Source organism: Necator americanus, chromosome I (genome assembly GCF_031761385.1).
Source record: "Necator americanus strain Aroian chromosome I, whole genome shotgun sequence".
In the NCBI taxonomy this organism is placed as follows: Eukaryota; Metazoa; Nematoda; class Chromadorea; order Rhabditida; family Ancylostomatidae; genus Necator; species Necator americanus.
This window is the reverse complement of record NC_087371.1, coordinates 11,429,048-11,717,405: the sequence shown is the minus strand read 5'-3', so window position 1 is coordinate 11,717,405 and position 288,358 is coordinate 11,429,048. Positions and strand designations below refer to the sequence as shown.

Below are 288,358 nucleotides of genomic sequence, written 5' to 3'. Positions count from 1 at the left end.
GGAGCTAAAAGATCGCCTTCATGTGATCGACTTAATAGCATATCGTTGAAACAGAGTGTGCATTTGAGTCAAGATAGAAAACAGCATCATTGGTAACTTTCTTCGTCCATTCAAGTTATTTTAACTGAATGCAAAGCGGTTTTTCTTGGTGGATATTTTTGTACTGAAACACTAGCAAATTCCTTTTGCCTTCAGCAAATCCCAACAATGCAGCAAATGCCAACAAGACGTGCACCACCGGTATTCCGAGCGATCCCTGAAAAGGAGCCAATTGTGAGACTAGAGAAATCAAATATTTTATTGATTGGTCCTTCAGGCGTTGGTAAAACCTTCCTAACGCAAACCTTAGCAAGGTTAGTTATTCATGCTCATTCATATAATAAGGTTAGTTATTCACATTCATTTATATTATCTCCTTTCAATAGTGATTAATTTTGTTTTTACGCTTTCGTGTACTTTTTAGGCAAAAGTAAAAATGAGCAAATAAGTGATTTTTATTATCAGCTGATAATTCCTTGCTGTTTTGTGAATGTCTTTTCTGAATTTCTTTTTTTTTTTCAAGAATCCTCGATGTTCCAATTGCGCTTTGCGACTGCACATCAATGACCCAGGCAGGATATGTCGGTGAAGATGTAGAGAGCGTCATCCAGGTATTTCAACCTGTTTGCTTTTGACCGCATTTAGTCCTTTCTTGAGAAATAGCGTGTTTGCTTTTTATTTCAGAAACTTGTGCAAGCGGCAGGTGGAAATGCTGAAAAAGCCCAACAAGGCATAGTTTTTTTGGATGAAATTGACAAAGTAGGTGGAAGCGGTGTGGTCATTCTTCAAACTTTATTTAAAATAGAGCTACAGGTGAAAACATCTTCAACGCTTCCATTTTCTTCACTTCAGATAGCTGCTGCCCATGAAGGACATTCTCCTGCGTATCGCGATGTGAGCGGTGAGGGTGTCCAACATGCTTTGTTGAAGTTGGTGGAAGGCACTGTGGTGAATGTGAAAAGCGGTCGGAAAAGTGTTGGAACGCAACAAGACACAGTCCAGGTATTCAGTTGGAACGCTATGATTTTTAACTTATGAGATTTATGACATGGGTTATGAGTTTCAACTTAATTCCAGGTAGACACATCAGATATTCTTTTCGTTGCTTCTGGTGCATTCAATAGCTTAGATAAAATTGTTGCGCGTCGACTTGACAAGAAAAGCCTAGGATTTGGTTAGTTAATGCCCCAAACAGAAAGACATACAGCAACTTTGCTTGCTTATTTTTACCAGTGTTTTGAAGGTTCATCGTCCGGTGAATTGCGCGTATCCGCTGATGATCCAAATTCTGAGCAGTCCCGAAAACGCGACTATTTGCTCTCTAAAGCTGATCAGGGAGATTTAATTAATTTCGGAATAGTACCCGAACTCGTTGGTCGGTTCCCAGTTCTGGTTCCCTTCCATTCGTTTGACCAAGATGTGAGTTTGTGCAAGAATTATTTCTTTTTTATTTGACATTAGATGTATGTCTTTTGTTGTTTATAGATGTTGGTCCGTGTGCTTACTGAGCCACAAAACTCTCTTCTCACTCAGCTGAAACTGCAGTTCGCTATTGATAATGTAGGTTTTCAGTAGAAATCCTACTTCCTATTTTTTCTTTTTTATTTATTATTAACTACTAAACATATTATTGGGAATGAGCAACAAGAAAGAGTGAATTTACTGTTAGTGAATTTACTTACACAATAACTTTCGGCTCATATTACTAGTACAGTTTTCTGAACGATACGCACTCTTTTACGTACATCCCGTTTTTAGCACCAAAATTTACCGAATCTGCGTTCCTCTTTTCCTTCAGAGGTATGAAAAAGCGTAGGAAGCAAATGTTTTTATGTGACTTTTTCTTGAGCCATCGACATGATTAAACGACCATGTCGTAACGGTGTAGGAGAGGAGCCGTTTTGGGACACTACTGAGGATTTCGGATTATGATGCATAGGAAATTTGTCTTGAAACAAATTGCAAAACTTCGTCTACGCAAATTGTTCTTCACTACAGGTCGATCTTTCCTTTTCGTCCGAAGCTTTGCAACAAGTTGCTCAATTAGCACTCGAAAGAAAAACAGGTTAGTTACCCCTTTCACCTTTTATTTCGGCAGTTCTATGCAAAGGAATCTTATTTGAAGTAAACAATAACGGTAGGGATGATTTCGTTTCGGTTTCTTTGCAAAGTGAGTCTGTTCTCATAGCAAGTTTGTACCATCGTTGATTCTCTAGTATCGGCAGGACGGATTCTGTCCTCGTTAACTGAATTTAGCGAAAACTGCGAGAACGACAGGGCACATGTGGTTAATTTTTGATGTCGTGATCTCTCTAGGAATAGATTGGGGCTGATAGTTTGCCATTTTCTCAGAGAAAACGTGAAGAATCCTCTGCAGATCCAGGATCCAGAATCATCACTACCCCACTTTACCCAGTTTTATTTAGTCAAACCTATAAATGTAAGGAATTGCTTTTTCGGATAAGATGAGATCTATAGCACTCCCGAGTCCTTCGTCTTCCCTAATTTATAGAAGCTGTTTCACGTTTAAGCAAACAACATGACTTCCTAGTGAAAGGAATCCAGAAAAAATCTTGAAATAAAAAATGAATAAAGAAAATGAATGAAAAATGAAATCTTGCCCGAATTTTTTCCCGAAACTCTAGGAAAGTGGCTACTGTGACTGGTACAAACCTTGATATCCATGTTACTTACATCTAATGTGGTCAGTTGTTTTCCATGTAGTTTTTTCGGGACCTCAGATCCAAAAGTAGACTTGTATTTTGGCTCTCGGAAAATAAAGTACAATGCTGAGGAGTGTTATTCAATATAAAGAGAAACCTTTGTAGGTGCCCGTGCCTTACGCTCAATCCTAGAGGGTGTCTTGTTGGACGCGAAGTTTACCGTTCCGGGCAGCGACATTGAATCGATACATGTAACACGGTACGGTTAATTAGAATTGGTGGAGCAGAAATGTTGGCGGAAGTGAAAGATTTTATTCCAGGGAAGCAGTATTAGGGGAGACCGAGGTGGAATACACGAGGCGGCAAGTAGTCGAGAAAGTTGAGAGTAAGCAGGCCGTATCGGCTATGTAAAAATGAATAGTTTAGTCATTTTTAATGAGCACGTGATTGTGATTAATTTGACTAATTGAAGTGTTTTCTAGTGATATCATTTTGCTGAATATTTCAGTCGTGTTTCCATAACATGTTTTCGTTCGTTTTTCCAAAAAATAAGTTGCCCTATTGTTTGGAATAATTGTACAACATAATTAAGAGTAAGAAGAGCTAATACTTTTCGTTGTCCTCTTTAAAACTTTTGTTCACAATTGCATTGAATATTATTGTGTACTTCCACCTCGTTTAAAATGAGCCTATCGTGTACATAGTCTTGTAAGCTCATCTCTAGATAAAATCTTTCTTTTAAGTCATCGAATCCAATTAAGGATCGAAATGTATCCCAACAATTAGTTGCTTAGTTTGTCGATGACTTTTTGCAAGTGATATCGTTTTCTCAACTTCTCACAGTAACACTTGTTTTTTTTGTCATCAGCTGTATAGATAAGACAGGAAAGAACGGCGATAAAAATTCGACAAGACCAAAGCAGCTTAAATTCACCCAAGTGACAGGTCGAGCTGCGAGAAGTCGCTCAAAAGTTCGCCTTCTACAGCTACAGCTACTTAATGCCTTTCTTTTTGTCCAATTCAGCGACGCGCCAACATCCTGATGTAAAACTACTACTGTAGTCCCATTAAAGCAATAATTTACACATCACCTTGATCACCTTGACTCCCGTTGATCTTCGAACTGGTCGAGCGGCCGCCAGTAGTTCTTGCATGTGTCCCGATCACATGCTAGAGTCGCCCAGCGGTTCCTCTTTTCGCGTGGAACACGAACAGCATAATACTTTTCTTCGAAGGACTTCGTTAAATCTGACCCTGCGGTCGGCATTCTTTCTGTAGTGCGCTTAATATCGCGGGGAACCCAGTCGCTCACGGCTTTGGTCTAACGGTTGTCATTAAAGCGCATCACGTGTCCGGCCCACCTTATTTTACTTTCCTTGGCAAACGCGGCGGCGTCTCTAATCTTCGATCGCTGACGTAGGAGAGAACTTCGAATCCCGTCCCTCACTTGCGTGAAACGGGATACTCCTAGCATCACTCTCTCAATTGCGCGTTCAATGACGCTCACCGCGTTTTCTTCCTGCTTGCGAAATGCCCAGGTTTCCGAAGCATAGGTCAAAGCATGAAGTACGGTGGTGTTGAAGAGGTGAGCACGGAGCCGGGTGTTTCTGGTCTTCTTCACTACATCCTCGATGCTCTTGTACGCTCCCCAAGCCGCTTGTCTCCTTCTGCCCAGCTCGGGGGTCAGGTCGTTCATCCTGTTCAGTTTCCGACCCAGATAAACGTAGCTGGTGCATTCGGATATGTTCGTTCCGTTGAGCGTGAATGGGGCATCCGACACCCATCCGTTGCGCATGAACATCGTCTTTTGCTGATTCAGCTGAAGCCCGATTCATCCACATGTTTCGTCGAATTCGGTCAGCATTCGTTCCGCTTAGCTGTAGCTGCCGACCATCAGCCTTCACTCCCATGTCGTCCCATTCCAACTTTCGCATTGCGTTCTCGAGGGTGGACGTGAATATTTTGGGTTAGATTGTATCACCCTGTCGGACCCCCCTATTCACGTCAATGATGATATTGCTGTAGAATGGCGAAATTCTGGTCGTGAAGTTACTGTACAACTCTCGAAGTACCTTTATGTACTGAATAAGGACGCCTTGGTTGTTCAGGAATCCCATCTCGACTGAGTCCAAGGCCTTCTTCAAGTCGATTAAGATGAGACAGAGCGGCATCTTGTACTCTCGTGATACCTCGATGAGTTTTGAAACAGTGTGAATGAGGTCAGTCGTGCTGAATCCTTTTCGACTTCATTCAATCTCCATCCACTTTTTCATTCCTATTAGGGATCACTCTTGTAAAGAGCTTGTAGATGACGGACAGTAAGCAGATTATGCGATAGTTGCCGATGTCATGTAGATCTCCCTTTTTATACAACAACACAGTCTTGCTGGTCTTCCACTGTTTAACAACCTTGCATTCCGACAGGTAACGTATAAAGAGCCTCGCCAGAGTGTTGATGAGTACTGGCGCAAGGTTCTTCAGGTGTTCTGGTCTTATTCTGTCGGGAGCGGGTGTCGTACGATTTCTTACCGTGTGATAGCATGTCGTATTTCGGACGGGAGAACATGTTTGTCTGGAATGACATGTTCGTCTTCCCTCAGATGGTGAGGAGGCAAGTGGAAATGGCTGTCGAAGAGAACAGAGTAGAAGTCGTAGATGATTTTCTCTATTCCCCTTCTCGATGCAATGGTTGTTCCCTTCGGGTTCCGGAGAGCAGTCATCCTCGTCTTGCAACTGGCGAAGTCTTGACGGGAATAGCGAATGCTTTTCCCCGCCTCTGCAGCAGCAGCGTTCTCCGTCAGGCAGAACCTTTTATTGATGTGGTCTATTTCATTACGGTACCCTCCACCGGGTGACTCTCACGTCTAACGTAGAGAGAAGGGCTTCTGGAATTGCGAGTTCCCATGGATGGTCTTAGTCGTCATGATGAAATCGGAGAGCCGCTCCCCCTGGTCATTCCATTGTAGGCCGTGGGTCCCGATGTGAAGTTCCTCAGGCGTTCTTCTTGGGCCAACCTTGGCGTTGAAACCGCCAATTATGACCTTGTAGAAGGCAGGATCTTCTCGGTAGAATTTCTCCAGGTCCATATAGAAAGATTCGACTTCTTCTTCTTCTTCGTAGCTTCATGTTGGAGCGTGAGCTACGAAGATAGTCAAAGCTGGTGTTAGGCCACATCTTCTTATCCGCGGATGTCCGATTCAGATCGTAAGTTGTTCGAAAGAGTCGATGTTCTTTGCCATACTCGTGTTTGGCGAGGACGCCAACTCCACCAACACTTCTACTGTCGCATATTCCTAAGAACAGTTCTTCTCCAGTTTCATATACGGCATTGAGAGGGTTACATCGTCTCGTCTCGGTCAGTCCGAAGACGTCGCACTTAATCTTCTTGGCTTGCATCATCAGACCTTCGATGGCCGCTTCCGATGCAAGCGTACGTGCGTTACAAGTACAGATCGTCATCCTAGTCCTTTCCCGTTTCGGTAGCCTATATGACTCCTGCAGCCCCGTCCTTCCTGGCGCTACCGTACCAGGCTTTCCTCTGGAACCAGGAGACTTTTCTATTACTGTGAAATGCAAAAAAATTTAAAACCCATGGGCAGGTTGCAAGCCTCTAGTCCTATGAGTTTTTGGGAGAACATCCGTTCTTTCTGACTTTCTCTCTGGCTTTACTTTTTCCGCTCGTCCAGTGGAATTCAAAACGGAGGTTTTGCCTAATATCGTGGAGACAATCGCCATTTCGGATATTTCGTCAGCTCAACTTGGGTCGCGTGAGCACCATGCCCAGAGAAGGAGAAAAGTTTATTCCCGAAGCATCTACGGAATTCGTCCAAATATCTCGCGAAGAGCTTGAAGAAATGCGGGCACATGCTAACAGGAGCTCAGCACCAGCAGCGACCGGTCTACAGTCGACGGTTCCATCATCGTCCTCGAAACCGATATTCACTAAGCCTGGTCTTGCCAGGCAATTCGAATTCAATTCAAGCGTCCTTAGTGTTTTGACTCCTCTGATGGAGTGAGCTCCAGACGACTTCGACATAAGGAATAGCCTTGGCCGAGCTATCACATTATTGACACAAAGGAATGAACTATTGACTATAGCCGATACTGATCCAGACGTATTCGATTTCTACGACCAGCACGCAAGAACGGAAAGCATGCAAACTACTAATCCTATTCTGGCAGCTTTTTTAAGAGAAAAGAAAAAGAAGGAAGGTATGTGCTCTATGGGAAGTTCATTAGAGTATAGAATGTTTCTGTTACACAGTGAATCTGCTCAGATAAGAAACCCGCAGTCCCGCGCACAGCAGCGTGGAAGACTAGGAGGCACCCGTATATGCCTCCCAGTCAGCCCTTTCGGTACGGAGGAGCGGCGTGGGCACCCGCTCCTCGAGGGAACCAGCCCTTTCTTGCACAAATGCCCGAAGTCAATACGGTCTCATGGGGAGGCAAAATCCACAGAAGCAATGATACCAGGGGTGGGGGGGGTTTAAAGCCCAACTGTTACCACTGTGGCCGCTTCGGCCATTTCGCGAGGGACTGCAAAAGACCTCCAAAACAGAGAAAGTGAGTTCATAGCTTGTCGTATTCACGAGAAATGTCAATTTTGGATGTCTTTGCATCTTTCTTCCTTCATTCGCGAAATGATTTTGAACGGTTATTACCCATTGTTATTGTAGATGTATTGAAGCTCCCAAGCTAATGTGGGTGAGAGAGAATTCCTCATCAGCATATGAGAATTACAAGTTCGTTGCTGACGAAATTGAAATGTCAGCGTCGGTCGCCATTCTCGAGGTAGACTTTAAACTTTCATGACATTTCATAAGAGTTAATCTACTTTCGGTTGCAAGAAGGTGAGGGAATCAGCAGAGGCACCCGCCATACTTCAACGAGGTTAGTACTCCAATTTCTCGAACGGAATTTCTGTCATATTTGCACGAAGCTTTTGCAAAAGATGCTCAAAAAACAAGGTAGACATTGTAATGGGGAGTGAGACACTGTTTTTTTTTGGATGTTATGCAACGGGGATTTTAAACTGGGGATTAACCTTCTACTTGTAGAACTCAGTGTTCTTGAATCCCTAAGATTTAGCGGCTGCAGTCGGATGTAAACGACCTGAAGCCGAGTGGAATTGCGCAGAAGAATGGGTGATACTTATTCATCTCTGAGTTCCGATTGGAGATAGCGGATGTTTCAATACGAGAGCAACCGCTCACGGAATTTCACTAGGCCGCTGGTCGTTTTGACTAGATGGTAAATCAAATCGCTACCGTATGCGGCAATGGAGGATAGAAGTGGAAGGAAATCGATCTTGACGTGTTGACATAGTGTAATTCAGATCTTTTATATCTAAAAGTTGACTTACCATTGCTATTACGCTCGCTAGCTCAGTCACATTTTCTTCGGTCGTTCTTGCATTTAACCTAAAGTACTGCCGAAGTTCGGAGTTTCATTACTAAACTTTTATTCTTACATAAAAACCTGTTTAAGAAGAGAGAAGAAGACTGAGAGCAGAACAGTAAGAGTAAGATCACATGTGAATGACAGGTAAGAGATGATTATTCGCAACCTTATACTATTGTTTTTTTCTCTATTCTGGTCGATTTTCTTGTAAAATTGGGCTCATACAGACCACACTATAAACTCATCTTGTTTTGCTCTCATGGTTCAAAGAAAACGTGTTACTGTTAGAAAGAACAAAACAAAGGGAAGCTAGGACTTTCTCATTCCGTTTCGTAACGCGTCCTCTTGTCATTTCCAGAGTAATTTGACCTTTTTAGTGACATTTTCTTTTTGGGTTGGCCTGATTCCTCTCAACGTGGCTGATGCTATGAATTGACTTTGACTTGACTTGAACGGGGGTTTTTATGACGTAACGCGGTATATCCGCGTTTTCGTTGAGGTGAGTCGTTATTAAAAATATTTGAGTCTATCTTTTTCGGTCCTCCGCTAGAGCTCGCACAGAATATGTCCATCCGTCGCTGTTCCCTAATTTTAACTTTATGTCGGAACTTTATGTCGCCTGAACTGCCTATCGATGCCAAGTTCCTCAGGTCTTCCCTCACCACTTCCGTCCAGAACTTTCTTTTATGTCCAGGTGACCTTCTTCAGTTTTGATCTGGGATCATCCTCTAGACAATTCGGACAGTGCGATCCTATGGTCTCCTTACAATGTGACCAGGGAAGCGAAGTCGGGTTCCTGTGACTACTTCAGAAGCCGGACGATACGTTGATGTTTACCTCGCGTCATCCGTCGGTACATATTCTTTCCTTCTTCGAGTAAAGTTCTTTGTTTGGCACATTATTGCGGAAAAGCAACCAGACATCCATCTAAACAGCTTTCTTTCCATGCAGTCGAGCTTCTCCATCGTCGTTGGCGGTACTGCACCAGTCTCCGGTCCGTAGATCATGATAGAGCGAGTTGCGGATACTTAGACTTGAAGCTTGATCTCATTGGCAATGGTGTCGACCACAGGCATTTCGTTAAGGAGATGAGTGCAGAATTTGCTTTAGTGCATCTTTGTTGGACATTTCTATCGTAGTTGCCGTCGTTTTTCAGCATGCAACCTAAATAACAGAACTCGTCCAGAAGTTCAGTTGGTCGTCCGTTCACCCTGACCCCTGCTGAGGTCTTGCAGAGACCCATATTTACTTACATTATCAAGATGGAGTCGTAAACAGTATGCTGCAGCTAAGTTCGATACAAGGTCGACGACATGTTGCAACATCGTGCTGCTTGAAGTGAATGTTACTACATCGTAGGGGTACTCGAGGTCGACCAAAGGACATCGAAATGATGCAAGAACCAATCAACAGGGCTTTGCTCAACTGTTCTTCGGATGATATCATCGACAGCAAAGTTGAACAAAAGAGGTCCTGCGACAGTTCCTTGTCTTACTTCAGTATCCACTTCGAACGGTGAAGTAAATCCGGTTGGTTTTCGATCAGCGGCAGTTGTTCTTCTGTTCATGTCCTCGATTAGCCGATAGAACATTCCTGGAATAGCATAGGCGCGTGGCGCGTTGAGAAGACGGTCTCGATGAGGAAAGTCGAAGGCGGCTCGAAGTGCAGAAAAGCCAACTGTAGAGACTTCAAATACCGCTGTCACATTTCGATCGCTCAACACAATAAACACCTGGTCAATCGTCGATAGACCCGGGTGAAAGCAGGCTTAGTTCATCACGAATGGTTTCTTCGCGATGTTTGATAAATTGATCCAGGATCATCCGCTCTAAGACCTTACACACGACATGTAGCAAAGATATTTCTTGGATTATGTGACGGTTCTAGGCTATTTCCTCGGTGACCGCGGTGTCCGTTGGTCGTTGGACATCCTCGAGTCCAGGGACTGATGGCTTTTATAGGTTCAGCAAAGTGTTGTTCAGTATTCCCTGAAGATGGGTTGGGTTGCTCCTCGACAGCGACTCCTTCGGTAGTGTTGAGGGCAGGCGAGCATCTTTTCATTTTGCTTCTGTTGTGTCTTAGTAGGATGGAGGGTTTCTATGCTTTGACGCTGCGAATTATTCTGAACCTGAATGTTTGATTTCTATGTGTTTAATACCTCTACGTAAAGCTGCTGCTATTTGCTTAGATATTTGGATTTCTTTGCCATCGGTCAGAAACACGCGAAGAAAGTCTTTGCAGTGGGTGTTTATCACCACTATCGACGTCTTCTCCATAACATAGAAACAAGAGTTGGAGCTATGCATCAAAGAGAATGCGAATGCACAGGCGGTACCTTTACAGGTCAGCTGTCTTGGTTTTGACGTATTTGTTCTACTCATTAGGCCCGACAATCATACCGCCCATTCAGAATTTTATAGCTTTAGATCAGTGGCAATGTCGCAAAAAACTTGGTTGGAGAAGGTTTCATTTTCTTTGATGGGCGTTTTACTATCTTTTACTTTTTGACGCATAGCTTGTTAGAACTTTCTGAAAAGTTTCCATTTTGACTACAGTTGAATTTTAGTCACGGCACATGTAGCACCACTCTACGCTGCAGCTCGCGAAAGTCTCGCATCGACCTCAAATCCAAGCTTCATTGCTCCGCTGCGAGTGCAGCCGCTTACGTAACTGCACAGCGTTCCAGGCCGTTTTCAGCCAACCGTAGCGATCCATGACTGAGTAGTTCGTGATGACAACTATACCTCTCCATTTAGTACTAACATTTTGGCGTTTTCGTCACCTGCGCGGTTTTGACAAAGAAAATGACATGGACGGTTTGTGTCAGAAGTACTTAGATGCATAGCATACTCAAAAAACAGTTGATATGTATTTACCTTAGATGATTCGATGGTGTAACAGGTCACCGCGCACCGTAACTGTGAAGCTTAGGCACTCCGTTGATCAAAACTTACAGAGGTTCCGAAACGGAACCGCCTCATTTGCTTTTTGCTTTTGTCGACTATTCAAAACCGTCACCGATCCTCGCCTCATTTCCTAGCAATCGCACAATAATACCTTTCTTTACTCCTTTGGGTTTTGTGATGCAGTGAGCTGGATGGGAAGTGGGAACTTTTGCGTTAATCAACCCATTCACATGTTCTTGCATAGTTCATGGATTATGATGGAATTCATAGTGGTCTTTCTTTTTCTCTTAGATAGTTTAGACACACCCGTAATCAATTTCTCTTGTTGCCAAGGTGCTATTAAGATGTTTTTGCTTCTGAGCTCAGGTTTCTATGTGGCACCTTACGGCTTCCGCCTTATGTAAAACCAACAGAGGTTTTGATATGGTAACGAATGCCTCATACTTGTTGCTTCGTCTCGTATCAGCGAAACATGGAGTATAATAGTGCTGTAATACCTTATTAACATTCACACAGGTATCTACGATCCACCCGATCCCAACTGGACTCGCACTGGCAAAATTCATGAATATCTCAGACAAAAACACAAAGTCCGCCTTAAGATCAAGAGTTGGCAAAACGTTCCTCACGCAGATTTCAGCAAGGTAACCTCTAATGCATACTCAAATCAAGTTGGAAATTTACAGTTATTCCGTTAGTTAGTGCTAGTTGCTAGCTAGTGCTTTCTTTTCTTTCTTTTTTTTTGCATTTTTGTGCTAATCTACTGCTGATTTTGATGGGTCATCCTTCGTCTTTCTTTTCTAATATTCTCCCGTCGTTAAGAATTCGCGATGTCTCTATGGCTCTTTGTGACTGTACATCAATGACTCAGGCAGGATATGTCGGGGAAGATGTGCAAAGTGCAATCGAGGTATAGTAGGGTCAAAACGACATGAAGCACGTACGCAATTGCGTACGAGGCTTCTCTCGAGGCGCTTCCGGGATGCGTAGCGGATAGGAGCGTGGTGAAACCTTTGCTGACACCACCCATCGCTGCAGTTTGCGAAAGTGTCCATGCGCAGTTTTCGACTAAGTCTTGTTCAGTATTTTTTCCTTAATGAACTTGTACTTGTAGATGAAAATATCGCAAAGGCTGAACAAGGAATTTTCTTCCTAGACGAAACCGACAAAGTGAGTTTTATGAATTGGTCTAGCTCTTTTGACACATCATTAACAATCTACAAGCAATTCCCTTTTTCTTTTTTTTTGAAGCAAAAACTCAGCGCATCCTACTTAGGGGGCTTCAAGCTGGAAATGGTTTTTTTTTCTCTCATGGCTGTATTTCTTCTAGGGGTGAAAAAGTTCAGAATCTGGTAGAATTATAGTCGGGATCAAAACGGTATGAAGCTCGGGGGCAGTTGCGTAAGATGTAAAGCTTGAAGCAGCGCGATAGAACTAGCAGCAGGGATCGAGGTGACGAGCTGCAGCGTTGGTACCTCCCTCCCCACCCCTTTTCACTTGAAGGCATCACCCTACCAATCTGAGGCGGTACGGATTTCAGGTGGAGTATTCGTATACGGGATTGTAGATTATGGAGAGGGGGGTCATTCCGTCCATTTCTTCCTAATTGCCATAACAAAACGGCCCGGAAGATGCGACGCGTGTACAAGACTGGCGCGCTCCAATCGAACTCCTTGTAGAAAATAGCGCGCCGGAACACCCGAAGCCGTATCTTCCGGGCCGTTTTTTACGGCAGTTAGGAAGAAATGGACGGGATCATCCTTCTCTCTATAACCTTCGATCCCGTATACGAATACTCCACCTGAAATCCGTAACCACCTCAGATTCGTGGGGTGATGCCTTTGAACCAAATTCGCGCACCAGCGTACCCGTTAGGTACGCAGCCACTTCACATCTGCTCTGAGCTTCACGTCGTTTTGATCCGACTATATACACCTATCTGTCAGTGGAACTTCATATGTGTGAGATAACTGGCTAGATGGCGTACTTGTGCTATACATGGTGTCTGTTGGACCGTGTATGCGATAATGAACATGTACAATGCTGCATTATGGGACAGCGATACAACTGATAGAATCGGTACAGCCTTTCTAATCTTTGAGCGTTATCAAGATGCATCGGTAATTATCTTATCTTATTGAAATCTTAGCGCGGGTGCAAGTGCCGTGGTTAGAGGTTCCGCTTCCTGCACGATCGATCCGAGGTTCGAATCCGCCCTAGTGCTCACCAAGCCTTTCATCCTTCCGGGGTCGATAAATTGGTACCAGACTTGTCTGGGAGGATAAAAACACTGAACTGACAGATCGGCTAGCCACCGCAAGTCATTGTATAGGCCAGTTACACGTTCGCTCAAACAGATTGACTAACGCCAGAAACTTTAACTTTTATTGGAATCTTACTGTAGAAAGTGTCGGTGCATTACTATCAGATCCGATAAAAATATAGTCGGGTAAAAACGACATGAAGCGCGGACAGTTGCGTAAGCGGCTGCGCTCGAAGCGGTGTGGTGGATACAGCGGTTGGAATCGAGGTGGGACCATGGCGAACTGCAGAGAGGGGTGCCGGTAGTGAGCGTCTTTACACGATACCTACCGCTAAGCTCCACCGCGTCGAGCGCAGCCGCTTACGCAACTGTCCGTGCTTCATGTCGTTTTGACCCAACTGCATATGTTCAAATGCTCTATACCTCAACACATTTTTCTTGACTATGGAATTTCCCGTAGAATTATAGAACAGTTTCTGGTTAATGCTTCTTCTTGCAGATTACCACTTTCCCTAAGAAATCAAATAGTCGCGATGTCAATGGCGAAGACGTTCAAAGTGCACTGCTGAAAGTTCTGAGGGGTGGTGTAGTACGTGTAAAAATTGAACCAAAAACATGTCCAACAAAAAAGATCACCGGAGATCGCTGTACAGGCACCTACTTTTGGTTTCTGCGTTGGTTGAGGAAGGAATCCTCGATGATTTTGTGTAAGTCCAGCCCGTAACATTTAGGTAGATACATTAGATATCTTTTTCACTACATCAGGTGCACTTAACGGTCTGGATAAGGTTGTTTCCAGTCAGCTCAATGGAATCGACTTCTTCGGTACTTTTTTTTGATTCGATTACTCAACAAACTTATTTTGCGAAAACTCAATCGTAAAACAAAAAGATTGTGAAGTTCGATTCTTGATTCTGAACAAGTGATGAAAGGAACAGTAAACTTTCATTTTTTTCAACTTTCCTTCTTAGAACGTTCCATCCTTCAGAAGTCTCTAGATCAACGTTCGCCCTGATTTCAATGCATTTCTCAGAATTTCCCGTAGAAATTTTCTTGGAAGTCGTAGGATCATTTCAAACGTAGTTGCTTACTGGACCACGGTTGGTTACTTCATTTCTTCAAATTTTTGTTTTCTGATCTCGGCAGGCACGAGTATGTGTGGAGTCGCGGAGCGTTGCTGGCAGCAGGAATGAAAAAAAAAGATGAAAATAGAGAATAAATAATAAAGGATAAAGTGTCTGGCGTTAATCAATCCGCTTGGGATGCGCCGCCACCGCGTTCATTCCAATTCAGAATCTTTTGAGGTTTACGAAGTTGTAAATGGCCCATATAATGACCTGGTGGCTAGCCGATGTGTCACGTCAGTGTTTTTTATCCTCTCGGACAAGTCTGGTACCAATTTGTCGACTCCGGAGGGATGAAAGGCTTGGTAAGCACTAGGGCGGACTCGAACCTCCGATCAATCGTGCAAGAAGCGGAACCTCTAACCGCTACACTACACCGTTTCCGAGAATACGAGAATAATTGGGTGTTTTTCAGCACGTAAATTAATTAAAATTAAATTACCTGTTCTACACCAGAATGGAGATCGGCGGAAACTTAAGTGCACGTTTCTGAGCCCGCCTCAAATATTCTCGAAGAAAATTTCTGCGGGATGATATGTAATGTGTCTTCTATTCAGGAGTTGAGCACGAGTTCTCAAATCGAGCTTTTGTTACGAATTTTGTTTTCTCTCTATTTATATTACAATACTACAATTGAAACTCATCGTACTGGCATCAGAAATGACCACCAACTAGAGCGGCTGAAACTGAAGGCTCGGGAATCGTCGTATCTGGCAAAATTTCCTACAACATGTCTGCGGGTTGGAAGCCAAATCTTAGTTGTGCTGCAACGGTACGCTCGCAACCAGCTATCGGAAAAACAAGTAGGAACAACATAAGTCAGGTTTTTATTTAATTGTATGCAAATTTCGCAAGCGTAAGTTCTTCTCTAAACAATATGAGGTATAGTCGGGTGAAAACGACAGGGTGGAGTTGTTTAAGCGGCTGCGCTCGAAGCGGCGCGGTGGAGGCAGCAGTCGGAACCGAGGTGGGACCGTCGCAAACTGCAGCGATAGATAGTGGTTCTCACTCGATTCTAACCGCAAATGCTCTACCACGCCGCTTCTAGCGCAGCCGCCTAAGCAACTACACCATGCTTCATATCGTTTTGACTCTACTATAGAGCTGTAGAAAGAATTGTAACCGAGGAAAGAAACATCCTTTACAAAAAGAACAGTGATTGAAAATAGAGATAACAATATGTTCATTTGAAAGCTATGAGAATTCACTCTCTTATATGTGAAGTGGTTTGCTCTAAATTTTCATCATGTGGCCAACATTTTATGCAAATTTTTCGAGTACTGACTATTTGTACTCGAAAGCTGAACAAGTGGACCTGGTTAAGTTTGGAATTGTGCCTAAGCTGGCTGGTCGGTTTCCAGTTCTGCAATTAGCTACCGACAACGTGGGTTTCTATAGACATCAAAGTGTCGAGTATTCGAAAAAATGGCGTGATTATCTTTGGAGCAGCACACAAAAATTTGCTGTCAGGGAGCATATACTTGGGCTGAGTATATTCAGCCTGGTGATCGCCGCGGGCGTGATTCTCCAGTGCAGACGCGTCTTCCACTGCTTGGCACGGAGCTTCTTTTGTACTCACGTTTCTCCGTTTGAAAAGTTGCCGCGATTTCTTTTGCGGTTGAACCTATTTGCTACTAGCTGTATAAACACACGAACTTCTCTTTCTGAAGAGCTAGAAAAATTATATCAAACCAATGTGAATATTTGCGTTAGCCTTAATTTTCCAGTTGCACTGGAAAATTAAGACCAACACCGGCTAACGATTACGAAATGCAGTGGAAAGTGTTTTCACTGCATTTCGTAATCGTTAGAGTTTTGGAACGCCTATACAATGACTTGCGGAAGCCAGCTGATGAATCAAATCAGTGTTTTATCCTCCCAGACAAGTCTGGTACCGATTTATCGACGCCCGAGGAATGAAGGATTTGGAGTGCACTAGGACTGTTCCGAAACATCGACCATGCGGCTTCAGCGGACTTCTTAACTACTGCCCAAGCGATCGGAGGTTTGAATCCTCCCTATTGCAAATCAAGGCTTCCATACCTCCAGAGTTGGTACTAGACTTGTCTGAGAGGGTAAAAACACTGACTTGACATATCGACCTGCTCCCGAAAGTCATTTTAAGGCTGCACTGACGTTCATAAACCTCAAACGAAGTCTGAGTTGAAGTCGAACGCGTAAACGCATCCCGATAGGGATTGGTCAACACCATGCACTTTATTCCACTTCATTTTGAACAGCTGTAAAAAAACAAGGAAATACTCATAGTAAAGCACTAAACAAAAAATGCGAAGAAATGAATCGACATTTTTGCCCAGGGTGCTTACCATATTTGCCGCTAGTGGATGTTAAATCCCCAGTTAGCAAACTCTCACTGAATCTTGCAAGAAAGTGAACACAAATCAAAAAATCGATTAGATCGATGTTTTTTCCTAGAGATGATTACGATAATTCGTAGTAGGCGTACGACGATTTTCCTAACGGCATCATTAGGTCGAGGAAGAAAATGCATAAAAGTCAATGAATTTGTGGAAATCACATTCTAATCAGCATATAATAAAATGTCAGCTGAAAAGTTTCTGCTCCATTTACAGCGAAAGCAGGCAAAAATTGATGAAGTCGATGTGACCTATCTGCGGATCAACAAAGCCATGCTGGATGTGGCCTAAGTTCTGCGCTCTGCTCCAAAGTGGTGATTTTATCATATGCTGATTGTGAATATGATAACGTGAACATTTTTTTTTCAAAAACGTTGCGAAGGGAATGCGAATTACATCTGTGAACAAAAATCCACCACTTTTTTTACTATATAAATGATGCAGTTTTCATCAAAAGTAAGAGCATTTTAGAAATTCGTAGAATAGAAGGAGCCGAGATAAGTTATGCAACATATTACGGAATTGCATAAAAAGCTACCAGTTATTAAAAATATTTCTGTCTTAAAAGGGGATGACTCTCTTCTACTTCTGTTCCGTTGCACGTGTTGGTCTTTCGAAGCTCTGCAGGAAGTTGCACAGTTAGCATTGGAAAGAAAGACAAGTTTTTTTGAAGGATTAAATAGAGTTATTGGCTAAATGACAATCAATTCTGTTAATTTTGAGTATAGGTGTTTCTACAGGTGCTCGTGCTTTACGTTCAATCCTGGAAAAAGTTTTGTTGGGCGCGAAATTTCAAATCCCCTTCAGTGAAGTGTACGTGTAACACGGTAGGTCTGTCAGCAAAATGTCAGCAAAATAGCCTAACTTATTCAGCCGACTGATTCTATTCCAGGGATGCAATATTAGGATGCAGGGGTTGGAATACACAAGAAAGCTAGTAGGAAAAAAAAAACAACAAAAGAGGGAAACGATCTCGAAGCAACATGTTTTGATTTTGTAATGAACGTGCATAAATAACTAGTTGGCATAATGCATCTTTATGGAGATGTTTTTTTTATGTATACCTTTTTTATGTACCTGTTTATACGCTCCCTCTGGTATCTTGTGCTGCTCTGTAAATATGTCTGTGAATCGAACCTATTTTCTTCTTATTTTTTTTCAAAAATGATCTTATTCTTGCTTTTGATATATGTTGTACGCCGCCGCAAAAGCTTTATTGGAAATTATGCATGTGATCTTGTGATAACTTTGACAATGAAGTGTCTAGCCGCATGAAATATCATTTATTGAAATTTCAACTCTTTCGCAACGTGTTCCACAACTCTTTTCTTAACCAGTGATGCTTTTCAGAAAGAGATGGGCTGGTGTGCTGAAGTTGTTTCACTTTCTTCTAAAGTTGTTTAAGCTCGTGGGTCCATACTATTCTCAGTGGGATTCGGGCCTTTGGTCGGTAATGCATCATGATACGTTGTTTCCAGAAATCGTGAATTGTTTGGAAAAAAAGATAGGATCACATTTTTCTTGAATCCTAAATGTATGAGTTTCATCTGTGGCAAAGTGCACCATCACCAGTAGCTGTCAACTTCGGTGGAGTGGATAATTCGTAAAATACGTAATGTTTAGTGCTAGTGGTATTCCCGCCTGAACGCGTCAAGCATAATGCATATGATTCCTTAATCAAGTGCCACTTGGGCGGCACTTGATTAAGGAATCACATGCATTATGTTGTTGGGGGCTTGCCGGAAGGTCGTAATCTGACAAATATTAGCGATGACAAGTCGACTGTGTCATTAGAGAAGACAGTCCCTAAAAACCGTCAGCTAGAAATGAAAAGAAATCTAAGTCAAACGGTTGGCTATACTACTCCGTCAGAGGTGCTTTTCCAACGTACAACTTCTGTTTCTGACAACAACAAGATTATGTCAACCTGAAATATTAATTTTAAAATGATTAAATTCCTTCTTGTAATGCTCAAAGTGCTTCTGTGATATATACCGTAACATCGGATAAGCGTCTTTCCAATGTTTATTTGCCAGATTTCAATGCCTATACATTTTGATGAACGACAACAATTTTATTTAAAACATTGGCAGTAGTGCAACAACAACAACAACCTAGCGTTAATTGACTAATTCCAGATAAGTCAATAATATAAACTATTCATACATTCGTAAAAATCGAAAAGTCGCCTATAGACAGCAAGTGTTCCAATCGAGAGAAGCAAAATGAAGATCACATAACTTAGGTGAGGATACACGTCGCCTGATAGGGAAAGCTTAGTGCTGCTTAGCGGCCTGTAGTGCTGCCGAAGGGCCCAGAAGCATTTGACGTTGTTGTGCAACCTGTACTGACCACATGTTTGTAGGTGAATAAAATTAATAAGAAGAAAACAAGTTGAAAATGAACACAGCCGGTCAAAATGTAGTTTGGGGGAGGGGGGCTCCCAGTGGCACTGTTATTTCTAGAATTAAAAAACAAAATCAGTCGAGACCTTAGAGGATCTATGACATATGACCAAAAATTACAAAGAGGAAAAAGTAAGTTAGAAAAATAAATAGAAATAAGATCGCCACGGAGTGGCCTCCCCCAAACTACATTTTCCCCACACAGCCGAATGAAATGATCATACCTGAGTTTTCTCCAAATCGCTTCTCTCTTTTTCAATTATGTAGGGCAAAAACATGATAAGTGAAGTGGTAGCTCCTATCCATACTGCTTGACGAGTGACATACCACAGACTTTTCACTCCCCAAGCACTCCATGATGCACCACTTGTGATGGCTTTGCGAAGACTCGCTGGGACCATTTCAGTGAGTCCTTCAAGTCGTTCAAAAAGCGTCTCTTCAAGTTCGTCATCAGGAATGTCGTCGAACTCATCTCTCCTTCTTAGTGCCATCTACAAAAAGAGCATATAAAAGTCGTGAGAGGTCTAGAGGTTCAGTACATCTGTAATATGATTAGAACATATCGAAAGTGCTTGGTATAGGTTCACAGGGAAAGGTGGATTCTCCTGTTGTTATCTCTATCCTATGCAGACATTGTCAGGATTTCCATACTAGCGGCCCATAAAGTAAAGCACAGTTCAAAAGAACTCATTGGCGAGATCCCAACATATGTTAGATAATCCCTCATCTCAAGCGTCCAGCTTTTTTTACGCGCGTTTCAAGAGGTCCAACTATCTAAGCTAAATTACACGATTACATAGGATTTGCGAGCAAACATTCACATTTTCTACACAAACATTCACGTATTAGTGAAGTCAAATCACAGTATCCATCCCTCATTTTATACTATTCTATCTCCATAGCACGGCGCAATTCTCTCGCAGATATTCCTAGAAAATACACTACTTCGAACACTTGCCGGACAGAGAAAATCAACTGTGAAGCTTCTGAGGTCAAACTATAAGATTCTGTATTTTTTAAAACCCAATTTAAAAGCGTCCGGACTGCTCCGAAAAGTGCCCAGTCCGAAGTGACACTATATCGGCATTTCGCGAAGGTTGACTAACTAAACCGGAACCATATTCTTTCTATCCTTTCTTCAACAGTGCTCGAACTCAACTAAAAAGAAATGAGATCCCATGCTCACTATTCATATTGACAGCGACTGGATTTCACCATCACTCCAGGTGCAGAAATATCAACGTTGGGAAGAGAGATGTATATGTCAAGAACAAGAAAAACATTTAAGTGGAACATTTCAAGGAGAAAAAAGAGGAAATGTTGCAGTCCTGGCTCGGCTCCAGCGAGCTAAACTGAACTGAAGGTCCCGATACGATCCTATCGCCAACGATTTCACCTTTAATATGAAAAAATGCGCCACATTTCGAAAACAGCGCTGTCATTTCGTTATTTTTCGCTTTCGTTTGTTTCGATGGTGTTCGTCTTTTCCCTTGTTGTGGTCGTTTAACATGTCTTGCTGTTCGTACGAAAAGCTAACCAGTCCCGACGTGTTGTCAGTTTATTTTCTTTGTGATGGGAAGTGCTAAGAGTCGTCTTATGACGGTTCTATCTTACTTTTTTGCTTTCTGGACATTCGGTGCTCGAAAGAAGGAGATTCTCTTTTTCTCAATTTCCGCTGGAAGAGGTTATTAGGTTCTTGCTTGAATATTATTGTTAGGTTCGTTTCATTTTACAGTAAGGTAGCGTATCCATATTTTATGGGAACCTGATGCATATTTTTTGATTCTCTAGGCTCTATTCCCTTGCTGTTAGTGTCAGTTTAACACACAGAAGGGTGATGATAGCTTCACAGGGCACAGTTTATAGGTTAGATTTGCACAAACAACTTTTGCGAAAAGGTGGGCATTTTCAACATTGATCCTGATAGATGCCTTTATCGCTGGACAATTGATCTGTATAATTGTTTAAATTTGTGTCTGAATGTTTACTTGAACGTATTTGGGAACAGCTGAAATAACGGAGTGCAGCAAGACCACTGAGTTTTCTCTTTTTAAAACAGGATTGAATGATGACTTATGCTTGCATACGTAGGTTTTCTGAGGTGCCGTTTACGAATGCAGTGTTAGTTTTGCAACCTAAGTCCATTTTGAAGGAATGCAGAAGGGTTACTGTGGTAATTAGCACTGTAACAGTGCGAAGATAATGCAACGATGAGTATTACTGATATATTCATCATCTGCACCAGAGATAACTCCATCACAAAGCATAAAGTTTGCCGAGAAAGTATTTGGTCACGAACTCAGTCCTCTTCTTCTTCATTCAGCAGAGGGTTTTTTTTTGACATAATCGTCAAATTTGAACAGTTTTTTTCTTTTTTTCTGAGATCTTGATCGAATTTGTGCTGCTGAGGCGAAGCCTGTTTGTTTTGGTTTGACAGCCGGCTTCGTTATGTTGATCCTCATTAGAATTCCCGCTTCTTTGTATTGCAGACGTGATGATTTGCCTGTTCAGCAGCAACATTAGCATATCTTACAAAACTTTGCAAATTTACTGACTTTCGTCTGTTCTTCATGCTTTTTTCATTCGTTGGAGTCTTGTAATGTGTTTGTTACCGATTTTTTAGTTCTCTGCTCTGATTTTTCCTCTTTCAATTTCGATTTTTCAGTTAATTTCTTTGTCTGTGTTGACAGTAATGAATCCAAATGACAGTTTCCTGTCTACAGTCTCTACGGCTAATCCGGGCGCACCGGTGAGGATTTTGCTAACGTTGGTTCCCAGCATGTGGTTAGATGTGTCAGAATTTTCTAATACTATTTTTGAGAATCATTCCCACTTTTTTCTCCTTTGCGAAAAATTAGACAATATTGGATGAAACCAGAAATCCAACAGTAAAACATTGAATATTGAAACAAAACAGGAGCTTTCATCTGTTCTCATAAATGAATAATAAAATAGATATGAGCTGAATAACTATGTGTGAGTTCATTACTGTGTTAAAATTATTGTCTAGGTGATGGCTCGGATAGTGGCAAATGTGGTAGATATGCAGCAACATCTTGTTAATCAATACCAAACCGTTGTCAATTCAATGGAAGCACTAAAGGTTGTTTAACTGTTTAACTGGTTTCTTTTGTGTTGGAACCATATCTTTTGATATATCCCGAAATTCTACTAAGTTCCTTTGCTCTTTAGGCGGAGGTGCACAACTGCACACAGTCGCTGAGAGAAGATCTAAGACGAACCGACGACCGCGCTCAGAAACAGGTGTGTATTTTGGTGTGGTGAACATCTGTCCGCTTAGTTTCTACAGTTATTTGCAAATTTTGAGGTCGATGACCTGAGAACGACTCATGCTAACGAAGTTGAACGACTGATGGATTTGATCAAAACGTTACTAATAAGGGACACAAGTGTCGCATCTCACACACCTCCAAAAGTTAGTGAGCAGCCTCGCATTACCCCTGCTCAGCTTGTAAGTTTAAGCTTAATTGTTTTGGTCTTTCATAATCCCTCTCAAATTTTGAGGCGTATGCTAATGCTGCTTCGGCGAGTAGTTTTTTCGGACCTCCTGCTGCTGTACCAAACGATCTAACTGCTCATACTCAATATATGGCCTACTACATGCAGCAGCTCCAAGAACAACAGGTGAAATAGTTATTTTCGTTCTACATGCTATGAAGTGAACTTTACTTTTCAGAGAATGCGTTCAGTGGCTGCTCCTACAGCCGGCTTCTTTGGAAATCAAACAGGACTTGGAATGGGTGCCATGGGTATTCCTGGAGCTATGCCTCAAAGGTTTCGATTTATAAAATTTTTTGATGGAAACTCGGAAATAGAGATTCAAGCATTTCAGCCAGCAGCCAGCCACAATGATTCCAGTTCCTCCCAGTCTTCCAGCAGTCCCAAAACCGCCCACAGTCGCCCCTCCAGTTGCGGCCGTGCCACCTGTTACTGCTACTGTCCCAGTTCCTGCCTCTGTTCCCGTTCCCGCCTCTGTTCCTGTTCCTGCCTCTGTTCCTGTTCCTGCCTCTATTTCTGCTCCCGCTGTTGTTTCCAGTGCTGCACCAGTCGCAACGACATCTCACACATCGGCATCCACCGCCACTACCACCGCTAGCTCACTCGCTGGTTCGTTTATTGGTTGAAATTCATCATTTTCTGTAATGATAAGTATCAGTTGTTTTTTATTTTAGCTATATTTCCAGGTATCTTCCAATCTCCCAAAGTTGGGGCAGCCACCGCAGCTGTACCACCGGGCAAAGTAGAAGCTCCAAAGGTTAGTTATATTGCGAATGGAAAAGGTTGTCCAATCTTTTCTTTTTGATTAATTCCACTCAAAAGTTCCGGATTTTACATTGGAATTTATAGGGCTGCAAAAGCTAATGAGTGGGTTTCCAGACTGAATCGACACCTCCTAAGCCCGCATTTTCATTTATAACGCCAAAACCAAATACACCTGCAACTCCTCCTGCAGCTTCCGACACAAAATCTTCAGCTACTATCTTTTCCGGTATAAAGCCAACAGAGAATGTGTTCTCCAAGAGTTAGTTTACGAACTTTTTTTTCGAAAAAAAAAGTGATTGTTTACCTTCGTAGTTTCAGCTCCAGAATCGAAAAGTATTGTAAAGAAAGAGCAGAATGACGGTCACGAAGAAGAAGAGCATGTTGACGAATTCGAACCACAAATTGATTTCAAACCTGTGTGCCCACTTCCAGAATTAGTGAAAGTGGTTACTGGTGAGGAGGACGAGAAGGTATGTTGTGTATGATTTTTTCTTTGATAATGTCCATTCATTTCCTCAGCGTACACATTTAAGGTACTTTTCGAAGAGCGCTGTAAGTTATACCGTTACGCTGATGAAACAAAGGAATGGAAAGAACGTGGAACTGGAACCATGAAAATATTGGAGAACACAAACACCAATAAATGTCGTATCGTGATGCGAAGAGAGCAGGTTGGAGTCATAGTAAAGAACCCATCTCACCGGGTACATTTTTTATGTCGCTGTTAAGGTGCATAAAGTATGTGCGAACCATCAGTTGCTTCCTGGAATGACAATTCAATCTATGCCTCGTCAAGAAAAAGCGATGATGTGGTATTGTGAAGATTTTTCCGAAGAACAAAAAAGTCACGAGAAGCTCTCTGCAAGATTTGCTAGCGTGGAAGTAGCAAATAAGTTCAAAGAAGTGTTTGAAAACGCTGTTAAGAAGGCTGGGCACGGTTCGGTATATTAATTACTTTTTTGTTCTTTTTGTTTAAAAAACGAAAAGTTGTTCAGGAACTCCTGTGAAGTCCACTGCTCCAACTGAAGTGAAGAAAGATGATGACAAAAGTAAAAAGGAAAGCAGTGAAGATAAAGATATGAAAAAGGATACCAAAGTATCAGAGGATAAAAACGACATGAAAAGAGATGATCAACCTGCACCAGTCTCACAGAAAGGATACGGAGATCAGTTTAAACTACAGCCCGGACAGTATGTTCATTCCCGTTTCCATCTATTCAAATGTAGTCAAGGAGAATGTAAAATGAGATAATGTTATTGGTTTTTCGTCAGGCATATGGTGTTCAGGTGGGAATGTCCCGAATGCTATTCGCGAACGGATGCTGACAAATGTCCATGTTGTGGAACTGCTAAAGGAGGCGATAAGACTGCCGCACCCGCGACAAAGTAAGTTCTTCTGTCGCATTCCCCAGATGTATTTTGCTTGTTTCTCTTTCCCAGCGTAGAATCTTACGAAGCGATATAGAGGTCTTGAGAAGAAGATATGAAAAAACATTCTGTCGAACTGAAGTATTAATCTGATCCAACCACCGAAATCTACAACACCACCTCTAGTTTTCCCCTGGGGAACCTTTACCACGTTAGATTCGTGGTACACTGTCTTCAAATCTAACCTGTAAAGTTATCCAGTGATAATTCATTTGATTACTGAACAGCTGTGATCACTAACTTTTTACGCCCTCGACACCCCTTATATGTTCATTTTCTTCTTTCTTCCTTTTACTCACCCGCTTTGTAAGAAACAACTTTGCAAGAACTTATAATGTACTGTAAAAGTGTCACTTCTCACTTCGTAATGTGTATGTTTATTCCTTTTTCTGTTATTGCCCTTCTCAGTCAGCACATTATTTTTGATCGTGGTAGTAACTAATTATTTCATGTGTTATTTTATTTTCACTTGGCACTCGCAGAAGTTTTGAGCATTGTTTCGTCTAAAACTTCTTACCATATGGAAAGTCATAATGTTATTCTTAGCTCGTAATCATTGCTGCAAAGCTAGTGAGCCCCAGATCAATGTTGCTTCTTAGATCAATCTTACCGGCATCAACTATCCCTCTCGGAGGAACTGGTGGAGGAGCGGCACAGCAGAAATTCACCTTTGGTTTGAGTGCAGCAGCTGCTGCGAAAGATGCGCAGACCCCAACGTCGACGTCGACTACTCCCAAATCATCCTTGTTTGGGTTCGATTTGTATTTATTCATTGTGATATTGTGTTTATATCACCTGCAACGTTTGCGTTGATTGCAGTGCTTCTTTAAGTACTGGTACTTCTGGGTCGACTCCAACTACAGGGTTTGCATTCGGATCGAAACCGTCTATTTTTGGCGGAGCAGTGACGAAGACAACCACAGGTGTTTTCATGCCACCTTTTCCTGTAAATCTCACGTCAAGTCGTACGACAAGCCGTTACAAAATGTTATTTCCATCTCTTTTATGTGTTCATTCTAATGACATACGTTGTCTACGCGATGCTATTGTTGTCTTCTAGGATTCGTTCAGAGTAGGTTAGTCCCAGTTAACAGTATTTATTGTATAGAAGGATCTACGTTACCTACGTTCTCGTTTGCTAAAAAACCGGATTCCGCTTCAACTGTTACATCTGCAACTACGACAACTGCTGCTGCGAGTCCTGTGACGTTCTCTTTTAAACAGTGTAAGCAATGAAGCACTTATCATTCGAACAACAATTACTTGAAATTCGTTTAGCTGGATCAGCCACCTCTACTCCTAGTACGGGCAGCTCACTTTTTGGTGGCACTAAACTTTTCGGAGGTTCCAAACCTGTAGAAGAGAAAAAAGAATCAGAAAAGGCAGCTGAGCAGTCGAAGACGGAACAAAAGGTTAAAGTTGAGTGATGTTTTCCACAATTGCCCTCAATTTATGTACTTGAGGTGTTCGGTAGTGGCTTCGGTAGCAACTTGTCGTTCGCAAGCCTCGCCAAATCGTCGACTGGATCAATTTTTGATAGCGCGAATGCACAAAAGGCCCAAGCTGAATTTGCTGCACAAGCTAAGAGCAAGGTTTTTCCTTTACTTTTCGCTGTTTGTTGTTTTTTATTCTGTTCTTTCAATTGGTTTGTCTTTATGTGCTGAACATCCACAGTTTCAGCTAGCTATAACTGATCATAAGGAGCAAGGTAAAGGAGACTCGACTAAACCGAAAGGAGATAACGAAGATGGAGGGGCCGAACGCGGAGCTGAAGAGGAGTATGAGCCAGACGTCCATTTTGCACCCGTAATTCCCCTTCCTGATCTCGTAGAAGTAGTAACTGGCGAAGAGGAGGAAGAGGTGAGTTGTTTCCTTGGAGGTACACAAATATTCAACTTTTAACTACTTGCAAACAAACTCTTTTCAGACTGTTTTCACTGCACGGGCAAAGTTATTCCGTTTCATTAAAGAGACCAAGGAAAATAAAGAGCGTGGCGTTGGGGAGATCAAGGTGAGCTACAATCGGCGCACAGTTTTTATCCCGACTCTATGATGTTGATTCCAGATTTTGCGCAATCCCAAAAACAATACGCATCGTGTTGTCATGCGCAGAGAACAAGTGCATAAAGTCTGTGCAAACTTTGCCATTCTACCGAGTATTGAATTGAACGAGAAAAAAGGGATGCCAAATGTTTACAACTGGATTTGCAGGGTCAGCGCAAGCTTATTTCATTACCAGTGTTGCATCTTTACGTCTTTTTGTATAGGATTACTCTGAATCAGCGGAAGGCACGGACGAAATCTTTACGGCCAAGTTCAAAACAGCTGAGATTGCAAAAGAATTCCATGACAAGTTTGTTGCTGCAGCCGCCGCACGTCCGGTAAGCTTTTTTTTGTCTTCAGTTTTTATGTGTAGTGGAATTTCATATCAAATAATTTCAGAGCGGTTCAAAGTAGTATGGAGCGCATTCAGATTGTTCTTGTATCATGTTTGGATTTTGAATTCTTATATTATTGTCATGTTTTCATTTTACTATGATTTTGAAATGATCTGGAACCGTAACATTTAATCACTCGTTTCTATGAATCGGTGTTGTCTGAAGTCATAAGTTGTTGTGAGGGTTGTAATAAATTCGTCAGTGCAATTCTCACAGTCCTCGTTATTTGGATCAAACAGTAGCGAATGTTCATGTTCTGGCAATTCAGATTTTATTTATTGTTGACATTAAAGTTTTCTATTCCCGATTGGTTTGATTTTGTTGTGTGTTTAGTCACAGTCGTACGGCAATTTTGAGGTGGCAAAAACTATGCTACAGCTGTGCATCATGAAAGGACTGCTGCATTGTAGACTATGATCAAAGACATCCGCACTCATGGAAGTTCATGTGCAAAGCCTAATCACACAGTTTGGGTAACATTGTGATAGGAAATGGTCGAGAGTAAATTAACCTATCTATTATTCAAGCTGATGGGCGGGTGTAGTGTAGCGGCTGGAGGTTCCGCTTCTTGCACGATCGATCGGAGGTTCGAGTCGGACCTAGTACTCACCAAGCCTTTCATCCCTCCGGGGTCGATAAATTGGTATCAGACTTGTCTGGGAGGATAAAAGACAATGACTTGGCACATAGGCTAGCCACCGCAGGTCATTTAATAGCCCAGTTACACGTACGTAAACTTTGAACTATTCTGAATTGGAATGAACATGGGGGCGCATCCCAAGCGGATTGATTAACACCAGACACTTTATCCTTCCTATTCAAGCTGGAATTTCCACAGAGAGCTCCCTTGAAGCAAATATTTACCGTGCATGAAATTGTTGAAGCTGGTACCTGGTGATGGTTTTGACTGGTTGAGAGGTACAGTTTTCTCATCTTAACTGTTCAAGCTTAAATTACGTACATGTGCAAAATGCATATTTCTTCAGTTTTTTCTTCTTGATTGATTTGGTTGAGCTGTAGCTAAGACTAGTATTGGTCTTTTTATTAATTTTTAGCTAATTTCTCGGTGTTATCATCTTCATGAGAGTCTGCAAAATCAGGGCCATTGGTGATTTATCCTCCCAAACACATTTATCACCCTGCACAAAGTATTCAAACGATAGGAAAACTCAAAGGATAGCATGTCGGGTGGTCCTTACCTCATTTGCAAAACTCGGCATCGTAGCAGATCAACACGTACAAAACTATGAGTCACAAAGGTTTTCGTGAGGCCTGGCGGGTTGTCTCGTAGATGGAGAACCAAACAGATCTTGACGTGGGGTTCGTTTGTGATCGCAATGCACTCATCCTTTCTGTTCATTTTTGTACTTTTAGCAGTTATCCAAAATGTCCCGGGGGCACTGTGTGCTATGATATTGGACTCGAAAAGTAGTATTGTAACTTCTATGTTAAAGCTTCTATGACGTATTCTACGGTGTGCTTCGAGCGGCGTGGAAAGCTTGGATTTCGAGAGACTCTGGCACACCCAAATCAAACTGTATCTGGAGTGACCATTTGAAGAGAATCGTGGTAGGAACTCCGACTTTGCCAGTACTGCACCTGCACTCAGAGCGCGAAAAAGGTCAAAAAGCACAATTGAGTAGTTGATTTTGCAGGCTCTCATGAAGGTGATAACACCGAAAAATTAGCTAAAAATTAATAAAAAGACCAATACTATTCTTAGCTACAGCTCAACCAAATCAATCAAGAAGAAAAAACTGAAGAAATATACATTTTGCATATGTACGTAATTTAAGCTTGAACAGATAAGATGAGAGAACTGTAAATTTCAACTAGTCAAAACCATCACCAGGTACCAGCTTCAACAATTTCATGCGCGGTAAATTTTTGCTTCAAGGGTTTCAAGGGTAGCTGAGTCAGTCGTGGCCCTAAGGCTTAAGCAGCAGTTATAGAGGATCCACGATGTAGGTTGAGGCTACTAATTAAAAAGGAAGACAGAGCTGGAACTACTACTGTTTTAACTTCACCAAATCTTCAAAACAAGGGAAAAATGTAGTTGTGGGGCCACTCAGTGGCGCCCTTACTTCTGGACGATCTGTCTTACTTTTTTGTCTTAGTAACTTTAGCTTACATGTCATAGATTCTCAAAGACTAATGCTTAGGTCTTAGGGCCCCGACTGATTTAGTTATTTACTTCCAAAAACAAGTGCGTCACTGAGTGGGCATCCCCAACTACTTTTTACTCCGAACAAGCTTACGAGAAATAAATAACTAAATCATATCATGTGTTCCAGGAGCACTAAGCATGCATGCAACAACTTCTATTCAAATATTTTCGATTGGTATTCGCAAGTTGGTGGCCCTAAGAAGGGGCATTGGCTTAGCCCTTATGAAGGCTGTTCACATTAGTCTGTTTCGCGACTTTAACTGGACTTCTGTGGTTGGGACAAAATCATTACCTCCACAGCAATCCACGATCAGCGAGTCATTTGCCGAATTCCTCCTGAGACTTCGATGCATGTTCCGGCCAAGTGATAATCAGTAATATGAGTTAAGTCACGAAGAGTCAGCAAGTTAGAGGCACCCATTAAGCAAATGAAAGATTTGACGAAGAGAACGGCTAACACGTTCTATAGACGTCTTGGCGGTTATTGTGCTCCATCGCCTTCTTCTAGCTTTGAGTGCAGGTACAGTACTGGCACAGTGAAGTTTCCGCCACGATTCTCTTCAAACAGTCACTCCGAATACAGTAGGAAGGAAACGATTTAGGTGGGTCAGAGTTCCCCCTTCCCCAACTACACTGGGCAGCGTCTGATTATTCCGCCTTTTCAAGTTTCTTTGTCGTGTTTTTGTTCTGTTTGCTGTATTTGCTTTTGTTATATAGATCTATATTACTTACTTACTTAGATACTTAGATGGCCCTTCTTCACTGGACGTGGGGGCTCCAGCATCTCTTCACTCGCTTCGTTCCCTCGCCATTGTCATCCAGGATGTTCTCAAGTTTCGTGAGTGACGTTGACGAAGTCTTTGAACCGTATCCAGCTGAGCTCTCAGTATCCATACCCGGCGGTCTCACTCGAGAGCATCTCTTGGGATTCACGCTAGCGTTCTTTTAGTTTATCTATCGTCGATTCTTCTCATAATGTGACCGGTCCATCTAGGCATTGCTTTCGATATCTTTTCCGCTGTGTCGCGAATACGGGGCATTCCTCTTAAGTCGGACCTGCGAAGACCGGCTAGATATTGTGTGCGCCGGTTAAACTTCAGAAGATATCTCTCAAGGGCTCTGTGGGTAGTAAGTAGCTTTTTAGACGTGGCAGCGGTGTCTGCCCACGTCTCCGCTTCGTAACAGAGCGCTGGAAGAACTCTCGAGTCGAACAGATGAGCACGAAGATCTTGGTCCGCCAGTTGGTCCGTAGTTTCCCTGACGGGTGCGAATTTTGCCCATGCTGTTCTCATTCTTTGATTCAGTTCCTCTTTCAGTTCGTTCTCCATGTTCATGGAACGTCAGAGGTACATGTATGACGACGTTTCCACGAGCCTTCAAGTTGTACTCCTCCATCCTCACAGTACGCGTTTTTCATGAACTGTGTCTTCTTTCTGTTTATTCGCAGTACTATTCTCCTCCCTGCTTCGTTCAATTCGTTGAGTATTGTTTCTGCTTCATTGGCTCTCTTTGAAAAGAGAACGATGTCGTCCGCAAGACGAAGGTTCGAGAGAAATCTTCCATCGACACCTATGCTCCTTTTTTTAGGAAAGTGATTTCATTATACATTGCAGTGCAGCTGTGAACAGCTTCGACGATATAGTATCGCAATGTCGTACCCCCCTTTTAATGGGTATGATGAGAGGATGGTGGAAAAGCTGTATCTTAGTGGTGCATCGATCGTAGCAATTGGCTAATGCCTGCACAGGCTCGTAATCCTCTGAGCAGCATCTCGTAGTCCACGTTTGGGTCCTTCTCGATGCGCTAGTCACCTTCGGACAAGGAGTCCGCGATTACGGAATCGTCGTAGACCACTTCTTTTCTGCTCCATTGCCGATAACAGATGTTCTTTTCCATCTTGTGGCTAAGTCGTATTTTCGCTTGAAGGAGACAGTAATCACAACCACTACAAAAGGATGGTACTACCGAGACGTCGAGTAGACACCACCTCCGGTTGGTGGGTATGTGGTCGATCTCCGCACGAGTCGCACCATTGGGCGATTCCCATGTCCACCTACGATGATCTTTTTTCATGAAAAGAGAGTTCCCCTGAAAGAGGCGAGCGGCGGACAACAGCCCGGCGAGACGATTGCCATTTTCATTCCGGTCCCCTAGTCCAAATTTTTCGATCCTGTATTCCTTTTCTGTAGCCTTTCCTAGTTTTGCGCTGAAGTCTCCGACAGCGAATTTGTAGAAGGACTTCTCGTTGCGGATCACTTCCTCCAGAGGGTATTAAATTTGGATTCGTCAGCTGCTGATGTTGGCGAGTAGCAGTCAATGATACTGATGCATTTTTGGTACAGAGGGCGGAGGCGAAGAATTGCCAGACGCGGTGACAGGATCTCGTGAGAATCTACAAGATGGACGACAGATGGGTGCACAACAAAACCAACACCGCCTACATTTCGCGATGTAACCTTCTCTTCACGAATGACGAGTGTACCGTCATTCATCTGTCGAACGTCGCTCCTTCTGCACTTGGTCTCCTGCAGAGCAATCACGTGAAATTTGATACGCTCTGCAGCTCCGAGAAGGGCACGCAGGTCAGCGTCTGTGGAAACTGTTCTCGCGTTGTGAGTGCACAGTCTGAGACAGTTTCCATGGCGACTCGTGCGTGTGTCGCCTTGGTCCAGAATCAAAGACGCTCCGAAACACCCTGAGATTTGATCGTCTCTCACCGGTCACCATACCTTCCGACGCCTGAGACGGCAGGGCCCAGTGTAGAGGGTACTGCAAAAAGACTTTTCCCCCAAACTAAGCAGCCCTGCCCCGCCGAGCTTAGCATTCACCACAGGTCGTCGCCCAACCTATATGTATCAGGGAAGCCACCTTGCGACATTTTGCCGAGACGGTGGTGAATCTTAGCAGTGGTTTACTCTTAGCTAGGCTTCCGATTCCAAGAAGTCATAATGTCGGATGTGTCGAACTCCTCAGCTTTGGAGACCCTGCCGGAAGACGAACCTCCGCTGTGTATCGCACCCAGAGTTACCTCCACGCCACTATGAGGCGGTAAACCGTTGTTGAGAAGATCTATATTGTATCTGTATTATTCTTGAGTTATTGTATTGTTTTTGTTCATGTATTTATTCTCGTGTTAATATACTTTTTCGTGTTTGTAAGGGAGGGAGAGTAGCGGAAGAAAAAAAAAAGAACATAAGCATAGAAATAAATACAATTCTGAACCAAATTTTGAATCAAGAGCAAAACATGAACAAAAGCGATACAATACTAATGGCAAATAGCAATACTTAAGAACAAGTCAGACGCAATATAGATCTCTGTAACAAAAGGAAATACAGCAAACATAATGAAGATGCGAAACAACATGAAAGACGAGAAAAAAATCAGAAAGAAAATTGAAAGCATCACCCCATGAATCTGGGGTGTTTTTTTTGTTTGGCTTTCAGGCGTGTAATGCCTGTACGGGACCGTAGATAGTGGGAAAAGATTGATTCCGTTCATCTCTGCCTGTATCAGTGTAAACGGTGAACCCCCGAACGCTGTTTCATACAACAGCTTCTGTTGCTATGCGCAGCCATTGCGCCCGCCCCCGCCTGGGATTCGTGCGAATGGGTTTTTGTTAATTGCTCGTTGCTTGCTTGTACGATCGTTAATTGCGCTGTGTAGCAGTTAGCAGCGTCAGCAGAGCATTGCGAGGCGTTCAGTTTTGCTCTGACTATGTCACAATTCTGCTCGCTGGCGCAGCATTAGCGAAGAAAATTAATCGTGCACTAATGATTAATTATCACTCTTCAAATTCACAACGATGAAGAAAAACAGTGTTAAACTATGGGTAGACTACTAAGTTTTTGTTGAAGTTTCGAAACTTGGATACTTTTCTTCATTCCTTAACTTCTTCAATTTCTTCTTTTCCTCTCTGAATTTTTTTTTACTTTTTTTTTTTGATATATTACGCTTAACAGGGACAGTGTGCCGTAGTCCGTAAGAGGTTCCGCTGTGGTGATGCGTGATCGATCGGAGGTTCGATTCCGTCCCAGCCCCAACCAAGCTTATCATTTGTTCGCGTTCGTAAACCTCAAACGATTTTAAGTTGAGTTGAACGCGGTGGCGCATCACTGACGGATTAATTAACGCAGGACCCCTAACCTTTATCCTTTAGGACTAATAAGTCAATAAGCCACAGTTTGTTTACCTTAGATTGAGTTCCTGCTACTCATCGTCTAATAAAGTGTCGACAAATGTCTGCGCAGGGGTATCTTAGGGACTTAAGTTCGATGGATTGTCATTGCTGTTTTCTGTTTGGGAGTATTGATTTGTTGAGAAATATGAGTTAATGAAATATACCATTCCATTTATCGCTAAATATCAGGTAAAAGATAGTGGAATAAATAATTTTTTTATAGTAAAAATGGAGCGTTAAACGATGACTATTTACCCCTGTATTGTTTGTACAGAGCGAACAAAAAATGTATTAGATTTTACATCTAGCAACTTGCCTATTTTTGTACTCACTTTTAGTGACATTTGGAAACTTTCGGTTTAACTTCTTCAAAATTCAGAAACTTTCACTTTAGGTGATGAATGGCACTCTTCGTGAGGTCAAAGGATAACTTCGCATTCTTTGTTCTCTTGACTGAAAAGTCAATCTCCAATTTATTTTCTAATACTCTAATACTTTCTGAAGTACTCCGGAAACTTTTCTTCATTTTCCCCGAACTCCACTTTTTTCACGTTTACTGTCTACCCAGCTTTACGTTTTCTGTATTTTCTCCTGAGCAAATTTTACCATGTGATTGCAAAAACAGCAAAAACGACTTTACTGGGATGGGCAGAGCTCAGATCAGAACTTAGTGATCATAGCGGGTTTGGGATATGCTTGCTCATTCTTACTGTCATCCTCTTCAGCAGATACTTATTCGGTTGCGAATAGTCGGCTGTGTGTACCTAACGACCGCCTCCTGGTTGACAATACGAAGTGTTGTCGTGTTTATGTGTTCCAGCCACATTTCTTTTCCTTCGTTCTTTCATGTGTAATTCCTTTTACATCGTGTTATTGTTGTTATTATATGTTGTTTATTGTTTGATGGTTGACTCGTGCAGGTCAAGAAAATGGAGAGAAAACAGACTGATCAATCACGAAGGCCCCGTAATTCACGACGTCGTCGTTGGAAGTAAGTGGCAGGATATTTTAATTGGTTTACTGATTATTGTGATTTCCGTTGTGTATACTACTACTCATCAAATGTTCCATTGTTGTATCAAGGCATTTGAACGGCTCTTCCCATTTTGATGATGGAATACGGCAGCCTAAATGTTCTATAAATTTCCTCCCTCGTCACCTTCAGGAGACCAATCCTTGGTGAGTTCGCTGCTCCACCTGCTGAAGTATCTGTAGTAACTAGGTTTAGCGTTTTGGTTATCTTTTCGCTACCTTTAAAGCTTTAAGCTTGTATGTCTGACATGACTGTGCTTGTTACACTTTATGATCATCTCTTGCTTTCTGAAACATGCAGGTGTTCTTCAATGCTTGCTAGGCGCAGGCTGATAAAATAGTACGGTAATTAGTGGTGAAGATGATTATATTTATAAATGATATGTCATATAAATTTATAATATTTATAAAATATTTATAGATGGTTTGCCACAGGATTATTTCTATCTCCTATGATCTTTCATGTTTCTTTTTGTCTAAAATTAGCCTCGAAACTTTGGATAGAAAATTACTAGAGGAAAATATAGTTGGAGGGAGAGGAGACTCAATCGCGCTCTTATTTCTGGACGCTCTATCTTACTTATTTCTCTTAGTAACTTTAACTTACATGTTATAGATCCTCTAAGACTAATGGTTACGTCTTAGGGTCTGACTGACATAGTTATTTACTTCCAGAAATAAGGGCCTCACTGAGTCCCCCACCACTACATTTTAACCGAATTTAATTAATTGAATTTAATCGTCAATTGAAATTCGGTGGGATAGACTTCCAACTGAATCCCTTTCTTTGTAAGTTCATAATGTTGCTGATCTGTCTACCACAGGTCTATATTTATTTCGCTATCGAACAGTAGTGCAAACATTTTTCAGTTTTTTTTTCTATGCGGAAGATTTGTCTTTTCAAGCAGTAGCTGATGTTTTACAGGGAGGAGGCTGAGTGGGGACACATCGATTTCTCAGATGTCAAGGCTCAAGGTTAAATCGTGCTTCTTTCAAGTTTTTTTTTCAATATAAGAATAACTCTAGTTCTACACTCAAATACCTTTTGAAGGTCATGTTGATGATCGTGGCGATCACATTGGAAACTCCTACGAAAGGAGCAATCGCAGAGACTGCAATTGTACGAATAATTATTATGGTCGAGAACGTGATGAAGGGCGAATATATGAAGAGCGAAGAGAACGTGGTGGCTGCAGTCGTAGAAATGGGAACGGCTATCGAGATGGTGATGGCTGGGATGATCGTGAACATGGAAAGTCTGGATTTTTGGGACGTTTATGGGAAAGGGACCGAGAGTTCGGCGAGAGCAGGTGAACGAGAAAAATACCAAGAGGTTATGTATAGAAGGGCATTCCCGCTTCTCTTACATATGTTTGCTTGATAAGAAATGTTGCAGCCATCATGATAAGCGTTATTCTGAAGACAGTCGCAATTCATGTTCTCGCGGTCCAGTTCGTTCACCTGAAAGGCTCACTCGCGAACAGTGGAGACAACTAGAGCGCGAGTAAGTGAGCGATTCCGCATTTGTAGTTTGATCATAAACTGTAAGTGATTTTAGTATTTGGAACCTACATTCAAAACAACTAATTGACCCTGAGAAAAATAGGGATCTTTACTCCTTCTTCGGACAATCTCGTTACAGTTCAAGGCAGGAAAACGTCCGTTTAGTTACCCTTCATTGCTTGAATCTCTTTATATGATATTCGTAGTCACGATTGTTACAGTTCGTTAGGCAAAAGCGAAGAAAACACTGCATAACTGTTTTGCTCTTCGACTACACTTCTAAATTAGATATATCTAGACAGATTCATATCCTTTGAAACGGTTTTAAATATCGATTTGATTTTTCAATGGTTTAAAAGTGATTTTTATTAGCCAATAAAGATATTTGGGGAAGTTTATGGTTGTGCTTGCGAATCCGAACGAAAGATCTTTACAGATTTCTTTTTCCTTTCTTCTCTTCGCATCTTTTTTGAATTTTGCAGTGATCTAATGACAAATTACAGGGAGTGGTTGCGTGAGCAGGAGAGCAGAGATAGGAGACGTGATTCGCGCCGTGACTATTCACCACACAGTCATTTTTACTACGATAATCGATGTGACTATCAGGATAGATCGCAGCCGTCTTCCAATACTTGGAGAAACTGTCGAAGATCTGCATATGACGAAAACAGACCAAATCAAGCACAAAGGCTTGGTGGACGACGCAAAGGACGTGGTTGTGTTAATAACCATCTTGATAAATCTTCGTTCAACGACAAGAAGCACCGAAATGGTTTCAAGTAAGTCTTGCAATTTTATGCATATTGTTGCATTATTTAATTCACATATCTATTTTTGCACTTTTTTTACCATTGGGCAGTAATAGAATAACGATTTATCTATATTCGGGTCAAACCGACCTGAAGCTTTGTGCAGTTGTGTAAGCGGATGTGTTCGAAGTGATGCAGTCTGCGAGCAATTGTGGTCGGAGTGGGACCACTGCCAGGTCCATTTTGGTTGCAGCGATCAGTGGAACTAAGCAGGGTTCTACCTAAATTCCAAACGGTCGTTTCATCGCACCGTTCGGAGCAGAGCCACTTTCGCAACAGCACCGAGCTTCAGGTCTCGACGATGGTAGTCTAAGATTTTCTTCCTGTATCGTTGTTTCTGCATATATATATATATATTTTTTTTTTCTTTTCTTTTTCTAATTTCTAATTTTCTTTTCTATATATAATTATATTCTGATTTCATGTAATCCTTACCATCCGCACTTATTTAAGCGCCAACAGCTGTGAGAGTAGGCGTAGACGAAATGATGCGCACTCAGATTCAACTTTTTTCAGAAGTTCTTGGAACACAGATGACCATGGAGATCATTTTGTTGAAGGTATTGAAAGTTGTCACATCTCCTTGGTATTATCACATTGTTTAGTTGATTTCAAAGGGTTTCTTGTTTGGTTGATTTCAAACGTTTTCTAGATCACCGTGAACCAAATTCTAGAGACAATGTTCAAGTAGAATTCAATCGAGAGGAAGAAAAATCGTTCGACGACGAGGCTTGCTTTGCAATTTATGAACTGAGCTGATCAACTTTTTGTTGATCTGTGTTAATTGTTTTAGGTTAAGGTGTAGTTATGTTCTTCATTCAGAGCGCGAACAAAAGTGATCCAATGTGGTGTAGCCAAGAGGACGAGGATATTGCTGCTTGCAACACAAGTTGTTTTGAGAATCTATCAATTCAAGAAGGCCAAAACTCTACCGTAGTCGAGAATTCGGACACAGAAAGCGAGGGCGGTCAGTTGGTCTGATTTATTTGTTAGTTTCCTCTCTAAGTGTGAAAACTAAGAATAATTTTTCGGCAACACACACTGCAAATGTAGTGTTACTGATCTTAGCTGACTATTGCTTTAGTTTCCTTGAAAGCAGCTCATGACGACATTGACAGTAATAATTTTGATCTCTTGTTGAAAAGGTAAGACAGAAGCGCAGTTTGCGATTATGGGCGCGATAACGCTCAGTTCCGCTTTGTTATATTAAAAAAGGTATGAGGAACACTCCTGGCTGCACCGGCCATCCCCGCGATTCAACCTCTTCCGAGCAATTCCGTCGTCGTCCAACGTTTGCATCCTACTAAAGTAAGTCAAATGACCAGCAATGGTTTTCCAACCTGCAGGATCTCAGATGTGTCGCAGATTACCATTGTTCTCCTACTCTCAATAACTTCCATCGTTGCGGACATCGATGCAGTTAAGGGTGTTTCATATTTATTCATGTTTCTTTCTTCTGGATTATCTCGAAAATTACGTTAGAATGTAGATACAAAATTTTTATAGTTATTTCCTTCTTTCGATTCTCATAAACACCTTGTTGAGGGTGAGAACAAAGATTTCACGCGGTATATTTCCCTTTTTTAATAACTGGGTACAACAAAATAATGTATTCATTTTGCTAAATTAGGGAAAATAACGGTGAAATACTTGTGCAACGATCTTGGAGGTTTTTCAAACCGAAAACAACACATCTTCTCAGGAAAATCTCGGCAATATTTGGCGATGCAGCATTTTTGAAGTTAGTGTGATGATTAAGTTGATCGATTCGATATGTTTTTTTTTTCGTTCCTTTATTTTTCTCACTATGAAGAAGAAAGACTTTCCTGGAATTTCGTACGATGGCTGAAGTCCCATCTGCTTTCGACGTTTCTCAGCGCGATTCGTTTGATGATAAAGTTCGAATTGCGAAAAGACCAAACAGAATCCGCGTAAACATGGTGTATTTTGGCACAGCAACGAAAAGAAAAAACATAGATGTTGCGACTCCGGGTTCGGTCTCGGTTAGAGGGGCTCTCTCCGGTGGTCAGTGAACCCGCTCCCCCATTCCGCCTATGCTACCCAGGGGTATCCCGACCCTGACCTAGGGCCGCCTGTCTTTCGGTAGTCATCTCATGTTCCAGCACTGCTACATTGCATATTTATTAACTTCTCTATTATGGCGGACTACAGTATCTTGAAGAATGTGGGAAACCATGTGGACTCTACTTAGTTGGGTGAGAATGATATATGTGGACCATGCTACTAGCGCCGGCCGCGAGCCACCAAGGCTTTTATGCGACGGCGTGGCTCTCTCCCCACTTTGTTGTGATCCTTCTTCACTTTCCCAGATGTTACACCACTTTCCCAGCACGTGCTGTGCACGTGCGCATTATCCTTCCGACATGATACACAACAAAGTACCACTACACAAACGCGAGGCGAATACAAAGGAGCGATACGATAGCGAATACCAAGCCTACTGCGTTCCGCGAAATCAATCCAAAAAGGAACAGAACAGAAGGCTGGCAGACCGGTTCCCTTAGATAGCCTGGGCTCGAGTGGGCGGAGCTCCGTGGGAGACGGCAGCCAATGGCCGAGCTCGCTGGTAAGAGCGCGCACATTTGGCTGCCGCGCGCGGTAGGCAATGCTCCCGGTCAAGCTTTGATCGTGAAGAGCGATGCGAGTCGCGACATAGAACTTCATTGCTGTTTGGAAGGAGCATCACTCACCTCTCAGCGTTCTATGAAACTATTGATTTGTGTCTGTCTTTGATAACAAAGACTGTAAAACTATGATTTTAGTAGATTTTTTGTATATTGTTATGAAAACTGCCACGCTGTCCTCCCCATGAAAAGTAGATGAAAAAAGAGAGAGCGATATTAAAATATTGGAAAAATAGAAAAATAATAAAGAAAAAAAAAGAAAAATAAGGGATTGTTGGAAAAAAAGTAATTGACAATTAAATCAAATATTAAAGATAATGTCCGCCGTTGGCAGCTAGATACATATACCACATGTAGGATGAAGAATGAGTATTTTCTAGAGTAGTTAAAGAAGCAAATGTCATTCCAAATGTTTCGTAATCACAACTTTTTGCACAAAATGCATTTCAGCGCACTATCATTCGAGCATTCTATCTCACATTAGTCTGCTATTTCTTGCATCTTGACTCGATCAGGGCTCTGTTTTACGTCCACATTTTTTCAGGCGTGTAATTATGTTCTCTGCTATCTGCTCTGGTTCCTCACAGCTTTCTATTCTAGAGGTATTTGGGGTCTTTTTCATGTGATCTGCCTTTTTTGATATTAATAGTTATGTTTGCGATATTATACTCTCTGCGGCTTATATTTACAGCGATGATTTATACACATTTGATCCATTTCAAATTTGTACTGTAGAACTACAAGTGAATATTACAAGTACAATCCAAATTCTTCTCCGTCTTTTAGAGCGTTACTGGGTTTAAAATGGCGATTATATTGGGTGGTCACCTACGACCGCAAAACTCCTAGTCCTAGCAAAAGACAACTAAACATCACCGTCATCTTCGGGTATAGTAAACAAATGTTTAGAGTTCATGTAGAGCTGAAAAATCTCATTGTACATTATAGTCGTTTAACTGAAAGTATATGTAGTCTCTCTGTAGTACAATAACAACTTCATCGGTGATTTCGCATCCATGAACTGATAGCTAGTGGTCATTCGATCAACGTGAAATGTTGGTGAAACTCATGTGATGGTGTCGTTGCGATTGCGAAATTGTTTTTTCTGCGCGTCGCTGTGCGCTTCCCATCGCTCCACTCAATGTTTTTTTTTCTTTACAGCCGGCAAGACTGTTCCGGGAAGTGGAGCTGGCAAATTCACTGTCTATGTCCAGACTTCCATATTGATTGGTTCACTTGTAAAGTTGGTATGGAGATCATGGAAAATAGGTTTTCTTCGCTTTTGAATCGCAAACTCATTTTGCAATGTTACCACATTGCACACTATCACTTCGCCATATTATCACTATAGTTCACGTATCCACCGCAAGAAACATTTGTTGACTTCTGATGGCTTCTGTTCGAAAATTTAAAATAAAGGAGCCTCAGTTCTCCATTAAACTTTCGCATTTCTTCTTAGGGAGCTAATAGTGAAGAGACGACTGTAGCTGCGGCCAGCTAGGTTGCACCTAGACTGCAGACGAGAAAAACTTGCAACCAAACTTTCATCATGATTTCCAACGTGAAAATAGCTAGTGGATCAATCTCGTCTTGGTGAGCGTACTGGACCCATCTCTCTTGTATCCTGAGTGGTCACCTACGACCGCAAAACTATGTATGCTTAGCTGCTCCAAACCAACCCTTCTGAAAAATGTGGACATGATACAGGTGTCATTATGATGAGGGGATGTGATTAGGAGTGCAGAAAAATTCTGGCTAAAAAGCCACTGTATCACGACTTTTGACGTGGTGAGGAACCCACCGCGAAAGCGTAGAGTTCAAGGTAGTAGATTGGCTCAACTTTCCCCAGTCGCCGTAAAAAAACGCAATGAAAGATGCCGTTTAGTGTACACGTCGCATCCAAGTGTGAGCTGGCAAAGATCATTTTATCCTTCTCTCCAGCCTATTCAAGTGAAACCAATGAATAGACTGCTAAGAGGACTGGAACGTGTACATAGAGGCGTTTAAGGTACCTCCTAGGAAGTAAAGTGGTCTCTACACCGTTTTTCACGATGATTGGGGAAAGGTGGTCACGTTGGATTCTGCACTTGGAGCAATTCACTTTGGTTTCATTTAGAAGAAGTTAGGTCTGATGTAAACGTGTGTTATACCGCTTCAAAGATACTTTATGACAATTATTAAAGCATATAATTTCCTCGCGTTCAGTTTTCATCAAAATTTCCAGTAAGGAAATGAATTTGTCACCAGAATTATGCTTTCTTTTTTGAAGGACATCGTAAAGACGTCAATTTTTCAAATGAACTGTTTGAAAATAGTCAACCAGAAGGGAGGGAATGACACATGACATTCCTCTCATTTCATCCTTTTCTCTTGATGACTCTTACGCTCTTACAACAATTGGTTCAATATATTTATTCGGATATACTGAACTTTTTCGTTATTTCTTGTGGTTAGAAACTTCACGCTGATGGTCGTCTCTTTTTTTTTTGTGGTTTCTTTCGATTGAAGTTAATTTTTTTTTGGAGAATAAGCAAAAATCGCGGTTATTGTGCAGGAATTATGAAACAGTTGGTGCGAGAGAATTTTAAGGCAAGCTTCTACTAGAGAAAAGAAGGCCGCTGCTATAAATTTTTTTTCACTCGTCGATAAGATGCTAGTGCTTGGAGGGTTATTGGATACTGCTCCAGTTTTGTAACTTCTGCTGAATACTTAAGACCAACGTCTGTTTGTTGCTTCTGCGGACGCTACATCACAAGGCGCTACATCACAAGGCGCTACATTCAACGCTACATCACAAGGCGACGTGTCACTAAGTTCTAGTCCACGCCCATTCGTTTCATTCCGTATGTCCGAGTAGGCTTCTTTCTGGAGGACCTGAGTTTTTTCTGGCTTCATTCAATACCTTCTACCTTCCAAATATAATTGACCTATAAATGCTACTTCGCAGTTTTCGTGAAAATAAGAAGTCGCAACTACGTTTATTATTAAGTTCGCGTAGAAAAATTAGCTAGTAATACTTCGGAATTTCGCTTTTCGTATGAGGATTGCGAACGTGCTTGCGTATGCACAAGTCATCCGTTTTCTTTGACTCAACTCAATGAAACTCTTCAAAGAGTCTTATCATTGAAGTAGCAGACCTGATAATAATAGATCAAGATAGAGCAAAATGATAATATCCTACGGAGCCTAAGATTGACCCCCACGTTTTGCTCCGATCTTCTAGTCCGTTTGAAACATCCTTTTTTCGACAATACTGATAGTATTGAAACTCGAGAAGATTTTATAATAGATATCTCTTCTTTGTTCCTTTTTCCTTGCCCGTGGTCATTATTTGAGATGACTACATCACTGAGTTCTCAAAGTAACACCATAACATGCTTTCGAATATAGCAACCTCGGCCTGGAATTTTATAAATTATTTTCTGGAAATAAGGTTTTTTATAGAGCTGAAATCTCGCCAAGAGTCAACTACAGGCTCTAACACAATGCCAGTGACCTCTTCCACTCCCAAACCACTACCCTCTTCTCTAGAGGAACCTAACGCGGTTGTACTTGCAGCGAAGAAAAGTCCAGCTAAAAGACAAGGAAAACAGAAGGTAATTGATAATTATTTTCGTAGGCTTTCGTACTACTTTAAAGCGATTTTAGGTCCACTTATTGACGAATTTCTGGGAGCTCAGCGTAGAAAGTAAAGTAGTTTATCGCTACGATGTTGTAATGTATTTGGGTACACCCACAGACGAAAGAGCGATTGATCTCCTTCGAGGACCACGAGATGAGTGAGTTGCTAATATAATGTGTAGTGTAACTATTTGTATTTCATTAAAGAAAAGGGGCAGGTTTTTTTTTATTAAGAAGTGTTTTTCTTTTTTTTCGAAAGAATTTATGTTTGCAGTTCTGCTGCCACAGAAAGACAAAGATTGTGTATGGATGCGCTGCGGTATGCACTAGAGTTCTACAGGATCCTCAGTCAGTATTCCGCTGTAGTTCACGATGGTGCTGCTATGATGTTTTCGTCAAAGGATCTGGCTAATGCGTTGAAAGAGGTATTCCTAGATGGGCATGGAATTATTGAAAAACAGAAATTTACAAAATGAGGCAGGATTTTTCTGAAGTTTACTCAGAGCAAATTTCCTCTGGAATTCGAAAATTTCTGCTGCAGGCGAGATTTTTGTAAGATTTTTTGGAATTAAAATGTCAATGGTTCAATCACGTCAATGGTTCAGCGGATTCTGCTTTCCCAAATTTTGATCTCTCAGTATTTTTGATTGCAAATTTAAAATGTTACGCTAAGATAGAGTTAGTTTCAGATCAGGAAACTGATTGTCTTCATTTGTGCATAATTACGTTAATCAATACTTTTCATTTTGATGTATTTGAAAGTTCTACTTATCAATTTCTAAATTTTTGGAAAACCATGTGAAGTTCGAAGATTATTCATTGGAGAAATCTGTGCTATTAATTTTGCCTTGATTGACTTTCTAATGTTTTTTGTTTTCAGCACAGTGGCGTCCTCACGCTAGACAAAGCCGACTTACCAGAATCCATCAGAAGACTTATCTGTCGTGTGGACGTCAGTACAGTAACCATCGAAATCACGCCGTGTCGAACGGCGGCTGCCTCATTCAATATGGCGGATTTATCGGCGCAGGTAGGCTACGAGAGTCCTTCAGTTTCGATTCATTCGGGTAGGATGAGCGGTCTCCTCAACGCAGGGAATCACGAGATCTCTATAACATCCTTACAACAAATAATTGTGACAAATAAGGATGCTTGAGTTTTTTATGCTGTTTTAATATGATAAAGTAGCGAAGAGTAAAGGTTGTCCTGGTTGAAAGAAGTCTGTTGCATTAAACAAGTTTGGATCAGACCTGGTTACACGGCTTAATCTTACTGCAAATATTAATCGAAATTTCTATAAAGTTGAATGACCTAAATTGTCTAATTTGTTCACAGAGCAATTTTTTATATTTGTTTTTTTTGTTATTATTTTTATGGTCTGGAGTAATCCCCAACAACAGTAAACGGGATTTGAAATATTATTTGTCAGGGCTTTTCGCATGTTAATGCGGCTGTCACTTCCTTCCATCGGCTGCTGACATACATTCGGTCATGGTGTCGATGATATTATGCGCTTTCAAATTACCTCAGTTTTTTTTTTCTCGAAACAAGTCTGCATCTCGAACAGAATCATTATTCGTACAAGTTAGGGTGTTGCAGCGTGGTTTATGGCAGCTTTGGGTGGTTGCTCTTTTTGTTATCAAAAAAATATTGACTTATATTGGTCTTTTTCGAATCGTCTAGTTAGATTTCCATGTTTAGATGAACCGAAATTGGGCTGCGCTAGATCGATCATGGAAGCAGTTCTACGATTTGATCACTAATCAGGACGCTGTTTTTAGGTAACTGTTCCCTCAGATCCACTTTAAATATTACAAGTGACCATGATTCATATTTTTAGTGGACATTTCACACAGTTTGGAGCAGGTTGTTTATACTACAGTAGTCCACTTTCTGAAAGAGTTGGTTTTGGCTATGAACGATTCTCAGGCGCTCGAAAGGGGATTAAGTAAGTTTTCTTAAAGAATATCTCTTTAATATTAGATTTTCTTCCGTTTCACTGTTTTAGGTTTATAGAAGGAAAGAAAGGAAATCCGAGTAAAGTTGTCGCTGCACTCATACTTGACCGTTAGTTTTTTTTTTTCTCTCTAAAATTTACTGAACAGTGTGAGTTCTCTTTCCGAAGATGAGTGCATAGATTTCTGGGAATTTTTTTGCAGATTGATGAAACTTTGTATGTGTCCTTTGATTGTGCATTTTTTTTTTAAAAGATTTTTAGCAACTGTTCTCGCCTTCTAATTTTTCTTCAATTCTGCGGATTTTTTTGGACTGGGTTCTTTCTTAAATACACCTTTCGTCGTTCTTCCTTTTTCATTTCTTTTTTTTTTTGAAAGGAAAATTATCCAGAAATCGATAGAAGACTTGATATAGTCCTTGCGAGTAGAAATTGAATAGGCTGTCAAGAATTTCTTTATTGGTGTGTACATGGAAGTTTGGAATCCACAATATATATACATATAGATGTGCATATATACATATATATACATATATATATATATACATATATATATATATGTATATATATATATATATATGTATATATATATATATATATATATAGATAGATAGATAGATAGATAAATAGATAAATAGATATGTAGTGTCGATCCGATAACGGATCTTGAAATGAACTATGAATTGAAAATCGGGAAAGTTATGTTTTATTCCCTTAAGTAGTCGCAGCCGCAGCCTAATTTTTATGATTCTCTTTTGCGTTGGGAACATCTACGTCAGTGCAAAAGAGGAGGCTAATAAAGGTATAAAATCAGTTAGCTCTTATATTTGTCGGTTTTGTTCATTGCTACCAAAGCATAGGTTTACGATAAACTCCACGAAGGCGAAAACCTCTGAGAGTAAGGGAACACAGCAGTGATAAGTTTACATTTGTTGTTAATCCACCTTATATCCTTTCATGAATATAAAATTGCTTTTTCTTCTCATTACAGATCGAGTTGGAACGTTTTTCAAGAATCAAAATTTGATGAAGAGTGTGCGTGAACTGAGTGGATTACGCAATGTGGACAGATTCGATTTTTCGCACAACGGCTATAGACGTATTAATAAAACGTGGAGCGAGGTCAACCAGTATGTCAAAGGTTATTGCTAGTTTCATGTAACTCAATGTGTCCATTTATCTCGTTTTTCTTCCTCTCCCCAATCATGCATGCGATAGTCGGAGCCGCTACTCCGACCCCTTCACTATTGGCGGTTGGCGAAAGGATCCTCATCACTTGAGCTACATCCTATTAGGCCCCTTTCACTTGGGGAGGGTCCGACCACTCCCTATCGCACCTATGTCCTCAATTTTAAAGCTTTGTTTCCATTTAGGCGAGATTTTAGATGTTGTGAATAGGAAGTCCGTAATTTTTTTCTCTACGCCGGGTCTTTTTTTTTTGCTTGTTCTGTGAGAAACTTGGCTTGTGAGATAGAGGTTTTTCAGAAGCCATAAGTTGGTTTAATATGAAATCCTGAAAGATGTGAAGGATTGGAATTGTTTTTCAAAAGAAACAGATTTTTTTTTACAATTTCAATGTTTTTTGTACCATCGTAAGCGTCACATGTATTCTTCGCGAAATTCTTGATCACAGGAGTTCGTATGAACTATTTGGGGAGTGGCACGAATCCTATCAGTTTCATGGCAATCGGCATCAGTGAAGTACCTATCAAAGATCTGAAGGATACATTGCCGCACAAGTGAGCTATTGGGAACTTTAAATTTTGATTAAGTTTGATCTATATTGTTATGATTTTAGAGCTAGAACTGAAATAAGCGTTTTGACGAAGTTTTCGGACACCAAAGTTGATATCAATCCAAACTGGCCAGCTGTTAAACGACGGATTCGTGGTGGTGTCCAATACTTTCCAATGGAATTGTTGGAGGTTGCACCGCACCAGCGAGTATCGTTAGAAAAGCAGCAAATTGCAAATACTGTCAGTTTTACTCTGTTCTTCTGAAAGAAGGGAAACATGATGTGTTAATTTCATTTAGACTCCACGTGCTGATAAACCTGATGTACGTCTCAGCAAAATTAATTCACTCCTCGAAGCACTGAATCTTCATGACTGTGGATCCAAGAACCTGTTTTTGAAAGCGTTGGTTCTTGCTTTTTTATTCTCTGATTGTTGAAGTGCTTCCACTATTTTTCTTTGCTATGAATTTAACTTTAAGATTTGGTGTAAAGTTTGCCCCGGCACCAAAACGAGTGGAAGGACTCAGGCGAGAGGCACCTGGAATCACGTTTGGAAATAATCGCTCGCTTCAAATCGACAAAATTAAGGTCAGTTTTCTTTTCTCTTTAAATTTTCATATTCCAGTTGATGATAACGACGCGAAATTAGGAACTGAATACGCGGAAATTTCTTCAGAAGTACGATTCCTCTGAAATGTAATTAATCTCAAATTATCCTTCTAATTTTGTAGTACGCTTCGAACAGAATGGTGGAGACGTTTTCAATCACATTATGACAACCTGTGCTTATAATAATTAGAAGATTTGTTTCATTTTTATGTCTCCAATGTCTCTGGTGCAGTTCTCTATACTAGGGTCAGAACGAAACGAAGCACGGTGCAGTTGCGTAAGCGGCTGCGCTCGAAGCGGCCGTGTGGAGGGTAGCGATTAGGATCGAGGTAGGACCATGGCGAACTGCAGGGATGGGTAGCACTAGTAAGGATCCCGCAATTTACGCAACCGTGCTTTATTTCGTTTTGACTCGAGTATACTTCACGTATTCTCTATTCAGAGTGACTGATGTGCGGCTTAAAGGCATCACCCCACGAATCTGAGGTAGTACACGTGTTTCACGTGGAGTATTCGTATGCGGGATCGTAGACTAAGGAGGAAGAGAGGGGGGGGGGGGGTTATTCCGCCCATTTCTTCCTAATTACCGTAAAAAAACGGCCCCAAAAGATACGGCTTCGAGCGGTCCGGCGCGCTATTTTCTACAACGAGTTCCATTGTAGCGCGCCAGCCGTGTGCACACGCCGCATCTTCCGAGCCGTTTTTTTACGCCAGTTAGCAAGAAATGGACGGAATCAACCAACTCTCCATAATCTACTATCCTGTATGCGAACGCTTCACCTGAAATCCGTACCACCTTAGATTCGTGGGTTGATGCCGTTATACTAAACTTTTATTGCGCATTAGTTGTAGCGTGGAACATCGACAACATTTGCTACGATTGACAGAGGATTAACTAAGATTGCGCAGGTAAAAACAATCCGCTCTCTTAGTTTTTCTGAAGTTCTAAGTATTAGTAGAACTTAAAATGGCGCTCTAAATTGGTCGAGGATCCTCTCCACAGGTCTGAATCAGTGACGATCAGCTAATAGCTGCGACAGCATTCATACTCGTCTGACGCTCGTTTTTTCCTCAGTAAATCGAAAATTCTCAGCAGAACTTCTGGAAACTTCAACATACAAAACGCAGAACTATTTACTTCAATTGTAGATGGAAAACGATTTTTTTCTGAGACAAGAATTTTATCCAAATATAATGTTCTGAGTATTGTTATGGTGTTACTACCAAATATCGAGTGTTATTTAAAATAGGTTGGAAGAGACGGAATGAGAGTATGTTGCTTTTCGCATGAGAGAAAAATCTAACAGTTACTGGATTCAACATTCATTTTTCAATAATGCAATATTCGCGCGCGATTCACAGGAAGTCTGGCCTAAGTCAGAGATCGCAGACGATGGGTGGAAGTAAATTTTTAGAAGTGCACAGTTTTTGTACTTTGAGAGGGACCAGTTACCTTCCTTCATTCATACTAGTGTGCACTAATTTTAGATGTTCTAAACTTAATCTAAATTCCACAACTTTCTTTTAAGCGGTTGATCGTTCGTAGAAATGGTATCGTTCTTTTTCATTGCATTCTTTTGCTTGTGAATTTTCCAACATCTTAAACATTGCTTCGAGTTCATTTCTACTAAGATCGTTCCTTCCGCTTTTTTCCTTCGACTTTCTTTTGTCGATTGGGATTTTTACATTTCTAGTACTTTTTCAGTATAACTGGAAGCAAGAACGTGAAACTAAATATGTGAACTGCGCCAGCGTCGACCGCGTACTGATTGTTCACAGTGATCGCACATTCAAGCTGCCAAAGTTAGTTTAAAAAAATGAGAGATTATGGACAAATTTTCCTTACGTAAATGAGTAGGTAATGATCTAAGACGATGGCAGTGCTAGTCGTGAAATTTCTCTTGATTCATTGAATCATTCGTTTTGTAGTAATGTGGAAATCGCGCTTTCGATGATGTTCAAAAACCGTGGAATTCGATGCAATCGTTTTGAGAAAGTCCATATAAGAAAAGACAGAGATTTTGAAATGGAGAAGCAATTGCAGAAGGTGAGGATTCTGTTTATTTCAATGATTTGGAAGTGCGAAAGTTCGACTTTCTTTGAAGCTTGGCATATAGATTGCAACTTGTCGATAGTCAATTCAACAACAGCCATGATTGTTAACAAACTTTATTACGGCTAACGTTTCGGCGTCGTCGCCTTCGTCAGAGTCTGGTCAGATCATTTGTGACATATCCTCTCAAATGCCTCATCCAGAACAAGTCATCATCCCCTAAGATGCTACATCCAAAATCGGAACCAAAAGAGTCCAAAACGTTGTGCTTACCTAGGTAGCCGCGTTGCCGTGATATTAGCGGACCTCCGCGTAATAAAATCGCTCTGCTAATACTAATTAGGATGCGACCCGCATATGACCGACTGCGATGCGCTCCGAGAGGGGTCGCTGTGTTTGAATGTTTCATCCCATCTAGATGTTCTTTAATACGAACGCATAAAGGTCGCCCTGTTTCGCCAACATATTCTTCGCCGCATGTTTTGCACGAAATCAAACTACACCAGAGACCATGCAATCGCCTGCCTTCCCAAATGGACATATTACACAGTTCTGAGTGAGGCGAATGCGATCGTACATTCTGTTTCGTACTAACTGCTTCCTGAGATTTGTGGGAGGTATTTCCACAACTCACTTGGTCATTGAGACCACACCTAACCAGACTTGCCCTTATCGCCTTACTCAGTTACATCAGCAATGTAACCATTAGAGGTTGCGATCCGTTGCGTTAAGTTAATCGCATCGATCCGCTCCTGGATATCAGATGTCACCCTTACGGCTGTCCTAAACTTGTTCCGAATGACTGATTCCTTTGTTTTCCAAGGGTGATATCTGATGTCCAGGAGCAGATCGATGCGATTAACTTAGCGCAGCGGATCGCAACCTCTAATGGTTACATTGCTGATGTAACTGAGTAAGGCGATAAAAGTAATGTAAAACCTGTTTTAAAAGGGAAAACCCCACAAATCTCAGGAAGCAGTTAGTACGAAACAGAATGTACGATCGCATTCGCCTCACTCAGAACTGTGTAATATGTTCATTTGGGAAGGCAGGCGATTGCATGGTCTCTGGTGTAGTTTGATTTCGTGCAAAACATGCGGCGAAGAATATATTGGCGAAACAAGGCGACCTTTATGCGTTCGTATTAAAGAACATCTAGATGGGATGAAACATTCAAACACAACGACCCCTCTCGGAGCGCATCGCAGAAAGTGTCATGAAAATGCTCCTTTCTGTACAGCTGCCACGATTCTATCGTACGAACCCGAAATTGTAGCTCGCAGAACTTTGGAGGCGTTTTGGATTAACGCTAAAAGTCCAAAAATGAATAGAAAGGAAGAATGCATAGCCGTGACCAACGAGCTGGCTCTGCATCAAGACCTTTCCGGGTTTTGATCTACCGGGTCATATGCGGGTCGCATCCTAATTAGTATTAGCAGAGCGATTTTATTACGCGGAGGTCCGCTAATATCACGGCAACGCGGCTACCTAGGTAAGCACAACGTTTTGGACTCTTTTGGTTCCGATTTTGGATGTAGCATCTTAGGGGATGATGACTTGTTCTGGATGAGGCATTTGAGAGGATATGTCACAAATGATCTGACTTTCCAGGCTCTGACGAAGGCGACGACGCCGAAACGTCAGCCGTAATAAAGTTTGTTAACAATCATGGCTGTTGCTGAATTGACTATCAGTGATTTGGTTTATATAAAATATTTGACATATTCTCTAGTGTAGTCTTCTAGTGGTTCTTCAGGTTTTCGAAGCAAATAAGGATTCGAAGTCAATTCTGATCATCTACATAGACCGCGCAGAGAGCAAATCACATGGTTCTTTCTCTAATTTTCTTTTTCTAATTCTTATTAATAGTGTTAATATTTTTCAGAGTTTTTGAAGTTGATGGAACGTAAATACTTAATTCCTACGCAGCAAATTACAGCTGAGCTAGCGGAGAAGATAAAAGAGTGAGCTTTTGAGAATCGTACTCTTTTGACGGCAATTCCTGTTCTTAGTAGTTCTTTTTTTCAGAAAGCCTCAGTCGTGTGGAAATTTTGTCTCAAAAACAAATTTAAAATTAGGTGGAATCAACTACGAAGTTATCCCGGAGTCTTTTGCGTAAGCTCTTTGTATTCTCCTTGTATCACCTATAGTTGTAATCTTGAAGTTAATTTGGTTCCTTGTCAATTCCTATTCATAGAGATGTGTCTTTTTTTTAAATTTCTTTTGTCTCTTCCTTTAGACTAATTGCTTCCTCTGTTTTAGATTGAGTTTCCTTGACCCTTTCTCTCAGAGCATCTTTCTGTGTAATTATGTAAAGAGAAGTACGGAATCTTATTTACTACTTTAATAAACATTCACATGTGTAATCGAGCGGGTAGATTTCAAAAAAAAAAAAAAAGAAATCTTTCATAAGATGGTGGCGTAGGGGAGGAAATGAAGGGTTGGAAAGCTTACGAATTGTGTGCTGTCTTTCTTTAGCCGTTCTCTGGTATGAGTCCTTTAAGAGTTTCTACTGTTTTGTCTTTTCAGGAAAAATCGGTGGATTGCCGGTGGTAAAACATTAGTCGTTGGTTATGACGTTGCGCATCCAGGGAAGCCGACGCGTGACGAAATTATGAACAAGATGCCACCCCTGAAGCCAAGCGTTGTTGGAGTGAGTGATATTAACTGTCGCTACAGTTTGAATAATCCGCAGAAGTTTGTTCTAGTTTTCCTTCAATGGCGCAACTCATCCGGAAAGCTTCATTGGAGATTACCACTTTCAGACGCCCCGTCGAGAGAAGGTAATTTGCTGAATTTTTCACTATTATCCATTCATCAAATGATGGAACTGGCTTGTGAAGGTTTCTAAGGTTTTTACCTTATCCTAGGTGGAGGACTGCGTCCTGAATGCCCGATTCAAGTGGATTCTTGAGTTGTTTAGAAGAAATCGCAGCGTGTGGCCAGAAAGGGTTGTGATTACTCGTGATGGCGTCTCTGAAGGCCAATATCGAATGGTGGGCAGCGATTTTATTCTTTTTTTTTTGCGCTTAGCTTTGAAAGACTAAAAAGTAAAGTAGAAAACGTAGACACCTTCTGAGTCTTTTCAGGTGGTAGAAGATGAACTGGGTGCTATAAAAGAAGCGTGCATGGAGTTTGGAAATCTACACGGGAGGGAGTCATGGATGCCGTTGTTCACCGTGGTCGTGGCTACCAAACGGCACAATGCTCGTTTCTTTGTCGAGAAAGGAAAATGTGGGTTGATTTTCAAAGATACGCATTCAATAATTCAAGAATGGTGTAGGTTTTAATTTTCGCCACAAGCTACTCTACTAAATTTTTTTTATCCAAGATCAGCACCCTTCACACGGGAGTTCTGCTTCTCAGTTGGTGTTGTTTTTGTCTGATCAGCTAATGCTCTCCTATTTCTAAGTTTTACTACTTTTTACCTTACTGGATATGTTTTTTTCTTCTTTCCATGCAATTTTCTTCGTGTCAGATATTGAGAATCCACAACCAGCAACAGTTGTGGACACCGATGTGGTGCGAAACGACATAACGGAGTTTTACATGCTTAGCCACAGACCAGTGCAGGTATTATTTCCTTACTGGGAATCCTACCATCACTATACGATGTTTATGTTGTTTAGGGTACTGCAAAATCGACATCATATCAGGTGATAGTGGACGAGAATGATATGAGTAGCGACGAGGTGCAATCGCTGATGTTGGCCTTAAGCTTCCATCATCAGGTTCTTTTTTTGAACTCTGAATAGACGTGTAGTTAAGCAGATGTAGCTGAGGTCACTTGTAGATTGTTGATGCTCCGGTGTCGCTTCCTGAACCTGTGTATCAAGCAGACGAATGGGCTAAACGCGGTAAGGACATATGGAAAGCATACACGTGAGTGAGAATTATACTGTTGTATATTTAGAATACACATAATTGTTAAGAATAATGATAAAGGGTAAAGACAAAGGATAAAGTGTCTGGCGTTAATCATTCCGCTTGGGATGCACCACCTCGTTCACTTTAATTCAGAATCGTTTAAGGTTTACAAACGTGTATCTTGCCTATACAATGACTTGCGGTGGCTAACCGATGTGTCAAGTCAGTGTTTTTTATCCTCCCAGACAAGTCTGGTACCAACTTATCTACCCCGGAGGGTTGAAAAGTTTGGTGAGCACTAGGGCGGATTCGAACTTCCGATCGATCATGCACGAGGTGGAACCTCCTACCGCTACACTACACCTGGCCTTAAGATAAGCGTAACCGGAAAAATTGGAAAAAAAAACACGTATTGTTCTTGCACCTACCTAATAGTAATTAGCAATCACGTAGTTGATTTAGAAATCGTATAATTATACAATTAAATAGAGTTAACTTAATTACATAGAGAATTATATAACTATATATGAAACTATATAATTTTCTACATAAACCCCTACCTATTTTTAGCGTTCAGAATTTTAAAGAAATTTTAAAGAAGGAAGAGAAGTGCTCTACTTTTAGACAAGAACATTGCGACATAAATAGTCGGAAAATCGCTATTAGTTTAGTGATGTAATGATATCCTATCATGTTAACCAATGATTTCACCCAGTAATAGATATTCCTGAACCTAAAACTGGATGATTCAGGGTGTATTTGTATTCTTTACAAAACTTGGTTCCTTTTACTAGATCTTCAAAAAATCAACCAAAGTTGAACAAGGCTCTTTTACAAGAGGAATTACGATATAGTTTGGTCAGATCGGAAGTGAAGTGATGTCGGCGCAGTTGCATAAGCAGCTACGTTCGAAGCGGTGCAGTGCAGCATAGTGGTTATGATCTATGGGACCCTAGCTAGCTCCACTCATCGCTGCAATTCTCGATAGTCCCGCTGCAATCCCAATCTCTAGCTCCATAGATCCCATCGCACCGCTGCACCGAGAATAGGTGCAGCTCCGTTTTAACCTTGTATTCCTCTTGTAAAAAGGAATACAAGGTTAAAACGGAGCTGTACCTATTCTCGGTGCAGCGGTGCGATGGGAAAGGTTTTGTAAAAAGGTTTTGTTCAACCTTGATTGATTTAGAATCACTAGTAAAGGGGACATAAAGAACATCGAGTGCACCCTAACATCCCCATACTCAAAAAAAAATCCAGAATTGAGTAATTCATTATCTCAAATTTGATGTAAATTTCCAAAACAATTTTCAACTGAACACTAGAACAGTTATAAAAATTAATTCAATTCCAGACCTTCGGACCTGTTCACAATACTTGAGTTCTATCAGAAAACGTGTGTGAGATCTAATGTCCGGACGACAACACAAGGTTAGAGGAGACTGGATGCACTGCAAAAAATGTGCAACGCATCGATGCATTTGTGCAAATTTTCTAGTGCGTCCTACCGTTAGTAATAGAGTTTAGCAAGCATTCAAACAAACAAAATGTTGACGTGAAAATGTTCCCGTGGATTTCCATCAAGTTTATGCAGAAATTTAACTTTGACGAAAACTGACTGACTGACAATCGTAACATAACACCGTGAATTAATGATGTAGGGGTCTCTCCACGAGTAGACCTCCGATCGATCGCGCAGGCAGTGGAACCGCTTACTGCTACACTACACCCGTCCTAAGAATAGTGATAATGAAAATGAAAATATGAATTGATCCATTTTGTTATTTTTTTTTCTTCATAGACTCTATTTCGGGAGGGTTCTAGTAGTAATTTTTTCCTCGTATTATGGGATTGTAAATATGGAAAAAGTATATTATGGGGCGAGCTTTTCCTTTTTGGTTTATACTAGTTTACTTAGTTTAACACAACACAAATTAATAACTAAAAATTGAATTAATAACTTGAGTATTGCGTTGATGTTAAATATTGCTTGCTGCGGTTATGAGGAGAAGGGCGGTGTAGCGCAGTCGGTAAGAGGCTCTACACGATCTATACGATCGATCGATGGTTCGAAACCGCTCCAGTGCCAACTGAAAGTTTTATCATTCTGGAATCGATAAATTGCTGCCAGGCTTGTCCAGGAGGATAAAGCACTGACTTGATACATCATCCCCCACAAGTCGCTGTACAGGCTAGTTACGTAAACTCCAAACGATTCTGCATTGAATTGAACGTGGTGGCGAATGCCAATCAGTTGATTATTACCAGATACTTTATCCTCTATCCTTTATGTGAGGAAGTGCTTACGGTATCGAACGCAACGCCGGTTATCAACGCAAATTTGAGGTGCATTCACGTGCTTTTACTGCCTCATTATCTAATAGTATGATTTTCTGAATGTTTTTTTGAGTTGAGTTATATCAAGTTATTTATAAATCGCGCACATTTCGTGAGAATCGTATCAGTAAGTAATTCACTTTATTTGAGAACAGTACATTTAATATGAGTACAGAACACCTACTTCTTATCCTTCATTACGTAAGTTGCATTGAGAAATATGGGAAGCTTTTCTGAAAAATCTAGCAAGGCCAATATTTCTTGAAATACATGTTGTATATTGAACTTTCGTCCAATTTGTTGCTAAGTGTTTGTTTAGGGATCGTCATGATCTGTTGTTAATGGAAGATCGAGGCGAATACGCTGCACGCCCGATAGATTTCGAAGCGATGACTAGTCGACTTGCTTACTGGAAGACTAATCTGGAGGATCGCCGAGTAAATGCGTAATCTGATCCTCTCAGCTTTTTCGAATTTTTGTACTCACGATTGAACATCATGAGCTGTACATACATTTGTTTAATGGGTTGCAATTGAAAGTGCTTGTAGAGTTGTGTGAGTTAAGACTGCAGAAACGGTCCTACTCGATACTAAGGTCCGTCACCTGTTAGTGCCACTTTTGACAGTCTTAATGACCCACCACCTTCTGGACGCATGTGGACGGTTGTAATCGCAGTTATGTGGCCCCTCATGTTGTGGTGGTTCCTTTTTTGAAGTTTTCGCCTAATTATTGCAACATTGGATAACGAGTGTGTTTCGTATTTGTACTTTTGTCTCGTATCACTACGTACTTTGTATCGGAGAATTTGAGTATTCTTTTATTCGTTTTTTTTTGTGTTTATTTAGTAGAATGTTTTGAAACATCTTGTACTAACATAGAAGTAACACCTGAGGAAATATCTTTATATTACGGTGTAGAATAAATAGTTTTAATTTTCTTTCTGTTTTATTAGATTAGAATTTGACGTGAAACTTGATGGTTACGCTTTCCTTCGATCCGAAAGTTATCGTTCAGGTCTACAATTCTTGTTTTTTTTCTGAACAGAAATGATCCATAATTAACATCGTGTCAAAAACCTTAAGTTCGATTACGATCGGCTTGGAACCCTACCTAGCTCCGTTCGTTTCTGCAGTCTGAGCGGAGCTAATGGTGGTCCCCCCTGGAAACCCTAGTTCCACATTCGAGTGCAGCCGCTCTAGCCACCGCACCAGGCTTAAAGGCAGCATGCCACGAATCTGATGTGGTGAAGTTAGAAGTCGTTTTGTAAGTTGCGGGATCAGAGTTGGTTCCGCTCAGCTCTCCCTAATCGTCGTAATAAAAGGAATGAAAGTGAAATGCGTGAAGAACGCTGTTTCTTTTTTGTTGCGATGATTTCAGTTGTAAGTTGTTGTAGCGCTACCCTCGTGCACGCTCCGCATCCAAGTGTGGGCGGCCGGAGATCGGTGATTTCTTCTCACCAGTCTATTCAAGTGAAACCAATGAATAGACTGCCGGGGGCACGGAATGTGTACATAGAAACGCGTTCTAAGGTATCTCCTAGGAACTGGAGTGGTTTCCTCGGCGTTTTTTTTTTTACAACGATTAGGGAGAGATGAGCAGAACCACCCCAGATCCCACCGTCCACAACGTAATATATAGTTTTCCCCTCACTACACTAGATTTGTGGAATGCCGTCCTTAAGAACGTTCTGAGTGAAACAGGTTTCAGTCAAGACACAATGAAATAGTAATTGCATCTAAGTAAGTTGAAAAGGGTAAAGGTGCAGTAAAAATAAATAAATGCAGTTGCAGTTAAAATAAAAATGCAGTTGAAGGTGCAGTTAAAATAAAAATAAATTAAGAATAAATACACAAGAAAAGCACAAACAACTAATGTTTCGAATGAAGTGTTATACTTTGAGGTTTAGGACTTTGCGAATATTCTTTGCTGGGAGGCAATTCAAAGGCAAAAAGCACGAATGGATGTAAATCTGGATCTTTCGCCTCCTTCTTCCGTTTCCAGCATCCTCTTCACACATTTTCCCCAAAACACGAATTGAAGGAGTAAACGATGCAAGCTACGGGAGTATCTGAGGTACGCTTAGTCGTTTTATTGCCTGGATCCATATCCATATCGTACGTTTACGAAGTAATGGGACGATATAAGGGGGAATTTTTTTCTTCAACATATTGAGATTGAAGGGCGAACGCGGGGGCGAAGAGCACTGTTGGGTTTCATTTCATCCCATGTGAGATCTGACACAAACATTCTAGATACAAATGCTGTGCAAAATCTCCATTTCAATGCACTTTTCTCAGATTTCGTCCTCAAATCCCGAAATAGGCTAATAACGAAGGGGAAATGTGGATCAGCAATGTTATATTAAAGATGGAATGAAAGCGGCTACAAGCCACTTTTTAGAAACGTTTTAGAAACATTTATGTGTACATTCATTGATTGATTGAATTGTTTAGAATCCTTGATTTGAAATAATTTATTGGTCCAAGCACCTTAATTTTGAAATTTGCGCTCTTAGATGAAGTATTCTGAAGAAGTTACTTTACCGTTCAATTTTTGACTAGAACTTGGGAGGGTCTACGCTTTCAAGGGAAAGAAGAAGTGTTCCCGGATTCGCGCACTTCTTTCTTCGCTTACCTCCGTTGTGTTTTATTCTTTTCCTCTTTCCCTCGGTCTCTCTATATCTCATCTCAGATCGTTTTTTTTTTTGCAAACTGGCAAGCCCTCACTATAGTGGAGTCAAAACTAAATAAAGCCCGGCACAGTTGCGTAAGCGGTTGCGCTCGAAGCGGTGCGGTGGAGTGTAGCGGCTAGGATCGAGTGAGGACCCTTGCTGCTGCTGCAATTCGCAGTAGTGCTGCTGACCATGCTTCATGTCGTTTTGACCCGAATATATGATACATTCACAACAACTTTCATCTGAATTTTCATGTATCACCGCCGGAGCGAGGGTAGAAGTTTGAGGGATTAAGTTTGAAACGATGGTGGGTAGGAAAGTGTGACTGGATTGTTTTCTCTTTGATATTCACTTACCTTTGGCTCGATCGAAGTATCTCCACTGTGGAAAGAGGAAGTGGATGTTCCCTGATTCTCCATGGAAAAGAACAGCTCGTTTGGATACGCATGGATATCTGCGGCGTTGATGTGTCTCATAATAAGATTCGTGCTCGAATGACTCGTTTAGTACGAGTTCGCTGATCTAATACGAGTTTTCATTAGTTGCAACCATGGCACGCGCAGAAAAACACGGAAGGATGCACGCGAGCATTTGTCTAAATCTTCGTTTCGCATTAGCAGTCGAAAAAATGTCCCAAAAACTTCAGGAAATTCTGAGTGACTCGTTGCTGGATAGGTTTTTCCCACACAGTGTAAATCTTACTGTGAACTTCGTCGATATCTATTAATTACTTGAATAAGAGGTTACTTTTTGAAGGAGAGGATAGTAGTCGCGGGTATTTAGTTACACAGTCACGGTTACTTAGTCAAGTGTAGATGTACACAAAATCGTCAAAGAACAGAATGTGTCAGACCTGTAGTGCATCCAGAAGAAAAGCGGTAAGAAATCAAACGTAATGACGAATGTTTGTGATCTTTCCCCCAACTTACTTAGTGGATATTTGAATGGCTTTCTGTGGAATTTCTAGTATATGTGGAATCAATATGATTCAGTTGCTATTGCTTTCTTCTGTCTATTGATATTGCTCATTCACTTCTTTCTTCTGTCTAGGAAAGGAACAAAGTGGGGTAAAATGTAGCTGGGGAGGGGAGCGGAACCTTATTTTTGGAAGTAAATAACTAAATCAGTCGATCCTAACCCTCAACCCTCAAAAACCCTAAACCTAAAACCTAAGCTTGGAGGCACCATGAGATGTAGGCTAAAGCTACTAAAAGAAGAAAGGAAGATAGAGAAAATCCAGGAATAAGAGCGCAGTCTCCTCCCTCCCCCGCTCCCCCAACTACATTTCCCCTCCCCCCACCCCCGATGTGGGATGAACATTCCTCCTTTTTCTTTTCCTGGCTTTTTTCTCTTTCAGTTCCCATCTTTCTATTTGCCTCTGTCCACACATCCACTTTTGCCCATCTGGTGCCCGTTTACGTATGCTGTAGTTATTCCAGAACTTATATGTACAAGGTCGTCCTCGTCCATTTATAGTCTGAAATTTAGGGTGCTCGTTTAGGGTTTGAAAATTTCAGGAACGTGACGTTGACGTGTTTTTTTTCATGCGGAACTGCAACAATAATCTATTTCTAAGGATTCGATCTTTATTCTTTAGGTGCATACCGCTCGACAATAGCTGCAGTGATACGGTAGTCGGAGCCGGTGCTCTGGCCCCCTCACTTTAGTATGATTTTAGAAGTGATCCGCTTCGCTTGAGCTGCACCACCCCTTGTCACCACCAGAAAAAACGAGAAGGAACAAAAGAGATAGAAAAGTGGTGATGTTGAAAGATGTAATGAAATTGTACAAAATAAGGATAAAATAGAGTGGGTGTAGCGCAGTCGGTTAGAAGTTCCACTGCCTGATCCGAGGTTCGAATCCGCCCCGGGTTGATAAACCACACGTGTCTGGGAGGACAAAAACACTGACTTTACACATCGTCTAACTCCCGCAAGCCATTGTATGGGCCATTTGCACGTTCGCTAACCTCAAACGATTCTGAGTTGAAGTGAACGTGGTGGCGCATCCCAAGCGGATTGATTAACGCCAGACACTTTAACCTTTATCTTTACCTTTTATCACTATTCGTAACAATTATGTGTATCCTAAATATACAACAGTATAATTCTCACTCACGTGTACGCTTTCCATATGTCCTTACCGCGTTTAGCCCATTCGTCTGCTTGATACTCAGGAAGCGACACCGGAGCATCAACAATGTGCAAGAGACCTCAGCTATATCGGCTTAACTAGAGCTCAGTTCTCGTTGTAGATTCTCCTCCCAGACACTCAAAGAAGTGATAAGAGGGTGCTGAGGAGGAACACGGTATTGTCAGCGTGCCTCTCCTCTTTCACGAGAACGCACGCATTTTTGCAGACTACAGTTACCATCGTTTGTAATTGTGTTATCCGCTACGAAAAGCACCAAGTTTCACTGAAAATAATTGGTGCCGGTTTTAAACAAAAATGTTCTGACTCAAAAAAGTGTGTTTTTCTTTGGTGCATCATTGGTGTATGATACTAAACAAATAACAAAAAAAAATCACAGAGAGTTTAGAGTGGATCTGTACTATTTTCGCTTCGATTTTGATAGGTTCTCATTTGAGGAAGTTGTTTGGAGAAAATATGTTTCTGCAGGTATTACAACGAATTCTTCATAATTGGAAGATTTTTCTTTTTTTTCCTCGGAAATAGAACTTGGAACACATTTTGTTCGTTTTGACAGCTCAATCAAGTTTTCTCTGTATAAAGTAGAGGATTTTATGGCGGTTCTGCGTCTTTCACTATGCTGTTAAGTCTTCAAAGAGCTGATCTATTTGAGGTTAAATTTGCTTCTTGGGGATGGTCATAGAAACAGTGAATTCCAGCATTTTAAAACATCTTTTAGTTTGATTTCTTCTCCTGATTTTAGCAAATTTTTTCCTTTTTTGCGCTATACTGCAATCAATTCGTGCACTTCGGTCTGGATTTTTTCTGTAATATCTGAAATAGTAATCTATGTACAATGTGCAAGAGCCCCTCGTGATTGCTCATTATCCGGTATTTCTCCAGGAACTCCACTGGGACTTATATAACGCTAAGTATACATTACAAATATTATATGTATTATGTATAGAAGTGCTCATTTTTCCATATGGTCGCTCGTCCTCGTCCTCGTAGTTGTTACTTTGTCTTTATATTTGCTCATTTAACAGGAATCACCCCACGTATCTGAGATGGTACGGATTTCAGGTGAATTCTTCGTATACGGGATCGTAGATTATGGAGAAAAGGGCGATTCGGTCCATTTCTTCCTAATTGCCGTGAAAAACGGCACGGACGATACGGCTTCGAGCTATTCGGCGCGCTATTTTCTGCGAGTTCGATTGGAGCGCGCCAGCCCCATGCACGCGCCGCATTTTCTGGACTGTTTTTACGGCAATTAGGAAGAAATGGACGGAATCACTCCCTCTCCATAATCTACTATGCCGTATACGAATAATACACCTGAAATCCATACCACCTCAGATTCGTGGGTGATGCCGTTAACTGAATTAGTTCACTCACTCCTCAGGTGTCCTTTTGTTGGTAGGCACTCGGAGGCTGCCACTTCTAGATGAACTTTTCTGAGTTACCTACCTTCATCCATACAGACAGCCAAGTTTTTTTTTTCTCTTCGAGAAATATCGACGTCCAAACACGAAGTTTTTCGATCATGTTAGGTACTTCCGATAAGAGTGCATGATATAAAACATGCACCATCTCAAGCTCTTTAGAGATCTCCTAGATTTTTTTGTTACTTAGGAACATACCAGTCAGAGTCTTGCAGCACTTTCAAAAACATCGTTCTTCATTTGTGCAGCAAGTACAAAAAAAGTGAATAGATGAAATTCAGTACAGAAAGTACACACATAAATGTAATCGTCGCTAACATGACAGAACTAAACAACTAGAACTATCGCAGAAAGCTCGAAAGTTTTGATATGGCGTACGATGAATCGACAGCCCGCAATGAGAATGAGGAAATCGATTTCGTTTTGCGCTTTTTCTTTTCGATTTCTGGTCATTTTGATTTATTTTGTTCATATTCTGGCTGTCAATTCTACTGTGGAGAAGCTTCCACTGAATAGCTTCCCGCAATTTTTGTTCCCTCACATGATGAAGTGTATAGTTTTAGAAGAAAGTTCCTTTCAATCTCTTCTTCGTCCCATCACAATCTCTACCTTCAAATAATGCAATTAGGTAGGAGAGTCTTCCGAAAAGAGACACTAAAAAACCCAAAAACAAAAAGTTCCTTTTCGTTCCCGCCCATAATCGGAATCACAATAAAAAATTTCTGTAAGTCCTTTCCCCGGGAACTCATCAGTAAGGAAGGCAAAAATTCTTTTACAGATATGCGTACATGCATATAAAGTAGACATATAGTTAATTATAATATAAAAAGACAAGCATAGTTAATTATGGGTCAGGTCTAGCGGTATAGGTAAGAGGTCCGCTGTGACCGCACGGTCAAAGGTTCGAGATCGCCCCAGTGCCAACCAAGCCATTAATTCCCGCGGAGTCGATAAACTGGTACCAGATTTATCTTGGGGAAATAAAAACATTGACACATCGGCTGGCACCCCACAAGTCATTGTATCTGCGTTCATAAACGTCAAGCGATTATAAGTTGCAGTAAAAAGTGTTGGTGGATCCCAAGCAGATTGATACACCAGAGACTTTTATAGTTAATTATAACATAGAAAAGACTGGAAAAATAAATAATAGTAGGATGGTTTTAAGTAAAGAAGGTTAAAAAAAGAAAATCTTATAAGTGTACTCACCCACAACCACCCGTTTGACGATTCCGTTCACTTTAGAACTTGAACAGTCCAGGATGGGGTTGACCCTCTTCACCCAGGAACCTTTCGGCTCCAAACTATCGCATCTATGAGCTGTTGGAGAACTGCGACATCTAACCAAGTAAGATCTTTGCTATTTTTTTTGTCCTTGAATGGTGGTGAATGGAGTGTCAGCTATTGGTTTCCTTTGTCTTTTCCCAGCCCACTCTCTAGTTGCAAATAGGGTCTCGACTGGAGCATATATAGAGAGTGTAGAGAGTGTGGACTTCTTCAGCATCATAACGAGGCAATTAGTATTTTGTCGTCGCATAATTATAGCGACTTTTCTTTTGTTTAAAAATTTGTTAAAAATTGTTTTGTTACATTCTTTTGTATTGGAAAAATCTCTTTCCATTTAATAATAATACGTATCGAAAGTCGTGTCCACATCCGCCATGTTATGCTCTGCTACTTCCAGGAAGGTTACAATGCAGCACAATGATTTTAAAGGCATCTCGTAAAGAATCTCGTCACTGGCTCACAGAATCGTGGATTCCCTTCAAAAACTTGGAAAGAAAGATTTCCGCTTCGATAGCCAAAGGAACACCGAAATGCATCCGCTGCAAGGAGGTATTGCGATGTATACGGTGGGACAAAAGCAGAATCATCCACTGGGAAATCATCACTGTGACCGCAAAGGCATCCCCACGAATCTGAGGTGGTACGGATTTTAGGTGGAGTATTCGTATACAGAGTCGTAGATGATGGACAGGAGGGTGATTCCGTCCATTTCTTCCGAATTGCCGTAAAAAACGGCCCGGAAGACACGGCTTCGGTCGTTCTGGCGCACTATTTTCTACAAGGAGTTCAACTAGAGCGCGCCAGCCTTGTGCACGCGTGAAAAACGCAGGCTGTTTTTTACGGCAATTCGGAAGAAATGGACGGAATCACCCTCCTGTCCATCATCTACGACTCTGTATACGAATACTCCACCTAAAATCCGTACCACCTCAGATTCGTGGGGATGCCTTTGCGGTCACAGTGATGATTTCCCAGTGGATGATTCTGCTTTTGTCCCACCGTATACATCGCAATGCGTCCTTGCAGCGGATGCATTTCGGTGTTCCTTTGGCTGGAGCAGCTATCGAAACGGAAACCTTCTTTCTTTCCAAGTTTTTGAAGGGATTCCACGATTCTGCGAGCCAGTGACGAGATTCTTCACAAACGAAATTTGTTCGTTTCGCTGCCGGCAGATCGGTGAAACACTGGACGCATTCGACTTTGTAGGAGAGTTTGTTGGGGACCCATCCGGCCAATTTTCATAGTTTCTCGAGCTCTCTGAGACGACGAACGGTGGTCGAATGGTCCAGATTGAGGTCTTCGGCCGACAGTTTGGTTTTCAAGCATTCGCCATCGTCCGTGGCTGCTAAAGGTGCCTGATCGGTTTGTATCGGCCGATTTGAATTTCTTGAACTATCTTTCAACTTCGGTTTCGCTGATTCCTTAAAAAAAATTGCTGAAAAAATTTGTCGAGATTGGGAAATGATTGTGCCGCATTACAACGTTTCTGGAAGCGGTGGATCATAATACAGCGAATTTAGACCGGATTTTCGATATGCATTTCCATTGAGTGAAAAGAAATAGTTATTCTCGCATCCGGAATTAGAAAGAAGGAAAGAATTAGAAAGAAAGAATTAAACAAACCGGCAACTTCTAAAGGAAAATAAATGTCGCGGAAAACCGCAACAATTATACAACTACTCAATATTTGACTATTTTAACCGAGTTTTTTTTTCACGACACATTGATTGAGTTCATCCACAAAAACAAACACCACTAGTTGGAATTTGCTTGTGTCGTTGAAAAGTTCTACCTGCATTTGATAATGCATTTGATGCGTTTTATAGTTTTTACTAGAGTTTTTAGTTTTTTATTTCTTAGACAAGGTAGATTTTTGAGTAGTATTCTTTTCTACGTCTTGATATATTCTTTTTGAATACTCGAATTCACTTACAAAATCCAGGACGCATCCAAAATGTTTGCTGGATTGCTTTAATGGATATTTCTGCTCTGCTCTGTTGGATGCTAAATTCTCAGTTGAATTCGAGGACGTCGTCTCCTCCCTCGTTTTCTCTTTCTTTAACTCCTATTCGACGTCAGTTTGCAATAAATTGTTGCCCATTCGTCCTAACGTCGAGGTTTCTACATCCAGCATACATTCGCTAGACTTTTCCAGCATCCATTAACCGAAATGGCCGAGATGTTCCAGCTGATATTGAAATCACTCCCCTTTTTTCTGTCCGAATCCTCTAATCCACTCCAAAAAAGAATTTTAGCAGCTTCTTTTAGGTTTTTTTTTCTGGATATTCATCAGTTATTTTCTGTTGTTATTGCTAGTTGTACTCTTTTTTTCTGGAAATTGTCCAAAGAAGTAATAGCGGAAAGAATTCTTTATTGATTTTTCCCTTCAGCACTACATGTGTTACTAGAACTCACCGCTCAGCCAAAAATGAGCCTGAAAAGTCTTTTTTTTATATTGGAAAAAAAAACTTTCAAGCTATTTTGTTTACCACGTGTTCCGTCTGCATCAGCCTCTTAAAAAAAGTTCTCTTTGTCGTTTTTCTAAAAAAAAATACTTCTATAAACTGTTTTTTTTTTCCACTACAACAATTTTTTTTGCACTACAGGCAGTTTTAGATTGCACTTCACTTTTTTTTCTGCTAGTGAAGATGATACTATTTTTCGAGTATACGGAAACTTTCCTGCGATTGTTGTTTATGATTTAACTTCATTTAATTCTTTACTTGTAACATTATTTTTAGTAGATTCAGGTGAATATTTTGTAATTGTGGTGAATTCGTTCCAAACTAGCCATGAGGATGAAAAACTGTTCAATTTTGTACGAATTTTTTTCGTCTTTCTAAGAATTTTCTTTCGCCTAATATTTTTTCCTATCAAAAATTGCGCTACTGAAAATTAAATGAGAAATTTTCACACGCAGTAGTAAGGCTTCTTTTTTCACGAGGTTCCTCGCTTCCTCAACTCGAAATATCGAAAAAAAAATCGAAAAATTTCGTGAACAATTTAGAAAAAACCGACTCATTTTCGATCCTTGATGTTAGAAAAGGAAGAAAAAAATCTGATGCGCTATTTCCTTCCGCATTTCTCCTCGATGCTCTCTATTCATTCGTTCTCATATGCCCGTAGGCCATTCGCGTGCTTAGTGGAGCTTATGAGACATGCTTGTGATGTATTGGAGGATATTAAGAAACGAAGCCGGCATTGATGAAGTAGGCGTCGAGTGCTTAAGAGAACTTTTCACTCGCTCACCTCCTTCACATCCTTTCAAAAAGATCCGTGATCTTGTAATTTTTCTTCGTCCCGATGAATCATAAATTCATGTGTGTTTACCAATGCACCCACGTTCTTCTCTTTTTTTTTCAGGACTTTCAGGCTTAACTCTTACCAGCTTTTCTTCTGATTCATTTGATTCTCTTTCTATTTTCATCATTTCTATCTCCTTTCTATTTTATTTTACTCAATTAATCGACAGTTTTTAACTTTTCATTGTTTTTTTGATGATGTAGAAAGAGGGCAGTTGCTCAGTTCTGTGATCGTGTGCTGATCTCAATCGTGTGTCCCCACACCATGTCCTATTTTGATTTTGAATTGATTCTCCCATTTTTAATCCGTTGATGTCGGACAAAATCCATTGCTTTGTAATAATACTCCACGTAACATCGATCATATAAATTATTTGTTCAATATCGATCATATATATATATGTGAAATATGTTGTCACGAAAATCCCGATCAATATGTTGTATTGATCGAGATTTTCGGGAAGATTTCAGAGAAGCCGTAAGTGAATGAAATTTTCATGAGAAATAAAGAAATTTGAAGAATGACCTTCGCTGAAGAAAAATTCTCGTTCGAGGACAATAACATTAGAGCTCGGTAGATCCCGCGGGAACAGAAAGGCAACTGATAGCTCCGGAGAAGAAACGAAGGGAAACGTTTGCAAGTCATGAACTCTGCTGTCACATTCATGGGAATTTCACTGGTTTTCGGATAGAAAACGAAAATCGATGAGAATTTCTTTGTGAATCTCATCTTTTTCACTGGTAAAGCATATTTTCGAGGGAAAAGGACGTAACAAAGTGTCATGGAGTTTCATTTTAGTCACTTTTTAGAAAATCTTAGACTCCAGCTTTTAAACTGGTTTCAGGAGCACCGTAATTACCCTACTATTTATACTAGTTCTCGCAGTAAACAAGGAGTATGGGACGATTTGGGGAATGGAGCAATTCCCCTGTGATCTTGTAGTTTTCCTCCCGAGGAAGAGATTGTGTGAAATTCTGGAAAATATCATCCGCGAAATTTTGATTTTAATTTGATATTGCGTTAATTTCGAAAACCAGAGGGTTTTTTCATGCTGATGCGATGGAACCGCGAAAAATTCGAATAGCGGATGTAAGCCTTCGGATGCTCACAAAGTAATTGCTACTTACCTAATTGTACACCTAATTATTGCTAATTTAGTTGTATTGATTGGCTGTCAGAATGCTTAAAACTGCTTGCTAAAAGGCTATCCCTAACTATTTGTATTGATTCTTCTTAACTCCCCTTTTTGTTTTTTTCTTATAGATTGCAAATAGAAAATCTTAGGAGTTCATTGGGTCAGGAATTTCCAGGAATGAGGGAAAATTTGTTCAGTTTTCCCAAGAAGAGTGACAAATCATAGGCTTTAAGTGAAGAATAAATTATTTTAACTATAACACAATTTATTCTCCAGCTGTAATAAGTGATTTATGAGTTTCGCTGGGAAGAGATACTAAAATTAAGGTCACTCTATGAATTTCACTTCGTTCATTAGTTTTTTCTTTTCCAGGATCTAAAAAAAGGAGAATATGTGTTTTCTGCTACCATCAAATAAGTGAAAAGAGGATCTAATCACTCGTGAGATGGTACGAGTAAAGGTCTCGCGGGAATTTCTAGTTTTTTTTTCCAAAAATAATATTATCACTATGATGCAAAATTTAAATTTGATAAGTTTTAGAAATCGAGCTTACTTCGAGCTCCATATTCTCCTTTTTTTGAAAAGTTTTTTTTTTCTCTGATCTGCATAAAACAAAATTGCATAAAACAAAACAACAAACATTGATTTATGTTCAGTAATAATTTAATTATTAGGTCTAAGCATTATTTTCTAAGAAATGTTATTTTAAATTTAGTTTTAAAGATAATTTTTCTATCTATGAAATGCTTGAAGGTGTCGGTTACGTGCATGGTTGCATTCTGCGCCATGATGTGCATATTGTAGTCTGGACAGCAGGGCTATAGCTTTTGGCGAACTGATGTCTTGGATTAGCGGATTCCTTGGGGAACGAATGAATGGAGAAGACGGTTGCGATCTAACGTCTCCATCAGCAGAAAATCTTGGATTTTTCCCATCGCTTCTGTTTTTTTTTTCCAAGCTTTTGAGACAAATCTGCAATATTATTTCGCTTTCATCATGCATCTCAAATGAATTCATTCCTCTCTGTTTGCGATCACATCAGAAAATTACTGAGTTACGACGTTGGAGAGCATAAATGGTTACGTACGTACATTACCTACGTAAATTGACCGTATTTTCGGATTTATATTATTATTTATTTCCGTAATGGATTTTTACCGTGAGAGTAACTTCTTTGAAGTTCCTTTTTGCGACGAATGTGCTACTGCAGTGGACAAAATTTGAGGCTCACCCTATTGTTTCGTTTTGTACCTCACCCCGTCGCCCTGGTGCGTACGGTAGATTCGTCTAGTGCCACATTAAGTAATGCGAACGACAATGGAAGTTGAAGCACCGTAAGTTTTCGACTGGATCGTACATTCACCAATTAACACCTTTACAATTAGCCTCCAACAATTTTAATCACATCCTTTCCAGCGATTCTAAATCACCTCAGAGCACGTTTTTTTTTTTTTGAAGGTGATAAATTGTAGAAGTAGTTTTCTGAAGAATTTTATGAATTACCTGAGGAATAGATTTCCAGAGGTTTTTCTCCCCATAATACACCTCTGCAACGATTTTTTTTTTGGGAAGAAATTCTCGTTCAAAGAAAAGTCTATTGAGAGAAGAGAAAAGGATCGTAACGTTGTCGGTGACTATCCGACTTGAGGAGCTCCCTCAGCAGAAAAAAAAGAGTTCAGTGAGCTGCTGAGAGATCGAGGCGATCAGTACAATCAATATTTCCCGCGGTAACCGAACCTCCGGAAAAAAGAGACATAACAAACATTTCAGTTTTTCTACAGGCACTCGTTACCCGCTAATTCTACGTCCTGATTACTAATGTAAGGTTGTGAAAATTTTCCTCGTCATCAATCCAGCCGTGCTCTGTCTAAACGCAGATGATCCAGGGTCCGGGGTTAGCTTACAGGTCATCCAGTGGGGATTGCGAAGAGAATCCTATATTTAATATTTCTTTTTGGAAAGCTAATCTATAAATCTTACTGTACTGGTCTTATTTTCTTATAGTTTCCAATTTATCTCAAATTAGGGTCATCTTTATCAGTTTTCTTCTCCATTTTCTTTCATTTCTTTCTTTCTCTTCTTTGTTCTGGTAGGAAAGACAAATTAAATTATCCTCCCTGCCGATACTGGGACCCTCGTATATTTCCGTAGAGTTGCTTGTCTATATTGATTAATTATTTGAGTCATAGACATAAAGTTATAGTAGTAAATTTTTAAATGATTTATATAGGTTTTCACTTATTTACTTACTTACTTTTCTTCACTTATGCTCTCTCGAATGTCCTAAATGCGGGCATCCAGGATCGTCGTGAAGATGCTATGGCAATACTGCCAACTCGTTTCGGCAGTGCACTTCTTCGCCGTACTGTTATTCCAGTCATTAATCATCTAAACGAGAAGCTTTAGAAGACAGCGGAGATTCCATCCATTAGGATCCGTTGACAATAAAACGCTAAAACGCAGCTTTGTCGAGGACGTCGCATTTCAATGAGTGGTCTTATGAGGATGAAAAATTACACTAACTCTGATAAATGTCCACCTGATGGTATTTAGCTTAGCGAAAGCACAAAAAGAGTCACAAAGGTCAGTTGTCATGGCGAAGCGGCGAGGAGTGCGGAGCTATCGCGACGAAACTGTTCCTTGATATGACTGAGCTAGTGAAGATACTTCAAATACTCGTTTTTTTTTTGTTCATTTCGATTTCTAAGGCGGAACCACCCAAAATCTCATGATTATTTTTCAAAAATCATGCAATATAAAAACGCGCTTAGTCTATACATGTTTAGTGTTAGGGAATTCCTGAAAGCAGTGAGCTGGTTTCACGGCGTCGGATTGGTGCGCCGGCGATAGAAAGCGATAAGATGGGATGGGACGGGTCCCCCCGTGTCGAATTGGCGTGCTGCAGTACAGCAGTACAGTAGTATGTAAAATAAAGAATAAAAGATAAAGTATAAAGTAGCGCCACCACGTTCACTTCGATTCAGGATCGTTTGAGGTTTACGAACGCGCTTCTAGCCTACACAATGACCTGCGGAGGCTAGCCGATGTGCCAAGCCAGTCTTTTCTCCTCTCAGACCACTCTGGCAGCAATTTATCGATTCTAGAAGGATGAAACTCTCAGTTGGCACCAGAGCGGTTTCGAACCATCGATCGATCGTGCAGATACAGCGGAGCTTCTTAGCGACTGCGCTACATTCGATCATCCTACAATACCTCCTTGTAGCAGATAAACAGACTTCAATTTTCCATATTCGCATCCTAGTTCTGATAGTTTCGTAGATATGGATGGATAAATTCATTATAACGTCACGCTCGTTGCTCTCGCGTAATTTGTGGCGATTAAGTCGCCCGCAAGGCGCGCAATTGTCACCACTAATTCTGCACCGAACGCTAGAGACCTTTGCTCGCATTGCTGAACGCCATTAGTGCAAATTTTTACGCAAAAATTAAAATACGTCAATTAACGCCATTTTCGCGTGAATGGATGTAACATCAGCATAAAATCTGCCACGAACATGCAAATGTACTGAATTTTAGCTATTTGGATGGTTTTTGTTTGGTTTTTTCGTGCGTCAGAACTTTTGACAAAATGGCGCTGCACTTTTTTGTTCCATGGCGGATAATAAATAGAAGTTCATGTCTTCCGAACATAATTTATTTACACTTTAGTTTTCATGGTTTACATTGTTATTCGTATCGATTCACTTGGAAATTTTCTCCTAGTTGAACTTAGTGAATTTAGAGACGCATATTTCATGTGGGCGTTGACGCAAACGCTGTATTTCGAATTTTCGAGGTTCATTGGCCCGAGTTGATTTGAAACTTTTGAAAAATGCAATAAACAGGGAGGAATAAAATGCTTCATCCTGCCTTTAAAAAGAACGACCATTATTTTTTTTCGAGCATTTTCTTCTGCTACGTTCAACCTTTCGTCCCTCACCTGACCTTTACAGATGAAAAAAAAGCTAAAAATTCCAAGAAACAACGCAAAAAATGAAAAGAAAGAAACAAAAAATGGTGTGTGCTTAGTAGTTTTGGCGCAATCCTATGTCCAGACTCGGAGAAGAGACGGAAAGCTGCGGCCGAGATATCCTTGAATCGTGCTATGCGCTAAAATTCGTGAGAAATGTTCTGTGCGGGCGAGAAAACTCGTAATTTTTCTCGTTTCGCTCTTCGACGTCCAACTGGTGCATCTCGGTCGATTGGCCTCTGCCTAAGCTCTGCTTTGTCTTATTAACTTATTATTATTACTATTATTATTATTATTATTATTATTATTATTATTATTATTATTATTTTACCTCTTATGTGCTAAAAAACGAATCCAGTGGTTTTTTTGTGGTCCGTTGGTGTGTTGGGCGCAACCTGATGCCAAAGCCTGCCGCATACCGCGAGAAATGGTATGTAAAAATTGTGGGAAATAGAAATTATGGCCAATTCAGGGCTTCCCCTTTAGTTCGCCTACGAACATTATTCTGTCATTAAATTTCTCATGAGGAACGCTTTATAAATCCGCAAATTACTTTTATTTCTTTTTCAGAATTCTTTTTCTTTAGTCCTTTTACTTCTTTTTCCATATTTTTTTTTCTCAGTAGTGAAACAATAAATCACATAACATTGTTGTTTTGTTCACCTCTTTTTCATTCCTCAACACTCCCGGACACCTTAAAGCACATTTAAAAGCATAGATGCATAGGTTTACGCTTTCTTTTAGCAGATTTTTTTTTCAAAATTTTATTTTCAAATTAGGTGCTTTTGATGGTTCTTTTGCTGTTTGTGGTCGTCCAATGTTAATCAGTCCAACATTTGAGGAGGATACATTCAGGACAAGTGGAAATATTCTTCTTTTACGGAAAAATGCTGTTTGACAGATCTCGCAGTGGTTGAATTCCAACGTGCGTCCGGCTGCAAATCTCCACATGAAACCGTTCCACTGTGAATACGATTAGCTTTTTAGCACATTTCAGTCATCTGTTTCGACTATTTGTCAGTTATTACATTTGTTCACCTTTTCCATAGCAGACAAACATAGCTATTCGATGAAAATAGCTAATATTTCCCAACAGAATTTCGTGGCGTCGATCAGTCGACGACTCTGCTTTCTGTGTGAGATGATGTTTTATGTCTTCTGCTCATCCATCCTTCATTATTCAAGGGTTCATGGTAGCGAACTCTTTCTCACGTGGGGATATACGAACCTCTGATTCACGTACTCTCGACTACTTCATTTACTCTCCAATTACTCAGCCGTTGAGCAGATAAGAGATACTTTTGAGAACTTTCAACTTTGATGATTTTCCATCTGCTTTGCTTTTAACCAGCTAAGGATATTTTTTGAGGAACGCGGCCGAGTAGAGCAGCAGGTTTTTTTCGGGTTCACGAAAAATTCCGGACACATCAAGCGTTCATCGGCGTATGTTACGCACGAAGTCGTACCATATTCAGACATTTGTTACGTAGAGTTAGAGTTTTTTTTCGGTTGACCTGACGGCTATTCTAAGTGTGTCCATTTTTTTTTAGATTTTTTTAAAAAATATTTTCTTGTATTATTATGTTTTTTGTATCCTTTTTTTCGGTTACCATCGCGTATTCTAAATAGATTAATCAACACACTTGTCGCACTATACTTTTTTTTTTGTTTTTTTCTTATTGCTAACCATAAAACAAAGGTATTGGTTTTCAAAAAAGAATTTTGTCGCCTAAGAAGAATTTTGTGGTCCTAACTTGAATAGAATGTGGTGAGCGTGTCTTCTGTGATGGTCGTACAGAAAACGAAATTTGCTCCTACTTCAATGTTTCTTTCGAATATGTAGTTTTTTTTCCCCCGCACACCTTTTATTCTTGAATAGATCCGTCAAAATAGACCTTTGCAAAGTCTTCCAGAAAATTGTGGTGACTTCCCGAGGGAATTCGAAAGCATATGTTGAAGCAGATAGAGTTGCTTCTCATATTTCTCGTTCTATTTCTTCCAGTACTGCAGAAAATTCACCTACTATTCCATGCTTTCGAAAAGTTATTTCTTGATATTGTTCCGGACAATTTTTTAATTCTCACGTTTGATTGATATAACGAAATATTTCCTACATACTTTCCTGGGATTCTATTCATAGATATTCTTTTTTTCCTACGCATAAAGAAACCAATCCCTCAATAATAGGTAATAATAGGTATAAGGTAATAATTTGTAATCGCCCGCATACTCCATTTTTAGTTCCAATCGAATTATGATGTGGTCGCCGTCACGTCTCAGTCCCAGGAATTTTGTCTAATTTGCTTCACTAACGCGACTTTTTAGCTTTATGCTTGCTCAAACCGCTGGAATATTTTTTCCAGTCCAAGGAAAAATTGCTTTGTCCTTTGAAATTTTCCGGGATCTGCATTTTGAACACGTGTTTTCCATAGTAAATCATCAAGAAAGCGCGTCAGTGTGCTTTGTTTTCGACCGTTCACTGCTTGACGCAACCCATCAAATGGAAGAGAGAGAATGACAGCTTATTTGGGAAAAGCCAGTAGTTTCATCTTCGCTGCCGTACTACTCCTCAACGAACTCCTTCTGGAAATAAAAAAATTGTTGAATTTATTGTTCAGTGACATACGTTTGGAAAAACTCATTTCTCATTTTTCATACAGAAATTATCCCAGGAAAATATCCCATTTTTCTCGGGATTCACCCATCCATTCTCTGCGTTTGATCCATTACGGCTGCAATAAATTCTGGTTTTTAATTTTCAACGGAATCTGCGGCAGGAAACTGCTGCATTTTTACTTAGTTCTGAACTTTTCTTTCTTTTCGCAAGCCTTCTATCATCCGAAAGTTTCTGGAAATTTTTTCTCTTCGTTTAACCGAATTCGAAATTCAATTCCTTGCAGAAATGATCATTAATTGGCAGAGAAAGAAACTTAGCAATCGATAACATTCCACAAGCATTCACTTTTATTTGAGAAATTATGTCGGGCTATTTTTGTTTACCCTCCCAGGGAAGAAAGTACGTTTTTTTCAATAGGAGAGTCGATCGAAAACTTTAGAAACATTCCTGACTTTGGAGATGACTTGGTTTTTCAGGATGTAGGAGGTCCATCCATTTTCATCCAGATTTACCTCAGCTTCTTGACGTTTTTGAATGATTCGTGGCATCCGGGTGGTATTTAATCACGAAAAATGCACTTTTCACCCACGTCTCTCGGACTTTCTCAGCATCGTTACGTCGGCGGAGCACATGCATTGGGGTTGCTGTTTCCTGCACTACAAACCTATAATTGTTACTTTCAAGTGTTGCTTTCATATCATAAATTTTTATTTTCTTCAGTCATCTTTTTTTGTTGGAAATTTGGCTGAGTAGTTTTTCGTCGGCCCAGTTTTCCTATTTTGTATGGGGAACGGTAAAGAAGGTCCCGGCAGATTCTCCTCGAATGCCTCCGAGACATTACGTGTGCCAATGGATACACTAACATACTTGGATGAGGTCACGCTCCAGTCGCTTATGGAGACGCAGATAACCGTCTTCTGGCCACAGAGACGCAGATAATTACACACTTATAAGGACCCAATAAATTGAAGAACAAAGAAGTATAGTTAGAGGTACATGTCATTTTCTTACGTATTCTAATTATAGAACGAGAGCGAGTTTTGTTTAGATCTTACCTTTAGGAAGCCTAGAAATCTTATCAAATTAAATCTTTTCTTATAAGAGGTCAGAGATCAAAAGACCTATCTGTCCGGAAATAAATTAGGCTACAAAAAAGCTTGGAACCTAGAGATAATGATAAGCCTCATTCTCGTTACTTTTAGAAGTTGGAATGTTCGTTTTTACGGAAAATTTTCATATACGTAATTTTGAGCTATTAGATGCACCTTCCTCTCTTATTTTACGAGAGGATTTCTCCTGGTTCTTAGTACAGTTACAAATTTGAGATCAATTCACGTCAAAAAAAATTCCAGTGGATCTGTCTGATTCTTCAGAACAATTTTGTAGCTCCTGAACTAGCGTGGTGTGAGCAGGGTTAGCTATTTAAGTAGCAACGAAGGTAAATATCTTTCTCGTACCATCGCTAATTGCTCTGCCAAGAGATGGTCGGGACATGCCTGCCGGGACCCTCTTTACACGCACCCATTTTGTATGATATTCTTAATTCTAGCTTTGATTCACATTATGACTCAACCAATATTCGGTTATCGCATGTGTCTCCACTTCACGTTTCCCCTCTCTCTCTTTCTGGAAGGAAGGATATAGATCTCTACAGATGGCTTGAGCTATGCCTCAAAGCCAGCGTTTCACTGAACTGTCGTTTCGTCGAAATTTTTTGAGAGATAGCGATAGGAGTGCAGTTCACGACTACGAGCGTGATCACATTCAATTCTCCCTAGTAATCCAGAAAAATGCGCGTGAAATTAGAATGAATGAAAAGAAGTTTGGTCCTGTCCTCCTACGATCCACCTTGGTACGCGATAAAAAACGAGCAACTCAATTCTCGCGCAACGTCCACAATCCAACTGATACAGATCCACGTCTACTCGTGGAGAGACCCCTACATCACTAATTCACGGTGTTATGTTACGATTGTCAGTCAGTCAGTTTTCATCAAAGTTAAATTTCTGCATAAACTTGATGGAAATCCACGGGAACATTTTCACGTCAACATTTTGTTTGTTTGAATGCTTGCTAAACTCTATTACTAACGGTAGGACGCACTAGAAAATTTGCACAAATGCATCGATGCGTTGCACATTTTTTGCAGTGCATCCAGTCTCCTCTAACCTTGTGTTGTCGTCCGGACATTAGATCTCACACACGTTTTCTGATAGAACTCAAGTATTGTGAACAGGTCCGAAGGTCTGGAATTGAATTAATTTTTATAACTGTTCTAGTGTTCAGTTGGAAATTGTTTTGGAAATTTACATCAAATTTGAGATAATGAACTACTCAATTCTGGATTTTTTTTGAGTATGGGGATGTTAGGGTGCACTCGATGTTCTTTATGTCCCCTTTACTAGTGATTCTAAATCAATCAAGGTTGAACAAAACCTTTTTACAAGAGGAATACAAGGTTAAAACGGAGCTGTACCGATTCTCGGTGCAGCGGTGCGATGGGATCTATGGAGCTAGAGATTGGGATTGCAGCGGGACTATCGAGAATTGCAGCGATGAGTGGAGCTAGCTAGGGTCCCATAGATCATAACCACTATGCTACACTGCACCGCTTCGAACGTAGCTGCTTATGCAACTGCGCCGACATCACTTCACTTCCGATCTGACCAAACTATATCGTAATTCCTCTTGTAAAAGAACGTTGTTCAACCTTGGTTGATTTTTTGAAGATCTAGTAAAAGGAACCAAGTTTTGTAAAGAATACAAATACACCCTGAATCATCCAGTTTTAGGTTCAGGAATATCTATTACTGGGTGAAATCATTGGTTAACATGATAGGATATCATTACATCACTAAACTAATAGCGATTTTCCGACTATTTATGTCGCAATGTTCTTGTCTAAAAGTAGACCACTTGTCTTCCTTCTTTAAAATCTCTTTGAAATTCTGAACGCTAAAAATAGGTAGGAGTTTATGTAGCAAATTATATAGTTTCATATATAGTTATATAATTCTCTATGTAATTAAGTTAACTCTATTTAATTGTATAATTATACGATTTCTAAGTCAACTACGTGATTGCTAATTACTATTAGTTAGGTGCAAGAACAATACGTGTTTTTCGTTGCTTTATCTTCGCGACAATTTTTCCGGTTACACTTATCTTAAGGCCAGGTGTAGCGGCAGGAGGTTCCACTTCGTGCATGATCGATCGGAGGTTCGAATCCGCCCTAGTGCTCACCAAGCTTTTCAACCCTCCGGGGTAGATAAATTGGTACCAGACTTGTCTGGGAGGATAAAAGCACTGATTTGACACATCGGCTAGCCCCCGCAAGTGCATTGTATTGTATAGGCCAGTTACACGTTAGTAAACCTCAAACGCTTCTGAATTGAAGTGAACGTGGGAGCGCATCACAAGCGGACTGATTAAGGCCAGAAACTTTATCCTTTATCCTTTACACTCATTTTTAATATTAGATGCCGCAGAGCGTTTTGTAGTGCGTTTCATTGTGGTTATTTGTGCTGAAGTGGTTTTGAACGAGAACCAGTATTTGGTCAGTATCAAGGCATAGAAGATAATATGTGCAGCCAAGATTTTCACCAAATGCCCAGCTCAGGATGGGCGGGTCTGCAGCGGAGACGGCTCGAATATCAACTCTGCCTGGCGTGAAGGAAACACCGCCGAGTCCACTGTACGGCGTTGGTTCCAAAGGTTTTTTGTGGCGATATGAGCCTCGAATATGAGGTCAAGGCCGCCCTTCTGAAGTTGACGATCATCTGCTGAAGGCAATCATCGAAGATGACAACACGACAGCAACACGAGAGTTGCCCAGGAACTAGGCGTTGACCCTTCAACAGTTGTCAACCACTTGGGAAAAATTGGATATGTGAAAAAGTTGAAGAAGTGCGTGGCGCATGCGCTGAGCGAGTCCCAAAGAAACCGCCGCCTTGCAATCTGCTCAACGCTTCTGTTGCGCAACAAGAACTTTCCATTTCTTGATCGTATTGTTATGCAATGAGAAAAGGTCGACACGACACTACAATAGATACAATAGCAAGCGTCCTATTCAATGGGTGGGCAAGGATGAAGCTTCGAAGCACCTCCCGCACCCGAAATTGCATAAGAAGAAGACTATGGTGACTCTGTGATGGTGTCGCTACAGGTGTAATCCACTACAGCTTCATGAAACTTGGGGATACCATCACCGCAGAGAAGTACTGCAATGAACTAGACGAAATGCACAGGAAACTCCAACTTCTTCGCTTGGCATTAGTAAGCAGAAAAGGCCGATTCTTCTGCACGACAATACCCGGCCACACGTTTGAAAGGTGACACTAGTGAAGTTGAACGAGTTAGGCTACAAGACACCGTCTCAACTACGATACTCGCAAGACCTTTCTCAACAAATTATCACTTTTTCAAACATCTGGACAGCTGCCTAAGCAGTTAAGATCTTCCAAAAACAAGATAATGCTGAGAACGACTTCCGTAAGTTCGTGGACTCCAAAGCTCGGACTTTTATGCTGCGGCAATAATTAAACTTGTGCCTCGTTTTTAAAGATGCGTGGACTGTAGTGGTTCTTATGTCGATTGGTATAGTTGATTTTGAGACGAGTTATAGCGTTAAGAAGTGAATGTTTGAAAACGCGCATTATTTTTGCGATGAACTTTCACTATATTATAATACATTATAATATAGTGAAAGTTTTTTCTCTTGCACGAACTCCTGCTGTACTAGAATCTCCATCTTCAACAATGAATTTTTATTATAAAAACGTCCCGAATTTCTGTGCGCACATTGCAGATAGGCCCGCCTACGAGGTTGATGTTATTATGATTGGTTGGCAACTAGGTCTCGCCGCAGTAATACACACTCGTAGTTGTCTTCTCCCTAAGATCACATCATTTCAGCCGAAGGTTATTTGTTTCGTAGATTACGTTTATAGCGGAGATCGTCGCTTGTATACTCTAAGAAGTGTGCACGTGTCACACTTTCTTCTTCGACGCTCTGGTCTTATAGTGTCAATCTTGTTCTCTGTAGGGATGGTCGAATAATATAAACAGGAAGGAAGTAAGTAATGTGAAGATAAAAAATGTTAAAGTGTGCAGAGTACCGTAATTTGTTTCAATCAGCTTTTGTTTCAAGAAAAACTTCCGAAAAGAGAACATGTAAATTTATGTGCAACCAGGCGTGGTTATTGTGCAGTTGTGCGTGAAATATGGCGCAGCTGCATATCACTGCAATTCCATCATGTCTGCTTCCACTCATGGTGTATTCTTAGCTCTTAATTACAAGCTTTTATAGTGCTTATTGGATTTATCGTTGCTTATAAAGCGATCGATGAAGGTCCGGAAATGTCCGCTCACGAAACCAGGCACCACTGCGCATCCTCCCCGATTTACAGCGTTAGCAATTGGAATCGAGGTGGGACCGTTGCGAACTACAGCAGTGAACGGTGATAGCAAGGGTCCTCATTCGATCCTAACCGCTGCGCTCCACCGCGCCGCTTCGAGCGCAACCGCTTACGGAACTACATCGCGCTTCATGTCCTTTTGACCCGACTATATTCAATTTGCCTGATTTTTGCATAGTTTGTCCTGGAAGAGCATGAACATATGAATACGATTCCTTAACTAAAGGAACTTGATTTGGTTCGTTGTGAGAACTGGTCCACCCATGTACATCTTTGTGGATTTGTAGTCTGGGAGGCTGCTTTCAACGTCTATGCGGAAGACTTTCCGTCTAGTACTTTTTTGTTGTGATATTCCGTGTCGTCACTTGTTGGTCTTGTAGTGGAAGCTGTTTTCTTCAATCAATAACATATATGGGCGCACTCGGTAAGAGGTTCCGCTGTGACCGTGCGATCGATCAATGGTTCGAAACCGCTCTAGCGCCAACCAAGCTTCTCATCCCTACGATTTCGATAGAATGGTACCAAACTTGTCTGGGAGGATAAAAACACTGACGTGATGCAACGGCTGGCCCCAGCAAGTTATTGTATAAGCTAGAAACCAAGCGATTCTGAATTGAAATGAACGCCCCAAGCGGATTGATTAACGCCGGACACTATATCTTTTATTTCTTAATATATAAATACATTTCTTACACACAAAGAATTGGGAATATTTATTGGAAGCAGTTTTTTTACTTGAACTCGTCCCATTGTAAGTAGTTGCGGTTAATGTCGTTACTGTCACTCTTTTCATGATGGCGCCTTGACGAATCGTCCATGGGCGTCGCGCAGCCGCCCCTGTAGGTCTCGTCGAATTCTGAATTCAACAGAATAAGTGTGATCGCAAAGGTGAAAATTGATTGAAGAGAGAGGTTGTCCTTCTAGGCCGGATTCATGTTGAATATTTGAATGGTTTATAACTTTTCTGTTACATTTTGTTGTGATCTGAGAACTGATTCAGTGGAAATTATGACAAATTCTTAGGGGACATTCTTTACTATATTTGTGAAATATGCTTTAGCTTTCGATTGTGAAGTAGGTACAGGATCGTGAAGAAAATCTCTTAAGACCCTTGAGTTATATCTGATCTTAGTAAAACTTGTTTTGATTAAATGCATCACTCCGAGGAATGCATCTGAGGTGGTACGGATTTCAAATGGAGTATTCATATACGAGATAGTAGATTATGGAGAGAAGGGTGATTCCGTCCATTTCTTCCTAATTCCCGCAAAAAACGGCCCGGAAGATACGGCTTCGGGCGTTCCGGCGCGCTATTTTCTACAACGAGTTCGGTTGGAGCGCGGCAGCCTTGTGAACGCATCTTCCGGACCGTTTTTTGCGGCAATTAGGAAGAAAGGGATGGAACCACCCCCCTCTCCATAATCTACCGTCTCGTATAAGAATACTCCACCTGAAATCCTTACCACCTCAGGTTCGTGGGGTGATGCCTCTAAGAGCGACTCGAAATCACGGACAATCGATCAATCGATCGGTAAAATCCCCTGGATCTTTGTCCGCACTTAGGCTCCTATCTTTTGGATTGTCCAATGAAATATGCCTTAGCTCTGAACCAAAACAATTAAAAATCTACCCTGTTCGAAGGTTAATACAGTCGGGTCAAAATGAAACACGGACATTTGCGCAAGCGGCTGCGCTCGAAGCGGAGCGGTGGAGCATAGCGGTTGGAATCGTGTGAGGATCCTCGCTACCGCCACCCACCTCCGCAGTTCACCATGGTCCCACCTCGATTCCAACCGTTGTCTCCACCGCTCCGCTTCGAGCCGCTTCCCAGCGCGGCCGCTTACGCAATGGTCCGTGCTTCATGTCATTTTGACCCAACTATAACTATTTTGATGATTGGTGATTGAAATATCTGGATACTATTGTATTAAAAAAATTTCAGAAAGAGTTTGAATGAAATTTCTGAGACAACCCGAATACAGCTGAGTAGTTCTTTGAAGGCGGGTATTTCCAGCGGACCACTAGACATTTCCTCGTTACCACTGGAATCGGAGTACGTGATTGTCCATGATAACTACAACCAGTGGATCTACATTAATTACAAACTATAATCTGGTCAAAGCGAAGCACGGTGCAGTTGCGCAAACGGCCGAGCTCGAAGCGGCTCGGTGTACATGGCGGGTGGAATTGACGTGGGGTAATCGCCCACATGGGGCTAGTGAGGGCCCTATCTCGATCTTAACCGCTATTTTCTTCCACGTCGCTTGTGCAACTGCACCGTGTTTCATGCCGTTTTGAAGCACTGCCACCTACTATGGCAAGAAATAGTGGGGAACTACCGTAGCCGAGAAAAACAGAGATGTTTAGGTGTTAGCGCTGGCGACTAGGGCCAACAGAATAGTGTAGGAAGGTGGAGCTCAGCTCCCATGGCTCAAAGTTGGCGCGAGAGGAGAATCGCTAGAATTCAAAGCAGCTGCGCTCGTAGATGTTCTTTCGCTGAATGTGAAGAATTTCTTTGAACATTCTTTTTATAAATAAACATAGGTGATCGTCTTCAGCTCTCCTCAAATCGTATCGCACTGTTTACACCGTTTGAACCGTAACAAACCGAATAGCCCTCATTATCCGCGTGGTACAAGAAAGCCCCAATCTGTCATTGTCATTGTCATCAAATTCTGCTTTAATTTTAAGAGGAGGAAACTAAGTCATCAGGCGATCGTAGCTTGTCTATACTGACCACCAGTCGACCCGTACTGATCTCGTTTTTGTTATGCGTCGTTCTTTTTTCCCTTTCGCTTGGGAGAATCTCAACATTTTTCTATTACCAGCATCTCTAAACTTCCTCATAATTTTTTTTTCGAGCATACCCTGAGTTGAGCTTTCGTCGAGCTGAGCCAGCACTGTGCGATCTCTTGGTTTTCCCGGTACGACGCTGCGTCGACGACCTCGCTCCTCGTTGAGCAGTCTCCGACTTACTTCTCCCAACATTTCTTCGTCGCCCCTTATTTGTTGGAACGAACAATGGCGTCTCATCCTCAACAACGGAAGCTAATATGCCACCGTTTTCATCCGCAACTGTAAAAGCTCTAGAAATCTCGTTATTCTACAGAAAATCCGTTTAATAATAGCTCACATGAGACGAGACGCTCTGGGTTTCTGGGCAGAGAACGATGTCGTTTTCTTTTACGCGATCTGCGTCTCCTAGAGTGCTCTCGATCAGAACTTTCCGCATCAGACCAACTTCTGCTGTAACTCCGACTACGCCGACGGAGGCGGCGGTGCATGGTTAGTAAATGAGAAAAATGAGCCAGTTGTTCGCTTATATACTGATTTACTGTTGTTATCATGGTTACCGGGCGTGTGTAGAGCAGTCGGTAAGAGGTTCGATTATACCCGCACTATCGATGGAAAGTTTGGATCCGCTCTAGTGCCAACCAAACCTTTCATTCATCCGAAGTCGATAAATTAATACCAAACTTGCTCGGAAGAACAGAAATACTGACTCTATTCATCAGCCAGTGCCCCCCACGTCACTGTGATACTGCACTCGCGTTTATGAACCTCAAATGGTTTTCAAACAAGATCAATCGCGTGGGCGAATTCCCGCAGGGATTGGATCCACGCCGTGCGCTTTATCCTTTATTTTTAATCACCGCTGTAGCATCGAACTTTCACGCTATATTTCGATGCCAGAGCACGGCGACAGCCTAAGGCGGCTATGGTGGATGACTCTGTGAATATGATTGAGACAGTTGAACGCACCCGTGCGATTCAGCTGTCCGGTGCAGCAGTTCTCTACTGAACGCTGCAGACGTGCTCAGTGATCTGCCGAATGTATGGACTTCTGTGTTAGCGCTGAATTCATGGTATTAACCCTCTGAGATTCGAGTTTGGAAAGCACAGAACGTTGAAGTTGATTTGCAGACTCATTTGGCTTAGTTAAGTAACTTCCGAATGTAAACTGGAAGAGGTCATCTGGACGTAAAAGAAAGTGATGAAGGAAGATCTGAAGAAATTTGGCATCGATAACGTTCCGGATATTATAGAACAGCAACGGATGGACGAATTCTGTGGGAGCTCTTGTGAAAGATCGAACAGAATGGACTCAAATGAAGGGCTCGAATATGTAAAAGGACGACTCGAGAAAAAAAATATGGATGAGTTGCGTTAGGCCATAACATCCCACCGCCGTTTAAGTCAAGTAAGTAAGCATAAATTCGAGAAGCAAGACAGCTCTGATACTGTCTATGAGGCTTCGACTGCACGGTGCGACGACGGGCAATTTTGACTTGATTTTTTTTTCCTACGCGTGCGACATTGAGTAGCACTGCCGCAATTGTTTCAGAGGTAGAGTCATTCTCTTAGTTTTGTCAGCGCTTGTCGTAACTACAAGAGACCACTAGGAAGTAAGTGGTTACAATACTATTAGCCAATTGACGACAATGTCCGAAGATGTCGTTTGACACTTTTTTGCTTCGTGGGACAATTTCCGACGATATTGGGGCAAGCATCAAAAAATAGTTCATGAGGAATTATCAGATATTCCTTAGTATTCGTTCTGTTTTCTTTGAGGCTCTGTCCAACGATGAATTCGGCGCGCAAAAAAAAAGCAAAAAATATGCGACACATACGTAGAAAACTAATTAGGCATCAATGTGTTAGACGTATTCTATAATTTTATAATTATACTAGTCTGAACGTCCGATAAAAACAGATTTAGTGGTGTTCGTTTCCTTGGCCTCCACTGATCAATGAAAATAAGTAGTAGTGACATTTTCTGTAGAACTAGAATTGTGTTTTCCTACGACGGTTTCTTCTTTTTTTAAAATAAATTTAGACGAAAGATTTCATAGCTTTCTTTATAGACGGGTCAGTTCTACATATGAAAAATACTCTAACTTCAGCTTCAAACACTCTTTCGATGCCAATATAATGCAGGCACAATTTGGAAGTATGGTTTTTCCTCCTGATTTGAAACAATAGTTATCACAGAATGATGTTTTAACATAAAATGACGTGAACGACATCGTCGTACTAATAAATAGTAAGATAACGATAAGATAACTTTGTACATCAGATCACGTAAACTATTCGCTACTACCTATGTACCGGTTAGCATGGTTGCTTCCTCTTTTTGGAGAAGGCATATTAACAACCTGCTGCAAAGGTGCTGGGAAATAGACACGCGGAGGGGTCACAAAAGTGGAACGCAACACGTGCAGTAACCATGGCTACGAAAAGGTTGCAACATCTCATTTGCCTTTGACCTATTTCACCGCTTTGCGGTGCCAATGCACCAATTCGACGCCGTGGGACCCACCCCATCCCATTTTTGCGCTTTTCGATGGGGGCGGGGGCCCGGTGCCAGAAAATGGTAAAATGGGGTGGGACGGATCCCACGTCGACGGATAAGTGCGTCGGCACAGAAAGCACTGAGAAGGACTCCTTTGAGCGGGATTGGTACGCCAGAAATTTGTATCGGTTATTATCTTGCATTAGCACTAAGCAAGAATTTAAAGTGGTTTTCATGGAAAGCAAGTGAGGCACTGCAAACCATTATATGGTCCCGCCAATTGCTTGCACCCTCATGCACACCTCCGTATGCCTACTCGCCTATGGTTACCTTCACCATATCTATCAGGCTGGACAGAAAGTCTTGTCACCCATTTTTCGAAATTTCCAGAACATTCCATTTTTGGGCAGAACCCATGTTGCATCATGTTACAGTTGAAGAACATTCGATGCTTCTTCACAAATGGGTATATATAGTCGGGGGCCTTCCTTAACTTTAATCACAATGTCAATTACGCGTCATCTTCTATGAGTGGCGGCATTGAAGCAAGGGTAGCAGCCCGCAACACCAACAGCAGATTGGGCGAGGGCACCACTACCATCAGGGCGGTCATGCGCTGGTTCGCTCGCCTCACAAGCGGAGACGCCAACTCCGGAGAGACACGCCCCGGTCAGGACGCCCCCATCCTGTCGAAGACTCCGCCATTCTCGACGCTGTCAAAGAGGACCCGGAGATTAACATCCGCAGTCTTGCGAGTTTGAAGAAGTCGAGCGGACGGTCAGCGACTTATTCGACTCCCAGTCTCCCCAGTTCTGGTAGAGAGGGATCGCTGGCCTGCCCATTAGGTGGGACACTGCTGTAATTAATAATGGTGTTTGTATTATTGATAGATTTCTATTGTAAGCTGATAAAAAAAATAGAGCAGAAAAATGACAAATGGTTACAAGAATTTTTGTCCAGCCTAATATTTGCCGAATCCTTTTTTTATAGGCCAGATACATGCATGTAGACATCTGCTTAAAGGCATCACCCCACGAATCTGGAGTGGTACGGATTTTAGGTGGAGTATTCTTATAAGGGATAGTAGATTATGGAGAGGACGGTGATTCCGTCCATTTCTTCCTAATTGCTGTAAAAAACGGCCCGGAATATGCGGCGCCGCACAAGGCTGACGCGCTCCAGTCGAACTCCCTGTAGAAAATAGTGCGCCAGAACGCCTGAAGCCGTATTTTCCGGGCCGTTTTTTACGGTAATTAGGGAGAAATGGACGGAACCACCCTCCTCTCTATAATCTACTATCCTCTATAAGAATACTCCACCTGAAATCTGCACCACCTCAAATTCGTGGGGTGATGCCTTTAAATAGTAGTTAGCAGTTTACATGATTGGACGTAGCATCCTTATCTTTATCAGAATGATGGTAGCGTTCATCTCATTTCACCTTTGCACATAGTTTCGTCTAATACTTCGAAATTTGTTTTCAAATTGCTGCGGTGTCAAAGAAACATAAATGTGAAATCAAGTTCGAACATCCTCTAAAAATAGTTAAGTGGAATATTCGGACACTAGTAGTAAAATGGTTACAAGAGAGTTTGGGTAAAATCATTTAATAAGTTTTCAACGCGGATGTTTCTAAAAAAGCGAATTAAGGTCCGTTTGAAAAAATCACTTTTAACTTTATGGCAGAAATTTATGAGTAGTGCTGCTTCTTTAAATTTGTATTGATAACTGAAGGCAAGCGAAGCGGGCACCAGAACAAGTACGCCGGACGTTTAGACAGGTAAAGCTAGAAAAAAGAAATCTTCATGTTTCGTGGAGGGATTCTTTCCGTTTTATCCAATTCTCTGATTGCGATTATCCTAGTGCAGGCAGCTGTAGCGCTGCTACACCTCGGTGATTCTCAAGATCATCCCTTTTCATGGAGTTTGCATATAAATATGAATGACTGAGCGAAATGAAATCCTAATGGCATGAAAAAAGCAATTATCCGAAATATGGTCAAAACAGCAACAGCAATGTGCACAGAGGATAGAGAACGGGAGGAATCACTAAAACTAGTCACAAGCATAGCTAGTTCAAACGGTTACTCGAGATTGAAATCTAACACCCAATCTCGAACTACGAACAACACAGTGAGGATCTCACGTGAAGGTAGAATTCCTTTGTGTAACCCCTTCGTCTCTGACTTCTTAACTGCTGCTATACACCGGACTCTTTTGCGAGCACAGCTGCAAGATGATGTTGTGTTGGTGAACATCCCGAACGAGAGCATCAAGCGACAGTTAGTTCGCAATAGATTCTACGATAAGCAGTGCGGGTCAGTATGTTGCGTGGTTTGTCCTTTCGGTAAGGCCGGTAATTGCACGAGCATCGGAGTTATTTACCAAATAGAATGCCTAACGTGCAACGCCATTTATATTGGAGAAACTGGAAGGATGCTGAGCGTGCGTATCAAGGAACATTTGGCTGGTAAAAGGCGAGGGAGTTCGATGACACCGTTAGGGCGCCACAAAAATGATAAGCATGATGGAAATGAGTTTGAAATAAAATGTACAATATTAGCGCATGAGAAAGAAATATCTACTAGGAAGGCATTGGAAGCATTCTGGATTTCCGTCAGGAATCCGCCCATGAATAACAAAAATGAGTGCTTATCAATTACCAATGACTTCTTGCCGTTCGTAACACTCTGTGAGCTATAAGATTGCCCTACATGCAGTTCCTTAACGTTATCCAGACACCAGTACTTAAGGATACTGCACAGTGCGTAGATCTCATTCGCCTTGGTGACAATATTTAAGAACGCGGTGGTTTACCAACCCCGCTAGTCGGTGGAACTGGTCAGTTGTTTTTTTCTTTTAAGGTTTTTCGTGGCGTACTTGGAACAATATCGGGGGTTGGCGAGGAGAGAGCAGGAGTTTGATGGGATATGCATGGTATCAAAGACCTCGAACCATTTTCAGGCCTTTGAAAAAGACGAGTTTGTCGAAACGTCAGGCCAATAAAGAAGTTTCACCTAAACCTCGTTGGCATAACAAGAAAACATAAATACACTACGAAATGAACTTTTTCATTTGATGCGACGAATGCGTTCGTTAAATTACTTTTTCACACATCAATGTGTTAATCGCAGCGCTCTTTGTTTCTTGTGCATAAAACCCAACGAAGCGTCACTTTACAACCACTTGACCATTTGTCGACTGGCGCGACCTACCGGTGAAGCAGGTTTTTCGATTTCTTACGACACCGATGAGACGCGCACTTCCCATGATCTCCTAATTTTCCTGCAACTTTTTTGCACTTAATGGGTTTAACATCTTCGAGAGATATTGCACAAAACATGGACCATTAAATTGAAAACATGGAATGGCTCGGTGGGTAGAAAAGCGCGCTGTCTTCAACGGGTTACGAAGCTGTTCGAAGTCTGAGGTCGGGCGAGACCGTAGGTGCGACAGGAAGAAGCCGGACCTTCCTCAGGTAAAGGGAGTCTATTTCATTTATGGGCTGCAGCTCAAGTGATGAGCATCCCTTCGACAACCGTCCAGAAGTGGAATAGGTCCTTCTGCCAAACTTCCAAAAGTGAAGAAGGGCCGAGCACAAGCTCCAGCTCTTGCATATATGCTCGAGACATCGGCTTTTGTGACTTTGCACACATCTTTGTGCACTACTTGGTGTCAATATATTTGAGATAATGGATTTATTTTTCTTGCGAACATCTATTATCGTGTAATAACGTCCATAATTCTGCGTTTTTATTTATTTTTTATTTCTAATGGAACAAAATCATTGATGAGTTGAAAACTTGTGTAAAAGTTGCATAGTGACCATATGTTCTTGACCACCGTAGTGCATGTGGCCAAGCGCTCATACGCGTCGTCGTGCTCAGGGGTACGGAATATAAATAGTATAAGTAATGGTAGCGGTGAAAGAAATACGAGAGATGAGTGTTTCTGATCGAAGCATCACACATTCTAAGGATAACTACAATATTTGAAGCGTCCAGTCAGGTGCAGCTTAAAGGCATCACCCCACGAATCTGAGGTGGTACGGATTTCAGGTGGAGTATTCGTATACTTGGTCGTAGATTGTGGAGAGGTTGGTGATTCCATCCATCTCTTCTTAATTGCCGTAAAAAACGGCCCGGACGATACGACTTCGAGCGTTCCGGTGCGCTATTTTCTACAACGAGTTCGATTGGGGCGCTCCAGCCTTGTGCGCGCGCCGCATTTTCCAGACCGTTTTTTACGGCAATTAGAAAGAAATGAACCGAATCACCCCCCTCTCCATAATCCACTATCCCGTATAAGAATACTCCACCTGGAAATCCGTACCACCTCGGATTCGTGGGGTGATGCCTTTAATACTTCCTCACAAACGAAAGCCAAAAGATTTTCAGATGACTTTTTTTTTATTAATAATGCTTTTTCCTACGTATTAAGTGGATCCTGTGAATGCTCGGCAGCTCCCCTAGTAGTAGGTCAGAATTAGCTCAGTTATTCAGCTGGAACGGATCTGTCGCGCAAAAACATAAAAACGAGCATACCTGTTGCAAAAGACATTCTCCTCTTTCTTCTGTTCGCTGATGAAATCGCATGAAAAAAAATCTTCTCGTAGTACGCGTAGATTTTCAATAAATCTTTTTATTCTTCCCTTCTTTCCACTCTTCAATTTATTTTCTCTCGTAAAGGAACGAAGGAGAAAACATCTTCTACAAGGAACTTGTAAACAAACGAGTAGAAAAGGTAGAAGAGATAAATATTCGCCTGAGTTCTAATCTTACACACTAATAATAAATTTAAGTATTTATTCGTTGAATTGCAGTCCATTTTACCTAAGTTGCTTTGTGGAGATAAAGAAAGGTCTCGCCGCGGAATTCCCTAACGCTTCTCGGGAGCATGAAGGCATATACGCGATAGTCGGGACCCATTCCATTTTTGGACGGTTGGCGAAAGGATCCTCATCACCTGAGCTGCACCTCATGAGCTAGACCCTCTTCACCTGAGGAGGGTCCGACTCCTCCTTATCGTACCTACCGGTGAAGGAGTTTCACGAGGGGTAACGAGTCAGCTGGGAATATTTTGATTGGTCCTATTATAAATTTTTTTCTTATAGTAAATATTGATGATTTAGCAAGAAAACGTAACTGTTAATCAGTGAAGTAAAAATAGGGAGCGTACAGGTCCCCTAATGGTCTGCAAAATATATATTCAGGAATTATCGTCGGCGAAAATGTGGAACTAGCGCTAGCTGTTAGAATTTTTTCTCAAGTGTGTCCTGTCGTTGCTATATTAGTTCTCTAAGGATTCGTTTATGGCTGCCTTTCGGATGCGAGTCCCGAATTAGCGAGTCGTACCTTCTCTCGGCCACCTCTTTTCCAGTACATAACGTTCATCAATACTTTTTGATGGAAACAGTTTTGTGTCTAAGTTGTCAAAGTGATTACGGTATGAAGAATATAATATGGATACAATATGAAGAAGATAACAAGATCATTTATTCTTCATATTTTTTAATTTCTCCAAGCAATCCTATTTTTTGCTCGGAATGTTCTAATTCTTCTGTTACTTTTTTTTCACTTTTGAAAGAATTAAGAGAAAAAAGAAAGTAAGTGAAATATTATCTGAAAATTACGCAAGCTTTATTATTATTAATATTTTTTACCTCATACTATTTACTACTGAAATGATTTTCAAACTCTGTTTGCTTTTTCTTCTCCTCATGAGCAGACGTGTTTCGCTTATATCAATTAATTATGAAAAGAAAAAAGAAAAAAGGGCGTTAAAATAGAAGAGCATAGTGCAATCCGGGATTTTTTCCCCTAAATCATGCTATTGTCCCTTCATTATTCATTGTACTTTTAGATCTGTTAATTGTATACAAGTTACTAAATTGTAGTAATTCATCATTTTCGTTGTTCAGTTGACCATAATTTCTAAATGAATTATGTAGAATCCATGCTATCCTCGTGATTATTTGCTCAGGCTTCAAACTCTATCCATACCCCTCTATTTGCCGTAAAAGTGCAATTTTTTCCTATGGAAATTTTAGGCAAACACAATTGATTGCTTGGAAATGTTTTTAGTTTTGTGGCAGCTATTCGAAACCAATAAAATTCCTCCCCAATAATGCTGAATACCGGCGAACGGTGTTCTATTGATGGTCGTATCCGCTATGATCCACATCGCTTTCGTTTTTGTTCACATCGAATTGGATTTGTTCAATTTCTAGACCTATTAGATGGAAGGGGTATCCTTTTTGAGGTCCCATATCGTTTCGCGTCCACTTGAACGAGTTTAAGGATATTTGCTTCTTTTAATCGACGGGGGTCACTTACACCGCAATTGTTTTTTTTTATTGTTCAAACAATTTCTTGTTTGTTTACGGATTGCTTCACTCGCGACCTTTCCCAATCGAATCACATCATGTATGTGCCTTTTAATATATCCGTAGTGGTAATCAACTTCTTCGGGCCAAGAAATCCTAAACTCCAACTCCCTGATGTTAATCCTTTAACGATGGTGAGGCTCGCCGGTAAGTCCATTCGGATTCGGTCGAGGACCCGACTCACCAGCGAGCCGCATACTTTTCAACGATTATTTTTTTAAAAATGATTTTATAATTTTTAAGAAGTTTTTTTTCGTACTTAATGAGTTTGTTCTCTTCGAATATGGCGGAAATATAGGTCGTAAAAGTCGATTTGTTTGTCCCACCACGAGACATGCACGCAAAAAAGTGCGCTGTCGTCAGTGAGTAGAGGAAACTGACTTTCTCTTGCTCTTACCAGGAAAATATGGACTCTGCTTCTCTATATTTGCTTCTCATTACTCTTGTTATTGACTCAATTATTTGCCTATTATTTTTTTTATTGTTTGTACTACTTTAAGTTTATATTATATTGCATTATTATTTGGTTCTATCGCCAGCTATAAGTTAGAGATTCATTCTTCGCTAAACATTTTCGGTGTTTGCCATTCACGTCCATATTTATTGGAAAATCACCCTTTTGCCGAGACTGGATCGTCAGGCTGAGCTCTCTCAGCTCATTGTGGATGTGCTGGGATGTTTATGGTGAGGAGATTTGTCTTGGGAGCAATGAAATATGATCTATAGTTAATAGGAATCAACAAGGAATGATTTTGCTTTCTTCCTCAGTAGTCTCATTCTTTTAAAATTCCTTGCGCATTCTTCAAGTGAAAATTTATAATTTCGGGAGGACTTGGAAGAACTTTTGAAAAATGAGCCATTAGTTTTTTTCATTACAAAGCATGAACATTCAAAATTACCGTATAAGGGCGAAGAAATCAATTAAAGCGACGAAAACCACGTAGTGACGTCTTTTTCGTATTTCTATGACCTTCCAGTGTTCCTGGATTGCGATGATTTAATGGAACAGTATAGGTGCACCAAATTCTCTTCAATTCAATTCAGAAAAATAAGAATTACTGAAATAAAATTTTAAAAGAGAAAATGCACCAACATGGATTTTTCATTCACTTTAATAAAGTTAATTTGAATTAATTAAATTTAAATTTAATTAAATTTAATTTAATAATAAGTGCACGAAGTAAGGGTAGCGCAACAGCGATGCCGGAGAAGTTCACAGATCTAAGCTTAAACCTTAAAACATCACACTAAGGACCTTACAGGTTATTTGAGAGAATATCATTTGGAGACGTAATAGGGATAGAGATCAATCGTTTAGGCTTAGATCTACATCAGTTTAACGTTTCGCGAAACTTACTATCTTGGGGTCTGTGTGGGGAAGTATAGTTCGGGGTGTGGCCTACTAGAATGAGCAAAACATTGTTGGAAACGGCGTTTGTTCTTTCGATATACGTGAAAAGACACTACCTTTGTACACGCGCCGCCTCCGCAAGCGAACGGTTGAAAATCAATGAGGGCTCCTCAGCAGTCTATCCAAGTTAAACCAACGAATAGGCTGCTGAGGAAATCGGAGGCTGTAATAGGCTTCTAATGTAACCAGTAGGAGCAAGTATAGCAATTCTCCTCCCCGCCTCGTTTCCCACGCCGTTTTTGAGGACAACGCGGGGGAATTAAGTACGCCACGCCCACACCACTTGTCATTTACACCCAGAACCCAAAAAACACAACACCCATAGCTGCCTTTGGAATTATTTAAAAAAATACTAACGTTCGACTAACAATAAAAATATTTACCTGTGCGTCCCCTAGAAAAAAAATGAGAAAAGGAGGATTTTTTTTTCGAAATCCATTAGTCTATTCAAATAGCTATACTTAACATTAGTCAGTGCTGATGGGACCTTGGAAATTCTATTAATTTCGGGGTTTTAGTTCTGAAGAGTACTTGGTCCAGGAGTTTTCGTTCATCTCGTGCACGCTGTATTCATATGTTCGTCCAGTTCGAGTTATCACAGACAGATCTAAAACACATTCTTGGGATTCGAAGTATGAAGAGAAGCTTTGGCGATGGTACGTGCTGATACGAAGATGGCGATAACTCGTCCGAGGAGGTTTAGAGAGTTCTGCATCCCATAGGCATACTATTCGAGAGATAACGCACTTTAAAGGCATCACTCCACGAATCTGAGGTGGTGCAGATTTTAGGTGGAGTATTCGTATACGGGATGGGAGACTACGGAGATGGATGTGATTCCGTCCATTTCTTCCTAATTGCCGTAAAAAACGGTCCGGAAGATACGGCTTCGGGCGTTCTGGCGCACTATTTTCCACAAGGAGTTCGACCGGAGCGCAGCAGCTTTGTGCGGCGCCGCATCTTTCGGGTCGTTTTTTACGGCAATTAGGAAGAAATGGACGGAATCACCCCTCTCCCCATGGTCTCCCATTCCGTATACGAATAATCCACCTGAAATCCGTACCAGCTCAGTTCCGTGGAGTGATGCCTTTAAGCGCTTTTTAAACAATTCTATGCCATTTTGAAGTAAAATTTACGTGGAAGAACCTCTAACTTTTCTTTTGCTTTAATATTACAAATGTTTTTTTAAGTGTTAATAACTCTATTCTAGTAAGTACATGCGTTATTTTTGTGACATTGACGTGCCCAAAGACTCGTAAACATTGCTACGACCCCATCATCCCCATGTTCGTCGTCTTTAACGCTTGTAAATTTCATTTGCCTTTTTTGCGAGCTTTTTCCAAATTCCATAACGGATGAAACTTGTGCTAAACACATGAATTTCGTCATTTATTCAATTTTGTTTTGTATTTGACGGCTTTTACAAAGTGGTGGGGCAATTTTATTATTGTACTATTTCTACCGTAACGCTCAATCAATTGCGGTCAAAATCATGTACAATTCGTTAGTTTTTATGATTATTGATTAGTAGTAGGTCGAAATGTAAAATATGACCTTATTTCTCTTTGTTTTGATCTGCTCGGGTTTCCTTTTGTGTTGAGTTGAGGATTGTTTTATTTTGCATCGGCGTTTTTTTTTTCTTGGAAATTTTTATTCGAATTCATTCATAAGTTTCTCCGCGTTTCTTCTATGAAGGAAAATGTGGAACGTAAAAATTCTCATTGAGGAACTATGAAAGCGATCCAGACTCAGCGAAATTTCCTATTGAAACGTCTTTCAACGAATGTTTTGAACCGTCTGAAAAGGAAAAAAAAAGGAAAAAAAAGGACCTTTAAAGGAAAAAATCCCGAAAATGAGGCTATCCGAGACTTTTCTCATATCCGAGAAGCGTATTTTAGCAGTGAAAGGCATATTTTGCCTCGCCGTTCTGTATTGTTGTTATTTTCTCTCTCTCGCACACACACACATACATATGACATTTCGTATGCAGGCGGGGTAGCGCGCACAAATTCATTATCCAGTGCTGGGTTTTCTCCCGCCGCCTCGTAATAAGTCCATATGTCGTCTAGAGCATGAAATTTTTGATGAAATCGCATGTAAAATGCGCAAAAAACACGCGACGTCCCTCTTCTCGCGTTGCTTCGACGAATGACGTAATTCAGTTTTTTTTAGATCTAAATTAATGTAGGCGGAAAATGTGGAATGCAGGTGACGGGATCACATGAGGTGGAGGACATTTCAGGAATCGTGTCCGGTTATTCGATATCCGGTGTTCGTATTTTAGGATGCGTTCTAGTTTTTCCTACATCCTTCCGAATATCTTGCTCGTCATCCGATTCCTCTTCTTTCTGCACCACATCTTTCTGTGCAAATGATCCTCTGGTCAGATGATCTGATAAGGCACAAGCGTTTCCGTGTGGCGACTTGCATAAGTTCTGTAATATGTGGTCTGTGTCCGTGTGGATGAAAAAGATTAGATTATTGAAATAAGAAAAATTCAAAATCGCAGGAAAAAGTGAAAATGAAGTTTAAAAGATGGTAACCAGTTTCTGGTCGATCTGTTTCCATCTGTACGTATTTGCATCTGTTTCCAGCAACTTTGTTACCTGATCACAGCAGAAATTAAAGTGGATCACAGAGATACGTTAAAAAGGTCTGCTACGTAGTCAGATATGGTTATCTTTCTTTTACTGCGTTAGTAGCTTCTTTTGGTTCGGAGAATTGTAGATATTTCGCAGCTAATCGCGGTTTTTCTCGATTAATCCCTCAAAAAAATATCGTCGAATTCAAACTAATTCGTTTCATTTGGCCTGTTTCTTTCTTCGGTGGGAATCAAGCTCATTGCAAATATGAGTTCAAACGATCGATTTTCAAATATCGTGGCCTGGCTCAACCCCTCGTTTATCATCTTGGAGCTATTTTTCGTGATGTTCATCTTTAGCTCTCTCTAACGTCCTGGAGATTGACCGTTTCCTCTCCTGATGGTTCTATTGGGATGAGCAGTTGCTGCTTGTCTGACGTCTTCATTCGCTTCGAATTCGTTTCGCTGCTCTCATCTTTTCAGAGTCGAGATAGTTCCTCTGGAGTGGCATACTTCATTTTTGAGGCTTCTCTCACCATTCGTTCTTTCGCCAGTCCGGTAGAGTATCCGAGGTCAAGCATTCCGTCTTCTTCTCTTTCACTTTCTCAGCCTCCCGATGTCCGAGTGATCATACTTTAACGTTCCGTAGAACATTATTAATGTCGAAGAGGTGTTGAATACTCGTTTTTAGAGCGAAAAAAAAAACACATTTCTGTTATAGTAAATAAACAAACAAGTGAATTCTCCTGAATAAATAAATCTCTGTTACAATGAACATCTTCAAGATGGCAGAGATTAGATTGTTATTCATTGGATGGCGTTTTACCTCTGCCAGATTCCTCTCGCGACCGCAACGATTGGTTTTGCAAGAAAGGGAAGCACTGACCGAGGTTTTCGTTACATTTTTATATGCAACATTTCGGTTATCGCTTCTACAGTATAAAAGTGTGAAGGATAACGTGTATGGCGTTATTGAATCCGCTTGGGATGCGCCGCCACGTTCACTTCAATTCAGAATCGTTTGAGGTTTACGAACGTGTAACTGGCCCACACAATGTCTTGCGGTGGCTAGCCGATGTGTCAGCTCAGTGTTTTTATCCTCCCCGACAAGTCTGGTACCAACTTATCCACCCCGGAGGGATGAAAGGCTTGGTGAGCGGGGACTTGGGCGGATTCGAACCTCCGATCGATCGTGCAGACAACCTCTTGCCGACTGCGGTACCCTTCTACAGTATGCGTAGTAGAGAATCCATCTTTGTCATCGATTCTGAATGGCCGTGTGAACTAGTGCATCTAGTTAGACTAGTGATGTACTCTTCTTGTGGTTAAAGCCACTATATCACGCAAATGACGATGTGGGATGTCTCTACGATTAGATTCAGGTGCAATTCACGACTATGAGCGCGATTACGCTCAACTCTCCCTAGTAACCTCAAAAACAGGCGTTTCAAGCAAGCCTCTATGATCTCTTCTCACCAACGACTCAACGTATTACAGGTGATAGAACAAGGGCATTTCGCAACGCGTCTACTGTTGTGCGACTGGGTCCTGGTGTTTATTTGAAATGAATCAGTTGGTCGCGGGACACGTTCTTTTGCGTAATGAGTTCTATCGTAGGAAAGACTTAGTCGCATAGCGCTACTATAGTCGGCTTCTTCTGAACTACAACGGAGGATTGACCACGCTTCTATTCGTGATCTACATCCGTGTCGCCTGTGTCGCCTGTGTTCCTGTTGTTCACCGATTTGTTCAAACAGGCGCCAGTAATACGTCCATTTGTCTGGATCGCGCGGAAGGATTGCTCAGTTGTTCTTCTGCTTCTGAACGACTTGAAGACCACATCTTTTCCTGAAGAACTTCATATAAAGCTCTGAGCATCGGGTGGGCGGTCTTCCTGAATTGGCGTTGATTTCCTGTGGAGTCCAGTCGCCCACAGCTCTGATCCGGCGTTGGAACACACTACCGACCCACTTAATTTTACTTTCCTTGGCGTCTGCGGCAGCGTGTCTCCAGTTTTCGATTCTTGACGTAGGATTGAACTTCGAATCGCTTTGTTCATTTGCGTAAAGCGGGATACTTTTCGCATAACCCTTTCGATTGAGCACTCTATGACCCTAAATGCAGCTTCTTCCTGCCTACAAAGCGTCCAAGTTTTCAAAGCTTAGGTCAGAACAGGAAGATCGAATGGTGTTAAATAGGTGAGCACGGAGCCGGGTGTTCCTAGTCCTCTTCACTTATCACAGAATCAAAGGCAAAATTTTACGCAAGGTACAGTAACCTTCTTTCGTACGCGTATCATTTCGTGGAGGTGATTCCAAAATAATCAGTTCTGTTACACACTGCCGTGAATTTCCGAATCCGTTCCAGGAAGAGGCATTTGTAAAAAAAAAAAACTTATCACAAAGCATTATTCTACAGTATTCATAGCTTCACTCCCCACATTGAGTTCTTGCGGATGGGTTGACGCGGCGACGAACCCCTTGAAAATCCACGCCGATCGCTGTCACGGGAAAACTTCTCACATTTTAACGTGAGCACATTTAATAGCAGACATTAAAATTCTTTGCTATGAGAAAGCAAGAAATTGGCGCAGATATTCGAATTCGGCTCTAATACGGTAATCGTTTCACCAATACCGTGATATTCGTGCACAAACTCAACGTCTAGTTGTTTTTTCTACTGCAAAAAAACGATGAATGATTGTGTGGTCGTTCTTTCGTTGTTGAACCAACTCGCCGCAATAGGCTTCAGTTTTTTTTTCCATGATGAGCATTTTAAAGAGAAAAGTAGTGTTTAGGATTACAGTACCCACACATTTTCCTACCTTTTATTTGACGGTGATGCACGCTACTGTACAGTTGATTAGTACGGTTGATTGTACAACTAACACAGTCATGTGATACATCCATAAACAGCGCATCCATGTGATATCGAAGTGATTTTTTTGCGGATGATTTCCTCAGTATCGTCCACGATCGAGTGTCCTTGAATCTTGCCATGTTCGATTCGTAGTTTTGATTTGCCTCAGCTGCGATTTGAGGCGAGCACTCCCCGATGTGTTGTCCATTGAGTTCAATCATCGTTCGAACGCTTTTTGTTGGTGATGAGGCGCTTGAGAGAGGATAAACTTCCTCTCAAGCTTGGATTTTTCCAGGCTCTGACGATTCGGCGACAACGTTCGCTGAACAATCTTGGCCACAGCTGAAGCAAATCAATATAAAAGCTACGATTTCGCTTCTATCGCTATTTTCAAATCGTTTTTATTCAATATTGCTTCCAGCCTCTTTGTGAATATGTACTATTACTGCACTTTATATTACTGCAGTTAGTGCAATATTACTGCACTTTATTATTTCATAGTAGTTAGGAACCTTTAAGAAACTGCACTTCTTTTTGCAGTGGAAATAATTCTTCTAGCCTTTTTTCCTCGAAATACCTCTTAGAAGCGCTTCTTAAATAATTTTCTCATCGGTAATGTAACTGTAAGATGTTCATATTGCGCAAGAATTGCGACCAGCTATACTTTCATAAACACGCGTCGAATTTTCTGGACCTTTTTTTTCTGCGGAAAGGATTCGCTAACGAAACAAAAAATTTTCAGAGGTGGTGTATCTAGATAAAGATTAAAAACCGTAAACATTTCAATTCCTCCTAAGAACAGACGCGAAGGACGTTTGGATTATATTTTCTATAAGTTTAAAAGGGACTGAAGAGAAAAATACTTCCATATTAAGTAGTTAACTTCATTATCACAGTTATTATTATCAGATTCTTATCTGTTCACATATTTCTCGATTTTTGGATATTTATAACTCCAGTCGTTGTTGTTTTTTATTCCTGCCTTTATTTTCTCTTCTTTTTTGAACAGTTAAATTATTATTTATTATTTGATTGACTCTTGGAATAATGGTCTTTCTACTAATTCTTAGAACAATGGTTAGAGCTAAATCAAAGCTATAAGTGATTATTAATCCTTATAGCTGATTAATTAAATCCTGATTAATTAAGTGATACTAATTCTTAGAACACATGAATTATCAGTAAATGCACTATATCAGTTCAAAGTATGCCACGAAACCATGCGACTCGTAACGTCAGCAGCTCATTTTGCAAGGAAAGAAGCAGGTGGCTCACGCATGCGATGCAGTGTCTCTTTACGTGCTGTTTGAGTCTCCTGTCCCTTTAAAACATATCTATCTTATTTCCCATATTGCAGATCACTTTTAAAAGTTAATGAGATGGTCGGTGAATGAAGTGAAGGTGATCCAGGAAGTTTCACAAAATCTTTACGAGCGTGCAAAAAAAAGTGAGAACACGCCTTCATGCTTAAAGGCATCATCCCACGAATCTGAGGCGGTGCAGATTTCAGGTGGAGTATTCGTATACGGGATGGGAGACTATGGAGAGGGGGGTGGTTCAGTCCATTTCTTGCTAATTGCCGTAAAAAACGGCCCGGAAGATGCGGCGCCGCACATGGCTGGCGCGCTCCAATCGAACTCCCTGTAGAAAATAGTGCGCCGGAACGCCTGAAGCCGTATCTTCCGGGCCGTTTTTTACGGCAGTTAGAAAGAAATGGACGGAATCACCCCCCTCTCCATAGTCCCCCATCCCGTATACGAATACTACACCTTAAATCCGTACCACCTCAGATTCGTGGGATGATGCCTCTAACATCCTCTTCTCGGCTTTGCACCACGGCCTTCGTCTAGCATCCGTGCACCGTGAATTTTTTAGATGTTCTTTTCTGGACCAAACAACACTTCCTGGACTTAGCCACCAAGGCTCAGAGTACCTTGACAACCGCTTTCTTAGGGGTTTAGGCAAATCGCTGGAACTTCTCTGCAGATCATCCACCAGCACTTCAATAATTCAAATCAAACATAAAATACAGAGTTAGTTTTGAATCATTTGCTGAAAAAAATTCAGCGTGGAAAATGCCCGCCGCTGGATTTTTCTACTGCTCGAGGCAATCTTATAAAATTTTTTTTTCGAAAAAATCGTGATGAAACAGGCTTAATTATTGAAATTGACATTATATGCCTACCAATCCAGTAAGAGGAAGCGAAATTTTCCTTGCCTCAAAATTTTTTTCATCCAGAAATTACGCAAATTTCCTCAGGGAAACTCTTCTCTATTTCTTTTGCTACTAGCTTCTACTCGGATTGTGGATTTTTCTCTTATTTAAAAAAAGTTGCAGCTCGTTAACCTCTCCACACCCTCCGCAAAAAGTTCTCTTAGAATTTCTTTTCGAGACCCACAACATATGTTACCTATACTGTGTGCTACATATGTTCTCGTCTTGCTTTCGATATTCGAGCATCATTCATCCGTGATGGGATTCCGCTTAAATCTGAACATCTGTCTCATATTTCTCATGAATAGGAAATCCTATCGAAAAATTTCTTTTCACCATCGAGATCCATAAATTTTCCAGGTAGAATTTATGGTCTTTCAAAGAATAAAAAAGTAGGACATATGTCATGACATACATATAGTAAGACATGACATAAAACCATTGAATGGCGTATCGGAGACACCAGCTAAAGAAGCGTTGGGTGGAATTCGTGCTCAATTTCGGTGTCCTGAACTATTTCTTCTCTTATTTATTCTTATTTGTGTTTATTCTTATTTATTCTTCCTAGACTGCTACATCTCCTTTTTTTTTGTTTTTTATTCTATATTTCTTCTAAGGGTTTTTTTTTTATTTTTCAAAGGATAGTGCCCAAGATAATTTTTGATGTCCTATGTGTAAAAGATAGGACTAAACTACGGGTTTTACGAAATTTTTCTGAGGACACCTTAAAATTCAGTGTTTCTTTTCAAAGGTGGTTGTTTATACTCAAATGTTTTTCAAGGGACTACTAGAAAGTTTCTTCTTCCTTCTTTTGTGTTTCTAACTGTTTTTACTTTATCTGAGAACCTAAGTGGTGTTTTTTTAAATGTTACTACTATTAGATTTCAGCAAGAAAGTGACTAAACGACTTTTAAAAAGTACAAATAAAGTAAACAAGTGTAATTGAATTTTAGAATTGAATAATAACAAAACAAATACCAAGTGTGGACAAATGAAATTAGAACCAATTGATTCTGCCTCATATGAAATTGTGCGCTGTACATTGTTTACCGCACTTTTCCCGATTCCCTATCGTTTCATTCCAGGATTTTTCTGTAGATTCCTCTGATGAGATGCCGGTCGCCGAAAGGAATAGTTACGGATCTCTAATTCTCTAATCTAATTTCTAATCTGATGTCTAATTTGTACTAGTGTAGTTTAGTTAATCGTAGGAAAAGCTGCCAACAAAAAGAAATTTTCTCTTTTTGAAAAAAAAAATGTGAATTCATATTGTATGTGGCGTTTTCCCACGACTCGTTGATGGTCACATAAGAAATTTCCTGCAAATTTGCATATGGAAGCATTTTCGCTGCTGTCTACTCGCGTTTCTGCACGTAAAGAGATTGTTTTTGGTTTTTTCTGCTCTTTTGGTATTTGTTTACGTTTTTGGGATTTGTTTGCTGTCGTGATCACAGTCATGTTTTAATTCATCTCTTGAATTGCATGGTATCCAAAATTGTACCGCTTTTCCTACATCCGTGAGGCAGAGTGGGACTGAACTTACCAAATTTGACGACGATTGTTAAAGGATGCGTTAACAAATAGAAAAAAAGATTTTTTATTTGGTTAATACATAATTTTACTCTCATAATCACATATAATTGAACTGTAGAAGGAATCCATTCAAAACCAGTTGCAAATTTGTACGATTATTAATTTAATTTATTAATACGCTGTCGAAAATTTGTTTTTTTTTTACTATCACCACTGTTTATTTAATTTGTCGCTTTAATTTTAATTTTTAATTTGTCATTTGCATATTTCTCTTTCTCTCTCGAAAGAAGGAAAACAGAGATCTTCCCGTTCGCCTCTTTTTTTTCGTGGAATAATCATCAAATTGAAGTGAGGGCAGCGGTGACCGTCGCCTAGAGACTGAAGTGCTCTTAAACTCAAGCGAGAGAACCGCGATATTACCGGAATCAAGAAAAATCAGAAGCAGCAATTCCCACTTGTTTATCTTTAGAAAAGAAAAAAAAGAAATTCTTCCCTTTGGCCTCTTTTTTTCGTGGAATAATCAACAATTTATAGTGATAATCATTGCGTCCAACTATTTGTTGGTACCAGTTCTTCTGTGCTCGCTAAGATGTAATATTTCCGCGGAATAATTTTTGTATCAGGTGATAATTTGTTGTTTTGTTCGGTTTTCGTGAGGTTATGTGCATTTTTGTGTTTCAAAACGTCTCAAGTTGCAAGAAATACTTTGATCCTGCCGAAAGTTATGTTTGAAACATGAGGCCAGCAGCACTATCGACTGATCTCTGTGTCGATTTGCACCTATCGATCCGCTGTGATACCTAAACTTCTCGTTTTTTCGCATCTACTTCTTAGCTTCCATTCTCATTTTTCTCATTTTTCTCATTTTATGATGAAGAAGACTTAATGACTAGGAAAAAGTACCCTGGAAATTATCCTGAAGGGAAAAAATTGATCTTCCCTTCGTAATGTAGTCTAATGCATTTTAACCTATCGTAGGTCAAATTTTATGACCATATGTGCACAAATAAATCAAACTGTTCGAATAGTGCTTTTGAAAAAAAAATGGTGATTTTTCGTACCAGTACCAACTGCGTCATTCTCTCCTACGTGTTTTGGTAAATGTGTTCATCTTATATTATTTTTAATCCTATGTGTTGTTGTTTATTGTATTAGCATTATATTATTATATTATTTTGTCTTTAAATTATTTTTTTAACCTTTTTTCTACCATGTTCATATTTTCACAGCCAACACCTCTTGAGTTGTTTTGTTTAAGGGAATTCTGAATGCAGAACTAATAAATATGGACTGTACACATATACTTGCAAGTTCTTCGTTATCGTTTATAAACGTAATGTAAATGGTTAAAATAAACAAATAAATATAGACATAATATAAATATTTATAAATACGTTACCGTTGTTACCGTTTGTTTGCTACAAACAATAAACAAATCATATTTTGCTGCTTAATCATTCCATTTCAACGACGTGTTTTATCGATTCTCGTTTTTTTTTTGTTATTTATTTTCATAATAAAAAAATAATAGACTGAGATTCTTCAGGAGAAGAGGAGTTTTTTCCCAGAAAAATTTCTGCTACCTCAATATCACGTTTGTTGAGCAAGGGCAATTTTTCATCGTCAACATTTTTTTCGTCTCTCTAGAAAACGTTGGCCGTCTCTCTAGAAAACGTGGAGCGTCGTCGTCGGCTGTGCTTCTGCGGTTGTGCCGATGTCGCCGCGGTCACCCCGGCGTCTTTTTTCGCCATTTGCACGCCGGCGCTTGTTCGTTCGATCAGTGTCCGAGTGTATGAATAATAAATCTATGCGTTGCTAACGAGTGCTGGTGGTGGCGGCTGCCGTTGAAACGTATTGAAGACGAACAAACGATCACTTCAACGTTGCCTCTGTTCCTTTCAACTACATAATTTATGCGTCTAATTCCCTATGCCCACGTATAAATAACTTGGAGAGAATCGCTCGGGCATTTCTCTTTCTTCTTCTTCTTCTTCGTCTTCTGATCTGGCGAAAAAAATTTCCAATTTGTCCGTGAAGTCCGTCGATAAAGTCATTCGGTTCCATCATCTTTCCAACGCCTTTATCTTCTTCTCTTTTTCTTTAAATTCTTTTTTTTCCTGTCCTTTCAGTGCTGTATTAATTGTAGTGACTGTATTTATTTTGTATTTGTACTTGTCGCACTCCTTTTAGCACACCATTGTGCGTCATAAATAAACAAGTAAATAAACAAGTGAATAAATAACTTCCATTGTTCACTGCTCCGTTTTCATTTCTTCACTTTTTTCAAACGTCCCTCTCTTCATTTGCTGAATGGAGCGCATTTTATGGATTTCTTCCGACACTTTTCAAACGGGTGTAGTCAGTCCGCTTGTGATGTTCAACGGCCACTGTTTTCCGCTTTTATTCATCTCTGGAAAATTTGTACCTATTTAGACATTTTTGCCGTTTCTTCGATGAACATTTACGCTATTTCGATGACATCTACCTGGAAGGCGGAGGAAACAACCGAAGAGGGCAAAGTTTTTTTTTCCATGAACGTCATTTCCTCCCTTCCCATCCAGAATGACTATTTGTGGTCACTATGACTGCGTAAAAAAGAACTAACTTGAACCAAAGTGCCACCGTGAAGGTTGCGGAGGCGAGGAATCTATGAAGACCATCGTTTTCCAGACGATTCTTCATATCTTCTTAAGTTCCGGATGTATTTAACTACCGAAGTGCCTAGACAAAATTCGTAAACGGAAATGATCCTCGCTCGTTTTATTAATATTTTTGTTTTCTCATTATGTGCTTAAATTTTTTCTGTATTTGTCCTTCCCACACTCCTTTTGGCACACGATCGAGGGTCATAAATAAACAAGTAAATAAACAAGTGAGTAAATAAGTTCCATCGTTCTCTGCTTCGTTTTCATCTCTTCTCTTTGTGGTGCTTCTAAATCTACGTACATTGGACATTTTGAGAAACGTTGCTTGAGATGGGGACGACTATAGCTGACCCAAATCAGTGCAAAATTAAAGGCATCGCCCCACGAATCCGAGGTGGTGCAGATTTCAGGTGGAGTATTCTCGTATACGGGATGGTAGATTATGGAGAGGAGGGTGATTCCGTCCATTTCTTCCTAATTGCCGTAAAAAAACGGCCCGGAAGATGCGGCGCCGCACAAGGCTGGCGCGCTCCAGTCGAACTCCTTGTAGAAAATAGTGCGCCAGAGCGCCTGAAGCCGTATCTTCCGGGCCGTTTTTTACGGCCATTGGAAAGAAATAGACGGAATCACCCTTCCCTCCGTACTCTACGACTCCGTATAAGCATAACACACCTGAAACCCGCAGCACCCCAGATTCGTGGAGTGATGCGTTTAAGTCTAAATTTTTTTTTTCGCTAAAACTGCACTACCTTTTGCTCAAAATTCTTTTGAGGGCTGAAAGTACTCGAGGGAACTTTGATAGGATTCATATTCTTTGAGATAAAGGATGTAAAGAGTGCGCAGAGTGCAGACAGCGAAGTTTTTAAGCGACAAGAAGGAGATTTTCAAAAGATTTCCTCTTTTTTTTGGTTTAATCTAATCTAATTTTCTTGTTTTTCTTTGTTCTTGATTTCCTCTCCTTCTCTTATCCTGTGGAATCAGACAGAAAGAGTTTAATTAATTCACAGTGCAAAAATATGATGCGTAGAGAAACGAAGAAAACAAGAAATAGGAACGAAATGACTATTCAGTACAGGACAACCAGTGGAAATGCAACAATTTGTAGTTTTCTTAGTTTCCTTTCGTTCGTTCCTTATTTTCCCGACTACATCCCCTATGACGTTCTTCCTTACGTCATTTTTCCGTTTTCCGAGATTCTCTGCAGACATAATTATGGTGGATATCTACTCACTAACGTGATAAGCCCTTTAACAGAAGAGGTAGAATTTTGACCGGGTCGGTCATTCAATTATTAAAATAATCACAGTATTTATCGTGGGAAAATGGCCGCGTCTAACTCGATGCACGGGATTTTCGTGGACACATCTGTGTCATTAGTCATTAGTCATAGTTTGACGCGTCACGATGCACTTGTAGCTTTTCCTCCCTCAACCTCGCATCACAGTAAGAAGGGGGAAATCAGGGATTCGATGAATTTCCCGCTAGTCCAAGGGAAACTGCAAAGAAAAAATTCGTGAAGAATTCAAAATTTGATTGACGCAATCACGTTTGAGAATTCATGTCTTTTTGAGGAATATGAAGGAAGGCGAAGGCAGGTTTCCATGAACACCTGCATGTTTTAATCGAGTCATGGAAGGTTCTCGATGAACGTCATCGCAGATGTTGGATTGTTTTTACAGGCTTTGTTTTGATGGTGACATGTTCTTCGAATCCTTGAAAACTAATTAAGATTCTATGAAAATTCACTACATTTCTATTTTATGGCAGAAAATGACAGCAGTTCCACTTATGCTCCACGAATTTCTTCCTTTTTTTTTGAAGAAGCGCATTTTTTTTTGAAAAATCTGGCGATTTGAAAATACCTGCTATCTCATCCATTATGTGTTCCGCGGCGCAAGTGAGTCACAACTTACCTTTATGAAAAAACCAATAAATAAAAAAATAAATTAATCTTGAATGAACAAAGTAAACAAACTAGTGGGGGTTCCTTTTGTGAGGTTTTTCGAATTTGCGTGAATGCGCTGTTGTGGTTTTTTTCTTCTATTCTTTTAGGATGTAACGACAAAAAACGAATGAAAACGACGAAAACACTAAAATCCAGACACCTCCGGTTTGCTTAAATTACGCTTTGATTAGGAAAAAATCGCACAGCCAGCGCTTGCCGACATAAATAAAAATTGAGTCTGGGTGGTACTTTACTGTATTTCTGTATCGAAAAATGCTCACTTCTGCTTCTATTTATTTATTTATTTATTTACCAGCCTGAACGTCTGGCTAAAGCCGGACTTCAGGCTTATTTTGGTGTTCGCTTCGCTCGCCTTTACCGATCAACAAGAAATAACAGAAATAACAGTAGCGAAATTTTTTGGAAAATTATAATTGCTTTTTTCTATCAACGCATTCTTCAATTTTTTCTACCCGAACATTTGAGCATAGGTGAAAGATTTTATGGTTTTTCCTTAAACGCTCAGTTCTATGTTTTGGGAGCAATCCAGCTTAATTTTACATCTATGTTTCTCTCAAACCTCTACAACTTGCAAACATTGTTCGAAGTATGAGTCTGTCCCGTTCTCAACTATTAGCGAGAATGACGTGCTATCATGGAATGACGTTAATGTCACTATTGTAGTGACGTTCTACGTCAGATCGCGTAAACTGTTGGCTACTATGTATTGCATTTAGGCAGTCGTTCGCACGTGCGTTTCCTTTTTTCGAAGAAAGGATGTTAGCAGCGTTAGGGAAACATACTGGGAATTAGATATGTGAAGGAACCATAGAAACCCATTCTACTGCGTTCGGGCTCCCGCGCACTCCGACGCAGTGGAACCCGTCTCTCCCTACTCTATAGCTTTCTGGCACCGGCGCACCATTTCAACCCCGTGGGACACGTCCCACCCTATTTTAATGCTATCTGGCTTCGGGGCACGAATTCGACGTCGTAGTACTCGTCTCACCCAATTTTACCGCGTTGAGAATCCAGCGCACCAAACCGACGCCATAGTATTCGTCTCCCTCTCTTTTTGGAATTTTTTGACTGAGACACACTCATACACATACGCACGCACGTGACAAAATAAGCCCGTTATTATACAGCATGATGGTTTGCAAACTTGGAAGTATACATTCACATGAAAGTTTATTTACCCTCTCTAACATATGACAGAAACTAACTTGCCTTATCAAAGATAACATGCGTCAGCTCATAGTTTCGGACAATAGTGGAGAGGTAGAGCACTCGCCTATCAGGCTATGGCTATGGTTCCGCACCTCACCGGTGCGGAGTTTTGCATCATTATGAAGTATTTTCGTGACACACAGACAAACACACACACACACACACACACATACACACACACAAACACACACACACACGGACTAAGCGCGTTATTATAGAGCATGATTATGATATTATCATAATAATTATTATGTTTATCTGTTTGTTTATTTTTTCTTCTGAATTGAACACTCTTTCTCTGAACCATAAATATCTTACACCATAAATATCTTACAGCTTGTGTTACCCTTCACTTTTTTTTTTATTTCATTCACTAATAGGAAGGATGTGGATGTATCAGGATGTTCACTACGATTTTTGAGGGCGATGTTTTTTCTTTTGGGACTGCCAACGATATTGCAAAAATTTCGGGGATATTTCTGTGGAAAAGAAAACTGCTTGAAAAAGCGAAAGATGAAAAGTTTTCTAGTTGGTGCCAATGGTTCAGTGTTGAGAAAATTTTAATTTGATTAAAGCAAATCTGTGGCAATTAAACCACCAGTAATTAATTAACATAATTAATTACTCATTTTTAAAATGTTAAAAAATTTATTCGTTGTCGTAGCGGAATGTGTAAATCTGCATGCAGCATTTCTTCGAAGGAAATTTCTTCATGGTAATTAATTTTACATCTGCCATGTTGTCATATGCATATATTAATTATATATATTAGTATGGAAATTTATTTTCTCACCGATCAAAGATCCGTGGGCGGGAACTCTTTTCTGTTTGAGAAATCTGGACAGTCTCACTACATATTTCTTGCTTTGTGACTTTTGCCTCGGAAACTCCATTGACGTTGAGTCCTAAGCCTCTCCTCCTTCCCCCGCCTTCGAAAAAAGAAAAGAAAAATCTATCGACGTTCATCCCCTCAACAACCCGTTGAAAACCCGTCTCCCGCAAAGATCTGCAAAGAAAATTTCAATTTCTTAAAAGCAAATCTGTGGCAATTAAACCACCAGTAACAACACTGAAACACTAAAATCCAGACATCCCAGGTTTCCTTAAATTACGTTTGGATTAGGAAAAAATCGCACAGCCCGCGCCGCCACCAGTAAAAATTCAGTCTGAGTTGTACTTTACTACATTTCTGTATCGAAAAATGCTCACTTCTGCTTCTGTTTATTTATTTACTTATTTGTTTATTATAATATTATACTACTGGTTATTTATTTATAATAATATTACTAGAAGAATCCGTTAGAGCATTGTTTCGAACTCTCAGTAGCTAACAACGTCCGTTGTTTGTAAATATTTGTAAACAGCAGCTAGACGGGCGGCTGATAAGGATCATGCCCGGCTGTTGTCGCGGTCGGAGGAGAACCCAGCGGTGATGACGTGATGCTGCGCAGCCACTCAGCCCGTCACTCACTTTTTTGGTCCGATTTTGATGTTGTGCCGTTCCATCGCTGGAGTTCTGGATGATTCTTTTATGGGAATCCATTCGTCATCCGCTTTTTCAAGATCGTTTATTGTTTTTTGTTCGCTTCCTCTTTGATTCGCTGAGGGTGAAGCTCTACGGGAGAATCCATTAACGCTACAATCGTTGTTATTTGTAGCACTTCACAGACGATGGGCGGAGCGAAGTGCAAATCTCGGCGCGAAAGTACTTCGATTGTGATTTGTGATTCGAACTGACTGTTCCTCAAATCCAATTTACTATTTTTGTGTTCTAATGGATTACGAATGAACACAATAGAAGTACGTGAAGTGTTTTCCTCAAAAAAAAAAGAAGAAACAAATAAGAAAATTGATGCACTCCTGATCACCATTAACGTAGGAAAAAGTCGATGATTTAGGAATTCATGGAAATGGAAAATTCATGGAAATTCATGGATTGGAGTAAAGCTGAGCAGTTGTACTACCATTGTATACAGTTTTCTAGAGATTTGCTGGATTTTCACGCTGTTTCAGGACAAAAATTGTGTTCTGATATCAAAACGGGCCCTTATTTTATATTAATTACATTAATTACATATTAATAAATGGAGAATGTGACGCAAGAACTACGCCAGTTTTCACTGCGAGCGGAAATTTTCAAATTTTTGCTCTATGTTCTAACTCGGGCAAAATATGGTTTCGTTTTTTTTCTGCGCTACTGATGTATACAAATGAATAAATAAGTAAATACAACATGAACACACCTGGCAAATGCTGTGTGCTGGACGTGTGCCAAGTAAAATGCTGCTGTAGACCCATCACATCGCAACGGAGTTGGCCACTTCCCTCATATCGATCGATAATCGATGTCCACCCCAATTCTCAGCCGCACACGTCAAATAGGACACGTGGTCTGCATTCGCATACAACGCACAGAACGACCATAATTCTTGAAATGAACTGTGAATGTGACTGAGAGATGAAACTAATTATTTAGAAAATTAATTTCAACTTAACGAACCATGGCAATAATTTCTAGGAGTGTGTCCGTATTTGATATATGAGGTTTTGAGAATTTCACGAATAAATTCGTTGTGGTTGGTTCATGGCAAAATTTGTTTTCGCACTTAAGAACGAAAATTTATTGCGGCCAAAATGTTCACAGAAGGTGAGGACGAGGTCGGAAAAAGCTCAGTGAAGCGTAGATAAAGGTTAAAGGATAAAGTTTCTGGCGTTGATCAATCCGCCTGGGATGCGCCCTCACGTTCACTTCGATTCAGAATCGTTTGAGGTTCGCGAACGTGTATCTGGCCTATAAAATGACTTGCGGGGGCTAGCCGAGGGGTCAATTCAGTGTTTTTATCCTCCCAGACAAATCTGGTACCAATTTATCGACGCCGGAGGGATGAAAGACTTGGTGAGCACTAGGGCGGATTCGAACCTCCGATCGATCGTGCAGGAAGCGGAACCTCTAACCGCTACACTACACCCGCCCCGAAATGTAGATAGGGGAAAAAAAAAGAAGTTCAGAAGCTCATCGAGCAACCTTTCCGAATTGCAATCGCCTAGAAAATGCAAACGGGCGGCGGAAAAAAACCGGTCTCGAACGCGGTCAAGCCAGAAATCTAGTGTGCGATGATGTCGTTTTTCCGTCGAATTTTCCAATCTTCCGATGAAATTTCCTGCGAAGAGCACTCTAAGTGCGAACCATTGGAGCGGAACGGTTTTTTCCCCGTCGCATCGCAAGTAATCCGATGCGGTCGGCTTTTGCTCGCTGGCTGGCTGCTGCGGCGAGCAAACCATCACTATAATAGCAATTCCGTAGGAATCCAGCTAATGGATCGTTTCCTGGAGGAGTTTTTCACACGCACACACACAAGCAAGTTCGTCACTAAGTAAATTAATGGCGTAGCGGCTCTTACGCAAACGAGCCGTTATTCGTACATACCCTTAATCTTTGGGTGAGTTTTAGGGACTTTAAACTTAATGGTTCGTTAGTGAGAACCTTAAGCTTTTGGAAAAAAAAACAAAGTTAATAATAATTATAACAACAATTGTAGTAGTAACAATATAATAACTACTAGTAACACAATAAAACTGAAAAAATTAAAAATTATAATAAATTGAAAGTAAATAATTGCAAAAATGTACTTGAAAAGCCATTACGTTACGAACTTTGAGTGAACAGCTGAGCAGCTGAAAAATAGAGACTCTGCTAAAGTTTTATTATTTACTATTATCCATTACTTTATTTTGTTCTATTTATGCACATGATTGTGTTTTCGGTTCCTGAAAAATCTTTTTTTAAGATCCGGGGTCACTATTTCCCTGGCTACAATCCATTTGAAAAAGAAAAAAATCGTGCAGTTTTTTTTATTTCATGTCCACGAATATGATTTGAAACATAGTTTCTGGACAGTTTTAAGCAACAAATTTGTCCATTAACGTCATTGTTACTTTTTCTCTCTTTTTTTAAAATATATTTTCTATTCTACCTCTACTCTTTCTCGTTTCTTTCTGAATATTGTTCTTATAATGTTATATTTGTCTTTTTATGGAATATACTTTTTTCCTGAATCCTATCTCCATCCTTATTTTACATATGTGCAACCAATTGAATTATACTTCAGGGTCTCGCTGTTTTCATCGTTTTGCGAACTCAAATCGTAATTATAGCTGTTCTTCGCTAAATTAATTGTAATTGGTTAAATTATAGCCGTTCTTTTCATGGTTACCATGGTCCCACGGATAAAGAAAAGAATCAGACTAGGCGACTTTGTACATATAGTTTCCCATCCCACTTTTTAGTTGTGTTCTCGAATTTCGAGAATTTCCCCAGGATCAAGCTCCGAAATGAGAGATGAAAGTGGAGCGGAAACGATTCTGGAGGCTGCCGCTGTGCAGTGCATTATCATCTGCGGAGAACGGGATCCATTAGATACGTAATCGTTGCATGGATATATTGCTATCCAATAAAAAGTTCCCTGAAAACGAATGTCTCGAATTGTGGCGTTTTTAGCCGTTTGCGACTTCCACCAGGGATAATTTTGTCCGAGGGTGGTCCGGTGATTAATTGCGGTGAATGACGTAAGGGGCAGCAGAGCTATTTAGTTGCAGGATTGCAAATTTTTTGCAAACTATACAGAAACAACGATAGACTCCTATATGCAGAAAATTTTGAGTAGTTTTGTGGAATTCATAACTTCACTAAGTGAAATATCCTTTGTGAGTAGGATTTGAGAATTTGTGGAGTTCATGACAGCACTAGAGGGTCCCTTAGGGGAACTTAGGATTCGAGAATTTATGGAATTCATCATAACATCACTAAGGGGTCCCAAAAGCAAACTCTCTTCTGTGAATAGAATTCGAGAATTGATGGAATTCATAACATCTTTTAGGGGTCCCAACAGCAAAACCGCTTTTGTGAATAGAATTCGAGACTTTGTGTAGTTCGCAAGTGACTAGGGGGTCCCATAGCGAAATCCTTTTTCTAGCTAGTAGTGGAGAATTTTTGGAATTCATAACTTCACTAAGGGGTCCCGTAGTGAAATCTGCTCTTGTTCATCTGTATTATTTCCGTTTTTTTTTGTCCGCAACTTGTATATCTTCGACTACCGTATATTCGTAGGTTAGGGTTAGACGTGCAACACCGCCGTGCCTCCTGCTATTTTCGGTTCGGATTTAATTGCAACGGAAAATTTACATAGTTAAGATAGTGGATGTTGAATGAGACCGACTACGCAGTGAATTATTCACGATCCTCTTCCGCTTGTTTTTATTTATTTTCGTACGCTTTCGAGATTTTTCTCGTGCACTTGTAAACACGTCATTTTCGTGAACAACATTCCGCATCATCATTTTATCATTTCCGTTTTCCCTTTTTCCACCAAATCTTTGCTGATTTCCGGAGTTTAGCATCGGATCTTTGATTGGTAGCTGCTTTGTTTTTGTTTTTCCACTTTTATTTTATTTTTTCCAAACTATTCTTTACTAGTTCATTCGGAGTTTCTTCTTCTCGTGCTTTTCGTTTTTTCCTCATTTTCGCGTTCAGTTAGACTTCGGTCGAGTTCAAGTGAGGTAATTAACTTCTCTCCAGTTGAGTGTATAATTAAAAAAGCGCTGATTAGCTGTGCCTCGCTCTCTCGTTCACGCCCACGCGTTCTTCGAATTACCTGCGATGGAGGTAGCTAAACGGTCATTGGTGGGCCAGAGCCAAGGGTCCCAATCCACCCAATATTTAACCCCGGTTTTGGAATGTTGACGTTAAAGGAGTAAAACAATGGAATTGTTTCTATTTTTTTATATTCTGCTTAAAAATATCTCTGTGGTTGTCGATAGGCACCAATGACAAGGGAAAACCAACTCTTAACGGTTTTTAAAGTGAAATTTTGAAAAAATCCACCCGAAATAGGCAAAGTCTGTTTAAAACTCCACATTCCAAGAAGAATTAGCTACACTTCAGTGGGCGTATTTCTATAATTAGCTGTTTTTCACAACCGCCTATCATTTGAAAAAAAAAATCAGATCGTGGTGAGGTGGGAAATTCCACTATAATGGGTGAATTTGAAGTAACTGCTAGCCGCAACGACAATTTTTCAATCAAACGTTAACGGAGGAATGAAAAGCGTAGTTATTGAGTTACTGCAGGTGCCCACATCCCGCTGCAACGCACAATTTCCCGGAACTGCTTCGCTACGTAGCCCGAACCTTTTTTGAATAGCATTTGGCCCCGGTCAAACGACGACTCGGGAGTTCCGCTGACCCCACGTCCATGAGCGCCGGCGCCATCATGGAGCGTCGTCATTCGGAACCACGCTTCGCGAGGCAATGAATAATAGGCTAATGGAAACGCTCGAGAGACAGAGCCGTGCGTTGTGGCGAAGCTGGAGCCGCAGATAATGGATGCGGAGCCGCCGCCGCCACGGCCGACGTCGGGCGCTGGGCGTGGTCGATGAGTGGGCGGGGCGAAGCGTGCGCAGCGGCGTGGCGCAGCGTCGCGGTCGATCACTCGCGACGACGACGAGGCGCCGCGCGATTGTGCTATCGCCGCGACGACGCGCGACGCGACTCGATAATCGCTGGCTGCTTCAGATGGCCGGATGACGATGTCGCTACTATGCGTCACGAGTAAGTCACGAGTCCGCCGTTCGCTGTTCTTCCGATTCGCTCGAGATGTATACGTTGATTGTTTCAGTCAAGAAAGCGCGACTACAGGGCAGCGTTGGTGAGTTCGTCACGTCTTCGCTTTCTTCTTTTTTTTTGTTTTTATTCGTTTTTCCGTACGCATTCATCGTTTATGCATTCTCTTTTGGATGATAAAGTGTCTTTATGATGTCTAAACGAGTTGAAACTCTTCAACCTCAGTATATTTTGGCTTTCCGATCTAGTATTGACGTCTTTCCATGTGATCTCTCATCGATCATCACCGTTACTTCCCCTGTAAATCATTTTATTTGTCTTTTTCCAACCGGTATATTTTTTCTTTTCAATTCGTATTTGCGTCCGGGAAGAAAGTCCTCAATTTCATCTAGTTTTGATCTAGCTAGCTTTTCGTGGTATTCTGGGTCAGTTCTGGGTGAGAATTCCAGCTAAGGAAAATGTTCACGATTTATTTAATCTACTTAGAAACTATTCTTAAGCTCGCACATGTGGATATTTTGCATCCTGTAGTATTTGATTATTTGTTTATTTAAATTCGCTTCAAAATGGTCCTGAGGAGAACTGTATGTCTCGATATAAGCTGGAATCTATGTTGGCTACTGGATGGAACCCATTTTTTTGGATTTTATGACTTTTTGTAGTGTTTGGTCTTAGGATCGATTGGTTTAATGCAGAAAAGCGATAAAAATTCCGTATTTCTTCATATTGTAAATGATTAGGGTAGCAGGCGGCGAATGCTTAATTTCTTCGTAAGTAATTTTATGTTTTTTTTACATAGTATATTATTTTATTTTATCTAAAGTTCTTGCTAACAGCAGTTCTTTTTGTGTGAGCTTCCGAAGCATCTAATGAGACCTCATTCGCGAGCTGTAATTTTCACTGATTTTCATTATTTTCCCGTTTATTTATTTATTTATTTATTTACTAAAAACAGTACTTTTCCATGAGCGTATTTTGAATCAATATCGTGTCCATTTTTTTTCCCCCTAATTCTGCTTCGGAATGAGAATTTGCGCTTATTTCATGGGGATTTATTTCATATTCAAAGTGTGCTATAACATATTTTCGATTTCCACGCAACGTGTACGTTTATTTTCTGCAACCAGCGACCAACCGAATGAAATATTTCCTTCGAGTTTTTCCTGATCCTAGGGGGGGTTCCACGCGTGCCGTTCTCCCGCCGCTCGCCTCCACGCAATAAACATTTAAATTATGTCGGCGCTTGACTCGAGCGCGTCACTCGCCGTCGCCTACAACCTCATTCGCTACTCTTTGAGCTTTTATCTGCTAATGAAACCGAAATCGCCAGCGCGCCGGCTGCAATTTTAGTGATTTTATTTATTCCATCTATCTATTTATCTGTTTATTTATTCAATTGCATCTAATGATACGCCTGAGAACCCTCTATAGCACACAAATTAACATACAAATTAAAGCGATTACAAAAAATTCTAATTACTTTTAATTTACTGAAACGAGAAATAAGAAATAAGAAATAATAAACAAATAATTCAAAATATACATAGCGATTCGTCAGGAACCCTCGATAACACAAAAATTAAACATAGACAACGAAAAAAAAATCACGAAAACCGTGAACCCATCTGTTCTCGATCTCTTTTTATCCTGGGCGGATAAGGTCTTCCTCGAATGGGGTGAGGTGGAGAACATTTATATTAATGTGCAGGAGAAAAGAGGATTTTGTGAGATTTCCCACTAGAAATTGGCGAAAATGAGCGAAAAGCACCCATTATTTTTACGTATTATTTTACCTTTTTACTACCTTATTTTTTTTATTTTTTACCCATTTTTACCTTATTATACAATATTTATATTATATATTTAATTACACTGTATTTACACATTATATAGGTTATATTTTACCATATTTACCTCCAAGCTCCCCTCCTCGTTTCGAGTTGTACCGGGGCCAGTAGTCGGATGGTGGTGTATGTACGTTCGTCTCACATCAATAAGGTGATGCCACCACATACGAGGCTGATGTTGAATGGATTTCTGTTGCCACCGCTATTCGCGCCGCGAAGTGCTGAATCGCTGACGACATCGTCCTTCTGCGGGGAATCGGAGGAATTTTTTACGTCTCGAATGTTTCGGGCGGTGGTGGTGGACCTCACCTTCGTAACCCATTCAACCGTTGTCATTGTTATTGTTCCCTACACGAATTTTTTTCTTATTCTCTCTTTTTTTCCCTGAAAAGTACATTCTTGTCAGTTAACCACGGCTGATTGGAGATGATACCTCCTTCCTCAGGTGCGCGCTCGATCAAAATTAGAACGGAATTTCAATTGGAGTTACTTAGTAAGAATTTGAAAAATTAAAGCGTGCGAAAATTCTGTCCTTCCTACGAATATCATAAAATTGATCGAGATATACATATACAAGATAAGTTTCACACAAATAATAAAATTAAAAAGAAATTTTAAAAATCAACAATGCGTAATGCAATTAACTGATACATAGATATATTATACATAAATAGGACTTTATTCCTTGAATAGAGCAGAGACCCTGCGCTAAAAACCTAACCAATCCAAGAAAAAAACTTGTAACGGGAACGAAAGATTATTTCGTACAGTTGGATCAAATTCGTCGTTATTTCTCCAGGTTTTTCTTGGAAGTCTGTACTAAGCCTCATAGAATATAATTTACGAAGTTGTGCGGAGAAGGCAGCCAGTAAATCTGCGAAAAACTCAGAGGCTTAGGTGTTCTTTTCTCTATCCTTCTATTTCTGCGTAATGGTTCTTTGAAGACCTCTCTCCTAATAGTTTTGAAGTGAGTTTGAGGTGTTTGACGTTTTAAAGTGCGTTCTGGAAACGGCTGGACAAAATTCCAGAAATTGAGTTTCATTTCCGCAATTTTAGGGGCAAATCTTTATTTCCAGGAATGAGCTGATCTTGAAAAATCTCCTTCAACTCACCATCATACGTCCCATATTTGTTTTAGAAGGAAATATTCCGAGTAGAGAAAAAACAATGCGGAAATTTCAAGAGTTTCCAATGCAGGAGGGTAAAGGATGGCCTTTTCTGTTTCCTTTTGTGTTCCACTTGCGTAGTTAAGGATCCAATAAGCTATCTGGGGCGTTTTGAGTCACTGTTTTCCTTAGGGGGCGGGAGAGATCCTAGCATGTAAGCGCCAAGCGCCCTCACAGGCGACGGCGTAGCGGCCTCGGACCAGAAATAGCCTCTTTTTGGGACCTCATATACTTTTTATGGTTTGTTGACAAAACCGCGTCGACCGCACTCTCCAAAAATTAGAAATTCAATCCAGAAACTTCCGAATGGAATTACATCAGTGTTTGTTTTGTTTTTGGGGTTGCATTTGATTTCTACGAAAAAAAAAACATTTTGTTTTCTCAAGCATTAAAAGGAAAAGTTATTTGCATGTCTAAATTTTATTACAAATTGAATATATTAATACGTACACACATCATAGAGTGTTTTTGGTGAAATTCTCTCCAAAGAAAGCGAATTAGTAAAAATAGTAGCGTTGCTAGGGAAGGTTTTGTACATTTTCTGCACTTTTCACATCAATTACAGTATCATTTTCCAGCTACAGTCATTAGCCGTATTCTAAATTAGAAATTCACAATGAATGTTTTTTTTTTCTCAAAAGTAGGCATAGAGCTTGAAAAATCCGCTAATGAACACTTCTTCTGGCTGTTTTCGTCATTTTCAAAAGGGAAAAAAAGAAAAGATGCCTTATATAGTGGTGATTTCCTGGCAACCGCATAGCTGGTGGCTATGATTAAAATGAAATCCTAGACTTATTTATGAAAACGGGCACGGCGGACGGGGCTGTGAAACCCCACGGATGTGCTTGAAGCAGCGGATAACAAGAAACTAATCCGCGTATTCAAAATAGCCGTGTTTATGTGCGTGGTTTGCTTTGATCTAACAAGATTTTAAGGATGAACGAGGTCAACGATGAGCAAGACATCATCGCCTTATTTTCCTCTGATACGACGAGTGATAGAATCCGTTGGAAATACGGAAAATATGAAGAAATGTGATCCGGTCGTGTTTCTCTGCTTTGCTCGAAGATTTCGTAGATCAGATGACTTATTCGAGTTCCGGATTGAGATCCTCACACTCATTTCATCATCGTTCTCTCTGGGGGTAGGTCAACGAGGAAGGAATATCAAATATGTTGAAAGGGACCTAAGTTTATTAGGAACAAATACAACGAGAGACCTCAATGGTGGACATAAAAATGGAAATTGTTAAATTAATAAAAATATTCGTAAAATTGTTGCAAGAATCGTTAAAAATGGGTATGGGACCTAAAAATGGAAATTAGGAGCTGACCAGTTTTGAAGTTCAGAATGGAAGCGTTGTGTGGATAATATCTTCAAAGGAATGCTTTCATTTTCGCATATTCAGGAAATTCCTGAGGAAGATTCTTTTCATTCATGGATTTAGAAGAAGAGAAATATGTTTTCTTTTGTTTTTAATTCAGTATGTCCAAAATTTCCGCTCTTTCGATTTCTCGTCCTGATAATCTGACTTTTTTTTTCGAAAAACAATCAGGGAAAAGAAAATAAAAGGAAAAAATGTTAACGTCATTGTCTTTGTCCCAATATAGCCTGGTAATGCTAAGTGAAACTTCCCTCAGCGTCGGAGAATGCATCATTTCGTGGCGGAAAAAAAGCCAAACACTCAAAAAAAGGAAGAAAAAACTCGGTGCTGCGTGCGAGATCTTAGAGAATTAGTGCTGACGACTGCTTCAAGTAAAAATGAGCGGATGTCTCGTAGGGAACGATTTCCTCGTTGTTTTTGTGGTCGCGTTTTTCCCTGCGTGATAAGAAACGGAAATTGTTACTTAAAATAATACAGTGGTAGAAGTAGTAGCAATAAAAGTAATAGTATCATTGTTCCACATCTGCAGTAATAGTGTCGCTATTCGGGACCCGTCTATTATGTTAATGTTTTTGTCGGTTTTTTTTTGTCGAGAAAATTTCCCATGTATTTCGTGTTGTGCACTCGGAAATAGCTGCGGATAATTGGATTTGAGACGACAAATCTGTCCGCAACTGAATTAATATCAAATTTTTACTGCCTTTGACGTCATATGTGGACTTTCTCTTCCATATAAAAAGAAATAATCACAAGGTGGTGCCCGCTGATCTATCGAATCCTTTCTTAGAGGGGATCCACAGCCTAACGTCCCTAACCATCGAATATTGAACTACTCACTTTGAAATTATAGGATTTTTTCTTTGTGATTGGAATGCGGTGTAAGAAAATTGATTATTGTCGTGATCTATGTACTTCGTCCTATTCCAGAATTCTCGATGTTAACCTCGTTTTAATCGTTTTATCACCTCAAAGAGGTGTTACCTCTGCGTTCTACGGGGATTTTGCCAAATTTGAATCTTCTTTGTTGATTTGAACTTTGAAAAGTCTGGAAATGAACATTTTTCTGAAGATTTCTTCGATAATTCTCTGGTTTACAGAGTTTTTTTTTATTTCTATGTAATCTTTAGATCCATTTAAATTAGCTAGATTCTACTACGTACATTTCTTTGTTTCTTTCCTCTACTCGAGGAACGTTGAGGACGTTGCCAATTTTTTCCGTGGAAAAATACCAAATTTTCCGTTATGAAGTGAAATCAACTGACTAGGATAATATTAGTAGCTCCTTATTTTCGAGGGGCGGGTGTAGTGTAGCGGTTAGAGGTTCCGCTTCCTGCACGATCGATCGGAGGTTCGAATCCGCCCTAGTGCTCACCAAGCCTTTCATCCCTCCGGGGTCGATAAATTGGTACCAGACATCGGCTAGCCACCGCAAGTCATTGTATAGGCCAGATACACGTTCGTAAACCTCAAACGATTCTGAATTGAAGTGAACGTGGGGGCGCATCCCAAGCGGATTGATTAACGCCAGAAACTTTAACTAACTTTATCCTTATTTTCGAAACTCGTCTCATCTTTTTAAATTTATTATTTTCGTCGCAATGAGGTGTTTTTGAGCGATAGGTACACACGGTAACCGGATCCTGGATCTTAGAATTCACCTCCGATTCCTGGATTGAATCCTCCTTCAAAAAAAAAAACTTATAGGGCACTTTTTTGTTTCAGATGACATTTTTCTTTCCGCAGTACTATTTCACTGATTGCAATTGCAGTTCAGCCTTATTTCGCTATTCTTGGTTCGTATCCGTTAGATGACTTTGAACTGGAGTTAATTTCGGTCCGTAAATCAAATAGGTACCTTCCGTAAAAGGTAATTGTTCTGAACCGCAATTGTCGCATAAGGAAAATAATCCTGCCTAGCACAAACACATTAAGAAGAAATACTCTTAAGGCCAATCCCTTAAAGCTGGATTTTTTTCTTCAGTATCGCTAAAACTTCTTACAATAACCTTACATTCCTTTTGCTCACTTCCTATCCTTTTTCTCTTTGATTTAATCATTATTTCATGGATTTTTTTATGTGAGTCCTGGTCGGAACGTCGCTTCATCATAAACGATTTCTCATACCGTCTCATAGTCGAAAACGGTATAAACTTTGAAAGTTTCTGTGCTTTTTCCATGAGATTTCCGTGACGTTCGTTACGTTATGATTTTTGTGGAAAGATGTAGTATTCCGCAATTTTTATGCCCAACCTATTCATCATCGATAGCAGGCAGCAGCGAGTGGCCGCGGGGAAATCCCGAGTTCACTCATGGTTCAGTTCGGCCAAAATTTTCGAATCTTGGACATTTCTTTAGGAAAACAATTTCCATGAGTTTGAATCGAAAAATTTATTTTCTTGGAGATCAATATTTGAAAATTTGAAAATACAGAATCCAGCCACGAATTTCATTCTGAAATTTGAAATTTTGCACTTTTTTCCTATGATTGCAATTCCTGCGGATTTCATGGCGGAAATTTGCACTTTTTGCTTTTTTCTCACAAAAATAAGCGTGACGAGGAAATGAAGGTAGGCGACGTGGTCCCAGCGGACTTCTTCGCGGCCGTGTTCTGCCGTCGCCGTCGCCGCATCGATGATGAATCCGTTTTGTGGAGCTCAGTCGATGAGTGTATGTATGGAAAGTAGAAGCACGCCATTTGTCACGCGATCCGCTTCGTTACCGCGTTCACGCTAAGGAGGGAATGAGGTTTCTTCCTCGGACACATTGTTTTTTGGGTTTACCAACAAATGAATAACGCCGTTTTTATTTATTATTATTTGTTTTATTTTTTTTATTGAAGATTAGAAACAATCAATTTTTTCTTTGCGGGATTCCTTTTTTCCGTTGCGATGTTCGTTTTTTTATGAGCAACGCGATTCACATCGTTCTCGTTCTCGGATATTAAATATTAACTAGGAACGTATATAAAAGGTTTAGCGATGAGAGAATCCGCGCATTCGTGAACGCGTGAATCCATAAAGAGATTAAATTTCTTCTGGATTCGCATCGTTGAGGAAAAAATTTCGGCGAGCTCGAGCTTGATGTATGTAACGCGGATGCGTGTTTTGGCTTCACCGGATAATCTCGGGGATTTGTTTCGTGTGGTGGCCTCGTTTCCTCCCTTTTCTGTCTAAATTTACATTGTCTTTCCTTAATTAGACGTTCCCTGAACGAAAAAAAACCAGAATTAACTGCGGATCTGCGGTTGTTGTTGGGGGTTGTGACTATGGTAACTAAAATATACGTGCATTCCAATAAATTCAAATAAATAAATAATTGGATAGTAAATAAATAATTAAATAATAAATAAATAATCCTCGCTGAAATCTTAGTAATATATCTAAGCAGTAAAAATACTAAAGATGGTAAAGTGAAGTTAAGTGAACAGTAAAATAAAAAATAAATTGTGAAAGTAGTAAGTAATATAGTAGGTAGTACAGTAAATCTATACTTATACCTGAATATCCTACCCTTGCACTTTTATCTCCCATATATCCTCCTATTTTCTAAACATCTTAATATTCATGTAGAAAAGTGAAATCCATGCACCCCTATCCGTTGAACCTAGAGAGAATTTTCATCCAGATTTGAAACGTCTGTAATCCATCCAGTCATCTTTTTAGATGAAATTTTCTAAGATTTTTGGAGTGAACACATCATGCAACTTGAAACGCGGATGTCTTGACGCATCCCAGACTGCAAAGGGGCTGCAAAACACAGATCTTCCGTCCTGCTCCGGATCTGTTCGTGGCTTGTCTTCTCGGAATCGCAACCAACGTCTATGATCATCCGTCGCATACACACACACCCATACACACATATGTGTGGCTTCCTCGGACGTTCATAGATTATTTCGAGATGGATCCAGGATTTCGAGGTTTCTATTAGTACGAGAATGAGATTTATAGATGGGACCCTTATTAGCCTGGATTTTCCGCGTTTCCAACGTCTTCAGAGACCTAAACAGAAGCAGATCGGACCATTCCTTGTTTATTCGGCCAACGTGTCACACTGCCCTGGGTTGATCACTAATCCCGGGGGTTTCTGGACACGAAAACGTTTCACCTACTATGTGAGAAAGGATCTAGCATTGTTATGGTTGCTATTCTGCGACCGGAGACGAGCAGCAGGCGATTTTTTCCGCTCGGAAAACTATAGATCTAACATCGAACCTCTTCCAGAATATCTTTTCCAGCGGAAACTGGGCAGCTCATCTTTTGCATATAAAGTTATCTTTAAAAAATAGAGGGAGTCGAGTGCACTTAAAAGAAGCACTGCCTTAGGAAAATTTTCGAACAAAACTAAAAATTCATTCCTTGGAATTTTTTGTGAGGAACTGAACCAACTAGGATTTTTTTTATAAGGAGAGATTAGTGCAATGATCGAGGTATGTATAATAGTAATTATAAAATTACTCAGCAGAATCAAAGGACAAGTTTTTATTTTGCTTAAAAAAATCCATCTTTTTTCTTTCTCCCATTTTTTCCCTCATTAGGTGGACTGGAAAAGACGAGGAAACATCGCATATAGTCTTGTTTAAAAGTGGAAACACATCATGATGTAGGTTTGTCCTTTGAGATTTGTGTACGGGGTTCTAAATTTGCTAATTTCACACGATTAGTTCACCTCTTCGTGGCTAATTTGCGGTAATTTGCGGCGAAAATCCGACGCATACATACACTATAGCATAATCAAAGGTGCAGTGCTTAAAATAGGGCAATTTTCCGGGATTTTCCCCTGAAACTTTATTCTTTGAAACGGACATTTCTTTTTGATTCTCATCCAGGGTGAGGCAAGATAATCTCTCACATTTTAAAATTAAACTTAAAAAATAATAAGAATTTACATAAAAAGTTTGAAATACTCGGATAATTCCGCCGGAAATTTGAAGCATGAAACAAAATTGATAGGAATGGACCTATTACCTCAAATCGCGTCAAACCAAATTAACAGAATAAACCCGCTAAAGGTAATCTGTTTTTCGGAGTAAATTGGCAGAAATTTTACGTGATTTTTTCCAATTGCAACAGAGATGAGAAGAGATCACGTTTCTTGCAATGGTTCTCTTTCTGGGCGAAGTCTCGTCGCTAATAATATGTTTTGAATATTTTCGGTGGTCGAATGGTCGCAGATGGGATCTTACGAGCTCGTTCGAACGAAAAACGACACTAAAATCTCTCACCACGGATGAGAAGATGGTTCTCGGACCGTTTTGAGTGTGAAGCTATCGTAGGGATGGAGACGGGAAGAAAAACTTCCTTAAGAACGTCCTTCCATGATTATTTAGGATTCAGAAGTCAAAGTTAGGAGAAAGGTAAGAGTAGTTTGATGTAGATGAGCAGGTGGAGGTCCTTCTAAAGTATCCGAGAAAAAAATATGATAATTAAATGAATTTTGAAGGGAACAGTGATTGCTCCAATATCTATTCTGCTGGAATTTTTTTTCTAAATTTTTACAATTTTTTTCCTAATTGAATTTGAAATTTGAAAATTTCCTAAATGTCAATCTCAACTTATATTAATGAACTAGAACTAATACTACTACAAATTATACTATCACTAATAATAATAGAATGAATTATCTGGAGTAAGGGGACCTGGAAATTATTCTTAGGGTTTTTTTCCGTTTTTTTTTATTTTGGCTGACACATAACAATTGACGAATCCTTTTTTCTGGCCTAGGAACGCAGGAGAGTGAATGGGTGCCGTTGAATTTGTGCTAAAAGGAAATATTTTTAGTTCTAGAGTAGTTTCCAGTTCATCCTACTCTTTCTGCTCGTCTTATTGAAAATTTATTGATTCCCCATTGATTGGCTGACGTTTAACGATTTGCATAAGACAATTACGAAGTGCTGCTCTGAAGGCTTGCATAAGAATTACATGAATAATTAACCATGCAATGCGATGTGGAAACTTTTCCATTTTAATTCGTTCTAATCGACTTTTAATCGAACGAATACCGATTTGCATATCGGTGGTTTCATTGTCCCTCGGAAGAAAAAGAAAAGAAAACTTGAGCCATTCACCAGAGTTTCTGCCTCCACTCACGAGTAGCGAGGGATTATATGGTGTCACGGAATGGGAGAAAAGTGGAAGCAGCCAGCTGTGTGTGTGTGGGTGACAAACGATGATGGATCTTTTGCATATTGTAATTTCTGGACGACGATATCGTGCATCCGACGTCGTCGTTGTCGTTTTACGCCTCATAAATTGTGGAAATAATGGAAACGGTCGTAGAACATCGGTGCATTCTTTTTTTCTGGAAATGAAAAGCCGAAGAGGCTTGTGAAAATTGACGGAATTCTCATTGAGACATTACCTGCCCGTGTACTCGCGTCAAGGAACATCTAGACGGACTCGTAAAATCAACAACATCAGCCCCTTAGCCCCTTTAGGTGCTCACAGCAGACGATGTCATGACAACACCCTTTTCAAGACAGCTGTCACGATCTTGGGATGCGAATCAGACGTTCTGGAGCGAAAAACATTGGAAGCGTTTTATATCACGGCCAAAAGTCCGCACCCACATCCAGAATCACAAAGAAGAATTGCTGTGACCAACGAGCTGGCGCCATATCAAGACCCTTGCGGGTTTTGACCTACGGGGTCAGAGGCGGGGCATCGTTACTAGTTACTACTAGCGGCCCAACTCTAACAACTGGTGGTCCGCTAAGATCACGATTTTGTGGCTATCAAGGGTAGCGCTACGGTGATCTGCTGTTTTTCTGACGTTGCCCTTGAATAATCTGTTGGCTAAGTCATATCTTGTGGGATGACGAGGGGTGGATTACAGGTGTCTTTGATTTTCCAGGCTCTGAAGAAGGCGACTACGCTGAAAAGTTAGCCAGAATAAAGATCAGTAACGATCTTGGTTCTGCTCAAAAAGTAGTACACAATCAACTACTCTACGATTCCAAAATTCTAAGAAAGTCGAACTTGGGACATTGTGTTTTTGTTCGTAACCACTCATTTATTTTCGGTTCGGAATATTTTTGTCTGTCAGGGGCTGTGCTCCCTCATTGAGATAGATTAAAGGACCTGAGGAATGGGATTTCTCCCGAAAATTTTCTTTTCAAAGAACGATAAGAAGGCTGGTCGAGGTCGGGAATCGAATTTCCTGCTCTAGGCTCTTTCTTTCTTTTCTTCTTCTCGTTCTTGCTTCTAAATGATTTCAGTAGAATGGTGAATGAGCTGGAAATTTCTAGTTGCTCAATTTTTTAAAATTTTAAATTTAAACTTATGTGAGTAAAGTGGATTCTCTGATATTAAACCCCTTTAGTATGGTTTTACTTTAATACAGTCCATCGACAAATCGAAAAACCGAGTTTTTCTTACGACACCATAAAAATTAACTAAAATAGAACATAAATAAACTGGAAGAAGTGAAACTTTTCAGAATTGTTTGCATTAATATTAATGCTGTATTATTATATATTAATGATATAGTTTTACTTTCCCCAGTTCAATTTAATGCGATTTTTTTCCCCGACAAGGAAATCTTTTTTTAAGAACATAAATCAGCTGGAGGAAGTAAAACTATATTAATTTATGTTAATTTTAATGCCAAGTTGTTATATATTAATGATGTAGTTTTACTTTCTGATGCTTGATTTGATGGAATTTTTTCCCGACAAGGAAATCTTTTTTTTCGGGGATGCGCTAAACAACAGTGCCTACGTAGGTAGTGTTTCATTACTCTTACTTACAATCTTTCGTGTACTGTACTGGATTTCTAATTTTCTTTTGTCAGGCCATTTCTTGGGGCGGGCGGGTGTAGTGTAGCAGTAGATCATTTCCTATGATTTCGCAGATCCGAATCAATTTGCAGCCCACTTCATCTCACTAAAAAACAATTTAAAAAAATAAAGATGAAAAAAAAAACAAAATAAGATGCAGAATACTGAATTATTCCTTAAAATCCAGTGAATTTTCCAATTGAATACAAAAAATCTTTGGATTAGAAGGCGATAGGTTGTCTGCATACTTAACCGGAGAGATCAAAAAGAAAAAGTTCCAAGAAAAGATCAAAAATACAAAATAATTGTAGAATGGAAATAAAAAGAGCTAATTTGGAGAGAAATCGAAAATAGTGAAAGATAATGTATTTGGTAGTGGAAATGATTCTTTTTTCATTTATAAATTTATTTAATTTTATGAAATGATTCATTAATTAGTATATAAGGCAGCGAAGCGTCTCATGGATCGGGATTAAGCGGATTCCGCATGAGTCGATCAAAGCGCATAAGCGACGGGATTATCGAGAATGTCGGGAGTGGAGAGCACTCGGAATCCCGACGCGCTCACCGGGAATCTCTCCTCAGCCGACATCTGACATCATCGCTCGAGCGGTGGAGCGACGAGGGGTTGTTTTCACGCGAAGTCGTCGTCGTCCTCTGAGCACGTCATCCTCGTCATTCCTCATCGTAGGAGATCCGGATGCGTTCCCGCTCTCACAGTTGCTTGCACTCGTTGCGCTTTCGGAAGTGGAGTGCGGAGCGGGCGGAAATGGAAAAGAAATGCACCCATGAGGAGGAGAAATATGCGCTTTTCACGGCGCACGAACAATGCCGGCTAATTGGATGCTTATGTGGAGTGTTTTGTTTTTGTTATGGAGAAAGTCGGGGGCTTTCTCGTCCGCGGATCTCCTGCTGGGTTCAAGAAGAGCATTTTTTCGAGAGAGAGAGAGAGAGAGAGAGAGAGAGAGAGAGATGAGAACGAGGAACGTTTTTGCTTGGCTGAATGATTTGAACGTGAAATCCTGAGCTCGAACATTTCAATGAGCCTCACGCGTAGAGGTAGCCATAGCCGAAGAAAAATCATTCCCAACTCACAGAGAGAGAAGAGAAAAAGAGAGGGAGGAAGGAAGAGAAAGAGAGATGTAAATAGATAGAACCGAACCGTCTTTCAGATATTTCTTCTTAAATTACTGATGATACCCACAAATTTTACACGGATACTGATTTACTGGAAATTTCTGCAATTTTGGAGAATTTCCGAAGAAATAGTAGTTTCCACAGCACTTTTACGTTGTTTTTTTCAGAAGATCTACTACTTTCTTCTGGCTATTTTAAAATCTGTAGAACAGGATTCAAAAATTGCTGCAGAATTTAAACCACTTAAAACGGTTTAAATTAACTTATGGATGTTAAAAACGTTTCTCTCAAAAATGATTTTTTTCTGTACAATAATATATTTATGTTTTTGTCAAATAATATATTGTTTGTATGTTTTTGTACCCTCATGATCTTTCGTCGTTCACTTTCTGTTTGAGGTTTTTTCCATTGACGGTTTACTCAATTTTTTTATTTGCCTTTTTTTTGGTTTTATCAAAGACCGTTTAAGCATTGTTTTTGTCTAAGAAGTGAGAGATATGTGTGTATTTAACTCCAGGAGGTCCCAGTGTCGATTCCGGGAACATATCAGGAGTATGTATGCAGCAACCGTGAATAATAAATTTTTTCATGCATTTCTAGCGTCGCGGACACATACATAATAAGTGGATTTCTATTGTGAAGTGACATTTGGAGGGATTACACCCCTTTATGCGCTTCTTTGCAGATTCGAAGAAAAGGTCCCACAGGACGAGGTTTTGGGGAAGTTTTGATACTCAGCATAAATCGACTTACATTGATGTTTACGGTATAGCTAACAGTATATACCATTATGTTGCCTTGACAAAGTGTGGTTGACTCACGCAGATGATTACAGTATGCCTTGATATGATCTGAGTGCGTAGCGAGTGCGAAATCATATAAGAGGATAAAATCCAGGCCCGCTGAGCTTTGACTCAGTCTAAATCCAGCTCAGTAACCGTTGATTGAAGCGCTTTCGTCGACGGGAATCCGTAAAGCGGCTCAGCCGACGCATCTCCGCAGCAACATCCATAGCAGCAGTGACCCAAAGGGGTCCCAGTGGTACGAGTTCTACATGTAGAGGAAGTTCCCGGGTATGTCTGAGACGCATTTTAAACGGGTTCGTAGGCGTAGACTCAACCGAAAAAACAAAATTTCCCATCGATGCTTATCGAGTTTTAGTTCATCTTTGATCATGGAACTTTGGAAAGCTTTGCCTTAACAGGAAGGAGGAGTAGTGGGGCTAAACTTTTCACAATGAAGTTTGTTTTCGAGCAGCTCGACATTCCCGCCGATAGCGCATCAGAAAACGACGAGGAGTCAACATTAATGTGACTATTTGAAGCGATGTTTGCACGAAATTCGAGTAACTGCCCAAATTGTCGCATACTCGATTGAATTCTGGATCGAAGGGTTAGTAATATTATTTCGAACTAGAATATTTTAATCCATAATGATCCCACGTATCTCTTTATTTGTCTAAACACAAGAAAAATACGCCAAAGAGGAGAATCAAGGTGCCGAATCTTCTCGAATCACGGTCGGGGGAAGAGCTCGAGCACATACATATCCTTTTTTTTTTAGCTATCCTGAGGTTCCCTCTCTTTCCCTTAATACGTTCCCTTTTGTGAGCGACGATCTTCAAACCGTTTTATTTCGAAGCGAGGCAAAAAATTGTATTACTTTTTGGGTTTTTTTGTGTTTGAAATGCTTTGTTTGAGCAGATTTTTTAAAAAATAATCAGAGCACCAAATTCGATTCAGTACAAACAGACATATCGAACTTGAAATTCCAGCAACTCTAACCTCTCTTTGATCGATCGATTGAACTCACTTACAGGGTCCACCATAAATATGGTCGCTTTTTTTCGCGCGTCATTTTTTCCTCAAGCAAATCTTCCGGTCCTTCGTTGATCTCACCGTTTGCAGGAAGCTCAGTAGATCAAATTATTTTTAGACCTACCAACCCAGTTTTTATGTTCACGGAAATATTTCTCAAAAAAGAGCTAAAAGCCAAAAGCTAGGAAATGAATTTTAGATCGTATGTTTACACGAAAAGTTGACAAAGACCTCTTTTCTAAGCATATCAAATATTTATAAACTTCTACGTCGAAACATAGGGAAGATGAAAAATTTGCAAGCAGCACCATTCATATCCCGGTCACCATTTTGAACAATGAGCAACCCTGCGGCTCGCCTTGATTCCTAAACTGAGCGTCTGAAAGCTGCTATTCGTGCCAAGAGAGGTCGTATTGAATAAAAACCAATTTTTCTTGTTAACTGAATTACTAAGTTGAATTATTATCAAAATTTCGCTGCTCCCTAATCGATTTTACATAAATAATTCGCCTTTTTCGAACATATCCGTGGCGTACTCTGTCTTCTTTTGGAGTTTCTTTACGTTATCGGATGATTAAAGGCATCTGAGGTGGTCCGGATTTTAGGTGGAATATTCTTATAAGGGATAGTGGGTTGTGGAAAGGAGGGTGATTCCATCCATTCCTTCCTAATTGCCGTAAAAAACTGCCCGGAAGATACAGCTTCAGGCGTTCTGGCGCACTATTTTCTGCACGGAGTTCGACTGGAGCGCGTCAGCCCTGTGCGGCGCCGCATCTTCCGGGCCGTTTTTTGCCTTTAAAGGAGAGCAAGGCCACTGCGGCTGTCTGTGAGCTGATACCCGAGAGTTTGTGAACTTGAAGAGTGACCGCATGGTCCTCTGGGAATCACTTTGTCTCGCGAACTGCATTCGAAACTGAACTCGAGGTCAGAATTTGCGGATTTTTTTCAAATTTCGAGTGCAGTTGTTGAAGCGATACGACCTGAAAAAGTAGTAGTGAAAGTCTGTGGTGTTAATCGTTTCTGTAAAAGGTATGGTATTCATGTTCACTTTAGAAGTTAGGAAGCTACAAAAGTTAATTCCAATTATGCGTCATATCAGAATTATTTAAATAACGGGGATAAACGACTACATACCTGGATGGATGTTCGAGCTGTCAGAGGTCCACCGACCACCGAGTTAAAACTGGGGAAAGAACTCGAGTTTATTTTCTAGCTACACTGAGGTTCAGTATTTACCGAACCGGCTATGTCCATTTCTTGTGCCTTTCTCTTCAAAGCCTTTCAAGGTTTCTTTTTTTCTTTGTAATCTATCTGTGCCACGTAATTCACCTATGGGATACCTAGACATGAAGGCGTTCATAGGATTTATCTAATTTTGGTGTCCTATTGGGTTATCACAACCATCCGCTTTTTTTTTCGAAATCGCAACTTTCTTGTGAAAAAAATGGGCGGCGTAGCGCAGTCGGTAAGTCGGTTCCGCTGTGTCTGCAGCATGATCAATCGGAGGTTCGATTCCGCCCTGCCGCCTACCAAGTCTTTCATCCCCATGGAGTTGATAAATTGACTTACGGAGGCTATCCAATGCTTCTGCTTGCCCAGACTCGCCTGGGCAAGCAGAAGCATTGGGTAGCCTCCGTAAGTCACTGCATAGGCCAGTTACATGTACGTAAACCTCAAACGATTCTGAATTGAAGTGAACGTGGAGGCGCATCCCAAGCGGATTAAATCACTACGTGACTCTACAGTCACCCGACAGTTTCCCCTTTATCCTTCATGCCCCAGGATTTGGTAATTCTATTAATTCCTTGACGAGACCTCTCCAGTCTTACTTTCAACCTCCCCTTAGTCCTTTAATTTTTTGAATTTTTTGGATGTAACCTTCTGGTTTTGATTTTTTCGCGGGAAATGTTCACCAGCTCCTCAGTGCTCTTCTTCTTTCCGTACTCGAATGAAAAATAGCCATGGTGAGCACGACGAGCACTAATAACCGAAAGCGTACTCATTTCGGCGGTGGCGGAGGTGAAATGAGCGCCGCAAGAACTCATTAGGTCGGTGGCAACCAGCCACACGTGAGTGGATTCGGCCGAAAGGCTATTCGGTGGCACTTATGTCCGAGCGGTAAACAATCGAGTAAACAGCCTAAGAAATTCGTTTTACTCCCGTCAATAGTTAATCAAATTCTTTACAGTGTAATTAGTACCGCATTGACTGCTCTACTGCTCGGTTCCAGAGCGTCGAGTCTGGGGATGCATACATCTTTGACGTCTTATCTAGATGTGCATATAAATATAAGCAATTATGTTTTTGAAATGGGAATTCATGTGGCTAACTTGAAAAAAAGCAGCTACGTTTCTTCTATACTCAAATTCTGCGCTCTTGTGTGGAAGCAAAAAGGAAAAAATTAAACGAAGAAAATAAAATAATTCTTGGAAATTAGCGTTCGTTTGGTCCCTCAAGGAATTTTCTTCTCGATAAGAGGAAATTCTCTAAAAATTCTCAAATATGTAGAAAAATCACTTTTTAAATTAAACTTAAAAATTTAATCTGAAACTCACAAAACGTATCTAGAAAACAAATTAGCATTTGGAATAGAAGGTACCATAAAACCAATAAAAATTACAGTACCTACAAAAATCATGCAGTACAATATACCATATTATATTATAATATATTACAATATTTTTTGGACAAATATCAATTCATATAAATATTTATAGAATAAGACAAGCACTACATAGATGAAGTGTTGTTCTTAGAGTGAACGTATCGTTGGATGCTTTCTGTAGGGTGACGTGGCGCTTGAGAGGATAAATCGATCGATCATCGATGGCTTCGATATCCCGGGCGCTGACGAAGCCGATAATGCGGAAACGTTAGAAAATGTTAATTGAGAAAGGTCAATACTTGTCTTGGCTACAGCTTGAGAAGATCAAAAGGTAAAAGTTGAGTACATGAATATCATTTTGTAGTGAGGGTACCTGGTTGAACGAAACGGCACCAAAAAAAAAATGCAGAGGGTATCACAACGGGAAACGACAGCGACAGTTCCAGGCTCCAACGATCCGATCTCAGTCGTTCAATGCTCGTACGCGTAGTTTCCAAAAAAGCAAAACCCTCTGCGGCAAACGATCACAATTTATGGATGAAAATGAACAAAGGAATTTTCTTGAATGACAGAGAAAGTCAACTCGACGCCACGCACAGTTTTATTTCTTTTTAATGCTAAAAATGAAATAAGTTATGAATTGGAAAAACACTGCTTTTGTCATGTGTGCTTCCTTCGAAAACCATATTAAATGATCCTAATAAAATCCTCGGAATGATTTCCTTTAGGTAATCTTTTTATGCGTACAGTGAAATTCTCCACTAATCTGTAAAAGGATCGCTAAGAAGTTCTAGCCTATATTTTTGTTTTTATCTGTCTCTCATATTTTTATCCGAGTTCCTCTCTCAATAATTTTTCCAATTTTTGACGCCACAATATTAGGTGAAACTAATGACGGGGAGAAAATTACTAAATTAATTGAGGAAGTTTTTCAAATATCATATTATTATACTCTGTAGATTCCTTAATTCTGAATCAGGTAGGAGCGAAAACGTAGGAAAAAAAAATGAGGGGAGTAGGGTGAGATCATGAAAATATATGTGTCTAGGCGTATTTATTCAAAGATTTTTCAATTATTTTATTATTCTTATTATTATTTACTTTATTTATTCAATTATTTTTCATTTATTTTCAATTGATTTCAATTATTTTATTCAGTTTCTGCACGACTACACGTTTGTAAGGAGTTCAGCTGAAGTCGACTATCACGGATTTTCCCTGGGGAGCTGAGGGATTTGCCCTCGGCACTTAGAGTGATTAAGGTCTCATAATCTAACTAGAAATTCGAGACTGGGCCTCAACGAAATGTTTGCTCGTTATTGATGGTCGTTGCTTAAAAAGCACGCCATTGTTTCGTTATAGAAGCGTTATTTCGGATTTCGGGTAGTTCATTGCCTGCGAACTGCTTTATTTGACAAATTCCTCCGGTAAATACTGGATTCCGGGATTACGGAATAATTCAAAATTCTATGTCGGTTTGTAGCTAAATTGGATACAATGCCGGCTGTGTTTATGCATATCCGACAAGAAAGCAACAACAAGTTCCCGAATATTACGCCCGGCCATATTATACTTGTTACTCTGCTGCTGTAAATAAGTTTTATGAGCGGAGAAAAGGCAGCAATAAGCCTGGGGGTTAGGAATGTATCGCGTGGCATTTTCTGTTTACTTGCAAAATTGAAATGTTCAATTTTTTTCGGAATAGAAACTTCGAAAAAATATCGTTGAATGTCTTGAGCCAGAGGATTTTCTGTTGTTTTATGAGTTACAGAGAAGCTATGTACTGTGGAGAATGGGCACTTCTGATCATCATAAATAAAAAATAAAAAAAATAAATACAAATATACAAATATTTATATAAAAATAAATAAAATTAGAATAACAGAATTATGAAATGGCGAATAAATAAATAATAAAAATGAATGTATAAATATGAAATTGAATGAAGTGATGACAAAAATAAAATAATAAAGAAAAAAATTTTTTATTTCACGATGATTAAATGGTTAAGTAATTGAAGTTTATGACTGCGAAGATCAAAAACTACATTCTCCTTATTTTCCGAACGAAAAATTCGCGTATTTTCTGATAGGTCCAGAATCTGGGAACTGCATTCTTCGCCTCTATGAAGGGAGAAATTTTTTAGATTTCCAATCTGGATAACCTTCGTGGCCGCTGCGATCAGCGTTGCATGCAGCACTGGTAGAGGGGACAGCTTATGTATGTCGTGACCACCTCCGTGACGTCAATACTTTTGAAGGTTAAAAAAAAAGAAATAATGTTTGAAGACGATGAGTCACCGGTGTCTCACTGATGACTCATCGTCTGAAATGGAAGATTCTGAGTCATTAACGTCCAGTAAAATCCGAAAAACTTAGACATTTGATGCTCTTGGAAACAGTCGAGCGAAATCCTGGTTTCTGAAAATGCGCGAATCGATTGCTATCGATTTAAAACAATCCCATCAGCTCTGGCTACCAACATTACTCAGTTACTGACCGCTCCATTCGATTTGTTAAGGGTTTTTATTGATTGATTCACCTATAAAGCAAAATCGGGCATCTTTTTCGTGTTCTTTCGAAAAATTACTGTGCGTGTCATAGTGTCAGAAATGTCATAAGATTCCTTCGTTTAGTGGAATTTTAGGCAATCCTTCTTTCAAAAAAAAAGATTAGAAAAAATTTGCGTTCTAATCTAAAATGTTGCACTATTCTACCATGTATATGCAGATTATTGTAGTTATTTTTTTGATTTAATCACAAAATTTCTAAAAATAGATGTTATTAATTTCTAGATTTACACAAAAATAGTTTTTGCAACACATCACAGATCTAATGAAAATTATTCTTCCATAATTGTTTTTATAAAGTCGTAAAATGCAAATGTCGTTACATAAACAGGAAGAGTGTCGGGGATGTTCACAAATAGATGCGCCGCGGAATATTATGCAAATGTTATTCGATTTCTTACGAAATGCGATAATGAGACTTAATTTGAAAGAAAGAATGGAAACTGTAGCCGAGGTAAATGTCCCGCCACGATTACAATAAGGAAAGGATTCGATGGGGGAAAGAGTGTTGAAAGAAATCCTGATTTTACTCCTACGTAGTCTGTGATGGGAGCTGTTAGCGCTTCTTTAAGAGAATTTCTGCCAAATTTCCTTTATGCCGGAAAGAACTGCAGAATCTGTGCAGTGTGTGTGTTGGATTTCTGTATAATTTATGTGATGGATTTTTTTTAAAGCTACAGTATATTTTTTACATAGAATATAAAATAGAACACTAGTTTAGACGCAGGCGTAAACGTACATGTTTACAATCTCCGACATTTCTGAGTAAATTGTGGGGTGAACATCTAGTCACAGCCATAGATCATAGCTGTTTCTCTGCAGCAAATTATAGCATAGAATCTGGGAATTTAGAAGTAATTAATAATTTATGGATTATTCTTATCCGACTTTATTTTCTATTTTATATACATATTTATCTTTATTTTTCATTTATTTATTTGTTTATATTTCAGCTTATATTTCATATTCTGTATGAATTTCATATTACAAATTAAAATTACACATTACAAATTACAATTAAATTACATATTTCTTATATTTTTCATTATTTTATTTTATTTTTTATATCTAGAGGAATGTTTCAGTTGAACAAATTTTGAGTATAAAACTGAATGGGAAAGTTTCCGACAAATTTATGGATTTGTGAGGTTTATAAAACGTTTTTTTTCTCGGGAATATTTTTTATTTAACAAGTGTAATAGTATGTTTTCTAATATTTAGCTAAAATATGATTTTTTGTGGAAGGATACAGTCCCGTGTCAATTTGTTCTATGTCTTCTAATCTGTGTTCTGATACAGGCACTGTCTGGACTCTTAGGAATTATGCGTGACTTGAGGAGGAATCTGCACCTGACGTAATTGCTTCGTTTAAATGTAACATTTAAATTTCCTCGCAATAGAAAAAAAAGAGTTTTGTGCGTTGATTTTCCTTTTTTTTTTGTTTTTAGAGTTGTAAATTTAATTTTTAGAGAATGTACCGGTTGCCTTCAAACAGCCAGCGCGCTCTCTACAACTCAAATTATGTTATTGTTTTTCTAGTAGTAGGGTCCCATCCCTTTTTCAATGTCTCGTCTATTCCTTTCAATATTCCTCGTTTCAAAAAGAAAGCAAAACTTTTGCATGGTTGCACTCGTCTAGAAATTTCTCAAAGAAAAAATTTCAATTTTCATAATGTGTTTGAAATAACATCCTAGAGTAGAAAAAATGTTCCTTTTTTGCTGGAAAAGTAGTAGTTCAGAAATGTAATTATGGTAGAAAAAATACAATTTATAATTAGAAATAGAAAAATCCAATATGTGTAATCTGCCACAAAGAAAAGAGTATTCAGTATTATAGAAGTGTATTTTATGATAGAAAAAATGTGGACATCTTTTTATTTTAGAAATTGTCCTAGGATTTGCTCCGTTTCAGACGAGTTCAACACATATGTCACGGTCAAACTACAAAATGTCAAGTCCACGACAGCGGTGGTACGAGGGAATCAACCGTGCTGGGAGCAGGAGTTCATCTTGTGAGTTTTTTTTTCCGGATTTTTCCTTCTGTCGCAGGAGAAAATCTGGAAGCTTAAACTTCTAACTCTTTAACAAATCCCCACGAAACATAGATATTGCGAGCTAGAACAGTACTTTTACTGAAGCGCAAACCTAGGTCGTAGGTAATTTCAATCTAGAAGTTTTATTTTAGTCTTATCTTCTAAAGTTCTTATATTTAATCTTATCAAAAATTAATTGGTTTTATGCAGTTCTTAATCAACTTAAAAGACGTTTAAACCAAACAAAATTGTGTATGGAATTGAGTAATTTACGTGCGTACTTCAGTGAATCTATCTATTTTTGGAGTTGATTCAGAGTTAGACGAGTTTGAGACTCATGCGTGCCTGACCGCATCACCTTCTTACCGTAATCACTTCGTGGAAGTGTTCTATTCGATTGTAACCGAACTGTTAAAGAACAAGTAACTTCTCCAACACTTCGACAAACGGTCCCTTACCACTTTGCGTATCCAGAGAAAATCCTGAAGAAAATAAGTGAAATTAAAATTTGAAATGTTTGCAAAACCAGCACTGCTCTATTTTATCTTACAAATCCGCAGTATCCACGTGAATTCCAGTGAGACGAATCGCCTGGATGAAGGGATGATCATCGAATTGTGGTCGAAGGGTGTGTTATGGGACCGATTGCTCGGTGTCCACTTCATGCCGCTCACCGATGTCCGTTACTGGTGAGAATTTTCAAATTTTCAACAAAAAAAAGAAGCTCTCGTTCATAGGGCTCTAACCTTAAGGGACAGTCTATCACGAAACGGGCATAGTTGGGAAAGCTGTGGGAAACGTAGAGCTTAGGGCGAAGATTACGGAACACAGCGTGGCTCCGCTCATCTTTCACTAATCTTCGTAAAAAAAAAACTCCATGGGAACGGCGTTTTTTTTTCTACGAGATGCCCGACACCGCTCTACCCTTCTGCACGCTCCGGTTCCCTCTGCAGATTTTTTGCTGGTTTTAATAGAATAGATTCTCCAAGAGAACTTATTGATTTTGGACCGTTCGCTCGTGAACGCGGCGCTTGCGCTTGTGGTGGCGCGTTCTAACATGCCTTGTAGGGAAAAAGCGGCCTTCCCATGCCGTGTTTCTAGGACAACTAGGGAAGTTGAGTACGGCCACGCCTACACTCGTAATCTGCAGCTCGAATTCTATATTTTCCAACAGATTTCTCAACTATATCAATTCTGCTATGCGCTTCCTTCAAAAAGGGTTTTAGCGCGGCTCCTGGTGATGGAAAATGGTTGCAAATGGATCAGGAATTGGAGACACGTAACGGACAAACGATCGGCACCAGCAAACCCACCGGTCACAATGTTCTCGTTGATTCACGGTTCGAATTGCCTTTTGGTGAGTCCCTTCGTTCGGTTTTTTTTCTGTTTTCTGTCTGATCATAGCCTATTTCCGAAAGTAAAAGCTGTATAGTAGTTTTTTTTTCATTTTTTTCTTTCCTGGCATTCCTGACCCCACGTACTGGAACTGCTTTCACCTCAAAATTTATTTCTTCTCCGATTGAAACTTGACATATTGCTTTCCATTGTTGGGGTCGACACATCAGATTTATCTTTGAGAGTCTTAGAGAATTTTAGGGCACTTATCTTAGTTAAAAGTAATCCAAGTTTTTTTCGTTTTACCATAAGTGAATTTAAATCTCTTCTACATCATATTGTCATAAATATGCCATTTCCACTAGTTTTGTAACACTGATCTTCTTAAATTTGTGCGTCTCAGTTCAAATCTGAAAGAATTGAGCAGTGTGGAATTTTTCGACTTCTCTCGCAATTTCTGCTAGAAATGGGCTAGTATTCATCTGTAACTAGTACTCAGCCATAGCACTGCCTAGGATCCTTTGGATATTTCGGAAACAAGCACTTTGATGAAAAACGTCCAGAAATTTTATAATATAGTATAATATAATGATATAAGTATTTTCTTCGTTCTATTCGAATATTCGATTCGAATAGAACGCCTCAAAAGTGAGTGTGTTGCTCTGGGAAAATTCTCCTTTACTGTTTTGTAAAGATCATCACTAGGAAATTTTTAGACTGTCCTCTTGAACTGTTGAAGTGGACTTGTCTTTTTTCCCGGAAGGTCTCAGGCAAAACTTGAAAGAAATGCCTCATAAACTGTCTGGACTCCTTTAGATCAACGGGATGAAACTTTCCACGTTTCTTTGCAAGTCCTGAAAAGTTCTATTTTATAAAATGCATAGAAACTATTGTCAGAGCGTGAAACATGGTTGAAAAAATGAATTAATGCTCGAGAACTCCTCGGAGACTTTAAGGAAGATTCACAAAACTTCTTGAGGCTTGACGTTGGACTCCCGCTGTTCTTCGAAATGGTCGAGCAGGCGCCAGAAATTCTTCCATTACTTCCTGTAGTACGAAGCTTCCTGAGCAGTTCATTTCATACAACTTTCGTTTCTTTTTACGCTAAATTTTCTCCTATGCAGAGTTATTTTTCTTCCAGAAATAGGAACACGAATACAACGGATTTTCTCTTTCGCATATTAAAATTACGTACATAATTGTATATAACGTTTGTATATAGCATATGCGTAATTAATTTGCTTCAGTTTTCCCAATTTTTTGCCAGAAAATTCCAAATTGTCGGAAAATTTCATGTAATCAATTATTACCTCTGGTGGATCTGCTCGAAATCTCTTAAAATCTCATTCATCAGTTATTTCATTTCATCTTTCTATCTCCGGGTTCATGTTCTCATTCAATGCAACTGTCTAATTTTTTGAAACTTGATATAATTGAACAGTTTCTCTCGAGTGCTCTACGTATCCAGATTTTCCCCAAGAAACGTTTTTTTTTTGTATTCCAAGAGAGTTCTGTCTATGTAGTTGCAAAAGACGAGGTTTCTGTAAATTCCTTATGGATTTTTTGATCTAGTGCTTCTAGGCGGTGACATTATTCTTCCAGAAAAACGAAAATGAGTATTTTCCCTGTAAAATCACGTATGTTTCTAGTATATATCTAATTAATTCGCTTCAGGTTTCCTATTTCCTTGCCAGAACGTACTTTCCATTTGATTGATTATGGTGGATCTTTTACGGTGTGCTCAAAATTCTACTATTCAATGAATTCACTCCGTTCCCGGTTTCCCGTTATAATTCTACGGGATCATGAAATTTTCTGAACCTTGTGTGGATAGCTTCTCTCAAACGTCATATTTTTCCAACTTTTCTTTTCAGGAACATGCTTTTTGTATCCAAAAAAAATTCTGTTCAGTTGCAACTAACGAAGATCTTGTGAATTCATTTCTTACATTTTCCTGTTGGCTTAATTGAAGCAGATTAAAGAAGTTAAGAGATTTGAGATTAAATTAGACTAGGTTTTGGAGATTTTAAGCTTCAAGAGTTGGGATTTCTTCCACCTGAGAATTGAAACGGGTTTAGGAGGTTAAGAGGTTTTAAGGCTAGCTCAGACTTAAGAAATTTTGAGGTTCAAGAGCAGCATGAAAGTAATTTCTCCCCGCTGAGATCGTTGACTAGATCCAGATGCGATCAACGTCAGCTTTCTCGGCCACCTCGGTTGAGATGAGTTTCTGCCCGCCTGGCTGCCTGCCAACTGCAAACGACCACTCCTCCGTCACGACCTCATTCAGCAACGTTACGAGCACTTAGTAGTAGCGGTAACACTAATTACGAGCACTACACGCTGCTGCCGCCGACGGCAATTTGTCCGCGCTCAGCGCTCGCCTCGCTTTTTAGCTCTGACGGAGGTTCGGGGGAAATGTTTTGACTGTCTTCGATTGTAACCACAGTAATGTGTAGCAGCAGCCGTGTAAAAATAAACTGCTGCAGTCCTACACCGTGATTTTGTGTGAAATTTGAAAAAACCCTCCTGAATAAAGAACTTTTGTACGGTAGGCAACAAATTTGTTTCCCCTTTGCGTCAAACATTAGGAATTCTTCATCATCTTCCACTTCGAATGAACTCTTTCATAGAATATTCGTCTTCATCCATTTTTATGGCTTTTTTCTTGCATATTCTTGGAATTTTCGTCTTGAATGGAAGAAAAGACTTGCAACTATAGTTGTGCTACTTCTTTCCTGAAGTTTCTTCGAAGACAGCAACTGTGATCGAAAAAATTTTTGATTCCATTGTCCATGGTCATTGCATGGGAATAATAATTCCAAAGAATTCCATTGGATTCGCGTGAATTCGCGCAAGTAGCAAAAATCTACCTCTGGTGTTCTTCCGCAATTCCCAGCTTTAGTGGAGGCCCAAAAATTGTGCATAGAGGGCGAGATCGCTGGGTAGCGATAAGTCTGTGGACCCATCAATGGCTATCCGCAGCCATTCTCTTCGCATCGCCTCCTACAATATCGAAATGTTTCCTGGACAGTATTTCTGTTGGTTTGTTTGGTCGAGGGTTCGAAATCACCTTGGTGCCAACCAAGTTCTTCATTCCTCGATTTTTTCCTCGATTCGCCGGCTAGTCGATAAATTGGTACCAGTCATGTCTGGGAGGATAAAAACACTGACTTAATCACGGGCTGGCCCTGATAGGACATTGTATGTGCCAGGACGCGTTCCAAAACCTCAACGATTGCGAATTGCAGGAAAACGCGTTGCGCATCCCAAGTGGATTAATACGCCAGTGACCTTGGAGGATAAAGGATAAAGTTTCTGGCGTTAATCAATCCACTCGGGATGCGCCCCCACGTTCACTTCGATTCAGAATCGTTTGAGGTTCACGAGCGTGTAACTGGCAATGACTTGCGGTGGCTAGCCGATGTGTCAAGTCAGTGTTTTTGTCCTCCCAGACAGGTCTGGAACCAATTTATCGGCCCCGGAGGGATGAAAGGCTTGGTAAGCACTAGGGCGGATTCGAACCTTCGACCGATCGTGCAGAAAGCGAAGCCTCTAACCGCTACACCACAATCGCCCAACCGTGAACTTATCGTGTTTTATTTGTATTCTTAAATTGAGCCGGACACGAGGTTGTTATTAGGCAGAGCTTTTTTGAAAGTTGTACATGGAGATTTTCATCACACCAGAATCTCGCACACGACAAAAAATTACATTTGAAGCAAAAATTATTCCTTGCGAATATTACGTTCTAGCGAGAGTAGAAGAGCAAGTAGCAACAAAAATGGATCGTTCGTTAATTTTGCGGGCTGCCTTTAATCTGGGGTAGCGGGTCACGGTTGCTGGGGGCACATAAACTTTTTTTTTTTCGAAACAGTGAATTTTTACTCGATTTTTTCCACGGCTCAATTCCATTTTATTCGGACCAGAAAATTACAAAAAAAACCGCAAAACAAATTTCCAATTCAATAAAACTTTTTTACAGATTACAAAACTAAAGGAAAAAACTCAGAGAAGAACATTCCTTTTGCTTTTTAGATCGTCTTCTACTTATTTGTTGTATCCTCCACCAGTATCCACACTATTGCTCCACTTTATTCTCCACATGGTACATGAACCAGACGCCAGCGGGACCCTGTTGTTTCGCTGAAGAGCTTATCGCTAAAAGTTGAGGCATTCGTTCGACCTTCTGTCCGTTGATACTATGGATTTTTACGAATTGTTGTAAAGTTGTTCGTGGATTTATTTGCACGAACACCATATGGTGTAAAGAGTGTGTTAGTATTCAGAAAATAACAAGACGACGTGCCCACACTTTACACTGGCGAGGAGCACAGGGTGAGGCCAGCTGAGTGGGGTCGGGTTCTAGGAGATGGCTCAGCAGCCATTAAGAGATTTGCGGGACCGCCCCTTTTCATGAGCAACGCTCTTCCCTAATTGGTGGATTATTTGGAGGGCAGTGTGATTGTTTACGGTAACTTACGTCTCTTTGTGGTAAACTTCCATTTGTAAAAGAGGGAACAAATTGCAATTTTCGCATGGTACCGTAGAAAATTTATCATTTTTTTTTTTTGAAAAAGTTAAGATATGCTTATCCTGCAATACATGTAGTGCTACAAAGTTTTCGGTTCCCCTGTAGGTTGATTCCTGTTCCTCTTCGGATTATTAGGGGTAATCTTTCTTTTTATCTTTTATCTTTTATTTTTATTTAATTTTTACTTATATATGACCACTAAAGTACTAACTTAAGGTTCGAAGAACTGCAGTGGCAAAGACACTTATCTATGTATTTGTAATATTAAAATAAGTAAAAATGAATTTCAATCGATTCCCAGAAAAGGGGACTATTTTTGGATCAACCCCACTAATACTGTGCTAAACTAGCGCTTACTCAGAAGGTCCCATCACGATTTGTTACTTGAAAATGAAGAGTATGTACGAGATGAGTTTTTCTGCTACTTTTCTTTGTTAACAAAAGGTTTATATGCAATTAAATGAGTAAGTAGTAAGAGCTAACTTCTGGTAGGTAATTTTGACTCTTTCGAAAGTTCGCTATAGTACGGCGATGAGGGTTGACTGAGTTTTAAGTTGACCGTCAACGTCGTACGTCACGGATTACGGCAATAGGGAGGATTTCCCCCATGTGTAAACCCTGATAGACGGGGTTACGTTGAGCAAATACTTGTTAACGTGATAGGCTCATCATATGGGTCGATATTTATGGACACAATCCATAGTATGACGACAAATATGAGATTGATTACTTCCAAGAGTACCCAATTTTGATCTTATGTACAGTGAAAAAATTGATCTTTGCACTGGGAATTTAAAATTGGACAGAAACAAAAAACAAAATAATAGAAAATAATAAAAGTATCACTGAATGTCAGTGTGATCGTTTACTCCTTCGATTTCCCACTGTCGGATTTTTTTCCTCTTTTCTTTTTCGATTTGCATGTGAGACTGCCCTCTTTTTGATTACATTACGTCTTAAAGGACAACTTAGGGTCCATTCGCTTTTCCTTCTTTACTTCTTGGATTTTTATCATTTCTCCGTTTCCACAGCTGGAAAAGTCGTAGTAAATGCACGAGTGTTTTCGATTATTAAAGGTAGATGAGTAAGGGACAACAGTACGGCGGCGTGGGAAAGCGGGAAAATGCGCCGGTTTTGAAGAGGTGCGAGGCGACGAGGTCGGCGAGGAAGGAGGCGGTCGGCATCGGCGGCGGCGGCGGAAGGAAGGATGTGGAGGCCAAGGCGGCGAAAACAAGCCTGTTCTTATTATCCAGCTCCAGAGTCTCGTCGCCGCTGAGATGTTCGCCGTCCGTAATCGCAGCCTCGGCCTCGTTCTTCGGAAGAACGCCTGAAGATTTTTCTACTACTGGAGCCTCTTCAGCGGTTCGGACCTTGCCCTTTCGGTCAGGGAAATATCAAAACATTTCCTTTAGCGATTCATAGGGCAGCCTAAACGGACAGTTCACGGAAATTTGTTTTTGTTTACGATTGCTTATTCGCAGCAGGGGCACAACTGTCAATGGTTATCCGTGTGGTATACGATTAATCATCCCGAAATCGCTCAGCCTTGGCTCAATAATCACCAGTATCGTAGCTTTTATTCGAACTCAGTTCACCTCAGAACTGAGCATTTATTGCCTGAATTTGAGGGGTTCTGTGAGCATGGCGTGGGTCATTCGAGAGAGCATCAAAATGACTGAAAGGCGAGCGGTTTCGTGGTGGGTGGGTGTCTGTCTGTCTGTCAAGAACATGTGTAAACTGCTCGTGTGAAAACTGACACGGCAGATCGCATGGATCCTCGCGAAATTCCGCAGCCCCAGCCATAAACATCCATTTTTTCTGTTTTCTGTTTTTTTTCTCGTCAGCTTCTACTTCTGTATTCTCGTAAACGAATGAGTTTCTTAGAGATACTAATCTCGCCTTGTATACGTCACTAATTATTTTTTTCTCAAGAAATCTCTCTGAAACAGGCGAGGATTTCTATTGTTCCAGAATTCCGTCCGCTGTTCCCTCTTTCGCCCTCATTTCTTCCTGTTTTTTACTGCCTTCATTTCTCAGTCTATAGTTTTAGATAACACACCCATAAAATTAAGTATATTTGTTTCTATAGTCTTATTTATTTAGAAAATAGCTGCAGAATTGAAGTCATAGCGATAAAATCGTTGGAATGGCGGTAATTTGGTTTATTACCACTTTATATAGAACCACTGTTTTCGAAGTTTTTATTATTTTTATTATTATTGTTATTATTACCATGATTAGTGCTATTATTGTGAGATTTTTAGATTACTTTAATTCTAGCATTCATAATTTATTTATCATTAATTGTTTTGTTATTTATTTTTATTTATTTATTTTAAAAAAACACCTCACACGTCTAAAATGTGCAGAATGTTCGCTGTATTTATGTTTCTGCAGACTTTTCCTTTGTTGCGGCATGGCAGACACTGAAATTAAGGAATACATGTTTGCAGTGCAGAGAATTTTCCGGGGAAAAAAACGCCTAAGAAGCGATGTTTGCGTGGAAATCCTCGTGTCTAAACTAGGGATAGACGTTTTCACGTCGATTCACAGACGAAGACGCGATTTTCCCGTTACCTTTCCGAACTGAATTCCAGCAAAATTCTCCTGAAACCCTGTGGTTATGTGTGCAAATGCAAAAGGCTCTGTTTAAAAAAATACGAAATGTCAGATTCAGCCAGGACGGGAATTAGCGCCGAAACAGATTGAGCTACTCTTATCGCATGTGAAGCGTGTGTTCGCTAATTGCGAATGTTTTCTTCTGCTTCTGGAAATTCTGGAAATTCCGGAAAATCCCACCCTTCTCTTTGTTTTCTGAGATCCGCTTTAGCAACTCGGCTTTTCTAACGTTAACTTTCTAATTTTAATTAATTTTCACTAATGATTAATTTTCACTAATAACTAATCTTCTCAATTTTTAATTAATTAAAATTTTTTTCTCTTCCGAAGCATTGAAGGAAAACATGGAATTTTTGTGGAGAAATGGAGAAATCGTAGAGAGCGTAGGTAAATTTATAAAATGTTTACCAATAACAATCTCTTTTTCCATTTTGAACCATTAAGGGGAGCTTTCAAGATCTGTACCTGTATCTGCCAACCGAAGAGGGGTGCAGAAATTTTTTATATATTTTCTACCCACTTCTAGACCTGAGAATTACGGATTTTGAAGAATAAAATGTGAATAGAAATCCTTCGCCAAATCGAATCCTATAATCCACAGTACTTTTAGAGACGTTATCCTCAAAAAGTTTAGATTTGTTCGGCAAAGCGTGATTTATTTTCCACCATTTTAATCTCTTTGGTCGGTATTCAATTAAAATTCGTGAAATTTTGGGTGGAATCTCGAAAGACGAAACATCACCGACTTTCGAGTTATTTCCTCCAAAACTACAACTACAAAAGTACAAAATTACGCACCGCGTTAATCCTCAGCGAAATTTGTTCCAGGATATGTAGATCAAATTTCTATGGCTTTTTTTTCGTCACCGATTGATTCTTTATCGTCTTTTCTCTAAACGAACTATGCGGGGCTCGTGTTTCACAGCCGTCATCAAGCCGTAGGCGGCGGCGGTGACGGGCGCCTGTTCACTTGATCCTTGCCGTGGACGTTGCATGATCGGGTGGATCTCGCGACTTTTTCCCCTCCAGGTCGGATTTGTTCTAAGTCCAAACAAATTCTGATCTTATTCTAAAATAAATTCTTGACTTTTATCCGCCCCGGTCAGTTTTTTTTCCAATCGCTATATGAATCAGCTCGTCGAGTTGAAATCAAATTCTCAAATCAACCCTCCGCAATTTTACTGCGAATTTGACAACGATAATTTTCAATTTTTTCCTCACAATTAGTTCCTGTGGAATTCTTGTGATTTTTTTTGTAGCTTTTTTAATATGTCATTGAATAATCAATTTAGTTTTCCTAGTTATTATTTGAGTGTTGGGAATCGGTAGGGTTTTTTCTTAAGGCACTTTAGTGATAGTGGCCTTCGGAAACTTTTTAGGGGTGTTTTGAATGTGTAAAAAAAGATAAAGTCTCAGGAATATCAATCCGCTCGGGATGCACCACCGCGTTCGCTCCAATTCAGGATCATTCGAGGTTTGTCTAGCCTCACGCGTGTCCACCCTACGCAACGACTTGTGATGGATGATCAAGTCAGTGTTTTTACCCTCCCAGACAAGTCTGGTACCGATTTATCGACTCCAGAGGTATGAATGGACGGGTTGGTTAGCAGCACGGCGGTTTCGAACCATCCACCGTACGGCCACAGCGGACCTCATACCCACTGCGCTAAACCCGTCCCGTTTAAAGGTGTAGTAGTGATAATTACAGCCGAACTCGTCCGGGTTTGCATTTAAAAAAAATTACGGCAAATTACAGGACAGTGACGTAGAATATTTCCGGGATGAATTCATTTCTTTCAGTTTGAACTAAATTCTACTTTTGAACCCAAATTCGATTTTTTTTATCGAACAAAACGATGAAAATATCGAGAAAAAATTAAGGTTGGGCCAGCTTATCGTTTGTCGGGGGACCATTTTTTGCAGTTACACATCCACTAGAAACTCCTGGAAAATTGATCTATTGTGCTCTCATAACGTTACCTTTTAAATGGTGGCAATTTTTCCCTTGATTTTTCTTTAGAAAAAAAAACAAATAGTTGACATTTTCAAGCTGGACTCACTGATAGTGGATGCGTTTTCTTTGCATTTCCTCTTCTCCGCTGCCTGCTATTCAAAGGCGCACGTCCAGGTGTCGTAAGCAACCGGAAAATGATGAATTGCACGGTGATACATGCATTGTTGAGAACGTGTGGAATCGAATCAGCGCCTCTCGGATCATTCCGTCGCCCCCGCAACCATCGTCCTCTCCATTACTCTTCGTGTTTGGAGCGGAGGCAGTACATACATAGACACGGACAGCTCAACAACGCTCTCGAGATTTTCATTTCCCGCCAAGTGACAGGTTCAAAATGAGCGGCGCGTGATGATTAACGCAACGTTACAAAGTCATCGTCGCTGATTTGTTGAGGGGTTTTTTCCTTTCGGCCGGAAAAATTACCGGCTGCTGGGAGATCAGCAAACAATTGCAGGATTTGCACTGCTCGATAGACAATTTCTCATGAATATGCTCAGCTGGTTCCGGTTTCTTCCTAAAATTCTAAGTTTTTTCTTTTTTTTATTTTTAGAGGTCGTATTAGTTTTTTCGTACGATATGATCGTCTGCATTGTCCTGTGTTTTTTTTAAATTTTTTTATAGCTCCACTTTTTTCCACAAATCTTACAAAGGTTTTTCTAAACATTTGTTTTAAATTCCCTGCTTTTAGTGGTGTATGCCTGAAGTCGTCGTGGTGGTTTACGCTCAATTATAAACTGCTTTTCCTTGCCACTGTTAAAATATTTTTAAAAAATTACAACAAAACTTTTTTTTCGAATTATAGGGTTTTTTGGAATCCTTTAATGTGGAAATTGAAAGAGGCGTGGAAATGGATTCGGATCTCTAGTGGCTAGCTCATAAGCAGATGACTCTTGGCTTAACTCTGTTTTCGTGGATTTTTTTCTCACGCAATCCTGACTTTGATGCCTGAAGGCACTCGAAATCACTTCTGGCTTCGAAGATCGCTCTATCACATTTTTTCTATTAGCAAATGCAACTCTGATGACCTTTCACGGAGGGTGGGATGATCCGGAAACATCTACAGTATTCTTTGATTTCGTTGAGTTTGGCGTCGGCTCAGTGGAAACGATTTTTGTGCACCTTTTTATCCATAGTTACCTTGTGAGGAAAATTCTGGGTATGAGGCTTAGAAAACCTTTGGAGCCGTAAGTGCCTTCGAGAGAATAAAATTCAGAATTATTTTCCTTTTGAAATTATTTCTAATTTATTAATTTAAAATTGACCCGCAGTTAAGCTCACTTTTCTTGCTCTGCCTGATTTGAGAATCGTTTATTTATTTATTCATTTATCTGTTTATTCATCCACATACATGAATGGTACACCAAAAAAACAAAACACATCTATCTAGGTCAGAACATTTAAGGAAACGTCCTCAAACTCATTGTAAGTAATGCCTGGTGCCGTCCTTTTCGTGGCGAATAAAAATTAATTTAGGGGGATTAAAATTAATTCAGAGGGATTGCTTGATGTATGCGGGTGAAAACTCAATCGTATGAGATTAACACGAAAAAAAAATAGCAAAATAGCACGGAAATGTTTTTCATCTCCGAAAAAAAAACTTCTTTTTTTCAAAAGAGGAACCTCAGAAACTCGAATATCGTCAAAAGTACATAGATGGTTTTCTCGACGAAAACTAACTCGGAGCTAGAAATAGTTAGGGGTGTGGAAGTCGTGGCGCTGCTGGAGCGTGAACGATTTCTTTCACATCTCAGTGCGCGTGTTGTTGTAGTTTTTCGCGCTTGTACTCGTGCAAAGAAGAAGGAGGAGAACAATACCGGATGGAGTACTGGAAAAAAATACTGCCGAAGAATAAATTCTCACTCGCTACCAACTAACGAACTGAAAATAACTGAAAATTGATCAACCGAAAATAATTACTAATTTATTCCTTGTGCATCTGTTTAGAATGACGAAATGACTTCAGTTTTCGCGAGAAGAAATTGTCAACAAATCAGAAAAACTCATATTATTAAGAGAATTGTTGTGTTCGTTCAAATTTACTGGATCACGAGACCAGAAGTATGTGAGTTGTCTCGCCATCTATCCTCTAAGCATCACTTTTTCTGCTCTGAATTTGTATTCAACGCATCTTCGCGCTATCCAGAGGTTTTTGAACTCCTAGTTGTAGGGTTTTCGGCGAAATAAGCCAAACAACTCTAATTGCGTACATAAATTTCTCGGCACAGCAGTGTAGGCGGTGAAAGGTTTCAGTTTATTCTGGAAATTTCGTGCCGACGCATATTTTTTCTCTGACAAAATGCGTGGAACGATCGGTCACAGCTCGTCGCTCTTCGCCAAAATCGTCGCCATCGTCGCCGCCTCGACGAATTTCTCGGCTCTTTGTCTACTCCTCCGTCGATTTCCCCGCAATCTCCTCTGGGGAGCTCTTGGCATTCATCGCTTCGACAACATCGCAAATCGACAATAAGAAGTGCCAGACGACGAGCGCGTTTTTCCCTTTGATTTATATTCGAAGACCGCCGGTTACGCGGTAGCCCACCTCTTTTCGCCGACCGAGTTCCACAAATTCCTCACGAACTCGTCACACAAGAATTCCGTCCAGCTGCATTCCCGGAATACTTCTGCGCTCCTTGTGCTTCTCCAGCACCCAGTCAGTCAGCACTGAATTCACGCGCTCAAGCTGAATAAGTGGAAAATTGATCTCGTCAAGCCCCGTAGAATCTCTCTCTCTCGCTCTGCTCGCTCTCGCTGTGTCGGTCTGATTGTTCTGCGTCGTCGTCGTCTTCCGCAATATGTCCGCATTTCTTTCGACGTCTGCGTTCACTACGTAACTCGATTGATGTTTGGCACGCCGCCAATTTGTGCATTTGCCTTCTTGCAAGCCGTTTTTTCCTGCCCATAAATCGATGATGGCAATTATCTTTGAAATTCCTTTGTTCGACCTTTTCTGCTCAAGCCGTGCGTGTGTGTCTGGGAGCTAATGCGGTTCCCAGAAGGACTCAGCTCTTGGATTTGTCGTCGTCGTCGTTTTCCTCACGGTTTAGCGATGCGTCCGCTCCGGGGCTCCTCTATCTGCTTATGCTTATCATGGATGTCATGCGATGTTAAGGCGGAGTTTTTTCGACGACTGACGTGCTCCTGGGGCAAAGCCGCCGAGAATAGCGCCTCGGATCCGAATCCAACCGCATCCATCATCTCCGGCGCTCTTTTTTTCGTGTTCACTATTCTCCAGTGATGACACCATGTACTTCCTGGATCCGCTCCTACTGACTCCCGTTAAAAATCGCCCACATATTTACTTATTTACTTCATTTCTTTGATATTTTTTGATAAGTTGGCTAACCGAAGGTTTTTAAACCCGAATTGTAGGGTTTTTCCACCACTCAGCTATATTTTTATTCCTTTTTTAGAACTTTCTGCTGGGTTTTTCCGTGAAATAGAAAAAACTAATGAGTACATAAAAATATAGCATATAAATGAATAATATAATGATATTAGTAATAGGTACTACATGACTTGTTTTCTATGAATTTTTTTAGGCACCTAACTTTTTACAGCTAAGTTAAGAATGTAGCATATAAAATTTAGTTAATGAATAAATAAATACTTGATGAAGTCGTAAAAAACGGCTGAATAAGAATACGACTATGTTGTTCATATGTCTGGGTACATTTTGAGTATTTATTTGTTATTCTATATTTATATTATTTTACATATTTATTAATTTTTACTTTTTCTTTTTCTTTTTCCGCAAATCATGTGATCCTCTCCGTGTGAACACTTGTGGACGAGTTTTCGCATGTGTTCCTCGTAGTGATGCGATGCGTGGAACAATCAAGAAAACTTCGTTTACTCGCCTCACATTTCAACGTCTCCTCCAGTCAGCGTCAGCTGTCCGTCAAATGAAACGTCAAAGCGTCGCGTCCGTATTGCGTGCGTTGCTGCGTGCGCTCTTCCAAGTGGAACCGGGCGCTGCCACACTTCTCTCAAGTATTCCTCGGTGTTCTTGCGCAAAAAGTACAAAGTAGCCTTGAGCGGGTTTGCATTTTTGCAGCGACGGGTGTGTCCTGCTTAAACGCACGCAGTGACGCAGTCCGTCAAATATTTGTTATAAAATATTTTATTTAAAATTTACTGTTGATTTAGATATAATTATTTAAAGCAGTTTATTTCTGAAAACTTTTGATAGTCAATCATTCGATGTTCTCCTACATCCAGAAAAACTCCCTACGCTGCTGTCGGAGTTTGTCATTCCTTCGCCTGCGCCCTCGCTCAGGCAATTGTTCTGATTTTTTTCATGTCGTCAATGCGAACGCAGGCGACAGAGACACTCCACGACTCTTTTTTCATTCGTATTTCTTTTTATAAGGCTAGAAAATACGTCTGAATTTTCTTTAAAAATTTCTACATACCTAAAATATGCCTGTTTTTTCTATTTTTTTTTTCTTTTTTTCTCTCGTGTGGACTAGTTCTATATCGGTATCAAATTGACATAGATTTGTTCTGTTGTGTCGGCGATTATCCATGAGGATAATAACGCTTCATCAGCTGTAGTCATCGGCGTCGATGTGAAGTGTTTTCTTTTTTTCTTCGTTTATTTTATACTGAGAACATCAGCGGTGAGCGAGAAACTTTAAGAATTATTTTTTCTTTTCTTTTTCTTCTCACAAGTATACCGTCCATTTACCACAGCACATCTACTTTTTCTTCCTTCATTAATTCCCATCCATTGTGATTTTTAGAACAAAATTTAAAGAAGGTGAATTCCTCTTCTTCTAAGTCTCTGTAATTTTCTGATCTATTTTTGCTGTTTCGTTTTTTTTTTGTTCCCTTTTGTATCTTTCATCGTTGCTACATTTATTACATTATTCATTACAAAACTTCATACCAGTGAATTGTTTTAGGAGTTTTTTTTAAATCAATTTATTGAAAGCTCAGTCAGTTAGAGTTTTTTTTTCTGACTTGCTAAGAATAAAAGGATACGATAACAGAAAGACCGTGTCTAATTTGTCGCAGCCTTTCTCTGAACAATTTTGTTTTTTTCTGTTAATCTTAGAAAATTTTGCACTGATGATTGACTGTTTGACTTTTTCGATGCCCGCGTTCGTTTTTTTTAGAACGTAATAAATTTAAATAGGAATAGTTGTGGTAATTCTACTTACCGAAAATTTTTACAAGTTGATCCGAATTTTTTTCTTCGTTGCCTGACGTTGTATCACAGATTACTCTCTGACACTTCTTGCCGTGAATCATATGCTTCCCCGTTTCCGGTCTTAGTTTTTTCCCCATCCTTTTTCTCCCACTGTTTTTTGCTTTTGCGGGAATTTCGATAAAGTAATAAATCCAGGAAAAAAGTAGGGATTCCTGGAACGTCTTTCCTGTACGTGTCCAGATTTTCGTTCTGTTCATTTATTCTCTGATTAAAACTTCTCTGATTTTGAGTGAGATTGGCGGAATTCTTAGAAGTTTAGGAGAAGAAATCTTGTTTGACGGAACTCTTCCAGAAAATTGGGACATGTTTCGAATTTGTGAAAACGATGGACGAATACCCGTAAATATCGAATATCTATCGAGTAATTGCCACAAGCAAACCCATCAGGATCCGCCCAGGACCCAAGGCAACGCTACCGTTAAGCGTGCGCTACGTGATGCTGAACGAACCATCGCGTGTACTCCTTCCGAGGTGCCCTTAACGGTTTCAATCCTGGAAACTGGGGTGTTTCACCGATCGAACACCACGTTTTTGCTGCCTTTTCTCCAATTATGATGCTATAAGCTTCTGCGGTGCTCAAAATGAGCACTGGGTTTGGAAATTGTGGATACGATGCCATTCGAGACATATGAATTCAAGGAAATTTTCGTTCAATGACAGGAACAAAGCTGTAACTTACTTTAAGAAAAAACAAAAAGAGAAAAATCTGATGAAAGAATGAAATAAAAATTTTCTAATGTTCGGAAATTTCTTCAGGTAATGCAGTGAGAACTACGCTAACCTGGTCACTTGAGAAGAAGACAATTTATAGAACTTTTTTTTTTCGTTTCCCTGTCTAATTTTTCCTACATAATTATCTCTAGGATAAAATGCTGGTACAGAAATCTTAGCAGAAAATTCTGGATCCTTACCTTTTCAGTGAACTACTGAATCCGTATTTATGAAGCAGGAAAGTTCGTCCTGACGCTAACTATAAATGCATCAGGATGCAGCTGGAATGACATTCTTTCTCCTCTTATTGTATAGGATTATTCTCCGCCATTTAATGGATTTTTTTCAACTGAGCTAGATTTTAGATAAAAAATAACGTGCTCTGTTCTTGAAAATGTTTCATGAAATTCCTTTTTTTAAGTTTTTTCCCTTGCAGATGCTCAATCAGAAGACGCCGAGGAACTACAGGCCAAACTGCAGGCACTAAATCGATTGATAGATAGCGTGAGTGGAGTGATTTTTTTTTTTCTGGGCGAGTTTTTTCCCCCTAACCTCAATCCTCACAATACTGTTGGTGATATTTTCGGCGACTACGCTCGTGGCGGGTTAGTTTGCCCGAAATAACTAAGTTGTGTCGTTATACGTACGATAAAGGGAATTTGATGATAGTTTCCTCTCAGTATCGGATGTTCTAGTTGCAATATTTTTGCGTGAATGAATTGCTGTAAGGTATGCATTTTTTTTTACAATGTACTTACCACAAACTACATCGCAAGCTACTCGTTTTGTTCTTGGCAGCATCGTAAGAATTTATGTTCCAGCCAGATGTTCTTTTTTTCCCAGTTTGGAGTGATCGATGAGAATTGCATTCATATTGTCGCTCTCCGTTACACTACAAATTTCTTCATTAAAAAAAAAGACAAAAACATGTTTATGTAGCGAAATTATGGGGAAAATCCCGATGAGGGAAAGAAGAATTCCCTCATCGGGATTTGTTAACGATCAGGAAAAGAATTTTTAATTATCAAGTGAAGAAGAGAAGTTTTGTTTTTTCTTTGCTATTTTTTTATTTGCAGGACCAAGTCGTACCAAATAACCACCAACGTGTGCCTTTCACTCACTGTAAGTACTTTTCTCATTTTTTCATTTTTTTAAAATTTTTCAATGCCTTTCTCCTTATCATAAGGGACGTGTTCTGGTAGAACTGCGCGAGAACTCGTCTTCTTGTCTACAACAGGTGGAAATTCTTATACCGTTCGTTTATAACCTCTGTTATATGTTAATGAAGGTTAGATTTTAAGAAAAACATGATTATGGACGTTTCATATGGGAAATTTTTGGTTGAGTATGCTGTTACATGCGTCGGATGTATTATTAATGGGAAAATTTTGCTTGAAAAGACCAGTTCTCGTGCAAAATTAGTCCGTCAAACACACTGGAGTTTACAGCCGGAATTTCTGAAGATAGCGACTATACGTCCGACGTCTCGTTCCCGATCCACCATCAACCGAACAGCTCTGCTCACCAATGGGATTCGCATCTACACCCACATAGATATCGACATCATCAAAAAGACACAGTAAGCTTTGTATCCTTAAATTTTTTCTTTCTCTCCATTATTTTCCATCCTTTGTTCTTTTGTTTTTTTTTCGTTGTGCATGCCAAAACTTACTGTTAGGATCTTGGGATAGTGGGATGTTTGTTGGTGTTTATTGGTATATTTATTAGTTATTTATTTACTGGTCATATTTATTGGTTTAAAAAAACCGCCGATAAATGTGTTTATAGAGCCAACGCTCAATCCGGTTCAATTTTTCCACGATTGAGGCCTGAGTCCATTCTTTCCTCTGAATTAAAAGAACATTAAATTAAAAGTATACGTTTCGATGCTTGGAAAAGTGAAATTTTTCAAATTAGAATGATTTTTCTTTGTTCAAAAATTTGTCGGTTTTGGAGCTTGTTCGCTTGTTATCGATGTGGTTGTTATGTTTTCTTGCTCGGACAGAATTGATCAAGAAATCGTAGTTTTTTCCTTGGCTTATGTTGCAATGGTTAATACATTTTTTCGCTACCAGGTAACATTTACGAAACTTTGGAAATGTGAAAAAAAAAACCATTATGAGCTGTGCGTAAGTCAGACAGAAGCGCGCAACAAATAATCCCGTAGAACACTTACATACTTTTTTATTTATTTATTCACATACATCAATGGTGCACTAGAAAAGAAAGATAAAAAAGTGGAACACACTTAGGCAGAGAATCTTACGAACAAAAAAAATTACAAACTTTACTAAAACCGGAACCCAATTTATTGTCAGAGAAGACTGGCGCTGTCTTTTTTTTACTTACTCGCTCTTCCTTTGAAAAAGACACTTTTTGTTTCAATTGAAACTTTTTTTTTTACTCTGAAATTATTCTTTTCTTAACATTTCTGAATTGAATTCGAATTTCGAAGAAGGAAACCCCTGAAAACTTGGAAGAATTAATTCCGAGAATTAATTCTTAATTAATTTTGGGAATTTTTAAAACTATACGTGACAAAAAAATCGTTGTACCTGAAATTTGATACGATAAATCGATCCACATCTGTTCACTTTTTGTTCGTACCGATGTTTCATTTTTTTTTTCATTTTCCTGGAGATCGGGCGCATGTGCCTCCGCTTGTGGGCGAGATTTTCACGCACGGAACACAAAGATATTTTTAACAGGTTCATTCTCTTTAACACTAGCGATAATGACTTACTTGACTTAATCGGCGGGCTGATGTCATCGCCTGACGCGATTAGCCGCACCTTCGCCGAGGTGTGCCTTCCTTGAACACAGCTCTGCCCAACCTTCTCGATCTTCTGCGAGAGCTTGCACAGAATCAATCCATTCGTCGCTGCTCCAAATTCTGCGAAACCTTACGTCTCGCCTGAACTGTCTATCCACGCTGAGTGCCCTCAGGTCCTCTTTCACCACTTCAGTCCAGAACTTTCCGTTTTCGGCCATTTGGCTTCTTCCAGCTCGAACCCGACGAACTCCTCAGAACTCGTTGAACAAGGCGATCTGATGGTCTCCTCAATATATGACCAAAGAAGCGAAGACGATTTACTTTAACCACTTTCGATGGCGGTGCAAGATGTTGATGTCTTCCACGTGTCATCCGCCGGCAAACCACATCAATTTCTGCGTAAAGATCTTCATTGTGGCATAACCTAGGCCAAAAGTAGCCAAGTAGCGGTCTAAGCAGCTTTCGTTCCGTGCAGTCAAGCCTCTTCATAACTGTTGATGGTGCTGTCCAAGTCTCCGATCCGTACATCGTGGGATAGGTAGACTCGCAGCTTGACTTCGTTGGTGATGGGGGTCGACCACAGGCATTTCGTTAAGGAGTTAAATGCAGAAGTGGCCTTAGCGCATCTTTGCTGAACATCTCCCTCGTAGCTGCCATTGTTCTTCAGCGTACAGCCTAGGTAACAGAACTCATCGACTAGTTCTATCGGTTGTCCGTCCACCCTGATTCCCGTTCGTGGTCTCGAAGAGATCCACATCTGCTTGCATTTATCAGGGCGTAGGCGTAGTCCATAGGCTGCAGCCAGCTTCGATACAAGGTTGACAACATGTTGAAGTTTCGTACTGCTTTCCACGAATATAACAACATGGTCGGCGTACTCGAGATCAGTCAAGGGGCACCCAGATGGTGCTAAGACAATGTCGGCAGGACATTGGTCGACTGTTCTTCGCATAATGTCGTCGACTGCGAAATTGAACAGGAAAGGTCCTGCCACTGCCCCTTGTCTTACTCCAGTTACCACTTCAAACGGTGTTGTACATCCGGCTGGTGTTCGAGCTGCAGCAGTTGTTCGTTGATTCATGTCATCAAGCAAGCGAACGAACTTTCCTGGTACTCCATCGGTGCGGAGCGCGTCGAGAAGACGGCCTCGGTGAGGAGGGTCGAACGCGTCTTCAAAGTCCAGAAACGCTATTTGCAATGGCTTCGAGTACCGCTGCCAGATTTCGATCACTCTCCTGACGATGAACACCTGGTCAATCGTAGATCGGCCAGGACGAAAGCCAGCTTGCTCGTCGCGCGTTATTTCTTGGCGATGTTAATGAATCGGTCCAGGATAATGCGCTCCAATACCTTTTACATAACACGCAGCAAAGAGATTCCTCGATAATTCCTGGGGTCCGTGACGGATAACTTCTTGTGGAGGGGAATTATGATAGCGTGTCTCCACGAATCAGGTATCCTTTCGTTTATCCATATTGAATGGATGATCTTTGTCATCTTACGAATCCCAGACATAGGAAGATATTTTAGCATTTCTGCGCTAATCCCGTCGTCTCCACCAGATTTTCCATTCTTCATTTTTTGAATACAGACAAGGACCTCCGACTCGTTCGGTGGCTCCTCGTTAACCGCATATGTCGGTCTATGAACGTGTTCGAGTTCAGGAGCTGACGGTGCTAGCCGGTTCAGCAAGGTCTTGAAGTGTTCCTTCCAAATTGGAAGGGTTGCTTCACCGACAGCTACCCCATTGGCAGTGTTGAGGACAGGGGAACATCTTTTCATTTTGCCGCTATACTGTTTTAGTAGAACATAGGCTTTCCGCGGGTTCCTGTCCTCCCACGCCTTCTCAAACTCCATCGCTCTTGACGTCCACTCGTTATCGCGGTCTTGTTGCAGTTGACGACGCAGCTTCCTTCTGAGACGCTTTTCCTGGTTGAAGTCACCAGCGCTGCGCGCGACACATACAGAATTGTATGTGGATTTTGTTTCCGCACATGCAGAGGCAAACTTCTTCTGCGGCAATAGAACCTTGCAGCGTCCTGGATGTACTTTGTGAAGGAATCCGTATCGCTAAGCTTCTTCCTGGATAAACAACATGAATAGACACACGTTGGCGGAATTTTGTTCTGCATTCATCGTCTTTCAAACCTGCCGTGTCGATTTTCGGTTGAAGAGGAACTCCTCGGTTTCTCTTGTTCAACCGTATCTTGAAGCTGAGAAGTACTGGACGGTGGTCAGAGTCGAACGCGACGTCCCAAACAGCTCTAGATTTTCGGATGTCTGACTGAGGAATGTTCCTCGCCAGAACGTAGTCGAGCTGAAGCTTAAGAGTCCCCATCTTCCGCTTGCGCTGCTCTTCAGGCGTTAAAAGGGTTGACCCCTGCCACGTGAGCTGATGGCGTCGATGATTCCTCTTAAACGTGAACGCGATGATGAGGCCCGTCTGTTCGCACAAGTCGACCAGACGGTCACCGTTGTCCGACGTGCGCTCCGCTGCATAGTACCATTTTCCTAGCACATAGGATTGCTGTTCGAGTCCCATCTTCGCATTTGCGTCGATTCCGACAATGACCACCTGCTAGCTTGGTACTTTAGACATCAACGCATTGAGTTCATCATAGAAGGCGTCCTTACTGTTGTCCTCAGCGGTTTCCGTAGGTGAGCATTTACGATCCAGAGTTTATGTCCTCTGCGATCCCACAGTCGTAAAAAGGCGCATCTAGACGACGTTGAGCCAAATTCCTCCACCAGGTTCTTGTAATCGTTCCTCACAGCTATCGCGCAGCCACCTACTTGGTTCTCATCAGCATCGCTGCAGTATATGGTGTAATTTTCGAAGCTGATGACGGGCCGATCTCTCATGCGTGTTTCCTGCAGTGCAGCAAAAGGCACACAGAGATATCGCAGAAGTCTAGACAGGGCGACCTGTTGGAGTTCACTCGAAAGTGTTCGGCAGATCAGCGTGACAAAACGAATGGTTGTTGCCAAAGATTCCATGCTCCCTTCAGGCAGTTGACCTTTCAGGTCATGGGCTTTGGCGGTGTGCTGGACGACAGCACCTTTTTGCAATGTATGGGAAGCCTTCGCCATATAACAATGCAGGTTATATAGCTCGTACGTTTCCAATGCGTACACTCGAACGCCTGATTGCGTTTAGTTGAAGCGGGGCCATCACGAGCAGGTAGCAATCAGACTCGTATACACGGCCCCAAATAATATAATGTAATAAATATAAACATATAACTGTGCATAGTAGTAAATGATAATAATAACAGATATATAAGAATGTAATATAATAGAGACTATCGAGGACTACACAGTATTAATTGCTTAGTAAAGACCACTAATAATCTCCATCCACCTTTTCCACCCCAGACCTACCGTACCCTGGAGGCTCTGAAAAAAAAAACGAGACGTTGAAACTGCAATAGTAGGCTAGTCCTGGTTTTCCTTTTGGTTAATAATTTATTTCTAGTCTACTGCAATTTTTAGCAAACTAATGAATTTGCGTGCAACGCGAACTCGCAAGGTCTTTAGGACGTTCTTTTTTTTTCGAGAAAAAAAAGACTTCGATCGGATAATAATCGGATTTGTAAAAGATTGGAGACGAACTTTGCGAACTACTTTGACATATTTTGACATTTCAAAGAAAAATTTCTGACGCAAACCTGATTTTATGATTATGTGTGTTGTCTTTTCGAATCTGTTTTCTACTCCTTATCTCTATCCCTCCTTCTTTTCTCATTGTCTAATCGACATCCAGACGCTGCAGGCTAGCTACGAGGACGAGGAGGACGCATATCACGCACGACCCGACGATCCCTACGACGATCAGGACCCCGCTCATCATCATCGTTACGATAGCGATTACGGTATGTGACTGGGTTCTAGTCGAAATTTACAAGCGCGAACTGTAACCTGGTAGGGGTCGCTATGAAGAAAGGTTGTTCCCGCCTGTTTCAAGGGAAAATTGTCAATTCCTATTTGATTAAATCAACCTGATTATTTAATAATTGCTCCAAATGGTCTGTGTCGACTTAATAATCTGCTATATGGTCTAAATAAAACAGTTGAATATGAGCTGCCGGTGCTTTGAGCTGGGAAGAGGCTTGGAAGAATCTCACACACTTATCGAAAATGTCTTCGCTGTCCTTGGAAGAGGCTTCAGCGTGGTTCAGAAATTCGTGGGATTTGACAAATTTGAGGATTTAAAAATAATTCCATAGAGGAATCCCATCGTATTGCAAGCATCAACAAAAAACACCGCTGTTTTGACCAATCGAAAACAATTATTTGCTTATTTAATTAGTTGTTCACTTATTTACTTCTTCAAAGACCCCTCAGGTGCAAAACATAAACAAAAAACGTAAACAAAAGCAATCCCATCACGATTTCGCTGAAACTACCATCCTAATGTTCCTTCAACTGTTGTCCTAATGTTACCGTATTGGGAACAGTCAGAATTACGCGTGAATCCTCTACGGTAGTTATCCAGTTAAAAATAACTATCCCGTAGCTTTTTTTGTCATATCGCTGAAAAAATCGATAATTTCCTTTGCAGCCGTAAAAACGTACGGCAACGAGGTGCCTTCGCACGATTACGAGTACTCAACCTATGACACGGAAGCGTCGACGGGTCGAGGTGTACCCTCCGGGAATCACAAAATGTCCTATCATGATCAGCTGTACGACAATGCATGTAGTAGGTTTTCTATGTGATTTATTTATTTATTTACTTATTCGAGGACACCACAAGTTCAGAAGTATAAACAAAAAAAGAGCGAAAACCCACTACAATTTCACTCAAACTCTTCTCCTAGTGTTCCTTATGTAAAAATTAGGCTCTTCTATGGTCTTTATGGTATGCTTTTTTTAGGATTCGAATCGAATGGCTACAAAGATGAGGAATACTACCGAGAGGAGGAGACCGATCAGACCGACGACACGCACTTCGGTCACAATCCACACTATTCGGAGCGGTACGGGTCGATGGAGGGCACATCCGACTACCGGGATGAGTACCGACAGCAGTATCCTGGGTGAGTTAGCGGATTTCACTCAACTAAACATCGTCGGGGTTTCTTTTCTCATCGAATTCGTGGATTCAGTGATTACTGGAATGAACAGGAGCCGTTGTCGTACAACAGTCGACCGCCACAATCGATGCAGTAAGTTTGTTTGTTTTTTTTTCCCTTTCGTCGTTGTTCTGATCAAGAGATTTTCGAATCTCTTAGAAGTATATTTTGTATTCAATTATTTTAATTTATTTATTCTTATTTATTTCCCAAGACGTTGCGAAATAAATGCTTTTCATCTGATTTTTTTTTAAATTCATCTCACATATTTTTATTTTAGACCTCTTCGATCATGGCACCATGACTCAGTGGACGCAACTGAATCAGCTACCGAAAAGTTCGTCTCGTTTTTAAAATTCCTTGTGTATTTTATTTGAAACGGCCAATTACTTCCCAGGAAAAACTGCGTTTCCATGAAATTTAGGTAAATTATCAAAAATTGGAGGAAAATGTTGTCGAGCAGCTACATAGATTAGAGAAATTCTTCTAGAATTAAACGTGAACTAAAACTGTGCATAAAAAATAGATGAATAAATAATAAGATAGATAAATAATAAGGTGAGTAGGGAAAATCAAACGAAAAGCAAACAAAGCAGCTGCCACAGTGTTGCACTCATTGATTTTTACTTGTGATGCTTCGAAGGTTGTTTACTTTTTCCAATAAGAAAAAGTCTTATCGGACTTGTTCTGGCTAGCGGAATTTTTTTCTCTGACGGAAAATGAGGATCACTTTACAGAGGAGAAGAAAAAAAAAAGAAAATTTCCGCGTGTGTTTATTTTACGCTGTTTTAAGCGTGTAATTTTACATATTTTTTGGGAGGTTTTCCTGTTTCCAGAGGAAAAAAATTGATTTTTTTGGGTCCCGTGATGGTTGCGTTTCCTTTTTCTCGTGGGTTGTGCCTGAAATGTTTAGGTCGGGGGATTTTTATCTGAATGGAAATGGGTACGTCTTCGCCAAACTGTCTCTTTTCCTCTAATTTGTTTTTCCAGGGAAAATTGCCTGGATGAGCAGAACACCTACGAAGACACTGAGGATCGTAACTCTAAAAGTATGTTCCGCGTATTTTTACTGTATTTGCGCTGTTCTCTCACAATTCGTTCCGATTTTTAGTGAGTCATCGGACGTCTTCGGTGGAGAAGACGGAACGAAGATACGATAACGACTCTAGTCATCGTGGCGGCTACTACGCGGACGATTACGATGATCGGTGGGGGGTTTCGAGCGCATTTTGGAATTGCTCCAAGTTAGAAATCTCTCTGCTTCTGGCTCTGAGCGCTCCGTCTTTTTTTTCAGACGGACCGACTCACGTGCGTACAATTGGCGTTACGATAGCATACAGGAGGAGGATCACGTGAAAGAGGACTGGCACGATGAGAAAGCGTTACGAAGTTGGCGGAATGAACCAGCGCCGAGAGACGATGACTGGCACCACGAGGAACCGTCGCTGCACGACGACGAGGAGCAGTACGCTGCCGAAGGCGGATATCAAGCGGATCGTGAGGACTCATCCAGACAGAACAGCGTCGAACGTAGCGATGCAGCCGCGCATCAAGCCACGGATATCGCACAGTAGGATTTTTATTTTTTTATCTCTATAGTACGCTTGGCGGGGTGCGCCAGAAAGGAACATCGGATCAGACAAGGAGAAATACAGAACAAAAACAGTAAATACATATAGAAAAGATGAAAAAAATGAGTACAACCGAGCAGAGCTCAGGTCCATGAACGATTCCAGCCTAGGTAATTTAGTTCTAGCCTTCCGTTCTATCGTACCTGGCCCAGAGAACTGATATTGAGTGATTTTGTCCAATTTTTCGCGTAGAACTCAAAAAGAAGATCCAGAAATTCATTAATTTCCCGAACATGAGCGCTGCGCCTCATATTCGTCGGGTGATATTTACATTAAGACATTTTTACCACGACTTCCAGCACTTTCTTATTAATTGATCAATATTGAGCTGATCAGGAGACTTTTATCGCTCTGCGATCTGTTCTAAATGAAGGTATTTATTATATATTTATATTTTTCGCAATATTCTTATGGTTTTTATTTCTGTTCTAATTTTTTAAACATTTTTCACTATTTTTATTGGTATTTTTTTGATATTTCTAAAATATTTTCAGTCAAACCATCCAAGAAGAGGATGAAAAACGTACTCCACATGAACTTTGGCACTGGGCCTATAAACAAGTGTGCAAAAGTCTTGGATATAAGGTAAGTTGGCTCATTTTGGCGGTCCGCCGTGGACATCGATGGAGCACATGGATCTGCGAGCAGGCCGGAGCCACGCAAGTGGCATTTTCTAGTGATTACTGTGATTTTCTGGCTTCTCAACTTTGTTTTCTAACGGTTTCCCGAGGTAAGCCACGCGAAGTCCCGGAGAGCTATGCTAAAAACAAAAGTGTTAGCATTAGTACCATGCGGTAGAGTTATGTAGATGAGTCTACAAGACCAAAAATTACTTCAGTTGTTTAAAAAAAACTATGTTTTTATTTTAGGAACGACCAAAAATGGCTGTAATTATTCAAAATTATTGATAATTATAGTACAGACATATGCGGACATTTTCATTAATAGGCGGTAGAATTTTTTTGCAGTCTTTCTTCAAAAATTATTTTGGTCCACTCGATCTACGCACTGCTTTAGTCGAAAGAGCCAAGCATTGCTTTTTTTCAAAAAAAAAAAAAAAAAAAAAAAACCTGAAGCAGACACTGTTGTTGTGATTGCTGATCGCCGAGTCCAGTCGACAGAGATCTTCTCAGGACCTATGAATAGGTTCGAGTGTAAATTTGATTCTCGCCGTCCGTTTGAAACGCGGATTCGATAGAGGGGATACATCTTTAGAAGATCCTCGTAGATATGCAGACGTAGTTTCCACGCGTTTAACTTCCTCCTCTTTCCAACTCTGAATCGATTACCGATTTGTGCTTCAGATATTGATTGATGCAGAAGGAGTCCGTTCTATATAGGTGTGATACCTTCAATCGATACAAACATAACGTTACGAATTAAAATAGGAATCATTCTAGCCCGCTGTTTCAACGAGGAAAAAAGTTTCAGATATCCCTTTGAAGAAAGTTTCGGATAATTGGATTTTTTAAGATACTGTATTGATTTTTGATTAGCTGTACTTAGCTGTGATTTTATTGTATATATATATATATATTAAAAAATCAATGCAACATCTTATTATGCCGAGGTTCACTGGAAGTCGAACTTTCCTTTCTTTTTCGGATATTTCAATAGCGGCGAACTCAGTTTTTTGTCGTTTTTTTTTTGGACTCAGCAAAATTTCACCTGAGATTTCCATCCTTCTACATACTGTTTCAAGAAGTGCGGAAAATTAAGAAGAAGCGAAGAAAGAAAAAGTTCAGAGAAAGGAATATAATAGAATAGAAGGAAGGATTATAGGAGAATAGAAGGGAGGAATAGGGTTATCCTAACTTTGACAGCCAATTACGTGCTTTCTGCCCTCAGCACTGAGGTCTACTTATCTTTTCAGTTACCAGAAAACTGGTAGGTATAGCGTTATCGGTAAGAGGCTTGGCTGTGACTGTGGTTTCGATGGTTCGAAACGGGCTCGGTGCCAACTAAGCCGTTCATTCTTTCAGCAGCAGTAACCAGATACCGGACTTGTCTAAGAGGGCTAAACACTCTAAAGTCTTGCCCATCTTCGACTGTCTTCGAATCTCGGCATGTTGAAACGTAGTTTTTAATTGATTTTCAATCAATTGAAGATTAATTAGAACACGATCAATACCAATCTTGGCTACAGCTCAAGAAAATCAATTAAAAACTCTAAAGTCTCAATAGATAGGCTAATCCCCGAAGGTTGTTGTAAGGTTAGAAACTTCGAGGGATTTTGAACTGCACTGCGAAAGGGTGGAGAAATCCCCATAGGGTCCTCCGATACTCAATTTAGCTAAGAAAATAGAAATTATAGCATAAAAAGCGCGCTACTTTGATTGATGTCGTATTTAAATCTCACGTTCACTGAAATCTGACGATTGAATGGTTCTATAGATGCTGCTTTAACTATACTCACATCGTTTGGCATTTTACGGTATCCGAGGTGCCGCAAGCTTATTTCGTGGATCATATGAAGAAGTCACTAACAACGTTAATTTGAACTCCTCAAGATTTATCTGCAGAATTTTGGGGAAAATTAAACTTTTACGGTCTCTGCACGTTGAAAACAAGCTATACCGTCCGATCTGGCCAGTTCGGAGTGCTAGGTTCGACCAACGCCGTGCACTTTATCCTTTCGTCCTTTTACCAGAAAACTGATTCGATTTCTGCTTTCCGCATCGCTGAAATATCCTATTCATGAATATTCCGCTGGTCTTTGTTTGAAGAAGTTTTTTTTTCGATTGTTCTGTTATTGGAATTGCGAAGAGAATCCCCGCAAAAGGATTGATGGATGGCCTACAAATGGATGTTCTTTACTCATTTAATAGCCTAACTTACGTAACAAAGAAAAAACTTGAAGAATTTCAGGAAAAGCTATTGGATTTTTGGTGGCTTGATATCATTTCCCCGGGGGAACCGGAACTGTTATTACGTTGTCCAGAGCAGTGTAGGAATAATAACGAGACATATGCTCGGTTAATGTTGAGTCTCGCTGGAAATTCCTGTCCCTAACTCGTTGCTTTGAGAATATCTCGTCTCGTCTGGATATTCCCTGTACGCGTGGGACGACGAATACGATGATTTATGGTGGTCGGGATGACCTTTGGCGCTCGCTGTTCCTCGACGATCCTCCTCTTGTCACAGAGACGTATGTACATGACATAGAGTCAAAAATGGCAACCTATTTTTCTCCACCACACACACCCTCGGGGGAATACTTGTTCTTGCTTGCTTTGAGTTATTCGCTGCGCTTACTTGCAGTAGTTCCCTCCATTTTTACGGCAACGACATTTTTTTTTCATTTCGCATGCGGTAAAATGCTTTCCACGACGAATTTTTCCTCTGTTATGGACTCATTTCACCGTGCGACAAGCGAGATCCTTTCAGAATGCCCTGATTTTGCTTTTTTTTTCTTTTTTTTCTAGTTTTTTTCTTTCTGCCTCCTTTCCCGATTTCTCATTGTAGTTCCAGACATTGTAATTAAATTTCAATCAATATTAATATTAAACATAATTAATATATAAATACTAATTAACGCATATGATATTATAGTTAATGAATAAACAAGCAATGGAACATTTTAATTTTAATTAATACGTATATTGCGCTGTGATCCAATAGTATTTATTTTGTGTACAGCTCGAACGAATCCATCTTTACAGTCTAGAGGATTTCAGGTGAATATTTTTTAAAATTAAGTTAAAAATTAATTAATGAGAAGAAGAGAACTGTACGGGTTCATTCTTTTCTTCTTTCCTTCGTTCGCTGAACCACTATTTCTTTCTTTCCTGAACACTCCTATCTCTTGGGGGCGGCTCTTTAACCCCGCGCATCCAACTTCCCGATCCCGGCTTCTTCAGTCAATCTTCTCAGCTTCAGACTGAAAATGTCGGAGTCGAACGGGCTGAGGAGGAATGGCGGAGAGTTGATGGATGTCCTGAGCCAGACGTTATGAAACATTGGGGTTTTGTGGAACTTTGAGACCATAAACTCGATGATATTCGTAAAAATAAGCAAAAACATTCAAAGTTGTTTTTTTATTTGTTCTCATGTGTTTTATCGCAGAGTAATTGAGATAAACCCGTAGAGTATTACGGAAACTATTAGCTACAAGTACAAGAACTTGTTAGTAGTATTCTGATCGACAGTGAGCTTTGAAGAGCATCGAGAGCAGCTTGATCGAGTGATGAATACGTAAATAGAATAATATATAATAATAGTAAATAGGTAAATGAATATCTTCATTCATTGTCACTCAAAGTTGCTACTTTTCAGTAGGTACAAAGTTAATTTATGGACAGTTCATTAAAAAATAACCAGAATGAAAGGTAGTTTTCCCTTAGTCTATACAGAGTTATCGTTATAGGGTTAACATTCCTTGAGGATGTGAAGTAGGGGTGAGGGATGAGCCGAGAACTTACCACCAGATACATAAATTATCCTAGATTTTTTGTACCCCAACATCGTTTCCATTTTTCTCTCTCGCTAAAAGATGTAATCCAAGAAGAATGTACACTTCTTGTACTATTTTTACGACCAGGACCAAAATTATTACCGATTGTTACTCTGGCCAACGTTTCGGTGTCATCACCCCCTGTTCAGAACGTGGAAAATCAAAGAGATATGTAATCGAACCTTCGAACCCCTCGACATCCGAAAAAAATATGACTTAGCCAACCGATTACTCTAGGATAATGTGAGAGAAGTAGACCAGAGTAGCGCGTATCCTGATAGCCATAAAACCGTAACGTTAGCGGACCAACCGATTGTTGCAGTACGTGCATTTCGTATGTGACGACGTCCGGCCGGTGCCAAATCCATGATGAGTACATCCATACAGTAATCCAGTCTATGTAGTATCATTTTTTTGTGTGGGCTCAAGCGATTTTCATCCGTAAGAAAATTCTGTCCTTAAAATTCCTAGAATTATAGAAGGCTATTTGAATCCCAGAATAGGTATGTAGCATTATGTGTGTACGAATTCCACGCTACATGAAACATTCCTCATTTTATGTACGATTTTTTGAGCAGAAATACAATTTTTTTTTACTCTACGACGCTAAGATTCAAAGAACGTCGAACTTGGGACTTATTACTCATTTTTGTCCTTTTCGAAGTTTATTCTTAGTATTATATCATAGATTTATGCTACCTTTTTGGTACCATCTGCTGCAAATATTTTATTTTCTACTCCAATTTATATTCAATATTTTTTTATTTCTTTTTCTCAACTCGACTAAAAAACCGCTAGGTAGCTAGGGGACCTCTGTTCATTGAGTTAGCTCGGCGTGCTTTGTTCCTCGTAATAAACATTTACCACGGATGTCGTTTCTTCTATCGATTCGTATGGCCTCTAGAGATCTTTTTTGCGGTTCAAAATTGCAGGTTTTCACACCCGGAGAGTTTTCCTGGGATTAATATGGCCTTTTCATCTCAAATCCAGTATATTTCTCTTATATGGATGTGATATTTGTGGTTTGTTTGCGATTGGAAAAACGCCATGCATTGTGCTTCCCTCAATCTTCATTTCTCTTTGGTGAGCCTTATTAGTGCAACGAATTAAAGTTAAAAATTGCATTTCCGCAGAAATTAATTATTTATGGTGTTCTGGATGTTATATCGACTAAAATCCGGACATGCTATCTGCATGCGCTTTTTTTTTAAGGAAATTGAAATGAACAACTTGTGTTTATTCTCAAAATCAACCTTAGGAAGGCAAAAAACCCTCGGATAAAGAAATTAAAATAAACAGGCTAATAATAAATGAATAAGCTAATAATAATACGATGAATAAACTCTGGGACGTAGGGAGTAATATAATGAGGCGGAAATTCGTATTTCCTCTATTTTCCAGATAAATCTAGTAGTTCTATTTTATGAATATTCTCTCAGTACCAATTTTCTGTCAGTCCCATAGAATAGAGATTAAAATCATTGAAATGAGGTGGTGGTGAAATGGTGAAGTCATTCAGATTTACAATTTAATTTTGAATTACAGTAACTGAGATTCCCATGCTAATAGTGGGATTCCTGCATTTCAGAAAGTTCTTCAAAATCTCCCCATCCCTCCTCCTCCCCCCCCCCCCTTCCAAAAAAAAACAAAATTAGCTCTTCGTCTTAAAATTGATTTTCGTTTTAAGTGTGGTGACAACAGGTACACCATCATTTTTTCCATTTTTCTTAAAATCTTTTCATGGGACCCTTATTCCGGTCCCGTCGCTGTTCCTTCGACGACGTCAACTATTTATAGCCCACCAAATAGGAGGAGACTGTCAAAATCTGACAAATCACAGATGTGTTTTGCTGCCTCTTCGGGCCCCCGACGGTTGACGACCTCCTTCCACGCTCCCCGGCCCGAACTGCCTCATTCACCGCTCCTCATAGCTTCTGATTTATAGTGGATGTGTTAATCGAATGCCTCATTACCTATGCAGATACATGTACGTATTTCTGAGAATGGGCTCAGCTGAATTGCGACGAGATATTCCGAGAGCGAGAGAAAAACGCATCGATCGACAGCCCCTTTTCTCTTCTTATTTTTTTATTATTTTTATTTTATTATTATGCCTATTATTTATATATAGAATCCATCTTACTATTATTTTATTTCTTTTCTTACTTTCTCAGGATTTTTACTTCGTAGTGCTTTTTCTCATCTTCTTTTTTCCGCATGATTCCTTTGAGTTTTACTCTTCTGCGAACAAATATCTGCCGTCACCATTTCGATGAAAACCTCATTTCCTCGGACGCAAAACGTCAGAAGAATTTAAAATTTGTCAAACCGTCGGAAATTTGCTGCCCTATTTTTAAAAAAAAATTTTTTTTTTTTTAAATAAATTAAAATTCGAAAAAAAAACAAAAAAAAAAAATGTTTTTTTTTTTTTTTTTAATAAAAAAAATTAAATTTTTTAAAAAACTTTTACAGGAATTTTTGAACTTTTTACGAATGAGATTTGCAGGAATTTCCACCGTTTTTGATTGTCAGCAAAAATTCTCAACGCTTCAGTGCTCAGTCACTGGTTTCAAAAGCAAGGAATCTTTGATGTGGTGCATTATTTTTGCAGCGAAAAATTCCGAAAAACCTTGTCACAGGACTACTTAAAATTCTAGCAATTTTCCAAGTGTCTGCCTTTGATGGTAGGTTAGGTATATAGGGTAATTTGATGTGAAACGAAGAAATTGACGATTTATCGCATAGTAGTTACTAGTAGTTAGGCGAAAGGGGCGGGGCAGAACTGTTACGATTGGCTCATTCGAGCGTCTTTTTCCTTCTCTCTTTCCTCTTCTCTCTCTCTACTGATACAGTTTCCTCCCAGAAGTTGACGCGGATATGACAACGATATGTGAATTTGAGATAAAAATAAGGCGACTTTGTATCGAGGGCAGGAAAGAACTGTTTGAATCAGCCAATCATGGTGGCTGCGCTCCGCCCATTTTTTCCTCACATTTCGGCCGAGATTATGATCACAAAATTTGTTTCTTTTTTCTAAATTTATTTTCTAATAGGTTTGAAACCCTCGGAAAACAAAAGCATTTCCACTCAAAAGTGATCCACTCTCAGAAATTGCAAATTGCAAAGTAGTTGCAAGTTGAATTCACAGTTAAATTTAATTCATATTTTGTACTTTTTCACATACTGCATAAGGAATGGCATGAAGGTGATTATCAGAAAAAACTTTTGATCAGAGGCTTTAAAGTCGAATAGGCGAATGCAAAATTAAAAGTAGAAAAACAACTGAAGTAGTATGTTATGCTTGAACGCGAACTCTTCGCGATTTTAATTAATTTATGCGGAATGAAAAGCCGAGCTGTCCGGTTTCCGGATAATTACTATTTTATTCATTAAAAAACAAAGTTCGTTATGTTTGGCTGTTATTCCGCCCTTTTACCTAAGCTAGCAAACTACAGAAAAATCTATAGCATAGATAGGTATGGTAGGTTATGTCTCCTTCCACAATCCTCATAAAATTCCCCTTTCATTTCGTTGCCCTTCCACGGGTATTTTCTAGATCTTCACATGCATTTTCCGATGTTTAGTGAGCCTAATCCATCCTAGAAAATAAATACTATCCAGACGTTCTGAGAATCTTTTTGTTTCGTTGTCGACGCTGTGTCTTTGTGATTTTAGCTGGACGGAGTTGAAGGAATATCTGAGAAGGAGTGAGAAAAAACCTCATTTTTGATTTATTAAATGGTATGATTCTGAGGAAGAAATCCACCATATTTTGAATTTATTCTCGGATTGATTCGGATTGATTTCCTTTCCCTGCATTTTTAACCGACCAAGTCCGAGGGATGGAAGAAGGGTGGGGTTGGCGTATTTCCAACGTGGTGTGGCCGTAAACGTTTGATTTCCCCGAAGTTAAATATTCACGATCATTGCCGGTTACTTCATCATACGATCCAAAAAGAAAATATTTCGATATTTGGAGTTCCTTAGAATGGTAAACTGAAAGAGTATGGTTAGGAAGCATCTAGAACTATTCCACCTTCAAAATTTCGATGAAATTCGGAACTGGATACGGTATTAGCCGAATGATACCGCTTTTTATACTCTAATTTCGTATTTTTCTGCCTTAAATAAAATGGGTGACGAACCTTTTCCCTTTTAGACAAGAAAAGGGATCAAAATGTGAGCCGCTCAGCAATTTTGTATATTGGCATCATGATACTCAGCCGAAAGATGGTATAACCTTCACCGCGTGGTCGATGGATCATCGGCGCTCCTATAGAAAGGACGCGAAACTACTGCGTCGTATATGAAAGTGGCCCCGATGCCTGCTCTAACGTTGAAAAATGCGATTGATCGCACATTCGAAGTCGAACCTCATTGCAACGTTTCTTCAGAATTAACTACTATATATTATTTTATTCATTATTTATGTTACCTATTTTTTGCATTATTCATTTATTTTGCTTTATTTTAATTTTAATTTTTATTTTTGCAATTACTGAAACCCTTGTGGGCATCCCTTTTTAGTATCCATTTTTAGTATCCCCAGGTTCTTTTAAAGATTTTTTTAAAAGATTTTTTAGTAGAAGAATCGGCTGCGTTCCTCAAAGTCGCACTTTCTAAAAGAATTCGAGAGTAGTGTCTGCACACGCAGAGAACTGTGTTGTCTTCATTATTCCACTTGTTCGTAGCCTCGCCTTCTCCTCATTACCGTACACCTTCCCCAAGCTGACAGTTCAAGGTACCTGCAGTATCGGTAATTTTTTTTACCGGGAGATATATGAATGAGGTACTAAGCCTCTTTCATGTACCCATCAATCAAACTTATATCATTTTTCCCATATTATTCATGGTAATTTGGCAATAATTTTGCGTTGATCTATGAGAAGAGTGTTTTCCGTGCTCTCTCTCCTGCCCCGATTCTTATGTGGTTTAAAGGCATCACCCCACGAATCTGAGGTGGTGCAGATTTCAGGTGGAGAGTTCCTATACGCGGTCGTAGATTATAGAAAGGAAGGTTAATTCCGTCCATTTCTTCCTAATTGCCTTAAAAAACGGCCCGGAAGATGCGGCGCCGCACAAGGCTGACGCGCTCCAGTCGAACTCCTCGTAGAAAATAGTGCGCCAGAACGCCTGAAGCCGTATCTTCCGGGCCGTTTTTTACGGCAATTGGGAAGAAATGGACGGAATCACGTCCCTCTCCATAGTCTCCCATCCCGTATACGAATACTCCACCTGAAATTCGCACCACCTCAGATTCGTGGAGTGATGCCTTTAAGGGTACAGGTAAGCAGTCTACAGGAAAATAGGGGGAGTTATTATCTCATTCTAGTTCACTTACGTGAATCCGTAAACCACTCAACTTCCTGTTGTTAGAGCGAGAATGCTAACATCTCTGGTCTTATAACCCAGTAAAAAATACTTCGTTGTATTTGTTTGAAATTTGTCATTGCTCCTTATCAATTCAACATTTTGTGGAAATTGAATATAGAAGAACTGTTGTAATCCCCCGTTGTATTTTTGCCTCAGGGCAAACAACTTTTACTATTTTTCACGCAGAAGAATTTGCCATGTGCTCGTGGATTTCATCCTAGACATTTTCGAATACATAAGTCATATTCTTGCACGCATAACCTCAAATAAATTGAAGAGTCCTACGGGCATTAACGACATTGTTATTGATTTATCAGTGATCAATACTGGCACTACTTAGTGAAGCATGACGTTAGAATAGATTCCAAAGTGAACGATGTTTGGATCTAACGGCGAATAGATGGAGATAGGGGTTTGGCTCACCAATATGTTAGGTGATCACTGCCTAAATCTGTCTAGTAATTCAGAAGCCGTGAGAATCAGTTATGTGACCCCGTCTCCCCAACGATGCAACTTATTACGAGTAGTAGAACAAAAGTAATCCACAACGCATCCTCTCTGATGGTGCGGATAGAGTAACTTCTGCTGTCTATTTGAGACATATTAGTTGGGTCGTTTAAGTTGAACGATGTCGAAGCTGCCCGAGTTCTATCGCGTATGCAGTTGCATCGTTGAGGAGACAGGATCACACAAGGCTGTTTCACATGGTTTTTTCTGGATTACTAAGGGCAGAATTCGGCCGGATCACCTTCATGTTCACCTTCGTGTTCTTCTATCCATTTGGGATTCGAACATACGTAACTTTTAAACCAAGTGAGAATTAACATCGCATCTCACCTCTGTGTCCGCAATTCATTTAGCGCCAGCAAGAATTCCATACGAAGCACAGGCATCGAGGCGGAAACAGACGTGTCGAACCCACACACACACTCCATTGATTCGCTAGCAACAAATAGGTTCTAACCAGCATTGTGTCGTTGTTGATGAGCCTCTTCTGCCTTTTTGCTCTCTCTCTGTCCCGCTCTCCGCGCTCGAGTTAGATGAGGTTTAAACGAAGGCGGAGTGTCGATGGTGTTTTTTGTTTTGTCGGTAATTGACGTATAGCTCGTGATTGCGCCGTTCTCGTCGTAATTACGACCAGTGAGGCGCGATAGCGGCGCAGTGTGTTGTGTGTATATGTATGTCCATAAAGTCTCGGACTATGTCAGAATAGAGCAATGTTTCCGAGAAATTTGCAGTTCTTTTCCCCGTCGTTTTTCTTCTCCCTCTGCCACTGTTCTATGCGAATTTCCCCCCGCTCTGCTCAATCATGCATGGATTTTGCAAGGTGCTTTGAACAAGAATTTTTCTTTTTGAATTCCCTCTTTTGTTCTCGAGAAGGACTCGACGGAGACGCTGAAAAATGTGCTGTCGCTTTCCGAACCGAGATCTTCACTCATTTTCCTTTGTCGCTTCCAAGTGAGGGATGTCTCTAGCGGCTGCGTCGATCTTCGTTAATGTTTATTCTTATGAAAGTCGTTTTCTACAGCTTGCAAAGTGTCCTTTGAGATTTTTCTCGTTTCCAAAGATGCAATGGGAATTCCGGAGTCACTCCAGACGCTGAGGAGATTTTTCATCTTCATGCGGAATGAAGCTTCATTTTCTTTGCATACACTTGAAGAGGTTCGGCTGAAATCGAACCGTAACAGGTGCATGCAAGGTGAACGTAGCTTACTGCTGCTTTCTAATTGAAAAGATTTCTGAAATGAAAAAAGTGCTCACCTAGCAACGAGGTTCAGTTCTGTTATACTTCCGAAAGCGTTCTTCTTTTCCACAGCTTTTTAAAACAAGCTAACATTTTCTCTCTGTTTTGTCACTGAGCAAAAAATAATGGCCGTGGAAATGGCACTTCGACATTATACGGAAATTTACGTACATACATACGTGGCCATCTAATATTAGGTTGATACATAAGTATAAGTGGCTTTTTTTCAAAATTAAATTTGCGCACAGAAAAAAAAAAGACTTCAACATTATGTAACACGTTAGTTGAAAGAGCTTTTTTTTGCTACAAAAACTGTATTTTTTTTTTCAACGCTGGTTTAATTTTTTTTCGGTTTTTGAATTAATGTTATAATTTCTTCAGCTACACAAGCGTAACACGGATGTCCCACTTTTCAGTACATGAATTCTTGAACATTCCTGACCCTATGTAATTCGCTGGGCTGTGCATTATTCGGCTTTTCCCTCTCTTTTCCTACCTGTGAAGTTCCTCCTCTAATCCCCTAATCTAATCCCGGGACCTGCGACCGCTGGACGACACACGTCCGTCGGTTCGTATTTTTCTTTGCTCATCGCGTTTTTCGTTCACCGTTTATTTGTGGAAAATGGGAAGGATTCGGACAGTAATCTGAGTGATTTAATTGTAATTTCGGCAAAATCTGATCGTACCTCTCGATAATCATTTCTTATTATCTTATCTTTTTATCATTTCTTCATTTCTTCTTTTTCCAATGAAGAACCAGTATCATAAGTCGGAAATTGAAAGATTCTAATGATTAGCCGGAAATCCATGCTAAATTCTTTCAATGTAAAAAGAAATTTAAAGAAAGGAGAAGATATTTTCTAGAATATTGAGAGAATCATTAGTAGTATCTAGAGGGGTACATCGTGAAAAGATGTCTTTAAAAAAAGAATTATTCATTTTCTGAATCTTCTATACCTGTGGTGTCCTATTATGACTGACTTGGGAATTATATTCCTATACGACCTCTGGATGCGTTCATGCTGATGGTTTTCCTCATGTAGCTTCCTTTTCTTCTTCCTTAAATGTTGTTAGCAAAGAAAATTATTCCATAACGTCACCCAACCGAACATTTCCGAGCCCGCATCCAATAAAATTTCTCCAGTTCGAGAAACGCACTCCAGCGGAAGAATATCCCTAGGTTGGACACATCTATCCATGCTATCCAGCAAAAATTTGTCCTCGGCCATCACGCATCGGAACCACGTTTCCATTCGTTTTAGTACTGGAAATATTTCTCTACGACAAACGGCTGGGTCCTGGAGAGAAGAGAAGAGAAGAAGAGAAGAAAAAATTACGGGAAAAAATTGTATGACACGACGGGAAAATGAGCTCACCGATGGTTTCGATTCCATCGTATCGATCCTCTCACGGATGAATATATTGGATACGGGGTCTGGTCTCCTCTCGACGGTTAGTTGAAGAATATCACAGTGAGTGACAAATCCGAAGCGGTGCATCTGAGGTGCTCTCCAGTCTCTTTGCACTATGAATCATGAAATATTCCTTGATTTAATACGAATCGTGCTGAGTTTTGTCCCGATATTGAAATATATTCCATTTAATATTTTTATTTTTATTATTCCTCCGATTCATTTGCTCAGATTCGAGCCGCCAGAAACGATTTGGTGCTAATGCTGGCTCGTCCAAGCCTGCCACAAAACCATTACTCGAGTAAATACAGCCGTTGTTTACCGACTGCCGGCAACAGATCATTTGGTGACAAAATCAAATAAATGAACAGGGACGATGTAGTAGATTTTTTTTTGTTAGACGACAACAAAAGATTTCATTCTTTTTCTTGTTTTTCAGTCTTATGTCAGTAAATTCTTAAACATTTTTCAACACGTGACAATGTATTGAAAAGCAAAATGTGTTTATTTCCAGCTGTCCATAGAAATTCATTGACGCAGGCGTCTGGATAATAATAATTTCTGATTCACTCACTGTTTTGTTTTTAAATTTACAATAATCATTTATTTTTGAAGTCGGAAATTTTCTTAACCGGCTATTTTTCCACATGCGTCACTTCTAAGCCCCTCTTCGAATTTTTTTTTTCGAGAATTGTTGATTCGCTGCCGTTAGACGCAAGGACGTTCGGCTTCTTTTGCCCTTCGTCACGCTATTTAGCCATTTGTCCAGTTCCATAATACACCGTAGTTCGGCTATCGTCAGAATCTTTCGGTAAAACTACTCCTGCTTTCTGCTTTTTCGACGTTCTCTCCGTACGCTACAGTATCCACCTCTTACTGTAGCTGCAGGTATAGACCACTTAGACTTTGATAGAATGGGACGTTTTTCTTTTAGAATGCCGTCTATTAGTCTTATTATTGAAATAATTCGAAAATGTCGAGAGGTTTCTCGTTCGCAATATTTTATAATTAGCTAAATTTGCCACAATCACCCGCTGTGCAAAGTGCTCATGCTCGTTTTCAAGTGACTTCATTACTAAACGATTTTTTTCCGGGAATATTCAGTTAAAGGACATGACTTTGTTGTTTTCCTGCATTAGGTGGAAATCCTACGAATCCTACGTAGCAGTTGATCAGCGCTCATTATTCGTCTTGGGATTCTTTACAGAAGAAGGAGCCCCGGAATAGCCTCAATTCGTTCCGCATGATTTCTGACACAGTTTCCGAGTACCTAATCCAGTAGCTCTTTTTCTTTCTTGTTCTTTGTGCCGTCAAGTCTCTGACAGAGGAAGAAGTTGACGCCAAATGACAGAGACAGGAACGAGGATCGATAGCAATCTTGGACTAGTGCCATTAATTATTATAACTACGGTTGTTGAGTAAACGAAGTGTGAGGAGAGATTGATTTAGTTCTGAGCCCTGCTGCAGAAGACTAAAGAACCCCTACACGGCACTTCCTTGACTGAGAGATGGGAGGAGGAGGGTTGAAAATGTGATATCTGTGTTGATTAATCGCTGCATATGTAGGAGAGCGATATTGTTGGGCTTGAAAAAAGGACTGAGGAGGATAGAATCCCCAGGAAATGAAGGTCAGTCGCATCCGAGAAAACCGACCACATTTCTACCTTCGAAAGTCGAACTTAGTTATGGAGCTAGGGCAGTGCTTGCCTCTATAATTGTTTTAGTTGTTCATCAGTATAATAACTCCTGAACGGTGTGGTGTAGTCGGTAAGAAGTTCCGCTATGTCTGCACAATCGATCAAAGAGGTTCGATTTCGCCCTAGTGCCAACTAAGCCTTTTATCCCTCCGAGATCGATAAATTGCTACCAGACCTGTCTGGAAGGATAAAAACACTGACTTGACACATCGGCTAGCCACTGCAAGTCATGGTATAAGCTCGTGAACCTCAAACGATTCTGAATTGAATTTCTGAACGCCGGGCACTTCATCCTTGATTCTTTATTCCTTCGGTAATTGTCAATCAGAGGAACAACTTCCGTTCCGCTATATTATCTTTTTCTGTAACTGAGGAAATAAACATAACACACATAAATGGCGCCGATAAAGTAGAAAAAAATCTTATAATCAATTTTGTCTCATTATCTGCGCGAGCGCATTGTTTTGAGACAAAAACTGACGCGTTTTTCCGGAAACCAACGAGCTACCGAGCGCTAGCACATGTACCCTTCCGTGATACCGAATCCGGAGACATTTACGTCAGAAGAATTTTTTTGATAAGAATGAATAAGGTAGAACTCTTCTCCTTCTCTACTAAATCGGGTTTTTTCCTGATTTTTTCGATTAACTGAAACAAATAGATTCAGCAGAACAGAATTCAGCAGCATAGAATTCTGAAATAGTATTGTTTTATCAGACCTTCATTGTCTTTTCACCGAAATTTGATTTTGGAGAATTCAGTCCTTGGGAAGAGAGTCAGAGAGGAGAAGCACCATCCACAAATCCTTTTCCTAGCCTCTTCCTAGCCAGGGTTAGCTTTCAAATGCAGCGCCATCTCTCCGATAACGTTCTGATCGCTTCTGGACATTTCATCGTGGAAGTGGGTAGGTTTCATCATCCGTACACAACGTTTAGTTGCTGTGAAGCGTGAAAACGTTTGAAAGTGCGCTCAACTATGAATACATTGAGGGATACTCAAGTTTTTGAAACTTCAAGGATTTGTTTTGCGATGGAATCGAATTCGTCGAGTTTTTTTCTGTGTGCATATTGAAAACACCTGTCACGGCAAGCCGCCACAAACGCAGCCTTCAGAATACGCGATCGATTTGACGCTGCACGGATTGTTGGAAGGTGAAACACGACTAAGTGCGCTTGGCAGGGTTTTTTCTCGGTTCACAGCCTTTTGTGATGGGACCTAGCGAAGACATACGTGGAAGACAGTACCCTTCTGCGGCGTACTCGTGTAAAACAATCTGCGAGTGGTTGGTGGCATGCGAAGTTTCGCTTTTCGATCCACAACGACCACTCCGTTTGGATGTGGTGGATTAGAAAGCATCGTGGATGATAAGAAATGCGCTTAGAGCAATATCTCCCTCCATAAAGAATAGTTTGAGTTTTAGAAGAGTTCTTTTGAGATATCCATAGATATTCACACAATAGATTGCTAAAGGTTCTTGGCAAAACAAAGGGACTCTTTTTCGCGTTATTCCTCGCAATGACGAACTTCCCAGGTAGAAGTACGGTATATTTTGTTGAGAATCGTATTTTTCGGAGGATAAAACAAGACAGAGTGCCTGACGTCAATCTATCCTGGTGAGATGCGTCATCGGAGAGACTTTGATGCAAAATTATAGAGAGTTATTTGATGCATATGTAGGTTATGATCCACCAAGGAATTGTCCTTATTCCTCCAGACAACTCTGACACAAACTTGTCGGCGATATTGGATTTATCTCCAGGGACAAAAAAAAAATGAGGAGACTGGTCTGTCCATCTTAGGCGGAATTCTTGTGAGCTCTGTTCCTTCTTGTTTCTGTTTTACGGCACACTTATGGGGAGTGTTTTCGATAGGAATCAAATAAGTAAATAAATAAAATGTGTAGGACCGTGTGGTCTCAGCACGACGTATCCTCCTTCCATTGCGCTGCTAAAATCTCTAATTATTTTTGATTTTATTTTTGCTCCTTGAAATTCTCATTAAATTATTTGTCGTCGTTTAATAAAAAGAGTGCATATAAGTCGCTCAATTAATTTTTTTTTTCGAAAAAAGAAATTAGCCTGAGTACTGTAACAATGAACTATTATGGAAATGAGAAGAATCGCAGGTAAAAAAGGGATCCCGGTTGGATTGTTTTGATATTTTAATAAGTGGATTTCAGTGCAGTTGACGCGCTTGTTATTGTCAATAACAAGCCCTGCCCATTTATAATAAATACGGAAATTCGATAAGCTATAAAAATGCATAACTTTCTTGATGATTCCTCGCTTCGTGGGCAAATCTGGTCAAAACGTGGAAAAAAATAGTGCTTTACGAATCCTTTCACTTTTTTTTTCTTTTTTCATCATCCTATTTTTTTCTCATTTCAAATGACGAATGGTGACTTTACTGGAAAACCAATGAAAAAAACTTGAAAACAGAAATATCGAATTAAAATCTTATATCAGCGTGCTGCTTACTCACGTGCACTATGTAGAATCCCTGATTTTTCGTCTTTCCATCATAATTCGCAATTTGATCTCTTTTGTAAAATATGGACAGCAATAGATTTGTAAGCGCAAGCTCCACCGAGTGGATTTATATAGAATTCCTTAAAACGTTAAATGTCAGTGGAATACTTTTTGAAATTGAAAATTTTTGAAAAATTACCTGCGATTACGCATTGACAAGGCGCTGAGTCTGAGTTGGTTCCCCAAGGATATATGAATTTTTACGTGAATTTATCTTCTAAAAAGTAAGATGGTATTCGTATTCGTACATATTCGTGACCTACATACTATTGCGAACAATTTGATATCTCATACAGCTATAATTCCATGACTGTGAAGATTTTGAAAATTTGACTGAACTATTGTCTAATAAATTTTTTTAAATTATTTATATATACAAATATATTAATGTATTTATTTTCAAGTTACTAACATCTCCAGAAACAATCGATATTAGTAGCTTAAAAATCATTTTTTTTTCTGCAAAATCTGCAAAAAACCATTCATTGCAGAATGATCTTGTCTCTTGAATTTGAAAAGAAAAAAACGCTGTACGTGTGTTTCGTTTCGAATTTTCTTGCACTTTCATATTTCCTGAAATTTTGTGGTGAAATTCTTTAGCACGAATGGGTGGCTTCATTGTTTCCCCTTGTACCATTTTCCAAGAAATCGCATACGGTTTTTTTTTCAATGAAGAAGAAGATAAATTTTTGAGAGGAAGGATTTTAGTTTTCTTTTAAGATATTTTACCATCATATTTTTTATTCTATATTGCTTGAAATTGTCACGCAAAAGAAAGATTAATGAAGATGGAAGAGCAATAATTTATGTACTACTTCTGCAGAACGATAGTCACATATTCGTGTTTCCTGGATATTTGCTGCACTTTTGCTCATTTATTATTTACTCGGCACTTTTCCAAGCCACTGAGCTGACTCGATGTGCTGTGCTTGAAACCCAATATGCAGTAGAGACTGAAGAGAAGAAGAAGAAAATTATATGAAGCACATTAAGGTGATTAATTTGAAAAATTACAGTGTATTCTAAAATGCATAACTATGAAAATTATTCATTTCTGATGAAAACTGATAATTCCCACGTATTTACTATAGTAAGCTTTTGATTTTGCAGTAGTTCATGGACCTAGATGATGTCATGGAGGTAATTTTACGAGGTAGTTTTTTCCAGCAATTTCTTCATCAATATTTATTATAGGGATTTATATAGGTGCCGATTTAGCTGAATATCGATGAATTCGAACGGTTCGAAACCACTCTTCGTTTTAATTTGTATCCTTTTCTGCTGTAAAATTCTTTTCGTTATTCTCTTGACGCACATTTTACTGAAATTCACTCGAGTAGTAGAGCTAACACAGTTTTTTTTTCGAATTTCCAACTACATTCGCTTTCTTGTGCACTTTTTCAGCTTTTTTTGTAGTAATACGTAAAAAAAAAGCAAGGAACAGCAAATTTCGAATACCAGTAGATCAATAGGAACAGCATAAAATATGGGGTAACGACGAGAATGCAGATCTTTTTCGGCATCGTTAGATATCGGAAATTCCTTTCTTTTTTTACGCCATTGGATGACATCACCAGGTATCTCCATGTTGTAGCTGATTCTGTTTGTTTTTTTCCCTGAAAAAAAATAAAATAACCGAAAATCTCTTCCTTATGACATCTTTCGATTTCTGCGTATGTTTATCAACATCATTGAAATTCTGCTGTCAAAACGGTGAATCTCTAAAATGTTGACGTATGGTGGAAGTCGTCGTCCGAGGAGACAACACGCACCTACAAACAAATCGAAACAATGTTATCAATTCGGTCCTTTTTTTGCTTCTGAGTTACATAGATTATCGATTGGATCCGTTCCTAGAAGATTGGAGACCATTTGAACGTAGAGCTTATCATTTCCTAGTTCAGTTATAAAAGTGATTTGGATTCAGGGGAGTTTTTCCATGAAGGTCTTAGTTTCAACCAGGCATGATCCTCTTGGAAATTCCTCTTCCTTTTCTTCTGCTGTGATAGAATATAATTCGTGATTTTACAAATCCGACCCATTCATTCGTTCATTCATTCATTCACTCATTTTCACCCATTCATTCATTCATTCATTCACTCATTCATTCATTCGTTCATTCATTCATTCACTCATTTTCACCCATTCATTCATTCATTCATTCATTCATTCATTCATTCATTCATTCATTCATTCATTCATTCATTCATTCATTCAATCATTCATTCATTCATTCATTTGTTCACCCATTCATTTTCCATTCTTGCGATCGTTCACTCATTCACTCGCTCACTCATTCTCATTCAATTATATTCTTCCTTTTCTTTCTTCCTTTCTTCTTTTCTTCCTTCATTCTATTATTTTCCTCCATAGTTTCAGAATTACTAAACATTGTTAGGATTTTTTACCGGAATGAACGAAGTGAAGTAGACTGGATTTGCAAATCCACGAAGTATGTACACCAAAGTAGTTGTAGTTGCCACCAAAGCGGAAAAAGAGCAGAAGAAACTTTTATTGGGGACAGAATAGAATACTTTTGGAGTTTTCGGAACATTTTCGAGTAATGTTTTGCTAATCATTTGAGTTTTTCCGAAGTAATTGGTAAGGTTGTTAGGTAAAGAAAGTTATTGGGAAAAAAATGAACATAGTAATGAATTCTGTGATTTTTTTTTCTGGAAGCATTTTCGCTCTGAGAGCAACTAGAAATATACATTTACATCTGCAACATCTGCAACTAATTAGCTAAGCTTTTTTTGTGCAGAGTCGGAGAGTGAAAATAAAGTCGTTCGAAATGAGTTTTATGTCGTCTGCTGGTGCTTCGTTGGCCATTTCGAATTCGCCGGCCGCCTCCACTCTTTCAATATCAGTGATTGAAATGGTAGATATTGCTTACTAATAGAACTTTCAATGACTTTTTTTTCCAAAATCTCAATCCTGCCCGAAGAGTGGAGAACTTTCTAGAAACCAAAAGAATTTCTGCTGAAGCTATTTTGTAGATGCAGAACGCGATGATTTATTGGCACATTTGTTACGTTTTTCCTTATTTTTTCTGTATGTAGAAGGAAACAGAACATTCCAGCAATTTTTCGTTTTCTTTTCGCTGCTGCTGAACATTCCTTTTCAATAAATTTACCAACACGACATGATCAAGTTCCCGTGGACTACCAAATTCTCCAATCAAACGATCAGATCATTCGATGAGATACGTTAAACTGATCCTCATCAAATCGATTAATGGTAATTAAAGCATGACTTTCAATAACGTTACGTGGTGAAGAAATTTTTTTTTATATTTGCTATATTTTATAAAATTTGAGAAATAGTGTAAGAGTACAAAAATTTTGCCGTGGACTTTTCCTATCCCACTCTGCACCTAGTTTTATCTCTTTTTTTTGCACCACTTATTACATAATTTTGAATTTTTTTCATTTATTTCGTACTTGAAAAAAGAACAAAATTGCTAATAGATGTAGTATTTTTGTACTTTCACTAAACAAAATATTGAAAGCATCGTAATTTTAATGAATTTGTTTTCATCCTTCTTCTTCTCTCCTAATCGTTCATGAGAAATTTTCATCCACTGAATAACTTCACTTAGGTCATTCAAAACTATTGCTGAATTCAAAATCTTCGCAAAATGCACATTTGTATTTCTTTGTCAGTTCTTTGCTTTTTTCTGGAGTATTTTCCATCACTCTTCGTTTTTTATCTCCTGAATAAATACAGTTACAATTAATTAGTTACATGATTATTGGAAAAATGGCGCATTTTTTTCTACAAGTTAAGCTGAGTATGACAAATTTATTCACTATTTCACTTCTTTTCATGCACATTTTCTCTTATAACTGACAACAACAGTGTCGATCACAATTTTTTGAAGGAATTTTTTTTTGAAGGATTCAGGGTGGATGCCATCGTCATATGCATAGCTGAGTCTCATTTTTCTTCGTCGACATGTCTCATTTAACTTTATTCTCATTGAAGAAATTTGATTCATCTGATTATGCGTAATGCGGGTCCCATATGGAAATTAAACATAAGGAAAAAAACCAAATTTGAAATCAATGCGAAATTGACACAGGTGGGAATTTGAAGCGCAATGTAAAAACTATACGTTTCTTTTCAACCGAAACGATTTCACTTTTATCCAAAATCGCTTAAAGGCGGCATACCACGAATTTGAGGTGGCGCGGATTTCAGGTGGAGTATCCGTATACGGGGTCGTAGATTACGAAGACGGGGGTAGTTGCGCTCATCTCTCCCTGCATCACTGCAAACAGCCGCCTCTATTGCAACGCCCCACCCCTTGCGCCGCCTCCGCCCTGTGATTCGTCGAAAATCAATTCGGACTGCCCCGATAGGCAGTAAGGGCCGCTACGCGTGCAAGGGTGGCGCGCTGCCATGGAAGGCATCGTACAGAACAGCATTCAGGGACCGGCTGCTTGCAGTGATTAGGGAGAGATGAACGCAACCACCCCGATCTCCATATTCTGCGACCCGGTATACGGATACTCCACCGGAAATCCGTACCACCCCAGATTCGTGGTACGCTGCCTTTACGTCTTGCTAGCGGCACGTTCCGTTTTCTATTGCTTTTTGTCTTTCTTTTCCAAAAAGGAGCGTTATCCTTTCGGGATTCAAATTCAAATGCAGCGGTTTAGCAGAGTGGAGTGGTCCTGGGATGTTTTCACTAAATAGTGTGCTAGCAGGGGATAGTTTCTCTTTTTTTCAAGTACAACACAAATTTAAAAAATAATAATAATAAATTTCTATGTCGGCCGGATAGGCAGTTCGATTTCCTTCCAGCTTCTAAGAAAAAGGCAACTTTGCCGATAATAAAATGAGATAATTGGTCAATAATAATACAATAATACAATACAATAATAATAAATTAGATAATTAGCTAATAATAAAAGAATGTAACAACCTCGCGTCCGGTTCAAATTAGGAGCTGATACAAATTTAAAAAGCATAAGCCGATAATTTCAGTAGTTCTAATAATCCTGTACAAAACCTATGGGTGGACGTTGGATCGTTGTTTGGATGATGACTGGCTGTTCCATGCCAATATACGCTTTTCGATTTCCTGTGGATACTACGGATTTTTATGAGATGCAACCTTCGGCACAACGATATTGCATTCACGTCAAGATTTTGCTCTCCCCTTCCAACACCGCTTGCGCTCTCAAAAGAAAAAAAGGAATTTGTATCGATTAACCTGGATTCTAGTCATTTTTTGAATATCCGGAATGTCTATTCTATCTAAGATGCAAAGTTCTCCTCCATCTTATTTCCTTTCCGTCTTTTCCTGATCCCTGAGCTCCAATGAGAGGGGAAGAAATTTCTTTCGGATATTTTGCATCTTCTGCGCCATTTGTGGCGTCGAAGAATAGTGGTTGCCATGAAATCTGCACATGTATACGGGGGGTGGTATTGCCTGATTCCTCACTCCTCCTCCTCCTGCCCCCCTCGATTGCTTTTGTTTTCGACGACGAGCAAATAACGGGACGTTAAAGCAACCATGTCACGCCTTCATTAGTGCTGAACGATGACGGTCGTTCGTTCGTTTACATCCACACCCATCATCTGCTGAAAGAAAATCCGCAGATTTTCTTCGACGTGCTCTCGGGGATTTTTTTCCTCCTTAGATTAGCTTGGTTATAAATTTTCCCGTACTTCTTCGAGTTCGCTGCTTTTTTCCGGGCGATTTCCGTTGTTCCTATTCATTTTTATTCGTTCTTCTCATTCTTTTGAGCTCTCTTTCGTGGCTACGAAGATGTCCAGGTAACTTCCAGAAAAACAGCCAATACAGCCAATTCCACAACGGCTAGGTTGCTTTCTAATCTTCATCAAATATTCGCTGGCATTCTGCCATAACAACATCTCATGTTGTGGTATTAATCGATCAAACCTGCTGGACCCTTTTCAGCACAAAAACACTTGCCATTCGGTAGTGTTTGCTTTGAAATACTGTAAATTGGTTGCTAATGGCCGCTTGATGCAGAATAATAATTGTGGGGACAGGGGAGGTGGGGACAATTACCCCAGAATGCGCCTTAGGAACAGATATTTTTTGGTTAATTTTTAAAATTGCCCTGTGCAATCAATCGCTTCTACTTTTGATCTAAATTGGCGCAAATATGCGTATTCAGTGGAAAATTTTAGCCTTTGTCCTCCATTGATTTGGATTTATGCTTGCGCTGTTGTAGTTAAATAAATTGTTTTATTGTATACACCTACATAATAGAGAGTTGAATGGAAATTCTTTAAAAGATTTTTTTTTCAAGAAACAACTCGTTGTAATATACAAATATTTTGTATCCGTTCGTCACCGTAACTCTTTCGTTTTTTTTCGCAGCTCCGAGAAGTTTTCACAAAAAAAGAATATAATCTCTAAACTTCTCTTAACCTTCTATGACGTCTATTACGGTATGGGACTTCTCAACGATAATTATTTAGGTAGTAGCATTAGCATTCGCATTCATATAGTCCTATGTTCCTCCCCTGTATTACTGACATTTTTGGGGGGAGGAAAAGAGGATTTCTTCTTCAACCAAAATATATCTTGAATACAAAATCGCTTCTAGAGTTGCTTCCTGGCAAGAAAAAAAATTGAGATAAAATTAAATCTGAAAGGTTTGTCAAAAAGAAACGTCCTGTGTTGTTCGCTCTCTGAAACCTTCTCATCAATTTTTCTTCTAAAAATCCGACTTTTATTCTTTCTGGAATATTTGTGCTCCCTGTTACTGGCTTCTTCACCTGCTCCTAAAATTTACGCGTTCCACTACTCGAGAAAATTCTAACGTTATCCGGCACTTCGATCTTCGAACGTAGCAGTCAGCTATGTTTCTGTTGTTCCTTTTCTCGTATATCACTCAGGAGAGAAGGCGAGAATCTTATTAGATGTAAAATATCTCTGGCGCACTCCGTGCATGACAACAATTTTTCGACGCTCAACATTCTCCTTTTCTGGATATTTTCGATTTATGCTTGCAATCTGAACGAGCTGACTGTAGTTTAGCAAAAGTTTCTTTTCTATTGCTAAAAAATTGGAACAAAAAATAAATTTTCCAATCGTTTAGTCCGTTTCGAATTTCCGATTGCTCCAGTTCATTTTTTCAGATATTCCGCGGATTTTCAGATATTCAAATGCATTTACCCATTTATTATCCGTTAATTACTCGACCAACGTCATCGCCTAAGGCGATTGTCCACATTTTCGACGAGAATCTGTGCATCTGTCGTCGCTGTTCAGTACGTCCAGCCAAGAACTTCCCTTTCTTTCGGTAGATGGATTTTATCAGCTTCTGAGTCCGGAAGTAGGATAGCATGATTCGAATTGAAGAAACGTTCAACCCCATATTAATTTAATAATTTAAATCCAATTTATACTCATTTAATCCCACAATCCATCCCACCGATCCCATATTCTCGACTGACGCTATTGAACCCGTCAGGTTATTTGTTCGAGGAAATTGTTATAGGGGAAATTTCTGGGGAAAAAAACAAATCAAAGAACAAAATAAGACAAAAAGAACTGGGAAATCCACCGCGGGTAATATATCTGGGACGTTGTACACATACGCAGCTCCACATGCTTACTATTTTCCTGTATCCAGAGTTTCGCTTTTGATCTACTCCAATCCTGTTGATACCGCACTCTCTTCTATCTATTTACTGCATTGATGCAGTACCTGACTCTTGATCCAGCCTCAAATCAATCGATACGACATTCTTTTAGATTTATTTATTTATTTTCATGCAACCAAGATGCTCCAAAATGCTAAATAAACTAGCCAGAGGAACTTAGATTAGGATTTTAAAAAAGCGAATTTGCCGTTGTTTTGGAAAACTATAAATTTAATAACAAACGATAAACAGGAGGTAGTTCCTGAAAGGATCCCTTCAGCGTTCATGTGCAGAATTCTTCAGTTCATATCCATCGCCTACGATCTTTGGCACTAGTTTTCATGAGCTCAACGCCCGTCGATCGCTGGACTTCGTCTCATCGCCAATGATTTTTGCTCAGGACAAATTCGTTCCATATTGATCGCTTAATTCAATCCACAACGCGTGCAAATCAGCCAAGATTTGGCATGGAGTCGATTTGGAGGCGCAGCATCCAGCAGTGCATGAGACTCCAGAACTGTGTTCTCGAGTTTTTCGGAAGTTAGTTAACAGTGACTTTAGGACAGAACTCGGGATAATTCTTTTTCCGCTGCCCAAATCTCGAATCCTTTTCGATTGATGCCTAATCTTCGCGTTATAACAATAAATTTCGGTGAATCGTAACGTGACGTCGCTTCAATGTCCATTTCCGAAATTCCATTGCCCTTTTCTGCACGGAGAATGTAAGAAGATCCAATGACCAGGACTATTTCTCGAATTTCCAGTCCGAATGCTGTTTAATGCATGGATGTGGAGGTGAAAATCAATTTCCCTGTGGAGGTTACAAGAGAGGCAACTGAGGGAGCAACGGCCGCCGTTCCGCGCATCCTTTCTCGAGATGAATCCCCATTGCAATAACCGGCGGCAGAAGTCTCCTCCTTCAAGAGGAGTCTATATCAGTAGAGCCGCAGACATCCACGGGGTAACGTACTCCACTCTCTCCAAACCGGGATTCTCATCCTCACGCCCTGATAAAGTACCCCAATCGTCCGACTCCGAAGAGCTAGAGACTTACTGCAGGGAGAATTATTTAAAATTCTCCTATTTTTTATATTATTTATATCACTATTATTTTTATTCTTTCAACATTAATTGTAGTATTATATTTATTCGTATTACTTTTTTTAGCGCTTTGTCAGCTGTAGAGTCCAGGAAATGTCAATCGATCGATCCGCTTGTACGGTATTCGATCCCTCTATGACAATCCACTGATTTGTCCGCATTTGTTTTGTTTCTAAAATTCTTCGTGCCTAGTCCCGCTTTCATATTTTTTCGCCTTTTTTGCCTCTAACTGATCATTCACTAATTTCCTTCTCAAAATTGGCATTTTTGCAGGATGCACTGGAGGATTTTTACATCCTAACTGATCCAAGGTCTTTCTATTCCAGATGCATGCAATTGTTTTGCGCCTTAGTCTTTAAATAGTACAAACACAATGAATATTCATCTGACGCCCACGAATGTGCTGATTTAGTTGTGCAGTTCGTGAAAAAAAGCATTGAATCATTCAAAGATGTCATTTCACGTCTGCTTTTCTCAGTGGAATTAGTTTTTTTTTTTCCTCTGGAAAACTCCCACGCACACACGCATCACATAGAATCTTTCTTGGGTCTTCATAATTTAGCTACGTCCTTCAATTGACTATGGACTCCGCTTTACAGTCGCGATTTTCCTTTTTAAACTTGCTATGAAGCAACATACTGCAGTTTTGTCATTACACATTATTATTATTACTATTTATTAGTTATTACTACTTGCTGTATATATTTATACTTTTTTAATCGATTCCTATTCATATTCTATACCGTAACCGCTATGAAATTAATTTAGGAAGATCAAACCTATACTTTTGCGTATTTGGAACGTGAGACTAGCCTATCGATTTTTGCTATCGACTATATTTACGAGCTACACATATTTGTATTATATTCAAAGACAACAAAATTATTAAATTCAAAAATCCTCTTGAAAAATTGGGAAATCATGAAAAATAACCGCTAAAAAGTGTATAACTCACCGGTGAACGGTGTTTTCGTCAAAGCGTTAAAGAACAAAATTTTGTTCATTTCTGCGAGCTGATTCTGGAAGGTCAGCGGCCTTTCTCGGTGTAGATCTGAATCGAATTCGTTGACTGTTTTGACTCGAACAACTTTTCACAGCAATGAGCTGTGCATATTCGATGCATGGATGTGTTCTCAGATCCGGATATGATAACATTCCAGTAATCCTAACGTATGGACTTGTTTCCAGCATTTTCCTAGTTAATCTCTAACAGTTCGTCTTTTTTCTGGAGCGGCTCCCAATATCTTTCATGAGACGTGTCATCAGTTTTTAAAAAAACCACAATTTACTCTTTATCGTCACTTTCTTTGTTTATCTTGCTTATTACTATTTACTTGCTCTCAGCAACTCTTCTATCAATATCTGTGGCTATGTCTGTTTCGTATGTAATGGACTGGAATTTTCTCGTTTTCGCTTATCCGTCCACCTACAGATGAACCGAGCGTAGATGGCACGCGACGCGGATCGCGCGCGTGCCCTGCTTGCCTTCTCGAAGAGCTTCAAGAAGGTACGGCGTGCTCGCACCGCCGCGCCACGACGTCGTCGCCGTCGACGTGCGAAGTTCAAGCGCTCGAAGTCATGTCCGGAGCTGCACGACCCGGGCAAGGCGCCCGTGCGTCAGCGCAGCGTGTCGCTGCAGCAGGGTGACGCCGAAAAGGTGCCACCGGCGGCGGCAGCAGCAGGTAACCAACAACCCCCTCGTCCGAAGGTGCTGCTCGTCGATGTGTACAAGCAGCGCAGGTTCCTGGTAAGCTGAATTTTGTTTCTTGAAAATATTTAAGTAGGTAGTATAACGACTACCAACTCAATTACAAGCCTGTCATACGTCGTTGCTCGACGATAGTGAGGTTAGTTTATGACTGAAGTGTGTCTAGGCTATCTTCCATGCCCGAAAAATGTTGAAGAAGTCAGAAAATTACGGTATTCGCTACAATATGAATTTGAATTTCACGCTGTTTTCTTTCAGTCGACGGTCCTTGATGGAAATGGATCGGCGGCGGCGAACGCCTTCTACAAGAGCATCGATGCGGCACCGAACATGAACGTGGCCAGGACGAAGACGAGCATTCCGCTTGTCTCGGAGCTGGTAAGATCGCGACAGTCGCTAAAAATGCGGATTTTCCCCAAAAATCATCATCAAGACAATGAATACCTTGAGATTCAATGACTGACGGCATGTTTGTGTCTCGTCTAAAAAATTTGTGAATTCCATTGTACATACATTCACTCAAAAATCCCTGATGAAAAGCAGAAATAGAATCAGATGTAGTAGCGTTTATAGTCAGCGTATGTCATGTCGTCCGTCACGTCTGTACTTCTCGTAGGCGCTATCCACCGATAGATAGCGATTTCTCTTTCACTAGACGATAAATCACCCATGTTTTAACCTCTACATTGGAAATGAACCCGAGAAAAAAATCCCTGAAAAATTTATCTGTAGCATGTTGTGTATTTCACGTGTACATATGTACATGTTTTCAGGTGTTGAAGGTAGGAAAAAATGATCTACATTTTATACGGTAAAGCATGATTATTCGACTTTCTACGAGTTGGTAACCCGATCTCGAAACCGAAGCGATGAGAAATTCCCTGGAAATTCTCATCACTTGAAGAGAAATTCTTGCAGACTCAAATGTTTCACGTGAGAATTTTCCAAGAGATTGAGACCAACTCGGGGATTGTGATATCAGTTATGTGACCTATGTTCTGAGTAGTAGTCGCATGGCAAAGGATTTTTAGTTCCAGAAATTATTGAGTAGAAAGCATTTTTTCGGATTTCTTTTGGATTTAGTTTTTAGAGAGAGAGAAAAAAATCGAAAGCTTTTGTTCCAAGTTCACCCTGCATGTGCCTAACCAAGCTTTTACGTTCATCGGTTGTTCAGCTGACTAATCCTAGATCTTGCTTTGCTTGCTTCACACATCTTTTTCTCGTAGATTAGAAAAAGTTCAACTTTAGACGATGGCAACAAAAAGAGCACAAGCTGGACTCGCCAACGCCGCAAAAACCACGTTTGGAGACGAGGAGTTGGTGAGTTTGGTTTAACGTCAGTCGTTAGTTGTTCATTGTTAATACGACGCAGTATGTACGTCTTATTCAAGTGACGTACGTTCCAATCGATTAAACTAATCGATCCAATCGACATAATCGATAGTCTGACCCTTCTATTGTGAATCATTTTAAGGATAGTTGTGCACTTTTTATAAGGCGGTTGCACGATTTGCCTCTCTTTTCTAATCTCGTGAATTCGTTTGATTCAAATTTTGCCGAAAAAAAAAGAAATTTTGAATTTTTCATCCAGATGATCATTTACGAAATTGAGGATTCGATTGATTAATTGATTAATTGTAAGAAAAGAAGGCTTACCGTTGATGAATCTTTGAGAGTATTCTGTAACTATCACAAATATATTGTTAATGTAGAGAACTATGTTAAAAGAATTCAGTGGGTCTCCATGTACAAAAAAAAATACTTTTTTTTCCTCCAAGATTTTTGCGTTTTAAAACGTGCGTAAAACTGTTAATATTCAATTCTAGCTGGTAAAAATCTTTGAGGTTTAGTGTCGCTCTCTTAAATGTCGTACCTGAAGTCACCTCACTTCACTCTCTCGCGTTAGCGAACTATTTACGTTTTAACTTTGGAACGATACGCAAACGATGAAATACAATTTCATTCACGTATCGTTTCAAAGTTCCAGAAGAAAAGTCACCACGTCCGGACATTGATAAAGGAGTGTTGCTTTTAAGAAATAAATAAATAAATAAGTAAAAATGAATTCCTTTCTTGTAGGAGTAGATTGAGCCTAAATCTGACGAAGTGATAGAAAGTGTTTCGAACGTAGTGCAAGAGTAAAATTATTTGAACCCGAAAAAATCTAAGAAGAAGGATTTTGAAGAAAAAATGGCGGAGTAAAAGAATGTTGGTGTTAAGAAATAAATTAATTAAAATAAATAAAATAACTGGCTTCATGTAGAATGGTTTTCCTAGAAAAAGATTTAGAAAACGGAAAAAGGAAGGAAAACTAGGTGTTTTTCCTAGGGAACAATTAGTTTGGTGATATCGTGAGGAGAAATAAAGTACCTAGGTGCAATTCTCTGCAATGCATAGGTTAAAGATATTGTGAAGAAGTCCCCTTTTTGTGTCTGCAATTTTGCGTCATCGCCAATTTTTCCATATTCAGAAACAACACGTGTATCGGAAGTGCCTACAAGCGTTGATCTACCCGATCAGCTGTACAACACCGCATAACTTTCAAACGACCAATTTTCAAACGCCTACATGGTGCTATGAATGTGAGGGACTGTTGTGGGGTTTAGCCAGACAAGGTAAGTGTTAGCGGTAGTTTGATCCTGACTGGATCAACGGTTTCTCGCTGATCGACGATATTCCATGAAGGATTACGGTGCACGGAATGTGGCGTGAAAGTGCACGAAAAATGCCGTGAACTACTCAGTGCCGACTGCTTACAAAGTGAGTGGTTTTTTGGAAAGAAAGAAAATTACGGTAGGATTAGCTTTGCCTTTTTTTCAGGAGCCGCTGAGAAGAGCTCGAAACATGGCGAAGGTGAACGAATACAATCGTTGGTGGCAGTGATTCGTGATCGGATGAAGATTCAGGAGAAGAACAAGCCGGAGATTTTCGAGACCATACGGTACACTCACTTCATTTGATCTCTACTTGTTTTTTTTTTTGAACGAAAAAAAAACATCAATGCTGCATTTGTTTCCTCTTCCTTGTCTATTCCTACTTTTTCTTCAGCACTGTATTCGGCGTCGATGAACGAACGCAGCAGGAAACGTTGAAACAGATCAAGACCAGCATTCTGGAAGGGAGCAGCAAGTGGAGTGCGAAAATTACGCTCACCGGTACGGAACTGCTGTTTCTTGCTTTATAATCTGAAGAAAAAGTAATTTTAAAAGAAACTGGTCCGCGATGGCGGACTGAGGTCGAGGGTAATCGATTCAAAACACATCTATGTGAAGGAAAATAGAACCAAATATCAAAGAACGATCAAAGAATGAGAAAATGCGATCAATCAAAGAACGGTTAAAGAAATCGATGATCAAAGGAAGAAGAGCATAGCGAGCAAAGAACGAGCAAAGTACAATAGAACACCGGGAAAAGTTAGTACGTACGACAAAACCGTTGAACCACGACGGTCGAGTACCAGTAGCAGAATTTTCCAAGAATTTCCTGGAAACTCCCTTTTTTTGCTCACATTTCTTCGATCTAATTTGTTCCTTAATTAAATTCTTAATTTCATTAGTGATTTTTTTTTCCAGATTTTTTCCTTTCATCCTTTTATCTCGTCTTATTCTAACTTCCATTTCGTAGCGCTTATAACAGTTCTATCTATTCTTTCTAATAACTGTTTTTTTCTTATTTATACATATATATTTTTTATTTATATTTCATGTCTTAGAAAAAGAAAAAGAAAGAAAATAAGAAAAAAGATATACTATATAATATGTATTTCGTGATATATATATTAAAGTATAATATTTACATGTAGGTAAATAGTTCTATAAATAATAAATTGTCTACTAATCAAGCCTTATTTCCAGTGATTTGCGCACAAGGACTGATTGCCAAGGATAAAACTGGCAAAAGCGATCCCTATGTGACGGCTCAGGTGATTTCGTTGTTTTTGTTTTTATTTTTGTTGCTGCAGCTCTTGTCTTCATTTCTGTAACTTCAAATTATTTGTCGAGATTTTTTTCGTCGTTTTTTCTCCTCAATGGATTTTGCTACTTTTTTTTGAAGAAGAGAGTGCTGAAATTCATTGGTGTTACCAAAAAATGCACAGATTTATTTTCAAAAAAAGGTCCTATAAGAAGTTTATGAAGACGGCAATCACGAAATTTGCCACTTTTGAAGCTAAAAAGAAAAGAGAACAAAAAGATGTTGATCTGAAAAAAAATTTTTTTGAATGGTATTTTGAATCTTCATGCCTTGTTGTTCATTTTTGCACTCTCATTTCCTGATTTTCTCCTTTTGTCCTCAATTTTTTGAACCTCAACTTAAAGTTATCCTAATGTTCACTAAGATTCCTAGGCCAAAATTGCTTGCGCCTACTCATGATAAATTCTTCACAAAATTTTATACGTAACTATGATTATACGGTAATAATTAAACAAGTTGTTATGTCTGCAGTCAAATAAAGGAAAAAATTCTTTAAGGTTGGTAAAGTGAAAAGACGAACACGTACCATACATCAAGAGTTGAATCCTGTCTGGAACGAGAAATTCTTCTTGTGAGTTTTCTTTCTTTTTTACTTGAATGTTTTCATTTGTTTTTGCTCACATACTATTCTTCTACGGTTGTAGCGAATGCCACAACTCAACGGATCGCATCAAAGTACGAGTATGGGACGAGGACAACGATCTGAAGTCGAAATTGAGGCAAAAATTGACTCGAGAGAGCGACGACTTCCTTGGGCAGACTGTGATTGAAGTACGGACCTTGTCCGGCGAGATGGATGTGTGGTACAATTTAGGTGAGTGCGAATTCTATCCTTAGCGTGAACTTTACTACTTCTACTTCGAGATTGTACAGTTTCTAAGACGTAAAAATGAATGAAAACAATAAAAATTCTAAAACTCAGAACAAGATTTTTTTACCATGGTGAATTTTTTTACCTATTTATCATCATCATGTATTCATGCAAAGATATCTGATAATTTTGCTCACACACCGAACTTGAATTAGTTAGCAAATAACATTTTTTAAGGTAGGAAAGGGTACCAGTTCATTGAAACGGCTGAGTAAAAGAAATATTGGGTCATCTTCTAGTAATTTTCTCTAACTCTTCACCTTTTTTCGAAATGTTGTCATCGTTTTAAGAGCTGGGGTAATGAAATTAAGTTTAGCTCGTTCCTGTTTCTTTTTTTTTTTGACTTTTCCACGTATTTTCGCAATGCTTCCACCTTTTACCTTTTTTACAGTTCTATTTTTTCTAGTTTAAATAAAAATCTGTTTTCTTTTCAGTTTTTTTCCTGATTAGATTAAGTGCGTTTTCCCTTTTTTTCATTTGTGTTCTCGCAAATACCTGAACAGTCAGTTTCTGTGCAAAATAACTTCAGAAAATTTCGAATTTTTTCTGCGGAAAAGGGTTAGGCTTCTAGTTACAGTAAAGGATAACTTTCATGTTGCGGAAACTAAGCGACTGAAGCCTTGAGCCCCTTGTGTATGTTGACCCGAAAAACTCCTCGGACTGAAGCACTCGGGTATTTTCGAGAACACTTAGACTCAAAAAGATTATCTGAAAGTTATTTGTATTGTGGGTGGTCGTGCCCAAGCACTTTTAAGCTGGAACAGAACAGAATTCCATGAACTGAAGTTGTCAGGTCGAAGAGAGTGCAGATTGAGAGTAGGGGTGGCGAAAATAGTGCATATTTTGTTATATTTTTAGCTGTTTCAGAAGAACTGATACCCTCACAATGTGCAAAAAGGCCAACTTTACACTACAAAACTTGGGCGAAATTCTAGTGAGATCTGTTCCTTCTTGTTTCTGTTTTAAGGCACATCTGTGAGACTTTTCAAATACATTCCAACATTTTATTTTATTTTATTTCTTTGTCTTTTCTTTAAATACTTATTTAACCACACTCAACTGCGCAACACAATATTTGCTGATGATCGATAAAATTTCTTTTGGTCATCGGTCATACTGAAGTGTAAAGATGTACGATGAGAGAAAAGAAAAAAAAAGAGAAGAAAAGCATCAGCAAAGGCAAAAAAGAAAATCAATAAGGTTTGCGATTTGCAGAGAAACGAACGGACAAGTCGGCTGTTTCGGGCGCAATTCGACTGCACATCTCCGTTGAGATCAAAGGAGAAGAGAAGTTGGCCTCGTATCACGTACAGTACACGTGCCTGCACGAACATCTTTTCCAGGTGGGGATCCGGAATCGAATTAGAACTTTTTTCTTGAACTCAAATCACTTCATGGTGTAGGCGATGTGCATCGAAAACGATGAGCTCCGATTACCGGACGCGAAAGGAGAGGACAGCTGGAAAGTGTACTTTGATGATGTCGGACAGGAAATTGTTGAAGAATTTGCTATGCGTTATGGAATTGAGAGTATTTATCAGGTAAGAGAAGGCTATTTAAAGTTTTTCCTATTTTTCATTGATTCTAAATAGCTTTTTTTATTTTTGTATTAAATTCACACTTCACACCTTTACTTTTCACGATTACAAGTGTTGATTTATAGGCTATGACACATTTCGCGTGCCTTTGTACAAAATATATGTGTGTTGGAGTGCCAGCTGTACTTTCTACGTTACTTGCGAATATTAATGCGTAAGTAAATTATTTTTTTCTTTCAGATGAAAAATTCTGTGATACCGTTGATTTTTCTTCAATGCAAGGTACATTTTTTATGTGAAAAATCCCTTTGATACTCCTAAAGAGCAAGTTAAAGGTGGCACTCCACGAATCTGGTGTGGTGCGGGTTTCAGGCGGGTTATGCCTATACGGGGTCGTAGATTATGGGGAGGAGGATGACTCCGTCCATTTCTTCCTAATCGCCGTAAAAAAACGGTCAGGAAGATGCAGCTTCGAGCGTTCTGGGGCGCTATTTTCTTCAACGAGTTCGATTGGAGCGCGCCAGCCTTGCGCATGCGCCACATCTTCCGGCCTGATTTTTACGGCAGTTAGGAAGAAATGGGCAGAATCGCTCCCCTTTCCATAATCTACTACCCCGTATAGGAACTCTCCACCTGAAATCCGCACCACCCCAGATTCGTGGGGTGATGCCTTTAACCTATGTTTTTTTAAAGTGCTATTTAGCTATAGAATTGCTCTAAATTGTAGGTTTTATGCGCATACCACGGCCACCTCCGCCGTATCGGCATCCGATCGATTTGCTGCCTCGAATTTTGGCAAGGAACGATTCGTGAAATTGCTTGATCAACTACATAATAGCCTACGAATAGACCTCAGCATGTACAGGGTGAGTGTTACGCGCCGATCAGTGGATTTTTCATTATCTCATCTTTTCATTACTTTTTTCTTTTCCTCTTTTACGCTTCTTTTTGCGTTGAACGTAAGCAACATCACCTAGCAATAGGTGATAGTGGCAAATCGAGAGTGTGGTGATTAATTTCTTGCTCGGGTCTCTATTCTGTCACGGTCCCTTTAAATCATTTCTTAGTCATCATCGAATCCAGAAGAAATACATTTATCTCCCAACTCGTAATAATCCTTTAAAAGAATATTAAGAGTTTCCGGTGGCAGATAAACACATAAACAACATCTTCACAGCTCCTATCATCTCCTCTTTGAAGTTATCCGCACATCGTAGAATGTTACATAGTGTCTAGTCTTACTGTAACTACCGTATTTTCTTCTTCTAAATCAACCCATAGGGTGCAGGTGATAGTTCTGGCTGAAATAGAAATTCAGAAAGAAAAATAGAAAGACGGGAAAAGGAATCGATTTTGCATACACGGTTCCTCAGATCAAACTTTATCTCTCTCTCCAGCTAGGCTTAACTAGTTGTAAATTTTGAAGGAAAAAACACAAAAATGAGTTCTTGGTTAGTTTCCGCAAATCTGATTTAGAGTGGATTAATTTCGTATCGATCAGTCATCATCGTTGTTTGTAACGTGTAACCATTTGCTGGATAAATCCTCGACATCCCCTACGGAAAGTGTGGGATGGCTAATCGATAATAATTACCTACTTAGATACTTAGATACTTATTTAGATATTTATTATAATAATTAAGAATCGAAAATATCACCTCTGAGACGATAAAAGTTGCTTTGGCGTCCCAAAGATAGGTTGACAGTACCTCGGGGACACTGTGACCGAATTCAGAGTCGTCCTACAGCCGCGCTTCTCCAGGAATTCGCGAATGAATCCTGCCGAGTGCATTTTATGGAATTCCTGGAGAAGCTCTTTGGAATGTCGAGTCTGCATTTGCCATACGGTCCTAACACGTCACCATCAGACGATCATCGCTTTTCTGAGTGTTGAATTGGAATGTCGAGTGTTGAATTGGAATGTTGAATTGGAATGAATTAGAAAAAATCGGGAACTTTGGTCATCTCAGAGGGTAATTTCTTCGAATTTTTGCTAAGCATCCGCTCTTTTTTCAAACGACTGCATCGAAGCTTTGCCCAACAAATGGTTGAGTGTTCTCGAAAATTGCCATACTATTGATCAGCTGAAGAAAGAGCTTTTTTTAACTAAGAAGACAAACTCTACACAATCAAACTCTACGATGCCAAGATTCAAAGAAGGTCGAACTTGGAACTTAAGAAGAAAAGTTTCTGATAAATCCAACACTTTCGCAACTACTTGGATAAACTTCTACCAGAAGAAGCAAAAAGCCTTCCGGCGGAAGCGCGACTTTCTTGCGAAGAGGAAGTCATACAAAGTTTCTTTTTCCACCAAAATCGATTACGAGATACTTCTGTTACTTCTGCCAGGGATGTTGTTCTGGAAAAAAAACCGACGCTTAGAAAAGTTTCGCATAACTCTGCCCTTATCAGTGATTTCCATTCTATGAGGCTCTCTAAACACCGCTGATCTCAAAAATGGATATTGTCTGCAATTGCAGAAGTCATATCCAGCTGTTCAGATGGAGTTTTTTGTAAGAGGATATGAAAAGTAGTTAACTGGTTTTTGACGTATGGTTGCAACCACAAAGATCATCGAACACGAAATTTTCCTTCCGAAACTCTCGACTAATTTTTCAAAGAATAGTCGCGAAGGGGGGTTGAAACGATTGCTTATTCACACCTACCATATCTCACTTTTTCCCTGCAAATGTCTGGCGATTTTTTCCTTAGGTCTTTCTAGAAAATCGTGACTTTAGCAGTAATTCGTTAAATATGATTCCTGGTCGTTCCCATATGTACATCTAATCCTTGTCAGTTGCCAGGAGACGCTGTTTATGGAGGAGTCGATTTGAGCCGGCTGTGATATCGTCGAGTGTTTTCAGGTGTAGCAGCTATTTCGGCCAGTGATAGGGTCAAAATAGAGCTAAGCACTACACTACGGTTTTGGCTTAATGGAAAAACTCAAATGTTGTATTTTTGCACAAGCATACGTTCATAGTTGCAATCAGGTTTCAAAAGTCTCAACTGAAAACTGTCGTTATTTTATCCGTTACAGTATCCAGGGTTTAGTCGTATAATTTAGAAGCAACTAGTGCATTATGAGCTCTTTTTGAAGTTCTAGGAATTTCTAGAGATCTGTTTTTCCGAGTTTCACGTTCTGGTCAGACATAATGGTCCTAGCTTGAAAACAATTTATTTCCAGGAAATGAGATAAAACAAGCAATGCGCGCCCACCATCTACTTGTCATTCTTTTGTTCTTCCCACCCATTCTCTCCTACTTTTTCATCCTCACCACTTTTCCCTCCGTTACCGCACTTCCTTCAGAGTAATTTTTCAATTTCCCCAACTCTTGCACGAGACAAAAACGTCAATATCGGAACAAGTCGCGTTGAAACCCTGCAAATGAAGTGCTTTAAATTGCCTACCTAAACGAATCCTCCGTGAAGAGTGCGACGCATCGCGGTTTGCGTCACTTTGTTTACGTACTGCAGTTCTATTCCTGGAACTGCGTGATTGCAGCAACTCAACTGTTCGAGTACGATTTTAAGTCCATATATGTATGTTGAAAAAAATTAGGGAGCAAATTATTTATTTATTTATTCACATGCACTAGTGGTGCACTAAAAAAGCCGTTCAAAAAAAAGAAACACACTTTTTCCGTGTCAAAACATTTTTAAAAATTGGGATCCAATTTATTGTCAGTGAAACCTGGCGCAGTCCTTTTCGTGATGAAAAACATGTCAAAAATGAAATGAATTAGAAAGGGATAGATTCCCTCGCATGTACACTCCTCACCCACATGAATGTTGGAATTCGATTCAATGACGAAATTAGACCAATTCAATGCGATTTTATGGATTTCTTCTTTTTTCCTGTGGTTCTCACCTGGCTCCAGCGTAGCGTCCTGTCTTCTTACACGGTTTTTCTCCACTTCCGTCATCATCACAATTGCTGTGAAGCCAATTTATTCATTGCTCAGCTCGTTTATTCGTTTTTCCTTGTCTGGCTACATATCTCACGGTTATATTCGATTCTGCTTCCTCATAGGTGTCAAGTTTCAAGCCTTTCGAATGAAAAACGTGACGGTTGTTCCTGTGACAGGCGATTTTTCGTATGATTATTGAGGATCTACGACACTTCGGTTGTCTAATCTAGTCATTTTCTTCTAGATTCTAATCTAGATCCATAAACTGGTAAAGAGGCTTAAGGTTCCTAGGTATTAACAAAAATCCTAAATTTCATAAATTAGCTAAGAAGACTTTTGTTGATCTAGCTTCTAGTGCTTATTCGCCACTGTGTACTGAAGGGCAACGTCGAGTAGAGGAATGTTTGGTAGGACATTTACTAAACCACTGAATTATAGCATCATCTTTATTGCTGCTACTAGTGTCAAGTGAAACGGTGCGAAATGAAATTTTAAATAGTCAAAATCTAATAAATGGAGGAAGATACGAACAAATTTCCTAGACGTAAGTGAAGTGCACCATAAACGAGAAGTCGTCTGTAAAACGGCAAGTTTATGGGTCTTAATGAAAAAATAAATGGTTGAAAATAATGACTGCTCGAAAAAGTATCTGATTCCTTAGTAGTCCAAAACATCGGAGAAATTTGTTTCTTGGAAGTTTTGTAGAAATTCTTTGGAATTCTTTCTTTTTTTTTGTCTGTTATTCTTACATTGGCTATTATTTAATATACCCAAGTTTTTTTTCGACAAATTTCTCTTCTTTTAATGTAAGGGTTTCTTGCTTGACCAGATTCACTTCATTTCAGAACGTTTTTTCACTGTGACGGATGTGCTAGTAACGTTTTTTTTTTGTGTTTCTCTACTTCCGGCGCTGGATCTTCTTTCTTAGTTTCTCCTATTCCAGGGAAAGATGTCCGTTACAAATGGGACTAGTTTAAAAATCTAGCAGAATTATCGAAAATTCAATTTCCAACGAGAACGTTTGTTGTTCGGGAATTCTCATTCGCTAGAGAATATATAAAATCGCTTTTCCCGGATTTCCGTATTCTTGTGGTCCTTTTCAATCATGTTGCTCTTCGGCTGCATAAAAACACCTGATGAATAGACTCTTCCTAGCATTCATCCGTAAATCTTTTTTTACGTTGAAATTTTGATGAGTTCTGATATAAATATTAGGACATGTAAAAAGCTGACCTTATTTTTAATATTTTGGCCCACAGGAAGGCAAGGTTTAAGGTGGATGTTTCTTTTTTCGTTTCATTTCTTGTCTGGTGCTAAAAAAGTACCTCGAAAAAAAAAACAGAGAGAAGAGAGACTGTCAGTTTTTTCAAGATCTTTTTGAAAAGAAAATTTCAACGTGTCACAAATTTTCGACAAATATTCAAGGATATACCTATAAAATCGCCTACTGTTAACTGTATTTCTCAAAGAAATGCAAAGTATTTTGTTTACAAAACCATCAAAATAAAATTTCTCACCGTCACAGCAACTGGAAGATTCCCGACTGTGTGGTTACAAGAGTTTCTCTGCTAACACCTGTGTGAAACTTATTTCGTTTCTCAAATGCGGCTTCTAATTTAGTCGATAGAGCATCGCTGCAGCCAACTCCGCTCAATTTATGCGCCTCCGGCTCCTCACGTTTTTCCAACCACCAATACCACCTACATTCCTTCGATTTCTCATGCTAATGGCAATGTACTTTTTTTTCGTTTCAGAAATATTTCCCCTCCTCCTCACCGGCCAAGCTCCAGGACCTAAAATCTACCGTCGATTTGCTCACTTCAATCACGTTCTTTCGTATGAAAGTGCTAGAACTGGCCAGTCCACCACGAGCTTCGAACGTTGTGTCCGAATGTGCGAAAGCATGCATGCAGGTATGTGGTGTGAAATTTTCTGCAGCTGCACAGTGGCGCTTTGAATCTTTGGTCGGGATCACCGTGTGCGGATAACGTTCTGATTTCGTTCAAACTGTGCTCTGGTGGATGCTTTTCCCTCGGAGAAGCGGTAGAATCGAGAACGACGACTAAACGTCATCCGCAACTTTGAAAAAAAGTGAGCTCGTAGGCCAAAGGGTTTGAGAATGTAGAGAAAAGTCGGATCATGGGTGCGACTATCCTGTAAAACGCATACATACATCCACGATGACCGTACTTTCTTACTCCTTCTACTTGACGTCCTACAACCTGTTCAGCAGGTAAAATTGGATATTTTATAGTTTCTATTATATTTTCACCACAATAAAAAGGTATAGGACCATCCTGAAAAGGGGTCCTGCCTTTGGAAGTAGGGAAATTGAATCACAATTGAAGAGAGCAGTTAGTGTATATTTGCCGATAGTTCCTTATTTTTCTTTTTAATGTTTATGAAAGTTGAAAGTTTTCGTAGTATTTAATTCCTACTAGAGAAATGCAGCGGGAAATCCTCGTCACGCAGAGTTTCATTGAGGAATTCTATGCGTCGGGGGAAATTCAATGGCTTGCCTTCAGAAGATTTGCTGTCTTCAGCACTGGTAGATCATATCCACTACGGCTCCAAACATATTGATTACAGAAATCGTTTTGTAGCTGCACATGCAGCAGAAACTGGCTTGATAATAAATTTTTGCGGAACTTTGCAGTATATGATGAAAAATTCCGTTGAAATCGGCCATATAAACAATCAGCGATATTTTAGTCGACGTATCAATTGTTGTTCGACTCTTGTTGCGAGCAAGGTGCACCCTCGTCGGAATCGGTTCGATTCTGGTAGGTGGAGAGTTTTTTTAGACTATGACATTAATATTTCGTAGTGAATAAAATATGTAGAAATCCATTGGACCTAGCTTCTAATGGCTTTATCCATATTCGATTCACTACAAAACATTATTCCTTATTTTTTTGATTCTGCCGAAAAAAAAAAAAACAAATGCAGTTTTTTTTTCTGTGGAATAGAACAACATATCGAACAAATGAACATTTCTAACGTATTCTGCCGCTCCGATCAGTTAATTTTCTCTTTTCAGGTTCGACTTCCTTGATTATATGATGCGGGTTATTGAAGACGATCGAACCGTCTATGGGCCAAGTTTAAATCAGTTCCCACAGGAATTAAATGTTGGTCATTTATCAGCCGGAACACTCTGGACACTCTATAAAATGGATCTGAAGATGGCGCTGGAAGGTAATTTTAGTTTAGAGCTGGAGAACCACCCTTGCAACCGCATCAACTCTCATTTTGCAGAGCATGCAACAACGAAAAAGTGTCCAACACCAGAATATATGAACTTGTACTTCAAAGTGAAGGGATTCTATTTCAAATATGTTTCCGATCTTCCACAGTACAAACAATCGATACCAGAATTTCCTGCGTGAGTTCCACAATAAGTCATATGTTCGTAGTATAAAGACTAGAAGAGCATGTAATTTTATCCAACGATCAAGAACATGCGCGCATTTTCCCATCATTTAGTATTCCTTGTGGGATCGGGCACAATAAATGAGGACCACTGAGTTTACATCAATAACCATCTATAATGTTATCCGAAGAAAAAGAAATCGAATATTCCCTGAAAAATAAAGGAGACGTCTAACCACTAGCCAAAATCGCTTCGACGTTTAACTACCAACAATTTTCGGACTTTGGTATCATGCTTCTCTTGAGCTTCACAACGAGCAAAAGTGGTCCTTTCGACCTTTTTTCCTTCTCCCAGTTTCGGCTTCCATCCAGAAAACAGTTTCATTTTCCGTGTTTTTTTTACATAAGTTCTCACGTCGTTTTGGCCATCCACCTTATCCTTTTCACCTTTTCATCTCTTGAAGGATTTAGTTTGAGTTCTTCGTTGCCGGAAATTTCTCCAAGCATTCGTGCGATGCGCTCGAAACGTCTCAGTGCATTGCACTAATCAATTTAGTACCCTTTGCTAATCAGCTTATTGGAACATTCCATCCTCTTAACGGCAGAGGTTTTGCTAATTTTCTCCGATCTTCTTAGGACCAAATAACAACTTTGTGAAGCACAAGACAGCTTTGCTTTAAGACCCTAAGACTTTAAGACAGATTATGAGCACGGACTTATACGGGGCCTAATCCTAACTAAATTCCTTATCTTTATCCCCATCGAAAGCAACTTTTTGGAACTTTTTGCGACCGCACTACGCACAGCAAAACAGATCAGATCGATTAGTGAACTCTGTACCACGCTCCTTTTGAACTCCACATTGAATAGAGGCGGTCCTTTCAACTCCATTGCTAGCATCTTCCATTTTTTGAATTTCATCCAGAAAATACTTTCACTTTCCCCGACATTCTTGATGTAAGGACTCATACCGTTTCGATTTCTGACTACCCGCCTTATCCTTGTCCTTACCGTCCCAAGCACATGTGGGAGTTTTTCCGTGATCTCGCTGCTACGACCAGATCAGATCGGATCCGATTCAGAGACTGGTGAACTTTGCACTGCGCTACCCATCCATTCCTTGAACTCCACCGTCACTCGACCAGAGCAGTCCCACGCTACTGCTGCTATTTGCTTTTCAGTTCTAATTTCCATTCAATGAATTGCTTCTTCTCACAGATGCTTTCCTGTTAGAACTCAGTGCAATCGAATTAATCGATTGTGATCCTTCCCTCTCTGGATTCCGTCTTCTGTCTTAAGTCTGGATTTTCTAGATATCTCCGTCCATATACTTCCAGAACATCCGAGATCCCAAACATTTATGTTATACCTCCTTTCAGTTAGTTGACATTTTGATCAATTTCGAGTTTTCGGTTTTCTTTGAGTGGCCAGTCTTTTAGGCAATGACTCCGAAGTCGATCATTTCAGCAAATAATACTCGTTTTGACTCTATCTTTTCCTTTACTTAGTATTTTCGCCTACTATGAGAAATTCTAATGTAAACCGATAAAGAAAAATATGATTATACTGTGGCACAAGCTATTAACAACTTTTGGAGTTCACTTCGCATAGATTCATAGAAGCTCCATCGTCGTAGCCTTCAGCTCTAACACAAAGATAAGATGTATGAATCTCTCGCATAGCGTGCAAACTATGTATAACCGTACTTTTTTTCTTTTTACTTTTTCGTTTTCCTGAAATATCTACTGGTACTTAGGTATAGTAGAGCAAAAACGACATGAAGCACAGTGCAGTTGCGTGAGCAGTTGCGCTCGAAGCGGTGCGGTGGAGCGCAGCGGCTAGGATCAAGTAAGGACCTCTGCTATCACCGTTCATTGCTGCGGTTCGCGATGGTCCTTGCTGGATCTTGACAGTGTTGAAGTGTCTTATTGGCGGCTACCACACAAGGAAATTATTATCCTAATCTACTAATGGATTAGTTAGTGGACAAATTTCGTAAGTGCTCCTGACAGGCGGCTAAGGCCAAGGTTTTTATTATAGCAATCTGAAAGAAAATACAGCCGGAGGCAGCATTTTACATCAAAACTTACAACCGGCTTGGTGGCTCATTTTTTCTTTGAAAATCCCCATGACGTCTACTAAGAGTAACTGTGGCGGTTGGGTTCTAAACAAACATTGCGTTAAGTCTAACCTCACAACCTCATTAGTTTAAGGGCACCAGTTATTATGCTGCAGTTCCACCGAAACATAGTGTACTGTCGGGTGAAAAACTGCTCAGGGCTGCTGAAATTCCGTAAGCGATTGCGATTGAAGTGACCCGCTGAAGCTGTGATCAACGAGGGACCCTTACTGACCTATCTCCGATTGGAGTAAGCCGTTTTCACCTGACTGTAGTATACACATTCATATACGGAGAAATGTGCGGATCCTAAGCCTTCCGTCCATGAACGGCCTCCTTTCCAAAACCTTGAAATGAAGCATATCCGTACAAGTACGGTATTCCTACGTGCCACCGAGAAATTTCGCCTAACAAATTCATTGCAGATGGTTCATTCCGTTTGTGATGGACTGGTTGAACGAGAACGACGAACATTCGATGGATATCCTAAGAAATGCATACAACAGGTAGCCGAAAATATTCATACATCCCTCTTTTTTTTCAGTAGCGCTGAAATGAAGAATTATTCTTAAGGGATAAGGCGGACAATTTCCCACAAACATCCGAGCACACACGATTCTCCAACAGTGTTGTTGATGTGTTCACGCAACTTAACGAAGCGCTGAAACTACTGAAACAGGTGCGCCCAGTTGCGGAATTTTTCCGTTAGTTTAGTAAATATAAACATTTTACCCCAATGTTTTTCAGATGGACTGTCCGAATCCGGTTGTTTATGCGGACATGATGAAGAGATTCAGCAAGACGTTAAATAAGGTTTGCTACCGTTACTGTTATTATTGAACTTAGCAGAAGAGCTGTGCAGTGATGGGATTTTACGTTCCTTTGATCGTCAATATTCTCATGAAAACCGTCGTAAACCGTTAAAGGATTAGTGACATTTGTTGTGCTACATGCTAGCAGCCATAAGCGTCGACATCACTGCTAAATCTATCATTTTCCCTGCAGAATGCGCAAATACCCGGAAATTGAACTTTTTCCATGCGTTTTTCACCAAAGAAATGGTGGCAAATCAGCTTTCAGTATCTTCAGAGATATTCTGATAAATTGTTCTCTTAAGCCAAATTTAGAACTTTCAGAAAATTTCCTGAAAATTTATTTTCTTTCGAATCGTTCATTAGAACTAAAAATAAGTGTACGGCAGCATCGTCTCGGATAACCATTTAATTTGATTGCTTCGCAGGTGCTGCTCGCCTATGCTGACATGGTTCATAAGGATTTCCCGAAGTTCTCGTCCAATGAAAAGCTTGCCTGTATACTAATGAATAACGTTCAACAACTTAGGTATAGACTTTTTTATTTCGGTAATTTTTTGTGGGTTTTTTTTCTGTGAACAACTTGCACTCCATAGGGTCCAATTAGAGAAGATTTACGAGACAATGGGTGGCTCTGAGCTTGATCCAGCGTGCAGTCAGGTGTTGACAAACCTGCAGAAGAAACTGAACAGCGTCCTGGATAAGCTGTCTGGACAGGTATTCTAACAACAATTTGACAAATCACTCTTATTTTTCACAACAATATGAAGTTAATATGTTATTTCACCTTAGTTTGTCGTCACTCTTGAACCGATGATCCATGAGCAGACGAATAAACTTGGCGCATTGCTGTCGAAAATTAAAGGACCGCAACTCCAGAAAACGCAAGTGGCGGCGGTATGTTGTTTTCATTGTTTTTTTTTTGTTTGAAAGAGATTTCTAGTGTCTTTCTGCTTTTACAATAAGGAAGTTGTTCTGTCTGATCTTATTGGTTGTTTGACCATATCGTACACCTCTTAGGAAGTGGACGTTGTATTAGAACCTCTGATGGATTTGCTCGAAGGCTCACTTCAGCGCTACTTCCAGCAATGCGAAAAGACTGTGCTTAAGTACATTCTGAAGGTGGGAGAAATTTTGCCTCCAATTACATCTGCTTACACTGTGGCTTTTTACGATGATGTTGTATTTCAGGAACTCTGGAGGATTACTATCGTCAGCATGGAGAAGATGGTCGTTCTTCCTCCACTTGCTGACAAAACGGTACGATTTTCTCATTGGAACTGCTATGTTTCAGAAATACCCATATTTTTTTTAAATATTAAATCAGATGATGTATCGTGTTGCGTAGAATCGCATTCCACCGTAATTATCTAGCCATCTCTTCTAACCCATAATTTGATAGCATGGCTATCTCAGAACTACTGAAATCTAACGTATCCCCATGGACATTCAGAAACTGGATGATCTGTATGATCGGATCTCATGTGCATGTTTCAATGTTCATGCAGCGGCCGTCGCTACTATCGTTCGGCCATGTGGAACACAGTAGATAAAGGGTTATTCATTGTCTCAAACGAATCAAAATCTAAAGAGTCAGAGCTTGAGCAGATTAGGTATCGATGTTATTTGACCACCACTCGAGATATGACAACCACATTTATGGTATATATGTAGGTCCGCTGACAGAAAAAGACAAAAACAAAGTGGTTTCCCACAAATAAAATTTGGTTGCGGTATTCTTAATTCCAACTACTCCCCTTAACAAATAAAATTCATTTAGTTGCTCAAACAATTACCGAATGCAAAGATCCAGGATGTCACAAAACTGATGTCGACAAACATACAGAACATCAAAGGAATGAGTTCCGTCAAGGAGATGATGGTAAACAATTTGTTTGCGGTTGTCTTGTGTTTACGAAATGCGGAAGAATCTTAGGATATGGCTCGAGAATGTGAAAGATCGTTAACGCCCAAACAGTGTACGGTACTGGATGCAGCACTTGACGCCATAAAAGGTTCGAATTTTGATCACCATGGCTGCGATGCATAGTGAAGGGAAGATACTTGATTCAGAATGCTTCCACGCTGGCGGCCAAGGCTTAAAGAAGTCGTTCTTCGAGAAGAGTCCTGAGCTGCAATCATTGAAGTACGCGCTAAGCCTTTACACGCAGACTACTGAACAGCTTATAAAAACATTCATCACCAGCCAGAAGCAACAAGGTGAGCGTCTCCTGGCAAATTCCAAATGAACCCTTTATACGCCTCGCTTGCAGATTTACCGTCACAAGAGCAGCCGGTCGGTGAGGTTAGCGTGCAAGTGGATCTCTTCAGTCATCCTGGCACTGGAGAACAGAAAGTCACTGTTAAGAGTAAGTTTGATAAAGAGGATAGGTTAAACTCAAAAAGGAATTTGCAATATTATTCCGCCTTCAGTACTGGCGGCAAATGACCTACGCTGGCAGACGTCTTCTGTTTTCAAACCATTCGTTGAAGTGCACTTAGTGGGACCACACCTTTCCGACAAGAAACGAAAGATGGCCACGAAGAGCAAACCCGGCAACTGGGCACCCAAGTTCAACGAGACATTCCACTTGTGAGTCATACTACCCCATTTTCTTACCTCAAAACAGTTGATCTTATGGTCTTATAGCATCTGTTAGGAACAAAATAAACTTATGAGGTCATATCGTGTTTAATGAGCGCTAATGAGAATTTTGTAGCTTCCTCGGGAATGAAGGAGAGCCAGAACACTACGAGTTGATGTTCCAAGTGAAAGACTACTGTTTTGCGCGGGAAGATCGCATCGTTGGTGTTGGTGTCCTTCAGCTGGCAAATGTCGTTGAACAAGGTGATCTACTATTCCGTTCATGTCACCGAATAATTTTTTGATTATGGTTTCTCGCTTCTGATCGAGAAAAATCTTATTTTAGGTTCATGTGCGATGTGGGTGCAGCTGGGCCAGCGTTTACACATTGACGAAACGGGTTTAATTTTGTTGAGGATACTGAGCCAAAGGCAAACCGATGAGGTATGCTACTGTTTACAGTTGGTTCTCATTTGATATAAGAGAGGAATTCAATCGCACCTACATCACTGGAGTATGTTTGTCCATCTTCTAGCAGAGAAATTTGGCATGAACTTGTCAACACTCCACAAGACATGTACAACTGAAGCTTACTCTTTTGCTCGCTGGAGCTCTCCCGGCGCACACACCAATTCCAATCATAAGCAATTGAACGAAACTTAAAGATAGAAAGTACTCGTAAAAATTTCGATGTAAGGCTCTGAATGTGATTCCGTGTACTTTCGTTTAAACGGAAAATTGTCGTTACAAACTAGACATTCAAAGGAAGAAGGATGAGGCTGTTCGGACGGACTTTGTTCTCCTTGGACTCTATCTACTCCGTCTCCTTAGGCACCGCAATACATATTGATACCCTGCGTTGCCAATAATCACCATAGTTATCAATTTTTTACCTCATCCCTCCTATACAGGGTAGAGATTCTTTAGCCTTCTGCGAAGCTTAGGACTAAATCGATCTCAAACGCAGTTATAAGAATTAATGGCCAAGATTGCTACAGATTTCACTCCTGTCTTTTCTTTCGGTGCAGTGATCTGTCTGTTCGTTTCTGTCTGTGATCTTTCATAGATCTTCCACCATTTTCTTGAAGAGAACTGATTAAAGAAAGCACCCGAAATCTTCGCCAATTTGAGGGTCATGCAACTCAACACTTGTTTGGTGAACACTTGTTCGGATAACAAGTGTAACTGCCACTTATTAAGCTCCTCCCAGAGTTGGAGTTAATGCATTCATCATGTCGCAAGCGAATCTTCAACCGTACATTATTTTTTTTGTTTTTTTTTTTGAATACTGCGGCAGATTAGTTTGACTTCCCTTTGAGTACTCTGTTAAAAGTTGCTTCACGACCCTTTTTCACAGCTCTCACTCTCTCACTCTTGCGTGCTCTCAGCCTCCCCTTTGCTCATTATCACACACAATGCTTACCCTTACTCACAACTCAACATGAATTGATGATGAGTGAGTCATCCATTGAGCCGTACAGCTCTATGGCCCATTTATGACGGATGGGATCTGAAACCATCTGCCAGAACTAATAATATTATAGCACTCGAACCTGATCTCTCATGCACTATTCCCTTGCATGTTGTTTCTTTCCGTTACTCACTCTTTTTGGCACAATCGATCACTTTCTACCACCGCCGGTCTTGAGCCTCCACTCTTCCACTCCATAGGAGCTCGTTATCCATCCAGCCATTCGACTTTCTTGTTGCCCTGTATCAGGTTATCTAATGAATGACGCAGTATGAGATTTCATCCAACGTCCAGAACCTGAGAACAGTGGCACTACAGTTTTTGCAAATGGTCTGAGAGTTCGTCCATCATAATTATCTTCCGTACATCTCATAATCTCATAAATGAGACGAGTGACTTTGGATGCGGTGCCGAGAAGTAGAGGACAGGCGAGCGGAGGGGACAAAAAGGCTAGGTGACGCAAAAGAACAACTCATAAACCAACACAGGGTCCACCAATGTACTGGCAGTAGGATTTTAACAGATGGTCTGCGATCTGATCTCCTCTTCGATGCCCGCGTGCACCTCCTGTCCTATCCTGCCCTTCCTTCCATCTCACGCAGTCCTCTCTTATTCTCCCCTTCGCTCGTCACATTCATGCTCCTGTCCCTCTTATCCACTCTTCCATTCATTCAGTTTTCTCCCTCCATTGGAAATGAAATGGCACGACACGAACGAGTACCAACACGATCAGGTCGTTCTTTATGTACTTTGAATTCCAGGTTGCTCGCGATTTTGTACGTCTCAAATCGGAATGTCGACACGAGACGGAAAGTACGTTGGCGGCGTCAGCAAGCAGTCAGAACATCAGCCGGTGATAGTGACGCAACGATGTAGACGTTCGAGTGTTTTCCAAGAGCCACACTATAACTGGTCGAATATTCAGTTGACCTAGTGTATTGCGGGGAGTTGTCTAGTGCAACTATTGCACAGTCACATACGTGTATTGAAACCAGTGATTCTCTTTATAGGTACATAGGCGGTCTGTCGCATGAATTACATAAGCAGACAATCACTTTCTGTACTTTCCAGCTTTCTTTGTATTTATTTTACAAAGGGTTTTTTTTTGTTGAAGTAGATTAAGAGTTCAATGGTGACCAAAATCAATAACTGTATGTTTTTAACAGAGGAAACAGTTATATTGGTTAGAAATATTTCTGCGAAATTTGCTATTTCAGTGCCTTCTATATTGTATAATAAATCCATATAATAGTTATTACGATCTGAATTCGATTGAAGACAAAAAAAAAACATTCTAACCTTAGATTACAGTAATTTCAGCTTGTAAATTATCCATGCTCGAATTATGGCGGAAAGTAGGTGTACAAATTAACATTTAACGCTTACACATTATGTACTAAGGAACAAACACTGGGAACACAGCATGCAAATTACAAAACGATATGATAAATATGGAGATACTATAGTAACGATTAGCATCGAATCAAAAGCAACGCTGCAGGATTTTAGCTTCGATTTTCGGATCAGGCTTGTGTACGTTTATGTTTTCCGAGGATACTACTTGACTCTAGAACGACAACTCCAATGATCCTAGAATTCTAAAAAGTGCAGGAAACTCACCTCTCCCTCGAAAAGCACCACACCTCCAGGATTATTTTTGTCAGCATCTTTACAAAGAGAGTCGGCCTACAGCAGGTATTATTGGAAGCACAGTTTTATCGAAAGATTCGTATAAAATAACACCAGTTAATGACAGCTAACACTACAAACCTGAACCGCACTAGTCAGTGGAATGAACTTCTGAGGTGCTGAGCGAATATATTCACAAAGACCATTCATGAGATGTGTACGAAGGTCAGTTGCAAAAAAAGCTCCAACTCCGCAAAGTTTACAGACGAAGCGAACAAGGCGAATATGTGACAAAACGTGACGCCGAGCCGCCTAGATACACTTTTAAATTATGTAGTTTTTTTTAGAAAAAAAAAATTGGGACAACAGTCGCTAATCTTGAGCAAAGTGTTTAGATAGTAAGTACCTCTACTGTGAGCACCATGAAAAACACATCAGCAGCGTAATCAGCTCTTGTATAATACGTACCTCAAGCGAAGTGCAGACACAACCGCAGTCGCCGCAAAACTGCGCTCCCTTCGGATACGAAGAAACTACAGGTCGGAGCGAAGCGAAAACCTTATTCCATCTAGTTCCAATAAGACTAAACTGACTAGAAGACAGATCTTTGTAGTCGCTCAGACATTCATCAGCTATCTAAATCAGCTGTAAATAATTGCAAACATCGATGACTGCATCAAATGCGACAACGACAACGTTGTACACACCCTTTTACATCGTCATTGTACTTAAAAAAAACACGATCTCGTGCGAAAGGAAAATTTACCACTTCAGTGCAATATATTTTAGCATTCTCAGTTATTACCCCAATAACCGAACCAGTAAATTGTGCATCCGATCGACTCAGGACTTGAAACGATCCGTTCAAGAACATGGAGTGTACCATCAAGAATCGAACCAGGGATCTACGCAGGAAAGATAAGGAGGACTTCATCATCTACGTGAAAAACTAAGAAGAACCTTGAAGCTGGAAAAAAAATTGAGGTAGAGCACTGAAGACGAACGCAGACGCTGCAGTTGAGCTCGACAGTAAAACGCCTCAGATTTGTCCACGCGACAAATCTAAGAATTATCATCTACAGTTTTTATATCTCTTGAATGAGAAGCATCCGAACAAAACTTGGTTCTGCTTTAGTACCAAAGACAGGCAGAAAGATATGTCTATGGATACGTTTTTAGAGTGTCTGCAAACTTTGTGCACCCGAGGAAGACGAATGACCAGGTCAACAGCTCAAAACATCAAGCTCGGCGCAAATGCGTAAGCGGCCGCGGTCGAAGCGGTACAATGAAAGCATAGCGCTAATGATCGAGGGGGACCTTGTTAGTTAGTACTAGGCGCTGCACTTCGCGATGATTTTACCTCGATCCCAACCGCTAGTTCTATTGCATCGCTTCGAGCGCAGGTGCTTAGGCAACTGCACCGACTTTCATGTCGTTTTGACCAGAACATATGGACCTTGCAAATAAGATATATACATAGTATCATGCAAGCCGAAGCGCGAAAGCCGAAGCAGTGCAAGGTAGCAATCCGAAGTCAGCGGTAACACCTATACGATGGCTGTGGAACACCTAAAGAACTACATACCAGAACTATTCAACGCCTAGTGACTTCAATAGTCGGGACGTATTTCAATACAGAAATGGAGATATGGCATTATATCAAAGAAAAGTTTCACATGCTTCTACTGTGAAACGGTTCCAAGAAAAAACTGCCCACATATGCAACAAAGAAGAGAAAAACTTAAGAAATTATTAGGGATCGAAACACCTAACCAGTAAATGGTTTAGCCTCAAAACAAATGGCCACGCACAGGATGAACTCTAGCAAGGACAAAATCAAATACTTTACTAACAGCACCTGTTTAGATCCGTAAGAAAAGCAAGGGAACTTCGAAGGTGTCTTTTGTGTGGAAAACAAGAACACGAGGACCAGCTATCCTATACTAATCAGAGCCCGGCATGTGTTTAATCCCGAGACGCAAACCGGGGAATGGAACTCTAGCTATTCATAAAGTACATGAGCAACTTGTGAACTATCTAGAAGTAAATCTGGACTCAATGAAGTTGGGAAAGAATGAGTACCATCGAATCCCAAGAACCAATGAAGAAACAGCACGACGACCTGCATTAACACCCTCACACAAGTGAGTGCAGAACTGAGAATGTTGCCTCGCTCTCGATCCAGCAAGACTCCACGATGTAAAAAGATCAAAGAACAAGAACACGTGATGCAACGATTTTGGAAGAAAGATGTTCATGAAAAATCATGCACTTTCAACGGAACGAGTATATCCTAATGATTCACCTGCGCCTAGAATGGGAAATGAACGTGTTGACGGGCTTATCTCAGAGCCGAGCATATGTGGGAAGTGCAGAAGAGTACCAAGTATGTAGTTAATTGATACCTGACTGCAAGTAAAAGATCTATGTTAGCGCAGATCACATAACACATTTGCGAAGGAAAGCCAAATAAGGTGAGATGGACACGTGATATACTGTTATACATAAATGACTTGGACCCGCGAGGTAGAAAAAGTACAACGGACACGATGCACCGATTTCTTAGCGAAGTTCTTATGATGCTCTTGAAAAATGGAAGCTTTACTGTTCCCCTCGTGCAATCCGAACACCAAAGTGAGTATAGGTGCCAATAAAACTCGAATTTTCCTTGTAAGAAAAATGCACATGAACTACAACTAGGATGAAACTCTAAACCTGCATTTTGTTCGATCCATCACTCTCACGACAGGTATCAGCACCAGGGGAAGCCGCTGGCAATCGATTATTTGATTTGAAAACTTCCTTCTGCAGAGTAGGCGCACTCTTCAAAATGGCATATATTGCTGACTTTACTACAAAAACTGAAAATTCAACACCTGCAACAACATACTTCATCGCCACCCTCACTGTCGTTGAGTAAGCACACGTAATCACCATCTCGATAACGCGCGGGTAAACGCCTCGACCTCTGGCACTGTAAGTCAAAAATATCTTTCAGATATAGAAAAATAATGTCAGATTATAGAAAGAGTATAAACTCAGAAGAAAAACAGAAATCAATGGAGAATTAGAATTCCACCCTTTGTAGTCGTGGCGGAAGTGCGGTTGCGTCTGCAACTTCGGCAGCAACTTCGTCTTCGCGACCTCCTTCATCCGTTCTTCCATCGCATCTTTGCCTGCGTTCAACGGGCAGCGCACCCTTCGATGGAAAGTGTTCAGACACATTGCCTTTTAACTGCGGATCCTGAAGTTGAGAGTGTTATTAAGGAAGCACAAGAGGAGCAGGATGACTAACATTCAACTGCGACAGAAAACGATAGTTCTGGAACGGTTTCATTGGGGATAAAGCTGCACCCGAGTACGTGACAGGAGCAGGAGTCCCAACTCCACGCTTAGCAGCGTGCTCATGCGTTTCATCCAGGTTTCGCGATCGTTTCAAGGGCGATATAATGGAATTCTGTTGTCTCGTAGAGAAAAGCGATGCTTCTCGAAAGGAGGGAGGACATGGTATAACCTGAAAATAAAGCATTTAGTGGATAAAGAATCTCCGTTATTCAAACCTCAACATACCTGTAAAATTCTGTCGAAGGCTGCTTTAGTAGGAGACAACTGCACCTTGTCCGCCTTGTCATAAGTAACAGTGCTCTCGGAATTATTCATATGTTGGCATTTCTATTCAGACAATTAAAGATATTGCTTATTAGAGCATAAAACACTGTGAAAAACCAGAAATTTTGCGCTGCGCATGGTTGAAACTTGTTTCAAATTTGCAGGAAGACGAAAACGTTTATTATAAAAAATAAATGACATCGTTAGAAAAACTTGAGGTGTGAGAGGAAAAAAACATGGAAATTACCTCTGCAGAAGGTTGCAACACATAATTTTGGTACTTCAAGGGTGAGAAATTAGCCAGCGGTGCTGGCAAGACGTATGACTGTGCACTATTACCTTCAACTAGTGAGCCGTTGGTCACTCGAACTTCTTGAACTTCCTTGAAAATTAAATTGTAAGGGATACATGGACTGAGGATTGTTATTAAATTTCACGAGGAGCTACTCACAGAAATGTCTTGTGATTTCTGAAAACCGTCACCGGAAACAGTGTGTTTAGGATGTTGGTCGCAAGTGGACTGAAGCATACTACCGTCATCCTCAGCGGCGTTTTCCTCACTCTTGATGTCAGACTGTCAAATAAAATCCGCTTCATGTCTTGAGTATATTCAGATCGACAAATTCCAAACACCAAATACACCTCGTCTGAAAATTCTGATCTTAAGGATGAACGACGTCCATCCGCACTTCCAGAACTGGTAGATGTCTTCGGCATAACGGTTGTGGACAGGTTATCAACACTGTCATTGTCATCCTGAAAAGTATCAAACCGTAAAAGTGTTATATTCGAGAAAAAACTTTCGAAAACTCGGTAGTAGTCACCGCAAGACATTCCAGATTCATATCTTCATCTCCACACAAATAAACTGATTGCACAGTCGGACCCATTTCGTCAACAGCATCAAGAATGTCGTACTCTTGAGGGCAGAAGTCGGCAAACAGTGAAGATCGAGCACCTTCCGTCGAGCACTGATCGACATCCTCATCGTCAACCCCATTCACGCACACCTTTGTCGAAATCCCATCCCAATTGTCACTTACCTACAAAACTCTCTACTACATCATGTATTCAACTTTTCAAGACAGCATACCACGAATCTAACGTGGTGAGGGAATTTTCGCGGAAAAAAACTATCCGGGATAGTTCCGTTCATCTCTACGCAATCATCGCAAAAACGGGGTAAGAACAGCTTTAGTTCCTAGGTAGCTTTAGGTACGTTATAACGCTCCTTTATGCACACATTTTGGTCCACTCAGCAGCCTATTCATAAGTTTCACTCGAATAGTCTGGCGAGAAGACCGCTCGCACTTGGATACGGCGTGTGCCCAAGGATGGGGTGTTGCAACCGAAATCGTCGCAAAAAGAGACGTCTTCCACACCGTTCTTCAAGAACGTCAGGGAGAGATGAGTGGTACTAGTCTGGATCCCACAATCTACAACCTCATCTCAAGCTTTTTCCGGCTTTTTTTTCTCACCACGACAGAGTCACCATATGCTGCCTTTAACGTCCTAATTCCTTTCAAACAAATCTAAGCCTTATTTTCATGTTTTCGTTCCTCATGTAGTGATCTTAGTCTAGATTGGCTGTGTAAAACTGTCCGCACAAAGATAGAAACATTCGTCACCAGAATATATTGAGGGGTTTTTCATCAAAAGAAACTGAATGAGGTTTACATTAGTTCTACTAACAGAATTAAGCCACTTCTTTACTTAGAAGACCTTAACATTGACTTAAGAAATAACAACAATTTATCATATCGCTGTAAAAATCCATTCCTCTGTCGCCGAGAGATGAAAACGAATCTTCCCAAAGAATGAAGTGGCTATCAATGTACTTCGGTACACCATCGTTATATCCATCATAGACAATCAAGTGCGAGTCGATAATTGGTCACTTATCTTGCCGACACATATGGTCTTAAGTACCAGCTCTCACCAAGACAAGAGTCTCCATTGATCTCCACATTTTGATCTTCTGAGGATGTAAAAGAGAACAACCAAACTTTACAGTATTCGACACAACATTTTGGTCTACAGGAGCTGCGGCAGAAAACAGCTCCGGTAGTTCTGCAGAAACTGAAAGACTCGAATGGCCTCTGAGTTGCTGCCGACACATCCGTGTTTTGCTATGTGCTATGTACGTACTTTTTATTGTTTTGCCCTGCCTGCCCTCAACCCAGACCAATAAACCGTGGTAAGGGATACGCAGCGATTGTTAACAAGCAAATAAAAAGTCGCGCATTCTGCGCGATTTTGGCAATTAGAGCGAGCTAGCATTTTCTGATATTTTCTCCCAGCAAAAGAAGCAGGTAATTTTTATTTTCCGTAGCCATATTACAAAGCCTGCCTTCAGTAGCAATACTTTAGTGAATATAGAACAAATATAGAATTTAGATGTAATAAGATGGTTGGGACGTACCTCCTCTTCTTCCTTCTCGGCTTTAATTCCAGTTTTCGTCGAGGGAGCATCATAACCAACCACATCAATAGTTTCAGAAGCTGCGTTGCTGCACACATCAACATCGATATCGTCATCATCGGAAATGGGAATGAAATCACCATGGAACGGGGACGTTGACATCTTCTTCGTCATAGGTTGCTTTGGTTTGCTTTGCGAAAGATCACCTGGATCTGTATCCACACTTGTGGAAGCACGGACGGGGTTTATCGAACTTTCAACCTCTTCATGTTCTGTAGATGTGTTGGGTGGACGTTCCGCATTCGTAGCACCTCCACCTTCATCATGCCCGAAACATAGGTCAATGACTTCATTCGCAATTCTTTTCTCAGCAGAATACTCAGTGTCGGACGAAATTTGCTTGTTTTTGAAAGGTATAGCCTCACTGTATTGTCGAGTCACTGACCCATTTCGTTTCACTCCTGTGCGATTCTGATTGAGATGTAAGTTTCTCTCCAGAAGCTTCGTGATTACACTATCAAGTTTTTTTCCTTGTGCTTTGAAACGTCCTTTGCAAAACTCAGCCATGTTTTTGGCATCCACCAAGTTCCTATTCGATACAATAGCATTCTCGATTGCACTGTTTAGCACAGACTTCACCGCATTCCGAACAGCTGCACTTTTCTATAACAACGGTGAATATTTATGCAAAATGTATTATAGGAATCAACCTAAAAGAATTCTTACCGTTTTCATTTCACGAAAGGACAATGCGTGAAACGAAATAGAGTTAATCAAACTTGTGATCACAAACAACACTTTACGTGAACATAGTGTTCAAAGGGAAACAGTTCTGCAAAAAGCAAACGCACTTCTGCTTCAGCGTCCTGTTTATCACGACTTCTACCGTTAGCAATCGGACTCATGCTTCTGCCGCACCTGTCGCTGCTCTAAAACCCTAGATTTTCTGTCGTATCTTCGTGTACTGTAACCAAATTCGCATTATTTCACTGAGAATCACTTTCGGTTTTCTTCCACGTTTCTTCACCTCGTTCTCGCGAAAAAGCTGATGAGACTTTCGTACCTTGTCATGTTTCTTCAGTATATGAGCGTAATACGTTTCCCATCTGAATAAATTAGTTATTCCAATCGTACAAAATAGTGTTATATATAATGCTACTGTATTAAATATATTATTTTAAGTATACGTGTATGAAGGGTAACTTATCATTCAGGGATATAAACTCTGAAGTATTTCAATACTCCAGTGAAAGGGCGCAAAAATACCAGTCGCTATCAACTTCAGAGTTCGGATCAGATTGTTGACGTGTTAAGTGCGAAATACAAAAAGAAGCTCAACTAGCTTTTTTGGCCTTTCTAATCCCATTTTGCGTCAACCAAACCAACTCTATGTTCCAACAAGCCCTTTCCGGGACAATACGCAGTACTACAAGCAATTTCCACCGCTAATTTGTTTTGCTCCCCTAATTAAAAGTTATAAAAAAAAAAAAAAATCGAAAAATCCAACCAAAAAAATTAAAGTTATTAAATTATAATTAAATACAACGAATTAAAAGTATAAAATATAAAATGACTGCACAACCATGCATCCTGACTGAAGCTACGGCTTACATACTCAGAAACATAGAGCAACCAACCTAGAGCTCCCCTTTTTCGCAGTGACTCACAGTGTTGGAGTCGGTTAGTCGACGGTGATTTACTATTCCAAGAGAAATACCGAATGTGAGTCTACTATTCGAAAGTGTCGACAAAAGGTCTTCCGTGCTCATCCTGACTCGATCTCATTTTTAAACAGATCCGCCCTTTTTCTGATAACAGGTGTGAATTTCGAGCCCCTTTTTATTTGACCAACAGTTCCTTCACAATTTTTCGTCACCTGCGTCTCCTCCACCTTTACTTTTTCTTCTCATCTGGTGTGTGTAAAAATAGGGAGACTTTTGCCTAACCAATAAAGGTTGAGGCAAACGGCAGCATGTGCAGAAAAATTTGTGCTACGTCGCAAAAAAATATGCTCGTTTCGCAACAGTTCAACTGAAAATGCGAAGTCGGTTTACGTCCTTTGACAGAGCAGCTTGATTCGATAAACTAATTTTGATCTTATTAAAAGCAACAAAGCACAAATCTTCGTAAAAAAAGGAACGGAGTCTTCCACTCCGTCTTTTAAATAGAAATGAGACAGCTAAATAGAAATGAGCAAAACAACTCCAGATCCCACAATCTATAACACAACCCCACTTCTGGCATGGATGTACTAGTTGCAATCTAACTGCGGCAGCAAGACTGTCATTGATTTTCATTTCGGCCGACTTTCGTTTGACATCACCTTCAGAAAATTGAAAGTTAAAGACTAAGATTATGCCCAAGAGACTCACGTAACAAAATTTTTCGCACACATCATGCAGGGCAAGACATTGCGTGGAGGAATCTTGCAACAGTGCTTCACGGAAACATGATAAGCTAGTACGAAAATATCCTTGAACGGACGTATTTCACTGCATTTCGAATCCAGGCAACGACACTCATTTGGGTCTATGTCAACGAACATATTCATACGATCCACACATTGTGCCTGAACATCATCTCGCATAGAAAGGGAATGTTTTTGAAATGTTCGCAAGAATGAGACACACTTCATCGATGGTAACCTTCCTCGCAACAGGTTGCGCCATACGTCTTCTGAGGCTCATGTTACGATATCTGTGCAAAAAAGTACTCAGCAAGTATGAAGGCGATCGAGTCACTATGTTTAGACAGATAAATATAAATATATATAAATATATATATATATATATATTCGCAGCTCCGCAACTAAGCAGAGCGCTTACAACAATTCATTTCGAATAACGAAACGCTTTACACCACTTTTTTAATGCGCTGACACAGTAAGATACTACTTTCTAAGACAGCGCCGCTGTGGCTGCTGTTAATACAAGTTGTCAGACAACCATCGAGATGTCTTTATATTAACTTTAACCCAGCTTGAGCTTTAGCTCCACCAATATATTCAGGTATCGTTATATCGGTTGTATTATATGTACTAATCCGTGGCGGGCATCTTGAAAAGAAAGATCAATGAAGAATTTTCACGTGGGGTAATATATACTATATATATATATATATATATATATATATATATATAATATATAATATATATGTGTATATATATATACTATGTGTGAAACTCTGGGGTAGTGTAGCGCAGTCGATAAGAGGTTAGCTATTTACGTGTTCATACACGTCAAACAGTTCTGAATTGAAGTGAACGCGATGGTGCAATCCAAGCGGATTGATTAACGCCAAACACTTATCCTTTATACCTCGAGGAGTTGTGTATACAAGTCTGACTGCTACCTGCTTGCGGTGACCCTGCTTGTACTGAACGCAACCATTTGAGTATACGCTCCCTACACGGATAAGCTATATAACTTGCAGCTACATGTTGGAAGTTGCTCAAAAGTTACAAAAAGGTTCTGTGGTTCAACAGACTGCTGGAGCCCATACCCTGATAGGTCAAATGAGTAAACATGGAATCTTTAGCAGTAAACATCCGTCTCGTAACATTGAACTACCGGTCGAGTGAACTCCAACTTTGTCCGGACTACTGCGATATCTGTATGTATCGTTTGCAGCATTGCAGGGAACACGCAACAGAGGTAGCTCCATCACCATTATAGAACACTCTACCATCTGTTGTGGCGATGCTGAGACAAGTACTAGGCCGTTCAATAGCTTTGAGGAATGACTACAAAAATCTGGCGGAGTTTTGATCAATGTCGTAACGATGGGTATCTGTACAACTGGTTCTAACGCACCTACAACCCAGAGTTTGAGTCCTCTGCAGTTATACCACCAAATGCCATAACAAGGAACTACCACCAAATACTATAACAAGGATCTCCTCTCTGATGAACTCGATAGGTTGATGTGCAAGATACTAACACCAGCAGGTGGTGATTGTCGTTAATGTGATGTTGATGCGAATGCAAAAAGGAGACTTGGACAAAAATCCAATAAACTTCGAAAAACATTTCACCTCGCAAAGCATTCGACGGACAAGTTAAATCGTTTGGTTGAGCACGTGACTGCGATAGGGAGAAGCCGGACCCCGGGTGGAGATGGCCTGGATAATTGGATATAGCTCAAGTGATAAGAATCCCTTCCCCAACCGCCCAAAAAAGTCCTTTCGCCAACTATCGAAAAGTGAAGGGGAGCAGCGATTCCAACAATCACATGTATGCTTCCACGTTCCAGCACCAGCATTCATTCAGTATGCTGAAAAAACGCTTCCGGTTTTACAACCGAGGAAGGAGTTGAGTTCTAAATCTGCGAAGATACGATCAGCTACCTATGTGTCGCCAGCAGTACTGATGATCTTAGCCAGGAGAAGCAGGAGAGAAGGGAGTTGCTTTGTCAGGTGAAACGTGATCGTGAGAACGAACGGATGTCGAAAACGAAGAACAAGGAAAACGCGAGAAAAGTCTATATTTTACTATGAAGCGCCAGGAGAAGAGATATCCGAATGTTTTCAACACTGTCAACGGAGTCGTTGAGAGTTCGCTGATCGACCTACAGCTAGATCTAGTGGATGAATATAAGGACGGTTGGCGAGCACCAGCCATTTAACTTCTGCCCTCTCGTAGCAGCAAGAGCATAAAAGCCAATAGTAGGATGCTGGAGTATAATGGAGCATATAAGTACGCCCGACGTGCCCCACATCTTGAGGAAAGTAGAGCATACCTGTCACGGACGTCAAGGACAAGTCCTCACCTGGAAAACACTTCAGCCGCCTTAGTAGCTTTCCCACGCCGTTCCACATTGTTCTACCCGAGAAAAGGAAGCGACAAATGGCAATTCTCAGCTAGGCAGAAATGGAGATGTTTCTTCGCGAGAGAGCTTCCTTCGAAATTTTTCGAGCCTAGAATCGAATCAAACAAGTCAGCGCCTCCTGTTGCATGCAACCTCTCGCCTCGTGCAGCCTTTCGACAAGAGTGTGGAACTCGTTAAGGTCATTATAAGTTATGGCACATCACAATTATACAGAAGTTACAAAAATTCTTAAAGGGTGCAATGCTAACGGTTGATTAGAAGTCGCTAGTGACCGACAGTTCTCCAGACCTTTCAAATGTGCATCTGAATTTCAGTACTAGAAACCAACGGACTGCAGCAACTTACACTTTTAATCTGACAGACTGGACCATAATCAAGCAAGGTTGAATGAGGGTAAACAAGTTCAGATCCAACGTTCCCTTGCGATAATTTGAGGGGCTCAAAAAATATGCTCCCGATAAAAACACTCACTTAGATCATTATGGATCTTACCGAGCCACGATACATACTGTGCAAAATTGAGTTGGGATCATTCGCTTGAAACAACACTAGCGTGGTAAAAATTGGATTGATTGAGTAGATTGAGATGTAGTGAAGAAAGCGCACCATGTACGAGTTTACAGGACTTAGCTCCGCGAAATACTTACAAGTGTATCCATGTGAGCATTTATTGATGTGAACAAATGGTGAAGTGTAGTGACGTAACCTCGTTGCACTAACTCGCATTTGAACGATCGCTTTCTAATCGTAACATAACTTTCTAACTTTGAAGGTAATATCAGTGCTGAGTTAGTTCTATCTATCAGGGTCTCAGGAAATCCTATAGTCGAATCAAAACGACATGGAGCACGATGCAGTTGCGTAAGCGGCTGTGGTTCAAGCGACGCGGTGGAGATAGCGGTTGTAATCGAGGTGGGACCATTGCGAACGGCTGCGAAGAAAGGATGAGAGGTGTCAGCATAAGTCCCCACTCGACTCTAACCTCTATGATCCGCTACGATCCTTGAAAAATTCACGAAGGAATATTACTAGCAAGAACTGAAGTTGAATCGAAGACCAACGTCCGTATCCAATATACTTTTTCTAGTGTCCTTCAATTCATAACATCTGCAACTTACTGCACTGAAAGATCCTGAGGAACCACCAAGAGTACCTTATCTGGATCGGGCTCTTTCACAGTGACCTGAGGAGCTTCGACGTAACACTAAAAACCATACTACTCTTTAATGTAAGTGTTGAAATTAGATGAAAGTTCAAACCGCTGTGTGACCATCCTTTGATGGAAGCACAGTGACTTGTCTGCGAAATCTAGGAAGAGTGGTTAGATCTGTCGTTTCCTTAAAGAGGATTTCCAAAACCGAGAAGACTTGATACCCAGAAGAAATAAGAAATAATCACCACATTTCCGGCCAAAATCGCTTCATCTAAAGAAGCTTTGTTCATCAAACAGCGTACAATGTTAGTCCGTCGGATAGGTACGAATGTCTTCAGACTCTGATGTCTCAAGGAGCTAACTGGCAGCCCATGGTACTTAGTTGTAACTGTAATCAGCACAGCAATAATTGGAAGTAAAAGACTAGGAGAAAGAGCAGCATCAGTTAAGGGGGTTTTATCGTTACTGACCTGAAGTAAACTCCCCTCTTGAGGTGGGGTTGGAATGCTGTTTTGCGTCAACGGCTCTAACAACAGAGCGCACGATTGGTTTGCAAGTATTGGCGTACTCATTTTGGCAGTATTTCAGCTTATGTAGTACGAAATTAGAGACACAGCGGAAGATGTTCGTGCAGCACCTAAAAAGTTGATCATCTAAGTTCAATTCATTTAGGTTCTCCATCAGAAAAGAAGCAATGAAAAGTGGAAAGAGGAAATTGTGGAAAAAGTGTTTTAAACTCGCAGAAATGTGAAATGTGCGATTCTTGGAGTGTTTGTATAACAATGATAGACAAGTTAAGCTACTGTCAAACCTCAGTTGCGTCTTATACAAACGCATGCGATTGAGAAACTTATGAGACAGCGCGTAAGAACATCGCAAAATGGCCGACGTTGACGCAGGAATAGTATCGAAAAAGAGAACCAAGAGTGGTTGTTGCTTTTTCCTGCCAACGTCGGCATGCACATATACTTTGTTTGACGGCCTTAAAGATAGTGCAAAGGATCGCTTAGAAACTGCTGGCATGTGTCCATTAGCGATGATACATCTATGCCTAGAAAAACGCAACGTGTTTTATTAGTACTCTAGCAGATGTACCGTACCGCAAATGGTCAATGACAAGCTTTAAAAAAAGGATCCCGGTACCCTGGTGTATCTAAAATACAGCTAGTCTATAACGTCTTGCACAGATTTCATTTACTCATGGTTTTAAATGAGCAGACATGTTTGAATGAGATAAACTGAACAATGTACGGGAAGGTTTCAAAGTTTCTACGTGAACGCTGTCCAGCACGGAACAAATATGTCAACAATTATCAAAAATGGCATGTATCCAGCAGAATGCGACTCCACGCTCTATGCTCTGCCACGCTAACCTTAAAAAGTGCACTTTTAAGCCAATCCCAAAGCGACTTCAAACGATCTTCAGGAACAGGCCAATAACATCAAAAGGTGGTGGACTAATTCCAAAACAGAAGTATCATTGGTTGGTCGAGGCCTCCGTATCGCTGCGACCACTGGGGTAGCATCATCTAAAAACCAAGGCGTACGGGACGGAGCCCGGAAAGAGAAAGAAAGAGGAAGGAGGGCTTAAAGTATCTTGAGCAGTGAGCTAAATACATTTGTCTACTCAAGAATTATTAGTATATGAAATCTTTGCAAAATTTTGCCAAACTCCACAGTAGGAGATTGAGATAATTTATTTTCGCTCTCTTAAGCTTCCAATAAATTTATGTTAATAATGAGAGCTTATGAGAGCGACATAAAATCCAAGAAGTGGATAATATTTACAGCTACGTCAAAACGACCGAAAGCATGCTGGAAATATGCATGCGGTCATTCTTACAGCATACGGGTCAAAACGCCATGAAGTATGAATAGCTGCGTAAGCGGCTGCGCTCAAAGCGATGCGGTGGAGACAGCGGTTGGAATCGATGTGGGACCTTACGAACTGCAGAAATGGGTGGCGGTAACGAGAATCCCTATACGATCTCATCCGCTACGCTCCACCGCACCGCTTCGAGCGCAGCCGCTTACGCAACTGCTCGTGCTTCATGTCGTGCTTTTGACCAAACTATAGGTCCCATTACACAACTTCCATAGCTCAACGTTGTTTTGAACTGACTGTCTCGCAAAAAAATGGGCCTAAGAATTCCTGCTTTGTGCGAAACTTTCAGTACAACAACACAAAGTTTACACAGTTCGGTAGATTGCAGCCAGTAGTGACGGCGACATAAAATTAAAGAACTGGATAATTGTGTCCTGTTTTGCGAAAATAATTGTGGATGTGGCTGAATGTACTAGGTCTAGAAGATAATTCTAATTTTTTAAACAAATAAACATTATGCCTTCCTCAGAAAGGAGACATCTGTTCATTGTTTTTTACGAGAAGTCGAGTTTTTAGCTTGATACAGGGTTTCACACGACTCTGCGAATTTATAAATTCTTTCTTCCTTATTGTTTTGACTAAAGACGAAAAGTATTAGAACCTTTCATACTTAAGCCTGCTTGTGTGTCGCCGGAAGTAAAGCATAAATCGAAGACACAGTTGAATTAAATGTCCTGACTTTTCAACAGCAGCAAAGTCAAGCAACATCAGTGTGCAAGCAATGGAACCATGAATGTTGATCGGTTATTTCGATACAAAACCCCACAAAATATTAGTGTTTACATTTAGGTCAAAACGACATGAAGCACAATACAGTTGCGTAAGCGGCTATGCTCGAAGCGGTGCGGTGGAGTGTCCAATTTTCTCCATCGCGTTGCTTCCGGAACTGCACTGTGCTTCATGCCGTTTTGGCAGTATTATACAAACAGTAACACAAACTATGAGCGTGACAAACTATCATGTCAAAAACTGCTCCATAGGAATGAATTGAAGAACCAAAACATCCTTAAGTCAAGTTTGTTTTAAAATTGCTCCCTTAACATTTTTTGTTTAAAATGCAAAATCGGAAAGTACTCTGAGAAGTGGCAGAAATACTCTGGTTTTCTAGCTTACACATGCGCTCAAATAAAAACTATCTGAAGTTCGCGGTTGTGCAAGCGGCTGCGCTCGAAGCGGCACGGTAGACCCAGCTATCGACGTTGGGCCATTACTACTAACTCCGCACGGACTGGTTTACCGCTTCGAGGACAGTTACTTACAAAGCTGCATTAAGATTCAAGTTGTTTTGACTTATCCCTTTCTTGAGAGAAACTTGATCCTGTGCTCTCTCGGCCGAAGAAGGCAAAGTGCAGAAGTAAAATCGTTGGATATAATGAAGGCTCAGATAACCAACAATGACCAAACTTTTCTTATAGCCAATGTCTCTAAGTGGACGAATACATGAATACCAGGAATTTCAAGCAGTATTCTACAGTATAGTAGAAACAGTGACTACCCCCTAATCAAGTTGCGCCAAACACTTCCTCAGAAGGCGAATCTACAGTTATGATGTGCTCGCACTTCTTTATTTCATTTATGAGCAACTCGAGCAACTATCATAGGTAAAATAACCACTGAATGAAAAAGTGGTCGCACCTGCACTGTAGCATCACACTACACTCTTTTCTCAACAGGGCTTTCGTACGTGGACTCGCTTTCTCCATAAACTCCTCCAAATCTCCAATGCCTAAATAGCAGGTAAATATCGCTAAAATGAAGAGCTTCCCATCACTAGAAAACTTTAAATGTGATGATACTTCCAATTTAATTATGGAGTGAAAATTTCCGATTAGCAGACGTGCACTGTCATTTAAATTTTGCAGAAAAAAGGATGAACGAAACATTGCAAACGTTTTTTTTCTTGAATGAGACTGAGCGCACAAGATCCCTCGGGTACGGATAAACAAAACCGAACTTACCCGCATAGATTTTTCTAGGCGGCTGCTTCGGCTGTACCATAACTGTGGAGAAAGTCTAAAACACAACTATTCATTTAAATCGATGAACTCATTGCGAATTCTCCGTCGATTAGCAAGTTAGCAACGGTTACACAAAGATAACAGTAGATCGCTTGTGCGTTGTAGTCAGTTCAAAACAATCTGACGCACTCTGCTATTGCGTAAGCTACGGCGTTCGAAGCTGCGCGGCGTTTCATTCGGACTGCAGCGGTGAGTGGTCCTTGCGAAGGTCTCACCTTGATCCCTGCTGCTGCTCACTCTGCAGCCGTTCAGGAAGTACTCGAGCTAATTGCCTACAGCCGACAAGACAAGTTAACACAAACCAATTGACACATTTCAAAGTTTGGTCACATAAAAATATTAAAATACATATGCTTCAAAACAGGTGCGGAGAGACCGAATCCGTCGACGAAGGATTAACGACACAATGGCGGATTTCAAAGAAGAATTGTAATTTAGTAGTTATGTCACTACAATCTATATCAACGAGTACCGATGCAAAATGTCCCGCTTTGCTACAGAGAAAACCATATGAGATATATTTATGGTATATGTATTCCTTTCCTTTCGTATGAGTAAAATCTTCGCTTCGAGCAGTCCTCTGAGTACTCATTTCATTGCATTTTTGAGTTCCTAGATCACTTTTCAAGCTTTGCGTCATAACTTGTCTTAATTTGTACCTCTTGATGCCCACACCAGCCGCCTACGCAACGCACAGATCTTCAGGTTGCTTTGATCGATTGCACCAGCTTACTGGACCCTAATAAATGCGCAAGGCTCAAAATACATTCAGAAAATCACAAACTTTCTCATAAAATGGATAACTAGTTAAAGATTTGAAAAACTGATTCCAAATTAATGCCTATTTGAATATCTGACGGAATGACTCCTAGATTTTCAAAGAGGAAATCTAGAAATCCTAGCATCTCAGACTTATCGTAAAACCCAGAACTCCCTGAAGAGCTCATATTCTTCAGCCGAAGATTAATTCTCACAAGAAGTGTAGAGAATAGTATTTCCCTGACCTCTGGGATCGCGAATAGTAAGCTTTGCTGAAGTCGTTAAAAATGCAGGCTAAGATTGTTACCTAAATTTACTTTCAGATGATTCTTCTCGTATTCGTTGTCGCTTTCCCCAAAAAACGCATTTGATTTAACTTTCAAAGCGCCTCATCATTCTATAGAAAAACTTCAAACAAATGGCATATTCAAACAACGCATGAAGCTGAAGACAGAAATAGATAACAATCTTTCCCTACAGCTCTAATGACTTGTGGTTTGAACTAAGAAACTATACATTTAAACAAAGTAAACGTACTTTCGTTTAATCAATCACACCACATGAGGTCAACCGGATCAGGATCAATACACGGAATTATGGTGATTATGGAAAACGAACAGAAATTATTAGGAGTGCGGAACGGTTTGGCTCGGGATAGTGCAGATCTGATCAACGATTTCCAATTATGTTACCGGCAGATCAAGAAATATTCTACTCTATCATTGACCTAGACGCGGCGATGCTGAGCAACTTCTGGATATAAGATCCCGCTTCTCACTATTTATTGAATTGACTGCATGCAAGAATCCTCAATGAAGAATTACGTTAATCTTCGCGCGTCGAAAACAGGACGTTAACGCTTAGGTTGAAGCCACAAGAACCAATGCTAGGGGTGACTTCGTTTTCGCCTAATACCAGGGGTGAAAATCAGATAAGAAGAAAATATTGTTTGTAACATGTAAGTTCGAATCCTCCAATATTCACTCAAACAACTACACGAGTGTTCTTTCAAGGAACGCTACTTTGTGAAGTGTATTCAACCCAATTCCTCTGAACAACCCCATATATGGTTGTCCCAAAAAGCTGTGGTTATAAGAGAATCTTGTAACTGGGTCTTACATGTGATATAGTCACCGATCCCAAGTTCATTGGAAACGACTGGAAATTGCAACGAAAACAAGGAAATAGGATTTCCCTTAAATGGACAAGATTTGTGAAAAAATGTTTAAAAAAACATGAAATGAGATTGTTTGCAACAAGTGCGTCAGTTCAGTCCTTTGACCATGTCAAAACATGACTTCTCATACAAAACCGATGTGAAACAGGTCTTTACCAATTTTTACGTGACAGATCATGTTTCAACACGGAGTGAGGTGTCCGTGTTCTGAGGTTCGCTGCCATTCGTGGCTGGTCTGCTGGCACACGTTTATAGTACTGCCAAAGGATCATTACTCCTCCAGAGATGACGCTTAACTAACCTACGACTAACGACTAACCGGCTTTAGGCCCTATTAAGAACCTCCTTACCAGCTTATGAGAAAATTACATTCATATTCAGAGAGGAATGACCATCGAAAACTCCGAAAACTGTATGTACGATAAACAGATCAAAAAAGACAACAACTAACCGACTTTAAGCCAGTCACACTTTTTTTTAAGATGAAGGAAGCCTCTAGTAAGTTAGTGAAAATAGAAAAAAGTTTTGAAGTAGAAAGGCTTCTACTGCAGAGTACTAGTACCAGTATCAGAAGTTCTGCAGGATGCAGCTGATCAACATCCAGTTAACTTACTATTCCAAATCGATCTGCACAGATTTCACTATTCATCACTGCCGACAATAAACGATAGTCTGTAACTTTACTATCACTTCTTCGTTATACAAGAAGAGTAGTGCTCAAATCCGCAATTTTGAAAAGGATAACATTCAACAGAGAGTCTGGAGCTTCTCTCCAACTTACTGATGGCTTCATTAACACAAGAAAGAAAAGACGCAAATAGCGGCAATAAAGTTGGACATATTCCAATAATGTGAATAAAACTCTTTTTTTTTCGAAAAAAATTCTGAGCAGTCGTCACTTCTATGGAACGCAAGTTATATTTAACCAATTTTCGAACTACGAGATGCGCTTTTTCGCGATGTTAATACTAATATCCATAATATTGGCCCGGACCACAGCGTACTCCGCAAGCCAACAAAGAGGAGATCGGACATGTTTGGCTCGACGTTATATAGTAGTGTCAAGACGAAATGATGCTCAGTGCAGTCGCGCAAAAGCGGTGCGGAGTAGTATCTGGAGCAAGGATCGGGGGAAGGGGACGAGGAATACTTCCTAGCACTGTTGCAATCCACGACGGTCCCACCTCGACTGCAACCACGTCGCTTCCAGCACAGCCGCTTACGCAACTGCACCGAGCTTCCTGTCGTTTGATCCGAGTGTAGATCAAACTAGCTACCGTTCACCCCGGTCTGGCGCGAGTGAGGAGTTCAAAAACAATATCATGGCCAAAGAAGAGCTCACACCATTTATAACAAGGCTTCATTTCCAACACTTTCTTCTTGATATAAAAAGGCATCTAGCGCTTTCTGAACAGAAAGAGGGAGTATGCACCCACTATAGGTTGCAACTATATGCATTTGTATAGGTTGCACACGACTCAGTTCTCCACGCTTCTAAGGTACACAGAGTGCAAACCTTCGCTTTACTTTCCTCTCTTTGAACTCATTCAATCCGATGATGTATATAGGCCAGCACAACTTCACTTCCTGCTGTGCTTCGGATTTCTACGATCTTAGTGGGAACCTGTGTCGGGAGTGCAATAAGACATTTGTACAAGCGAGATTATGCCTCCATTCAAAAAAATGGAGCCGGCTCAACATTCGAGTACTAGATTTTCCATGGAGCGCGTCACCCTACGGCTCTTTCCTTAGTCCGATCGGTTCTTTTTGCCCCGTCTCCTACCTAGCTTTCGCACGTTATTTTAGCCTTCCGTATTGTTCTACTTCAAAGATAGGCTTTAGAAGTCTGACGGAGCAGTTGGTTGGATTTGCGAATTGAAGACGTCGTAAACGTTGGAAGGAATATCTCTTCTTGAGAAGTTGTCATTGGATCACTGCTGTAGAACCACTCTTGCACGTCTTAAAGTTCTTATTTTCCATCAATTCGCATGACGTCTACAGTAAAATTACTCTGCATACGTCCTCTCACGTACCTATTCTTGTTTATTAGCCTAAGTTTATCCTGTTATTGCATGCTTTATTCTTTTTCTAAGTGAATCATGTTATTGCATGCTTTAAATAAACAAGAATAGGTACTCCTTTGTGTTCGGCTTACGTGCCCGTGCTGTAGGCTTTTTATGGAATATATAGGAATTTGTATACGGTATGGTCAAAAGAACGGTGCATTTGCGTACGCGCTCGGAACTGCGCGGTGGAGGCAGCAGTTGGAACCGACGTCGGGCCATTACAAACTGCAACGATGGATGGTGCCAGCAAGGGTCTTATTGCCCTCCTGACCGCTACGCTCCACCGCACCGCTTCGAGAGGAGCCGCGTGCGCAATTGCACCGTGCTTCATGTCGTTTTGACCCTACCATCGGCAACGCTACGTCACGCAGTTGAGTTATTTTTCGTGTGGTAAGATTATATTGTGCAGAAGCCTATGAATTCCGACTTTCGCGCAAAGTTAGGTTAGGCTTTTTAGGGTCCTGTGTGTTTAGTCTTATAAAAGTTTGAAACAAACTGGGTGGTCAGGCGGAACTAAGGGAACATGTATTATAAAAGTTTCTCCAATTAACTCTTGGTGACAGTTCGTGATTAGCCCGTGATCACACAAGTTCTTTCGTGACCACACGTCATGAGAGCGGTTCATGTAGGCAGCCACGGGAAAAACGTTCGAGGTTTAGATCTCTCCGCCAAAAAGTAGAGAACAGAACTTATGTTAGGAAAATTACGATGAATACGTCCAATTCACCCTGCAAATCGAGAGATTTAAAATACCACGAAAGCTTAAATCCATCAGCGCAAAAGCATCCAGCGCTTACGCGCCTTCAAAGAAATGGGATTCTCCACGAAAGCCGCCTTGAGGCAAGTTATCACCTGCCTAGCAACAGATACTACTGCTCATTCTATGTCATATCCTTATTTTTTGAGGGTCACTCTGTCGAATATGTGCTCATAGGCGTCGCGCGAATTGATGAGTTTGAGCGCTTGTGATGCCTCAAACTGCTGGATTTGTAGAGGAAAGTGTTGGTTTTTAGAGAGAGTCCATTCTGAAAATTTACTTGAGCACTGCCTTTGGAGATGGTTCAAGATTTCTGTCGCGCCAGTTGGCGAAGAAGCGACTAGCATAGGAAAGTACTGTAAAGTAGTTTTTTCTGCGTCGCTTTTTTGTCGCGTGTAAGTTCACCATGCCATTCTGTGGATTTTCGTAGCATCGACTTTTTGCAGAGAATTGCTATGCAGGTAATAAGAGATGAAATATATAGCCGAGTCAAAACGGCATGAAGCATAGACAGTTGCGCAAGCGGCTGCGCGCGAAGCGGTGCGGTGGAGGCAGCAGTTGGAATGAGGTGGGACCATACCGATCTGCAGAGATGGATGGCGGTAGCGAGGATCCTCACACGATCCCAACCGCTACGCTCCACCGCGCCGCTTCGAGCGCAGCCGCTCACGCAACTGTCCGTGCTTCATGTCGTTTTGACCCAACCATATTCTCTGGGAGGTGATTTGTCGCACTACAAAGTGCTTCGCCACGCTGAAAACTATGAAGAGATTTGATTGCGTGCCATTGAGGAAGTAAATATATGTGCACAACAGATAACTAATACCGATAGATCTGTATTTGAATGTCGAGCCATTTCAAACTGTTCCTGAGAAAAGCGTAGTTGGGGAGGGGGAACTGAACCGCGTTCATATTTCTGGAAGCTCTATCTTCCTCGTAGTAGCATCGGCCTGCATGTTAAAGATCCTCTAAGGCTAATACTCATGTTTCAGGGCCCTGACTGATTTAATCACTTATTTCCAGAGATAAGAGCGCGGCTGAGTACCCTCACCGCACCCCCAACTACAATTTACCCCTCACCCTGACTCGCCGTATTTTTAGAAATATCGCGGAAGCACATCTCAGCTATGCCAGCGCCGCTATCATGTTAGGCCCATTACACACATTGCGCGTTCTTCCGGGTTCAACGATGCCAATTCTGTGCGTATTTTCCTGCTTCCGATTATCTCATCATTCATTCCGTTTAATTTGGGTTTGAGGGGGGGGGGGGGGGGGGGTTTCTTTTTTTTTTTTTTTTTTAAAAAAAGAGGAAAAGGTTTTTTTTTTTTTTTTGCTTTTTTTTTTTTTTTGGGGGTTGGTTGGGGGGGGGGGGTGGTGGGGGGGGGCCCCTTCTTCGGGGTTTTTTTTTGGGTAAATTAGGGAACCCCCCCCCCTTTCTTTTTTCCTTTCTCTTAATAACCCCCAAAAATCCCCCCCCAGATTTGTGGTTGTCCTTTAATTTTAGCGATTGCAGTTCCCTATAAGCTGATACATGTTTCAATCGCGTTGTGTCCAATCTACCGCTACAATCGGCGTCTTGCGACTTCATTTTCGATAGGCGTTGACTGTAAGTAACGCCACCACGACGTACTACCACGACGCTGAACTGTAACCTCAGCCTCATTGACTCAGATTCTTAAAGCCATCACCCCACGAACCTGAGGTGGTACGGATTTCAGGTGGAGTATTCGTATACGGCGTAGTAGATTATGAGGAGGAGAGTGGTTCCGTCCATTTCTTCCTAATTGCCGGAAAAAATGGTCCGGACGATACGGCTTCGAGCGATCCGCCGCGCTATCTTCTATAATGAGTTCGATTGGAGCGCGCCAGCCTTGTGCACGCACCGCGTCTTCCGGACCGTTTTTTACGGCAATTAGGAAGAAATGGACGAAATCACCCCCTCTCTGTAATCTACTATCCCGTATACGAATACTCCACTTGAAATCCGTACAACCTTAGATTCGTGGGGTGATGCCTTTAACTAATAGAACGTCATTACGGCTAGATTGTTGATCAACTTCCTTGACGAAGAAAAAAAATTATAGGAACACTAAGAATCCAAAGCACCAACAAATTTTATCACAACATCTCAAGTACTTTTCTTTGTCGATTTAGCGCGTTTTGGAACACAGAATAAAGAACTGAACTAGAGCTCAGCAGCCTTTCTTTCATATAGTGAGTTTCTCGGTCAAGCAAGCGTTGCTCCAGCGTAAAAATATCACCTGCAATGACCGCTGTACCTGCAAATACGGTAACGGAAAAGAAGTTAGTAGAGCTAGGATAAGAATAGGCTAATTATCCTGTCAATGTGCTGTATCGAAATAAACAACTCTAGGTTTGTATCGTGCGTCAGAGTAATTAGACCACTGCTTTGAATATCCTGTTTCTCGAAAATTTGCAACTGAAACCACTTGCAAATTCACGCTATTTGAAGAGCTACGGTGTTTGAGATGTTTTTCAGGCTTGTAAATGTAGAGCTAAATTTAATACACAAGAGAACGAACTGAAAAACATCATGCACATTTCTGCAGCCGAAAAGAAACGACAAACAACTTCCAAAACAAACCTAATGAGTCCATTTCTATACGTAATAGAGGTGCAAGAACCATCCCGTTTTCTTCAAACCCTAATGCGACTGTTTACAAAATCTTTTATGATTGTGCATCAGTGGTGCTATGAAATGAATGTTTTACGGAAATATAAACAAAAGCAGGATGTAATTACACAGAAGTTACATGTATGTGAGTATTTGAACGACTTGTGAAAGTAATGCTCACATACGAGATCGTGACCAGCGACAAGAAATTCTCTATGAAAGGGAAGAAGCAGAGATCAAAGAAAGACCCGCTTCAGTCACTTCAAATAAACAACACAAAGAACAGATACGTGACAAATTTTCAATCAGTTACAACGACCACGAGAAAACTTCATTATGAAAGCACTGTTCTAATAAGTGCTGACTCCAAGGCGACCGAGCTCTTGACACATATGTGACGAAATAGCAAGTGCTGCTAGTTTTCCACTCATGAGTACACTATTCATAACGGTGATCACATTTGGAAATCCCCATTCGTAGAGCGATGGAATGAGGTCGTATAAGAAGGGGAGGAACGACAACATCTAAAATATCGATATTGCAGGCATAGTTGGACAGATAGTGTCGAAAAAGTCAAATTGAATAATTCGGTCACAGTGGAAGTCTACGAAAAATCAAATATCCAGGTATTCAGAACTATTTTAAACCAACATGCGAAAAGACGAAACAGATCGTGAGTGTAGGCAGACACATCAAAATCGTCTTTCGTCTCGATTGTAGATGGGATTCCTCGCTGAAACGATGTTTGGTGAGATGTGAAAAATATTTCAGGGATTGAATCCTTCACTGCTTAACTGCTGGGCGATATGGCCATTAAATCAATACCTAATTGTCTGCTTTTTCACACTAAATAAATGGGTAAATTCGTGTGATCGTTTAGCAGTTAAGTATGAATGAAAATAGCGACCGCATACTTTTGTACTTGCTTATGTCCTTCACCTATTGTTCCGAGAGAAACTAGGCTAAGGCGGGGAGATTGAAATGAACTCAAGCACAAAGGTGAATGCTACTTAACCAGAAGTGATTCGTTGAACTTTCTCACCTGAACAACTCACGGCATTCACTGAAGGATATTGGAAACACGTTGCTGCGAATGAGATTGGCATGTCTCCGGTTCACCAAAATCATGCAAATGCATGGGATCACAATAACAAGAACAGCTTGGACGATGTTACAAAATTTGATAGCTGTCGGAGTGAAAAGGTCAGTGTTAAGCTGGAAAACGTTATTGTAACAATCGTTATTGCGTAACACAATCACTGATTTTCATATCAAACCAACCTTGATCCTCACGACCAGCTTCGTTCCATTGCATCTGTAGCCGGTTTCTAGTTCGTACAGCAGAAAATGATAGCCTGTTAGTCCTGCGGACATAATGAATGCTCCCACAAGGAAGGTGACGTAGCGGACACTTGGCACAAAACACTAAAATATTCTGTCTTATGGATTTGCAAACGTTTGTTCTATTTCTCAACGTTTATTGTTGTTTTTGAATGGTCCTGGTTATCTCCTAGCGATCAGTCGTTTAAACGCACAACTTGCAGAGGACTAACTACTAATTACGGTGTTAATTGGTATTATTCTGGGACTACGGTAAAAGTGGTGACTGATCACTCATTCAAAGTGTTACAACCGCTGATTTTCTGATGAATGTCATGTCGCTACTCTACTTTGAGATCACATGCCGAATCGAAGTATATAGAAGACACATGGGCATGAAATACTTGTATTCTTTTCTTAAAACAGAGATCTCAGTTCTAGTTCAGAACGATCAACAGTTAACAACTCAAAGGAACGTATTGGTCTCGCGGTCTAAACAAGGTAGTGTTCAGGATTGAGTGAAAATACGTCACGGCACCATCAAAATACGATGTGACCAAAAAAGATCCATGAGAGGTTGAAAAGAGCGGAAAGATTTTTGAGAATTACGACTTATGAACCCTACAATCACGCTTGACCAAGCCACTAACTCAAGAGTATCATCCACAATTTTTTCCCCAGACATTCAGTGACCTTTCGTGTTTGCAACCACAATAACATCAGTTAAGTAAAGTCTACAGTACTCCATGAATCAACGCAGGAATGCCTTGCACCCTGAGAATCGTACAGTGTCGCTCGAAAACCATAAAGTTCCACTTACTTTTACAAGCGAGGAGGACTTCGAACGGAGGTAGCACTCTACGCAAATGGCAAGTGTAATGAAAATCTCCATAGCAGATATAAGGTTAGACAGAGCATTGATTGGGATTTTCGAGTAATGGAAGAAACGTCTGCAAAAGAAGAGGGTAGGTAATCATGGGTCATTTATGGGATAGATAGCACACTTACCTAAAAGATTCCGCTTCAAAAAACCACGAGAAGCTTCCCAGCGACTGAGGAAGCATAGTACCAAAGACGAGTAGATTAAGCAGTGCAAGGACTAGCAGATTTGGTTTCGCCTAAACGAGACTCTGTTCCGTAGCCCAAAAAGCAACCAGATAGGACCATTTACCACGATTCTCGATTTCACCGACGTCGCGTTACGAGCTATATCGTAGATGACCAACGTCAGTATGAACACTTGACAAGGAAACACCACATGCTGAACCCAGTAATCCACCGTTGATGTGGTCAAGGGACCTCTCTCGCATTCGGATGACATTTCTGAAATGCTGAGCTATAATCAACGTAAATTTCGTGTGTTCTAAAACTACGTCAGCGTTCGCCGAGATGGGCTGCACGGATACACATATAATACATATGAGAGTGTTTATAAAGGAGATCTATGGGGCGGGGTTATGGTGAGCCTGCAAGCAGAGGCTGGTTGGGCGGAGCGAAACTGCTCCCGGATGGGATATCTCAGCAGGACTTGCACGAAAAAGTAACTGCGAGTCTGCAAGACGTTGAATAAAAAAAAATCGCTCGGCTGCCGTTCGCATGCGCTAACTGCTTGCACGTCTATGCAAACGTTATGGGAATTCATAAGTTTGATTAGGTTAATAAAAGGTTTGTGATCTAGAAGGTCATCGAAACCAAAGAAAATAATACACGCTGGTTGTGGATCATTCCCACAATCGCACCTATTTGGGTGGCTTAATTTTCATAGTCCGGCTAGTATCAAGAAAGCTATTCCTGGGAAATTTATTTCGAACACAGATAGTAAAATAAATCTCCCTTTTTCTTCTACCTACAATTCCATGTACGCAATTGGGATGGAGCTCCACCACAACCAATGCTTCAAGTTTTTTAGAACTTTTGAACCAGATTTGATGTATTAGATTGTTAGCGAAGCAACCAAAACTAAAATAATAGGAAATATTACGCAGAAATCAACAACTTCACCACACTTTTTACCTCCTAATATCAATGGGCGTGGCAATGAGGTATGATTGGAGAACAGATACACGGAAGAAAAGGTGAATAATTCTGTAGCGATGGTCGCCATAAACGAAAAGACGAGGTCGCAAGCGCGCAAGCTAACCCCTTAATCAACTTCGCCGCACTTTATACCTCCTCACCTCAATGGGCGTGGCAACGAGGTATGATTGGATCCTTCACAAGCTGTAAATACGTATATGTGTTGTTGTTTCACAGCTGTTTTTGCTCTTTCACTGCTGTTTGAAGAAATTTCTTATGATGATGCACACCGGAAGACACTAGCAGTGAAGAACTATAACACTTAGGTTAGAGAAGTCCAAAAAATCTCACACTTTCAGAAAGAGAACCTCAACATTTCGTACTATTCCGGTTTCTCAGCTTAGAAAGGCGCCCTCAGTGGAAACTTGAACTTACGATCACTGCGTCACAGTTCCCGACGTGTCTTGATATTTTCTGAACTTCGTTCCTCTACATTTCGTTGTTTATATCAGTTCATTGCTCAAAGTAAAATAAATGCGCTTCTGCAAACAGCTGAGAAACAGTGGGTGGGCGAACGGAGCGAAAGAAGGAAAAGAAAGGTTGTCCACGTGCAACTCTGAAGACTGCACGTGGATAACCGTTTCTTTCCTTAACCGACATTGTTGTGTCCACATAATATATTGGTCTGTTATTTCGGAAATCCATTCATCAGTAACTGCTGACATCTATAGAAGAAGGTGGAAGTCAGTCCACGACAAGTTTTGCCTTTTTGACCTCTTATTTTTGACGCGAACAGAAAAAAAAGACGCTTCAGCATCTGGAATAAGAGGTGAGAAGGCGGCCGGCATACGGTAAATGCCAAACGCCGCAAAGACCAAATCACGACCAAGTACGTAGTTTGATCTGCACCTGGCAGTGCATCGGAAAAAGTAGTTACGTCACCGTTTCCCTTCCGACGCACATAATCAGCTGCACCATGATGTCACTTCGTCTATCAACCACTTGACTGAGCTAACAAGATCTTCCTGCCCGAAGAGCTCTGACATCTTCCTGTGAAGGACGCATTTACAGCTGGTTAATATGCACAATGATGTCATATAATACGTTCCCTCGTAGCTACGAGTTTTTTGATTGCCCGAACAATGTCATGAATACTAATTGCGCGAAATTATCGGAGAAATGTAGGCGGGAGACGTATTCTTAGAGCAAATTTATGGAAACCCACCATATCGCGACAAACACGAAATAAGATAAAGGGACAAAATGGCTATCGTAGACCAATCCGCTTGGGATACGCCTACGCGTTCGATTTCGGAGTCGTTCAAAGTTTTATGAACGCGTAAGCGGCCTATATGTAGTGTTTTTGCCCTCACCGACAAGTCTCAAACTCAAACAGTGGAACCAGTTTATCGATTCCGCATCGATGAAAGGTGCAGTTGGCCAAAGGCGGTTCCGAACTATTGGTCTTGCTGTCGCAAGAGAACTTCTTAGCAGTGCGCCACACCCGCCCCAATATAAGTTCAGTACCGAGTAAAGTCGACGTAATGTCATCAGAAGCCCTTAAAAGCCATGTTCGACTTGTTATCCGAGAAAGAAAGGACAATAAAATGAGTCCCGATTTTTTTTTAAATGCTGACTCAGACAAACAGTGTTTCCTTTTTTGTTTCTTTTTTTCTGTTGCATCATTGGTGTATTCAAATAAACTAATAAATAAAAAAGCGATTTAAGGAAGATGTGAAGTACTTGCAAAACTCATCTATTCGCATTTTCAAATGCACGTGATATCTCAAAAAGTGCGCCATATGCAGGATATAAATATGACACGTCTATTATAATAATACGGCGACATTAGCGTAAAACATTATCAAATCTCGTCACTGTTTATAAAATTGCGACAAAAATAGAAATGGATGTGCAGACTCGTATGGGAACGCTATGAAAACAAGTCCTCTCGAAGCTTCAAAAATGATTTTTTCTTCAATTCTCAACTTAATTAAAAACATCACCCCACGAATCTGGAGCGGTACGGATTTCCGGTGGAATATTCGTATACGGAGTCCTAGATTCTGGGGAGGAGGGTGATTCCGTCCATTTCTTCCTAATTGCCGTAGATAGTGCGCCGGAACGCTAGAAGCCGTATCTTCCGGGCCGTAGAAAACGGGTCGGAAGTAAACTATTTTCTACAAGGTGTTTGATTGGAGCGCGCCAGCGCTGTGCGGCGCCGCTTCTTCCGGGCCGTTTTTTACGGCAATTAGGAAGAAATGGACGGGAGCACACTCCTCTCCGTAATCTACTATCCCTTATAAGAATACTCCATCTGAAATCCGCACCACCTCAAATTCGTGGTATGCTGCCTTTAACAAGAAGATGAAGCATGTTAAAAATTGCACAGAACTAGTACTTCGAAACTCTTCGGCTATGATGGCTTCAACAATAATTCCACTGAATTTTCCATAGATCGCGTCCATAGGTCAAACACTATAGAAGGAATGGATGTACGAATATTGGAAATGTTCTTTATTTCTTTGCAGATCAAAAATCAAAGAAAAAGAATAAAATTGGACAATTGCAGCGGTTGCTGTTACTTCGAAAGAATTGTTCAGATGTAGTGTGCCTCATATTTTATTCTGGACAACCATTCTTTCTTTTTGAAGTGAAATTCTAAACACGTTCTCCAGCAAGGGAACCCGAAAACCGGTGCAAGTGCTTGCAACCGAAGGAAATGACAGTGGTGACAAAAACAAACAAACTGGACTGTCGAAATGCTCTCAGCGCTTTTTGCTTTCACCGAAAAAAAGTGGATTCTGTGATTCTTTTGAAAGTGTTTCGGGACCAGTTTTCTCCAATTCTTGGCTGAAGCAGAGACAGAAGAGAGAACTGCAATTTTTTTTAGCTGGAAATTTTCAACATTTGTTTACATTAACTAACACTATGACTACGAACAGGTCATTCTTATTTATGCATCTTAAAATCGAATGTTTCCTCAAACGTTTTCGTAAAGCACGTAAACGTTTGGATTCAATTTGCTTTTGATTGTTCTTTTTGTTATCCTGAACACCTAGTTTCTGTTCTTCAATCTCGCTTTCTTTTCCAATTAAGTTGTCAGATGTCACACCGGTCTAGCCCGCGATTCATCCAAAAACTACCTGTGCGGCCGCTGTTTCCATGAATCGAACAGCGCTCAAGCTTCCTTCAACATCGCAAGTGGTTATATCAAGCGAAAAATTTATCTTCAATGTGGTGGTACGGCATGGATCAGTTTTTAGCCAACCGAAATAGAATACGACCACCCACGGAAACGTCATTTCTAGATTTAGCCACATATCAAGGTTTCAGCCAATTGAAACAGAATATGACCACCCACGTGAACGTCATTTTCAGATTTAGCTCCTAATCCGAAAACATCTGCATTAATCCCCTATCCTTGATTTCCTTATAATTTTAATCTCCTATTTACACATGAGACTTCCGGAAGCCAACCACCTGCATCTACGCATCACCTAAATATACCCATAAATATACCCAGTATGTTTTTCAAAACTTTCGCTTAGTTAGACTACAAATGCCAATGAACATAACCGGACGGATGTGGGTGGCGGAGTAGAAACCAAGCAGAAGTATACATTAGAAATGTACTTGATACTCCATTAGTAACATTCAGACAGAACAAAAAATAAATAGCAAATAAACAATATCAAATACATTTGTTATTGGTGCTATTTATTTTTTGTTCGGTCTGAATGTTATTAGTGTAATTTATTTCCGTTCGTAGCTTCTACAAGCAAATTAGATGAATGAAAATTAAACACAAGCAAAAACAGTTTCGACTTTTTTGTATCGGCTACCACGCACCTTAGAATTTAAGGTGACAGGGCTTAGATGTGCTGGCACACCTAAGTCCAGCTCACGCACCTTTGAGACGTAGAATCGAATTTGACATCGCTTGACTGAAAAAGCCAGACAACCAAAATCAGATGAAATTATAGAAGTAAGTTAATAAGGCCGGTTTCTAATTAGTTAGTGAAGAAGTCCTTGCACTATGCACGTGAACGACGTTCCTTTCTTAATTCCTTTCTTAGCGGAAAACGTTCAGATGAAGGAAGTGTGTTCTTGATTGTGACGAGTACGGTTACATAGGTGAGTCGTTACTGTAAATGTCTGTGTGTTTTTGCATATTTTGTTCCTATCATGTAAAAAGAACACAAACAAAACAGTAAGACCGGTTAGTGCAGCAACCAACATAGTAAACACTCATACTGCTGTAGGAATGTGCGAGAATGAAACGAAACGGAAATCTGCGAACGAGACGGCTGCAAACCTGACGTTCCCTGCAGGTCGCTCAACGAACGATCAAAAACAGTCAGGACAGATGCTGTAAGTAACTGAAGGCCAACAAAACAAACATGTTAGAAGCCCGTGAGACGTCGAATTTTTCCCAATTTTCTTTTGCAATCGAGTTTTTTTTTCTGGAATTTTGAAAACACCGACTATTGAAGTACGCTAAAATATCGCAATTCCAAAACACTGAAAATATTCAAACATTTTGGGCTTTATCTGTATCAGTATTATTCGACTATTCGATTCGAATCCATCCTTCGTTAGACCCTATGTATATGCTTTAAGCGATAGAGATTTTGAGTACACGAGTAAATAATCGAATAATGAATGCTCTGTGTATCTTTCCAATCCTATAACGAATTGCTGATGGTGTTTTGTGGTGTACTGTTGTTGCGGAGAAAAACCAGCACTACACGACCTTTTAAACAGACGAATGTTTCTTGTAAACAGATGAATGTTTGTTGTAGTAAACAAGATTCCAGGCGAGGCATAGCAGTTCAGATAACCAGTGGTTCCAATAGCCACACAGGTATACAATCGGCCACCGCAGCGTAGAGGTGTGTAGATTTCACTTCAATTTAATCTTTAATTTTTTTTATTTAATATTATTATTTAAATTTAATTTGATTAATTTAACTGTAATCATTCTACAGATAATGGAATTCGCAGACATTTACTTCCAAGAGACTGAACAGTCACAATTCAAGGTGAATTTCACAGAATTTCAAAAATCCCATCTTAATACATAGCTCTGTGTGATAAAATATTCTAATAGAGCTGGTATAGCAAAGTTGGTGAGAGGTTCAGCTGTGACTGCACGAAATCGAACCTTCCAACAACAAGAATATGAATTGATTTTCATTTTTGGAATGTTTGAGTTCTTTCGAATATTCGGATGCATCAAATCCAAAAAAAAAATCCACTCGATTATCACAGCTGATACCCAAGTAGTATTTGTATGATCATCAATGACATGTACTGAAACTTCTGAAGCTGAATGAAACAAGGACGTTCTAGATAAAAAAGTGGTTCTATGGGAAATTTTTTTCAGCGGTATTTTAGACAGTTCTAATCTATTTCTTCTTATTAAAGAGAAAGAAAATGAATTTTAATTTTTGTTTTGAAGAAAAATTGGTAAACTCAGGAAGACAAATCAAAAGTAGTACTATCTAGTTGAGGAATCATTTTAATAGAGAATTGTGATATTCTTTCCAGATGTCGAGCGCAAAAAATAAGGCGGAGAAGCTCCACTGCTGTCTGGATACCGACATGAATATGAATGGCTGACAACAGGCGGCGACACAACGCTGTACACCAACACTTTCAGCCTTCTTAGGCTGCCGGTAGAGTTCAGAGCGGGTTTGATGACTCTGGTTTTGACGGTTTTGGGGGTTCCAGACTATCCACGACAGTGCGCTCGATAACCATCAAAACCGCAGAGCCGCCAAACCGCGTGCCCGCGTAGCTCTGAACTCTGTGGGCAGCTTTACGTAAATTTCCTCCGCACAACGCAACTTCTTTCTGGATTCTGTTTCAAGTTGAATCAACTTAATGGTGCACAGTTTAACTTCTTTTCTTCTTCTTTAGGATAAGCTTTTCTTTAAATCATTTCTATCACCAGTAATCCACAGCGTAGAGAGACAAGGATTTTCAGACACTTTTTTGCGCCGTGAGGTGAACAGAGCCGAGTACAATTGTTTCTTGAGTGAATCTTCACTCCAACTATAAGAAGCGGCGCACAAATCTGGATTAATAGAGGAGGTTGAGAGCTTAATTTACACTGTAGCAGAAGGTTGCAAATACAGCTACGCTAGTGCAAGCGGCTAGGAAACCAGAGATCATTTAAAACAGCAACTAGACGCAAACACACACAGATACGAGAGTCAGTTTCGAAACGAAACCGGAGGTAAGTGTAACAGTCGCGCAGTATTTAGAAGAAAATCCTGACCTTTTGTTGTTGAAAAGAAAACTGAATGATTGCCGTGCGTTAGCATTACAAGGTGACATTTACGCATTCATCGCCCGTGAAACTTGAGGCAGGTGAATTCGCAATAAAAGGGATCAGGGTGATCTTTGCGGTGAAAACAAATCTGCATGTGTAACAGCAGAAAATCACAACATATGAGCAAGCAACTTAAGAAAACAACAAACTTTGAGTAATTCGTTACTAACTATACCTAGAAAATTTTGAATGACGCTTGACGTACGTCGTGCGAAAGGTCCGATAACAAGCAGCGTCATGTTTGTCGAATTACGCATTTCTCAAATTCATACGTCATCGCAATTTGCACGACCCATTCATTGTTCGTTTATCTGCTTTGAGAGCTAAGTTCCTCGCAGATAAAAGGGGTGGTTACAGGTTAGAAAAAAAGAAAAATGTATGCTACACGTAAGAAAGCAAAGAAATAAGGAAAAATGGAAGAAAGGAATAGAAGATGGAAGTTCACAGAGAGATGAAAAACAAAGAAAAAGTGCCGATAGCAGGGAAAGCGCATGAACAGAAAAACTTCATCAATTAGTTACGCATAGGTGGCATGTAGAGTGTTTCGTCGTTAATCGGTATGGGTGGCGCATGAGTGCATTGTGCGGTTGAACCGGTTGCATGACACGCCTTTTAGGCCAAACGAGTACCAAAGCAGAAGCTAACACCGTAGCCTGAGTCAGCAATGACTTCTGTCAGTCCGTCATTCGATTCTCCTTTCGGTTTTATTTCGACCGGGCTGACATTGAGAGAATATTCTCCACTGCTAACGAAAAACAACGTACAATTGCAAAAAATGTAAGAAAATTAGCATGTAGCAGCAAATTTGTAAATATAGGAAAGAATTTGAGTCGGTCCGTGATGGATCCCCCGATATGAAAGACCATGCAAAGCATTTAGGTTAGCCGATTTTCGAGCAAAGCGGATGAATCACTCAAAAACTACTCTGGTCTTCCAAGTATCGAGTACAGATAATTTTTATTTATTTATTTATTTATTTATTACGCTCAAAGGCATGCCCAGAGTAAGAGGCAAGGAATGAATGCAAATAAACAATAGAAAATCCAGCAACGAGAAAAGAGTAGAATGAGAATATCCTTTTTATAAAGGATAAAGTGCACAGCGTTGATCAACCCCAATAGGGATGCGCCTACGCGTTCGACTTTATTTGAAAAACGTTCGAGATTCATGAACGGGCATGCAGCCTAACAATAACTTGCGGATCTAGCCCAATGAATCAAGTTGGTCTTTCTATCCTCCTAGGTAGGTCAGGTACCGATTTATCGACCCTGAGAGGATGAAAGGGTTGGTTGGCACTAGGGCGGATTCGAACCTCCTCTGATCTCTTCCGTGCAGCCTCTTACCGATTGCGTTAAATCCGCCCATTGATAATTGTTATGTCCTCATAAATTACTTGCTTATTGGATTACTGTTGATTCAATCATTGTAATTATTATCACTGAATATTTGGAATCTTAAACACAAAACTGTCCAAAATCCAAAGCGATAAAAAGTCCTTAGACCACCAACTCCTAAGCAGGTCAACCACAAAAAATCCAATCAAATTTGAAACCAAACATAATGGATACCATCACACTTTGACTGGGTAGACGCACCAAGAACGTCCTGAGAGCCCTTTGCACTTCGCTTCCCTTTGAAATTGAAATTGGAAATGAAATTTCATTGAAATTTCATCGAAATTCCAATTTCATCGAAATGATTTAGTCAAAGCCCGAAAGGAAGTTCGAAAGCGTACACATTACAAAATCGTAGTTCTCTTTCACCAATTTATTGTCTAGGGATTGTATGACTTTTGATTTAAGAGCACTCCTCTCAAGAATACGTGAACTAGGCGAAGAACAAAATGCACTGACGATAGCAGGAAGACGGATAATATGCACATCTCATTCATTAGTGAGGATGCTTAGGATAATTGTATGCTAAGCACATGTGCATTAATTAATGGAATATAATTCTTTTGAATGAGAAAAACAGGAAATCTGAGCGTATTACGCAGCTCCGGATGACGTGATATACAAAACAAAGAATCCAAGGATATTGCACCAGAAAAATAGTCACGATGCAAATTGAGAATTTCCGTTTGTATCACTCAGGGGTTACACGTATGACTGAGCGCCGGACAGCATTCAGGATGGTTGGAACGTCAACTACAGAAGCTTGGAAACAAATGAGCAGGATTAGTGTGAATACGACAACTATATACTAAACTTGCTCTAAGAAAATACAAAAACGTCCCGTGCTCCTTAAATGATTTTAAATCTATGGGATCTCTAGAGAAGAAGGTTTTGTACGAATCCAAATATTGCGTAGGAACCTCCACATGCCATGTTTGGCGCAGACCTCCTGGGTAAGGAACATTTCACTCCCACCGAGTAATTCTGCATTAAACACGAGCATACATTGCCGTTCACCTGGGTGATCTATGTTATGGTAAAGGTTAGGGAATTAGGGAGTGGTCGAAGGGAACTGAAGGAAACTGGAAGTGGATCGTGTCCGAATCGAAGGTGAATGTTCTCTTCGTTCATATCACGAAGAAAACATTGCGGGCAGAATGGATATTGCTGGTTCTTTAGCACTACTGCATTGAAATTTTCTTATAAAATGTTATTATTACTATTAAAATATTAAAATTAATCCTAAAAAATAACTAATATTAAAACGAAATAAGATAAGATCGAGTCTAAAATGAAATCTCGTCTACATCTGTACTCTCTTGAAACTAGGTGGAATTACTGGACAAACTCTTTTAATGCATGTAGATATTCAGTTAAATTTTTGAAATTTTGAAAAAAGGAAAGTTTTGAAAAGGGAAAAATAAGAGCGTTTGAAAAAAAAGTGCGTCTTGCCTAGTTCTATCCCTGGATAAAATGTTGGAGGCAAATTCATCTTGCTAACAGTAGCCACCGGCTCCGGCTCTGGAGACTAGTCATGATTTTTAAAAATTCGCATATCAGTTGATCCTTCTAACCCACTAAGTAGAACGTGGTGCGCTATTTTGTTGAATTTCAGAGGATCACCACTGAAATCATAGATCCTTCCTAGGATCTATGGTTACTAAGAAATTCTCTGAAAACTTCGAAAATCACCTGTTCCAGTTGAACAAAAACCACCAACACTAATTACTGCGACGAGAGTTTCATTTGAATATTTGAACAGATGTCCTCACTGTTGATTTGGATGCACCGTTTTGCGCAACGCAAGAACGACTTGCGTCACTGCACAACACGACTGCGCGTTTTGCGCAAGCCATTGATGCGCTTTACGGATGCCGTTACCTTACTTAACGCTTTACAAATCCCCAGAATTATGCATAGAGAACTTTTTATATATGATCTGGGCAAATACTGATGAATCCAGTAATTAATGCATCCTTTGAATGAAATAAACAACAAGTTGAAAAAAAATCAAAAAAAAAAAACTAGGTTGTGCGATTTCTGTAGCCACAATTACAAATAACTACAAAAAGTCGCATATTTCTGTATCGTTCCCAATTATCTCAGAAACAATGTGAAACATCGATAAATTTATAATTTTCTTAAGTTAGACTGATTTAAATTGATAGGAAAAGGAAATTTCACGTATTCCCTTGTTCATTCTCTCGAAAAATTCCAAAATATCTCTCTAAGAACCAAAAGAAATAGTCAGGTCAGAAAAGACAGAACCCGGAAGATGACCACAAAAAAATGACCAAAGAACGAATGATTCATTTATGCCTGATGCGGTTGTTTATGCCTTAGGCAGATAAAAGATCAAACATTTTTTGAGAAAGATTAATTGCCTCTGAGTAGTACAACAATATTCTAGCCGTAGAGTTCGTACAGTGAAGGGACCCTCATAATAATGCTACGGTAGTGAACTGTATAGTCAGTTGACAACTATGAACCCATGGTTTTTTTTAGTTTTATTTTTGCTCCATTAGTGTGCGTGTAAACGACAAAGGAACAGTATTTCGTGTGAGATTTGACAAAAGTTTCAAAGGGTTCTTGGGTCCACCTCAGAGCTGCTGCTGTTGACTCGGTATGCGAACCCTCCGTTGCGCAATTCGACCTCAAGCTCTTCGCGAGAGGCGGAGCAGGCGGTGACCACCTGATCACTCCATACTATCAACGGATCCGACTTCGGCACTGTTGCATAGTATTTATTTGATCTACCAACGATCGATAACAATTCTTTCAAATCAACAATGGCACCAATGACCAATGCTTCGCAGCGACAGCGCAGCAGAGGTGAGTATTTTCTTTTTGGATTCGGTCACGTTGATTTTTTTGTCTTTTAACTTTTATAATAAAATCAAAACACGTATTAGAGTCCTCGAAATGCCGCTTCGGGGATTGTCAAACTTTTTATGGGGAAGAAATTATTAGTTTTGACTGCACTTCATGACCTTACCCCTGCTGTGAGCTGCGCAAGCACTCCAAGTGATCATTTCTAGCTACAGTCGAAGTCTACTGTAACTACGAATTCTGTGGATTCATTCCCTTTTTCTTTGAAATAATATGGCACAAATCCAATCTTTTTTGAATGAGCTGCCTCTTGATTCATGAAAGAGAGGATGATTAAATAACCACATTCCTCAAGCCATTCAATTCAAGCAATTCATTTAATGTTTTTTCACGAAACGGATAGTTCGTCCTCATTTTATTTTGGAACTTTGAGGAAAAGGACGATAGCAGAGTGCTCAAGTATTATTCCTGGAAAGTTAAAGGATCCCAGACTCCTGTCTTTATATCTTCCATCTCTTTTCTCTCGTTGACCTCACCTCAGGACGGTCTACGAGCGTCTGCCTCTTACGCAACAGGTGGCACAGTAGAAAAACAACGCTCCACCTCTCGCCAAGCCTTCCGACAAACACTGGGAATACGGTAACTTTTGGCAGTTACACGTGCACATAAGTATTGCTGCTGGTTATCACGTATCTGCTTAACTGGCCACTGGGGATAATAAGCAAAGAAGGGAACCACAAATACATGAAAAAGAAGTTACAAAGGGAAAGTTCAGTGAATTTCGACTATCGACGCCTCTAAAGTGTCCCGATAGCATTTTCATCCCATCCCATACGTACAATCACTTCATTTATAGTCGTTTCCATCTTGTTTTCGTTTCTACTTTTTTAAGAAACAATTTTTAACTGTAGTGATCCAGAAAAGTAACTCTACTCTCTTGGTCTCAAACTCTGCACAAACATAACTTCACTGCAAGATTTGATCACTGTAGGTGAGCAATTTCGAAGACGAAGTTGAGTTAAGCTTTTTGTTCTTAAAACAAATTTACGAATTTAAAATCGTTGAAAGCAATGAAAGAAATTGCAATCCATATTAAGACCAAATTATTTTTGCTAAATTTGAACTAAATCACAAAACTTTCATCTCTTAAAATATTAATATGGCGGAGGAGAATATATGTAGCATCTATTAATTTCCCATCCAAAAGTACTATCTATGCTTATCTGTGAGTGAATGTTCCAGTAAAGAGAAGTCCCGACAAGATACAATTTTTCGACATGGTTGTAAATTACCACCTGATGCATAGGCGGAAAGTCTGCTGCTCAGAGATAATCATCACCAGTCGTAAATAAGCAGATGGTGCAGATAGTTGTTTTTTTGGAGACTACGAAGTCAGGAGCAGTGAAGAAGAACGGTTGGGGTTTCCCTCCACTCATCGTTGGGATCGGACGTGTACATGGAAGTATAATTAGATACAAGTTGTCTCCTGAGTACATAAGTCACGCGGCACGTGACGAGATACACGTCACATACATAAATAATCATGTTTACCGTTCATGTTTATGCACCACGAATACATGCATAACTATGTTTACTCCTCCGCAAACTCGTTTCAAGCGTGAATTGCTCGAGTAACGACCTCTGCGTAATGCAGACAGAGTAAGCATGCCCTGAGGAATGGTGGAAGAAGAGCAGAAAAAAAAACGACTTTAAAAAGATCATAATGACTGAAGGTAGTCGTATCCGTCGCACATTTGTGATAACCCGTACGGAGAAATATACGCAACCTTTTTTCTCAATAAAAAAGTTCTCTCTCTCTCAAAAAAAGGGAAAGAACTTTGGAAAATAAGGAGAATAACATAAAAATATATGAAGAGAATATGAGTATAAGGAAAAATGGCTTCAGCAGTTTTCCCATGCTACGATCTGGAGGTGGTGCCAAAGTTGCGCGAAACATCTTCCGAGAATTTTTTAAAGCAATTTCTCAAAACAAATAATCAAAATTGCTAATTTTATTGTAGTTAGTAAGTATCTATACCTACGAAAATTGCTTTCAGAAAGACTAAATGTCACCTCAGTACTCAAAAATGTACGTGGAGAAAAAGAATTTGGAGATAATTTTATTTTTTGAACAGAGATTCAAAAATTAGACACGTCCACCATCATCCATCCATTAGCTCAACAACATTCCTGTTCGAGCAACGTTGAGAAGAATTATTTCCCGAGATGATTGCATAAATTACGTAGGATTGTTTACTTAAAAACGACGGAAATCCTTCAATTTACGAGGAATTGTCCGATAGTCCGGAAATACATGGAAAGTACATAAGAGTCTGGAAATACATGGACAGCACATGATAAGCCGGAAATAGTGTGAAATTTTTTCAAAGCGAAAAAAAGAGCTCTAAAGGTACGGATCAGACAAATTATATTCAAAACTTCCTCCCTTTCACTCACGCGTCCACGAATTTTCGACAATTACGTTAAATATTATGGGACCATTCTTATTAGTGCCGGTTTTAGCCACTCCATACATACCATCATACATGGAAGAGGGTCAGTCGTGCGTTGTATGCGGAGATGCTGCTACTGGACTTCACTACAGGTAGGCATAAATGTATTAACTTGAATACAAGAAATTTTGCTTATCCTTTAACCGTTTTAAGCAGATTCAAAAAATATGAGGTACAACTTTAAATATAAGGCAGAATAAAAACATAAGCCCAACAGAGATGAACACTTAATGTCTACAAAGCGCACACTCGTAAAACTGACATATTCTGGACAACTTCTGGGATTTAGTTCAGAAAGAAAAAGGATTTCTTTAAGGTTTGCCATAGTTTTTCGAAATCCGGAACGCGAAATGCTTTTTAGCGTAGTCGCTGTTATTGTTTTATCAATTATTCGTTTTATCTACAATTAGTTTTATGTTTACTCGGCGTGAAAGCTGAAAGCCAATGAAAGGAAGCGACAGAAATGAAAATGAAAATGATATTGTAAGAACACTTCAAAGATAAGCCTTTTGAGTTTGCAGTTAATATTATTCCACATAAAAGTGGCGAACAGGGAGAGCTCTTAAACTGACTTAGTCGTCCGTTCTCTGATGAGTCATCGGTGAATCACGATGTGGTTAACGCAATCGACAACAAATTTCGGTTAAAGGCATCACCCCACGAATCTGAGGTGGTGCAGATTTCAGGTGGAGAGTTCCTATACGGGGTCGTAGATTATAGAAAGGAGGGTGATTCCGTCCATTTCTTCATAATTGCCGTAAAAAACGGCCCGGAAGATGCGGCGCCGCAGAAGGCTGGCGCGCTCCAGTCGAACTCCTTGTAGAAAATAGTGCGCCAGAACGCCTGAAGCCGTATCTTCCGGGCCGTTTTTCACGGCAATTAGGAAGAAATGGACGGAATCACCCCCTCTCCATAGTCTCCCATCCCGTATACGAATACTCCACCTGAAATCCGCACCACCTCAGATTCGTGGGGTGATGCCTGCAATTTCAAGCAGAAATTGTGCAACCAAAGACTTTTATAGATCTATTTAAACACACATGAAAAGTGTACACAAAGATCGTAGCAGCACTACTCGAAGATGAGAATGTGCGATGGAGAGTGGATTAGGATTTGCAATTAAGAGTGAGCTTAAGCTTAATTAAGAGTGAATAAGCTTTTTGGAAGCAACCTTTTGTAAATGTAAATGTAAAGTTTTAACTCGATTTTTTTTGTGTACAACAATGTTAAAATCACAGTTCAATGCTAGCGAGTAAAGGATAACTTATTCTCTTTTTTTACAAAAAAAAACTGTATAAAAACAGTATTCTTGGCCATTTCTACCAAAGTAATGCTACACTTCCACTTCTTCTGCCATTTACGTCAAAATAATGCAAAATAAAAGATAGAGTATTGAAATAGAATTATAATTATTCTTTAATTACAGAGCAATAACCTGTGAAGGATGCAAAGGATTCTTCAGGCGAACAGCTCAGGTGAGTTACATGTATCCTTCAGCTGTAGTCCTAACGAAACACATCTCAGCTGGTCTCATTTACGAAGTCAAGTTTTACTAAAACGTGAATTACTACATTTTCCGTACCAGTTTTTCTTTTTTTATTACTAACCTCGTGCAGAATTTAATAAGTTCTAGACAAAATAAAAAATGTATCTTATTCTGACCAATACTTAGAACTCTACCATTAAATAAGAAGTTCTTTAAAACACACAGTTGGACTATCTGAGGCGAAACAAATGATTTTAAAGAACCAGAATAACTGTTCATTTTGCTGATTGATTGGTCTTCGTTTTGAAAAAAAATCACTAAAGAGTTCCTCTCTGCGTATGTATGGTATCTGCGAAACACAATTTGCAATAATACCGAATCCGAAAAAAATACCGACTCTATTACCTTTTGGTAGTATTGAGTCTTACCATCAGATTTTTCTACAACAAATAAGAGCAACTACTTTCAGCGTCATCTCACCTATGTCTGCAAAAGTGTGGAAAAATGTGAAATCAACAAGCAAACGCGCAACATATGTCAGCGTTGCAGATTTCTCAAATGTAGATCTGTTGGAATGAGCACAGACTGTATGTTTCCCTGCTTTTCAGTTCCATGACTCTTGAAAAGATCGAGTTTTAGTGGTTCTGAACGAGGATGAACGTGTACAGAAACGTGAACTAATCAAAGGAAATCGTGAACGTCGACATTTAGAACAACTGTTGACACTCATAAAAGGAACACCCGCCGACGAAGCTCACGTAAAGGAGTTGAGATTTGAGGTGAGCTCTTCATAAATTTCAGTTATATTGTAATCGCAATACAAAGACTCTCCGGTAATGCCCTACACAACTGTTTTATTGCACACAATCCGTTCCAGATCGACCTCATAACCAAATCCTACTGCCAGCACATCGATCAGCCGCTGAACTCATCAAATGTAGGGACTGGGAAGGACAATCACTTGGTGGAGATACTGCGTCCGATTGTGAGAAGAAGCAGTGAATTTGCACGCGTCATAGCTGTCTGGAACACGGTATCTACGCACAATTAATTTTAAAAAATGAATTTAAAACCATACTTGGATGTTGTAGCGAAAAACGTCCATATTTATAAAAGAAGTGAGTGACGTGGACGGAAAACAAAATATGCATATTATCATATTTCTTCAAAATTTAGGCGATTTTTTGACAATCCGTAGCATGAGTTACTGTAAGTACTGATGATAACTGTTCTATTTTTCCAAAAGTTTTGTGACGTATTTTTCTTCGGTTTGAACTGCTTCGACTCTCTCGAGCGAACCTGAGGCGCTGCTATTCAATGAAGATGATTCTGCAAATGTATAACTTTTAATCTTTCTATATGTCCTCATTAGAAGTACCGTAACCGCTGACCACAGTCTCAATCTAACAGAACCAAAAGATCAATGTCGTATTCCTAATACGATCACCATTACAGCTGCCAGTCGTCTCCCAAATGCAGCTCCTACATAATACGATCCTTGAAGTCCAACTGCTCAGATTCATATCATTTTTCGACGAAGCTGAGAACTGCTTTCGTCCGAACGTTAACGTTTCCATCACGAAGCATGATCTTCTAGATACACTTGCTGTGGAAGTTGAAGGAAACGATGAAATGGGTACGAGATAGCTATTTTGACGGTGTTGAAAGTAGTGGTTTTGCTCATCTTATTTTTTTCAGATGAACTCCGAGAGCTAGTGGGTGGCCTGTTTGTAGCAGCACACTCACTGGCCGCATTGCAGTTGGACGATCGTCTACTGGCTGTTCTTAGTGCTATGTTCATTTTTGACCCAAGTAATTTAGCGGATTCTTCGCTGGTACGTACCTTTGTAATATGGCTATCATCTATTTCGTCGAAGTAACAAGTAACAATTATAAATTACCTTGCTGTAGACCTCAGCAATGAACACTTACTCTGGCCATTTATTCAAATCTCTCTACAAATGTCCAATTATTGTAGTCTTCAACAGTATATTTCAGGTTCCTGTTATCTCACCCGCACACGCTCGCCTCGACGACATGTTACACCTGTTGAGCGACGAGGCCAGCGATGGGATGAGCACCACACGAGCATTTGCAGCGCTTGTCATGACTGTAACCGCATTCCGACGCATTTGTCGTCGTCTTGCGCAGCACTTTAAACCTCAAAATGCAGCTCTTTTCGAGAAAATACTAGGGATATAGATAGAGGACTTAAGATACCGTGCTGCGGAACCGTACCTATGTGGGAAAGGTAGACATAGGAATGTGGTTTCATGAAAACCAACATGAGAATGATACAAACCTTTAAACATGAAGCAGTAGAAGAACATCTGCGCTTAGCTTTTCGTGAATTCTAACTAAGATATAAAATTCGCTCGTGATTCACGATTTCTAATGTGGTCGCTTGCGATTCAGATGGCAAAGTGAAAGAGACCGCTTTTTCCTCGAAATTTTCTCTCAAGGACTAGATTAGTGACTTAAAAAGAAAGACATCACGACATGGGTGATTCGTTATCGAATAAGAAAACTGTAACGCTCAAATCAAACAGGGTCCATTCACGCTACTTTACGAAAATGAGACCACGTATCTATGATCCTTTTCTTCAACTATTTTCAACGTATGTGAGTAAGATCGCACTTTCATGAATACGGGAATCCATTTCCGTAAGTTTTCCATTTTCGAAAACTAACTAACGAAAAATAAATGGAGAAAGTTTCTGGCGTTAATCAATCCGCTTGGGATGCACCAGCGCGTTCGCTTCAATTCAGAATCGTTTGAGGTTCGCGAACTTGTAATTGGCCTATACAATGACTTGCGGTGGCTACCCGATGTGTCAAGTCAGTGTTTCTATCCTCTCAGACGAGTATGGTACCAACTTATCCACCCCGGAGGGATGAAAGGCTTGGTGAGCACTAGGGCGGATTCGAACCACCGATTGATCGTGCAGGAAGCGGACCTCTAACTGCTACACTACACCTGCCTAAAAAATGGGTTAGATGCGGCGCAGTCGGTTAAAGGTCCGCTGTAGCCACACGGTGGATGGTTCGAAACCGCCCTAGTGCAAACCAAGCCTTTCATCCTTCCGAGGTCGATAAACTGGTGTCGGACTTTTCTGGGAGGCTAAAAACACTGACTTGATTATCAGTTGGCCCCCGCAAGTCATTGTATGGACCAATACGCGTGCCAAAAAACCTCAACGATTACGAATTCGGTAAAACGCGTTGACGCATCCCAAGCGTATTGATGCGCCAGTGACTTCGACTTTAACTAACGAAAAATGCAATCAAGTGTACTTTAAAATCATGCTGAAGCAGCGGCGATAGGACAAATAAAATCTAATCCAATCTACTGTTTAGTCACAGCCAATAAATGCTATCTTATGTGTTTTAGACCCTTCTCACCACGCCAAAACTACCGAAAGAGTTTCGTTGCAAACTGTAAGAACTAGAGCTGAGACTGATGGTAATGACAGTGTACTGTATAAAAAAACCAGAAGCGAAATTCTACGGAAAACAGCTAATTCAGGATCTATTCAGTAGAGTAGAATTGGCAAAAATGGGGCGCAAATTCATTTATAACCTTCTGAAAACGACAAATAAGCAAAGAGAAATGTAATACCCGATGGATTAGTCCAGACCTTGATAATATGCAAATCACGCAAGTAATCTATAGAAAGAATGGTAAGTTTTTTTCTCTCTCTCGCAGCTTTTGAAACTGAATCGATCACCGAAATAGAAGAAGTGTAGACTATTGGTCATAGACTAGCGCTCCATAGAGTTTCAGTCAGGTAAGTCATTCACATGGTAAGTGTCAATTTTAATAGTTTTTTTTTTGTTTTGATTATTTCGTCTTACTTTCTTCTTATAAATTATTTAGAACGAGATGGTTTTCAGGAATGGTATTCCAAGTGCGTATCGGCGCTACGAAAGAGGATAGGCCGATAGCAGATTACAACCAGAAAGGATCGTATTATTGTCCAAGTGTACAGAAGTTATGTACACAACCAGGAACGATCGTACTAATGTGCAAGTGTACAGAAAATGTGTATAATTAGGGCAGAACAACATAAAGCTCGGTGCACTTCCGCAAACGGCTGCGCTCGAAGCGGTGCGGTGGAGCGTAACGTATAGAACCGAGGGAGGAACCTTGCTAGCACCACTCATTGCTGCAGTTTGCCAAGGTTCCACTGCGACGCTACGAGCGCAGCCGCCTGCGCAACTGCACCGCGTTTCATGCCGTTTTGACTGAACTGTATAACTCGTACCATAACACCACCACTAGTATTGATTTGGCAACAACTGGCTTTCAGGATAGGCTACCGTATAGGCAGGCTTCGAGAACGTTACAGATATGTCTTTGAAAAATCGGGGCTAATATCCCTAACAACAACAAGTAAACAGGAGTCCAACTTGCAGGACACTGTTTCGCATTCATAATTCCATGAGACACTACTCACTCAATTTTTGCACGGTAACCGCACGTGAATTGTAGAAATTGTTCCTAAATCTCACCATTGTACAGCAATAATCATAACAATGACGTTCTTTTACTTTTTTTGTTTTATGTAGTACTCCACAGCACTAACAAAAACTACTGTAATAGTACAAAAAATAGAGAAATTATTTGCTATACTACATTATTCGACTCCTGAATGTTGCCAAATATGTTGTCAAAATAATTCTAGTTAAAGGCAACGTCCCACGAATCTGGAGTGGCACGGATTTCTGGTGGAGTACTCGTATACGGGATCGTAGATTATTGAGAGAAGAGTGATTCCGTTCATTTCTTTCTAATTGCCGTAGAAGACAGCCCGGAAGATACGGCTTCGAGCGTTCCGGCGCACTATTTTTCACAAGGAGTTCGATTGGAGCGCGCCAGCCTTGTGCACGCGCCGCATCTTCCGGGCCGTTCTTTACGGCAGTTAGGAAGAAATTGACGGAATCATACTTCTCTTCATAATCTACTATTCCGTATACGAATACTCCACTTGAATTCCGTACCACCGCAGATTCGTGATACCTTTAAGAAGTGTGGTTTAAAATACTTCAAAGCGTCAGCGATCATTCCTTACTTCATATAATTGTTCAAATTTCGATTTTTTTCCTTCACCTTCACACTTTTTATGCGCGCCAAGCTTCAGCGTTTCGAGCTGTTTCTGTATAAGGCAAGGAACATGATTTGCTACACTTTGAGGGAACTTGTATTACTCTCAATTATATTCAATTATTATTAAAATCTATGGTAAGGTTGCCGAAAAGGGAACATCCGCAGGTCTGCAGCTCATTCGTATGCAGAGACGATGATAGATAAATAAGATAGATGTAGAATCGTAAACGGGAATAAAAACTTCATGTAAAACGAGTCTCAAACATGCGGTCTCCCTTTCTACTAGGAATTTTTCGAGTGTCTTTTTTTCACAGGGATTTAAGAGTTGCTAACAGAATCGAAGAACGTTTTGCATGATTGCAGATACATATACTGCAGATCGAGCACTAATCTAATCTAATATCCGTTCATCGCTCCTGTTCAGGACCTCTGAAGAATCGTGCCACTTTGATGATGCCTGACTCTATGGTATTGACTAGTACTGACTCTAGAGATGAAGATAGAACCGGTTACATCACCATCACCAGAACAGCCAAGCGAAATCGACTCGATCGAATAGTACCAACTGACCAGAAAACACTAGCTTTTTGCCCGTTATCTTTTCGAGGAATTTTGCAATTCTGATGATAGCAAGAGTCGAAAGTTATGAATGCTATGAGTATAGAGATATCTTGGCCAGTTCCTCTAAAGCAGTCTCTCTAAAAGTTCCTCTGAATACAGCACGATCAAAAATTGGCTATTTCTTTGCTGCTTTCCGTTCCCGCGTCTCGAATGCAAGAAGGACCACTTATTTGACTTATTCCTTTTCCTCGAAGCTCAACTGCCGCAACGTCAAAAAAGCGATTCGGAATGATTTTTGATCTGGTGTAGTCAAAAATTTCGTCGAGAAATGCATCCTTTCATACTCCTTTCACACAATACCTTCCCATAAATCAAAATTTTAGATCGTACTGTCGATCAATTATGCTAGACCAAACATACAAATTTGTTGAGGTGAACGCGTTACCGGGATGAATCATCCGTACCAAGAATTATGATGAGATACTCCATAGAAACAGGCACATCAGAGTTCATGTTTTAAATCCTTTCATGTAATTGTAAACCCAAAACATGATTTTTGAGTATGTACAGCTTTGTAATATCTGATAACAAGGTCGTAGAATATGTGCAACTGTAAATAAAAGTTTTCTCGTTATTCGTTCTATTTTCTAAAAAATCCAAAGAAATAAAAATTTCAATAATCCTTTGCTACTACAACAAAAACAAAAGTAGTATCGAGTTTGATAAGCTGTACACGAGGTTGATAAATAAATTTATTGGCTAACGTTTCGGCTATGTCGCCTTCTTCAGAGCCTGAAAAGGGAGGATTCAATCTACAATTTAAACGACCAACCTCTCCACAACTAAACTGATAAACTCCACGCCTACTTTCAATCACCAATTTAGTACCTACACTGAATGCTCACCTTAGATCGGAGACGCCTAGCACGGACCGCTGACTAGTCGATCACGAGGGCGAATGGTTCGAATGCCACATTCGGATCGGAAGAACGATTCGAGATATGGCGCGAGTTCCCGCGTTATCGTCAGACATTCGCCCTTGCGGTTCATTTTTGGATTTTTGGCTTGAATCCAAAATGCCTCCAGCGATTTCCGAGCCAACATTTTAGATTCGTGCGGTAAGATTTGGACCCTAATTTCGAAAACTAAAGTTATTGGAAATGGAAAGGCGAAACATGAAAAACACTCAAAAACTAACCATTGAGTTTCTACCTATGAGTAATGTATGAAACATAGCAAGACTGTAGCTAAATCTCACTATCATGTAAATTATTAGGAAAATTCATATAATTGGTTTATAACAAGCCCATCAGCTTAACATTTTCAAACGCTTATTTTTGGCTACTTCAAGATATTCTCAAATTCGTTCGTGGACTTGGCAACGTTTCACCGTCCAGAAAATCTAATGACCTTCACTGCTTTACTGCAATGAAAAACAAATGTTACGGGATAAATAATTACGCATAATTGTGATACCTGGCTGTAAATTAAGCTGAGAATCACGCCGATTCAGCCTTGAAATAATACGTCGAACACCATGCTCTTGAAATCGAGCTAAACGAACCTATCGGAGAATGTGCAGTTGGTCCGAAATTACATTAAAGGCATCACCCCACGAATCTGAGGTGGTACGGGTTTCAAGCGGGTAATCGCAATACGGGGTCGTAGATTGTGGGGAAGATGGTGATTCCGTCCATATCTCCCTGTAACAGCGTAAACGGACGGCCCCGGAATGATGTTTCTTACGACGGCTTTTGTTGCAATGCGCAACCATTGTGCCCCGCCCCTCTTGCGATTCGTCCGAATCGGTTTTATCCCGTACCACCCCAGATTTGTGGGGTGATGCCTTAAATTTAAAGAAAGGTGCGGAAGAAAAGTGCAACGTACCACCTATATCGTGTCCGCCATAGAGTTGTCACGCATTTCCTGCCGTGATAGAACCGAGTTTTGTTCTTAATTGATTTTCTTGATCTGTAGCCAAGATTGTTATTGATATTAAACAACAGCTAACGTTTCGGCGTTATCGCCTTCGTCAGAGCCTGGGAAATTCAAAGCCATTAGTGATTTATCCTCTCAAGCGCCTCATCACCCTACAGAAAGCATCCAAACGGTAGCCAAACTCAAACAGCAACACATTGGCTAGGGCTTGACAACAACGTTAGCTGTTGTTTAATAAAGACGATCAATAACAATATTGACTACAGTTCAAGAAAATCAATTAAAAATTACGTCTCAGCATGCCGAGATTCAAAGACAGTCGAACATGGGCAATACTCGAGTTTTGTTCATTAGTAGTAGTATAATTCGATGCCAGAAATTCTGTCAAAATCAATCAAAAACAGATGCCCATATAACTTCCGGATTTCACCTTCTCCTGCTGCTCCTGCTAATCCTGCTAGACCGCAATTTTTGTTGAAAAAGTTTAATGAAGTGTAGAACCAATAATCTTTTCCCTTAATTTGCATCAATCGTTGTTGCTGTTGCCTACTTTCAATACAAATCAAAAACTAAGTCGTTAATTCAATTAAGATACAAACATTGTATATAAAAAATATGCAGCGTCTTTTTGAAGGAGACTTAGATCTTCTATTTTTCTTCTTCGAATTTGTGTTATTTGATTTCTTGCAATGTCTTAAAACGGTTTTGATGCGTTTTGATGCGAAAAGATACTTTCAAAGCTGTACCAAATCATAAAGTGCAGTGTACAGCCTAGTAAAAACCTTTTATTTGTAGTGAGTGTCGCGTGAACGATCGCGTAGAAAGCAACACCGCCTTAAAGGCAGCATACTACGAATCTGGGGTGGTACGGATTTCAGGTGAAGTATCCGTATACGGGGTCGTAGATTATGGAGACCGGGGTGGTTCCTCTCATCTCTCCCTGAATCACTGCAAGCAGCCGGCCCCTGAATGCTGTTTTGTACGATGCCTTCTATTGGAGCGCGCCACCCTTGCATGCGTAGCTCCCTTACTGCCTATCACGGGAAGTCCAAATTGGTTTTTGACGAGTCGCAGTGCGGAGGCGGCGCAAGGGGTGGATAGGATAGATAATAGATAGCGTCGTACAAAACAGCATTCTGGAGGCGGCTGTTTGCAGTGATGCAGGGAGAGATGAGCGGAACCACACCCCTCTCCATAATCTACGACCCCGTATACAGATACTTCACCTGAAATCGCACCAACTCAGGTTCGTGGTATGTCCAAATTGGTACGGGAAGTCCTGTATCACTGCAAACAGCATGAGTAGGACATGTTAAGACCTGCGCGTTAGTCGCACTAACACGTTAGGTTATGTCAAACATACTTTCGTCGCATAGAAAAACTTGTTGAAACATGCAAGACCAGGTTTCAGGTGCAGTCTGAGCGCGGCCAGTTCATTTTAATCCAATATGTACACCGAAGTTAAAGAACTCGTGAACTTCCTCGCAAAGTACTTAATCGGAAGGATTCCTCGTCGTCCAGTGAGTTTCTTTCTTTCATAGATTGAACAATAGTTAAACGTGTAACGTTTGTTCCCATGGAAAAACTCCCTTCTTATAGGCGAGCCTCTTCACCTGCCAACTTGCAAATTTTCTGATCTGTCGATTTCGCGAACATAAATGGGATTTGAATGAACCGTCGAAAGGCATTGTTTCAAAAAAAAAAAACAATATTATCGACAAGTTCACTGTGAAATAAGAAAATTTCAGATGAGCAGCATCGGGTAGTGAGATCGAAAGTCAACGGATTCACAGATCAGCTGATAATTTCAGCTGCTACAGAGATGGGACTATGTCCTGACGAAGTGTTGGAATGCCTCCCAGGTTAGAAAAGTTCCCGTCATTGGAAACTTCGTATGATGAAACGCCTCTTTCGAAAACAGCGTTTGTGATAATTTTCAATGTTGAGGTGTTGATGTGGTAAACAGAGTTTAGGACATGCTTGCAAGTTTTACACGAAAACATGAGATACTTCAAAAAAATGTAGCGAACAGACAATAAGAGCGGCGTACTAATCAATCCACCCAACAAAACTGTTCTTTACACTTATGGGATTAACTAACTGAAAAGAAAAGGAAGTAGATCAAACTCTTTACGTCAATATGAGATATTAAATCCGCTTCAAGGAGTCTCATCTCATCAATTCAAAAGATGTGAAGAGTTGCATTGTCGGGTAAATTAGTGTGTCTGGCACCCCTGATACATCGGCCTTCTCTATTTATGGAGTGTTTTCCGCTTTTGCTATTGTACTTGCAATCCACGTCACGAACACTATTTAATTCTGGAGAAAACCCACCACATCAAAGATTTTTGCGAACCCTGTCTCTTAATATCATAAACATGCTCTATAAGATACGCTCTCACGCAGGCGCTATTGCTGCTGCTATACTCCGCCGAAGACAGTAGCTATCGCCAGCATCGTTCGCTGATGCTCAATCTGTGTCCATAAGTAATGAAATTGTTATCGCCAGCGAAAGCCCAACTGAGTTAGGTCGAGGTAGCTAGGTCAACTCACCTACATCCGCAGTTCGCGCGGTCCGACCTCGATTCCAACCGCTGTCTCCACCGCGCCGCTTAGAGCGCAACTGCGCCGTCCTTCATGTCGTTTTAACCCAACTATACTCCCTTCCTTCCCTGAACTCGAAATCAGCTACCCTTAACACTACATTGTTATGAGTGGATTCTCCTCATCTGTATTCGTCGGAGAATTGGTAAAAACCGAAACGTTTCGTAGGTTCAGCCCACTTTACATAGTCGGATCAAAACGACACGAAGTCTGGTGTAGCTGCGCAAGCGGCTGTGCTTGAAGCGGCGCGGTGGGAGCTAGCGATTGCGATCGAGGAGGGACCATCACCAGCTTCACTCGGACTGCTAGGAATGTTAAACACCAGTATGCGAAGAGAGAAGACAGAAATCGAGACGAGGATAAGAACCACAACCGTTCTCCAGAAGGTAATCAAAACAAGCCAGCGAAATTTGTAGAAATTCGAAGAGATGTTATTCTCACCAGTAGTGGCAATAGATGGGTAAAGTTGTGAACTCTGCGGGCAGTCTAAAGCGAAGCTGTTGGGGGGAAGGGAGGTCAAAAGTTCTGAAAGCGGCGAGGTGAAGTTCACAGCCGCGCTTCATGTCCTTTTGACATGACCATAATTGAGTCTGCTGGGACCCTAAAATCCAAGCATTAGTTCTGGGGGATTTATGACATGCAGGCTAAAGATGCTAAGATAAAAAGAGAAAGATGGAGCTTCCAGAAGTAAGAGTGCCGTTGAGTGCAATGATATCCATCCTATGATGCTTGATCTGGTACGGAAAATCCGGTTATGAGTGGCACAGCAACAGCACTCTCCAAAATCTCACGAATTTGCTGACTATCGGCGCCCTAGCTGTCTATTAATCCCTTTTGGCGGGCTGCACTCGCGATCAATAGTCACCAAACTCACAGAAGCGCCAGGAAGGTGTCAGAAACTCTAGTGACAACTTGGATTATTTCTTGTGAATTTCGCATTCAAAAAAAAACTAATACTTGGAATAACTATTCGAGGATGCGACGCATTCGCATCCTACGTCAGAACTAACGCATTTTCATCAACAACACGCATCGATCCGCGAAGAGTCAGTGGTATAGTAGAGTCAGAACGATTGAAGCACGTATGCGATTGCGTACGCGGCTTCTCTCGAGGCGCTTCGGTGCAGCGTAGCGGTTAGGAGCGTGGTGAAACACTGCCTGCCACCACTCATCGTTGCAGTTTGCGACGGTCCCACCTTGGTTCCAACTGCTGCCTTCACCGCGCCGTTTCGAGCGCGTACGCAAATGCACCCCAACTACAGTCGTGATTCATGTCGTTTTGACACGACTATAATTGTCCTTCCTAATCTTTTTCGAGTATCCATTTGCTGTGGAATGTGATGCGAACAGCTGAACCCTCAACTCTTCCCCATAGCTGCTGTGTCAAATGTATCCTGTAGTAGAGCATTTAAAGAGCGATCTAAATACAGTCGGGTCAAAAAGACACGAAGCGCGATGCATTGCGTACGTGCTCGAAAAGGCTCGGTGAAGGAAGCAGTCGGAACTGAAGTGGGAAAATCGTAAACTGCTGCGATGTGTGGTGCCAGCAGGGGTACCAGTACGCCCCTAACCGCTCCGTTACACCGCACCGCCTCGAGAAAACCCTTGTACGCAATAGCACCGTACTTCATGTCGTTTTGACCCTACTATAAGTAAAAATAGACATAGCTCTACATTCTACATAATTACTTGCTGCAACGGTCTGATGCAAAAGTTTGAAAACAGTCGTTAGTTAGTAATAACGAAGTAGCTACAACTGATCAAATTGGGAAAACACAAATCCGTAAAGGTAGATTTCGTAGGAATTATAGGAATCGCTCCACCGTGACGTCCAACCTGAATAAGACTAAAGTTTACAGTTGGCTCAAAACGTCATGATCCCGGTGCGGTTGTGTAACCAGCCTTATTCGAAGCGGCTAGAGCTAGCGGTTGGGATCAAGGTGAATCGCATCGCGAGCTGCAGTATATCCATGGAGAGTATTCTTGTAGACGCGATTGCGCCTGAATGTTGTGCAATTGCCTGAGAGGCTGCGCTCCACGTGACGTAGTGGGGCCGTTACTCATATCAACACTTCGATTGAAGACAGCGAGGTTATCACCTCGAGGGTAATCACATTACGCACTTGTACGTAGCTTCAACTCGTTTTTATCCGAACGTAGAATGTTCGGCAGTACCGTCAGGAAGTGTGAGGAGGTGGGACGAAGATAACCAGAAGACGAAGAAGTCAGGTCCACTCTTTCCTAAAAGGCCGGTTTTGTTAAGAATCACTTCGAAGAATATTACATTTGTTTACCTACGTTACTAGAGCGACTTTCCCAAAATTATATAGTTCCATTTCTTTCGGTACACGCTTTGTAGAACTACAATTCGCTACCTTTTCTCTTTTTTTTTTGTTACTGGTTACTGTTGGAATGTGCCAAACCACTTGTAATCTTTACCAGTTATTCACGTTAATGTTCGTTTCAGACAATATCTTATTATTCGCGAATCCAGGAGAAGTGTTTTATCGAGCAGGAGAAAATGCAGCCGCTGTCCCTATTTGGACGGGCGAAAAAGGAGTTGATCCAGACATTAGGTATTGCTCCTGACTGCTGACTCCCAAAATTATGAACTCCCAGTTATTTCTTTAAGTTACTGCTCTTTACCTGCGTTCGTCACTAATCCGGCATGTGCTGCTGCGTCACCAACATCGAATATGGGAGCAGCTGGAAAGCCATTTTACGTGGGCAGATCTCGCAAAACTGATGCAGGTCGTTGTTTTCTATATCTGTAGCAGTGCAATCACATAAGGTTAGTGTACTAGCATAAAGTCATAGACTAGTTATAGCTTTCGAAATTGAAGACGCGTACGTGCAACTAAAGCTAGAACCTGCTCATTCAGCTAGCACTGACGACAACGTCCTTCTTCCACAGTCAGTAAGTGCATTCAAAATCTTTATTGCTAATAAGTTTTCTGGGCCTACCGCATTACTATTCCATTCTAGCTAATGAGCACACAATATCACCTTCACCTAAAATACTTCTAGTCAACAGAAAATGAATTTCAACAACAAACCCTATTGCAGGACTTGATGATGTTTTCGTATACACCAAAGAATCATGTCTCTTATACTATCAAAGAGTTCTCGGCAACGCGATTTGGCAGTCATCGACAACGACCTGACCATGATGTGATGAAACGCATTCAGAGACAGGCAGCTAACCGTGGGGCAGGATTTCCCACTAATTCAGGTGAGCTTCTTCTTTCAGCAGACTTTGACGCTGTGGCATTTACTGGCAAGCACTCTTACTCCAACAGGTTCGAACAGTTCAAAAACGCGTACGGGTTTGCTTGAAGCTGGCGATGGACCTGAACTAAAGAACACGGCTGCTCCTAGACCTACGTTTCCGAAATCGTCAACAAGCCAAGGAGATACTACGGTATATTCTTTTTGTGTTATGATCTTTTAAAACACATGTTTTGTTTTCCTATTTTCGCTACCAATCATTATGGACGAAATGGTATCAGTCATTCGCGTCTTCCAATCCCCTAACTCCCACAAACTTATAAGATCAACGGATTTTCCTTCCCTTGCTGAACTATGACCAAGACTTATGAAGCATGACAAAAGTATTGTTCTTAATGAAGGGAGTGACTTACTTACTCTGACTTAATCGGCGGGCTGATGTCATCGCTTGACGCGATTACCCGCATCTTCGCAGAGGTGTGCCGTCCTTGAACACAGCTCTGCCCAACCCTCTTCTGCGAGAGCTTGCACAGAATCAATCCATTCGTCGCTATTCCATATTCTGCGAAACGTTACGCCTGAACTGCCTTTCCACGCCGAGCATCGTCAGCTCCTCTTTCACCACCTCAGTCCAGAACTTCCATTTTCGGCCAGGTGGCTTTTTCCAGCTCGAACCCGACAAACTCGTTGAATAAGGCGATCTGCTGGTCTCCTTAATATATGATCAAAGAAGCGAAGACGATTTACTTTAGCCTTTCAATGACGGTGCAAGATATCTTCCACGTGTCATCCGCCGGTATACCACATCAATTTGTGCGTAAAGATCTTCATTGTGGCATACCCTAGGCCAAATGTAGCCAAGTAGCCGTCTAAGCAGCTTTCGTTCTGTGTAATCAAGCCTCTCCATCACCGTAGATGGTGCTGCCTAAGTCTCCGATCCGTACATCATGATGGGGCGAATTGCGGATAGGTAGACTCGCAGCTTGACTTCGTTGGTGATGGTAGTCGACCACAGGCATTTCGTTGAGGAGTTAAATGCAGAAGTGACCTTAGCGCATCTGGCGCTGAACATCTCTCTCGTAGCTGCCATGGAGAGAGTATTCGGAATATTGTAATTCCTGCACAGAAATACCAGAGTGGTACTATAGGAGGAGGAGGATTGAGTACGAGGCTATGCACTACGGCTAATCAGTAGTTATTCAAAAATTTTTAGGAACGTAGGGAAGAAAATTATACGAAAACAATCCACTACAAAGAAAACAAGCGGTTTTGTTTTTTCAACCCTCCGTGAGAATTCTTTCTTATGTTGCTTATAATTGCATGGTTTTCGGTTATTTTAGCTAAAACCGTGTGCTGAACAATTGCTGTCTTGTATTTCTATAAAGTTTCTCATAAATATGCCGGATAATGAAAGTAACATGCAGCACACGGTTCAATCCAAGAATGTCTCATACAGTGCTCGAAGCTCACTTCCCGGTCATCAAGCCCAGAATAATGTATTAACTAACATTCTTTAATCTTTCTACGCAAAGGATTTCTACGATGCACGGTGCGACATAAAATTGCTGCAGATGGCTGACATTGAGACTCTGAAGACTCTCACATCAGAACAACGTGAGGCACTCGTAAACATCATTCGAAATAGTTCTATGCGTAAGTCAAATTCTTCTTCTTACGAACTCTATCAAGATCCAAAATTGCTCAAGAACTGTTTTAGTGGATCACTCACTGAGCCATCTACAGCAAGCGCTAGTAGGTCCACAAGTTGTTCACAACGCTGGACTTCCAAGACTACCTACTATTAGTTTGTTTGTTCCTACGTCACTTTTTTTTGGGAATTCATTGGTTGTATATTTGACTTCCGAAGATGAAGGGGTAGTATAGATTTTTGGCTTTTGCCGTTTCGAAGAAAGAATCATCAGAAATATGCAACCTCAAGAGCTGCGCTGTATTAATCTGTGTTTGTATGTTTCCCTTTTGTAGGTCCGGTTACAACTAGTGTAACGACTCCAAGCATTGCTGAATTAGCATTTTCCCACTACGGAACGGTTAGTCTCTTCTTCGTGTCACAGCTTATTTCATAACCTCTCTTTAAAGAACCCAATTACTACTGCTGCGTCTGCACTCTCTCGCCGTCACAATGCGAAACGTCGTTCAAGCAACCATAATTCGTCGTGGATTGTTTGAGCTTTGAACTTATGGAACTATGTGAGCCGTCACTACATTTATTCTTGGGAAGAATGGAGTTATACGTAATCAAACTTCTCATCTTATCAGTTGTGTGAATAAATAATGGTTACTATTTCAACAAAACAGTATATCAAAATGCGCTCAATTACACATGATAATTTGCGAAACTGACTGGTGAAATGGGGTTTCTGTAAATAGTTTCTATAGCAGTGTAAAAACGACATGAAACTCGGTGCAATTGTGTATGCTGCTGCGCTCGGAGCGGGTGCGATGCTACGTAACGTAAGATCGGGAGAGGACCCTTGCTAGTGGCAGTTACCGTTGCAGTTTGCGATGGTCTCACCTCGATCCCAACCGCTCCGTTTCGAGCGCAGCCATTTATGGTTGCGCCGAAATGAAATGAAGCGGACTGTTGCGTAAGCGGCTGCGCTTGAAGCGGCGCGGTGGACCGTAGCGGTTGCGTATCGTGTAAGGATCCTCGCTACCGCCACCCATCTCTGCAGTTCGCCATGGTCCCACCTCGATATCAACCGCTGTTTCCACCGCACTGCTTCGAGCGCAGCCGCTTACGCAACTGTCCGGGCTTCCTGTCGTTTCGACCCGATTATAAGCAATGCACCGAGCTTCATTTCGTTTTGACCCGACCACAGCTCTCTTCTAATCCTTTGAAAGGTGCTTAAAATTGTGTACTGTGTCACATGTTGATGATATGTTTCATCATCGACAAAAATGTGGTTCGTATCATTATTCGAAAAAGAAAAACCAGCAATCCACACATTTTATTCGGAACTAATTTAATTAATTGTTCGTTTATCCATATGATAGCAAAAAGAAGGTTCTGTACAGATTTCTTGTTTCATATTGGCTCATGACATCAATGTGACTGTCGTAATGAAGATGAGTTGTGAATGACATAATTCATGCAATTTTCTGGAATTTACATTATTTCGGAATGAGTCGGCGGCTGTTTTCGCGGCATTGATTTAGAGTGGTGATATACGTGCGCACAAAAAAGTAGCACTTCCAATCGATGCCTAAGTACTTTAGAGATCATTTTGAACTGCACAATTAGCGTGACCACCACCTGCTTGACAAAACTCATCATAAAACGACACCAATGGAAACGTACAGCAGTTCTTCTATGTCGTTGGCGTACTGAACCAATGCTTTCTGTAATGAGTGCAGTAACTGGAGAAGACGGAAGTAAATTGGCTATCTTCTCTTCCAACTGAAATTACAGAGAATTGTAACACAGATACCCTGAGTTTTCTTCTAAAAACGTACCCCTGCGTAATCCGCACGAAATACCCCAGGAAGTTTATTAAGAGAGAAATTTTTTGCCTCAGGTGGTGCGTATTTCTTAGAAAGAGCATCAAGTGAATGGTTGATATCCTTCATTGTTGGCCGATAATCTGGATTTTGCACCCTAAGCGCATAACAGTCATGGATTTGTTCTACTTAGTGGACTGAACAAAAATATTCTAAAATGTTTTACCATATTTCGGCTGCAATACATGGGATTTCTCGCGGCACATGTTGAGGAAAAACAGGCATTTTACAACGTCGAATCATTGTTGCAATCTTTTTTGCTGGTTCGTCCTTCCATGGTTTTTCACCTTGATTAAAGATCTGGAATGCAAAGGAGCGCTCCAAACGGGGCAAAAATCTCTTCGCTAACCAGAGAACCATTCAAGTCAGAATGAGAGAGAAGAGGCCATAAACTATGTCAAAGCTCATGGCCATGTAGGTACTGAGGATGAGTCCCGTTCATATTTCTCGAATCAGATAAGTGGAAAAATGGTAGAAGCGGGCTTCTTGCCTAAGGGTTCGCTTTTATTACTACGTTTGGATTATGAAGAAGGCAGTGAGAAGGCACCTACCTACCTACCTAAAGGCACCCCACCAATCTGAGGTGGTATGGATTTGCGATGGCTAATGACTATATGGTGTCGTAGATTCCAGAAACGGGTGGGATAACGCCCATTTCTTCCTAGTCACCGTAAAAAAAAACGGCTGGGAAAGTGCGGCGCGTGCACAAGTGTGGGGCGCTCCAGTAGAACTCGTTGTGGAAAATAGCGTCCCGGAACGCCCAATGAGTTCTACTGGGGCGCGCCACACTTGTGCACACGCCGCACTTTCCCGGCCGTTTTTTTTACGGTGACTAGGAAGAAATGGGCGTTATCCCACCCGTTCACCTGTTTCTGCAATCTACGACACCACATAGTCATTAGCTAATGGAAATCCCTACCACCCCAAATTCGTGGGGTGATGCTTTTAATCAAGGAGCAGTCAGCAACGCGTTAACGTTAAGTCCTATGATCAGTTCTTCCTATCAACTATTATGGGGTGACACCTTCGACAGTTATGTGGTATTTCAAAGCATGTTTCCCTAAGCTGCAATCTTGTTCCACTCTTTCACGCCACTACAACCTTCTGACGATATTATGCCCGTCTAGCCATATGTCGACAAGTCATGGGATTCCACTTTTTGCCTCATCTCAAAACTGATTGCGATGAACCAACAACTGTAAGTACTCACATAGTTATAGTCGGGTCGAAACGACATGAAGCGCGTTGCAGTTGCGTAAACGGCTGCGCTCCAAGCAACGCGGTGGAGTCGAACTGGAACCATTTCGAACTGCAGCAATGAGAGCGCTAGCATGGGCCTCACTCGATCCCAACCGCTGCGCTCTACCGCACCTCTTCGAGCGCACTCGCTTAAAGGCATCACCCCACGAATCTGAGGTGGTGCAGATTTCAGGTGGAGTATTCTTATAAGAGATAGTAGATTATGGAAAGGAAGGCGATTCCATCCATTTCTTCCTAATTGCCGTAAAAAACGGCCCGTAAGATACGGCTTCAGGCGTTCTGGCGCACTATTTTCAACAAGGAGTTCGACTGGAGCGCGCCAGCTTTGTGCGGCGCCTCATCTTCTAGGCCGTTTTTTACGGCAATTAGGAAGAAATGGATGGAATCACCCTCCTCTTCATAATCTACTACCCCCTATAAGAATACTCCACCTGAAATCCGTGTCACCCCAGATTCGTGGAGTGATGCCTTTGAGCAACTGCGCGGTGCTTGATGTCGTTTTCACCCGACTATAGTCATGGCTCCATAAGTCATATTTTTCATATTTTTTCTCATTTCAGATTGGAAGACGTTCATAGCTTTATGTTTGATGACACAAAAAGCATAATGGCAGGGTGTGTATTCCGTCATCGAATGATACTGCGCTGCATGTAGTAAGGACGGGGTACAGACGGATACACAGATTGAGCCTCTAATTTCATAGTATATTAAAGCTTACCTCGTACAACAACATGCCAAATGACCAAACGTCTGACTTTTTGCTAAATTTCATTGGCCGACGCAACGACTCCGGGGCCATCCACCTGCGTGGGAAACATTTAGCCTATTGTGTGCTATAGTTCATACTTTATCTTTATATACGAACTAACCATATCAAGTAGTCTGTTATAACAAGCAAAAGGAAAAGAATTGTGTTATTGCTGATAGATATTCAAATGTGTAATCACCTGATATGACTATGACTAGGAGGGGCAAAAGAGGCGGTTTGGAGTCGCTTCCAACATACAAGGTGTGTTTGTCCACTCCGGAAGGACGTAAAATTTCAACACATACCCGTGGGACTTGAGACTTGAAACTTACCCATGGGTTTTGAAATTAAGACATAGTATTGAGCAACAGTCCCTCGACTCTGGAGGAAAGCCTTGTACGATAGAACCAGAAAAGACGAAGTTGCAAGAGTTCTAGATTATCGAAATGGAGAACGACTGAGGCACTGATGATCTGTGCATTCAACGTGTGTACGCTTGCATCGAAGAGACCATCGATGACCTGATGATGCAAGCCACGAAGATTAACCACGCTACGTCATCGGACAAACTGAGACGAGAACACGCCACCCTCTGAACGCCGAATATGGAACTGGAGAAGTTCTGTTCCTAGGAACATTTAATAGTAGAGGAGTTGGTGGAGTTGGTGTTCTTTGCCATAGTCGTGTAGACTATGGCAAAGAACATTGATTCTTTCGAAAAACGAATGACCCGAAGCGGACGAGAAGATGTGGTCCAGGTCAGCTGGGATTATCTTTGCCGATAGTCCAATTTTGCCTTATTTTTACGCTCCAAAATCATGCTACGATGAAAAGGTAGGAGTCGAAGCTTTCTAGATTGAATTATAGAAGTTCTACAGAGAAGACTGTACTTTCTATAAGGTCATTGTTGGTGATTTCCACGCCGAAGTTTGCCCCACAAGAACGTCCATACATGAATATACTCCGTGAGATATATTGAACTTCACGACTACAATTTTTCCATTCTGCAATAATGTCACAATCGACGTGAAGAGAGGGATTCGACACATTGGGACAATCTCATCCAGAACTTTCACTGCCATTCTCAACAACGCGAAGATTGGAATAGGATAACTTTGCAGTGAAGTTTGCTGGTCCGTGGCTACACCATCTGCGCTTTACTGATAACATATAGCATCAGAACGAAAATAACGAATGATGCTGGCCAAATCCGACGAAGCATGTGGAAGCATCAGTCTCTAGCTGAATCTGCAAAAGGCGATGTTCATCAGAAACGGTCTCAGATGCCCCATTTACGCTCAGCGGTACGAACATGTCCAAACGTGCCATATCTGGGTCGGGAAATAAACACGAAAAACTACCTGACCTTCTACCTGGCCAGGAGAAAACGAGCTGTTTGTGAAACGTATAGGAATATCGAGGGGGAACAAGACCAGAAACACCCAGTTCTTTGCTCACCTTTTCAACAACACCCTACTTCCCGCTTTGAGCTATGCTTCAAAAACCTGGGCTCTTCGCAAGTATTTGAGTGAGTATTTTGTTTCAAGCAAGTGAAGGACCGAATTCGAAGTTCTGTCCTACGTCAGCGATCGAAAGCTAGAGACGTATTCGCCAAGGGAACCAACATAAGGTGGGCTGGACACGTGATGTATTCCCGCAACAACGGTTGAACAAGAGCAGTGACCGGCTGGGTTCCAAACGACGGACTACGGGAGCGACATTAGACGCACTACAGGAAGAGCACAGACTGATGGTCAGATTTCTTCAGAAAGTCATAAAAGAAAATTTTGTGATGCTGTTCTTTGTGACCCACACGGAACCACTGGGCGACTCTCGCACGCGACCGGGAGTAGTGGAAGAATGACTAGCACATCGACCAACAACTGGAGTCAAGATGATCAAGGCGATCAAGGTGATCTAATCACATCATCCAACGCAACAACATTGACATAACCACAAAAAATTAGCTAGGGCTATATTTTGCTAGACTTTGAGCGTTTCTGAGTTCATTGATCCTTATATGTTGATGGAAGTGCTTTAATTTTGCCTCAACACACTTCATCGCGATATACAAGACGGATAAATCTTGTATCATAATCTGATATTCATAACAGTTTTTATGGTATACTCTCACCTCAAGTACCAGCTCGGCTTTGTCTCAATCTAGTTCTGGTACAAAGTGTGTCTTAAGATGGTGCTGAGCTGAAGTTGGTACAGCTGCGTAAGCGGTTGCGCTGGACGTAACATGGTGGAGTTAGCGGCTGCGATCAAGACAGGAACTTCGCTTTCTGCACTGCTACTGTACAATAATTGTACTACCTTACGCAAGTGGAAACGGAAAATACTAATTTTTGTCCCCGCCATTCAAAATTATTATAATACAACGACCCATCCTGGGGAATAATTTCCCGGTTTCAAAAAATTCCACGAGATTGCTTCTTCTCTCGTCAGCTAGACTTGTCCGAGTTAATGAAAACTTTAGGGAGCAGAATTGCCGTGAAGATTTGATAATGTGATTCTAATGATCGATTACTTGTTCTCGTTGGACTTACCGGAGAGGTATTTGTGGAGCAGGCTCATCAAGAACAATACCATCCATCTTTTCTAGCTGATCAGCCGTTTTTGACAAACCGAAGTCGGAGATTTTGATCCTACCTGCGACATTCAATTTTGTTAGTGCTGCTATAGTCGGGTTAAAACGACTTGATGCTCGGTACAATTGCTTAAGCGACTACTCTCAAAACGGCGCGTACTTGTTTAGGATTGATTTGCGACCGTTCACTGGAGCTAGGAACCTCGATCCTAACCTCTACGCTCCACCGCACCGCTTCGAGTGCAGCCGTTTACGCAGTTGCACCGAGCTTCATGTCGCCTTAACCTGACTATAGCTCTTCCTTCCCGAAGGCATTTCATACCAGTCGCCCAAGACCCTTTCCTACCCCCAAATCGTTGCCGTCTATGTCGCAAAAGTATGAAAGGTTTGTTATTAATCAGGACGGCCTCTCTCTATTTTCAGACAAGAACAGAAACTAGATCATGCCACACAACTATCCGTCTTGTGAATTTTCACGCAAAAAATTATATTATGAGAAGATAAAAGGATAACGGTCCAACCTTTCGATGAAATCAGACAATTTCGCGCTGCCAAATCCCGATGAATGCAGTTCTTCCGGTGCAAAAATCTCATCCCTCGAGCAGCCTGCCAACAGGATTATCAGCATTGACACTACAGAGTGTATGAATAAAAATAAAACACCACCTCTAGGGCATAAACAATACGTTCACCGACTTCTATCTCGTCTTTCTGTGTTATAAGATGCGTTTGCAAATTACCACCTGGACAATATTCCATGACAACTAGTACTGGGGGGTGGGCGCATGCTACTCCATATAGCTGAAGTTGAGAATTGAGGACTTTATTATTTGTTTTGTCTTCAAGAAAGGAGATTAAAACCTCAACGATGTGGCGGTGCGCATAATAGCTCATCATTTCTGCCTCGGCAAGCATCGAACCTCTTGCTTCCTTTTCTTCCGTGGAATCCCTAGTTGATCCAAGTCCTCCATGACTCACCTAAAAAATGAACGATATCGAAGGAAACTTGAAATGCTTTAATAATGACGGCTATTTCGGCTACCTTGATGGCAACAGTTATTTTTTCTTCATGAGTTCTAAAATAAATTCCTTTGAAGACATAGGAAAAATTGCCAGTGCCGATAAGGTCCTAGACTAAATAATCATTCTTTTTTTGAATATCAAGGTGTTTTATGATAGTACTAACCTTCGTGCGATCGAACACCACACTTTCATGTTTTATTATCCATGACGGTCTCGCTTTCGCATGCCGCAATTTTGCATTTCCAGGCAGAGAATGCTTCTAAATGGCTGAAGTCACTGCCCTTAGTCCGCCCTTCAAAGCAGTATAAATCTACTTTGTAGTAATTTAGAAGATCTTGTATCCTCTTGAATTGTAGGGTGCTCCTACTAGAATTTTCAAACTTCCCAAGTTCCCACATGTTGGATTCGTTTCTGAAACTATACCCACTGGAACCCTAAAACATTCGGAACAAATTATCCAAAATCCCACCTAAGAGTTAAGTTGATCATCTTTCTATTTTCGTTAAGAACAGATACTACAATTTCCGGTTCACGTCGTGAATCTGTGGCACGAACTACGAAATCTCCTGGCTCGTTAAGTAGATTACTAAATGGAGGAGAAATTACCAACGGTTCCAAAATGTCTTGGGTATAGCTAACACAACTGACGCGACATCTTTTCGTGGACGGAAGCCGTGATAACATACTTGATCTTCCAATTCTTTGGTTGCCTGTATTCCCAATATATAGCTCGTGAAAGACGAAAAAGTGTTTACAAAAAGCGATTCGGAGCTATTCTTAACTGAAGTTTGGATTTCCAAAATACGTGTATGGTCTTTTTTAAACTATACCTTTCACAAGGATCAGGAACAGTAATAAACTTTTTTAATGAAGCGCTACTCTTGACGATGCAAGACGTAGTTAGGTGAGACATGTATTTATCCCAGCAAAACAAGGCTTCTACGTACTTGGCTACCGCAGGTTTTTGAATGTACACGTGTTGAGTCTGATATAATCGGGTTAGAACCACCTAAAGATCGGTGCGCTTACGCAAGCGGCTGCGATGGTGGCTGCGCGATTGGGATCGAAGGGGGGCCTTTGCCACAGTCCGAATGAAGCTAGCAACGGTTCCACTTCCATTCAAACCGCCAGCTCCACTGCACCGCTTCGAGTACGGCTGCTTACGCAATTCAACACCGGCTTCAACTCTTTTGGCGACGGCGTTGGTGAAGGGAAAATTCCCCAGCCGTATTATTATAATGCGACTGCGTAAACATAATACTTCCACAACGGTTTGCCGCCTCATAGTGGCATGGATCTGACTCTGGGCGTCGAAGTGCGACTTGGCTTTCCTCGTGCGGTGAAGCGTAGCGGTTAGGAGCGTACTGGAACCCTTGCTGGGACTACTCATCGTTGCAGTTTGCGATGATCCCACCTCGGTTCCAACTGCTGCCTCCACCGGGCCGTTTCGAGCGCGTACGCAAACGGTACGTACGCAGCGGGCTTCATGTCGTTTTGACCCGTCCACATATACTGTCCGAGAATAAGCAGTACAAGAGCTCGCCAACTCATTTTCTTCAACTTGAAAAAAGTTCTCAAATTAGTTGAGACAGAAGTGGCCAACTGGATCATGCCATCATATTCGTTCTGCTGATAACATTATTTTTAAGACAACAAAACATCATAAAAGCGGCACGAATGTGTGCCGAATTGCAAGTGGGATTATGCGCTTGAAGCTGAACATTGGGAAGACGATGTTCACGAAAAACCTATGATTCCCGCCGAGTCGTTGTTAATGCAAAATGGTCCTCGATAATAGGACTGGTCAGGAAATTTACAACTTAGATTGCAGAAAAGGGCACGGTGAAGCAAACGAAGAACATCCAGCTCTGCATCCACCTCTTTATCACTATGGATTCTTCTTTATGATTCTGACCGAATGTGAATGATGAAAATGAAAATGATAAAAATTAATGAATGAACGTCCCTTTTAGGGTCGGAGCGCTCCGACACTGGAGGCGGAGCAATCTCGCGGCTGAGTTCATAAGAGCGTACTCATAGAACGTACGAGGAGGACCCTACCTCGTTGACGTCCTGCACCTGTGGTGCTGCTCTGGCACCAGGAATCGTGGACGCCGAGCACGAGTTCAACGCGAGTCTCTCGACAGAGTGACGGCTACACTAAGGTTACTGTTGCGTGTTCCGTGAGTTGAGTGCCGCTTCCAGGGTGACGCTCACTTAAAATTACAGAAACATTAGCGACAGTGAAGAAGAATGGAAATTGGATCGAGGTCATCGTGCGGTCCACTGGAAGAGTGAAACATCACTTTTTTAGAATTCAGCGAAAGAATTCAGAGTTCTTTTTCATCGGAGATCAGAGGAAAACCCTAGAGGAACTGACACCTGTAACCATTGGAACTGTAGTTTCCGTAAGCAATCACTTCTCTCTAGGACGACAAAAGAAACTTTCCTAAACGTAGGCATAGGCGTTCCTCATGGTCTCCGGAGCTCCGATGATGGTGGTGAGGAAACAGTAAAATATAGTAGGGTCGAAGCAACGATGAAGACAACATTCGGCATCTCTTTTCCTGTCGCAGCGGTAGTTCACTAGTTAGGGATATTTCTTACCGGTGGAACTTCAGAAACATTTTGTTAGTGGGGCAGACACTTCTTCTAGAGACACCGTATCAGGAAATTGACGATCTCTCATGGACAATATAAAACTCGTGGTGTGGGTTACGAGTATGAGCGTTCACCAGTGTTTGTTCACGGTCAATTCCTCCCAATCGTCCTGAGAAATTACATTGAAAATAGCTCACAGACGCCGTGCGGAAGAAGAGTATAGGGTGTTGTAGAAGTTCCCCGCGCCATTTTTCAGGACGACTGGGTGGACTGAGCGTGAACACGCTCATACTCGTAATCTACCCACCGAGCTCTATAATATTACCGTCAATATCGACAATTTTGTGACACTCGCTGGCGTTAAAGGCATCACTCCACGAATCTAACGTAGAATTCTATACGGAGGCGTAGACTGGAAAAACGGATGGGATCTCGCTCATGCCTCCCTGCATCAGTGTAAACAGACGGCTTCAAAACGCGGTTCCTTACGACTTCCTCTATTGCAACGCCCCATCCTTGCGCCCCGCCCCCGCCTGCGATTCGTCGAAAATCCATTCGGACGCCTCGCCTGGGCAATTCATTTCACTTCACAAATGCCTTCAAGGTAAAGATTTTTCGTTTATTTCTCACCCAATGCGTTCTTTACAAAGATGTCCCGTAAGATACTCAGCGCAGCAATTATTACTGATACCTTCCTGAGGAGAGGTGAAGAACAAACATTCCAAAGTTGTAGAATTACAGTGAACCCACACTTGGAGGTAGGATATTGTTTTCTGATTGAACTCGTTTTCTGCATATTCCTCTAATTGAATCTGATCGATTTTGCTGAAGAAAGCAGTATTACAACAGGTTACGCAGGAACCAGTACCACGAGTTGAAGACGATGGTACCTTTCGAAGAGATACAATACTTTTCAATTTTTGCTTAAATTTTAGCAAATGGCTGCGTTTGCTACTGCTCCGTTTGATTTGAATTCCAGATTCGCGGCTTTTTATATCTTTTCCCAACCATTCCGCATTGCTTTCCTTATACATATGTTCAGGTGCATTTGATAGGTAATCATGAACTATGTTTTGATCCGCGACGCATGTTCCCGCTTCCGTCTCATCATCTCTGGTCGTCCCGGGTGCTTCATTTGCTTCATATAGTTCTTTATTCTGAAAATGTAATGGTTTATCCATAGGATCAGAACTAAACTCAATCAATCAGTGCATCTGAGGACTTAATCAGTGCATCTTTGCATACTTCCCTGACTAAATTTACAAATCAAGGATATTCATTAGTTTGGTTTTCTTGACAAGTTCGCAAGAATGCTGCCTATGAGGTTCTTCGAGTCATTCGTCAAATCCCTCTTTGGATTATAAGTTATCACCAGCAGCCGCTTTGCAAATGGGATAGATTTAAAGGCATCACCCACGAATCTGGAGTGGTACGGATTTCCGGTGGAGTATTCGTATGCGAGGTTGTATATTATGGGGAGGAGGGTGATTCGGTCCATTTCTCGCTAATTGCCGTCGAAAACGGCCCGGAAGATACGGCTTCAAGCGTTCCGGCGCACTATTCTCTACATGTTTGATTGGAGCGCGCCAACTTTGTGCATGCGCCGCATCTTCCGGGTCCGTTTTTACGGCAGTTAGGAAGAAATGGACGGAATCACACCCCTCTCCATAGTCTCCCATCCCGTATACGAATACTCCACCTGAAATCCGCACCACCTCAGATTCGTGGTATGCTGCCTTTAAAGACAGCACACCATGAATCTGACGTGTTTTGGATTTCTCACAGAAAGCTTCTATACGGGGTCGTAGATTGCGAAAAATCACGTGGTTTCCCTCATCCTTCGTGATCGTCGTAAGAAACGGCATGGGAATAACTTTAGTTCATACGAGGTGCGTTGGAACGTGCCTCTATGTACAAGTTCCGTTCCCTTCACCAGTCTATTCCTTCGTTTGACTTGAATAGGCTGATGAGGAGACCTTTAATCCTCGAAGGCTCGCTCGTTGATGAAGCGCGTGCACAAATGTGGCGCGCTGCAATTCAAGTCGTCGTAAAAAAAAAACGGCAGTTTCTAGGCCGTTTTTACAGCGACTACGGAGAGATGAGCGGAACCACCTGGTTTTTCGCAACCTGCGATCTGATATTGAAGCTTCTCATCGGAAATCCTCGCCAGGTCAGATTCGTAGCACGTTCCCATTAACGACCACTTATGGCTAGCAGCGAAACGAACAATCTTTGTGCTCTAGGGACGTTTTTTTGCGCGCCCAAGTACAAGCCAAAGAGGGCACGCCCGGCCCCCTCCCAACTAACTTATCACTAAGTTTTCCTGATAAGGTACTAGGAACATTGCAGGGTTCTAATCACGACAGAATAGAACAATCAGCACGGCCTGAAAGTGGTTGCAATTACGTAAGCAGTTGCGCTCGGAACGTCGCTATAGAACTAGTGGTTGGGATCGAGGTGGGAGCATCGCTCAGTTCACTCATACACGAGTGATGCTCGAAGCAAGGACCTATCAATCCCAACTGCTACGCTCCGCCGCGTGCCTACGCGCCCACGCTGTTAGCGATCAGGATTTCAGTTTTGATGAGTGCTGACTGTATGCAGGGTGATCGTAACGACTCCCAGCACTAGCCTACAAACAGTGATACTTATAAGAAATGAAGTAGTCCCCGTTAAAGACATCACCCCACGAATCTGAAGTGGTGCAGATTTCAGGTGGAGTATTCGTATACGGGATGGGAGACTATAGAGAGGAGGGTGATTCCGTTCATTTCTTCCTAATTGCCCTAAAAAAACGGCCCGGAAGATACGGCGCCGCACAAGGCTGGCGCGCTCCAGTCGCACTTCTTGTAGAAAATAGTGCGCCAGAACGCCCGAAGCCGTATCTTCTGGGCCGTTTTTTACGGCAATTAAGAAGAAATGGACGGAATCACCCCCTCTCCATAGTCTCCCATCCCGTACACGAATACTCCACTTGAAATCCGTATCATCTCAGATTCGTGGAGTGATGCCTTTAACTACAGTGGACTGTAATGGCAGCCAGGGACGTAACCATTAAAACGTTGACATGCATTAGCAACCGAATGTTTGAGCGCGCACTGATCCCTTAAAACCCTCGTATCTTTACAGTGCGGTCGTTGCGTCATTTCATTGGTGCACACTGGCGAATGTATAAATGAACCTTATCAATAGCCAGTGGAGTATTCTACTGTTTTAACCTTTACTGTGTAGTGAAGTGAGTTGTACCTGCATCTAGAAACGTCGAAGCTATGAAAGCTCTAATAAGTCTCTAACTACCCACTTTTTGAAAGACGTTGTACATTCTTTTTCTTTTGAAATTTCGCTCGGAATTAAAAATCTTGGACTACTTTCACCTCTTTAACATCCAGAAGTAGGACAAAAAGAAAACGTGTTCCTGTGAGGGACAGCGATTATAAGAACGACAACAAAAAAGCCAACATCACGAAAAAGAGTAGCATACATGATCTCAGCGATAAAAGCGCGAGCTGAGGGAGTAAAGTAATTTCACATTGCAAAAATTAGGTTCCAACAATCTCAGCTCCCTCAAAGTCTTCCCATATATAGCAGTGAGGTTGTCCCATTTCTTTTTCCATTCTTCTAGACATCCTTGGAAAAGCCTATTACTAATTTCAGAGATTCTAAATGCAGAGATATCATTGCGGGTATTCTCACTACCTTATCTTGAATCCTCTCTTTTGAAAGCTGCTCTTTTGTATTTTCTCTCTTTTTTTCATCTGCCTTCTCTTGGGTTTCCTGCTCCACCGAAGTCATATCACGTAATGTATCTACGGATTTTCTATCCTTTCTCTTTTCTTTCTTCCTTTTGGTCTTCGTTTTCAGCTCCTTTTCGACTGCCTCATCTGCTGTTTCTTCGCTTAGTCTTCTACTTTCCTTTCTCCCCTCTGTCTTCTTTTGGCCCTTCACCTTTCGCTCTTTTGCGACAAACTCCTGTGTTTCTTCCTCGCTTAGTCTTCTAGGTTCCTCTTCCTCTAGTATCTTCTTTTTGTTCTTCAACTTCGTCTCCTTTGTGGACAGCTCCTGCGTAACTTCATCTTCGCTTAGTTTTCTCACCATTGCTAGTACAAAAATGATTTCTGTATGCATCTCAGGGGTTTATATACTCAGCTGATGATATCTAAGCCGACGACTATCAATTTTTTGCTGCAAAAGCGGTCGTTTACACCAAAATCGCAAAAATTCTCATCTATCTCTCTTCTATTTCTTGTTACTTTTATTGGCGTAAGAATGGCACGCCGACGCCACGCAGTAGGTTCAAAAGATCTGGGGAAGAAATGCATGAGACGACTAAAAATCATCCACTTGCTATAACGAGTCGTAGTAGTGTACTCAATTTATGCCCATTGCTACTTCTTTATAACACACTTCCGTCAGATGCGTCAGAACGCCTTGCAAACACACACGTGCGCACACCTTCTCCAGTAGTAACCAGCAGCTTATGCGATATGATGTGAGTCGCTCGCTTCTATTTATAACCAGTCTGAACGTCCAGCTAACACCGGACATCAAACTTCTGGTGCACGCTTCGTCCCCTTCACTGATCAATACAATACGTTTCGTTCACTTCGAGTTTTTGTGCGGTACTGTCCCATGGAACCCGTCCTACCTCATGATAACGGTTATTGGAGTCGGTGCACCATTCGAGCACACACAAACGTGACAGAATAAGCCTGTTATTATATAGCATAATATAACGACATTCTATAACTCATTCTTTTTCAAATTGTATTAACATCATTCTGCATTAATTTGGAAAAGAAGAATGGTGCTCGAATAAAATCAACGTTTTTAGATTCTACTGGTATCAAGGGAATACATAGATGAAATCAAGTTTGAACTACTTTTTTTAGTCGTCGAGTAACATTTTTATCAAAAAGACTGCAAGCTCCTTCATCAGCAATTATTTTTCAGGGGAAGGTAGTGTTGTAACAGTAACAGTTCTGAATCTATAGCAGAAGATACAGATAAAGCTCCACAAAGCTCCGATAGACAGACATTGACACTTCGCGGCACTTCAGCTATCTTAGTTGGGTACTTCATATTGTAACGTAGAATAAAATGTATTGAAATACTTCGAACATCGGCCGTTCGATACGCTTGCCGAACGTTTCATACAAACTATCACGAAGATCATATTCATGGACATGTAAAAGATGCCTCATGAAACCCAGCCTCAGAAACGAGCTGGATTCCCTCAAGGTTTTTGCTGCATGGACTCAGAACGTGTTGAGCGACATCGAGGCTTCAAGGGAATACTGTCAACCCCTTGACCTAATCTTCCTTGACTTTGAGAAAAAAGGGGCGTAATATTGATGGTCACATCATTCGGTCATTCGTCTCATATCTTCGTTTCGCGAACGACATCGTTTTCTCTTCAAGAAGTCTCACTGAGACAGAGACGATGAGGAATTAAACGAACACGGAAGAGAATAGGATTGCTAATAAATAGAACGAAGATATAGTTCATGAAGAACGTGTTCTGCGAGGGTGGAGGAATACAAATTGAAGGCTCCCAAATCGTGGATACTTCTCCATCTAGATGGCTCGGATATTTCATGAGTATGGGGACGACTTGAAGGAGGAAGTGAAAAGAGATATGAGAAGGCAGAAGGCGGCACCCGCTAGGAATGCTACGGACTAACTGACAGACCAAAACATAGGTGACCATTTGTTTGACTCGACAGTTCTTCTGGAACTTTGTTAGGCAGCGGATACGTGGGCGGACACTGCTCTCACATCTAGGAAGCTAATTATTACCCACAGAGCCCTTGAGAGATGTCTTTTAAAGCTTAGTCGGGGCTCACACCATCTAGCCGGTTTTAAGCAGCTCCGATTTAAAGGCATCATCCCACGAATCTAAGGTGGTACGGATTTCAGGTGGAGTATTCGTATACGGGATGGGAGACTATGGAGAAGGGGGTGATTCCGTCCATTTCTTCCTAACTGTCGTAAAAAACGGCCCGGAAGATACGGTTTTCAGGCGTAATGGCACACTACTTTCTACAGGGAGTTCAACTGGAGCGCGCCAGCCTTGTGCGGCACCGCATCTTCCGGGCCGTTTTTTTACGGCGATTAGGAAGAAATGGACGGAATCACCCCCCCCCCCCCCCCCCACCCCTCTCCATAGTTTCCCATCCCGTATACGAATACTCCACCTGAAATCTGCACCACCTCAGATTCGTGGGGTGATGCCTTTAAGAGAAATGACCCGTATTCGGGACCAGACAGAATACGTATCCAAAGATACGCATATATGAATCGGGCATAGGATCAAGCGTTTTAATGGGACACGATTCCATCGAAGACGACCATTTAGAGATTATACGAGATTATATGTTGGTGATATTCGAGCACGAAGGACAGGCAGCATCGAACCACTCACTCCCTATGGATTTTGCTGCAAAAGTAATTGGAACCACTTAAGGCCGAAACCGTTCTTGACGAGAAGTGAGAGATTGCGGCCCACTTCTGGCCGGTATGGAAACTAATACATAGAAATCATGGGATATATTATCGTTTTTAGCCAAGATTTGATAAAATCCCTGTCATTCGAAGTCCACATGCTGAGGTGGAAATTTATAGTCGCATTCAATCCGAGGTTTCTCTGCGTTACGGTGCAAGAAAGTGGTAACTAGCACTTCCGTAGGAGGCTGTGAATTTAACTTTCTCATCCAACAAGTACTAGCAACTCTTCATCACAACTTTTATTTTTTAAGAAAAAACACGTCATTCGTTAGTTAGTTGGGTCAAAACAATATGAAACACGGTCCAGTTGCGTAAGGCTGCCCCCAGAGTTCAGAGCCGCGCGGGTCTGAACTCTGCGGGTAAAATAAGCTATTGGCAGGTGGGACCATCGCGAGCTGCAGCAATGAACGATGGCACCAGTGGTCCCCACTCGGCCCTAACCGCTGCGCTCCACCGCACCGCTTCGAGCACAACCGCATGCGCAACTACACCGTGATTCATGCCGTTTTGGCTCTACTATACTAGGGTTATCCATAAGTAGTCAACTATTATTAGTGTGCAATATTTGCTTCAGTATGGTTCAGAGCGTGAATGCATAAAGACGTGTATTGTATGGCAACATTGCAACCTTGACTTTGTGACAATTAAATTCAAACGTTCTTATTACACCATTGTAAAAAGGCGTACAATCGCCCCGCTAAAGAACATTTGCGTGATTGCGTGTTGTTTCATTTTCGGGTGTTAATGCACGGTTGCAACAAAGAAAATTTTTGATATTTATGGAGACGTATCGAATGTCAATAAGTGCCAACGCTGGTTTGGAAACTTTTCCAGCGGTGATTTTGACTTGTCTGATAGCGATCGAACTGGACGGCCTGATGAGTTTGATAATGACGCTTTAAAATCACTAGTGAAACTGATCCCAAACTGAGTATCGAGGAAATGGCAAACACTCGTCAGGGTAATCGGTCAACAGTGCAAGGATATCTTCACGAAATTTGGAAGGTTTGCAGGCGGGATATATGGGTTCCGCATCTACTGCAGGACGATAATGCCAGGCCGCAGCAACATTAACCCAGGAAAAACTAAGGCAGCTGGGCTGGGAAGTTTTACCACATCCCCCATATTCTCCAAACTTAGCACCATCCGAATTTCATTTATATCGGTCATGTGAAACGTTCCCTAAGGAAAAAAATTTTCAAAAATATCGATGAATTACGAGCTCTCAAGAATCATATTTTTTTTCAAATGAAACGAACAGAGGATGCTTTCAAATTATGTCTATATTATACAGGTATCGAAGGGGTGATTGAAACTACCAGCAAAATGGCAAAAGGTCCCGAATAACGATGGAGATTACAAAATCGCTAAAGATAAAATTAAATGTAAGTGAATTCGTTTTTTTCTCTTGGCACTGAAATAATTGATCGCCTACGGCTACCCCTAATATATTTACTTATTTATTTGAGAACACCAATAGGTGTGCCATAAAACAGGAGCAATGAACAGCCGAAGTCACTAGAATTTCGCCCATATTTTGTACGGAAAGTTTGCTCCTTCATAGCACATTGTGCGATGAGTTGACACGCCATCTTCCTGCTACAGAAAGTGAGAAAACCTCACGCGAGATCCTTTTCGCAAGCTCAGGGTAGAACAATGGTTAACAGGACAACAATTTACTTGGAACCCCTTATTTTTATCAGTACGATGATATTGTTGACGTTATTTTACGTTAAAACATCATTCTGTGATAACCGCGAGGGGGGGGGGGGACAGAGGTTGAAACACGAAGAAAACCCATACTTTGAGAAATGCTTTCAAATTATGTCTATATTATACAGGTATCGAAGGGGTGATTGAAACTGAATTTTGAATATTCTCTAAATGTAGGACGCGGGACGCGTTTAAAAAGAAAGCTATGAAATTTTCCACCTAAACTTATTTAAGGAAAAAGAATGCGTTGTTAGAAAAACACAATTCTCAATTCTAACTTTACCGAAAATACCACTACTATTAATTTTCATTGATCAGTGAAAGGGAGCGAAGGAGCACCACAGAAAGCCTGAAGCCTGGCTGTAGCCACTTCAGACTGGCAATAATTATTTGGCCGTTTACAAGTGAAATGTTGCAAAGTATAACAGAAATTAGTTGCCAACCTAAGAATTTGACGTCTTCAAGAATTTGCGAGACAACTTTGCCATATTTTGTGATTTTTTGAACAACACGATTCATCAGCCATCTTATATTTGACTCAACTCTACTTGGAGTAGTGGTGTCGGCACTTTCATCAGCAAATGATGATAATGGCTGTAGTTATACCAGTAATTAATTACTACATTTCAAAGAAAGGAAAAAATAAATTATTTATTTTGCAAAATGGGAAGGAACTGTTTTGGAAACAACTATATTTTAACTTGACTTTAACCATATTTAACAAGTCTAGTAGGTAAATAATTCAACGAATGCATGATAGCAACATATTTCTTTAGTAATGTTCTGCAGTTTAATTCATTCAAATCATGTAGGTTCAGAGCTTCAGTGCATCGGTGCTCAGTACTGATTTTTGTTCTCTCCACCACATGCAAAAAAACAATGGAACAAATCCTCTCTCACCCCACTATTACAGAATGGACATTTGAGAAGAGATTTAGGTTTCGACGTTTTTAAAATGTTGTCCCCAATTATAAAAATTGTAGAGACGAGATGGAACAACAACATGAAAAAAACATGAAAAGAATCCATGCGCACATCTTCATCAGTTGACAGCACTTTTTCAAATAACAA

General features: G+C 40.5%; 21 protein-coding genes across 36 annotated transcripts in view; 9 read left to right on the top strand and 12 right to left on the bottom strand.

Annotated features, from left to right (window-relative positions):
* RB195_005193 (uncharacterized protein) overlaps positions 1–3,113 on the top strand; it is a gene marked incomplete at both ends in the record, with an annotated part of 4,618 nt that extends 1,505 nt beyond the window's left edge. Inside the window, 10 exons of the mRNA XM_013435607.1 lie at positions 196–353; positions 563–650; positions 724–798; positions 892–1,041; positions 1,117–1,213; positions 1,283–1,458; positions 1,525–1,599; positions 2,038–2,104; positions 2,868–2,961; positions 3,023–3,113. Coding sequence (XP_013291061.1) covers positions 196–353; positions 563–650; positions 724–798; positions 892–1,041; positions 1,117–1,213; positions 1,283–1,458; positions 1,525–1,599; positions 2,038–2,104; positions 2,868–2,961; positions 3,023–3,113 — 1,071 coding nt within the window. The remainder of the gene's footprint in view (positions 1–195; positions 354–562; positions 651–723; positions 799–891; positions 1,042–1,116; positions 1,214–1,282; positions 1,459–1,524; positions 1,600–2,037; positions 2,105–2,867; positions 2,962–3,022) is intronic.
* A 1,082-nt stretch (positions 3,114–4,195) lies between these two features.
* RB195_005192 (uncharacterized protein) lies at positions 4,196–4,636 on the bottom strand (the record flags this gene model as incomplete). The annotated part of the gene is made up of 1 exon (XM_064177543.1): positions 4,196–4,636. One exon carries the CDS (start codon positions 4,634–4,636, stop codon positions 4,196–4,198), a length of 441 nt encoding a protein of 146 aa, XP_064034668.1.
* Positions 4,637–5,693: 1,057 nt separating this feature from the next.
* Positions 5,694–6,161, bottom strand: RB195_005191 (uncharacterized protein; the record flags this gene model as incomplete). Its single annotated transcript, XM_064177542.1, has 1 exon — positions 5,694–6,161. The coding sequence occupies one exon, from the start codon at positions 6,159–6,161 to the stop codon at positions 5,694–5,696; it is 468 nt and encodes a 155-aa protein (XP_064034667.1).
* A 317-nt stretch (positions 6,162–6,478) lies between these two features.
* Positions 6,479–17,064, top strand: RB195_005189 (uncharacterized protein; the record flags this gene model as incomplete). Of its 3 annotated transcripts, XM_064177538.1 has the most annotated exons (9): positions 6,857–6,914; positions 6,980–7,058; positions 7,379–7,493; positions 9,990–10,063; positions 10,291–10,445; positions 10,669–10,768; positions 11,831–11,918; positions 12,092–12,178; positions 16,990–17,064. In XM_064177538.1, the coding sequence occupies 9 exons, from the start codon at positions 6,857–6,859 to the stop codon at positions 17,062–17,064; spliced, it is 831 nt and encodes a 276-aa protein (XP_064034663.1). The 3 variants fall into 3 exon arrangements, with proteins under 3 accessions (XP_064034665.1, XP_064034666.1, XP_064034663.1); XM_064177540.1 differs by lacking the exons at positions 9,990–10,063; positions 10,291–10,445; positions 10,669–10,768; ... (1 more) ...; positions 12,092–12,178; positions 16,990–17,064 and adding exons at positions 6,479–6,653; positions 7,550–7,592; positions 7,791–7,867 and having other exon boundaries at positions 6,726–6,914; XM_064177539.1 differs by lacking the exons at positions 6,857–6,914; positions 6,980–7,058; positions 7,379–7,493; ... (4 more) ...; positions 12,092–12,178; positions 16,990–17,064 and adding an exon at positions 6,479–6,718.
* On the bottom strand, positions 9,451–10,163 carry RB195_005190 (uncharacterized protein; the record flags this gene model as incomplete). The annotated part of the gene is made up of 2 exons (XM_064177541.1): positions 9,451–9,779; positions 10,007–10,163. The coding sequence occupies 2 exons, from the start codon at positions 10,161–10,163 to the stop codon at positions 9,451–9,453; spliced, it is 486 nt and encodes a 161-aa protein (XP_064034664.1).
* RB195_005188 (uncharacterized protein) lies at positions 10,403–17,773 on the top strand (the record flags this gene model as incomplete). The annotated part of the gene is made up of 4 exons (XM_064177537.1): positions 10,403–10,445; positions 11,525–11,652; positions 17,514–17,600; positions 17,666–17,773. The coding sequence occupies 4 exons, from the start codon at positions 10,403–10,405 to the stop codon at positions 17,771–17,773; spliced, it is 366 nt and encodes a 121-aa protein (XP_064034662.1).
* Positions 17,774–19,049: 1,276 nt separating this feature from the next.
* Positions 19,050–19,669, bottom strand: RB195_005187 (uncharacterized protein; the record flags this gene model as incomplete). The annotated part of the gene is made up of 2 exons (XM_013435606.2): positions 19,050–19,115; positions 19,403–19,669. 2 exons carry the CDS (start codon positions 19,667–19,669, stop codon positions 19,050–19,052), a joined length of 333 nt encoding a protein of 110 aa, XP_013291060.2.
* A 2,201-nt stretch (positions 19,670–21,870) lies between these two features.
* Positions 21,871–27,347, top strand: RB195_005186 (uncharacterized protein; the record flags this gene model as incomplete). Of its 3 annotated transcripts, none has more annotated exons than XM_064177536.1 (24): positions 21,871–21,927; positions 22,189–22,281; positions 22,371–22,442; positions 22,507–22,650; positions 22,704–22,823; positions 22,876–22,973; positions 23,032–23,306; positions 23,384–23,454; positions 23,577–23,721; positions 23,781–23,932; positions 23,996–24,133; positions 24,192–24,399; positions 24,458–24,653; positions 24,750–24,848; positions 25,490–25,642; positions 25,722–25,813; positions 25,999–26,115; positions 26,169–26,302; positions 26,354–26,482; positions 26,571–26,750; positions 26,818–26,901; positions 26,956–27,102; positions 27,158–27,271; positions 27,333–27,347. In XM_064177536.1, 24 exons carry the CDS (start codon positions 21,871–21,873, stop codon positions 27,345–27,347), a joined length of 3,033 nt encoding a protein of 1,010 aa, XP_064034659.1. The 3 variants fall into 3 exon arrangements, with proteins under 3 accessions (XP_064034659.1, XP_064034660.1, XP_064034661.1); XM_064177535.1 differs by having other exon boundaries at positions 25,710–25,813; XM_064177534.1 differs by having other exon boundaries at positions 23,372–23,454; positions 25,710–25,813.
* A 3,098-nt stretch (positions 27,348–30,445) lies between these two features.
* On the bottom strand, positions 30,446–30,829 carry RB195_005185 (uncharacterized protein; the record flags this gene model as incomplete). Of its 2 annotated transcripts, none has more annotated exons than XM_064177532.1 (1): positions 30,446–30,829. In XM_064177532.1, the coding sequence occupies one exon, from the start codon at positions 30,827–30,829 to the stop codon at positions 30,446–30,448; it is 384 nt and encodes a 127-aa protein (XP_064034657.1). The 2 variants fall into 2 exon arrangements, with proteins under 2 accessions (XP_064034657.1, XP_064034658.1); XM_064177533.1 differs by having other exon boundaries at positions 30,446–30,823.
* A 918-nt stretch (positions 30,830–31,747) lies between these two features.
* RB195_005184 (uncharacterized protein) lies at positions 31,748–31,987 on the bottom strand (the record flags this gene model as incomplete). Its single annotated transcript, XM_064177531.1, has 1 exon — positions 31,748–31,987. One exon carries the CDS (start codon positions 31,985–31,987, stop codon positions 31,748–31,750), a length of 240 nt encoding a protein of 79 aa, XP_064034656.1.
* RB195_005182 (uncharacterized protein) lies at positions 31,895–56,286 on the top strand (the record flags this gene model as incomplete). 2 transcript variants are annotated; one of them, XM_064177529.1, is made up of 36 exons in its annotated part: positions 31,895–32,077; positions 34,596–34,666; positions 34,759–34,854; positions 35,633–35,682; positions 35,759–36,017; positions 36,104–36,211; positions 36,266–36,365; positions 36,817–36,989; positions 37,536–37,579; positions 37,672–37,748; positions 37,842–37,986; positions 43,109–43,260; positions 43,313–43,443; positions 43,560–43,710; positions 44,166–44,315; positions 44,987–45,066; positions 45,126–45,233; positions 45,294–45,352; positions 46,231–46,380; positions 46,873–46,978; positions 47,038–47,215; positions 47,274–47,377; positions 47,454–47,562; positions 49,289–49,386; positions 49,513–49,630; positions 51,393–51,465; positions 51,522–51,600; positions 51,665–51,751; positions 52,166–52,289; positions 52,345–52,419; positions 52,507–52,632; positions 52,726–52,870; positions 53,115–53,209; positions 53,266–53,367; positions 53,430–53,518; positions 56,157–56,286. In XM_064177529.1, the coding sequence occupies 36 exons, from the start codon at positions 31,895–31,897 to the stop codon at positions 56,284–56,286; spliced, it is 4,125 nt and encodes a 1,374-aa protein (XP_064034654.1). The 2 variants fall into 2 exon arrangements, with proteins under 2 accessions (XP_064034654.1, XP_064034653.1); XM_064177528.1 differs by lacking the exon at positions 36,266–36,365 and having other exon boundaries at positions 36,714–36,989.
* RB195_005183 (uncharacterized protein) lies at positions 39,264–39,704 on the bottom strand (the record flags this gene model as incomplete). The annotated part of the gene is made up of 1 exon (XM_064177530.1): positions 39,264–39,704. The coding sequence occupies one exon, from the start codon at positions 39,702–39,704 to the stop codon at positions 39,264–39,266; it is 441 nt and encodes a 146-aa protein (XP_064034655.1).
* A 24,318-nt stretch (positions 56,287–80,604) lies between the features above and the next one.
* On the bottom strand, positions 80,605–83,099 carry RB195_005181 (uncharacterized protein; the record flags this gene model as incomplete). Its single annotated transcript, XM_064177527.1, has 3 exons — positions 80,605–80,671; positions 82,683–82,890; positions 82,949–83,099. The coding sequence occupies 3 exons, from the start codon at positions 83,097–83,099 to the stop codon at positions 80,605–80,607; spliced, it is 426 nt and encodes a 141-aa protein (XP_064034652.1).
* Positions 83,100–114,489: 31,390 nt separating this feature from the next.
* Positions 114,490–156,381, top strand: RB195_005180 (uncharacterized protein; the record flags this gene model as incomplete). 2 transcript variants are annotated; one of them, XM_064177525.1, is made up of 9 exons in its annotated part: positions 114,490–114,517; positions 114,585–114,614; positions 136,740–136,839; positions 137,439–137,549; positions 138,087–138,217; positions 153,719–153,786; positions 154,359–154,404; positions 154,731–154,861; positions 156,229–156,381. In XM_064177525.1, the coding sequence occupies 9 exons, from the start codon at positions 114,490–114,492 to the stop codon at positions 156,379–156,381; spliced, it is 798 nt and encodes a 265-aa protein (XP_064034650.1). The 2 variants fall into 2 exon arrangements, with proteins under 2 accessions (XP_064034650.1, XP_064034651.1); XM_064177526.1 differs by having other exon boundaries at positions 114,496–114,517; positions 156,254–156,334.
* A 149-nt stretch (positions 156,382–156,530) lies between these two features.
* On the bottom strand, positions 156,531–159,052 carry RB195_005179 (uncharacterized protein; the record flags this gene model as incomplete). Of its 2 annotated transcripts, none has more annotated exons than XM_064177524.1 (4): positions 156,531–157,360; positions 157,558–158,094; positions 158,165–158,630; positions 158,690–159,052. In XM_064177524.1, the coding sequence occupies 4 exons, from the start codon at positions 159,050–159,052 to the stop codon at positions 156,531–156,533; spliced, it is 2,196 nt and encodes a 731-aa protein (XP_064034648.1). The 2 variants fall into 2 exon arrangements, with proteins under 2 accessions (XP_064034648.1, XP_064034649.1); XM_064177523.1 differs by having other exon boundaries at positions 156,531–157,225; positions 158,204–158,630; positions 158,849–158,917.
* A 30-nt stretch (positions 159,053–159,082) lies between these two features.
* RB195_005178 (uncharacterized protein) lies at positions 159,083–211,910 on the top strand (the record flags this gene model as incomplete). 3 transcript variants are annotated; one of them, XM_064177522.1, is made up of 43 exons in its annotated part: positions 159,083–159,157; positions 159,819–159,927; positions 160,617–160,757; positions 160,932–161,094; positions 161,164–161,223; positions 161,411–161,467; positions 162,121–162,179; positions 162,242–162,338; positions 162,425–162,700; positions 163,256–163,346; positions 190,665–190,784; positions 191,655–191,726; positions 192,877–193,021; positions 193,092–193,166; positions 193,227–193,347; positions 193,455–193,561; positions 194,261–194,328; positions 194,876–194,949; positions 195,023–195,192; positions 196,465–196,592; positions 196,653–196,790; positions 196,913–197,001; positions 197,515–197,653; positions 202,450–202,608; positions 203,408–203,478; positions 203,736–203,893; positions 203,954–204,080; positions 206,612–206,692; positions 206,760–206,865; positions 206,934–206,999; positions 207,427–207,527; positions 207,595–207,715; positions 207,791–207,895; positions 208,019–208,120; positions 208,190–208,258; positions 208,779–208,880; positions 208,935–209,013; positions 209,072–209,218; positions 209,272–209,367; positions 209,432–209,591; positions 209,719–209,846; positions 209,929–210,026; positions 211,815–211,910. In XM_064177522.1, the coding sequence occupies 43 exons, from the start codon at positions 159,083–159,085 to the stop codon at positions 211,908–211,910; spliced, it is 4,746 nt and encodes a 1,581-aa protein (XP_064034646.1). The 3 variants fall into 3 exon arrangements, with proteins under 3 accessions (XP_064034646.1, XP_064034647.1, XP_013298864.1); XM_013443410.2 differs by lacking the exons at positions 159,083–159,157; positions 159,819–159,927; positions 160,617–160,757; ... (5 more) ...; positions 162,425–162,700; positions 163,256–163,346 and adding an exon at positions 190,146–190,445; XM_064177521.1 differs by lacking the exons at positions 190,665–190,784; positions 191,655–191,726; positions 192,877–193,021; ... (28 more) ...; positions 209,929–210,026; positions 211,815–211,910 and adding an exon at positions 166,641–166,742 and having other exon boundaries at positions 159,828–159,927.
* A 626-nt stretch (positions 211,911–212,536) lies between these two features.
* Positions 212,537–228,576, bottom strand: RB195_005177 (uncharacterized protein; the record flags this gene model as incomplete). 2 transcript variants are annotated; one of them, XM_064177520.1, is made up of 25 exons in its annotated part: positions 212,537–212,620; positions 212,674–212,739; positions 212,824–212,994; positions 213,151–213,318; positions 215,398–215,505; positions 215,573–215,656; positions 215,762–215,926; positions 215,978–216,196; positions 216,253–216,354; positions 216,539–216,673; positions 216,743–216,865; positions 216,934–217,047; positions 217,116–217,334; positions 218,714–219,174; positions 219,229–219,376; positions 219,565–219,642; positions 219,714–219,819; positions 221,086–221,282; positions 221,344–221,410; positions 224,659–224,744; positions 224,800–224,877; positions 224,939–225,081; positions 225,164–225,330; positions 228,214–228,304; positions 228,537–228,576. In XM_064177520.1, the coding sequence occupies 25 exons, from the start codon at positions 228,574–228,576 to the stop codon at positions 212,537–212,539; spliced, it is 3,420 nt and encodes a 1,139-aa protein (XP_064034645.1). The 2 variants fall into 2 exon arrangements, with proteins under 2 accessions (XP_064034645.1, XP_064034644.1); XM_064177519.1 differs by having other exon boundaries at positions 218,714–219,376.
* A 7,764-nt stretch (positions 228,577–236,340) lies between these two features.
* On the bottom strand, positions 236,341–238,631 carry RB195_005176 (uncharacterized protein; the record flags this gene model as incomplete). The annotated part of the gene is made up of 7 exons (XM_064177518.1): positions 236,341–236,514; positions 236,642–236,723; positions 237,033–237,205; positions 237,272–237,415; positions 238,131–238,260; positions 238,319–238,428; positions 238,482–238,631. The coding sequence occupies 7 exons, from the start codon at positions 238,629–238,631 to the stop codon at positions 236,341–236,343; spliced, it is 963 nt and encodes a 320-aa protein (XP_064034643.1).
* Positions 238,632–249,849: 11,218 nt separating this feature from the next.
* Positions 249,850–256,090, top strand: RB195_005175 (uncharacterized protein; the record flags this gene model as incomplete). Of its 3 annotated transcripts, XM_064177517.1 has the most annotated exons (9): positions 249,850–249,892; positions 252,413–252,494; positions 253,829–253,877; positions 254,358–254,475; positions 254,528–254,667; positions 254,766–254,921; positions 255,344–255,524; positions 255,587–255,723; positions 255,887–256,090. In XM_064177517.1, the coding sequence occupies 9 exons, from the start codon at positions 249,850–249,852 to the stop codon at positions 256,088–256,090; spliced, it is 1,110 nt and encodes a 369-aa protein (XP_064034641.1). The 3 variants fall into 3 exon arrangements, with proteins under 3 accessions (XP_064034641.1, XP_064034642.1, XP_013298868.2); XM_064177516.1 differs by lacking the exons at positions 249,850–249,892; positions 254,766–254,921; positions 255,344–255,524; positions 255,587–255,723; positions 255,887–256,090 and having other exon boundaries at positions 252,382–252,494; positions 254,528–254,682; XM_013443414.2 differs by lacking the exons at positions 249,850–249,892; positions 252,413–252,494; positions 253,829–253,877; ... (1 more) ...; positions 254,528–254,667; positions 254,766–254,921 and having other exon boundaries at positions 255,362–255,524.
* Positions 256,091–262,942: 6,852 nt separating this feature from the next.
* On the top strand, positions 262,943–269,513 carry RB195_005174 (uncharacterized protein; the record flags this gene model as incomplete). 3 transcript variants are annotated; one of them, XM_064177515.1, is made up of 12 exons in its annotated part: positions 262,943–263,014; positions 263,094–263,178; positions 263,243–263,356; positions 266,566–266,674; positions 266,731–266,849; positions 266,927–267,015; positions 267,165–267,330; positions 267,398–267,519; positions 268,898–268,979; positions 269,044–269,130; positions 269,310–269,374; positions 269,424–269,513. In XM_064177515.1, the coding sequence occupies 12 exons, from the start codon at positions 262,943–262,945 to the stop codon at positions 269,511–269,513; spliced, it is 1,200 nt and encodes a 399-aa protein (XP_064034638.1). The 3 variants fall into 3 exon arrangements, with proteins under 3 accessions (XP_064034638.1, XP_064034639.1, XP_064034640.1); XM_064177514.1 differs by having other exon boundaries at positions 268,859–268,979; XM_064177513.1 differs by lacking the exons at positions 262,943–263,014; positions 263,094–263,178 and having other exon boundaries at positions 263,317–263,356.
* Positions 269,514–270,434: 921 nt separating this feature from the next.
* RB195_005173 (uncharacterized protein) lies at positions 270,435–283,165 on the bottom strand (the record flags this gene model as incomplete). The annotated part of the gene is made up of 17 exons (XM_064177512.1): positions 270,435–270,446; positions 270,646–270,744; positions 270,801–270,942; positions 271,012–271,145; positions 272,824–272,908; positions 275,406–275,508; positions 275,968–276,052; positions 276,113–276,247; positions 276,308–276,424; positions 276,489–276,575; positions 276,633–276,728; positions 276,784–276,880; positions 276,939–277,055; positions 277,118–277,179; positions 279,821–279,895; positions 279,961–280,227; positions 282,767–283,165. The coding sequence occupies 17 exons, from the start codon at positions 283,163–283,165 to the stop codon at positions 270,435–270,437; spliced, it is 2,112 nt and encodes a 703-aa protein (XP_064034637.1).
* Positions 283,166–288,358: the final 5,193 nt, after the last annotated feature.